This window comes from Panthera leo, chromosome D1 (genome assembly GCF_018350215.1).
Source record: "Panthera leo isolate Ple1 chromosome D1, P.leo_Ple1_pat1.1, whole genome shotgun sequence".
Lineage (NCBI taxonomy): Eukaryota > Metazoa > Chordata > Mammalia > Carnivora > Felidae > Panthera > Panthera leo.
The window spans coordinates 96,316,707-96,603,845 of record NC_056688.1 but is presented as its reverse complement, the minus strand read 5'-3'; the positions used below and the strand labels follow the sequence as shown (position 1 = coordinate 96,603,845).

The window sequence follows — 287,139 nt, the reverse complement described above, 5'->3', positions numbered from 1 at the left end:
GGGGGTGGCAACTGCATAGCTAGGCCGGAGGTCCTTGACCACACAAGTACCAACCCTCTGCAGGCAATGGGTCGTTTCAGGGGGGCTAGTCCCCCAGCATGATTCTAGAGTGCCTCTTCTTCCAAGCAGTGCTGGGGGAGACAACCTCATTTGCCTAATTAGGTTCTTCTGAAATTAAATCTATGGCATAAAGCAGTGGTCATCGTGGGAAAAGGTCCAAGATTTGTCAAGCAAAAACAAAAAAATACGCCACAGGAGGGTACACTGTGATGTCCACACGATGCACTATGCTAAAAATCATCTATGTGTTATATGTACATACATATATATTGATATATTATGGGGGGCACTCATTCACCCTTCTTTTGGTAACAGGATCCTGAGTTTTCTCTGGGAACACCCTCTTCCGCATACTCTAGCCAAGTACTTTATTTTTAATGTTTACTTTTGAGCAAGAGAGCACGAACGAGGGAGGCTCAGAGAGAGAGGGAGAGAGAATCCCAAACAGGCTCTGAGCTGACAGCAGAGAGCCCGATGGAGGGCTTGAACTCACAAACGGGAAGATCATGACCTGAGCCGAAGTCCCACCGCACAACCAACTGAGCCACCCAGGCACCCCCAGCCAGCTACTTTTAAAATCTTGGTATAGCATACATACAGTGAAGTGTTTTTTTTAAGTTCATTTATTTATTTTGAGACAGAGAGCACGTGAGAGGGGCGGCGGGGGGCAGAGAGAGAGGGACCAAGAGAGAATGCCGAGTAGACCCCGCACTATCAGAACAGAGCCCAACACAGGGCTCAAACCCACGAACTATGAGGTCATGACCTGAGCCTAACACTTAACCGACTGAGCCACCCAGATGCCTCTGAAAACAAATCAATATTAACCGTGGTTCTGGTTGGAAGAAGAACAATATTGAAACACTTTCACTATCCAAGTTGCATATTTCTGTAATGTTCTACTTCTTCAGATGGACCTATGATTTTTGTAATCAGAGAACAAATTAAAGATTGAGTTTTAGGGGCGCCTGGGTGGCTCAGTTGGTTAAGTGTCCAACTTCCACTCAGGTCATGATCTCATGGTTCATGAGTTTGAACCCTGCATCAGGCTCTGCGCTGACAGCTCAGAGCTTGGAGCTTGCTTCGGATTCTGTGTCTCCCTCGCCCTCTGCCCCTCCCCCACTTGCACTCTGTCTCTCTCTCTCTCAAAAATAAATAAAAACATTAAAAAAAGTTTAAGATTTATTTCCAAATAAATGAATGAAAATAATGAAACGAATAAAATGAAAATTAATGGTTCTTCTTCCCCAACAGAGATCTCGTGGCCAGAAGTATTTATTCCAGCATCAAAGCATATGAGAAATAATCTTTCTAACTTTTCTCATATTCCCACACATAAACAGACACCATGAAACTAATGGACGGAATGATTTCCCTTTTAAGTTTTACTCCCACAAATTTTTCTAGACCTTCGATGCCTATTGCGATATGTTTGCTAGAAGCCCCTCCAGACCATAATATAAATGAGCAAATAGCTAATGAATGTTAACTGAAAAATTCAAAGGAAAGTTCGTTTACTGTGTCAGGATTTTTACTTATACTCAGCATTGTGATTTTTACTACGTGCATCTGGGGAGTCATGTCTTCTGCAAATAAAATGATTCCTGCTTTGCATGGTGGGATTAAAGTTTGATGCTCCCTGGGGGTTTTCCGTGAGCTCCAGGCCACCCAGGTGCTCGGCCACCTGGTCACAGATGAAATGACGCCACGGTCTGCCCAAACCAAGGAGACTGGGCTGAGCGTCAGGGAATAGTCCCCATCTTGTTGTTCCTTCATTCTGTGATCTTGGGCAAGTGCTTCTACTTCTCTGGGCCTCAGTTTACCTATCTGTAAAATGGGAAGGAGGGGTTTAATCAGACTAGCACTTTCCAAATTTGATTTTGGCTGGAAACCTTCTTTCTTTCATTTTTTAAAAATTATTTATTTTTTAGTTGTGTAATTAATTTTTTTTTTTTTTTTTTTTTTTTTTTTTTTAGTAAGCTCTACGTGGGGCTTGAACTCACCACTCCGAGATCAAGAGCTGCATGCTCTACTGGCTGAGCCAGCCAGGCACCCCAGAAAGCTGATCATTTTTCCAACAAACTCAGAAGCCCAAGTTCAATATATAAACAGATAAAAGTGGAACTAGTCTGTGATGTGGGAATGGAGGTCCGACATGGGTCTAGTTGTCAGTCTTTCAACCGTCCTGTCCCCCCACCCCTCCCACTTGCACGCACACACACACACATACCTGTGCATACACTTGCACACAGGTGTGGTGCACATCCACACCTGCAAATACACGCGCACGTACACACACGCTCACACGTGTATGCACACCTCTACAGAACCCCCCAGGGCGCTGGGGCACATAGTCTATAAGCTATGGACTGGATCATCTCTTTCACCTCTGATATGCCACGGTTTCTGGGATTTTGTGTATTTTGATCTTAACAAATATCCTGATTCCTGTCTTTCCCCACCTGTTTTTGGTTTTGCTCAATCTCTCAGCAGCTATTTACTGAGTCGGTGAAAAGGACCATATGCTAGACATGATGCTGGGGAGACGGCAGCCCCCAAGACAAGCGTGGGCCTGCCCTCACGGAGCTTACGGTCCTCAAAGGGAAATAAATCCTAAGCCAGCAATGGCACCGATGGTGCGTAACCACGGCAACAGTACTATCAAGAGAAACTCTAGGGTGCTAGAGAGCACGTGACTCCTGAGCTGAGCTGGGCAGGTGGGGGTGGGGCACAGAAAAGGCAGTCAAGGAGAGACCCGAAGGATGAACGGGAGGCCAAGAGGAGAAGGAGAACATCAAGGAGAGGAAGCAGTGTGTGCAAAGGCCCTGAGTCTGAATCTTAACGCATCCAGGAGCAGTCAGAGGGCAGAGCTTTGACAGTCTGTTAGGAGGCTGGTCTTTATCCTAAAAGAAACGTGCAGCCCTGAAAGAAATACGAACCCGGGGCTCACACACACACACACACCATGGTTTGTGGAGCTCCTATAAACCGTGTATGTGCCACACACGCTCCTCCTGTGTGCAGCCACTGTTCTGGATCCTGGAGATAAAACAGTTAAAAAATTTTTAAAAACCGAAACTTCTGCCCTCACGAAGTTTATGTTTTAATAGCAGAGGGAGAGACATAATAAAAAAATATTAAAAGAGGTAAGAAGCTGGCAGATCCAGGCTTTTGTGGGGCCCAAATCTTGTAGAATTTAGAGAGAAGGGTGGACGACTTAAGAAAAAAGAATGAAGAATTATAAATACCAGAGCGCCTGGGTGGCTCAGTCAGTTAAGCATCCGACTTTGGCTCAGGTCATGATCTTGAGGTTCGTGGGTTCGAGCCCTTGCGTTGGGCTCTGTGCTGACAGCTCAGAGCCTGGAGCCTGCTTGGGATTCTGTGTCTCCATCTCTTTCTGCCCCTCCCTCGCTCATGCTCTGCCTCTCTTGGTCTCTCAAAAGTAAATAAGCATTAAAAAATATTTTAAGAATCATAAACACCGATTTGGGTGCGGGGCTTTAGAAACTGCTAGTGCGGGGCCCTAAAGTATAAGCATCATCAGCTTCATGGAAAATCCACCTCTGGTCAGATCGATATGGTGGAGAACAATCAAGGCCTGGGGGCAGAGGGAACTGGGAAAGTTGGGGGAATGGCCGTGGCGGGGGGGGGGGGGGGGGGGGGGGGGGGGGGGCGGGGGGCGTTGCTATTTGAAATGAGGTAGACAGACCAGGTCTCATTGAGAAGGTGATCTCTGGAAACCCAGAGGAGATGAGGGATCCTCATGGGTATTTGAGGGAAGAACATTCCAGGCAGAAGGAACAGTGCTTGCAAATGCGCTGAGCCAGAAACCTGCCCGGAGGAGGCCAGCATGGCCGGGGCAGAAAATCGAAGGGCGGAGGGGGAGACGGTCTGTGAGGTAACCCAGGCCAGTGGGATCAGATTGGTGTTGTTCAAGGTCATCCTGTGAGGATCCAAGGTGGGCAGGAGCAGAAACCCAGAGACCGGGCGCCAGGCTCATTTCATGAGAAATGCCAACGGGGAGCCGGGAACAGAGAGATACAGGCCCATTTCAAGAGCTGCCTGATGGCAGACTCAGGGACACATCTCACCGCTGCTAAGTGGGTGGCTGGCAGGGAGAAAGGAAGCTGGAGAAGAAACCCTAGGAGAGCTTGGAGAAGGGGGACAGAGATCTCCCTGCAACACTTACTCCCACCCAACTCGGTGAAAGGAAACCAAAATGTTTTTTGACAAGTTAAATTGTGTCCTTCCGTAGGCCAACGTGACTCTCTCGTCAAACGTTGTTTATCATCTTCGACGATGGCAGGGCCTTTGCAAATCAGCCACAAAAGGCCTTCTGTGCCTGTACCCCGGCGAACCCCGAGGCCTGTAAAGCCCCCATGGGGGTAGCAGCAGATCCTATTTGAAGCCCAAGTAACCCTGACGTGGGTGACCCCGGTGGAACACTGGGGCATTGACCGCGGCCTGGGTTTCTCCCCTGCCAGGGAAGGAGGAGGAAGGTGAGGGGTGGCTGGGAGGAGGGCGTGTGGCTGTCGTCCTGAGGCTCGTGGTTTTTGGTGGCAGAACAGAGTGGCGGACTGAGCGGGGGCCACGGTGAGTTAATCAGTGAAGAGGGTCGGGAAGGCAGCCTCGAACACAGCCCCGGGGTGGTTCCGCTGGGAACAGTTCACCTTTCATGACGGGTCGCACCTTCTAAACAGGCTGTGACGGTCCGGCTTGGTGAAGGAGCCAGCCATTTATGTCTTCCAAGGCTGGAGACGGGGTGCTGGCTTGGAGGCTGCGGTCCTCACCCCGCCCCCCCTTCCAGATGGGCAGGGCTCCCTAGAGGTTTGGGTTCACAGACCAAGTCAGAGGCTGAGGAGTCTCTGGACCCCAGCTTTCCTTCATTCCAATCTGTGCACTATGTTTGGGGCAGAAAAGCAGGTTTACCGTGGGGCCAGAGATCTGGCTTTGTGTCCCAGCTCTGCCACAACCAGCTGTGTGAACTTGGGCATGTTACTTGGCCTCTCTGAGCCTCCATTTCCTCATCTATAAACTGGGGACAGTGCCATAATGCCGCCTCCCAGGGCAACGGTGAGGAGTAAGTGCCCAGAACAGAAGGTCAGTAAGTTGAAGCCGGTAGTATCATTTAAAGACCAAATGTCAAGGCTATTAGGCTGACTCTCGCAGGGACAATGACCCTGAAGGTTTTAAACCATAGCAGGAAACCCAGGACATATGGGCACTCTACCAAGGGGCCCTCAACCTTCAGCACACTGATCCCAAACTGGAAAACCCAAACACTGTGGGACCCCTTTGTGACTAGTAAAGAAAGACCCTTCCAGCCGATGGAAGATGGAAACGGACTGAGTCAGTTCAGAGGCAGGAGGTGACAGGCCTTGGCGGGAATGGGGAAACCCCTTGGGAGGTGACCAAAGCCTAGGGTCCACTGCAGGAAGACCACTGTGCCCAGAGAGAAGGGGTCCTTCTAGAGCAAGTCAGGGCAGTTCGGGACTCCAGCTCAGACCTCCAGTCAGGGAAACAGACTTGCCGTTGAAACTGACGGTAACAACCAAGAGGCCAGTTCTCATGTGGCTTCGAGAAGGGCTCACTGAACGAGCATGAGGGCCAAGCACTCTGCTAACTTGGGAAGAGCTGGATTAATGAGGCATAGCCCTGTCTGTGTAGAGCTCACGAGGACTGATACGCTCTGACCTCCTCTGTGAGTTTCTACAAAACACTATCTTCTTCAATCTCAGAACCGCCTTAGGAAGAGGCACAAGGAAACTCGAGTTCAGAGAAGCGGGAGACCTGCCCCAAGTCACCCAGTGGGTATGTGTAGACACAGGCCTCTGAGCAGCCACCCGGCTGCTCACTCACACCACAGCATCTGGGGCCGTCTGGCTCTCTCTTCATGCTTTCCCCCAAATCACCTCTCATGTGTCCACGAAAATCACATCCAGGCCTGTGCTCTGTGATAAGTTTGAAGGGAAAGCAAATTCTCTGTCTCCACTTCTCCAGAACCCTCCCTTCAGCCCGGCCACCGGCCCTGTCGGCTTGGCCCAGGACCAGCCCCTCCCAGAGGACACACCGAGTGTCTCTCACTCAGACCCCACGGGGACCCTGCACGGGCCTAGTTCAGAGCCCCCCCCCGGCCACCGCCACCATCAAGCACGCAAATCAAGCCCAACTGTGACCCAAAACCACAGCGATTTTCTGAACCTTGAAATGAACACAAACCTTCCTGGTTTCCAGAAACTCAAACCCGGTCGAAGGTTCACACCTCCCAAAGGCAAAGCCAGCCGACAAACAGAAAGCATCCAGACAGATCCAAACCCAAACATGATCTCCCAGAACGGTGTCAGGCCAGACCCAACGCCCCCAAACTTCCGGTCATGGTTTCGAGCCTTTGAATGTGAGAAGGAGGGTGCTGAGGGGTCAGCACCCTTTGCCATCCCAGGCAGCAAAGGAGGGGGAGGGGGAGTTGTGGGTACCCGGAGCCTTCGTCCCAGGTGGCATCGAGGCCCCACCTATGAGGACTCTTGCCATACCTGGGCTAACGTTGATACCCCGGGGGAATAGCCCTCAGGGAGGCAGGTGAGGGCATAGACTTAAGAAATGGCGGTGGCTGGCCAGTCAGCACTGTGGGCCCACGAGAGGCTCCCGATGATGAACCTTCCCGGCCGTGTCCAGCTGGGCAGGACCAGGCACAGAGAGTGGCAGGAGACAGAAGCAGTTGAGCCCTGTGATCAAAGCCGCGGCAGACGGGTCTTCGAGCTGCAGAAGCTGGGAGGCGGGAGTTCCCAGGTGCAGAAATCACCCAGCCTTTCGACCAAATGCTCGCCTACATCTGGCCAGCAGCCTGAGTTCATGGCTGAAAGCTGGGCGCCCCTGTGGCCTGAGTAGGGGGCTTTCCCAGGGCTGTCCCCTTGCATGGGGAACCAGGCTGCTTCCCCGCTGGGCCTGAGTGGGGGGGCTGGAGCTGGGCGGGAGGGGAGGCACGGGGGCTCAGAGGCCACCAAAGAATGAGCTCCAATGCAGCGAGGGCCGGGGGAACCCACGTCCACAATGACCGGAGGATAAGGAGGGGCTTAAATCCACAGGGGTCCACGAATGGGATGGGACTAGCAGTCCTGACAACCACTCTGCCAACTTAGGTCACCTCGGTCCAGGCTCAGCCCTTTCCCCAAGATAAAGAGCCACTCTACCGGTGAGATAACCTTCCGGAAAGTTCCTGGCAGAAAGTAGGTGGTCTAAGGCAAGCCGCAGGGGGGTCCCAAGAGGCTGGGCTCAAACCTTCCCTTGGCTCCTGTATGGTTTGGGCAAGTTCCTTAGGCCCTCAGTTCCTCAGAGCCCCAGTCTGTAAAATGGGAATAATCATACGCACTTTGCAGCAGTGGAGGGAGGACTCAGTGAGGTCGCGTGTATGAGGTGCCAGCGCGCAGTGGGTGCTCTAACTTTTAGGTCACTCCTGGAGTGGCTGCTTGACCCTGCTGCCACAGGGCCTTTGCATCCTGAAATGCCTGCCCCTCCCTCGAAAGAGCACAGGTCATCTCCTGGGGCGCGGGCTCAGAGCTCCGACGCTTCCTGCCTCCGCGCCCGGCGTGGGTTTAAAGAGGGCATTCGCCCAGTCACCGGTTTGTGCTTGCGGAGCCCCTCCACGGAAAAACTTGGATGGGCTGGAAAATCCCAACTCCAGTTACATTTTCAAACCTTCTCACAATCCAAATGTCAACACCAATCGAAACAATATGTTTATTTGCCGACCTCCTGCCAGACCGGATTAATTTCTACAGGCTCAAAGCCCATTTTGGAACTGTAATGTCTCAATTTTACAGATGAGAGGAGGGAGGAAAATAAAGCCAAACCCGTCTTTGCCTTCTTGATTTGGGAAGTGTTGGGGGAAGGAGAGCATCGGGGCTGGGTTTGCGGTTGGCCCTGTCACCCGGAAGGTCCCGTCGCAGCATCTGGGGTCCGTGCCTTCTGCTGGCCTCTACCTTGCAGCTTCCTTCTCCCGCTGCTCTGTCAGGTCCCCGGATTCCCCTGCTCGTTGGGGGTCTGGCAGGGTGGCAGGTGGGTGGGGACATTCAGCCAGGGTCAGGAAGACGAAAGCCAAATAGAAGGATGAAATATCTCAGAGCCCCAGGGTTCACGTGGGCCCCAGATGAGCTAGGTCCTGGTGTGTGGCTTTGTAATAAGGAGAAGAATGTCTTGAGTCCAGACACTGGGCCCCACTGGCAGAAGACCCAGCCCTGCCTCAGACATCCTGGCATGTGCTAGGCATTATGTGGGTGCGTTGCACCATCTGGAATGCTCACAGCAGCTTGGCAAGGTGGGCATTGCCATCAGGCCCATTTTTCCGATGAGGAAACTGAGGCTTGCCCAAGATCTCCAGCACGCACGTGGCAGAGTCAGGGCGGGAGACTGGTCTGTGCAAAGATCTTGTCCTTTCCAGCCCCGTGGACAGCAGCAGTGGAAGAAGGGAAGGGAGGTCTCCTGGCGAAAGCTGTTTCTGGGTGGCTTTCAAGCTCTCCCTGCCTCGCAGCTAAACGGGCAACCCGCTCCCCCAGGACGAGAGCCGGGCGGGCAGGAAAGATCGGACTCTGAGAGTTGTTCTCTCTACTGGAATGTCCAGCACATTCCCCTCTACTTCCGATCCAACTCAACCTGGCTGAATAAAGTTTCATCTAACGTCTCCTCAGCAAAGCTCAGATGCTGAGACTTTTGTCCTAGAGAAACATGTGAAGCCCTGTCTGTGGAAGGGCTGTGAACACTCCTAAGCTAAGCTTTCCTTCCCAACTGCGAGCCCCATCGTGTCATGGCTCCCATCCACCCTTTCAGAAGCCTCCCCTGATTTCCCCATGCTTTTACCTCTGGAAGGCATGTCTTTTGTTCTACCTGATGTCCTAGGTAGAGGACCCTCACTGGGTCCAGTAAAGAACTTGGCACCCAGGGGGACCTCAGAAAAATCTGTATGAAAGGCGTGAGTTCAGAGTGAAGATATGCTACCACTGTAAGGAAGGCACCATCATTGCCCCCAAGTTAGAGATGAGGAAACTGGGGTTCAGGAAGACACCCCAGCCTGCCCCAGGTCCCATGGCAGGTAAGCAACAGTACCTGGTTCACGGCCTAGGTCTAGTTGACTCCAGAACTGTATTCAGAGTCAGAAACAGTCAGCTGTGCCCACTCAGGACCCTCCCCCAGGACACCTGCTTCACTGGCCACTAAGGGAATCGGAGGGGGCTTTGGGTAGGGTCAGACCAGAAAGCTGGAGAGCCGGGCTTGACTGACTCCCTACGTCTCACAGGCACCCTCAGAGGGTGCTAAAGACAGGTCCTAAGCCCAGGCCACGGGACCTGGGCTCTCAGAATGGGCACGTGAGCAGATTCCCTTCAAATGGGGCTTACCCTCATTCCCTGCTGGGGAGGTCAGCACCCCCCACCGCCGCCCCAGGTCCAGGCTGGTGAAGGGAAGAGGTTTTCTTCCCCACGACAGTGGAGGGCTATGGAGGGAGCAAAAGAGACAATAGCGAAAGCTGGTAAGTGTGTGTAGGACAGCCCTGGAAACTTTATCCTGGTTGAATCTCCCGTCCAGGGGGCCCACAGGGATTCCTGGAGCCGTCTGGCATAGCCAAATGCAGATCAGCAACAGAGTGGCAGGTCCCGGGGAGCCAACGGGAGGTGGTCTGTGCAAACCCCGTGATGGGAGTCCCGGGCCCCCAGCCAGGACATCAGCCCTCTTAGAACACATTCATACGAGAGGACCAGGGTCCGCGTACTCATTCACTCACTTAACTCATGCACGCTCCTCTTTCATTTGTTTTTAGAATTATACGCAGCATGAGCCAAAAGAGACCAAAAGAAAAAAATAAAACCCACCCGTGATCCTGCCTTTTACAGACAACCACTGTCACCACTTTGATACACATGATTCCAGATTATTATCTTTGCACGTTTGTTTGTTTGTTTGTTTGTTTCAAAAATGGGATCGTACTGTTCGAAGATGCCTTATAACCTATTCTTTTCACTTTGCAGTGTAACATGATCATGTGTGCCCACACACTTACCCAGGCACACAACGTTTGTGAGAGAATACGCAAGAAGCCATTTGCTTGGTTGCTTCCAGAGAGGGAGACCGCAGATGGAGAATGGAAGAAAAGGCTCCTCTGAATTTCACATATTTTTATTTAATAAGCACTTCCAAAGTATTTATTTTGTGGCAGGCACTGTTCTTCTAAGTACTGTGCAAATATTAATTAATCCACTTCACGTACTTTAAAAATACTTCTATAGGGGCACCTGGGTGTCTCAGTCGGCTGAGCGTCTGACTTTGGCTCAGGTCATGATCTCAAACAGTTCGCGGGTTCGAGCCCCGCGTCGGGCTCTGTGCCGACAGCTCGGAGCCTGGAGCCCGCCTCGGAATCTGTGTCTCCCTCTCTCTCTGCCCCTCCCCTGCACACGCTCTGTCTCTCTCAAAAATAAAATAAACATTAAAAAAAAATTTTTTTAAACTTCTATAGAGTTTCAGTTTCTTATCAGGTGTATGTGTTACTTTTATAATTCAAACCGAGTTTAGGGGCGCCTGGGTGGCTCAGTCGGTTAAGCGTCCAACTTCGGCTCAGGTCACGATCTCGCGGTCCGTGAGTTCGAGCCCCGTGTCGGGCTCTGTGCTGACAGCTCAGAGCCTGGAGCCTGCTTCCGATTCTGTGTCTCCCTCTCTCTCTGCCCCTCCCCCGTTCATGCTCTGTCTCTCTCTGTCTCAAAAATAAATAAACGTTAAAAAAAAATTTAGAAAAAACCGAGTTTAAATTCTTGCACTTAGTGAATTAATGAACAGGCTCTCCACATCAAAGAATATCCATCAGATAATATCCATTTCTGCGTCACCTCTACTTGCTGGCTGCATTTTTCTGGGCAGTCTCCTGGGCCAGTGCTATTTTAATGACCAGCCTGGAATGGAGAAGACTGGACTTATCAGCTTCCTTGAAAAGGAACAGAAGCAGAGAGAAATGATACCACCACCAGCGGGCAGGCACGGCTGCACATGTTTTGTGAACAGAAACCCTTCTCTGTCCTCGAACCAAACTAAGTATTAGACAAAAAGCCAGACAAGCCACGGTGACTTACTGAGCCTCAAACCAAAGTGACTGAAATGCTAATTTTTTTTTAAACTAGATGTCAGTAGAACCAGATCTATTTCCCTGAAAGCACAGGAGAGAACTGCTCAAAATGGGGCCAGACCTCTGCACTTTCATAAATAGTTCAATTACACTGTTCCTTACATCTTGGAGAAGATCTATGTCAGAACCTCAAGACCTTGCATTTGCATTTGTGACTCTTAATGACATTGTGGAACGTCATTTGCACAGGTCAGGCTTCAGGGTGAGACTTGGGAAGGGTTCTGAGTGACCTTAAACAGGTTATAAACCATTCTGAGCACCAGAGTCCTACTTCCTAGGGCTGTCATGGGATTGAACAGTCCTAAGAGGAGGGTCCCCAAGAAGTGGTGGCCACGGAGTGGACCCTGCCCCTTGGTGACATCCCAGATCATGCTGAGACTAAGCCATAGACCTGGCTAGAAGAGCTGAAGGCACCCCCAAAGCCCTGTCCCACAGGCCTCTTCTAAGCCCTTTGGAAGCCTGGGCCCGGAGCCCGGACGCCGCTGTCTCTTCTAGGCCCTAAAGGTCATGGGAATGGGAGAGAGAACAGCACCTGCCACCTCCAGCTGTCCTTCCCTCCGAGGTCACACCTGCCAGCCTCCAGCTGCCGATTCCCGATTGCCGGCTTGGCCTAGCTGACGTCAGTACTGGGGGCGCTTCCCCACTGGGAAAGAAGGCCCAGCGTGACAAAAGTGGAGCCTGGGGCTTGGCCTGGGGACCATGGGTTGCCCGCTGCCCCCATACACACACTCCCCCGTGCATGTTCAGAGGGACCAGCTCCTACCACTGGACCCTCCACTGTCAGCCGCCATCCAGCTCAGCTTGTGCTCATCGATCCCTGCTTCCACCCCAGCGATTTGCACCACCGCTCCCATCCTCTACCAGAAGAAGGAAGGAAGAGGGATTGACAGTCTGTGCTCTCATGCCTCTGAACTCCCCCACGGGGAAGCGGCCCCAACCTTCCAGGTAGGAACAGAGACTTCTGAGGTCGGACAGTTCCAGAAACACGCCCAGGAGGCCCCATGAGAGAGCCCAGTACCCTGGCGTGGAGCCCACTGATCAGTTCATGACTACTCTCAGCCTCTCCTGGAGCCTCCCCATCCAGGGGCTAAGGCAGACCACGAGCGGCATGTTCTGAAAAGGTGTTTGTTTTTAATAGGCTTCACTAATACCATGAGCACCAGCACAGCCCGGGAAGGCCTCACAACAGAGACCTTTCCGTGGAAGGCAAGAGTGTCCCTACGTCCCTGGGAGGGGCAACTGAGTCAAAGTCCAGACCCAGCTGTCTGCTTGGAAGAAAAAAAAAAAAAACAACAGTGCCATAAACTAAACCAGCACCGCAGCCCCCTGCACCCCACCTCGCCCGCTCCCGGAGACCAACCTGTCTGTGTGTTCCTGATCTGTGCTGGGGATTCCTGGCAATTAGACATCAAAATGTGAGCTGACCTCGAGTCAGATCAGGCTCCCCAGGCTAGCAGGGAGAGAGGGGTCAGGGCTGGGGTCCGCTCTCAGGCACCAAGTCCCCATCTCCTGGAAGTATTATGACAGCTCAGGAAGGGATTTTTACCTAAAACATGGTCCCCACCCTCAGGAAAGACTTTGATCACTGGGAACTCCCAGTAAAAACCCTTTATTCACCCAGGAGTCTCCTCGTCCCCATCAACGCATAGGTGACAGGGCTTCCAAGGAAAGTTCCAGAAAAGTCAGGATGCTCCCACAGAGCCCTAACTGGTGAATGAGTCCAGGGAAGCACAGTCCATGCTTCCTGAAGGCGTCCAGCGGTCCCGAGCCCCCACCCCCACCCATCTGAGCTCAGCCTGCAAATACTTCGAATTCCTCCAAATTAGAATGGCCAGTCCCCATTTTGACTAAAGTGCAATTTAAGACTAAATCCCCCCACCCCCAGTCTCAAGGCGGCACCCGCCCCCACCCCAGGCCCCTTGGAAGCCGAAACTGTGCTCTCTGACAGCTTTGTCTGGCCTCTCTCTTACCAGCTTCAGTTTGCTGGGGGTGATTATGGTGGCCCATAAGCAATAACCATGATTATCTGGAAAAACTAACGCTACCTGGACATAGCTTACCGACCTGTAATTTAGGGCTGTTGATTTCTGGGCTAGGCAAACACAAAGAATGTCGCTTTGGCCTCGCCATTAATCTTCACAGCAGATGTGAGTTTTGTTGCTGAACACGAATGAAGAAAAAACGCACTTTCATATCGAGCCGGGGTTTGGGTCTGCTCTAAAATGCATACACAATTCATAATGATGCATTTGATTAATGGTAAATGAGCATGGAATTCTGAGGGCCAACCCATGTGACGGCCACATTAGCACCAGATGAAACTGTCATGTGGGGTGATGTGACAAAAAACAAGAGGGGAGCCACTTCGATCGAGAGACCGCGTGGTGGACAGAGACGAAATTTTCTGCAATTTCTTTGCTTTTCTTTGTGGGGGGAGGGCGGGGGGGAGGCAGAGGAATCATCCACAAATGAACGAAGGAAAAAGGGAGAAAAAACGGATCCAATTTGCGCTCAGAAGTTGCCGTTTAAAATGAAAGAGTGGGATTCAAATGTCAAAGTTTGGATTTCTTTTTCTCTGCTATCAACAGGGGTGAGCTCAGAAAGCCAAAAGGGATCAGAGTGGGAAAGTGGTCTCTTGTGATTCTCTGGGATAAGCTCAGTTATTACTGACGGTCAGGAGGGCCGTTTAAAATAGGACAGAGCTCTTAAAGCCAGCCGGGTGTTCAAAACCGTGCTGAGAACCGGAGTCCCGGTGGCCGCCAGGAAGCGGGCGGCTGGCTGGCCTGTGGCCGGCAGGCCCAGCGCAGCGCCCGCGGTCGGCATTTCAAACGCCCGTGCTTCGCCGGGTGTGGAATGTCTCGAACTTCAGCCCCGGCAAGTCTTATTGAAAACATTATCTTTTCCATCAATAATACCTCGAAGTTCTTTATTAGCAAACTCCCCGGCAAAAGCTGACATATTTACAGCACGCAGTAAACTTTACGTATCTACGACAATATTACAGGAGAGAGACAGAAAGCCCCCACTCAGTGACCACAACAAATCATTCAGCCTTAAAATGATCAAGTAGGAGGCTAATTGTCCCAAAGAGAAGGACTCCTGAGGACTCCCAGCCCATCCAGCGGCCAGAGGAGCGTTAACAAAGATGAAAAAAGTATGTTTGAGGATTGGAAACATAAGAATACATATTTAAAAAAAAAAAAAAAGAAAGAAAGAAAGAAAAGAAAAGAAAATCCAACTGATATCACCGTCTAGGCTGAAGGAGAAACCTGATCTTGAATGGAATGGTTAACATTTGGGGCTGTTTGGAGAGAATTGCTCCAAGCTGTTTTTGCTCAAAATGTATAGATTTAAGGTAAGAAGTTCTGTGTAGGTCATAACCACTCTGGAAACAAGCCCCCCATTACCTTGCATCTGACAAAGGTAGGGACGAATTTTGTTTTCCCTTTCTTTAAGCTGGGGAGCTTCGCTGGTTTTAACTTGGAAGGGCGCTAGAAAAATATTTACTTGTCTTGTTCTTTTTATCACTCTGCTAACGTTTTCTCCTGTAAGGATCATGTTTTTTCTCTCGGCTCTCTTCACCCTTTTCCCTCTTGCATTCAGGCCAATGAAGTGTAGACCCAGGGCCCCGACTGTATCTCTCCCAGCCCATGTTCCCCTAGAGAAAGTACGCCAACTTTCTGGAAATTCAAGGGAAGTAAAATTTATATGTATATATATATATATATATATATATATATATATGAAATGAAATCTCAAGGTTCCCAATGGAGAGGAGTGGAGAAGTGGGGGGCCCCAGTCTCCAAAACTCCTAGCCACAAAGAAAATTATTTGTTTTGACGAAAATAGGAATAGATGCATATTTATTTGGGAGGAATCCCATCAATGGTCTTCTGGGAAGTATTTGATTTTTAGTTGTTATTTGGCAAATCCAAAGAGGGAATTGGGTATTCATTTGAAGCTTCTGTTTTCCATCCCATTTGTTAAATGAGTCTCCCTTCCCCTTGAACTTTACATTAAACCGTTTTCCTCAAGGAAGAAAGCAAAAGAAAAAAAGAAAACTTCCAAGTCTAAAAAAGCATAACTATTTCCTTGGAAGAAAATATCAAAGGTATCTCAGGGAGGAAATGAAAATAATTGTGTTCTAGAAGGGCAATTTTTAAAAGGTTTTCGGACTCTGCATTTGAGCAGAGAGACTTTGGAAACTTGTTTTAATAACTGGCTTCCCTGGGGCTGTTCGTTTGCAGGAATCTGCTCTTCTAGCAGCGTTTCTGAAACCCCTCTTCGAAATATATGCACAATTTTCTAACTTTCCAGATAGATTTAAGTTCTGAAATATAAATATTCACACACCTTCACCATTTACAAAAAAAAAAAAAAAAAAAAAGTAGACGACTGGGGTATATTTAAACCAGAAAATTTACCTTCAGGTGAAAACCTTTGATAAAGAAATCTGTATTAGGAGCTCTGGTTTTAAAGGCAGTGGTTGGTGCAGATTAGGTTAAAATGCAAATTGGCGACAATAAAATGTCATCGGATTCTTATACTTTCGCCGTACAGAACATCATCAAAGTCGCCCCATATGTTAACATGGTTTTTATATATCTTTTGTATGCAGCAGCAATTCAATTTTTATCAACAATGACAGTCCCAATCTCCAAATATTTGTGTCAGGGGCAGGAAAGGGATACGCACCCAGAAATATCCTCAAAATTATATACTGATGTCAACACCACTCTTTAGAGCTGTTATGTTTTTGTGGTTTTTCTTTTGCAAAAATCTCTCTTCCGCGGGCTTTTGGTCCATACCATATCTATATAGGAGATTTTTTTTTTTTTTTTTCCTTGCAGTAATGGGGCCCACAGCCTCTGGCTCTTTCAGCAACAATATCTTTTAATTTGTTCTTTCAACCTCGGGGAAGCCATGGCATTTCTTTTTCGCTTGGTCTGTGCTGGAAACGAATTCCATAATTTGTAGAGTCCTCGGTATCTCTTATCCCATAACAATACAAGATGTGGAAAATGTGCTTAAGATTGAAAATCGCATTTTGAAAATCTGAGCGTTTCTCTTTCTTGACTTTTGCTAAGCAGCTTATTGTACAAATCCAGGGTATTGCTTAAATATCTCTAGGGGTTAAAAAAAAAAAAAGGAGCATGATGTACTATTTATTATATTTCATTAGATAAACCTCAAAAAAGTAAACATTTTCTCCCCTCGATTCACCCACTGGCTGTTTCAGATTTTAATGCAACGATCTGTTTTTTCAGGATCTCGAATATTTATATTTCAGAACTTAAATATCTTTATTTAAGCCGTACAGTCTCAATCTCCAAAACCCCAGATTTTTTAATATTTTGGCGACTGAAATCTGGCGTGTTTGAAGGTTTGCCTCTCTGCAGAAGTCTCTTGTTATCCAAAGTAGAAAAACAAACTAGGGGCAAATTATAAACTGCCCAACGCTGGCTGCTTACACAGCAAAAACACCATAGCCGACCCCCTTTATGTTCTGCCCTAGGGACAATGACTTTCTTAATAATAAATAGGGAAAATGTAAAATGTTTTCTTTAAATTAAAAATCGAAACGAATTGTTTTAATGAATATCTCTGGTTATGAGGGAAAAGCATGCCTTCGTGTGTACGCTTTCCGAAGAAAAATTTCCTGTGTGGTTTTCCCTGTGAGATCAAAAGGAACTAATTAACTTTTCTATAAGGTAAACAAAACTTTAACTTGAAATATCCCCATGAAGTATGTGGGAAGTGAGCTTTTGTGTGAGTGAAAGCAAGAGGGAGGGAGGGAGGGAGGGAGGGAGGAGGGAGTTGGATTTAATTTTATATTTGAGATCGTCTCATGCTCAGAAGGTATTGGAAACTCAGTGCCGTCCAAGAGTTAGCCTTCTTTTTATTCCCCCATTACCAAAATGATATTTCAATCAAAGGCTGAAATGTTGCCAAGTTCAAATCCCCCGGACGATTAATAGGGCATTGTTCTGTTCATAGAAAATTGGTTCTTCTTAGAGCCCCTTTAAGAACTGGGTGTGTGAGGGAGCATGAGGAAAGGGTGTGGGAAAAGAAGAAATCTGGAAAACCGGCCACGGCCTGAGTGGGAGGGTGGCTTGAGGAGAGGATCTTCAAGAGCACAGACAACCACTCGAGTGCCCCATCCCCAAGCAGAAGTCACCCGGGGGCGAGGGGACCGGGCCCCCAGCCGGAGCCCCCTTTCCCCAGGACCCGGCTCATTTCCCCAGGTTTCGGGGACAGACAAGAGCAGGAAGCAGCTCTGAGGGGACCGGGAGGGTCTTGAGGGCTGTGCCCCCTCTGGGTGCTGACCCCTGGGCTGAGAGACGAGAGGAGCCCCTCCTGCCCCTCCCAAGAGGAGCAGCTGCAACCAGGGACAGGTCCCCTCCCGGGACAAAGAGTCCTTGGCCGGCTTTGGGTGAGCCGCCCAGGGCCAGGGCCCCCTGGCTGGGCCTCCTCTTTGCCCTTGCCAGGGTAGGGACAGGCGGCCAGCCCAAAGGACAGAGACAGCCTGCACACACACACACACACACACCTCGGTTCACCAGCCCCTGTTGCTTTGTTGGTGAGGCTAATTGCTGTCCTAATGGCTAACATGTCTTCAGAGCTTCCCAGGTGCTCTACTGGGAAGTTTACAGCAGATATAGGAGGTGGGTAATGTCCCCATTTAACAAGTGAGGAAACTGAGGAAGAGAGAGCTGAAGTCACTTGCCCAGGGGCAGCCAGCAACCTGCACACGAGGTCACTAAGCTACAAAGCTTAACCAGATTTGGTTGTGACAAAGGTCCCCCCACCCCACAACCCCAGCTTAGTGGCCAGAATCTAGGCAAAGAGCTTGGTTCTGTCATTACAGGAAGTGTCCTTGACCAGGCTGTTTGCCTAGACTCTTGGCCACTGAGCTGGAATTGGAAGAAGCGGGAGGCACACCAGAGTGAATTCCAGGGACCACTCCCCCCAGCCCCCCCCCCCCAACCCGGGCACATTTGCACCCCAACGAATGGCTCCTGACTCAGTCCCTAAGTATATGCTGATTGTGTCACTAGTGATGAGGGAGCCACTTTAAGTTCCTTTATTCATTTATCCAGCACCTAAATTTGCAAACAATGTCCTTTTGTGCCAGCTGGCAGGGACTGGAGTCCACCCTACAAACCATCCCTCTCATTCACGTCCAGGGAGCTCTCTTGAGAGGACAAGGAAAAGGTGGGCTTTCTGGGGAGGGGGCACATTGCCAGAAGTCTGATGCAGCCCTTGGAAGAGACCAGAACCAGCATTCTTCCCGATGGCATCCCAGAGGGGCAAAAAAAATCCCAAAAGTTTGAATGCCCCAAACGTATCCTTTTTTCCTCTGAAAAATACTAAATCCTCACAGAAGAAGGAAAAAAAAAAGAGGAGGTCAAGCGGGCAGTAACCACAGCCTGGAATCAGTAGCAAGACCAGCAGCGATTTTCCCTGAGGCCCAGGATGGGAGTTGAGTCAGACCACCATTGCCACATCCTGGCTGGGTGACCTTGAGTAAGTTGCTTTACCTCTCTGAACCTCATCTGTTAAATAGAATTCCAGCTACCTATAATGATATAAAGTGTGTTCTGTCCCTAGTGGTCAGTCTTCACCGGGCCTTAAAGAAAGAATTTCGTCTCCTTTCCCCAACCTCGCCTGGAAATAATCTCCATCCCGAACCGCCCCCCTGTATCTAAAATCAATGACTGTTTCAGCTCTAGGCCCTTTAGAAATGTTAGTTATTATAGGAAGGGTCCTTGACTGGAGCCCCTTTGTCGCAAGCAAATCCCACTCATTTTCAGTGAACCCCACTGCCGACTTCTGCCCTTTGCCCAACATTCACCCCCCCTCCCTCTCTCCCAAGATACTGCAGTGGCTTTACTGCCCTGGCTGGAGAGTCCTCTGTTCACCGGGGCGAAAACACCGTTCCTCCTGTGCCCTCTGTGCCCAGGCCCCTGAGCCGGTCACTTGTTCAGCAAACACCTGCTGAGCTCCTACCATGCTCCGGTTGGTGCGCTGGTTACTGGGAGTTCGGGTGGGATCAAGAAAGAGGGGGGGTCTGCCCACGCTGTGGTGGGCGGGGCCAGACGAGGCCAGTAGCGGCTGAGTGGGGTGGGAAGGATCCAGGCAGGTGGCGAGCTGCTGCCTTTCTTTTTACTTTTTATTCTTTTTGAGAGAGAGGGAGGGAGGGAGAGGGTGCAAGCAGGGGGAGGAGTAGACAGAGGGAGTCTGAGGATCCCAAGCGGGCTCTGTGCTGCCAGCGTAAAGCCCGTCGCTGAGCTCGAACTCACAAACCGTGAGATCATGACCTTGCCGAAGACAGACACCGGAAGCGACTGAGCCACCCAGGTGCCCCCCCCCCCCCCCCCGCAGCTGCATTTCTAGAGCAGGGGGTCTCTGAGCCCGGTGTGTGCCTGCAGACCCCACTGTGTGGCCCCGGACAAGCCCCTTTACCTCTCTAAGCCTTTGTGCTCCCAGCATTTCACTAAGGGCCTCCTCCCCTGGGACGGGCCTCCCCTGGGAGGGGCCCTGTGCTGGGCTCTGGGGGCAGAGCACCCACAGGACCCAACAGCCCCCTTTGGAGTCCATCAGGGAAGGCAGGGGGTGGATGAATCACTTCATTTATGAGAGGAAGGAGAGAGCACAGCCCTTCCTGCTTGCCTCCCCCTATTCCCCATCCCCAGTGAGCTCTGACTCAGCCTTACCTGGCCTGGCCCTGTCGTAGAGAAAGATGTCCTGGAAAAGGAGGCTTGTGGACACGTGAGAGGCCTCCGAAGGGGAGGCTGGTGCTGGGGAGTGCCTGTATCCAGGAGCAGACCCTCAGTGTGAGAGGCAGAAACAGGTGGCCGTTCACCCCCCGATGCTTCTCAAAGAGTGTTTCTTTCCATGTCCCCAACTAGACAGAGACAGTGACAGCCTGGGGATGACCGACCTGAAGGGGCCGGTGGCTCCAAGCTTGATTCCGCTCCCCTCAGAGGGGACCAGAGACCTTCCTCCCTCACCAGCCGTCTGCCCAGGGCCACCTCCCCTCTCACTAGAGTGCTGAGGTTCACCTCTAAGTTCAGCACGTCCCTCGGCCAGAGAGTTTGGAGTATACTGTTTTCCAGCGGCCAGGCTCCCACTTCCTGCATTGAGAATTTGCTTGGCTTCTGGTATAATCAGCTATGTGTGTGTATTATTTATGTGCAAACACATATTCCTCTGTATCTGCACACACACATAAACACGCACACACCCTGCATTGAGCGAACACTGAATAAATATTTGCTGTATAGAACTGTTGAGGACATATATATGTAACCATCTGTTATGAGTATATATACGCATCCAATATGTATGAAGAGATAGGCACATATGGTTTTATATACAAGGTTAGAGATCAGTTTATATGAGTGTATACACATGCATAACTTTATTTCCCGTTGGCATCGGGCACTTGGCTGGCATCTGGTATAGACTAGCTGTTCGTTCATTTGGGGCAAGCGTGTAATCTGTGTGTGCAGAGAGTGAAAAATACGACGGGGTGTTTTTTTTTTTTTTTTTCTTCTTTCTTCCAAATGTTGAATATACAACTTGTGATATTTTTAACAGAGCTTACAGAAATATCAAGTTTTAACCTAATTGTTAAGTTGGAATTTCCAAAATTAACCATGAAAACATAACATGGGGCTGTCAGGCCCTCCCGAAGCGACTGGGGAGCCGGGGTCTGAAGGATTACTGTATTTAAACACACTGGAGTCGAATTCCACCGCTGTTTACTGAACCGCTTCAGGCTTGTATACATTACTCCATTTAATCCTCGTAACACCCTATGAACTGGGCATTATCCTGGCTGGAAGGGCGCTCACCAAGGCTTGGAGAGGCTAGTGACCTACGCGAGGTCACCCCACTCGTGGGGGATGGAGCTGATTCATTAGTCCCCGAAGGTACCACAACCTGGGTGGCTGGAAACAACAGAAATTTCTTCTCCTGCGGCTCTCGAGGCCAGGAGTCCGGCACCAAGGTGTCAGGAGAGCCATTCTCTCTCCAAAGACTCTAAGGAAAGAAGCCTCCTTTGCTTGTCCCAGCTTCTGGAGGTTGCCAGTAACCCCTGCTATTCCTTGGCTTGTGCACACGTCACTCCAGTCTCTGCCTCCCACTTCACGGAGCCTTCTCCCCTGCCTGTCTGTGTGCAAACTTCCCTCCTCCTTATAAGGATGCCAGTTGGTGGGGTGAGAGCCCACCCTAATCCCGCCCGACCTCATCTTCACTAATCGCATCTGCAAAGACCCTCTTTCCAAATAAGTTTGCATTCGCAAGTTCTGAGCGGACATGAATTTGAAGGAGACACCGTTTAACCCGGCTTGCCTGGGATTCGAACCAAGTCTGTAGGACTGGCACCCGTGCCCTTTCTAGTATAACTGGGCCGAAGTCTTCCATTTGCCAGGGGGAGGGTAGCAGCGGCACCCTCTGGCCGACCCTCCCTTTTCCCTCTAAGTCGGGGCTCTACACGAGCAAAAGGAGCACAAGGAATTAGCCTTCCTGGAAAGTGCGGTCCAGTTGCACAGGGGGGGCATTTGCACGTGTCCAAGCTCCGCGGGGGAGGGGGGAGGCCGGGGAGGAGTGAGCGTATGGCCCTTGGTGGCAGCGGCCTCCGAGACTTCTGCCGCCCTGTGTGGCCTCAGTCTGCCATCCCTGTGGGTCCCATGAAAATGGCTTCCTCTCCACACACCCCTCCTGTCCCCTTCCAGCTGCTCCCCACCATCCCAGACACCCACTCCTGTCTCCTGAGCACCACATTCAGCGAGCTGCAGCGAGGGCCCCTTGGTTGCAGGGGTCAGGGGGTCAGACCAGGAGCAACAGCCAAGGACGGGCACCCGTGGACCTGGGCTCATCTAGGGAAAGCTTGTAGCTCTGGCCGCCGCGGCCACCGAGGACAGGCAGCAGGGAGAAAACCAGGCAGGCCTCATTTCCTGGGCAGCGCGGAGGATTCCCCTGCCTCTACCGTAGGGACCAGCAGGCTGACGGCCAGGGGCCACTGGAAGTGCCCACTCAGCCACTGCTCTGATGATCTGTGGTGTCATCACATTTGTGGCTAGCGTGGACACCAGCCATGGGGAGTGGGTGCTCTGGGGGCCGACTCCTGGACCTGGCACTTACCAGCTGGGTGACTTTCCACAAGTTAGTTGACCTCGCTTTGCCTCAGTTTCTTCTTCTGAGAAGAACGGGCCGAACAATAGTATCTACCCCATACGGGGGTGAAAATGAAGCTCCTTCCCGCATATGTGACACCCCTTATGGCAGCCACCATCATCATGATGGCCATTACTGTCACACAATGGCCGTTATTACCGTAAACCGGCTGGGGGCGTGACAGGCAAACGAGACAGATATTCTGGTTCACGGTCACCATGGTCTGCCCAAGCGGAATTGCTTTTGCAGAATCGGGTTTTTTATGTGATTCACTTACTCTCAACACCGCTGCTCCCCGCCCTGCCCCTATGAGCTGTGGGACTTGGGCGAGTCAGCTGACCTCTGCGGGCCTCGGTTTTCTCATCTGTATAGTGGCCTCCTCCCTTCGCAGACTGCGGTGTGGAAGGAAGGCGAATGCAGCCGCTGTTGCTGTCTGTCACCGTCGGCCGGGGAGCCTCCTCACTTCATGTCACTTGCCTGCGTGTCCATTTCCTCGTGTGTGAAACGGGGTAATAATTCATCCCCCACGGGCTGGTCGGAGGAATCAGAGACAGTGAGCACGTGAGTGCCTGGCACACAGGGAAAACAATGACTGATGGCAGGTATTATTATTTAGGATCGGTTCACCTTCCGAGGTAACGGTGGGGAAGCTCCGGGTCATGGCCTCCGGGGAGGGGAGTTCTGGCTATGAGCGTTAAGGGGTCATTGCCACACACACCCACCTTGCCCTCAGCCCCTTGTGCCCTCCAGTCTGCTCTGCCTATAGTAGGGGGTCAGGGGCAGAGCACCAAATGGGGAGTTTCGGGCCCGGACCAGGCATTGCCAACAAGCCTGGGGCTTGATCCCTGCAAGGCCCTGAGGGAAAGTTGGGGGAGGACGAGGAAGCAGGCCTGTAAGGGGTGAGCGCTCATAAATTCATTGGCGAGTAATTTATGGCAGCCAAGTGTAACACCTAATGCCCGCCAGTGTGAGAGGTTAATGGGGAAGGTTAAGGGGCACAGGCCGGCTGATTTATGGGCCTGGCCAATGGCTTTCATCCAGACCAAGGCTTCGGCTCCAGGGGCCCAGCCTGCAGGGGGAAGGGGGCAGGCTGGCTTGAAAGGGTAAGGTGGGGAGGGCGCTGGGGGAGAAGGAGGGTCCGAGGCGCCCTGTAATAAAAGAGGGGGGCAGGAACGGTACAGAAAGAAAGGCAGGAAGGAGTCAAGAGCAAGGTACCGTCACACACACCCCTGCAAGGCAGTGGTGATGGAAGCTGCCGGCTCAGAGGCTCCGGAGGCTTGTTTCGTACGTGACCTTCACGTGGCGGGATTCAGAGCAGTGTGCATCCATCAGCACGGCCGGAGAAACAAAGTTTAACAAGTGCATTCGGTGACATAAACTGGGGAGTGACTTATGTTTGCAGAGAATAAGGCAGTTGACAACTAACTTCATCGACGTAGTATTAGAGTCTGGGGCCAAGACGGGACCTGCTCGCTCTGTGGCTCACTGAGACTTAGGACTCTCGGTTCCCCGCCCCCCTCCCCCCCCCCGGAAGTGGCCGCCGTGACGCCCACTGCCAAGGGTGCTTCTGTGCGTTCAGCGGATAACCTGGCGCCTGACCTGGACAAGTGGGACGCAAGTGTTGGGTCTCAGGGGACACCAAGGGCAGTTTTTTACCGATAATGGCAGAAAGAGTGACGAGGAGCTGGCTTAGCCATCCGTCAGTCCCTGGCGCTGAAGGGCCATCACAGGGGAGCCGCACAAGGTCTCAGCCTGGACCCTTGAGCCGGCGCCCGGACTGACCTTCTAAAGGAGTCAGAGTGACATTGTCAAATTCAAGAAGATGAAATACGATGAAATTGAAGGCTGGGAGGGTTTTTGCGACCCCACCGCCGTGAGCAGCAGAGCCAGAATTCCCTGGGAGCCAAGGCAGGGTGGCAGCTGGTGGTTATAGTAAGAAACCCAGACCCCCCACATGCCCCCCTCCTCGGCGCTCACAGAGCACTTTCCACACACCAGCCAGTGCAGTCTTCCCAGCTCCCCTGCTTTTCACTGTGCAAAAGCTGGGCTCAGAGAGGCCAAGTGACTTGCCCAAGGTTGCACAGCCTGTCAGTATGCATGGAGGCATGATGAGAACCGCGTTTCTTGGCTCCAAGTTCAAGACTCTCTCCTTGTGCCCAGCGCTTTAGTTGCAGAGACCCCCACGGTTGCTGTTATTTGAGGAGGACCCCAGGACTACTCTCTTGGGCTGGGACCGGGAGGCGGGGGGTGGGGGGACTGAGTGTGCGGAGACAGGGGAAAGGCAAGGACAGCCTCACTGGGTGCACCTCACCAACCTCTAGAACCTCCCACTCTCCCCGTCCTGTCACCTGGTTCCTTCCTTCTCTGCTCTCTGTTCCTCTCTCAGCTAAGTCCCTCTAGAGGTCATTTTGTGTTTTCTGAGCTGGTCTCCCCCACGTCCTGCTCCATATCCCATAGCAAATGCCGATTCTCCAAAAGGGGAGGTGGGGGGCTTCTCCTGATTCAAACCTTCCAGATGCTCCCAGCTTCTGACTCCACTCCTGAGTACGGGATGTGTTTGGAGATTGGGGCTGAGCAGTGCACCCCCAGCACACACACGCGCACACATACACCTCCAGTTATGTCCTACATGCATGTGAACACACGCGTGTGCAAACATGTGCACACATGTAGAGAACACAGCCGCACAGACACCTTAGCTCTCGAAAGCCAAGCTCATGGCTCGTCTAGACACAGAACCTCAATCAGAGAAGCATCGGCCAGCATCCAAAACCAACTTGAAATTCCGTTAAAATGTTTACTGCAGACTCACAAGAACGGGGAAATTATATTCATAATACATAACACCAAAACCATCTGAACGTCTCTTGCTCCCCCCTCAGCTCCCAGGGCTCCTGGACCTGGCGGCTTCCCTCCTTGTCTCCCCTCTCTCCTGACTGCAGATCCTCAACCCCACTCTTTCAACCCTAGCCCGTCTGTACCGTTCCTACTTCCCACGTCCCTGCAGCCTTTCCCGTGTAAATGCAGCCATTTTTTCTGGCTTCTCTGTCCCTCTTCCTTGCTCCACAATTCCTCTGATCCACGGTGGGGATCAAGAGACTATGAATATTCAGGCATTAGTATTTTACACACACACACACACACACACACACAGAGTCTTGTGAGTCTCCTTGATGGAGAGCCCATCACCCTTTGCCAATTCCTGACCCTCCAGGCATCCACACCATGCACTCAGGGTCCTGGTGCCTTCCTTCTGCCCACCTGGCTTCTAGGCTGCAATACTGATTTGAGGCAGGAGGACCGAATGTGCCATCCCAAACCCTGGCATGATTTCTGCTTTGCCCTTTGCTGGCTGTGTGAGCCTGGAATCACTCAGATTCCCCGGGGGGGCCATGTCCCTAAAAGGCAAGATGTGCACAGCCTTTCTGGCCAGATCCAGACTTGAATGCCAGTTCCACCACTTCCTCACTGTGTGTCTTTTAGCAAGCGGCCAACCTCTCTGAGCTTTGATTTCTTCATTATAAAATGGTGCGTAATGGTAACAACCTGGATGGTTTCTGTGAAAACTGAAGAAAACAAGGTATCGTAGGATCGTGAATACAAATATTTGGGAAATGTTTCTTCGAACGCAAGGGAAACAAGTTTCCATTTTTGACAAGGCCTTCTGTTCCCAACAGAATGTTCACCTTAAGGGAAGCCGGGTGGGCAAGTTAAGGTGGTGTAGGGAGGGTAGAAGGACAGTACAGATTTCCGTCACATATTCCAGGGTTGCGATCTCAGCTCTGCCCTTCCTGACTGTATGTCCTTTGTCAAGGCTCCAGACCAATTCCCCTCCTCATTTGTCTTATCTGTAAAATGGAGACAATCATCATACCTTCCTCTGATTGCTCTGAGGATCATCCAGTCATTGAGACGAAAAATAAAATAATAAAATATTTACTGAGCACCTGCTCTGTGCCAAGCACTTCTCCAGGACCTGGGGTATGGACAAATATATAAGGTTCCTGCCGTCATAATGGGGGAGACAGACCGTAGACAGGTAAACAGAGAAATAAGCCAGATAATGACAGCCAGTGATGAGTGCTGTGAAGAATTAAAGAAGGTGAGGGACAGTGAGTCCCTGGGGAGAGTTAACCTGCACCAGATGCCCCAGCAGACACAAATCTATGGAACAAGCTGAGATTAGGGTCTGACTCATAATAGGTGCTCAAGAAATTGATTATTAGCACTATCGGTCAGATTCACCGGCCTGATCAGGAAGTGCTTCTGGGAGTTGACAGAAATTCACCCAAAAAAGCAGGTCTTGCTGCCCCATTTGGCAAGGGAGAGATGTCCGAGGAACGGCCCAACTGGGCAAAGGCCTGACTTGTTCCAGCTGCTATGCTGTTTCTGGAAGCTTCTGTGCCATCTCCTCCCCCAGCCGCCATCAGGCTTTCATTTCCTCAGGCGGAGGCTGAGCGCCAGGGCCTTGCTGCCAGCCTGGATGGCACATCAGAGGCCAGGACCATTTGCCGCTGGTTTCACAGGGTGTAAAGTGCTCAGCACCCATTAAAGCTAGAGGGCTTGCAGGCTGGGGGCCTAAAAGGCTCAGAAACACTTTGGAAAGAGCCAAAGGTTTCCAGCACTTTGGAAAAAGCCCTGATCCCTGGCTTTGCCCTGGAACTGTTTATCTCAGCTTTTAAATGCCGTGGGCCAGGCTAAGGGTTCGTCAAAAGGAAAAACGAAGCCAGGATGAGCGAGGTGTCCCCCTGAGAGCTCCCCAGGATGGGCGATGCAGCTCTCACTAGTCCATCCATCCCCGGCAGCTAATAGGCACCATCTGTGTGCGGGCCCTGGGAGAGCAGCCGGTCCAGTCCAGAGCAGCGGGCGTGCTGTCTGCTTGCCATCTACTTGGGGAAAGGGAGGAAAGAAAAAACATTTATCAAGTGCCCGTTATATATCACACCTTCTGTCGTCGCCTTCGGTCCTCACAGCAAGGCATCAAGGCCAGCATTACCATCCTCATTTTATCAGATAGGAAAACAGAGGCCCAGAGAGGTTAAGTAACTCACCTGAGGTTGACCGGTGAATAAGTGGCAGAGGCAGGATTCAAACCCTTGGTGAAAAACTGGTTTTTTTTCCTCCACAGAGAAGGAGAAGTAAGGCAGCTTGGAAGAAGCCGATTCTCCCTTCTGGGGAGGGGTGTGAGGTAGAGGTAGGGGAGGAGGAAGGACCCCTGCCCGACCAGCTGACCATGCTCAGAGATCCGGGAGCGGCAGGCATACAGCCGGGTCCCTTCCCATCCCAAACAATGAGGGTAGAGAGCTTACCTATGCCAATCGCTGCCCAGGAACTTTCTCAGATAATCTTCTCTCCCCCTCCCCAGGACCCAATTACTAAAATTATTGCCATTTTACAGATGAGAAAACTGAGGTCTCATGTCAGTGAGTGACACAGCCCCAACCACTCTGACTCCAGAGTCTGACCCACTCACTACCCACGTGCCTCTCCACCGCTGGAACACTCACTGTGTTAAGTGCCACCCTCTGTGCCCGCGGTCCTCTGCAGCTCACAAGCATGTTTTCCGTTCATTACCTCCACTGGCCATTTGAACGAGCTTCAGGGATGCGGCACCCCTCCCCCCAAACCCAGACTCTGACCGGTGGCCCCAAGGAAGACAGGCAGGTGGGGCTGGGAGGTTCCGAGAAGGAGAGGCTGGTGGCAGGAGAGTCCCGGGGAAGCCCCACAGCCAAGGCGCGAGGAGGCTAAGCCTTAATCGGACCCTTAGCCTTAACCTCCAGGAAGCGGCCGCCACGTCCTTGACAGTCTGGAGTGGCACCTCACCTTTCGTTTCTACCTGGAGGCGAAGGAAGGAACCAGGAGACCTAACTGACCTCTCTTCTGACCTGTGTCCTGAGTGTAAGATGTTTGGAATACAGCAACTCGGAATGAAAAGGGGGCCACGAACTGGCTTCCATATGAGGTCGAACTACGCAGATCCCCTTTTAAAGCGGAAACGCATTAACCGCTCCCAAAACAGCTGCTTTCACGGAGGTAGCTCAGATGTAGTGAAACGGAATTCTCCAACCAGCCTTACTTCACTTGCTCATCCGTTCATTCGGCATTTTTGCCTGAGTCCATTCCAGCCGGAGATTGTGTTACAGGTGATAAGTGGATTGAATGAATACTCTTCAGGGGAGAGGCCCATAACTCCAGGAGAGAAAGGGTGTGGGGGAAAATTCCAGAAGAAGAGGCTTCTGTGCTAGGGAGAGGAGAGAAGAGCATTTCAGACAGAACACATGGCATGGGCGAAGGAGACATTCCAGAAAACCCTCTGGGGACCCAGATGGGCAAGACCCAGCCAGGGCCTCCCCTGCCCCCCCCCAACCCCCCCACCCCACCCCACCCCCCCAGCTCTTCCTAGACCTGAGGCCACTGGTACCTCCAGAGAAGGTGTCATGATTTCCCTCCTTCCTTTCCAAGTGTCAGCTCCCCAATTTGTGGGGATTTCATTAAAAACACACAGTTAGTGGCTAGAAAAGAGGAGGCCTTCCTGCCTTCTCTCTCCCCACCCTGAGCCCCTAGTCTGGCTGGAATGTTGCCATCAAAATAAACATTAAATACGAAATGCTAGAGCTGAGTTATAGCTTTTGAGGGTGCCGGGAGAAAAATTTATAGCAACATTACAGTGTTTTGTTAGAAATCTCTTAATGCACCAAAATGGGAAGGTGTGTGTGTTTTTTATTAAAATGTTACACTCTATAAATCCGATCTGCAGGAAGGACACAGGTGGCGACCCGGGGACTCAGCTGAGGGAGCTGTCACTTCTATCTTTGAGGCCGTCCTGTTCCCTAGCTCTGGGAACAGCCTCTCCCCAGCCCTGATTCCTCTCCACACTGCTCCCCTTCCCTGGGAGGGGGGGGAAGAAAAACCTTGTTTCTTCCGTCAGAGTGTGAGGATCTTTGTGAGACTTCCCTCAGGGTCTGACTAAAAACTGCAATTTTCTTAAAGGGCCTCTCTGAGCAGGAGAGCCCCTACAGGGTCTTTATGAAGTTTGTCTGACAGGGCAAAATTTCCTGTTGGTCCATTTTCACAAATTTAGATTCTGGCTGATGCTGCATTTTTCAAGGGCTTCTTTGTAAAAAGGCAACCGATTTCTGTCTCTAGCCTTCTGTTCTGGAATGTCGTCCCTCAAAAGGGTAGATGATATCACGGGGACAGAATGATGGGTCTGTTTCTTCCTTTTAACCATATGTGGGTGCTCCCTTCCTTAAGGAAAACCGTGGACACAGGCGTGGTGTCTTTGCTCTTTACCTTTCTAACAGTGACATCAAAGGATTCCTTTGTCACATTAAATCAGAGACTCCTAGCCTGAATCGTTTATGCTGAACATCCCTGAAATTGGGTGTAAAATTGGATGTAGGCACCTGTGCTGGGCTAAATGACAGCCCCACAGAAGATCTCTCCAAGTCGTAACCCCTGGCACCTGGGAGTGTGACCATATTGGGGGGGGGGAGGGCATTTGAGACAATCCTGGATTCTCCAGGTGGACCCTAATCCAACGACAAATGTCCTTAGAAGACACAGAAGAGGAGAAGACACAGAGAAGAAGGTCATGTGAAGACAGAGGCAGAGATGGGAGTAAGGAAGCCACAGGGAGCCTGGAGTCACCAGGAGCTGGAAAAGGCAAGGAAGGAGCCTCTCGCGGAACACGGCCCTCATGACTCGCTGACTTCAGACTTCTGGTGTCCAGAGCTGTGAGAGAATACATTTCTCTTCTTATAAGGCACCGCGTATGTGGTCACTTATTACGGCAGCCCTGGAAAAACTAATGTAACATCTACCTGCATCTTTCTAGAAAGAGGGTCCTTTGCTTTCATCTGATTACCAAAGACACGGCTCCCCCAAGATGGTGAAAAGTCACTGATGTGAAATGTCTGTGTGAAACTATACATGCAGCATCCTCCTCCTGCAGAATGAGAATTGTACTTATACTTTGGATGAGCGGGACCATCAAACACCTTCTGCTGAGTGCCCTGTCTCCAGTGCCCTGTCCCATAATCCCTCCCCTACACACACACACACACACACACACACACACACACACACACATTGGTTCCCCAGGTTCTGAAAAAGCACCTAGTCCTGCCACCGTGGCCCCCTAGTCCTCTGAGATCAACCATGCAAATCATTTGAGAAACTGAGCTCCTTTTAAAGGCATTGAAAAGGGCAGTTGTAAACGCATGAAGTCCTGACATCTGGCTTGTCTGCCTACACACAACTCCATCCTGGGGACAGAGCTGAAAAAGGAAAATCGGTCCTCTTGAGGTGATGAAAATGTTTTGGAACAAGACAGAGGTGGTGGTTGTAAGACATTTCGAATGTACTAAATGCTGCTGAATGGTTCCCTTTATAATGGCTAATTTTATGTTATGTGAATTTCACCTTAAAAAAAAAAAAAGGAAAATAGGCATCAATTCTACTGTGGGTGCAATAATTAGCAAATTTTTATTTTATTTTATTTTATTTATTTTATTTATTTATTTATATTATTTATTTATTTTAATTAATTAATTTATTTATTTTATTTATTTTATTTCTTTATATTATTTATTTATTTATTTAAATTAATTTATTTATTTTAATTTATTTTAATTAATTAATTTATTTATTTTATTTATTTTATTTTATTATTTTTATTTTTATTTTATTTTATTTTATCCCCCAGAAACTGAAACCATGTCAGTTAGCTCAGAAAGGGAAAGGGTGAGCCCCGCGAATTATTTTAAAGGAGACAAATGTTGAAAGGATTTGACTGGCCACACTTAGGGACCAGAAGAGCCATTGAAGGGCGAGTCCTGTGGCCCCAGGAGCAGGGCAGAATGAAGAACTCCAGGAACCCAGCGACCAGGTAACCTGAATGTGATGGCACACTGAACTGTGTGTTCCTCCAAGCCCCGCAATCCTGCCACCGTCCGGATGCAAATGAGAACTGGGGTCAAGGAATCGCCTGCCCACGTGATCTCTTCCCTAGGAAACAGCAGTAACCACCGCCATTTCACAGATGAGGACACTGAGGCACAGAGAGAACTGACTTGCCCACGACTGCACATCCGCACCCAGATCGGGGATTAGCAACCAGTTCCGCCCGGCTCCAGAGCGCGCGCGCATTTTCAACTACCCCCTCGGACAAACTCGACTCCGACCTGGAAACGAATGCAATTTAGACAAAGTAGCTAGAAGCGGGAGCGCTCCCGAGGATGGCAGAGCAGCTGGGGAAACAGGCTGAGAGGAAGCTTGCGTCCGAGGCCCCACAGCGCGTCACTCACTGCGCAGCCGCTTCGAGGACCGAGGGGCCAAAGGCTGTCCCAGGGCCCACTCTGCGGGGGTTTATTTCCCGTGTATTTCGGGCGGGTGGCTCCTCACCCTGGCCTCGCTCTGCCTCGCTCAGTCTCCAGCCCTCGGGCGAGGACGGAGGGAGAGTGCGTTGCTCGGATGCACAGAGGAGTGCGGGACCTGAACAGGCACCCAAAAACTGAGGGAAAGTGCCGCCACCTCGGGGCCTCGCCTCTGTCCCCTGGTGGCGGCCCAAACCCGGCGGGAGACTCTAGATGTGTTGTGTCTTTTATCTCAACTGCCTTGTAGTTTTCCAAGTCGGCACACTCCAGGCCCGGGGCAACCGGGAGCCCCGCTGCCATAGGCTCCCCCTAGGGCTGGGTGTTCGGGAACCACCTAGCAGGAGCAATTTCGCCCTTACCTCGGCAGTCAAGGCCCCTTCTTCCCTTCCCCCCCCCCCACCCCCCACCCTTCAGCTCTGGGAGGAGAGGTCGACTGGAGGAGGTGTAATCCCAGTTTGCCCACAGATGTGCGCTCTGGGCCAGCTCTGGCCCCTGCCAGGGGAGTGTGGGGAGGCCAGCTGTGCTGTGCGCCCACAGGTCCCAGGGAGGGAAGAACAGCAGGCAGCATAGGAGAGAGAGAGAGGGTCCAGGTCAGACCACGGTCCTCAGATACAACCCTGCGGGATGGAGAGGGTAAGGAGGTTGGGAGGCAGCTGGTGAGAGCAGGAGGCAAAAGAAATAGAACCACCACCACCACTTACTAAGCACCTACTATGTGCCAGGCACTGTGCCAAGCTCTGTAGCTCTTTCTGCTTCTGCCTCCGGTTTCTAGGGTTGCTCAAATTTTTCTCTCCGGCATTCTCCCTCCCACCCTCCTTCCCCTCCTCCGCCTCCTCCCTGCCAATCACAAGCCTCCAGATTATGGGATCAGAATGTGCGCTCTGGCTGCCGCCTATGACAGGTGCTAGGGCCAGGATCCCTCCCTCCGGAGGCAGGCCTGAGACTGTCAGGGTGGGGGGTGGGGTGCAGGCCAGGGATGTAAATGCCAGACCCCCTCCCCCACCCCAGCGGTGAGGCCCCAGCCTGCTATGGCTGCCGAGCCAAAAATACCAGGCCTGGGAGGGAGCCCAAAGCTCCCAGTATGAGAGTCAACTTGACCTCTGCGGGCAATGTGACTCCTGGCAAGGGTGGTCACCTCTCTGGGCTTCCATTTCCCAGGCTATAGACAGGGATTCACACCCCACCTCACAGCACAGTGAGCTCACAGAGAGAATCGAGGGAGGTGAAGTGCCAGGTGGGGTGGAGCTGGGACGTGGAGGGCAGCGCTCCCCTCCTCCCCTCAAGACTCCCCCCACACTCCCCCCCCCAACACACACAGCACACACTCTTCACCAACCACTGGCACCCACTGCAGGAAGGGCAGGACCCTGGGAGCTACGAATTCCTTCAGCCTTTTCACTTCTGGCGCTTTGACAGGAACCTGACTGATCCACGGAGGAGCTATGGTCAGAGAGGAGGATGAATATGACCCATTTCCCCAAAGGTGGAAGGACAGAAACCCCAAATGGTCATTTCCGGTGCTCTAAGGCTGGGCTATGATGTTTAAAATCACAGGGTCTCCAAAATGGAAAGGAGGTGATCACTGTTGTTACCGGAAAATGCTTAAGCCTGTGTGAGTATGATCTCACTTCATCCTTACAGCTATTCTATGAAGCCGGTACTGTTATCCCCATTTTGCAGAAGAGCAAACTGAAGCTTATGAAAGCTGTCACTTAGCCCACACTACACGGCCCCAAAGTGGCAGAGCTGGGATTCAAACTTGCATCTAAAGCTGGTCTCCGGACCACTAACGGAATTGCTGTCAGGGCACCTTGCCGCCTCCTCCCTCCCCACCCACCCCGCCTTTTCCAGCCCCCTCCCCATTGCCACGGACAGGCAGACACGATGTGAGGGAGGCCTCCGATCCCCCTAGCCGTCAACACTTCTCCACCGTTGCTCATGCCTCTCTCTTCTGATCAGAGTAATGGGCACAAAGTTCCTAGTGCTTCCCTGGGTTGGCTGAGCAAGGGCAGATCCTCTCCTCCCAGCAAGCACCTCAAGAAACTGAGACCTCATTTCTGCCCTTGAGATGCCTGGGGACCCCTGTGTATATGAGGCGGTGTGCTTGGGCCTCCGTCTTCCCATGGCCAGTCTTTCCCAGCCACTTTTTGAAACCTTAAGGACTGCCTTTCAGGAGAGAAAGGATGGGGAGAAAAAATGCACAGGGAGCTTCAGTCTAAACACCTGGCTGGGGGGGTTGGCGTTTGACATTATCTGTAGATTTAAATTATCCGTGTCCTCCTGGGCTGTAACCAATATTCAGGGGGTGCCCTGGATCAGAATTCGGCTGAAGACTTCCGGTTCTAACAAGGTCCTCTCCGGCTCAGGGGCGAAGGCAGTCGCCCCCGGCAGAGTGCAGACCCCCTCTCGTGAGCTTTTTCCCACGGGGCTCCCCAGATGCCACCTGCGCTGGCCCTCAGAGCTCTCTTCCCGCCTGGTGCTCGAGAGGGGAGGGCAGGGAACCCGGCTGCGTGGCGGGGCCTGCGCCTTCAGACGGACCCGCAGCCCCGCGCGGGGAAGTGGAGACACCCGGGGCCCCGAACGCGCGCGGGGGACAGACCCTGGAAGCGCGTCTGGATGGGCAAAGGTGTGCGGCCCCGCGGGCGCAGGCGGCGGGGTTGGTCCTTTGTAAAAACCTCCATCCCTCCCGCTTTGTACTTCTTCGACGCCCCAGACCGAATTGAATCGTGTGTGACAAGAACTCTAGAACGACTGGCTTCTCCGTCCGCGCCACTCGCGTATTAATGCAGAAAGCTATGCCCCTGGACGCAGGCTTCCTTTCGACCCCCTGGCTCCCGGGCCTTATTAAAAATAGTGCAGGAGGTGACAGGGAGGTGGTTGCCCTCGAAGGCCCCTCCCCGCGCCGAATTCCGAATTCCCGAGCGTGCGCAGCCTGGGACCGATGGGGGTCCGGGACATCGGGAAAGGCTAAGCACTGAAACGGGGTAACAAGTCCTGCCAAGCAGGAAGGGCAGGCGGGGACCTGGTCTCGCGTCCTCTGGCTGGATCCTCCCGCGGGTTCAACGCTCCTAAGAGACCTCCACGCCTTTCGCAGGGCAGCTGGGCGCACTTTGGCCCCCGCCTGCCGAGTCCTGCGCCCCCCTTCGCCGCGGCCTCGGCCTCGGAGCTTCTGGAGAACCTCGGAGGGACAGTGCCACCCTCCTTGCCTCCGCCCGATAGGGGGCGCGGCTGGCCCGAGGGCAGCGCCGCCTCGGGAGCGGAACGCGCAGGTGCCTCGGTGTCCGCATTCGGGGAGACTGGGGCGGGGTCTGGGAGGCTGGATGTCGGTGGGTCGGCGCGTGTGGCTGGGGCTGGCGATCGCGCTGAGACCCGGCCCGGCTCACTTCTGTCACGCCCGGCACCTTCGGCACCGGGGAAGTGAGAGCCGCTCGGCGCACCCTGCAGGCCAAGGGCTCGGGAACCAGTGGACCCGCCCGTCCCCAGAGATCTCTGAGAACCAGACTGGGTTACAGAGATCTCTGACAATGCAAAGCGATCTGAAGCACGGGTTCTGAGGTAAGATCCCTGAGTTAGAATCCCAAGTCCTCTGCCTTGCTGATGACGGGAACCAATTGCTTCACTTCTCTGTGCTTCGGTGTTGTAATGACTGTAAAATAAGAATAATAGTACCACCATGGGGCTATTGGGAGGACTGCAAAGATCTCAGTGTGCAAGAACTTACTTGTAACAGTTGTGCACCACATTGTTGCTAATATTGGTATTTCCAGAGCGTGAGGTTTGTGCACAGGGGTCTGCAGGGCAGGAAGGGCTCCTGTGCAAGATTTATAAGAGTCCTGTCCTCCCCAGTTTATAGCTTGACTCTTCCTGCCCATTCTGCAGGTGTCCAAAACGTTCTTTCGTCGGCCCCAAACTTCCAGTGTTTGTTGCCTCCTGCCACTTACGGAGGAGGGGCAACTTCCAGCCAAGTAGAGTAAACACTCACTGAGGTGGGTATGGTCCTCATTTTACTCACACTGGAAGTTGAGGCTTGGGGCAGTCAGAAGTCACATAGAAGATAAGCCAGTCTGCCAGCCAGGGCTGAAGTGCCCAGGCCCTGAGCTCCACTGTCTGTCCAGTGGGGTGAGAGTGCAAGGGTGAGGGCGGGAGGGGGCGGTGTGGGGGAGAGCTCTGACCAAAGGAATGGCTCCAAATCCACCCTTCCCTCGGAAAGAAAGGTGTGTCTGCTGTGCCTTCTTCCCCCCTCCAGTCCGGGACCTTCTAACCAACTCATTCCTACATGCCTGATCTCAAGAGTTCCAACCTTGAACCAGCGGGACTGGGCAGCTACCCTCCAGTCCCGAAGCACACTCTCCTGCTATTCATTCCTTCATCCATCCATCCATTGGTTTATTCACTCCTTCAGCCATTCATTCAAAAGATACGACTGAGCGGTGCTGTGTGTGAGGCACAGTACTCCCAACTGTCGGAGACAGTAGCCATGAACTCACGTTCCAGTAGGAAGACAAACAATAAACCAAGTAGATCAACAAATGTGGGGATAATATCAGCCCGGGATAGATACTATGGAAGAAGTAAACAGGCAAATGTGACAGAGCAGTAGCTGGGGTGGTGAAGGAAGGTCTCCCAGAGGAGCGGGCACTGGACACTCAGCCTTGACAAAGAAAGGCTTTTCTTCAGCATTTCCCTTCCCCCAGTTGTGTGCAGAGTCCTCAAAAGAGGGGAACTGCTTCCAGGAGGGCTGAGCGGGAGTTGCAAAAGGGAGGGAAAGGGGACGGCGGCGGGGGATGTGCCTGCCAGGGGTGGGGGTGCAGGACTTAAAGCAGAGGGCCCTGCTGACCCCCATCATTCCTGGTATGCGGTGAGGTAACGGGAAGTACAGAGATATGGCCAAGCCAGGGTGTCAAGGGCAGCTGGGGCAACTTCAAGACAAACAGCAAGCGAGGGGGAGTGTTGGCTGCAGGAGAAAAAACTCACCGGGAGAGCAGAGGCTGGGCCAAAACCTGGCTTCAGATGGCTGGCAAGCCTCTAGTGGGGGAACTGAGTGGCTTGGCTTTTAGCAAAGGAAGGATGGATGGATGGATGGATGGACGCTGGGCAGATGGGCGGGCTGGTGGACGCACAAATGATTGAATGCACACAGACAGAAACAACCAGCTACTCTTATTAGTGTTCTCTCCTGAAAGGTGTGTTTGTAGGGACTTGAGAGAGCGGGTCGGTGATGGTTTTCATGAGGGAAGCCATATTGTCACCAGATCCCAGGCAAACCCACACACAGGCACTCGCTTCCTCGCTCCCAGCCAAGTGCTCACTCTTTCTGAGTCCATCCATAAGATACAATGTAGAAAGGTAGAAGGCAGTGGTGCTGGTTCCAAGAAGGAGCTCCGTGCCTAGGAGGGGCTCCAGCTGAGGGCACCAAATGCTGTGTCCCGAGTGCTCAGGGTTTGGAATTCCCCAGGTAGCCGAGGAAAGGGCTGAATAATGAGGCAGTAATTCAACAGGTAACAAAAGCGCAGGTAGGTAGGTGGTGAGAGGCAGCGCCCACAGAAAGCTTCCTGGGACTCGGGTTTTCTGGCACTGAGAGCATGCCGTGGGGCAGAGGTTACCGGAGAACATCGCGGTTACACCTGTGCCTGCCTTGCACCCATGCATTTCGATGCTCGTGCTCTTCTCTTCTTCATGCCTGGGCCTGGAATCTTGGGGGAGAAGTGGAAGAGGTTGCTGCCACCATGTAGGTGTCCAGGCAGCTCCTGGGTACATGGACGAGGGCAGCCTGCTCCTTGGGCACTCCTTGGCAAAGATTCGCCAGGACGCTGCTGGACCGCATGCCGTTTTCGATGGTCCATTCAACACGCATTTTATGAGGACCTACGATGTGTCAAGACCGGTAGCAAACAAAACAGGACGGGCCCCTGTGCTGAGTGAGCTCACTATTTTCGTGCAGCCTCAGAGGGGCCGGCTCTTAATTCTGTCGCTTAATTCCTGAGGAGGGGGAGGGAGAGCAACTGATTGCTTTTGGCTAAAGGAAACCAAAGACCTTGAACTAGTAGGAGCTAGTATGGCAAAACGGGCAGTGGATGGAACCCTGGGTCCACAGCTCGGGCTTTAGTATTTTATTTCACAAATATCTGTGCAGCACCAGGCGTGCTTGAGGCTGTCCTCTAGGAGCCTCTGACCAGTGAGGTCAAGATTCACACTGACCCAGGGCGCCTGTGTGGTTCAGTCTGTGGAGCGTCCGACTTCGGCTCAGGTCATGATCTCACGGCTTTGGGTTCGTGGGTTCGAGCCCCACATCGGACTCATGCTGACAGCTCAGAGCCTGGAGCCTGCTTTGGATTCTGTGTCTCCCTCTTTCTCTGTCCCTCCCCCACTCACATTCCGTGTGTGTGTGTGTGTGTGTGTGTGTGTGTCTCAAAAATAAATAAACATGTTTAAAAATTTTTTTAAAAAGATTCACACTGACCCGATCAAACTAGACAACAAGGTCCAAGAAAGAGACTCAGCACGTGGGAGAACCAAATCCCATTGGGTGGCGTGGGAAGGCTTTCTGGAGGAAGGGACTCTAGCTGGACCCCAGATCATTAACGAGACAAAAGCACAGGCTCCAGATTGGGGAGTTCTAGGCAGAGGAAACCCCTAAACTGCTGTGCGCAGGCAGAACTTGGCAGTTTCTAAGAACTGGAAGAAATTGGACAGGAACATATGGGACAATGGGAAGCTCATCCACTTTTTACTATCTGAGGCTGGAAAATCAGACGGTTTCTCTGAATTTCAGTCTACTCATCTGCAAAATGGGTAGGACAAGGTGAGCATTGCCACACACTGTTTGGGGGTGGGGGTGGGGATTGGGGCATGACCTGTGGATGGGTTCTGGCACAATAGGTGCTTAATAAATATAAGATGACTTATATCTGCATGGCTTACGTCTGCGGGCCAGAGCCGCTCAGGTCCCCATGGGCGGGGGGGAGGGGTTCGGACCCGCGCACCCCTGGCCTAGGTTTTCGGAATATCTTTATTAACGAGCACTTCAAGGTAAGCCGCGATGGAAACCAGATGTGGGATTGAGCAGTCGGCGGCCCGGAGGCAGAGCAAGGAGCAGAGATACCAAGGGAGTGGGGTGGGGGTGAGGATTAGCCCGGATGAGGTTGGGAGTAGAGGCACAACCCCCCCCCCCCACGTCTTTTTTCTTTGGGATATGGTAGGTTCAGAAAATGGATTTCCGACCCACGTGCCTGGGTTCAAGATGCTCAGGCCCTCTCTCGTTTTACTTTGCCCCTTTACTGCTCACCCCATCCCCAGCCTCCCTTGAGGTAAGTCCTCAATCCGAGGATTTTCCCTGCAGTTTGTCATAAGCTGCTCTGAGCCGTCTCCTTCAAACTGACTCATTCCCCAGTGGGAGACCCGTCTCCTCTGCGCTTGGCGTTTTCGCTGCCCCCGATGCCATCCCTGGACCGTGGAGGGACTAGCCACAGCGTGGTGTCCAAGGCGGGCCTCAGCCAAGTGACCACACCTGTCTGAGCCTCGGTTTGTTCATCGAAAATTGGGGGCCCCAACTTCCCACCACTCACAGTTGTTGTGAGATACAGTCGATGACTAACCCTGGGGAAAGGGCTGGACGCACATTAAAAGTTCTTTTCCCTTGCTGTGACTGGTCCCAGTGTGCCCCGCGTCGCCTAGGGAAACCACAACCCATCAAATCCAAGCCATCGGTCTCAGGTCGGAGACAGTGAGTGTAGAGAGAGAAGAAGCTACCTCACCCTTACCCCAAACCCCGAGCAGGTGACAGTGTAAAGACCAGGTGCAGCCAGCAGGTCTCCCAACCCCTTGCTCTCAACCTCAGACCAAGACCGGAAAGTCCCCTGGGTTTTTGCAACCCCTGGGTGCAGTGCTGGGGAGAGAAGGGCTCTGTCCCAGGAGGGGAGGGAGGGGACCGAGCTGTAAGGCTTCCCCAACTTGGCCCATCGAGGGTCTCTCCGGTGCTTGAGTGAACACAGGCCCCTCTGCACCCAGACCCAGCGCCCTTCCAGGGGAGGGAAATAGTTAATAAGACAGGAAAGTGCCCCCCCCGCCCCCCCCCCCCCCCCCCCCCCCGCACGGACTAGTGCTTGGTGTGCGTGTTAATTTCACGGAGGGACTACAAATGGGGAAGAGGGGTTGGAAACAGAGGAAAAGGCACCAGCGGGAAGGCCCAGAGCTGCACCCACAAATTTGGAGGCAAGTGTCCAAAGGACTCACCCATATCGGGAGGCTAGAGACCCTTCAGACTCCACGCGAAAACCTGTTGGGTGTTTTTGTTTCTTTTCTTTTCTTTCTTTCTTTTAATTTGTCACTAAAGTTTTGCCTGCCCCCCTCCCCTAGGCCAAATCGTGGACCCACCAATTCTCTGCCTAGCCTCAGGAGTCCTGGGGGTCCCATCACCTCTCCGGGCCTAGAATCCCTAGAATCCGAAAGGCCCTCGGGTGCCTCCAGGTTTCATCCCTAGCGAACCAGTTAGTAGCATCTCCTTAAGAGAGAGGAAGGGAGGAGCAGGGAGTGGAAGGAGAGTAGGGGTGGAGGGAGAAGGAGAGAAGGAAGGAGAGAGTCTTGGGGGGTGGAATTCACTCTCCCCCCCCCCTTCAAAACCTTAAGAGAGTTTGGGAGATCTGGTCAACTTTCCCAAACATCTGAATCTTTTTACAGCCCTCGGTTCTTTCCCTGGGCCAGCTGTGGGGAGGGAGAAGGAAGAGAGAGGAGGAGGAGGGGGGAGAGAGAGAGGGAGAGAGAGGGAGACAGAGAGAGAGAGAGAGAGAGAGAGAGAGAGAGAGAGAAGCGCAGGGGAGGAGGGAGAGCGAGCAGGCCGGCGCGGAGCGCAAGGCCACCGCCTCCTCGCCTCTCCAAACTCCCGGCCAAGGCGCGCGGTGGCGTCCTCGCGCTCTCGCTCGCGCCCCCGCCCGTCGCCCGCGCAGGCCAGGCATGAATGCTGAGACTTGTGTGTCTTACTGCGAGTCGCCGGCTGCTGCCATGGACGCCTACTACAGCCCGGTGTCGCAGAGCCGGGAGGGCTCCTCGCCTTTTAGGGCATACCCCGGCGGCGAGAAGTTCGGCACAACTTTCCTATCGGCCGCCGCCAAAGGACAGGGATTCGGAGACGCCAAGAGCCGGGCCCGCTACGGCGCGGGGCAGCAGGACCTGGCGGCACCCCTGGAGAGCGGCGCCGGGGCGCGGGGCTCCTTTAACAAGTTCCAGCCCCAGCCTCAGCCGCCGGCCCCGCAGCAGCCGCAGCCGCAGCCGCAGCCGCAGCCGCAGCCGCAGCCGCCCGCGCAGCAACCGCATCTCTACTTACAGCGCGGCGCCTGCAAGACGCCCCCGGACGGCAGCCTCAAAATCCAGGAAGGCAGCGGCGGCCACAACGCGGCCTTGCAGGTCCCCTGCTACGGTGAGTGCACGTGCGGGGCGCTCAGGGCTGGGGACCCCGGGACCGAGGCTTCGGAGCCCTTGAAGCCCACTTGGCTTTCGCGAGGCCGGACTCGGCGGGCTGGGGAGGCGCGGGGCCGAGCAGCGGGGCGGCTCTGGGTCGGCAAATAGGAACCGACTGCTCCGAGGGGACCATGGGATCCGTCCTGCCACCTTCGTATCCTCCAGCCGAGGGCTCGGAGCGTTTGGGCTGTTAAAGACGACCTGGAGTTTGTTTCTCCCCGTCTTCGCCGAACCACTCTCTTTGCGCTGCTCTCGGGGCCGCCTCTGAAGCGGACGCTTCGCCGGGGCTCCGGGCGCGCCGAGGCCAACAGTCCCGGCGCAGCGCTCGCGCGCGGGGCTCCGGGGCTGCGGAGGCCTCGCTCCCCGCAGGCCTGGAGGGAGGCTCCTCGGGCGGCGCTGCAGGTGGGAGCGTCGCAGGTGCCGAGCCCTCTGGGAGCCCGGGGCGCAGTCGGCGAAGCTCGCCCGGGATGCCCTGGCACAGGGGGCCACACGGGTGCTGGGCTCCCGACGCCCGGAGTCATCGAAGACCCCAGTTCGCCACCCCACAAACCCACACGCCCCGCAAGCGCGGCTCGCCGCGGAGAGACAGGCCGGCTCACGCTCCAAGCGTTTCTCCTGTGGCCAACCTGGGGGGGCGACTGGCCTGGGAACAACGGTTTAGGACCGACCCTCAAGAAGTCAGGGAACTGCAGAGCCCGAGGCGGGGAGGTGCTGGGGGAAGAGGGAAGGTTCTGGGTCCTGATTTGGGCCCCCAGGGAACCCGAGGCCTAAATGACCTCCAAGCCCCCTTGAGCTCACAGGCAGGACGTCGCAGGCCTGGGCCCCCAGAGGGTGGAAGATCGGGCTGCCTGAGACCAGAGCAGCTCAGGAGCCTATAGGCCTTCTCTCCCACTGAATCCGGATTGATGAGCCCCAAGCCAGCAGAGAAAACAACCCAGAAGGGAGGGACAATTTTTCCCTGGGCTAGGAACCCTGGGTACACACTCTCCCTGAGACCTTGGCCTTCAGGCAGGGCCCTGGAGCTCAGCTGGTCCTGACAGAGCAATGACTTTGGTTGCACGGGCCCAGGCTGGATGGAGGGACCAAGGTTGGATGGAGAAACATAGGACATGGTGGAGGCCTCGGTGACTAGAACAGCCTCAGGAAAACAGCCCATGGCACACACTTTCCTACGTTCAAACTAGCTTTCCCAGAGGCTCTGAACCAGTTCCTTAGGTGGCTATTGACACAAACATTTTTACACAATCATACACTTGAGTCTGCGCGCACACACAGCCTCTTCCTCGTGAGCCAACATGGTCACACACAAATACACTCACTCGTGTGGCCTCACACATAGTCACACACTCCCAAACCCAAAGGACAGGACTGAGAGCAGATTTAGAAAGTTCCGGTGGCCTTTCCCCACTTCCTCCACCTTTCCTCTCCACCTTCCTGTTGGAATGAGATCAGGCACTCAGATCACAGACACTCACAGCTCCACACAGGTGCTCCTTCCACACTCAGGCAGGCAGGGGCTGTCAGCCCTTGTCAGCAGGCACCCGCCTGCCAGCGCCTCGGCTCAGGCTCCCTCCTCCTGGCCTTGCCCAGGCCCCTCCTGGTCTCTGTCGCAGAGGACTATTAGGCGAGAGCAAATCACGGCCTGGGGGACCCGTGGAGGTTCACTGTGCAAAGCCAGGGGCCTGATGTGTTTTCTCTCCCACTGCACTGGATTTGCATGTTTTCAAAAATTCACCAGTGAGGCTTCTGAGGAGGAAGAAGCGTTACATAAGAAGAGGTCCCAAGCTGCCTCCAGCCTCTTCTTTGGAAGATGCCTTCAGGTCCAGGGGGGGAGGGGGGGGAGGGCTGGTCCCCTCTGGACACCCTCTTAGAGCCCTGCTGGGCCCCCACACACCAGCCTGGCCCTTCCTCTACTTGCCTTAGCCAGTAGAGCAAGTAATTCCTCTGAAGCCCTTTTCCTCATCTGCATCACAGGGAGAGAATGTTGATAACTTACATCACTGGGCGGTAAGTGCCCCCCAACCCCGCAAGGGAGCAAGGGAGAGAGCAAGAGTGTAGTGTACCCTCCTCCAGGTTTCCATCCTCAGCCTCTGTGCTGTTGGGAACCTGTGAACACCCAAGTCTTTGCCCCTGCTCTGGGCAAAGCCATAGGCTGCAGGTTGGCACGAAAGGCAGCCCAGCATCAGCTACAGGACCCCCATGCCCCTGCTGCCTGAGATGGAGGGCAGAGCCACAAACAACACACAGCTCTGTGTATTCTTCCCTGGCCAGGAGGTTTCTGGCCCCTATAAAAAGGAGATTAGGCACATTAAGTCCGAGATGGGAAACCTAGACACCCAGAGGTGAGGCTCTGCCCTTTACAGAGGCTGCTAGGAGGAGGGCCTCTGGAGATGGCTCTGTGGGAAACTGAGGCACACCTTGGGGACAGTTCTCTCCCACGCTTGGAGGGTGTGGACTCAAAAGGGGGTAAATGAGGTTCAAAGAAAAAAGCCTGGGGATATTCCCAGGAGCTCGGGAAAGGCGGAAGTGGTCAAGGCCTCCCGCACTAGGCTCTACCGCGGTTGCTGTCGGGCTGACCGCGGGTAGCTTGGACTTGGAAACCTCCCTCCCCGCTTTGTTGGTCCGCGGCTGGAAGCCGGATTCTCGATCTGCATAACTGCAACTAGCCGGAGGCGATGCTCGGGAGGCCTCCTCCGGGACCTCAGCCCCGGGAACCACTCCTCGCGTCCGAGCGCCCCTGGGCGAGTGAGGTGCGGGCCTTGGGGGCTGCGCTAGGGCCATGCGGAGAGAGCGCGCGGCGGCCGCGGGGAAGCCGCCTCCAGTCTCCGCCCGCCCGGTCTTCTCGGAGTTGCAGAAAGTGGAGGTGAGAATCCTCTCAAGCTGCAGGCCTGAGATGAACAAGATGACTCCGCAGTCCCCCCGGGTGCAGGGCACAATTTCGATTTTACGAACGCGCTTGCTGCAATTACGACCTCTCCGGGTGCGCACTTCGGCCTTCGAAGTCCATGCTGGTCCCTGGCCCGTCCTTCGGCCCGTGGGCCCCAGCAGACACGCCAAGTTGGAGACCCTACGTTTCCCAGCGGCACAAAGAACTTCCTCGTCGCGAGAGTGAGGTCCCCGGCGCCTCGCCCCCAAACCCCGGGCCGCCTCCCCAAGCCGCGGCCGGCGCGCCAGGCCTCGGCCACGCGCCCCGGGACGCTTCGGGGGAGCAGCCCTGCTCCCTCCTTCTCTTTCGCTTTCGATTCGGTGCACGAAGGTTTTCGTTGCTAGCCGCTACCTTGCCATCCATTCGGCCCTGGCCCCGGCCCCCCGAGAGAGGCGCACGGAGCTCAGAGGTCGGGAGACGCGGGCCAGGCCCGAGATCCCTGGGGCGCGGCCGAACCGCTGCTCCGGATTGTCGAATTAGACGCAGCGTTTGACTACTAAGGGTATTTCTTTCCCCGCGCCGACACAGTCCACACAGCACCAAATGTGTAAACTCCGCCCGGATCGTATTCGAAGTTAGTCAAAGGACCGGCGTGCGGTTTTGTATAAGAGAAGCCCAAAATCAGACAGCGAGAAATGGAAGAAGCAGTTAAGAGCCCTGGGTGATTGTAGGGTGATCGAGAAAAAACAGCAGCCTGGGAGCTGTGTCGTTGCCGACCCCCGCGCCCTCGTCAATTTTGGAGGAGGAGGTTGAGAAGGAAAATGCTTTTAATGTTTTACATTGTTAATTTCTATAGCCACCAGCGTGCCTCGACAGTCGGCCTAAACACACATGAATTTAAAGAGAAAAACAGAAGACCTAGATTAAAGGGTCAGTAGTTTAAATCAATTGATGTGCAGTTTTCTTTGTGATAATTTATGTGCAGTGCAGAGGGAAGTTCGAAGAATTGTTCTGTCTGTCTACGCTGGTGTAACTACCATCTGAATCAAGATACAGACATGCATATGGACACGAAAATTTGGGGGGGAAACTTTTGTGTGTGAGTTGTTTTAAGAAAATTTCAGAAGAGACTTCGGAGAGCTGGGCAGCTCCCCTCCCCATCCCCCCCGTTCACGACGGTTGTGTTTCTTGAGTAGGGTGACCTTGTACACCCGGGCATTTGCACCACCCGGACTGGAAAACTTACCGGCTGCACCAGAAACCTTAATGCAGCAGCGGGGCTATCCCAGGGTCGCCTAAGCCCCGGCCCCCGGCGGGCTCCGAAACAGAGCCGAGGTAGGGAAACAAGTTACAATACCATTGATAAAATTTCGCCCAAGTCTCTAAGGACTTTCGTTTTGGAGAGCAGCTGGGCACACTTTTCCTGGGACCTACCTTTAGCTCGGCCTCGGCCGCTTTTTTCCTGCGGCTCCGTGCGTGGCTTCGTTTTGATGGCAAATGGAAATATGAAATGGAAATTGGAAATAGGGAGACCTTTGCAGTTATGGGGGTGAGGGCGCCGCTCCTCTGGGTTCGGGCTTCTCCGCTGGCCCTTGGACCAGGGTGCTTGAAGCAGCATGCGGGAAACCTGGCCAAGCGCCCGAGGGAGGGTCCGGGGGCTTGGGTGGCAGAATGGGGAAGCCGTGCTTGGTGGTGAGTGTTTTGCTGCACAGAAACGGGAGAAGGGAAGACGGGCTGTGACCGAGTGCTTGGCTAGAGAGAGCTCCCTGTACCCGAAGCCCGCTGCCACGACCCTTCCCTCCCCCACCCCCTTCTAGACCCAGGCACTGTTTTGGGTGGGGCAGTGAGAGCTCGGTTCTGCGTCTGGGACGCGCCTGCCAGGCGCCATCTGGCCACGTGCTCCTGAAGCTACGGGGTTCCCCAGGCTTCGCTAAAGTGACAAAGCGGGTCACCAGATTAGGAGGACAGCTATGTGCTTACTGCTCCGTGAATTCATAGTTTAAGACACCGGGTTCCCCTTGCTCGGGGGCTCCGGGCACCACGCGCCTTCCGCCAGGCTGGATTAGACAGAAGGGACCCTCTTCCAAACAGTTCCCTTTTGCGGAAGAAAGAGGCACCTCTCTCCAGCCAGCAATCCCTCCCAGACCCCGGCTTGTGCTTCTCCAGGATCAGAGCTATTTGTGGCCACTAGGCACCTCCCCTCCCGAGGTGCAGCCCCCCCTCCTTCTTCTGTGGTCTACAAATGTGCAAATGGGCCACACCCCCACCTCCTTGCAAAAGATTCTCCTTAGGGTACAGGGGTCAAGGTAACCTGGGTCAGCAGGTCCTCCGTTACCTGAGAGCCGGTTTCCCTATAAAGGCTGACTCAAGGGTTTCATAGGAGCTTCCAGTGTGTCCAGAGAGGTGTTCTGGGGGCCCCAGACACCAGACCTGCCCACCCACCTCCCATGCCCAGCACATTATGTCACCTTAGCAGAGACTCTCTTCTCTACCCCCATCCCACCCGGAAGCCACCACCAGCACCAAGGAGGAGAGGGAGGGGTGGAGGCTCAACTCAAGAGTTGAGGCTTGATTGAGGGGAGGTCTGGAGGAGCAAAAGGCTGGGGATCTGGGTGGCAATTCAGGGTAGCGGATAGTTTCAGGTTTTGGCTCCAGAGGCAGATAAGAGGGTCACCGCGGAGCTCCATTGCACCCAGAGTGCCTTTTTGGAGAGGAGGGTTTCTGGGAAATACTAGGGTGTGTGTGTGTGTGTGTGTGTGTGTGTGTGTGTGTGTGTGTGTCTGAGACAGAGAGTGTGCGCGAGAGAGGCACCACCACCTGCCAAGTACCTGTCTTTCCCTGCCACTGCCGGGTGCCTCTGCTTGAGAACGCAGGCTCAGCTCAAAGATGCTGGGTGCGGGCGTAGCTGCATGTTCCAGAAAGAGGGAGAGTCGGTGAGCAGTTCATTGTACTCTTAAAGCAGATTGCCTTACAGCGGATTCTCCTTCCAAACTCGGGGCTGCAGAGCATGGGCGTCAGCCCCAGGGCCCTTTCAGATGGACTGCTGGCGACCGGGGTCAGGGCAAAACAGCTGGTTCTCTGCACCCCCCAAGGGCCCTGGTGAAGATTGAGGGTTTGTGGAGGTTTGGGTGGGGACACTAAGGCCCAGAAGGGTACACATGCTGGGCAGGGTGATGGGGTATACCGGGGCGGGTCTCCACTGCTGTGTGTTCTACAACCCGCAGGACTTTGGGAAAACCCTTACCCATCCCCTCCTGGGTCTGAATTTTTGAAATGCAGGAATTTGGAAAATTTCCAAAAGCCCTCTAGAGGTTTCTGTGATGGTCCCAGTCTGGACCCGCCTTCGCCCCGTTTCCCTGCCCTCCCCTCCCTTACTTATGTTTTTGTGCAGGAGAAATTGGATACAGTGGACAGAAAAGACTTCACTGGAAGCACAAACGGGTCTTGAGGGTTCCCTGAAGTGAGCTAAGAGGTAGGGGACAAAGTGAGCAGCAGTTCCCAGGATAAGTGGGCTGGTGGTCCTGGAGGGCCCGGTCAGATGCAGGTTCTAGACTCCAGGTTGTGTTTAAATACGGAGAAGAACTAACTGCAGAGGGTCTTTGTATCCACAAGTGGCCAGGCTGAAACTGAGGCTCAGGGGTTCCTAGCCCCTCCAGTCTGCTCATGTCCTCTGTCTCCACTTACCTTCCTTCTCTCCACATTTACTGAGCACCAACTAGGTGCCAGCCTTTCTCCTAGGAGAGAACAGAGCGCTTGCCTGCTGTCTTACAGCTTAGATCCTTCCAGATGTAGATCTGTGGGCATGATAAATGTTTACCGGCTGGGAGGATGAACAGAGAACTGAGGTCTCATTACGAGTGTTTCTCAACCGAGGATAAGCCACCTGTGAGCATATCCCAGTATATTTGCCTGTGTGAGTGGAGGCCTGGGGGGTTTATGAGCACGTGCACAGTGTGAACTCGGGCTGGCGTGTTCCCCTGTATCGATTGGGTCTGAGTCCTGCTGTCCAAATGCGTTTCAGGAAGTGGCCTTGTGGACTAATTTGTGTGCACTCCTGTGTGAGGGACGTGCATAGACTTCCTCCCACACTTGCACCTGTTGTACGTAGGGGAGCTGCATGCATGGTAGGGGGAGCCCGTGTGCCAGTCAGGGACACCCCTTAGGGCCTCTTGTGTCAGGCATAGCCTCTGTCGCCAGGGTCACTTGCTGGGAGACAGTTTCTAAGCGCCTGTGCCTCAGCCACTGTTCTCAGCTTCCCAGGAAGGCTGACTCACTGGGTGGCAGGAGAGTCCCCATGTGGCCAGGAGACACAGAGCCCTAGAGTCTTCCTGGGGCCCTGGCAGGGTCCACCATGAAGAGACCTCCTCCAGCCCTTGAGTATACTCTGTGTTCCGGGTGGCTCACCGTGGAGGAGAAACCATCATGGGTGACATCTTTATGCACGTTCCCATCCCATTTAGCAGATGAGCAAACAGAGACCCGGGGAGAAAGGAAGCCCTGTAACCAGGTTGGTGGGAAGGCAGAATACACCGCTGGGTTTTCTCCCTTCCCCTGCGGCTGTGCTACTAGGGGCCGGGGAGGCAGGGGCTGTGCTGCTAGGGGCCGGGGAAGCAGGGGTTGAGGGAATGCTTCACCCACTCTCTTCCTCTGCTGTGACTCCTCCAGAAGTCACACACACTCTCTGTGTGCAGCAAATAGGGCAGATGCTACAGCCCCACTCTCCTGAGAAATGAGGTGGCCTCCACCCTGAGAGCCTGGGGAGTCAAGGCAACAGGAGAGCACTGGTGGAGGTCCCTTTGGGACTGCAGGGACTCATCTCATACCGCCCGTGTCCTGGCTGAAACTCCTGATCTCTGCAAGCTTCGCAAAGCCAAGCTTTCTTCCCGAAGCGGGGGAAACCGTGTGGATTAGAGGGTTAGCTGAGGCCACCTGGCCAACTTCCTCCTCTCTCGGATAGTCACCTGCCTGGCCCGGGGCATTGGTCATGTCCAGGAGCTTTGGTACTCCCCTGCCGGGCACAGTGGGTCGTGGTGCTGGGGTGGGTATCCCACTCGGTGTTGGAAGAGACACCCAATGTCTGCTGGCCCAAATGTCCTCTTTCACAGACGAGGGGACGGAGATGCTGATTCCAATTACTGGTTGCTCACCAAACTTTGCCTGTCACTGTGCCGGGCCTTGGCGGGATTCTGAGAAGTGCTGGACACAGCCCCACCTTCAGGTCTGGAGTGGGAGAAAGATCTATAACTTGGCAATTCTCATTCACCGGGGCTGGGGCTGGGGTGGGGGTGCCCCGACTCAGGCTATGGTGTGTGCATGGCAGGAAGGGCTGTCCACGGGGTTTGCAGCTCATTAGAAGTCCCCAACCCCACTCCCAGGTGGGCCTAACCTCGCCTGGTAAGGGGAGGGCTCAGAGAAGCACGGCGAAGAAGGAAGTTGCCACAGACTCCCTGAATCTTCTCTGGAAGCTGAAAAGCCCGAGGCTCCTTCTTCCCTCCCTTCTTCTCTCCCTCCAGCTCTTCTCCAGAGAACCGAGAGACCTGGGTTCTAGCCTTGGCTTTGCCATGGAAATGTGCCTTTGGAACAGTACCCTTATCTCCAGGGTGCTACTCAACCTTCTCACTTGTAAATTGGGGCTCTTTGGGCCTATTCTGCCTGTGAGGGAGGAGAGTGTGGGGGCTGTGAGGGTGCAGAGCGATAGAGTGGCTGCAGGTACATCCCGTATGGCCAAGTTCTCTGCCTAGGACGAAGAGCCCCGCCCCCTCATGTTACCCAAGAGCCCCACCCCCTCGTGTTATCCACCCTTGAGGGCACTAGGGTGTTGCCGATGGTGGTGGGGAGGTGGAGGGGGGGCCTCTGATCAGGTTTCAAAGCGGGGATGGAGACTTTGGGGTTCCTCCAGATGTGCAACCCCCCCTCCCCCACCCCAGTATCCAGGGATCTCCCTGGCCAACCATCCGTCTGCATGGCTTTGCATCTGCCCCAGCTCAGTGCTGGGACGACTCCACGCCCCCACTGCCAAGAAGGAGCAGAGAAGACAAGCATGCACACAGGTCCCCTGCACAGGTCCCCCATTCTGGGCCTTGGTCTCCTGTCTGTAACCCCCCTGCATGGCACCAGGTGATTTCTGCAGCCCTGGGGTTCTGTGCTATTCCAGACCCAGGATCGAGGTGCTGGGAGAGAGGTGGATGGATTCTCCGGGATCCTCAGGAGGCCTCCGGGCCCCGCCACGCTGCCAGATCCATTGTACTGAGAGAGGCCCCTCTGGCAGCAGAAAGCTAGTCCAACCCACCGAAGGGGAAGGTCCGGCATGCCTGGCCTCGCTCTCTGCCTTAGTTTTCCCATCTGCAGGACAGGGACAGTAATGAGGTGAGTCTGATGGAGGGTGAGGCAACAGGGGGTTTGAGTTGGCAGGGCAGAGCCTCTGTGCTGCTGACACCAGGGGACAGCCCGCTTTTCCTGAGCACTCCTGCCCATGCAGCGGGCAATGTGCCGAATGTGACTTGAGGCCACACTAATGCTGTGAGATTGGAAGACTGGGCTTTACAAACATGGCTTCCAAAGAGCTCTTCCCTTCTCCACATCTGGGGATCCAGTGGGTGGGGAGGTCCAGGGTGGCCTTGGTGTCTGGGAGGTCAGAGTTCTAGACCTGACTCTGTGACCTTGGGCATGGCTCCTTCACCTATTCGAGCATCCTGCTGAGCTGCGGGGAGAAGGGGGGGGTGCCGCGTGCATGACACAGGTGCCTCAAAATGGTATGAGGGATTTCTCCTTGAGTTTCCAGAGGCCCGGGGAACATGCCCCAGAACGTCCGGTCAGGACAGGGTGGAGCTGAGGACCATGTGTGGGACCAGCGATGGGGAAATACTTTCATCATTTGTCCACATTGTTGCACGCTGTTTTCCCGAGAGCCTGAATCAGGGCTTGGTGTATGTCGTAGGTGCTCCATAAATGTTGACAGACAAGTGAATGAATGAATGAGTGAATGAATGAATGAATGAATCATTGAATGAAACAGGATGTGAACATGCTAGGATCTCTAAAAATCTTTCTATTCTCTTTTCTTTCCTCCTTCCTTTGAATCCAGGCCTGGGATGAGAACCCCACGTCTAGTTCTCTTGCACCCTGGTGGAAAATAGTTTATTCCCCACAGAGATCCCTGTGGAGTATGGGGTGTGGGAGCAGAGAGGTCTTGGGTAGCCCTATTTTGTAGGAGCCTCGTGCCCTCTCGGACTCCATAGTTGGAAGAACGCCCTTTTGCCCCCACTGCTCCCCTCCGGCTCTCATCTCAGGGCCACAAGCCGGGGTCCAGCTGCTACATCCGGGCTGGCTCTAGCGAAATGGGTAACCTCCCTCCCTACCCTGCTCTTCTCCCCAGGTCTCCCCATTTCCTGCAGTGAGTGCTAGGTGCTTCCTGTCTGCAGCCCCACCCCTGCCCGCTCCACTCTGGACCCCTTGTTCCTTCCTGCTGCCTGCCTGGCAGGGCCACCTGAGAGCTACTAATGTTCCTGCCTGGGTACCGCATCTACTCTGCCTTAGCCTCTTGGGGTTCTGACACCACACACACACACACACACACACACACACACACACACACACGGGATGCAGCCCTCTGTTCTGGCAAGGATGCCATCCTGAGATCCCAGCCCAGACAGGATGAAGCATTTAGACCTGAGCCTGGGATGTAGTTAGCACTGGGGCAGCAGCATGTGCCGGGCCCTGTGGGGGACGATGTGGACAGAGAGGCAGAGGGGACTCTGACGGAAAGGCTCCCTCCTCCCTCTTGAGAGAGGGAATACTGCGTAACCACCGCTGTGAGGAGTGCCCTGCCAGAGGCTTCTCGGCCCCACAGATCCTGCAGGTTTGTGCCCTGTGGCAGGGAGGTGTAGGGCATTTGGCAGTGAGCGAGTTGATCCGCAACCTCAGGGAGCTGGATGTGCGGAAGTGAGAGTCCCCAGGGAAAGTGCAAATGGACTGGGGCTTTGTGGGTATGGACTTTCGAGGTTGGACTTTGGAGGCTGAAGAGGAGCTCACGCTGAAGGAGCCAGAAACGGCCCCCTTGACTCAGGAAACAGCGTTGCCCAAAGGTTTGGGTCAGGAAGATACCGGCAGTGTTCGGAAAAGAGCAAGCGTGCGGCGTGCAGGGGGCACACTGGATACAGGCGAGATGGGGCCTGAGGAAGGGCAGAGGCAAAGCCAAAAACGATGTGCAAGCTCCGCTGAAGGGTCTGGACCCTGAGCAACGCGGTGAGAGGCCATGATCCCAAGCTGAGTGTTCTTAGTGCCTACTCAGGTGGCCTTTTTAAAAATTCAAACTCTCTGGGGCGCCTGGGTGGCTCAGTCGGTTGAGCGTCCGACTTCGGCTCAGGTCGTGATCTCACAGTCCATGAGTTCGAGCCCCACGTCGGGCTCTGTGCTGACAGCTCAGAGCCTGGAGCCTGTTTCGGATTCTGTGTCTCCCCCTCTCTCTGAACCTCCCCCATTCATGCTCTCTCTCTGTGTCTCAAAAATCAATAAAGGTTAAAAAAAATTTTTTTTAATAAAAATTCAAACTCTCTGTTTTAAATAGGGGTGATTTTTTATTGTGGTAAAATAGAACATAAAATTTACCGTTTCAACTAAGTGAGCCATTCAGTGACAATTAGTACCTTCTTCATGGCGTGTCACCATCACCACCATTTATTTCCAGAACTCTTCATCCCAAACTGCTCCATTAAACACTAAATGACTCCCCTTCTCCACCGCATTGCTGGAAACCTCCATTTTACTTTCTGTCTCTGTACATTTTCTTACTCTGGGTACCTCGTGGAAGTGAGGCCATACAGTATCTGTTCTTCTGTGTCTGGCCAGTTGAACACCTTCTTTGGAGAATCGTGTATTCACGTCTGTTGCCCATCTTTTGGATTGGGTCACTTGTTTGTATGTTGTTGATTTGCAGGAGCTCTTTATATATTCTGGCTAATAATCCCTCATCCGATAGATGATTTGTAGATATTTTTTTCTCATTCTGTGGGTTGTCTCTCGCTCTCTGGATAGTGTCCTTTTGACGCACAGAAGATTTTAATTTGGATGAAACCCAGTTTATCAATTTTTTTCTTTTGTTGCCTGTGCTTCCGATGTCACATCCAAAGAAGTCATTGCTAACTCACGTGTCATGAAGAATTTCCCCCTGTGTTTTCTTCTAAGAGCTTTATCGCTTTTGCTCTTAAGTTGAGGTGCATTTGGAGGAAGGATCCAGCTCTATTCCCTCGCACTTAGATATCCAGTTTTCCCAGTGCCATTTGTTGAAAAGACCGCCCTTTCTCTGTTGAATGGTCTTGTCGCCTTTGTTGAAAATCAATTGGCCATATATTTAAGAGTTAATTTCTTGATTCTCTATTCTGTTTTATTGGTTTGTCTGTCTGTCCCCGGTGTGGCTTTCTGAGGTGAAGTTCAGAATCCCAGAATACAGGGAACTTCAAAAGTCATCCTTCCATCCCTTTTCCTCCAAGCTGATGACTAACCAGCCAAAGAGATCCAGCTCAGGGACACATTTGTTTTCCAGGAACCAGAGCTGGTAAGAAGGGGCAGGGGGGCAGAGCCATTGGCAAGGGTGCCAGAACTGTGCCCTTGGTCTCTGGCTAGGCCCCTGGCTATTTAGGAGCTCCAAGTATGTGATCTGACCCTCCTGTGGGGACACGGCCTTTGAGAAAATTCCCATGTGTGCTTAGGGTCCACACACCATTGGGGCCACTCCTGAGAGGCCCAAATCTGGGACCTCTTCATTCAGGAAGATGATCCCAGAGCCCCCTCCCCGTGGACCAGGTGGGAGCTCCAGGAGGGAAGCCCCCATCCACCCTAAACCAGCTTCACGCTGTTGGCCCTGTGTCTTGAATATTTTCTGCTTGATTCCCATGAGAGGGACTTGCCGCCCCCTGTCTTCCTACCCCAGCCACCCTAAGTACTGTCTGGTGAACACCATACCCCGGGGTTGAGGCTCCAGGGCTAGAAGTGATTCTGCGCCCCCTACAGGTGACCAGAGAGGAGGGAGATGCAAAGCAATGGCGGTCACTGCTGGTGGAGGGGCTCCCTGGTGAGCCCAGTGCCTCTGACCTTGAAGTCCCCCAGCCCCAGTGATTAAACAGAGACCTGCTTGAGCCTGGTCTCCTCACCGGGTGCCTGAAGACGAGGGACAGGCACACTCTCTAGTATTCTGGGATCTTGTGCAAACTGTGTTCAGCCCACAACTGGGTTCACAGGCAGCCTGAAGCTTAAATGCCTTTGGTTTGGGGAGGCTGGTATATCAAGACCTGGAAACAGATGTCACCCTGTACAGCTGAGCAACCTGGGACAAATTGATCGGCCTCTTTGCCCCAATGTTCCTTCTCTGTAAAGTGAGGATAAGAATACTATCAACCTTTTGGGAATTCTGAGAGAATTAAATAAGAGAGGGCAGGTGCCTAAGCGGCCCTGCTTGAATGAAGCCAAAGGGCCTTGTTCTTCTCCATTCCTCTGCTCTTAAAGCTAATATTTGTCGCTTGGTGACCTCATGCCTGTGTATCTGTGAGACACCATCAAGCATGTGGGAGAGCTCAGTACATTGTGGAGTGGGGTGCACCTGGGGGGGTTCAGGATACAGCACACCGTCTTCCCCTCACCCCTGCGATGATGACCACTCTCCCTGACTGTCCGGGCCTCATTTCCCTCCTCACAACCAGGCCAGCCCAGCCCGGGGTCCCCCGTGTGTTGGGTGCAGCTCCATGGGTGAGGAGGGAGGAGCCAACCAACCCCACCCCCCTGCAAACTCATGATAACTGACCACACGTGGACCGGCCTCCTCGTTTGCTTAGCATCAGCATCTGGACCAGGGTTGAGGAGAAAAGTTTCCTGGGGCGCCTGGGTGGTTTAGTCGGTTAAGCATCTGACTCTTGGTTTTGGCTCAGGTCATGATCTCAGGGTTCGTGGGTTCAAGCCCCACATCGGGCTCCACACTGATAGCACAGAGATTCTCCGCTTGGGATTCTCTCTCTCTCTCCTCCTCCCCTCTGCTCCCTCCCCGCCATTCCTGCTTGCACTCGTGCATGTTGCCTCTCTCTCTCTCTCTCTCTCTCTCTCTCAAAAATAAATAAGTAAACTTTAGGGGGGAAAGTGTCCTGAGCCAAGGCAGGTGAATGGTCAGTGAGGGCCGGGCTTCCTTCCTGAAGGCGTTTTCCTGACCCTTGCTTTACCTAATGAGCCTTACAGGACTCAGCCTCTTGGAGAAGATCCGAAGTCAGCTTTCTGCTACACAAAGTACATTCTCACTGTTTTATGGGATGCCTCCTCCTGAGAAGTAGTAGCAGGTGGAAAAGAGATGAGCTTCTCACACATCCTCTGCAGGTGAAGGTTTTCTAGGTAGAAGGCACACACTATACATTTTAAAGCAGAGACTGATTTGAATTTTTTTTTTTTACTCCGGATGAGCAAACGTCAACAAAAACACCATTTTCACCCAACACGTAAATACTGGAATGTTGAGGATTATTTATACTTACATACCCATGGGGTGGGCAAAACACTTGGAACCCATCTGCTCTAAATCTCAGCCATTTAGATGGAAACTCTAACGAAGAGCTTAGATACAAGTATGGTCTAGAAATTTTGGAAATGTAGCCATTTGATAGTTATAAAGGTGGAATTTTTTTAAGGCTAAAATTGAATAGTCTTCTCCATCTTTATCAATCTCGAAAAATTGTAACTGGTAGCCTTCCAATTAATCCAGCCATTAGGGGTGCCTGGGTGGCTCAGTCGGTTAAGCATCTGATTTTGGCTCCGGTCATGATCTTGCTGTGAGTTCGAGCCCTGCGTCAGGCTGTGTGCTGACAGCCTGGAGCCTGCTTCAGATTCTGCGTTTCTCTCTCTCTCCCTCTCTCTCTTTTTAATACTGATGCCTGTGTCCCACCGGGTCACAGTGGGCTGGGTCAGAGGGCAGCCTGGACGATGGAATTAAAAAGCCAGGTTGATTGCAATGTGGGGCCACACTTGAGGCTTGCTCCCACAGCCTCTTGTTGAACGACTAGAGAATGATCGGTACTAACAGAACTCCTCTCTCTCTCTCTCTTAAAAATAAATAAACCTTAAACAATTTTTTTTTTTTTTAAATCCAGCTACTAGTTTTCTCTTCTCATCCCAGGGGAGAAAAATCTTGCTTTTTCAGCTTAGAAAAGATTCGTTAGGTTTGAATAAACACATTTGGAGAAAGAAAACGCTTGATTTGGGTGAAAGAAAGCAAATTTTCTCCAGGCCCACGTGGTCCTTCTGCAGGCTCAGAATTCAGTTATTTAACAAGATTAATTCAGTGCATCAGGTAGTCAGTTGGGCTGCAGCTTGGGTAACGGAGCTTGGCAGGACACCCCCCCTGCCTGTGGTAAGGGGATTGTCCAATGGCCAGGGCTACTGATCTACTCTCGCAAGGCTTTGTGATGAGCGATTTAATCACTAGGGGCCCTTAAGGGAACTCCGAGGAGGGTGTGGCAGGGAATCCACAGGCAGGAGCTGAGTGAGACCGGCCTGGGAAGGTGACCTGGGGTTCACGAGGCGGAAAGGGCCCCACCTGGCCCTGAATCAGCGGGGTTAGTTTCTCTATGACAGCAGCAGCGGCGCATTTCTGGAATGGCCTCTCTCGCCACTGCCCACCCCAGATGCCTTTCAGATGGTACGATGGGTGGAAGGCACTGGATGTTCCCACTGCGAAATTCTTGAGCAGTTAAACATTGGGGTGCCTGCATAAGCAAGTCGTCCAGATGTCACCAAGAGCGTTGGTGGCAGCGAGGATTCTGGAAGGAGTTCACGGCGGACCTGAACTTTGTCAGCTGCTTTGTGATTACACTGCCACCAGTGCGGTGGTTGCAGTTACGGTTCTCCTTTCCGGGTTATGCCTCCCAGGTGAAATGCACCTTAGGCTACAATGTATTTAATGGAAGCGTCTTTTCTTTAAAACGCACTAAAGTTTTAAGCAACCATATAACAAACTAAGTGTAACGTCTCATTCTTACAGTGCTTTCAAGTGTTACGTATGTGGGAAACGGGCGATTGGATTGGAAGGGGGCGTTTGCAGGTTGAGTGACTTTGCTTTGCTCTTGCAGCTGCCTTGGCCTAGCTTGACCCCAAATAATAACCGAATTAGTTTATCCAGGGGGACTCCCGCTGATGGAGGCACAAAGAACACTCAGCTTGGGATCGTGGGATATATGCATCCTTGCATGCTGCGTCCTTCAGAACTCACAGACATTCTGGGATGTGGACGTTCTCAGCCCCACTTTACAGATGAGGAAACCACAGCACACAGAAGCTAAGTCATACCCTTCAGTGACAGAGCCCCTGGTGGCTTGGGAACCTCCTCAGTAATCTTCCTTAGACTCTCCATTTCTTTGATAGGGAAAACTGACATTTCCTCATCTTAGGTAAAGTGCTAGCTAAGCACAGCTTCAACACACCCCGCCAATCAGACTGTTGCCTCAGAGCCCCTCCTACAGAGAGATCTGGATTTGCTCCCTAAAAATACCACCCTCCACTTCGCCTGGCCTAGATGGCCCTGCTCTGTCCAGCAATCTGCACCATAACCACTGCCTCCCTCATGAAGGTGGGCCTTTTGAAGAAAGGGGCCTTTGTTGGGCTTTGTATTTCCACCACCTGAAACTTTGCCTGCACATAGCTGGTGCTCCAGAAATGTTGCTGAATGAATGAATGAATGAACGAACGAATCAAACAAGTGGCGGAATTGGAAATCAAGTCTGTCCTACTCCAACGATTTCTCATTCATTTCATTTCACCTAGTGAAGGATTTAAGCTTCTCTGTCTTGTCTGCCTTGGGTCTGAAAGTGCCTTTATAGTGCCTCCGTGGGGGAGACTGCGGATTCGGGCTTTCTCCCTGTTACAGAGGAGGAGTAGAGGCTCAGAGGACTCTGTGGGAGGTGTTTAGGGACAAGCCCAAGGCCGCATGCTTTGGTGGAGGCAGAATGGGGCAATGGGCAGAAAAACCACTTGAAATCAGGAGACAGAGGTCTCCCACTGACAGGCCGTGTGATTGCTCGGGACCTCCGTATCCTTCCTGTAGGGGAGAGGGTGGCCTAGTGTGGTCTCTGAGTTCTGAGGCTTCTTGCCAGGGTGAGGGGTGGGTTTGGGAGGCTCCTTCTGCTTCTCTGGCAGCAGACCCGGCCCCGGCCGGCACCCCTTCCCCTGTAAGGTGTCAGAATCTCCTCCAGCCATGGGAGGCAGAGCTTGGAGATGAGACCTGGGCTGGGCCTGGAAGGTAGGAGCTGGGGAGCTTCCAGTCTCCTTGAGGAGCAGCTAACAGGGGGGTGTGAGTTCTTTTTTTTTTTTTTTTTTTTTTAAATGTTTTAATTTATTTTGAGACAGAGAGAGGCAGAGCATGAACAGGGGAGGGTCAGAGAGAGAGGGAGACACAGAATCCGAAACAGGCTCCAGGCTCTGAGCTGTCAGCACAGAGCCTGACGCAGGGCTCGAACTCACAGACCGTGAGATCATGACCTGAGCCAAAGTCGGATGCTTAACTGACTGAGCCACCCAGGCGCCCCAGGGGGGGTGTGAGTTCTGATAGAAGTCAAGACCCCCACCCACCCTAGTAAATATCAGGAGGTGATGTCCAAATGTTCCATCATAAGTGGGGCTTTTAAGGTGATCCTAAAACTCGGTTTAGATTAGTCCTCTGAGGTGGGAATTACTCCTATGGCTCAGTTGTGTCTTTTGGTGACAAGAGGAAGCCTGCCTTCACTCCCTCCAAAAGCCCGTGTGTGTAAGAAAGACGACCCATCACTGCCTTCAGAGGCACCAGGCAGGACACTGGGCTGGGAGCTGGGCCATCTGGGTTCCAATCCCAGCTCTACCCGCCCCCCCCCCCACCCAGCTGTGTGATCTTGAGCAAGTTGTTAAACATCTCAGGACCTCAGTTTCTTTATCTGTAAAATGGGGGTGACAACACCAAGCTCCCGGGAATTGGGAGAATCAAATGAGATAGTGGATGGGTCAGCACTGCTCAAAGGGAGTCTGTGCCTGTTTTCCCTACTGTCACCAGCCCTGGTGGGAGGCCCCTGTCTAAGGCTCCTCCTTGGTAATTAGGACTCCATGGTTGGGAGAGTTGGAGGCGTCCTGTTTTACCATAAAGTCTTGCCAAGACTTCTTTGGTTTTCAGTAACTCTGTTCAAGCCCATGCCATCACTGAAGACTCTCCTGACTTTTTCAAGCAGAACTGACCACTCCTCATTGTGGACCCCGCTGTGCCCGGGACACAGTGCTCTTGCCCTTCAGGCCCTGGGACAGTTGACTGCTATTACTTGCCTGTCCCCTCCATGAGGCTGTGACCAAAGGGAAGTGCTTGACGAACGGACGCCCGAGTGAACCAAGGAGCGAGGGTGTGAGCGGATGCAAACCCAGACACAGCATCAGGAGAGGACGCGGAAAAGAATTTGGGGGTGTAGGCTGGGAGGTGGAAGGGACCTAGCCCTGGAGACAGTGGGCTGAAGCCAGGACAAGGGCCCCAAGGGACACTGGCTTGTGCACTTTCTTTCCTTCTTCCAATTCGTTTCATTGCGATAAAGCACACATCACATGACATTTACCACCTTCACTTTTTTTAATTGAAGTACAGTGAACATCTATTTTTCAGTGCATAGTCCAGTGGTATTAAATACAGTAAAAGGTTGTACAACCATCACCACATCCATCTCTAGAGTTCTTCTCATCTCGGAAAACCGAAATCCTATACCCGTTAACCGTTAACTTCCCATCCCCCTGCCAGCCCCTGGCAACCACCAACGACTTTCTGTCTCTGTGAACTTGACCGCTCTAGGTACCTCATCTGAGTGGGGCCTTTTTGTGACTGTCTTTGTCAGCGTGTCCTCAAGCCGTGCCCATATTGTAGCATAGGTCAGAATTTCCTTCCTTTTTAAGGCTGAGTAATACTCCGTTGTACGGATAGATCACGGTTCGCTCATCCATTCATCTGCCGTGGACAATGACTTGCTCCCATGTCTGGGCTATTGTCAGTGGCTTTCTTATAATTCCTTTTTTTTTTTTTTTTGATATAGGAAACTTCACTCACTCTAATTGTAAGAAAGCTGACATTATAATTGCCTCAAAAAATAAAGTACCTCTTAGAAATGCTGCTGGAAGCATCATGTGTTCCGATTGGGTAATCAGTCACTTCTGATGAGGGTTTTCAAAAGGCTGGGAAAGGAAGGTTCGTTCCCAGAGCTGGCATCCGCCTTGTGATTTTTTTTTTATTATTTGAGAGAGAGAGAGAGAGAGCGCACACACAAGCAGAAGAGAGAGAGAGAATCTTAAGCAGGAGCCACACTCAGCCCGGAGCCCCATGCAGGGCTAGATCCCCTGACCCTGGGGAACTAGGCTCGAACTCACGAACTGTGGGATCATGACCTGAGCCAAAATCAAGAGTTGGAGACTCAACCGACTGAGCCACCCAGGCGCCCCCGCCTTGTGATTTTGATATCGGCGCGCAGGTGCATTTGTGAAGGCTGTGGATGGCAGTGGCTGTTAACTACACTCCAGTACAGGCCCCTGTTCAAATTACTACTAACACCGGCTTCAGAGCAGGGATTCCTGCATAAAGCGGCTTCTTCCCATTCATACCCACATGCTTCTTTTTTTGAAATCCTAATCTTTTTTTTTTTATTTATTTAAAAAAATTTTAATTGAGGAGTGCCTGGGTGGCTCAGCCGGTTAAATGCCTGACTTCAGCTCAGGTCATGATCTCGCAGTTCGTGAGTTCGAGCCCCATGTTGGGCTCTGTGCTGACAGCTCGGAGCCTGGAGCCTGCTTCGGATCCTGGGTCTCCCTCTCTCTCTGCCCCTCCCCCGCTTGCACTCTGTCTCTGTCTCTCTCTCTCAAAAATAAATAAACATTACAAAAATTAAAAAGATTTTTTTAGTTGAGGTCTAATTAACATATAACATATTAGTTTCAGGTGCACAATGTAATGATTTGATGTTTGGATATGTTGCAAAATGACCACTGCAATAAATCTAGGTAACATCCGTCACCTTCCATAGTTACAAAAAGTCTTTTTCTTGGGGTGAGAACTTCTGAGATCTACTCTCGGGTGACTTGCAAATATACAGTACAGCACTATTCACATACTTCTTTTTAAAACCTTTTTATTTGGACACAGTTTCAGACTTAGAGCCAAGTTACGAGCGGAGTACGAAGAATGCCCAGATTCCATTACCCGAGTCCCCGGTTCACCTTTTGCCGTATTTACGCTCGTCTCAAGGTCTCTTGAAGGCTCTCGTCTGTACATGCACGTACTGGCTTATATGCAGGTGCACGTGTACGTGTTGTTTCCTTCTGTGCTGCGGATGTTCGATGGAGTTCTGTCAGGGCCGGCACTGAAGGCGGGACACCCAGGGGCCCGCTGCAGAGACGTCTGAGAGGGGCCACTTCCTGAGACTCCCAGCCTTGTTCCTTGCTCTTGACCCTGTCTCCCGGCTGCCCCATCCCAGCCCCTCACGGGGCCTCTGCCTTAGGACGGTGCACGGAAAATGCCCCAGGCTGAGGTTCAAACCTTAGGCCTCCCACCTCTCGTACGTTCTCAGACAAGTCATTGGCTCCCCCCGCCCTGGTTTCTGGGGGTATTTCACACAGTTATTGCACAGCCGTGGAGGCGTGACGGACGTCCTGGTCCTGGGCAAAGCACAAAGCCCACAGTTGCTGGATTTCAGTGAGCGTGCTGCTAGTTTCTTTTCCTTCCTTGGCTCTGGGAAACGCCCTCCGTCCTCTGGCCCCGAAAAGGACCACCTCCACCCCATGTGGGAAGGACAGAGAGAGCTTCTGTCTAAGGGGGGGGTGCGATGGTGGAGGGGCTGCAGCCCCTGCCTCTGCTGATGCCCCCTCCCCCCACGAAGAACCCACAGAGGGGTTGGCAACATAGAAAGCCAACCGGGAGAAAATACCGGAGGTCGTGGGGGGCGTTGGTCCGGCTCATTTGCAAGCAGCTGGAGGACCAGGGATTCCCCAGGGACTCCCCACAATTTTGGGGAATAAAAATATCTCAGGTCGGGCCTGCCACTCAGTTGCTGGTGACATTCAGTGAGTCCTTTCTCTCTGAGCCTCAGTTTGCCCATCTGTAGAGTGAGGATGTTCAGGAGAGCCACCCTGTGGGAGTTTTGAGGGGGTTGAAATCAGTCAATGTGGAAACTCCTAGAACTGGGGGAGGAATGAGCTCTGTGGGGAAGGGCAGAGACCCACCTCCCTCATCTCGGTGTCCCTTGCAGTTCTAGGACAGTGGCAGACACATAGTAGGACTGAATAACTGCTTGTTTGCAAACCCTCCCAGGTTGGACCTCAGCCTTCAAACAAACTTCTAGAAACCTCATCAGGGCCTGGGGCCCTGGGGACCACCATCCGCCCTGAGGAACTTAATTGTGACTGCAGTGCCTCCTGGTGGCAAGATGGGCAACTGCAGCCTTGATCCTGGTCAGCTGGGAGTGGGGCTCTAGAACCTTTGGGCAGGCAGGGGCCAGGGAACCCGCCCTGTGGTTGACCATCGTGTCCGGGGCTCTGTTGAGTCCTCAGTTGTGGTTTCCCATGGTAACCCCTTCCCCAGTCCTTGGCGGGGATCCGGGCTGTACTTGTTGAACCGAGGAAACAGAAGCCAGAAGGTTTGTGCAGGGTCATAGCAGCAACAGGGCCACCTTTGGTCCTTCACGCCCTGCCCTGCGGCCACGTGGGCTTTTGGGCCCCCTCTCCCACTCCCATGCCACAGCCACCTCATCCATACAGCAGTGTTTGCTACAGGTGCCCTTGGCCACCCTCAGGAGGACAGACAGAGCTACCCAAGGCAGAAGGAGCCCATGCCCGGCTCAGACCCCAGCAGGGCATCAGGGAGGCCCCGCTCTGAACTACTCACACTCAACTGGGGGGGGGGCACTCCCACACACAAGCACGTGAAAGCAGAGAATTCAGTGTTCAAGGGGTAAGCCCAGCCCGGGGTTGGGGGGGAAGAAGGGGTCCCCCTTGCACCGAACCTTGGAAGTCCAGTAGACGCAATTCACAAAAGAAGGAATCTAACTAATACAAGATTTAACTTCACTAGTAATAGAAAAGGTCAGTTCAAGACAGATCTCACTTTCATTTATCACACCGGCAAAGATTTTTTTTTTTTTTAGTTTATTTTTTTGAGAGAGAGAGAGAGCGAGCGTGCATGCCCGCACAAGCAGGGGAGGGGCAGAGAGAAGGAGAGACAGAATCCCAAGCAGGCTCCGTGCTCAGAGCCTGATGCCAGACTCGAACTCACTGAGCTACCCAGGCGCCCCCAAAACTGGCAAAGATTTTTAAAACACTATGACTGGCACTGGCCCTGAAGCAATAGGCATTCTAGCTGCTGAGGAACGTGGCATGTCTTTGGAAAGATGTTTGGCCATGTTTATCAGAGACCTTCAAATATAAATGTGATCTAATTCAGTTTTTCTAGTTCTTAGAGCTTCTAACATAATCACCATAATGTAGGGATTGAACAGCAAGGATGTTCATCACAGGCCTGTTGTAGTTTCAAACCATCAGAAGCCCGGGTGCCCAGCAGTAGGAGATTGACTAAATAGAATTTGTCCTGTGATGGGATAATATGTAGTCATTAAAAATGATGGTAGGGCGCCTGAGTGGCTCAGTTAACCATCCGACTTCAGCTCAGATCATGATCCCACAGTTTGTGAGTTCGAGCCCCACGGCAGGCTCTGTGCTGACAGCTTAGAACTTGGAGCCTGCTTTGGATTCTGTGTCTCCCTCTCTCTCTGCCCCTCTCCCACTCGCACTCTGTCTCTCTCAAAAAAAAAAAATTGTTTTTTTAAATTTTTTAAAATGATGTGGTAGGCGGGGCCTGGGCGGCTCAGTCAGTTAAGCATCTGACTCTTGATCTCGGCTCAGTTCATGATCTCACAGTTTCATGAGTTTGAGCCCCACATCGGGCTCTGTGCTGAGCACGCAGAGCCTGCTTGGGACTCTCCCTCTCTCTCTCTGCCCCTCCCCTGCTCGTGCTCCCTCTGTCTCTCTCAAAATAAATCAATGAACTTCAAAAAAATGATGTGGTAAAAGAATATGGGATAGCATGGAAAGATGTACAGAATATGGTGTTAGGTTAAAAAAAGTTTATGAAATATTGTGTCCGTGTGTGTGTGTGTGTGTGTGTGTGGTTTTCTTCTCTTGGCTTATCTTCACTTAGCTTATTGATTCTTAACATTTTTCCATCTGGGACACAGATTATTCTGTGTGATGAGAAAAAAGGCCACAGAAGTTATGGAGAAAGATATGCAGGTGCTAGCAGGAGGGCTGATGTAGGGGGGCCAGGACGTACCAGGGAGCAGGAAGGGAGCAGACAGAAATGCGGAGACCCGAAGCCGCTCGCATGTGTGTGTGTGTGTGTGTGTGTGTGTGTGTGTGTGTGCGTGCGCGCGCGCACACGCTGTGGGGGTGAAAGCTGGTCTATGGGGCTGGAGGTGAGGTGGAGGGGGCGGGAAGATGTAAGTTTGTGAAGCAGGCAGGGGTCAGTTCCGCCTGGGAATCCTGAAGGCCACGGTAAGCCTGATTTGTAGGGCTGGCAGATTTAGCAAAAAAAGAAAAAGAAAAAAAAAGCTAACCATAAAACCAGGACGCTCAGTTAAATTTGAATTTCGAATAAACAATGAATCAATTTTACTACAAGTATTTCCCATGCAATATTTCGGACATACTTATACTAAAAATTGTTTGTTGTTTCTGTGAAATTCAATTTAACTGAGCACCCTGTATTATTTTCCTTGGCAGTCCCAGCGTGAGCTCTGGGGACCGGTGAAAGCCTTTCGAGAGGGTCAACGTACAATCAGACGTGTGTGTTTTACACAGCCTGTCTGGTTGTATTTGAGGGTTGTGGGCCTGAAGGCAGAGAAACCCATTAAGAGGTGAACTTAAGCCTGTGGCCTGAAAGCTTCCAGTATGTCAGAGTCATAGGGGCCCCCGTTTGTGAGGACAGGAGCCAATCCCCCACCACAAAGGGGGCTGTCCTCTGAAGCATCCCTACCCTTCCTCCACCCCCACCCCACCCCTACACCCAATGCTCTTATCTCCCCAAATCTCACAGTAGAGTCCAGCACCCTAGCAAAGCAGGCATCATTCGAGATCTAATCGCCGCTTTCAAATAGCATCTTAAAATGATAAGAGCAATTCTTGTCTATGGTAGAACAAACAGAAAATCAATTCAGGGGCACCTGGGTGGCTCAGTCGGTTAAGCCTCCAACTCTTGATTTCGGCTCAGGTCATGTCCTCAGTTTGTGGGACTGAGCCCCGAGTTGGGCTCTGCGCTGACAGCGTGGAGGCTGCTTGGGACTCTGTCTCCCTCTCTCTCTGCCCCTCCCCCGCTCTCACGCACGTGCTTGCACGCGTGCTCTCTCAAAATAAATAAATAAGCTTAAAAAATTTTATTCAAACCAAAAATAAATAAATAAATAAATAATGAACAAAGTCAACCCATATACCTGCATTCCCAGCTCTGGAAACTTCCAGAATTTTCTAAAGACAGGTACTCCACCCCTCCTCCACTTTTTTCAAAGATGAGATTTACTTACCACAACTCAAACATCTTTCTGGATACTAAAACGCTATTCTTTTATAATATCTGTTTCATTCATTTGCTCATCAAATGTTTATTGAATACCTACTATATTCAAGCCACAGTAGTAGGCATTAGACAAGGGTAAACAAAGGAAACCTATTCAGATATACTCCCTGTTTTACCGGAAGGCAGAGAGAGACAATAAGCGAAGAGAAAAATCCCAAATAGATACATAACAATGTGTGCTAAACGCCAAAAAGGAAACAGTTTGCCGAATAAAGACTATCAGGGAGGATCTTCTATTTATGGAAATATCATCCTTTATTTAACCAATCAATCTCCTATTACTGTCCAGTAATTGGTCATTTTGGTTTTTCTGTGTAATGATGCCATGATGAACTTTCTCCCTAGCTGATTCCTTGTGCCCATCCATAATCGTTTCTTTAGGATAAATTCCTGGGGAGTGAGATTTCTGGGGAAGACATACAAACTTTTTATTAGTTTTTCTTTAGTATATGTAAACACAGTTTTGTATTTTCCCTATAGTTTACATATCTTTCATTTAAGAAATAATATGCTGCAAAATTCAAATTTGGGGCTGTATAGCTTTATGAATTTTAACACATTCCTGTGCATGACCCACGTATTCACCACGACGACTGGGGTGCCGGATAAGTCCACACACCAGCCCTTTATGGTCAAGCCCTCCCCCTCCCCAGCCCCTAGCAACCGGTGATCTGTTCTCCATCCTGATCCCGTTGTCTTTCCCAGAGTGTCATATGATAAATAAGTGGAGTCATACATATGTAAATTTTGAGTCTGGCTTCTTTTACGGACCCTTACACTGCTTTTGAGAGTCTCGCCTGCAATTGTCTGCGTAATAGTTCATTCCCTTCATCTCTGAGTAGCATCCTGTTGCGTGACTGTTCCAGTTTGCTTATCCAGTCACCTGTTGAAGGACATGTGGGTTGTTTCCAGTTTGGGGTGATTAGGACCCAAGCTGCTATAAACATTTGCCTGCAGGTTTGGTGTTTTTCCCCAGAAAATAAGTCCTCATGTCTTGCGGGTCAGTGCCTCGCAGTGGAGTTGCTGGGTCACGTGGGGAGTGTGTGTTTGATTACGTAGCTGCTGCCCTGTTTTCCCGCCGGCGGGTCACGTGGGACACTTGCCGTTGCTCCCCGTCCTCATCATCACCCGGTGTCGCCAGGTTTTCCACTCGTATTGCAATAGGTGTGTAGCGATATCCCATTGTGCCTGCATTTTCATTTCCGTGGTGGGTAACACGTCAAGGGCGTTTTCTCCTGCTTTTTTGCTGCCTGTCTGTCTTCTTGGGTGAAGCGTGTACTTAGGTGTTTTGTCCACTTTTTTTTTTTTCTTTTTGCATCTCTGTCAACTAAACCTCGCGCTTTATTCAGATTTCACAAGTTTTTTTCCTAACGTCCTTTTACGGTTCCAGGACCCTATCCGGGACACCACATTTAGTCCTCAGGTCTCCTTAGCCTCCCGGGGTCTGTGTTAGTTTCTTGAACTTTCTTTGTTTCAAGAAGCATTTGGAGGGCTTGTGTTGGTGGACAGGGGTGCCCACGTCCCCTGCGGGTGGCTGGCCCAGGCACCTGAACTTCCATCCCCCCCCCCCCCGTCCTCTGCAGATGGGCAGCTCATGGACACGTCTGCCTGTCCCTGGTGAGCACAGGTATCGGCTCACTGCGCGTTCCCTGAAGCGTCACCCCAGTTACTGCGGCCCCTTCGGCGTTATTTATTGAGCCTGGAACTAGACAAGGGACATCCAGGCTGAGCTCAAGACAGAGCCCAGTGGCAGATGAGGTGGACCGGGGATGTGATCAATGGCTAACCTTTAACCTTCGCCCCTACCCCCACACGACTGTTTGGACAGCGGTAGGTTTAGTCAGTGCCCTTTAAATAGCATGAAAGGGCCTCACGCTGGCCTGTTTTGTTTAAGGAGATTACATCGGCGCTGTGCACTCTGCCACAGGGTGTGCGAGGCCAGCTCACCCGAGAACAGAGAGAGCGGCGTGTCCCCCACGAAGCAGATGTTTGGAGGAAAAATAGATGTAATCAAAACCATGGAGGATAAAATTACTCAGGCCCCTTAGACATACGCTCCATATGCACGGGCCTGTGCACAGCTACACAAACCCCTTCCGTGTCCATACCCACCCACGTGTATCTGCCGAGTGCCGGTCACTCACCCAAATCCCCGTGCACCACAGCACGCATCCTACTTGGGGGCCTGCACGCAACCCCACAAGCCTGCCCATCCATAGACCTGTCCGCAGGCAATGACACATATGTTCCCCACACCCATTCCCAGCGGCAGGCTCGTGCCACGGGCCCGAGGGGGCACGTCCCTGCACGCAGAAAGAATGCACGCAGAGAGGCCTCCGCACCCTCCCGCAAGTGGCTTCAGAAGTACATTCTCTTGTGATCCTAGCCATGAAAAAAAAGAAAGCACAGTCACCTTTGGAAATCTCCCAAGGACTTTCATATCAAAAAAAGGTTAGACTAGGCTAGAGTGACGCCACTGGGTTGAACGGGGACAATGAGCAGAGGGTGAGGGAGTGAAGAGAGAATTTCTATTTCTTGCATTTCTTGGAGTTCGGGCAGAGGTTGGAGGGCCTTCTGTGGCTCCTGATTAAGACCCCCTTTGGGGGCGCCCAGGTGGCTCGGTTGGTTAAGCCATTGACTTCAGCTCAGGTCATGATCTCACGGTTTGTGGGTTCAAGCCCTGCATCGGGCTCTGGTGGGGCGGAGCTTGCTTGGGGTTCTCTCTCGCTCTCTCGCTCTCTCCCTCTCTCTCTCTGCCCCTTTCCCACTTGTGCACACTTTCTCCCTCTCTCTTTCTCAAGATAAATAAATAAACTTAAAAAAAGAGTATATCCTTGAACCATATGCTTCCACTTCATGAGAAGTGGTTGCTGGAAATATTTACCTGGGATTGTTTGAAGGGATGCCATGCCATCATGGCCGCCATCGCCATTGCATGCATACCCCCGGTGGGGCAGGCACTGACTGCTGTTGATGTTTTATGTGTGCACATTACTTGATTCCGTTGGGTGGTCGGGGGCTTATATCCAGATCAAGACATTCCACTGGGAAGCTGCAGCTTGGGATTGTATTGTCTTGGGCCCCAGAGACTGGGACCAAACCGTCTTGAGGACCCCTCCGCACTATGGGAGGGGCGTCTACATGGCGCCTGTCCCGAGTCCGTGTGGAAGGAAGGGCAGGGGAGAAGCCAGACCTGCAGGAGGGTGGCTTAGACCAAGGGGCGGGGGGTCCTGCTGCTTCTCAGCCCCATGCAGTGCCAGTGCTGCGGCCTGAAGAAGGCTGGCCCAGAAGCAGGGCAAGCCGAGAGTCTCCCAGTGGCCTTTCCCCAGTGTGGTAACATGGTGGGTATGAAGCCGACTCCCAGAAGATCTTGGACTGGGTTTCCTGGACGTTTAAATCCTAGAGCCCCTTCCATGAATCCCAACTCTTTGCTTCTCCTTCTGCTTCCCTGGCACCCCCTGTTTCCCTCTTGCCCCCACACGGAGACACCCTTCAATGTCTGCGTTGGTCTTCTCCCCTCCCCCCTTCCTCGACTCGTCTCCCCCCATTGTTGCAGCTGTCAGCTGTTCACGGAGACATTAGTGATTGCAAGCCTCTTTTCCACGATCCTATCCACCTTTCTCCTCCTTGTCTAGCAGGAGGAATTGATCCATTTATTTGTTCAACAAATGCTTTCTGCCTGGACCTATAGGGCGCGTAGCTGCACACAGTAGGCACGTGGAGGCAGCTGGACAGAGTGAGAGCTCAGTAGTATTTGGTTATTGGAATTTGTTCTTTATCCTTCAGCAGCTTCTTACTGTGCGTCTGCCATCTGCCCCACCCTGGGTTAAGCCCAAGGTCAATGACATGAGGTTCCAACCCTGGGGGAGGATTGTATACCAGTCAGAAACACAAGCAGTAACTGGAGAGGCTGAGCAGAGGACAGAGGGGTCTGTATGGTTGTTGCAGTCTGGGAGGACTTCCTGGAGGAGCTGGTGCTCAACTGGATCTTGGAGGTCAGCTGGAAGGAAGGGCATTCCAGGCAGGTGGCTGGAGGTACGATGGAGAGGAACAAGGAGGTAACCTTTGTCAAGACTCATTCAGCATGAGCAGCGGGGTCCTCTTGTCGAGGGCACTGCAGGGCAAGCTTGTCTTGGGCCACCCAGCTGACTCGCCACCTAGCTCCTCAGGATCATCTAGTTGGAGAGCAATCTGCTGGCTTTGCCCCAGGGTCCAGCACCATCACCCAGCCCCTCCCTGGGGCCCAGCTGTCTCAAACAGTCTTGTTAAACTTGGGGCCACCTGAGGAATAGTGGTGGAAACCACAGTTGTTTAGCCAGGAGGGCAGAAGACTCTGAGAGGTGTGGCCGCTGTCTCTGGGAAGGGCCCTGGGTAGTTAGAGCCAGGACCAATAAACCCTATGTCTAAGAGACAGACATTGGCCGGACTTCGGGATGAACGGCCCAGCTGTCCTGATGGCAGTGAGCTCCCTGCCACCACAGCCCGTCTGGGATCTGTGGACTGAGTGCCTGAAAGAGCCTTGGCTTGTCATTCTGACCAGCTGGATGGGCCACCAGACCTTGGCGAATTATTCTTTGTTATCTGAATTAGAGACCCAGCCTCCAACGTAAAGCAAAATGATCAACGGTGAAGACTGAGGTTAGACAGCTTGCTTCCCTCTTCTCTGAGAAGCCAGAACATCCGTTTGCCAGAATCCCGTCCATCTCTGGGCCTTTCCAGTTGGCCACAGTTTGCCTGGACACAGACAGGTTCCTCTTCCTTCTCCCCTCTTCTCAGATCCTAAGAGAGGGTCCCGATGGTGACTGAGGCAGGGCGGATACTCCACCGGGCTGAGGCAGTGACACACCCCTGCCTCCTCCCCCCACTCCAGACGGGGCACGGCTGCTCCCTTTTGCAGATGAGACTCTGAGACTCTGAGAGATGTCATCTGCGGGCCGGGGCAGATGGTGGTAGAGCTGGAAATGAGAGCTGATCTCCCAACTCTTGGCCCGGTGGTCTTTGTGCACACCGTGCTGTCTCATTTCACCCCGACTCGCTCGGGCTCAGTGGGTGGCTGGAGGTACCAGAAACTAGATCCTTACTTCTCGCCATAGAAGACTGGCTGTTCTCTGCTGCCTCCCCACTGGCTAAGCCTAGAACTAGGTCGACACGAAGGGCCTTCTCTCAGAGGCCATGTCTTTCCCCCCTCATCCTCAGAGGCTGGTCCTTCTGCCCCCCAGGATGAGCCAGCAGGACTCCTTGATGATGAGAGCTCCCTGATCCCTCTGGCCCTCCCCCTCTCTCCCTGGGAAGAGGCCCTGAGCCCACAGGGTAGGAGGGTAGGAGTAGAGGACTGACCCATGAGCTAGGGGCTCACTAATTAACACACATTCCCTGCCCTCTCTCTCCCTCCCTTTCTCTCTCCCTGCACTAGCCTCCTCCCCCAGTTAAAACTAGGAGTTTGGGCTGGTCCCTACAGCCCTCGGTTTCTGTGACATGTGCAGCCCGGCCCCTCTTGCTGTGCGGGGTGGTCCCAGTCCCAGGCTGGATGCCAGAGGACACTCTTAGGGTCCGTGAGGTCATGGGATGGAGCCTGGAGATCAGTGCTGGGGCGGGAGGGGCAGGGTCTGCCCCCCCCCCCCCCCCCCCGCCCCCAGTCTGGCCTCCAGGAAATTGCATAACAGAGATGTTTATTTTTGGTGAGGCTGGGTGGGATTTCTTCTCTAAAAAAAAAAAAAAAAAAAAAACCCAAAACATAAAACTTGTTTGTCTGCCAGGAAGATAAATATCTTTGCTGAAAGCTCTTGGCCTGGCTGCCAGTTGCAGTTTGCATAACATTGTCACCGAAGCCGTGGCAGTCTGCGTGTGCCCAGGCTCACATGGGTGTCATGCGTGATGCCCGTGGGCCGTCCCCCCACCGTGGCCTCGGCGCTGTCAGTGGCCTCAGGAATGGCCTCCCGACACTGCTTCAGGTCCATTGTGGGCACTCACCTCCACCCCCTTCATCGGAGCTGTGGAGAGAGAGGTGGGGACGGCAGGCAAATGTCCCTCTCACCTTCCCAGTGTTGAGAGCCCTCAGGGCACACAGAAAGCTAGGGAGGAGAGCCGCCCTGACGCCTCAGCCCCCAGGATATGGATGGAGTCAGGAGACCTGAGCTAGAGGCAGTGTCCTGACACGTCACGCCCACGGCTTGGACCTGTTCCCGAAAGAGGTGCCCACACCCACCAAGCGTGCTTGTGCCAGTCAGCTGGTACGTGGGAGGCCCTCTCACGTGCTCCCCCTTATTAATCTGTACTTGGCGTCTGGTGCCTCATCTTACCCGCAAGAGTCCCAGGCAGGGGAGTGTGGCTCAGAGGAGGGCTCACACGGGTCTCCTGATGCCGGGCCAGCGCCTGCACACGCTCCTGCACTCAGACGCGCGGGGCGGGGGGCCTGCCCGCCGCGAGGGCTTCTCGGGGCTGAGTCCTCTGCCGCCCCGAAGACCATAGCGGAACCGGGAATAACAACCCCGGCAGAAACCTCCAGAAGCTGGGACTGTGCCGAGGGCTCTGCATGTCGGCCTCCTTAACCCCACACTACCCCGTGAGGAGGATCCTACAGATATCTTCATTCCTGTTTCGTAGAGGGGGAAACCGAGGCACAAAGACGTTAAGTGAACTGTCGAAAGCACACAGCTGGAGAGAGGTACATGTGGGATTCACTCCTTCCACTGGCTCCGGAGCCCCTGCTCTAAACTTGACTCTGAGTATGTCCGCCCAGGGTGCTAACTGGGCCATCTGGACGTGGACAAGTTACTCCCCGCCCCACTGTCCCCTCTGGCCTCCGCCTCCTTATCCTTGACTTACATAGGTCGACTGGTCCTTTTCAGCTCTGGGCGTCTAGGAATCCACCAGCAGAGCCCCATTCCGTCAGATGGCGATGGCTGTGGGCCCAGGCGGAGAGCTTCGTCTAAATCTACTGGGGCGCACACGGCAGCATCCTGGGGATGCGGGTGTCCTCCCAGTGTCCCCAGTACATGCAGCACTTGCCTGGAGCAGGCAGGACCCTGTGAGGACAATAGGTGAAACCTGCAGAGGGCAAGAGTATGACCCCCCCCCCCCCACCAGGCTGGATTCTTGGTGGGAGGGAAGGGGTCTCCACAGCTCCTGCTGAGCCCAAACAGGACCAGGCCAGGAGAGGAGGGCCATTCCTGTCTGCCTCGACACTGCCCTCCTCTCGGCCCCTGCCCCGTTGGGCCAGACACGGCTGCTGCATGCAATTTCCCTGCCCTGGGAGTCTGAGGCACTGGGTCAGCATTCTCGATGCCCAAAGCAGAGTTGTGGCAAAGGGGATCCTTCTAGAAGGGAGAGCCCAGGGCCAGTGGGGGACGGGGATTAAAGATCTGAGAGATCAGATTGGCTGACCAGAGTCATGTTACATCGGTGCTGAAAGGGGTCCGTTCTGAGCTGACGGCACAGAGGCTCCCTCAGAGAGGGAAAAGGACTTGCCCGAGGTCACACAGCACTTTGATGGCGAGCCAGGATTAGAACCCAGGCCTCCTGACCTCACATCCCATGTGACTCTGAGACGGGGCAGGTGGCAGGGGATGGCTCTTCCCGTCCCTCCCTCTCCTCTCGCTCGGCTCAGCCATTGGTTTCTGACTTTGTTCCCCTCCCCACCCCCCAGCCAAAGAGAGCTCGCTGGGTGAGCCAGAGTTACCGCCTGACTCTGACACCGTGGGGATGGACAGCAGCTACCTCAGTGTGAAGGAGGCCGGGGTGAAGGGGACCCAGGACCGGGCCAGTGCCGACCTCCCCAGCCCGCTGGATAAGGCCGACTCAGAGAGCAACAAGGGTAAGAAGCGGCGGAACCGAACCACCTTCACCAGCTACCAGCTGGAGGAGCTGGAAAAGGTCTTCCAGAAGACCCACTACCCTGACGTGTACGCACGGGAGCAGCTGGCCATGAGGACAGACCTCACCGAGGCCCGCGTGCAGGTCAGTGAGGGCGCCCGGGGAGAGGGTGGGAGAGCGGGGCCTGCCCTTGGGCCGGTGGCCCAAGCTGGGGCCACCTGACTGTCCCTCAACCACACCAGGGTTTTCTTTATCTCAGTCCAAGGAGAACCCGCCCCTCACGCCCCTGCTTCGACCGGAGCAAGGCTGCTTTTGTCCACCTGAATACTGGGCCTCTTGCCCTGGCGGGAGCAGGGGCAGAAGGGGAGTCCCCAGTGGAGGCCAGGAAGCCTGTTAGCTGTGTTTCTGGGCCCTGTGTGGTGTGAGCATCCAGGCCTTTTCACAAAGGAGGTGACCCGTGTCTGCTCTCGAAGGCCTGTCTCTTAGGACCTGAAGACAGCTACGGCATTCCAATGGGCAGACGCAGACAACAGCCTGGCTCTTCCTTCTGCCGGGGATGGCTGCCTCCTCATCCATCTTTCAGCTCCCAACTCAGTAACCTTCTCTGTGAAGTCTTCCTGACGGCCGTGGCTAAAGCGGTAGCCCTCTACCACCATCCAGCCGCCAAAACACCCAACCCCGCCCAGCCCCGCCCAGCAGAACCCAAACAGCACAGCCAGCCCAGCCCAGCCCGGCAGAACCCGACACGACTCAACACTACCCAACAGGACGCAACCTAACACAACATAACCCAAACCAACACTCGATGCAACACAACCCAACGCATCCCAAACCCACACGACACAAGCCGGGTCACCTTCTACCACATCACCCTGTTTTGTGAGAATTTACGAGCGGCTTAAACTGTCTTATCTGTTTGTCTCCTCCCACTACACTGTGGGCTCCTGGGGGCAGGTACTGTCTGGCTGTTCATCCCTGCACCCCTACCAATTAGAGAAGGCTGAACTCACAGCAACAAGGGCAAACAAGACATATTTGTGGACCGGTGGACCTCCTTTGTCCAGAGAGGTGTGTCCTCCCTCCTTGCATGAAGTTACAGCAAGAAAAGAACCGGAGAGGAAGCAAAAACCTCTGAGGCCCCAAAACATGGCTGACAAAATCCCTGCACTGAAGCTCAGGCTTCAGCTTCACACAAATAAATGTCATGCTCGGTCAGCTTTTCCACCCCAGAGCCTGTTAGAAATGGCAAATAACGTATTGTCAGACAGTTTTTGTCCCTCCCGTGGGCTGGGGAAGTCCACGGCCTGACAGCGAAGAGCAGTCTGGCTTTTTTTTTTTAAGGCGGGACGGCTCAGCTGGGCTGGGCTCAGCTCAGAAGTGGGTTCAGTGCCAGGACAAAGAGCCTTCCCTCATCAGCAGGCCCCAAGGGCGCCCCCTGCTGCATCAGTTCACCAAAGAACCTTCCCCAGAGTGTTTCCAAGGCATCAGTTAAAGGTTCATCGGTCTCAATCATGTTCTGTTTAATCAGGCAGAGGCATCCTTAACACAGTCCAGAAACGTTTTCATTGGAAATGGATATTATGAAAAAGGACCGGCAGTCACCATAAATATGTAGCCATCCAGAAACTGCACGTACCCAAAGTGACTGAAAAGTCAGGTTTTGAGCCACAAGTTCCCCGGGTCCGGCTGCCCCTTTTAGTCCTGCCCAGTGCCTGGTGAATGGCTGGGGAAGGAAGACGGGGCAGTGGAGGCTTTACTGTGATTCTAGAAACCTTCACACCCCAACTATCTTATTTGAATCAAGATAAGCCACTATGTGACCTCATATGCCTCAGAGTCTGGACGGGAACCCCAGAATCTGGCCTCAGTTCTGCCAGTGGATTGCAAGGAACTGAAGGAGCCAGTGGAGAAGGGAGAGGCCAGTTGTGGGACATTCCTGTAGGCACCGTGTCAGTGAGGGTTAGACCAGTTCGTCTTCCGTGTAGTATGTGTTCCTGACAAATGGCTGGGAGTGCCCAGGCGTAGAATCCACTCAGTATCGGAGGAAGGATGGCTCCTATAGTACGAAACATGGACATGACACTGGGGCACATAAGACATTTTTCACGTACCATGATACAGCTAAAACAGAGCGTCCCCTCTGTACACGTGTGTGCGAGTGCACACACACACACACACACAATTTATGCCTACTTCTAAAAAGGAGTTGAGGCAGCTTACAATTCATGATTTATCATTTTCATCTTAGAACAAGAACAACGTCCATGAAATAGGAAGATAATTATGTCAAACACCTAGGCTAAGAATCCTAGTTGCCACCGAGCACAAATTTCAACCCTGAGCTTCCCGGCAGCCAAGGCAGAAAGGGAAACCCTGATGTGTTGCATATCTTACCATCTAAGAGGATGATCATAGGGATATAGAATGTTAGTGCCGGGAAGGATCATCTGGTCCTCTCATTTGATAATAAGAGGAGGACCACTGGTGGTCAGATGACTCAGGAACAGTGACTCAGTGGCAGAATCCAGGACTCCTGCGCTCCGGCCTACTGTTTCTTTTAGTTTAGCTTGCCGTGCCAGGACATGGGCCATATTGTTCTGAGACTTTTCTTTGTATAAAGGCAGCAGGGTGGGTGGGATCGTTATGTGCGTCAGACCTCTGGATCGAGCCTGGCAGTGCCCTGAGGTTTGGGGGGAGTGGTGAGGGAGCCCCCTGCCTGCCTCTGCTGAGTTTGTTCTGGGGCCCATCCTCAGCTGGTGGGAAGCCAGGTGCCTGGCGTGGAGTGGCGGTGGGGACAGGGAGGAGGTGGGGGGCTCCGAGATGGACCTTTGCCGGGAAGAAGCTCAGGGTTTGGCCTTGCTCCAGGGGGCTGCAGGGGCCTCTCTCTGCTGTCTGGGATTCCGATCTCCGCAGCTGGTGTCTGAAGACAATAAGACAGAGGCCTCCCCGCCCTGGGCCACCCCGCCCTGGCCCCAGATGGGCTGCGGTTAGTGAGGCCCCCGCCAAGACGGTTGGTTCCTTGGGGAGAGGCCTGTGCTGAGCAGGCTCAGGCCGGGGTGGGCCGGGAGCGGGGTGGTCCTGGGGTGCGACACGCAGACTGGAAGGCTGGACCTCGTGGTCCCCTCTCCCCCTTAGGGTTGTCCCGTGGAGACAGGCTGGGGCCACCGAGCCCTGAGGCACAGAGCGTCTGTGGGGAGTTCTCAGAGCGCCAGGCTCCAGGGCTCAGAGATGGAAGGACAGACGAACCTAATCTCCAGGCCCTCCAACGTGAGCTCCGAAGGGGCGTGAGGACGCCCTGCCACCACCCAGCTGATGCGCAGAGGAGCCGGCAGACCCGAGAGGCTGACTCAAGCCGGGCCTGGGCAGAAGAGCTCCAGCCTTGCTCAGGAGCAGGGCCCAGGGCTGCGGGCCGGGGAGGAGGGGTGGGGCAGTGCCGCTGCCCCACAGCCTGGCCTCCCCTCTCAGTCTTTAACCCTCCGGTAAATCCCTGGGCCTGGCCCTCTCCACTGACTCCGTGGTGCTCCCCGCTCTCCCCCACTGCTCAGCTGTCCTCCCAGAAAACCCCGGCACCCCCACCGTGCTCTCCACGCCCAGCTCCAGCCTCCACATTCCATCGCCCCCGACTCTGCTCCTCCTCCCACTTCTTGGACCCAGCCACCCCTTTCCCAGTGCATCACCCCCCCCCCCCCCCCCCGCCACAGCCCATCCAGAGCCTGCATGACACCTTCACCTGCCGCTCCCACCCCGGGGCTCCAGGGAAACCCCCCTCACCTGCCCCGCAGCGTCGGCCACAGTTTCCCTCCCCTTCTCCCCCGCCCCCCCCAAGAAAGAACGGAGCCATATATCTTGATGCCTGCAGTGGGCTTCTCCCCTCCCCCTGGCTTCCCCCACAGAAAACCCTGGGAGGCTGAGGAAGGAGCGGAAAGACTGAGCTAAGCCTGCAGGAAATTAAACATGAAATGAAAACAACTTCTCTGATTCATTCTCTCATCCTGCCCCCCAGTCCCCCATTCCAGGCCGCTGATAAAGGGGGATCCCGTTTCAGCGGCACAGAGTGGAGACCCGATCCGCCCTTGGCTCTCGGCGGGCGGCCTGGGCCCGGACCCCAGGAGCCCCTGGAGGAAAAGGGGCCCAGGAGGCTGTGGGGCAGGGGCTGAGTGCTTCTCTTATACCAGAGTCAAGACAGGGAAGAAGGACTCTGAAAGCAATGCCGGCCAGTGTGTGTGTGTGTGTGTGTGTGTGTGAGAGAGAGAGAGAGACACTTGTGCACACACACATATCCTTGGGACTAGGGAGGGACACTGAGGTGCAGCCCCGCACTCCCTCCCTGCCCCCACCGTCCTCACACTAACGTGAGACACACACACACACACACACACACCAACTTTTTTGTCCTCTTTCCTTTAGCAAAAGACAGCAAGAAAGGTCAGGAGCTCTCAATAAACAAGTGTGAAGTATCTTAAAAACTAGGACATTTCTCATCCGTCTCACCTGTTGCTCTGTGAGGCACAACCCCTGTGAGGACGTCAGTTCAGATATTGGCCCCATTTTCCAGATACAGAAACCGCGGCCGGTGGCAACGCCCAAATGGGCACCGTGTTGCCCAGCCACACCAGGAGCCAGAGCAGGCTGAGCAGACCCCGTGCTACCCTGGGAGCCCTCGGGCCCAGCTCCTCCCTCTTCGAGGATGCCGGCTGCCAGTGACCTGCTGTTGGTGTGTGCCCACCTGCACCTGCATCGACCGGCAGGTGCACTTCTAGCTGACAGGAACCTCTCCCTGGGGATCTCCGAGGTCTGCCTTTGACGACTCGGCCCGAAGCCTCCTCACACCCTCTTCCCGCCGGTCTCTGCCCCAGATCCCAAGTCACAGGCAGCAGTAGCAGGCCTCAAGTCCGGCTCTCGTCCGTGAACCTTGGGAAGGGTCTCAGCCTGCCAGGGACTTTCCTGCAAAGGAAAGGGACCCGACAGCCCCCACCCGCCCATCAAAGACCACAGCTCACACGCCTGGCTCAGAGACCACGCTCCCCACCAGGTCCCCGCTCAAGCCGACGTCCCACCCGCCCCTGCCCAGTGACGGGTGGGCCCTCACTCCTCCCCAGAGTCGGGCCACCCTCTGCACGAGACCTTGCAGTGGCCACTTTTACTGACCACACCACGGGCAAACCCCTCTACTAGGCAACGAGGTCCTCCACAATGTGACCTCGGCGTCCACGATTCTTTCTCTCCCACCGCCCCCCAGCTGGGCAGCATGGTCTCCTGGGGTTGAGGATGCCCTGCTGTTTCTACACTCAGGCCCAGCCCCAGCCCTCCCCTCCACGAAGCCTCCCCTGACTGCCTCTGCTAACCCAGCAGAACCCCTGTTCTCCATAGAAGCTTTAGCACAGACGTCCTGAGTGGGGAGGTTTTCCAGCAAGAAGGCTTCAGAGGGTATTCAGACAGGTAGGAATTCTGATGCTGGGCCAATAGGCCCCAAGGGACCATGGACGTTTTGGAAAATCATGGCAAGCCTGTGTGCGTGAGCGGCTAGGGGACGAGTTTCTAGAGGAGCGGTCACAGCTTTTGTCGGGTTGCCCACAGGAGTCTGTGGCCTGCAGCAGGTTCGGCCACACGGCGCTGGGGTTGGTTAGATGACCTGGTAAGGTGGCCGGTGATATGCTGCGTGTGTGTGACACTTGCCTGCTCTGGATTCTGAAGCTTGGAAAAATGAAGTCTGGCCCAAGATCACACTGTGGTTAGTTGGGGGTACGCTGCCTTCCTGACTCTCAGCACTGATCATTCTAGATTATAAGCCTTGAGGCCAAAGACTGAGGCAGACACCTTCCCCGCAGCCCCGTGGCCCTGACCATGCACTGTGATGGGTGGGGGCTCGAGGGACCAGCTTGCACTGCGTGACCCCTTGTGGCAATTGCTCTGTCTTGTAGGTCTGGTTCCAGAACCGAAGGGCCAAGTGGAGGAAGAGAGAGCGTTTTGGACAGATGCAGCAGGTCCGAACCCACTTCTCCACCGCCTACGAGCTGCCCCTCCTCACCCGAGCTGAGAATTACGCCCAGGTAAGCCCCGGCCCCGAGCCGCCGGCTCCAGCCCCCCAGGCTCCTGGGGCTCTGGGAATGGGCACCTCAGAGGAGGGCTTGGGTCCCCTGAGATGGGACACATGAGGCCCGGTCCAGGTGTGTTCATACCTGAATGTGGGAGGCCCAAGGCCTTTTCTGCCCAACGTTAAGTGCTGGCCCAGGCTTGGCTGGACGTGAGGGAGGGGCAGGTTGGGACAGAGAGGACGGCTTTCCCCTCTGCCACTTTTGCCGTTTTTGCTGTGGATGTCAGATCCGGGGCAGGCTGCCGACCAGGGCCTCCGGACCATCAGGAGCCGCTCGGAGTGTTTCCTAGGGAAGCAAGCCCCGGAAACCTGGCGGGCGTGACGCAAGGCTGTAGCGCGCATGGGAGTCTGAGTCCCGAGATGGGCTGTTCTCCGGCCCCAGACCTTTCTTACTTCAGACAAGCCACGAGCTCTCTGGGCCTTGGTTCCTTCACCCAAAAACCGACACGATAAAAGGACCCTCCCCAACTCTTTCGTGAGGTTGTTGAAAGGCAGAGATTAGACAGCGCAGAAGTACTTGGGGGAATGAACAGCCCGATAAAGGTCACGCTACAGCCCTCAGCTCTCCCAGGCGACTGTGTCCCATCCTCCCCTCCGTCCCGTCCCGTCAGCCAGCCCCCATTCTAGTGACACTGGAGTCTTCAGTGGGAGGCAAAGGGACGAGAAGAGTGTGAGTAGTGGCCGGCACCCGGAGCTGAGATGTCCCTCTGGCTGAGGCCACTCCTCACACCCCTCAGTCTGTCTGGTGGAGGTGACCGTTCCCTCCCCTCGGGCCTCTTGATGCTGGTGGCAGCATGGCCTCTGCCTTCAGCTCCGGGCCTGGCCCCACCCGGCAGTAAGCCAGGCCTTCCTGTCTCCTTTAAGACTCTCCGTCAGGGCCCTGCTGTCCCACAGCCCCTGGGCACCCCTCCTGGACCAGCTCTGCCCCTCGGCCTCCCAGGATTCAAGTGAGGGGGCAGGGGGCAGGGCTGGGTGAGGCTGAGGAATGTGGGGTCTCTCTCTCTCTCTCTCCTTCTCACACACACACCTCGTCCTCAGCTCCTGCTGCCTACTTTGATCTTTCCCCTCCCTCTGTCCCGGGAGGCTGGGCCTCCAGCCTGGCTCCTGGGCCAGTATCTCTGCTGCCCGAGCTCTCTCCTGGAGGGGGGATGGGGGGCGGACAGCCCAGGGCGGCCTCATCCCTCCCACCTGCAGCACCGCATATCACACATCAGCCTTTTGACCGAGGGCAGGGGCGAGGCCCCTGATTCCTCGTCACCCCAACCAGGAGGAAGGCGGTCAGGCCCATCTGCCAACAGTTCTTGTTGCCATGGCAATGCCCCGTGGAGATTCGGGGGCAGCGATCTTTCCTCACTTGGCTTTGGAATCCCTGCCCCGTGTGGACTGCAAACACTGGGTGGGGAGGGGAGACGGCCAGCAGAAGCTGCCTGAGGGCCACCAGGAATCCCCTGCACGTGGCTGGGAGGTCACCATCTCCTCTGGTCCTGCTCACCCTGCCCCTCCACACCACAGGCCTGACTCCAGTCTACCCCCACCTGCTGCCTGAGCACCCCCGCTTCTCTCTCTCTCTCTCACGCACACACACACACACACACACACACACACACCCTGGCACGTGGGCAACCAGCCTGGCTCCGTCCATCCCCTCATGCGCACTCCCAGCCTTCTGAGGTGGCCCCGTCCATCCTAAATTCTGAAGCCTCAAGGACACAGCCCTTGGACCCTTAACCACTGGTCATGGGGGAGATTTGCCCCCCCTACCTGGCCCTGCCTCCTGCACACCACGGCCCGCATGCCCAGAGCCCATGTTCCCAACACCAGAGCTCTCTGGGTTTGGGTCAGCCCCCGTTTCTCAGGTACCTGGGATGCCCCAGGCCTGACGAGGAACCACAGGCAAGTAAGACGCTGTTACTGACCTTAAGGGGCTCATGGAGGGAGAGACAAAGTCTGCAACTGCATCTAAAATTTGCACGTCAGCTGGCTGAGGCGGGGGCTGCCCTCAGCTGGTTAGCTGTGCCGGGAAGGTCCCTGTTACTGGACCTTTGATGAAGTTTGAAGTTCAGTCCCTAAAACAGAATTTCTCTCTACTGGGAACAAAAGAGCCAAAGCATAAAACCCAAACCCTCCTAGGTCTGGATGGCCGTAAAGGTTTTGAGAGACTCCCAGGTGAACACTCAAGAATGATCTCCTCGTAAGGATGGGCCCCTAGGCGGGGACAGGTCATCTGGGGGTAGGAGCAAGCCCCTTGCATACCCGCCACCCCCACCCCTGCCCCAGCCAAGCCTGTGACACCTCTCCCTTCCCTCTCCCCAGATTCAGAACCCATCCTGGATCGGCAACAATGGGGCCGCCTCACCGGTGCCAGCCTGCGTGGTCCCCTGCGACCCGGTGCCTGCCTGCATGTCCCCTCACACCCACCCCCCTGGCTCGGGGGCCAGTGGCGTCACCGACTTCCTGAGTGTCTCTGGGGCCGGCGGTCATGTGGGCCAGACACACATGGGTGGCCTGTTTGGAGCAGCAGGGCTCAGCCCGGGCCTCAATGGCTATGAGCTCAACGGGGAGCCGGACCGCAAGACCTCGAGCATCGCGGCCCTCCGCATGAAGGCCAAGGAGCACAGCGCGGCCATCTCCTGGGCCACATGACAGGGCCCCTCGCAGCCCATCCCCACGCCCTCCCCCACCTCGGGGCACTGGCCACGCCCATGCTTTCCAGGCCCCCAGCCTCCCATTCGACTTTCCTCTTAGGAACCTGGCCTGGGCCAGGGGCCTGGCCCTCAGCACTTTCAGCCGCCCCAAGTGTGAGGCCCCACGGACCGCTGGGAGGGAGGGGGCAGCAGGCCCCGCCCTCTCTGGCACTGAGGCCGAGACCCCTGCTCCTGGCCAGAGGCAGCGGAGGAAGCCAGGTGGCCGAGTTTTGCAGCTTTGCATCCATTATAAGCTGAAGACCCTTTCTCCCCACCCCTGCTCTTCTGCCCTGCCCGGTTTGAGGGTTGAGTCAAGGATAGATTCCCATCCAGACCGAGCAGCGGCCACGTGCAGTCATGTCCGTCCTTCCCTCTGCTGTGTGGTCCCCTGGTCACCAGGCCAGTGAACGTGTCTGAAGAACAGGCCGCCCTACAGAGTTGGCTTCCTGCCCTCCCATCTCCTCTCCTCCCAAAGCCCACAGCATCCGACCTCCTGGGCCCAAGGCACCACCTCGCCTTCACCCACCCTGGCTGTCCCCTGTGCCGGACCCACCTGGGGGGATGGACAGAACAGGAAAGGAGCTGGAGCTGAAGAATCCTGCTGTCATCCAGCGATGCTGGCATCTAGGACAGTCCCTGAGGGGGCCTCGTCCGGCTCCCTTGCTCCCGGAGACCCCGGATCTGGGTGAACACCGCAGGGGAGCAGACACAGACCACCCAAGATACCCACAGTGCTAGAAGAAGAAAAGCTTCTAGAGAGAGGAAGAGCTGCGGGCAGGGGTCCGGGAGGGGACAGGGGCTCGGGCACACACTTGCGCTCTCCTCGACGGTCCAACACCCTGCAGCCAGCAGGGTGCCTGTTACAGTGGGCAGGTCTGGGCAGCTCTGTTCTCCAGCTAGCCAGGCCCCTCCAGGAGGACCTGGGGATGCTTGTCCCCTCCCCCACCCATTCTGGTCTCTCGCCAGGGCTGCTGAGCAGTGCCCCGGCGTGGAAGGACTTATACCTCGGAACACACAAGCTAGGGACTGGAGCCGTGTTGGCCGGGGGTCAAGAGCAGCGTGTGGAGTTTGCTAATGGATGTGTGCGCTCGGCCTCTCGGCCCTTACGCTGCCTCAGGCTGCCTGTCCCTCACCAGCCATCCCTGGAGCAGCACCAGACCTGCCCAGAGCCTTCCGCAGGGGCGGGGGGGGGGGGGGGGGGTCCCAGTTCTTCCAGACAAAGGGAAGACAGAGCTCTCTCTTGTGCTTCTTCCCTAGGGCGTCAGAAATCTCAGCCCCTCTCTCCAGCCTCTAGAGGGGCTCATGGGCCCAGCCTCTCTGGGTCACTTGCTCTGCCCCAGATGTGGGAGACAGGATGCCCCCCGGAAGTGGGTTTCCCTGCCTGCGGAAGGGGCCTCCTTCTGTGGGGGATCTCTATCCACGTCTGCCTGACTGGAGACTTGCAGCTCGAGTTTCGGCACCAGGTCCCAGCCATCACCTAAGCCCGTGGTGCACAGCACCTGTCCTCTGAGGCCCCTCCAGCAGGGCGGCCCCTGGGGAGAAGGCCCCCACCTTCTCCATCAGGGAGGAGGGCCAGGTCCGGCAGGCTCGGGGACCTGCCCACAGGACAGCCTCTTGGCTTCGGTGGAGGGTGACAGCCTCTGGAGGTTTAGAAGGAATCACAGTCCCCACCTCTGCCTTGTGTTCCCATCTGCCCCGGAAACAGGACTGGGGAAGGATCTGGCTTCAGCTCCCTTCGTTAAGAGTCAGACCTCTTTGCAAACCGTGGCTCTAACATTTGCTCTTCTACAAGTGAAGGTACAGGTGATGTTCTCATTGGCTCAGCTTTAAAGGTTTCTTATATCTGAGGATCTGGGAATGCCTCTTCCAGTTCTGAGGTTCACTGAAATAACTCAGGCTCCCCAAATCTAGGAAGGGAACAAGGGAAGCATGAAAGGCTGGGAATAGTTCTCTGTCTTCCTTAATGGCTCTGGTGGCTGGGAAGGACATGGGAGGACCCCTTGCCGTAGGTATGTTCTCACCCAGGAGGGAATCAACAGAGAGAGGAGGAAAACCAGGAGAGCGCCAGAGGAGGAGGGGAGGGAGAGAGGGGGCTCTAGGTGGATCCTTCTGGAAGGGACCCCTGGTGCTCAGTTCCTCTATCTGACTGCTTTCTGGCTGGGTGACACCTCAGTCGGACTAATTTCAACCAAAAAGCTTGAGAAGAAAAAGCCTCTGGTAGAGGAAGAGGCTCTGTGGCTCTGGTTGTCCTTCCCACCAACACGGCCAAGTATTTATGTGTCAAACGTCCGTGTGAAATGTGCCTGTTCATCTCCCCACAGGGAGGTCGCCCCACCTGCCCCAGGCCTATCTTCACCCTGTCCCAGCTCCCTAGGGCTGGCCCAACACCCTGAGAGTCATAGAACCCTTGAGGCCCTCTACTTAGTACAGTCCCTTCACAATGGAGAACGAGAAGGTCCCAGCCCCGGGGTTCGGGGCAGGGGCGGTGAAGTGACTGCCCTAAGCAGCGGCCTTAGCCCACATGTTGGTGGGGGGGGAGGGTGTGCCTCACACGGCATCTCCGCTCTCTGCTGGAGGTCCTCCCTCTCTCCTGAGCCTACCCTCTGGTTCCTTCCCAGTGGGTGGCTGGGCCCAGGCCTCCGAGGGCGGGAGGCGTCCCCGCAGCAGCTCCTGCGAGGGCTCAGCAAGCTTGGGTGACGCGCCGGGGCTGGCTGGCTTCCTCGGGAGCAAGGTCTCAGGAAGGCGGGCAGAGAGGAGAGCCAGCCTGCTCTGAGGGTCACCGCTAAGCGAATAAGCTGTAAGGGGTGAGGATTCCCTTTGGTTACTTGCCTAAGATTTCAGCAGATGTGGCAAATGCGGACCACTGGGCAGCCTCTTCAACACCGAGAGCCTCCGATCCCTGCTGGGGACACGGCCAGGTGGCCAGGGCTTGACACGAAGGTGCCGCCACCACCCTCAGATGCCCTCACACTCCCGGGGCCCGGGAGGAGAGGGCACTGGCTTGTCCCCAGGTCTCCAACAGCACTTGGAGGACACGGGCTTTGTAACTTGTCTTGAATCCTTTCGACTGTACTTGATTCTCAGCTCTCACTACTGAGCCTCCAGCTCTGGGAAGCATGGTGGCCAGGTGAGTTCAAAGACACTGCTAGGGGACGGGGGCAGCGGTCGTGAGGTGGGTCCCAGCAACACACCGCAGTGGCCACACGGGGCCCAGCTCCAGAGCCCCCGCCTGCCCTCTCCTTGGCTGGGTAGACGAGAGGAGTTTTTCCACGAAAGCTACCAGGGTATCTTGCTTACGCAGCCGTTGTCTCTCTGGGCCAGGTCGTGGGGAGATCATCTCGCGGGACACCCCGGGGCTTCTGGTCGGCTTGATGGCCCTGTCAGGTGCAAAGGCAAGTAAGACAAGCTGGGGGAGGACGGTTGGCAAAGCGGCCCCCCAGGATAATAATCCATGGCCATAAAAGAGAAAGAGGAGAAGACAAGAACCCTACTGCCAGAGTTCCCAAACTCCACTTCACCTTCACCAAGGATGCTGCAGGGACAAGAGGCATTCTGGTGAACCAGACGTTACCTAAGCTTGCCCTCCCCCCGCCCCCTCCACGTACATACATAGAGCTAGGCCTTTATACTACTGATTTTGAAGGACAGTTTTCAATGCCTAATAGTCTGTTTGGATGTGCAGTGGTTGAAAAGCGCTGAGTGCTAGAAGGAGCATGAAGCTCAGCCAACACTGACTGTTCTCATTGTAAGATATTTTTAACCCTGTATAAACGCAACTTTTCCCTTTAGCTTAATGGCCTGGGGTGGAATATTAAAAATATATATTAAAAATACATTAAAAACTCAGAAAAAAAATGTATTAAAAAAAATGAGGTCAGTTCCATAAAGTTTTACTGCCTAATACCACCATGTAACGACATTATAGCAAACTATTAAAAGAATCATTCTTGCCTTTTAAAGTAAGTTATTGCACTTACATCTTCTTTGGGAGGGGAGGAATATGTGATGAGAAGGGGACTTAGGGCCCAGGCACGGGGCTAAGTGGAGGGCGGAAGCAAATGGACGCTCCGGGGCACCCTACGCCGGGCACGGCCCAAACTGTCTGTTTGCTTGGTGTTTGCAATAAACTCCTTCTCCTTCCTCCTCTCAACTGGAACCTGTCTGTTTTGTTCCTGACTTGTGACAGATGAAATGTGATCAGAGGGGCCTCTGAAATCTCACATTAATTGAAGTCGGCAAAAAATACTAACAGTGCCCTTTTGAACTGCTGACACAGTACAGAATGGATTACCAGGGCTAGATTAACAACAGGTGGCCGGCCAGGGCTCCTGCCACAGAGAGGGGGTGCGTGGCCTGCGAGGGTCTGGGACGGCCCCCTTTCATCCCAGAGGACCTGCCCGCACGGCAGGCAAAAGAAATCGGCGGGTTGGGGGACCAGAGTCTGCCTCTCAGGCAGCAGAAAGGGTCCCGGTGCATCTTGGGTACGCCCAGCATTGCCCATGCACGGAGGTCTTCAGAGAGGCACAGCCAGCCCATTGGTCACGGAGTGCCAGTCTGCGTTTGCAGGGGCTGTCCTGAAAGCAGAGAGAGCCGGGACATGGAGGGCCGGGGCAGGGCCTCGGGGCACAGAGCATGAGACAGGCCTCCAGGAGAGGCAGGCCCCAGGCCTGGCTCTGCTCCTCGGTGGCTGAGGGAACTTGCAGGAGGCGTGACCAGATGGTCTTTAAAGCAAAGCTCTAAGAGCAACTTAGGAGGCAGGGAGGGCCCAGGTTCTGCTACAGAATAGGCACATCCCTGCTTTCTGACGTGAAGGTGATTTGAGGACGGGCTGCTGTGTGGAGAGGGGACTCTGCTCTCACATCATTGTGGCTCATAAGCCTGTGCCTAGGGCGACTGGGTGACTCGGTTGGTCGAGCATCCGACTCTTGATTTCAGCTCAGGTCATGATCCCAGGGTGGTGGGATCGAGTCCCACGTTGGGCTCTGCATGGAGCCTACTTAAGATTCTCTCTCCCTCTGCCCCTCTCCCCGGCTCGCATGCGCTCTCCTCTCTAACAAATAAAATAAAGAATAAGTCTGTCCCGGACTAGTTTACCAACTTGGGGGAGGATGATACGGATAGTACCCATAGTATCCATGCACGGGCCTTTGTGAGCTGGTGTGGCAATAGTGATCTAAAGGGCAATGCTTATCCCCCAAAGAAACACCTCTCCCTCTGGTTGCCAGCCGTGAGTCTCACAGCAGTGTCCTTTTCAGCCTCTCTTTCCAACTATTTAAATGTTACTTTCTTGGAGCCACATCTCCGATTCGGTACCTGTGGTAAGTTCTTATTCAGTATAGACCCAGCCGGGTTTTAGGTTGGCCTGGGCTGGGAACTTGATTTTTTTTTAAAAAGACACCTGTCAGCTCTTGGGACTCAGGGTCATGGTAGCACTTGGAAAGTCCATCCCAAATCACTGCCAAGTCCCAGGGCAGGAACCGAAGCAGAGAGAGGGAAAGGCCTCGTGCCCGCGATGCTGCCTGCCTCGTGCCCCTGCTCTGGTCTGTGGGAGCTGAGCAGCCCCAGCGTCCCGGAGTGCAGGTGAGTGGGACTGCCCGAGTGTGGGGCTGCTTCACGGGGTCGTTCAGGCCTTCCTGGTGACCCCAGTCACCCGTCCCTGGGACCTGTGCCTCTGAGTAGCACTCTGGGAGACAAGGCCAGCAAGGCTTCCTCCGATATCCGCTGTAGCTCAGCCCTTCCCTATCTGGCCGCCAGGACGGCTCACTGCTCCCCACACCATCTGGGGCCTTTCACTTGGCCGCATTAATGGACGTGCAATCCACTTAGGACGCCTGTCTGCCCCCTGCCAGCTGCCTGCACCAGGAGAACTCCTGTCGGCTTCGTTCTCTAAGGCTTCCTCCAAATGGCAAGACCCTCTGTGAAGCTCTTCCTTAAGTCCAGGCCCCCACCCCTACCTCCACCCGCAGTCAGCTGTTGGCCCCTGTGTGCACCCACAGAGCTGTTTGTAATACAATTTCAGCACATAATCCGCGTACGTTATTTATCTGCCTGACTGCCCCACAGGCCTAAAAGGCTCCAAGGAGAGACAGGCCAGTTCTGTTCACCGGATGTTTCAGGAAATACTCGGGTAGCTGAGGGAACAGATGGGAAGATGGGAAGGAGGCAATGCTCTACTTGGTTCACGATGGGACCGGGAAGGTCAGAGAAGGGATTCAGGTAGAGAGAGCCGGAAGTGGGTTCAGGCCACGAGGGATCAGCCAGGAGTGAGCTCAGAGCCGCCACCTGGCCGCGGGCCTTGCCCACCCTGTTCCTCCAGGGCTCGTGTGCACTGAGCCAAAGCCAGGACGCGAAGCCTGGCTGCTCTGTCTGGTGCTCCTGGGGTTGAGCCAGCACGAGGCCGGCACCCCAAGACAGCCCGAGAGGTCTCATACCCCAGAGTGCTCATCTCAGACCTTTTCTGCGGAGTCTTGGGCTCAAACCTGGAGTCATCCCCAAGAGTCCCAATGCCCCTAAGCCCTCTGCACCTCCACCTGACTCGGGGCGGGCTCCACGGTCAACCCAGCAGAGGCTGCTCTCACCTCCGGTTCCTCACCAATCCCACTGCCCCAGGTCTTGCTACAGAAAACAGTGGTGCCCAGGCACCGAGCTGGCGTTTATCAGCAGAAACCCCGGTAGCTGCTGGGGGGCGGGGTGGCGCCTTGGTGGTGGTCTTCTCCCCGCACAGGCCCAGACTTGCACGCTCAGCTGCTGAGGAACAATAGGCCCTCCACAAACAGCCCGTTCCCCCAAATAGGGCCATCGCACACTGTGCGCGCAGAAGGGAGGAGATGCGTGCCAGCTCCAGAGACAGTGGGGTGTGAGAGTTGACATTTTCCCAGGAATTCTGTGATTCCAAACAGACTTTTTTTTTTTTTTTTTTTTTTTTTTTTTTTTTTTTTTTTTTTTAGCTGCACACAGACCAACAGGCTTGAGGAAGGCAAACTTCCGAAAGAAACTCCAGTTTATGGCCATGTGTGCACCATGTGTTAAGTAAGGTGTTGCCTTAAGTAGTTTGGAGCAAACCCACTGTGGGCCCTGGGTGACATCTCCCCGGAGCCCCGGTCGGAGCGCACTTCAGAGGCACAGGGGCGATGCTGTTCATGGCACACCCTCTGGGGGCTCTCCTTTGGTGGCGTCACAGGCCCCCCCACCCCCGCTGTCCCTTCTCTGTCCTCTACCCACAGTGGATCTCTGTGATGCCCAGGCTCTGTGAGAAAGACAGGACATTAAGGCCAAGCTGTACCGCAGAGACAGATGAAAAGAAATGAATGTGTGTGTGTGTGTGTGTGTGTGTGTGTGTGGTCGGGCGGGCGGGCGGGGGAGGGCAAGGGAAGAGAAGAGTCTGACGAAGGGTGAAGTCTCCTCTCAGAGGTAGCTTTGGACAGACAGTTCTGTTCAGACAAGAGCGTGGAAAAGGACGGGCCGGGAAGCCACGTGGTGAAGTGGAGGACAGGAGACCTGGGTTTAACAACTGATTTTACGACCTATCAGCTTCGTTATCTCAAGCAATCTCTGACTTTCAGTTTCTTCATCCGTAAAATGGGCACAACCAGCTTATCTCACAAGGCAGTTATGAAGTCCGAGAGAATAAAAGCATTTGAAGCTAGTGAAGAGCTGCACAGGCAGGAGAGATCTCGCACGCTGGGGTCTGGGGAGGGCCATTGGGCTGGCCAAATGGCCAAGGGACAGACGCCAAAGCCTGGGGTACTGCTTCACAAAGTGGGCCACCAGCCTGGGAAGCACTGAGCACCCCTGATCTTATGCTTACGGGATTGAGGAGGGGGTGGTGAGCAGTGTAGGAGTCAGAGCAAGACGCCATCCACTGAGGGGCTTAAATAATGGTTATTGTCTCACAGCTCCGGAGGCTGGACGTCCACGATCAAGGTTCTGGCCGACTCAGTTTCTAGTGAGGCTTAGCGTCTGGCTTGTAGACGGTCACTTTCTCACTGTCCTCACACTGCCTTGGTCTCTGTGCTCGTGCCGAAAAAGAGTTCTGGGGTCTCTTCCTTTTCTAAAAGGACACCAGTCCTATCGCATTAAGACCCCACCCTTAGGACCTCACTTAACCTTTATTACCTCTTTCTAGGCCAAAGCAGTCGCATTGAGGGGTCAGGGCTTCAGTGCGGTTTTGCAGGGGACACAATTCAGTGTGTAACAAGCAGCTGGTGTGTGATATACGAGTGAGGGGAAGGCACAGAAATAGACCAGCACTGCTCTTCCCCATCCTCCTTTCCCAGAGGGCCTCAGCAGGTGCCAGCATTTCCCACACGTGCCCAGCAACCACTTGGTGCCTTGTCGCTTTCCACCTAGGCCACCGCTGAGTGGTCACGTGCCATTCCTAGTCCCCGCCCACTCCACCCATCACCAACACCAATGCCAGATTGACTGCCAAAGACCAGCTCTGATCACATCCTTAACTAGAACAAACAGCTGAAAAGTCTCTGAAGTATCTACTCACTGACATTTCAGCCCTTTTAATTAGGCCTAAACTCCTATCCAGTCTCATCTTTTCTTTTCTTTTTGAGACAGGTCGGGGGAGGGGTCGAGAGAGACTCCCAAGCATGCTCTGTGCTGTCAGCACAGAGCCCAACGCGGGGCTCGATCTCATGAATCGTGATCTCATGACCTGAGCCGAAATCAAGTTGTATGCTTAATCGACTGAGTCATCCAGGCGCCCCTAGCCTCAAATTTTCTAACGCCCCAAACTGGATGCACTGTTCCTGCAAACCCAAGTCATCCATTACACTTTCCCATATTTTTAAAATCACTTTATTTCATCATAAGTGTACTCTAATCCCCATCCCCTGTCTCCCCCACCCTTCCGCCCACCTCCCCTCCAGTAACCATCAGTGTGTTCTCTATGGTTAAGAGTCTGTTTCTTGGTTTGCCTCTTTATTTTCCCCTTTGCTCATTTGTTTGGTCTCTTCAATTCCACATATGACTGAAATCCTATGATATTTGTCTTTCTCTTATTTCACTCAGCATTATACTCTCTAGCTCCATCCATGTCTTTGCAAATAGCAAGATTTCACTATCTTTATGGCTGAATAATATTCCATTATTTATGTAGACCACATCTTCTTTACCCATTCATCAGTCGATGGACACTTGGGCAGCTTCCATAGTTGCTCTTGCAGATAATGCTGCAATCAACATGGAGGTGCATGTATCCCTTTGAATTACTGCCTGTATGTTTGGGGTAAATACCCAGTAGTGCAATTCCTTGATCATAAGGCAGTCTTATTTTTAATTTTTTGAGGAAACCCTCAGATTGTTTTCCACAGTGGAAATCCACCAGTTTGCATTCCCACCAACAGTGCAGGAGTGTTTCTCTCTCTCCACATCCTCGCCAACACTTGTTTCTTGCGGTTTTGATTTTAGCCATCCTGGCAGGTGTGAGGTGATACCTCATTATGGTTTTGATTTGCATGTCCCTGACGATGACTGATGTTGAGCATCTTTTCACGTGGTCTACTGGCCATCTGGATGTCTTCTTTGGAGAACTGTATGTTCATGTCTTCTGTCCATTTTCAAATTGTATTATTTTGCTTTTTTTGGTATTGAGTTCTGTAAGTTCTTCATATATTTTGGATACTAACCCTTGATCAGTTATTTGCAAATATCTCCCATTCCATAGCTTGCCTTTTAGTTTTGTTGTTTCCTTTGCTGTGCAGAAGCTTTTTATTTTGATGTAGTCCCAATTGTTTATTTTTGCTTTTATTTCCCTTGCCTCGGGTGACATATCTAGAAAACTGTTGCTCCGGGAGATGTCACAGAAATTACTGCCTGTGCTTTCTTCAAGGATTTTTATGGTTTCAGGTCTCGCATTTAGGTCTTCAATCCATTTTGAGTTTATTTTTTGTAGATGGTGAAAGTGGTCCAGTTTCATTCTTTAGCATGTGGCTATCCAGTTTTCTCAACATCATTTGTTAAAGAGACAGTCTTTTTCCCACTGGATATTCTTTTCTGCTTTGTCAAATATTAATTGACCATATAATTGTGGATTTATTTCTGGGTTTTCCATTTTGTTTCATTGATCTATGTGACTATTTTTGTGCCAGGACCATACTATTTCAAGTACTACATCTTTGTAATATAACTTGAAATCTGGAATTGTGATGCCTCTGTTTTTTTCACGATTGCTTTGGCTACAAAAGGTCTTTTGTAGTTCCATTCCAATTTTAGGATCATTTGTTTTAGTTCTGTGAATAGTGATGTTGGTATTTTGATAGGGATTGCATTAAATCTGTTGATTTCTTTGGGTAGTATGGACATGTTAACAACACTAATTCTTCCAATCTATGAGAACAGAGTATCTTTCCATTTTTTGTACTTTCTTCAATTTCTTTCATTAATGTCTTGTAGTTTTCAGTATGGGGGTCTTTTACCTTCTTGGAAAAATGTATTCTTAGGCATTATTTTATGGTTTTGGGTGCAAGTGTAAATGAGATTGTTTTACTTTCTGTGGCTTCATTATTACTGTATAGGAGTGCAACCAATTTCTGTACATTGATTTTGTATCCCGCAGCTTTACTGAATTCATTGATCAGTTCTAGTAGTTTTGGGGAGGAATCTTTAGGGTTTTCTATATATACTATCATGTCATCTGCAAATAGTGAAATTTTTACTTCTTCCTTACCAGTTTGGAGGCCTTTTATTTCTTTGTTGTCTGACTGCTGTAGCTAGGACTTCTAGTACTATGTTGAAAAAAAGTGGTGAGAGTGGACATCCTTGTCTTGTTCCTGACCTTCAGGGAAAAGCTCTTAGTTTTTTATCGAGTATGATGTTTTGGCTGTGGGTTTTTCATACAAGGTCTTTCTTATGCTGAGATATGTTCCCTCTAGACCTATTTTGCAGAGGGGTTTTTGTCATGAGTGGTTGTTGTACTGTGTCAAATGCTTTTTCTGCACCTATTGAAATGATCATATGGTTTTTATCCATTCTTCTATTGATGTGGCATATCACATTGATTGTTTTGTGAATATTGAACCACCCTTGCATCCTGGGAATAAATCCTACTTGATGGTGGTGTATGATTTTTTTAAAGATATTGTTGCACTTGGTTCACTAGTATTTTGTTGAGGATTTTTGCATCACATTTTCCCATCTTCTTGTTTCCTTTCACTGCCCTCAGGTCAAAGTGCCTGCCCCAACTTCTCAACACATGCCTATCCACCTAATGCCCATCTCTACCTATTAATTCTCTAAAGACCACCTCAAGTGCCACCTCTTTTCCCAAGTCAAACATGATCACACTCTCCTTCCATGACAGGGAATGTGTGCAATTCACCCTTAATCATGCACTGTCTTATATAGTAGATAGGACTGTAAAGTGACTTATCTCCTGTATTCATTAATTCCATTAAAAGCTCCTTGAAGGTGGAAATGGTATCTTCCTCACCTATTTACCTGTAGCATCTGGCAAAGCATCAGAGTAAGCATTTACTGTTAGCTGGATGGCTGGCAAGTCTGCATTCCACATCAAGAACATACCAGAAAACACTAAATTGAAGCAATGGAACTGGAGGCAGCCTAGATCCTGAATCCTTAAGCAAACACCCAAGTTAAGAAGGGAAAGGAATACCAGTCCATAACAAAATTGAGGAGCTGTGAAAGATGACCGTGTTTAACCACCACTTAAAAAACAATCTTTATTGCGGTATAATTTACATCATCAATTTTAAGTATAATTAGAGGAGTTTGAGAAAATATGTATATATACACACAGCTAACCATCACCATATTCCCCAGATCCCAAAAAGTTCCCTGTGCCTCATCCCAGTCAATCCCCAGCCTCAGGCATTGATCTACCCTATCACTCCAGATGAGTTTTACCTGTTGTAAAAACTTCATAAAAGTGGAATGTATTTATATATATATGAGAATATATATTGTGTGTATGTACAGTGTGTACTCATTTGTGTCTGGCTTCTGTTCACCTGTTTTGGAAAATCATCCATGTTGTGTATCTCCATAGTTTGTTATTTTTACTGCTTAATTGTATTCCATTGTATGGATATACCACAATTCATCTATCTAATCATCTGTTGAACATTTCAGTTGTTTTTAGTTTTTGGCTACTGTGAATAAAGCTGCTATGAACATTTGTGTGGAAATATGTTTTCTATATGTATTTTTTAAAACATTATGTAAATTATACTTATTTATTCCTCTTCTATTTTTTGAGAAAAGTTTTTGTATAAGGTTGGTATTATTTCCTCCTTAATTATTTGATAGAACTTGCCAGTAAAAACTATGGGGTTTTCTCTGTGGGAAGTTTTAAATTATGGATTTGGTTGCTTTAACAGATACAGGACTATTCAGATTTTCTATTTCTTCGTGGGGCAATTTTATCTCTTTGTGCCTTTCAAGGATTGTTTCCATTTCACCTATGTTGCAGAATATATTGGTATGAAGTTGCTCATATGAATCCCCTTTTAATATTTTTAGAATCTGTCCTCATTTTGGCTCCTGATACTGGTAATTTATATCTGCATTTTTTTCCTTGAACAGTATAGGGCAGTTATTGATTTTCTTCAAAGAGCCAGTTTTTGTTTCACTGATTTTTCTCCATTGTTTGTCCATTTTCCATTTATTTCCACCCCTTTCTTCTTCTACTTTGGACTTTATTCTTCTTTTTCAAGTTTCTTAAGGTAGCTTCTTAAGCTTAATTGATTTTAGTTCCTTTCTAACATAAGCACTTCAAGCTATAGATCTCCATCCCACACATTTAGATCTATTGTTTCATTTTCATTTAGCTCCAAATATTCTCTAATTTCCTTTGTGTCTTTGTGAAGTCATATATCAATTAGAAATATGTTAATTTTCACCTAATGGGGACTTCCACAGATATCTTTTATTAATTTAATTCCACTGTGAACAGAGAACATAGTTTTTATGTTTTCATTTCCTCAAAAATTACTGAGACTTATTTTATGCTGCAACCCATTTGTGGTGTATGTTGCATGTATGCTTGAGAAGAATGTGTATTCAGTTATTAGTGAATGAAGTGTTTTATAACTATGAATTAAGCCAAGACAGTTGATAGTATTATTCAAGTCATCTATATCTTTCTTACTTTTCTATCGACTTGTTCTGTCAATTACTAACAGAGGAATGTTGAAATATCCAAATATAATTGTACATTTTCTTGTTCACGTTCAGCTGTTAGTTTTTGCTTTATATATTTTGAGACATTGATATTCAGTGCCTAATTTAGTATTACCTGTTCTGTCTTCTTGATTGATTCCTTTATCATTATGAACTATTGCTCTTCCGCCCTAGCAATATTCCTGTTTTTCTTTTTAAAGTTTATTTGAGAGAGAGAGTGTACATGTGAGCGGGGGAGGGGCAGAGAGAGAGAATCCCAAGCAGGCTCCATGCTGTCAGTACAGAGCCCAATGCAGGACTTGAACTCACGAACTGTGAGATCATGACCCAAGCCAAAACCAAGAGTCGGACACTTAACTGACTGAACCACCTAGGCACCCTTCAATATTCTTGAAGTTTGTCCTTCGTTGATATAATCATTCCCACTTTTCTTATGACACATGTTTATCTAGTATATCTCTTTCTACTCTAACTGTATTTTATAGTGTTTTCCTTGTAGATAGCATTTAATTGTTCTTGCTGTTTAACTCAGAATAATCTCTACCCTTTAATTAGAATGGTTAGGCCATTTACATTTAATGTAATTATTGATATATTTGGGTTTAAATCTTCTTCTTCTTTTTTTTTTTTTTTTTTTTTTTTTTTTTTTTTGGTCCCATCTCTTGTTTACTTTCTTCTTTTTCTGCCATCTTTTTGATTAAATATTTTTCTGGTGTTCCATCTCCAATATTGACCTATTAGCTATACCTCTTTTAAAAATGTTTTTGGTGGTTGCTCTAGGGTTTACAATGCACATCTTTAATTTATCACAGTCTAGCTTTCAGATATCTTTCAAGCTTTCTTCCTAACTCACCAGCAACTCTTCTGTCTCCTTTTCTGGGTTTTCCTTTTTTTCTCTATCTATAAAGGTTAGAGTGGGCCCAATAATCAGGTCCCAGTCCTTTTCTCTTCTCTACCTATGCTGACTCTCTGGGCAATCTTATCCAGTCTCATGGTTTTAAACCCCATCTATATATTCAGTCTTAACTTTTCCCCTGAGCTCTAGATACCTAACTGCTTAAATGACACTACTACTTAGGTTTCCAAAAGGTAACTCAAAGAGCATGTCTGAAGTAAGGGCTTTGATTTTCACTCTCAACACTTCCCTCCCCTCACCCCTGCATAGTCAGCATATTTCAGTTAATGGTATCATTCCATTACTCAGGACAAAAACCTAGGAGTTGGCTGGGAATCCTCTATTGTTTTCCTCTCCTATATTCATCAGTAAGTCCAATAAGACTCTATTCCCAGCATAACTTCTTACTACCCCTGCTACTACCATCCAAGGCTAATGAAGCCACCATCTCTCACTTGGGCTCCCTAAAATAGCCTTCTAATTGATTTCCTTTCCTTCATTCTTGCTGCATGTAGCCTGAGCTCCACACATTAGTTGAAATTATCTTAAAAAAAAAAATACCATTCAGGTATTACCACTTTGCTTAAAACCTTCCAGTGTTTTCCTGTCACACACAATAAAAATCTAGAATCCTTTTGGCCTACATGGTCCTAACACAATTTGGCTCTGACCCACTTTTCTGGCATCATCTCTCCCATGCTCTCCACATTAAATACACAGGCGATCTTGCTGTTCTTAAAACAAGCTGAGCTTTGTCCTGCCTGAGGGCCTTCGTGCTAGCTCTTCCCATTGCCTGGTACCTTCATGGTTCACTCCTTCTCAACATGTATATCTGTGCTTAAATGTCACTTCTGACCAACCCATCTAAAATACTTCCTCACACCCAAGCCACTAATCTCCCCTTACTCTGCTTTATTTTCTTCACAGCATTTACTGCCATTTGAAATTATATTCATTCACTTGTTTTGGTGGTCTTCCTTCTTAGAATGTAAACCTTTAGATAAAAGTGGGGGCATTTTGTTGTTCTGTTCAATGCAGCAGCATCACATGAAGAATAGTATCTGGTATAAAGCTCAACAAATATTTGTTGATTGAATGAATCCACCACATCTGGTTTATTTTCTCAAGGAAAATTATCTTTAGGAGTCAGTAGACTAAAAACACCAGAATGAAAATTTACTTTCTCCTGGTCCCTTCTCTGAAAGTGAATTAAATCTGGTTGTTAGGTGCAATTGTCTTCATTAACATATTTCAGGGTCAGGTTGTATCTACAAAAAGATTTCTCTACTGACTTACCAGGCCAATCCATCCAGAGTGAATGATGCTCTTCAGTCCAAGTTCTGACAGACAAAGTTTTGTCCTGCCCATAGTCTCGCTGTGTACTTCTGATGTGTTGCTGAAGCCTGAAGAAGGTAGAAATCACTCCTTAGGAGGCCCTAACTCAGAACATTTCCTAGTTCAGATGTTTCCTTTCTATTCCAACACTGTCCTAGGTCACCCTTTCCAGTAAGATGGGGTAGCCATGGGACTAAAAGGAGCATCAATCTGATTTTAATGGATACTCATCCTTATTACTTCTGAAGAAAGGCTAAGATACAACTGGCAACTGGAAGATGCCATGAGAAGAGACAAAAAAAATCCCTGCATCTCCCAAGAACTGAAGAAGATGGACTTAATGGAATCCTCATTTGGCCAAGTTGTCAATACATTGACCCAAACTGGTGACAAGAACAAGGCTGTTTGGAGAGAAATTATTGGGACTACATCCAGAAAACAAGGAACAGAGACTGGGCACAGGGTAGGCAGAAGGGAGGGGATGAAGGTAAGCCTCTCAGGATCTCCTAAAGAAAGACTATTGGAAATCCTATAGGAGCTGTGCCACCAATGCACAATTTTCGTTAATTACCTCAATTGTGGCTGTTATTCCCTTAATGAGAAACACAACTTCACTTCTAAGCAGACAGTGGGGCTGGCAGAAAGCTGAAACCTGAAAATCAGCAGATACAGGGCTACATACGGCCCTTACTATTGAAATTAAGCCACATCCAGAACACAGGGGATAGGACTCCAAATAGCTTCAGACAGCAGCCAGCCACACAGGGCCCTCACCAGGCACCGGATGGACGCTCTCTGGACCCGTCAAGAGGCCCAGATCCCAAGTGCTCATTTCAATAACATAAGAAAATAAACATGGGGCTTATTTATAGCTCAGGAAAGGGACTGGGGCAAAAGAACCACTCATTTGGTAATCCACCCTGACGGGGCCAGATAGGATCCAGACCCCCAAGCTCTCTGGTAACAGGGTGAACAGAAATAGGGGCCGGAAGAGGGCCGGCTGCCAGCATCACCAGGTACAATCTTGTAAAGGCCCTGAGAGAAGGGGAAAAGATCTAATACATCATCCCATCTCACCATCCTGGGTCTAAGTGATCTTGCTGCCTCCAGCTCCTAGTTGAGGAAACTGAGGCATGAGAGTGGACTCTCAAGACCAAGGAAGGCTAGGGTTCAACTCAAGGGGAAGGTGCTAAGAGAAGAGGGAAAAAACAAAACAAAACAAAACAAAACAAAACCCTTGCATCCTCCAGACACCGGAGAAGATGGTGTTAACGGAGTCTTCATTTACAGTTGGGACTAAAACGTAGGTATACAGAGTCCTTGGCCACTGATGGGCTCATGCCATCTTACACAGCTCAAGAGCTCCCAGTAGAGTTGGAGCACCTTGAGCTCAGGACAGTCTTATTCAACTCTATTTCCTGGACCCAGCACAGAGTCCAGCAAAAAGTATATTTTGATGAATGATGAATGATTAGAAAAACTCAACGACCCAATAAATGTCCTCTTACCTCACCTGGATCAGTAACTAGTTGGTTGTGCTTCAGCTGTGATTACCAGAAAACCAGGCATTCCTTGAGTTTATTCTTGGGCATAGTTGCTAATGATGTAAGTTGGTGGCTATAAATAAAAGACCAAATAGACATATTCTGAACGGAAGGCTCTTATGGAGGCTTCCATAGGAAAGCACTCTAGATGGAGTGGCTGGTGGTTTGGGTCTAAGACATATGGACTCCAGTCCCTGCTCTGCTGGAACCTCTCAGCCCATGTGCCGCTCCTGAGAGGTTGCAGACAAGAGGGAGCTTTGCTGAGAAGCCTCCGGCAGACACAGCTGGCCTGGTACCTCTCGAGCGCCACACAGGCATCCTTCCCTTTCTTTGTCTTCTGCCTGACAGCTCTGTACCCTTCAGGGGACTGGGAGGAAATGCCACCAAGGGCCCAACCACTTGGGATCAGAAGAAAAGAAAAAGCTCTACCCTGAAAAGGTTGTACGATTGTGGAAATGAAATGCCAGACACAGATGCTGGTGACTCAACTGTTGTTTCTGGAAAATGAAAGAGGCCTGGAAGGCTGAGAGAAGGGGCCAAACTCTCCCAGTCATGTTCCCTGTGATGCCAGCAACAGTGAGTCTGGAATTAAAAAGCCATGGCACAAAGTTGCCTCCTCCCTGAGAACCTGGAAGTCACAAAGCCTGAAGCTGAAACCTGACAGTCCATTTGACACTGACAAAGGCGGATGAGAGGGTGTGGGTTAAGCTTAGAATGCTCCCACCCTAAAGAGAGGGGAAACCTTAAAATTGAGAGTACAGTGCTGTCTCACTTTCCTCCGCCAGGAGAAGGTCAATGAAGACTGTTCGCAGATTGCCAGACCATGCTTGGTTGGCACAATGGGGCCACAAGCTATTCCTGATTTTAACTCAGAAACAGAAAACGGTGTCACTGAATATTCTGAAGGGAAGGCTCTTAGGGAGGCGTGGAACAGAGCAGGGCTGAGGTGAGCAGACCGGCCCCCCAGTTTCACCTGCTGCAGGCCCCGCGGTGGGAAGCTCAAGCTGCTTCCAGAGTCTTCCCGGATGGCAGCTGCCTGCCAATATGGTGAGCACTCCTGCCAGAACGGCTCCTAGGAAGTGGCTGAAGAGGCCGGGGGCCACTGAGCACTCTGTCCCCGCCTCGCTGTGCCACGGCTCCCTGAGGAGCAGCTGCTGCGGCTTCTGCTGCTGCAACAGAAGGCAACCTGGGCCCCAAGAGATGGAGAAGGGAGCCTGCCCCAAGAGAAGCCACCGTCCCCAAAGCGAAGGAGACCCACCAGGCTCAGGATGGGTGGCCGGTGAGAGACCTGCAAGTGCCCAAACCTCTCCCTCCCAGCCGGGCTCCCACGGGACCCTCTCTGACTGCCCCTCTCAGTGCCCAGCCACGAAGTCTCGCCAGAACCGAGCCACTTCCCAAGCGGCCGGCCTCTGCCTTCAGCTACTTAAGAATTCTACCGTCAAAGGGTCTTGAATTTTACCCCAGCAATCATATCTTTTGAGCCTGTGGCTAGAAACCTGCATCTTTTCAAACACTCCTGCCAGAGACGACCATTCCAGGCAGCCGCTGGGGTCACAGGGTTATTAGCAACTCCTTCAACAGAGGACAGCAAAAAAGCGGCTTGCCCCTTCTGGCTCCCAGTCCCGGTCGCACACACCAGCGTGATGCTCACGGCCTCCCAAAGGCAGCAGAGAAACTGGCCCTAAAAGCCACAAGCTGGAAGCACAGTTGGAAGTACATCAGACTTTGGCAGAGCACCGGGATAGTCGGTTTTGAACTTCATGACACCGAGTAAGGAGAAGACACAGTAGAGCATCATTTGCAGGAAAGAACCAGAGATTCTGAGAACAGAAGTTGTTGCTTTCCTCTTCAATTTTCCTAGAGAAGGAGGTTTTTGCCTAAACACGTGTGAGGGCTGGTAAAACACACGAGATAAGAATATTAAGAACTATCTAATGCTAACCAGCAAAAAAGTGTTTCCAATCTTGGCATTCCAAACTGGCTCATCCCAGTTGGGTCCCTGGGGGAAAAGACGAGCGACTCAGTGCACACATTTGGGCCAGGGCCAGGGCCAGCTCAGGTTCATCTTCTGTACAGGCCAGCAGGATGCAATTTCTTAAAAAAGATTTCTTAATCTAAAACCAGCTGTTGTCTGCTGTAGGCCAGAACATGACATTTTAATTAGCATTATTGTTCCGCTTCTGAAACACGGCTCTATGGCATCCCAACGGCAGATGATCCCAACCCAGGCTTATGGGTGAGGGTTGCTGGTGAGCAGCAAATAAATACACAGAGAAAGGGGTGGAGTCCCCAGGCCCCTCGGAATCCATGAATCATGATCCCCTGCTACATTCTCGCCCCGAATTTCTCCCTGTGACCTGCACCACCTGTCTGTTCGTAGGATAGAACCTCCGAGGTTTGTTTCAAGTACCTAGGATATAATACTCATTCTGCAATAGATACTGTTTTATGCTATGTTGCCAGATCTAACCCACAATATTTCTGGGGGTAGTAAGGTGCCTTAAATGGAATTTTAATGCCCTGAGAAGTCCAGTGACTCCTAACAAGGTGATAAAGTTACACTAACAGAGCCCCCTGGGGCTCCCAATCATCTCAGATGGAAGTGGTCCTCTTCCAAAATCAAAGGGCTGACAAAGTTTTTAAAAAGAAAAGAAAGAAAATATTTACCCTCAGAGAGGGAGACCTGGATTACAAGCCAGCCACTAAGACAGAGGATTCAGAGATGGGAAAAAGAGCAGAAAATCTGAGGTGACGATGCTGAGGGAAAAATACCGGGGGTGATATATATGCACGTATACAACGCTCACCCGGTTCTTAGCTTCTGGCAGGGATTTAAATGTGAGGCCCAACCCTTCCACCCACCTTGAATCTTGGAAAAATGGCTAAGGAACCCCAGAAAGGTTAGCAGTACTCATCATCTGTGACAACAGATTTCCGTTCTCTTGGTTTCTATCCTACCATCCCCAGGATAGTGAATATGAGACTAAGCGCCTTCCCATATCCCCTACTGACAAATATAGAATTATTCAAATCAGAAGTATTTATTAGGCACCGGTGTTTGAATGCAACACGAGGAATAATCACAGGTTCCGTGTGTGCACCTGCAACGTGAACAGACGGCGGGGAGCGGGGAGGCATCTTGTCCCTTCTTGTCCATTCCACCAGCACCAGTCCCGGGCTCTTGCTCCTCAGCGTGAGAGAGTAAAACTCATGATTCCCGCTTTCAATTTTGTTACTTCCTGAAGTTTTCTCTGACCTCTCGAAGTCTATAGGAACACATTGGAAGTGATTGTTGTTAAAACTACACGTTTAAAATTGATAGCACAGTAACTCTTCACCTTCGTGTCACTCAAGAGAACAATGGGTGGCATATTAGTGACTTCAACTGGCACACAACTCAGTTTCAGTAATTATAACCATATTCCAAGCAAATTGTTCTGTATTTTGTGTTCTGGGGACATATGTTATGGCTAAAGCCCAAACTGTGGCTAATCTTAATATTAGAGCCAGATAAATCTGTTTCGAATCCATAACATCTAACATTTGCCAGAGTAGATTTGTTCATCAACAGGGCTTAAAGAGGTATAATTCACACATGTGCAGTATTACTAAATGCTGAAATTTAACGATTTAAATATACCGGCAACTATGGCAAAGCAGTTGTTATAGCAGTATTTAACATTAGCCAGAACCTCCCTGGCTAACGTTAAGTTTACACCGAAAGAAGGAGGGAAATTTTGGAATCCCCTTGGGGTGGGGATCACAACTGCCTCGACTTTTACAACACGGTACCAGCTACAGCAACTCAGTGTATGGTTATTATAGGCCCTCTGTTTTTCCCTAAGAATACCTATGAAAAACTGACTGGATCTGATCAAGAAGCAAACAGAGTCCTTTGGAGGTTTGGGGAGACATCTTCTCTTAGAATGTTTACAGCTTGGAGATCTTCTTCTGCTTGAGGCACACGGCACCAGATATTCCTCTTGGCTGTGTGTCCTCCTGGACGTGGTAGGAGGTTTGGAAATAGACTGGAGTTAAGGCCAGAAGATGGAGGTAAAATACACACACACAAAAAACAAAGTTCCTTGGGTTACCAATAATCAGCATTTAAGACATACTATAAAAAGGAATAAAAAATTATTTTAATCATATTAAAAAGCCAAACCAAAGAGGAATGGTTCATGGAATTTACAGGATCCCAATTCAGCACTGGGTGCTCCACCTACACCTGGGTCCAGTGCCTCAGGTCCTAGGGCATGCGTCAAATCCCTCTAAGCTGCTGGGATTTTGTGCCAAATTCTTGGTTTGGCTTTTCCTCCTAAAAACTCACTGATCTGAAAGAGCTAAAGGTGAGATACGGGCACGATTTACATGATTCCCCAGATCGAACATGGTTGACAGGTCTGTCTGCTCTACAGTCTGAGGGTCAGTGAAGTTTCCTTTCAGACTGTTCCCTGCAAACAAAGGGAGCCTGGGCTGCATCTAAACCCAGAGCATGCCACAAAGGCTCCCATTCGGCATTTCCAGCAAGAACCCATCGGGGCTCATAAGAAACACTAGAATAGCGCACGCACCGCTCAAGGTGCTTAGACGCTCTCTTCAGGTTCCAGTTCTCGAGGAAGCAGGTTACGTGTCACAGTCCAGTGTGTCAACTGAAGATCCCCCACACCCTGATATCAGGGTGCCGGGAGGCTGTGCTCCCCTACTTTGTCCACGCGTCACATTCAGACCTCCGTCACTGATGGGTTTCACAAGCTGCCGATGTTGGGGAAGCTCTTCAGTTTCTCGGGAAAGTCATCTTTGTACAGGACAGGGTCAGCTCGGTGCTCCACCACCTTGAGCGGCATCGTCCCGAAGACTGAAGCAAACTTGTTGATGCACTCGGACCTGAAGGGTTTTGGGTGGGCGCGGGGGAGGCAGGTGAAGAGGGAAAGGGGTAAGGAGAAGAGAGAAAATGTTCAAGGGGCCGACAGATGAGAGCAACATACATACACTACTCGATATCAACAAAAGAAATCCAAGTATTGCAAGCCTGCTCCCAGGTTCTTAGAAAAGGTTGGGAGGGTGTGGACACAAGAAGTGATCTGGGGGTGCTGTGACTATTAGTTCAGGGGGAGAGAGTGAACAGAGGATGCTGGCAGGAGGTCACCGGCCTGTGCAGAGGTCAGTCTCTTTCCCCCTCCCCCTCAAATTCCAGTCATTCTTCCCCGTCACTACAAGCAGGCCTCAAACCAAGGTGGATCGGCTGTGAACAATTCTTAACCCCGTCTCTGCCAGCTAAAGAGAGGGCAAAGGGTGGAGAGGGAAGGGGCGCCTGGATCCGAGCTTCAGCTCACCGGAGTTTAAAAAGCAGAAGAGAGGACCTTACACCAGCAGCAACAGAAGGCAGAAGGTAACGGGCAGTGAGGCTCACTTCCAAACAGTAAGCCCTTCACTCGCTCAACCAGCGTTTCTCGAGGGCGATGCCGGAACTGCTGGCCACCCTCCACGAGCTCCTCCCCGAGAGCGGGCCAGCCGCTCCCGTGTCAGAACCAGCAGCAACACGGGCTTAGGGCCAGGGCGGCCCAGCAGCGCTGCAGGAGGGGAGACGCCGGTGTCCTTGACTCCATACCGCCCCCTGAAGCCCATGAGCCATCTCCTCAGAGGTGAGCGGGTCAGGCACGCTGGCGGGAAACGGCTCTGGTCAATCAGGCCAACTGAGTGTGACAGCCGGGTAATGAGGACGCTCCCGCATCCGGACCAGAGGGAAAAACAAGCCCATAAACACCGCTTTTGAAGTCAGGGGGACCTCAAGGATGCATTTCAGAAAGGTCAGCGCTCTCTCCCCTCAAGTCGGGCCCACGGCACCCGACAGCTAGGGTAAGAACACACCAATCGGAGGCAGAACCATTTCCCCAAGAGGGGTGGAAGTCCAAGACCCCGACCAGAAGCCTCTCCTGTCCCGAGACACTGCGAGCTTTGTTTCAAATTATTTCAATCAGTAAGTTTTTATTTGAGTCTTCTGAGCTTGGGGAAGAAACCAATTAATAAAGAAGCCAGTTATCCTCAATTCCTTTCTCTTACTACGTTTCTAAGAGAACGTGTTACCACTTCATTCGGAGCTCTTGGAGCTAATAACATGCCTGTGTCCACCACCACGAATCAACAACTAACACTTATTATGGATTCCAGGCTGCCTTACAAGCGCCCTACATGTATTAGGAACCCACTCCAACCTCCCGACAACCCTAGGGGGTGGGTCCTATGATTATTCCAATTTTCTACTGGGAAGACTGAGAGAGAGAGGGGCTGAGTAGTATGTCCAAAGGCCAAATAACAGTAAGAGGCAGCACCAAACCCAGGCAGTCTGGCTCCTGAGGCTAAAAAATCTTAATTATGAGATGATACAATTTATTTACGAACACAATTCTAGAGTCCAAGTGGAGCGGTTGGAAATTAACGACTTTTGCGCTCCTATGATGTGCCAGATAATTTACAAACACGATTTCATTGATTCCTTAAAGTATCCCCCTTGACATGCCCAACGGCTGGTTTATAGCAGCTTCCTGTTACGGGCCGACAAGTTAAAGCTGAGGCCTGAGCCCCAGAGCTGGAAAGTCCCGGAGCTGGGTGTCCAGCCCAGGCCTGCACTGGCAAGAGAGCCTCTGTACTTTCCCTCAGCCTACCAAAATGCAGAGGCAATGACTTTCCCTCCTGCCACCACTCCTGGGAGACTCGGGAGGTGGAGGCTGAGGTTCCAAACTGAGAGGGGACCCGGGAAAAGACCGAGGCGTGTCCTCAAAGTGCTGCCGAGGAAGCACAACAGCCGCCCTCTCCTCGAGGTACAGGGTCAGGGCAGTGCAGACAAAGTTAGTCTCTCCGAGGTCTTACTTTTGGCAGCTGTTCTGCCTACAAACATGTACAGATTCTTCCAGTTTCCAGTCATTATGCCCGTAGACTCTGGCCAGCAAAGCCCAGCAGGGCCCAACACACAACACAGGTACCGGTGGGTACGTATTAAAGAAGAACCATGGTTCTTGGCAGAGGATAGCGGCTCCCTGGCCCGCTGGAGGAGACTGAGCACAATGTCTCCTCTGTAAACAGATCTGCCAACAGGGCTGGGCCACAGGCAGGAGGCCACTGGGGCTCGGGCCAGCTGACTTGTCGACAGCTGCCCCTGGCTGACCCGGGCCTAGTGAGTGCTTCTTTCTCTCCATGCAGCCTGCGCCGGGGAAGCCGCTGGCTACTCTGAGTGGTGAAGGTCCTTAACTCTCCGGCCAGGTACTGACAGTGCTGTCTACCTTCTTTTCACACAGGGCATCTGGGTTGGGGAACAGGTTGGGGTAGACGGTGAGTCTGGTGGTGGCTGGTAGGTGACTTGCGTTGTTCTGTCAGACGTCCAGCCACCTTGTCAGTAAATGCTCCCCTGGGTTGCTTTTATAATCCAGTACAGACAGGCTGAGAACCACCATTGTCTACCTCTGAAGTGCTGGAAGTGTCTGTGGGAGAAAGGACTAACGGTTTTCTGTTTTCCTTGTAAACACATGCAATTACCTGAAGTAACCGGGAGCCTTTAGGACGAATGCTAGGGAAACTGGGAAGGAAATAATGTTGCCAGGCATCGTGCTACAGGCTTTCATATGTTATTACTTCATTCATCCCCAGCATATAACACGGTATTTGGTACAAAGAGGCTCAATAGATATTTGTTGAACCCATGAATGGACACTGTAATGTGATAGATACTAATACACCCATTTTAGGAGATAAGGAGATGGGAGTTTAGCATAAAGTCAATCAATTGTCTTAAGTCAGATAGCTACTAAGTGACAAATCCATAATTTGAACAAAGACTGGCCTGAATCAGAATACAGTGTTCTTTTTCTTAAGATCAGCACCGTCTGCCATATTCCCTTACCTTGTTGAAGCTATTGGTCAAAATGAACAGTTACATAGCCTTCTGGTTTTCTGGCTCTTAAAGAACTAACAGACCATCCTGGAAATGGATGCTGGCAGTAAAAGCTACTTTCCTACACAACTGTGATTTCTGCTCCAAGACCCCAAATATAAGAATAAATAAGCTTATTAAACCACAAAACCCAACACAAGGTCATAACTTGCAAAGTGGTTAACTTGCTTCACTGTTTTGTGCAAAATGTGAATTTTGCAAAGGGAACTATTAAGAAAAAACAACAAATGAGCCATTCTACAACGGTAACTCCACTTCTGGATCTACCCACGATGGCTTAAATCATGCCTTCCTCCCTCCCGACCTAAGTGCCTTATATAACAATTTAGTGATTCAATCTTTAATCCAAATAGTTTTGCTCCCAGTTTCTGATTTCCAGATTGATTTCCTCTGTTCCCTATCAAATTTCTCAAAAGGGTATTCTACATACACTAACTCTACTTCCTCACCACAGACTCACACTCCATAACCCTTAAGCCCCACTGCTCCATGGCATTATTTTTTTTCAAAGTCACCAATGACCATTTAATTCCAAGATCTTTTCCCAGTCTGCATGTTTCCTGCTCCTCCCTTGCTTCTGTGCACTATAGACCCTGGGTCTCTCCTGGCTTCTCCGGTGGCTGCTTCTCTGTTTTCGTTACTCTTTCTGTCTCCTAAATGTCAGAATTTCTCAAGATTCTGCCCTTGGCTTTTCTTCAGTCAGTGGCCATCTCTGGGAAGATGTCTTTCAGATATCTACCTTTGTTTTCATCTTCTTCCTGAAGGTTCCACATTTCCAACTGCTTGCTCCATATCTACACCTGCACATACAGAGGGAAAGACCCCCAAATCTTCACCAACCTGACTGTTCTCCAACTTTGCCCATGGTTAAAATCTCCTCCCGTCCTTGTTAATTACACTGTTAAAGGTGCAACCATCTGTGTTCCCTCCTCCCTTAGCTGGCCGTCTCCCCCTGACTGTATTATTCACACTGTTGATGGTACTACCACTCTTCCTGACTCGACATCTAAGCTCCCTCTGTCAATTCCTTCTCCATAACCTCAAGTTCTAGCATATCTTCCTTTGGGTGAAAAAGCATCTCTGAATATTTAATCCATCCCTTCCTTTCCACACTCAACTTAGCTCAAGCTTCCCATTTCCATATGTACTTTCGTCAATTTCTTCGCCTTCATTCTACTCTGCACCACTTCCAAATTAATCTCAAAACAATACTTTGATCAAGCTCCGTTGTTCAAAAACTTTCGACGGCATGTCAGAGCCTGAAGAAGTTCGTTCAAGCTCCTTCACTGGGCAGTCCTTCAAGGTCTAGCACCAACAGGACAGAATTCTACACTCTAGCCACACCGGACCCCTAACTGCCTGCCAGATACACCTTCACCCTGATGACTGGAACCTTCAGCCACCTGGTTTCCCCTGCCTGGGATCTTCTCTTCTTGTCCAGTGATCCTAGTGATCTTTGAAGGCTTATTTCAAGTGCCATCTTTTACAAAATTATTCCTAGTAATCAACCTAGTGAGAAGCCACGTCTCTTTCCTCTGACCAATTATAACATTCTGAGCCTCCCTTATGGTACTTATCACATATAGCTTTGGATTGTTACACACACACTGTGTGTGTGTGTGTGTGTGTGTGTGTGTGGCTGTTAATTATAAATTCTGACAGAATCTGATTTAAGCCTAACAACATCTGGGTAGCCACCTATTCTACTTTCAAAAGTCTGTTCCCAACAGGAAGCCCCCACATCTCCCTTAGTTACTGTAGTCAGTGTTTAATAATAATTATATCTAACTTAAATCTCTCTCACCGTACTTTAAGTCTCTTTACATTGGTCATCTCAGCGGTGCTGGAGAAGAGTTGCTTAGCCTTAGCATGAACTTCAAGGCCATTATCAGGCCAACGTTGGTCCCTAAAATTCCTGTCTTACACCATATAACCCCATCATTTTAACTCAGCCTACTCAACAACCAATCGCTTAATGCTATGAATTCTCCCAACACAAAGAATGGAGGTGCGTTTAATAATAATTTCATGTACTCCAATATAACTATAATTGGGGTCTCTTCCAAATGAGCTATGACAGTCATTGTGACTGCCCTTGACTGTGTAGTAACTATGATACCCGTGACAGATATTTCCAAAATCAGAAGAATATGTTATTTCACACTGACAATTAATAAAAGTCATGTCATTTGGGTAAAATATTTATATATGAAAGAGATAAAAGGATTATTTACAGGGTAGGAAAGAAGTAGGAATACGAAGGAGTAAAGCATTATAGAATCCAGGCCAAGTGAAACAACTTTCTGCACAAAAAGATCTTCCAGGCTTTAAGGATTTTAACATGGGGGATCGATTTCAGAAAGACTGCAAGCAGACCCACATGGGACCCGTGGACACCTGCGCTAGATATCTCATTCTCTAAGGGCCACTACAACCTTCCCTGAGTGCACTTTGGTCCCCTGACAGCACTGCTATGGGATGTCCGGGCTTGTTGTCTTATGTAAGGAGCTGCCTTTTGGAAGAATTAGGTTTGATTCAGGAGATGCCAAGCTTGGGGACCTTCGGGATACAAGTGAGAATGGTGAGGTCTAGGGAAAGATTATAACGATCCGAAGGGAAGATGTAGGTTTCCCACTCCTTTTACATCTGTTTCCCTACGAGGCTTAGTATTATGTCTCACACAAAAGTATGCTTGTTGAGTAACTGACTGAATTGAAATAAAAGGAGGATTTCAGAGCTGACCTGCTCCTCTCACTCTGTTAATGTAAAGAGCTGTGCTTTCCATTCTGTTCTTGGTAGGTGTTTGGTCAGAAAAGGTAATTTGTCTCTAGGTTTGGTTTCATTCCTTCTAATCAAACTTTTATTGTCACGTGGAGATACCCTGCAAAACAATGCCGTATTCTCTTGGAATTAACTAGCCTCCACCCAAATGACTGTGGATGGCTGACTGTTAGTCCACATGGAGAATCTGACTTCAGGAGCTTAAGGCCAGCTATATTTTTAAGACCCTTCCAGCCATTACAAATTGAGTGAGTAGCATTCCAAATTAATTCTTTGGGTGACCTGGGCTTGAACTAACCCAATTCCCACAGTGCAAAAGGAGGTGACTATGGCTACCAGCTGCTGTCCTTATATCTCCAACAAGTCCCATAAACAGGCCCAAGGCAGGAAATGGGGATCAGAGGCTAGGGCAGACTTTTGGTTAGAGGCTCGCTCACCTCTCCACCATGTGCGTCTGGTCTAGCGAAAGCCCGTCAATGGCTGTGCACTCAGGACACTTGAATTTCTTTCGCGGTGTTACCTGCCAGAGAAGTACAAAAATACACCTGGCCGTCAGTGCCAAGGACGATAAAATCACGCTTGTGACAACACTCTGCATGCTTCTGTTCTGTAAGCTGAGCTTCCTGCTCTCTCCACACGCACACACACGCGCGTGCGCGCACACACACACCCCTCGCCATTCCTCCATTCAGTTCTGTCTGGCTTGGCCAACGGCACAACTCACAAGGGCCCAATAAAAAAGGCTTGGAGGGCTTTTGCCTTCTGTAACTGGAAAGAAGTGGTGATGACAAGCTCCTTAATTCCTGTTTAATGACTGTTTTCTCACTGCCAAGGTCCTTGTATAAACACCATTTGTTCTTGCAGCCATAAGGGCGATGAAATACAGCTTCCCATAACTTTCACCGTAACCTCGGTTCCAACAGGCACTCTTTTTCCTTCTTCCAGCTAATGGCAAATGCTTTGAGCAGCACCATGCTCCTGAAGGTGCCAGCTTCTTTTGCAATTCCCTTCAATCAGGAAAAAAATCCCATGGTCTCTCGCCCTCTGAATTCTTTTCCCTGACTCTCCCTCCCGCTCTCCCGAACCTTAAACTCCTAATGATTTTCTTAGCAAACCCAGGGAGACTGTTATCCAAACCCAGTGAAGCTAAATAAAGAGCAGAGAGAGGTTGGGCAGGGGGAGAATGCTAGATAACTAAGGTCAGGCTAAGAAGCACACAGATGCCAGAACGACTGTCCAGAGTGAGCAGGCACAGCTAAAATCTCTTGAAGCACATCAAAAAGCAACTCTGGAGATAAGAGGGGTTCCCTTAAAACTAATTTTGTGATTTACATATTGGACTTTTTCTTGCAGTGAGCTGTTGACTAAGTTAGAGGGCAGGGGGAGGACTGGGTCAAGTTTGCAGATTACAGATAGGGACTCTTCCTCTTTTTTAGTCACTTTGGCTTAATCTGACTTCTCCCCTCAATTAACAGCATGAACAAATCAGTGGGGGCCATACCACGCTTCCAATGTACTGCCAGTACGGCAAGACTCCATTATAGGAATCTGTCCTTGAAGCACAGCCCATTTTTATATGGAATCCGAATTCAGAAGGAAAGAAGGTCAGGATGATTCCACTCATAAAAATAAGGAAACTCTCTCTTCGTATCTGGGGATCTGGGTTTGAGCAAAATCTACATTTCAGAAACAGACATCCATTACAGATACAGAGATCCCCATGTGATCCTTGTGTACTCTCAGCTTTTATTTATTTTTTTACTCTTAGCTTTTAATATGTTATGGGAAAGATACTTTTAAAAACGGGTAACCGATATTTTAAAATGTTTAGAAAAACTACAGTTATCATTGCACAAAGTGTACTATCTTCTCTATGTCTATAAAAAATAAAAATCAGCTACTTTAAGAAAGATGTAAGTTGCATGCTTTAACTAACAGATCTAGATTCCCTATCAGCTTTGAGAATAACGTTTTTTAAAAACATGAGTTGTAGATTGACCATTACAGCCTTTATCTCTCATACTGGAGATTAAAAACTGTAACTAAAGAAACTGTATTTTAAAAAAAGAAAATATGTTTAAATTATCAAAGCCTAGCTTCAGCGTTACAATGTGACTGCATCTTAAAGCTAAAAGAGAGCTTAAAGTCATCCAATCCAACACTTCATTTATAGTTATGAGAACTTCTCAGGCTCAGAGGAACAAAGACTTGCCCAAGATCACAAAGTTAGCAGCAGAGCTGGACCAGCAAGCCTCCTACCTTGATGACAGCTTTTCCCGTGACGTTAGCTACCAGGAAGTTCATGGCAATGTCTTCACAGTTCATATGAGCATCCACCCAGTTCTTGATATCCCCAGGCATTTTGTAGGTATACAGGTAATTAAAATACTGTCAGGTAAGACAAAAAGAAGAAAGATGCAAATGGCAGTGGGCCATGGTTGATGGGGCCACTTAATGGTTGATGGTTAAGACAAAGAGTCACTTAATCATATTGTGGAGACAAGCTTTCTCTCATAGGATTAATCACAAGGCTGGTCAGGTGATCAAGTATCTTTAATACTGTCATTCTTTTAAAATTCACCTATTGTTGGGGCACCTAGATGACTCAGCGGGTGAAGCATCCGATTCTTGATTTCGGCTCAGGTCATGATCCCAGGGTCCTGGGATGAAGCATCATGTCAGGCTCCAAGCTGAGGGTGGAGCCTGCTGACGATTCTCTCTCTTCTGGGTCGCCTGGGTGGCTCAGTCGGTTAAGTGCCCGACTTCAGCTCAGGTCATGATCTCACAGTTGTGAATTCAAGCCCGGCAATGGACTCTGTGCTGACAGTGTGGAGCCTACTTGGGATTCCTTCTCTCCCTCTCTCTCTCTGCCCCTCCCTTCCTTGTGTTCTCCCTCTCAAAAATAAACTTAAAAAAAAAAAAGATTCTCTCCCTCTCTCCCCCACTTGTGTGAGCTCTCTCTGTCTCAAAACCCCAAATAAATAAATAACATAAAAAATAAAAATCACCTATTATAAGCAGCGTAGGTAGAGCATGAAGCCCTTGAATGCAGATGCTTCAGACTCATGTTCCATGTATTTAATAAGTAAAATATCATTCAGAGACACACTGTATATGGATCGCTACCAAATTCTTTTCCTTGAGTCACAATGCTCAATCCTCTTTGCTACATTCTCCCCGCAGATTGAAAACAGACAGACATAAATTAATGGTGGACTGACACTGCAAAGGTATGTGTTTTTTTTTTAAGTTTATTTTTATTTATTTTTGAGAAAGATACAGAGAGTAAGTGGGGGGGGGGGAGAAGGAAATGGGAGGGAGGGAAGGAAAGGGAGGGAGAGAGACAGAAAGAGAGAGAGACAGAGAGAGAGAGAGAGAGAGAGAGACAGAATTCCAAGCAGACTCCACACTGTCAGCACATAGCCTGATGCAGGGCTCAAACTCACAAACTATGAGATCATGACCTGAGCTGACATCAAGAGTCTGACGCTTAACCGACTGAGCCACCTGGCACCCCAGTATGTGTTTTTTAAAGTAAAATACATATGAGGCAATTCTGCTACTTCCATCACTTACATGTATGAAATAGTGTGGACATTCATGGAGAAAAAAGTGCACACACCGTACTACCATAAACTCCAAGAATTATAAACATTTATTTATTTATTGGCAAGAACAAAAACCCATTTCTAAATTCAGAGCCCTGAAAAATACACAGCAGTGCCGAGATACCAACAAGCAATCACTACAATACAGCTCGTTAACTTAACTACACTGGGGTGGACAGACACACAGATGTTCTCCTGGCATCAGTACCTTGTGCTACTGCTGACAACAGACAAGTTGTTAGAGTTCAATTAAACTATACACTCCCAGGGGCACTCAATCATCAAACCGAATATTCTAAAGTCCAATACGCACTCTTCAACCTCTCCCTAGTAAAAAAAGTCAAACACATGAGGTGACAATTCTCAGAAGAGAGGAAACACAAAAGACACAAGAGGAATTTCAACCACAATAATCAAATCAGAGTGAAAACAGTAAGATCCGTCTTCACTTATCAAAACAGCTTCAGTTTGATTTTTCTCTTTTTACATATTTCATGCAAGGAGGGGTAACAGTAAGATAGTTTTATATTTTGCTGGGTGTGCAAATTGGCGCAAACAATGCTCAAAACAACAAATATATACATCAAAACCTCCCCAAAATGTTCATTCCCTTTGATGTAATTCTACTTCTAGAAATCTATCACAAGCACAATTATGAAAATGGATACTGATCACTATTTAAGCATTAGATATTAAGCTTATCTAAAATAGCAAAACAAACCAAAACAAAAAAACCAAAAGCAAAAAACACAAAGGGTGCCTGGATAGCTCAATCAGCTGAGCGCTCAACTCTTGATTTCGGCTCAGGTCGTGATGCTGGGGGTCGTGGGACCGACACTGAGCTTGGATCCTGCTTAAGATTCTCTCTCTGCCTCTGCTCCTCTCTCCCACTCATATACTCTCTCTCTCTCAACAAAAAAAGTAAAATAAATAAATAAATAAAATAGCAAATAAAAAATTAGACACAATCTAAACATCTAGTGATAGAAAAATAGTTACACATGATTTATGGAATATTAATACAATAGCATATTAGCAGTTATGTTACGAAGAAATGTTAATGTTAAAAAAACTCATAATACATGCAAAAAGCAGACTAATGAGAATATTTACAACAGTCTGCGTACGTGAATAAGTAAATAAATAAAAGGCAAACCGCAAAAAACATCCATACGGTAACAATGATTGTCTCTGAGTGATGGGACTACAGGTGACTTTTCTTCTATGATAACATTTGTTCTGAATTTTCCATATTTGCTAATAGCAGTATATGCGTTATCTGTATAATAAGAAATATAACTAAAAAAATCACACAACATGGCCTTTCTTCCTTAACTAGTGTAGTTGACATACAACACGACACGGCCTTCGTAAGCCCTCTGACTAGAACACTTTTCCTAAACTCAGCAAAAATTCAACTGGGCCGAACAGAACAAACAGCATGCGCTCAGTTGGGTCACCTCAGACCCACCTGCCCCCGCCTGCTGCCCCCCTCTTACCTTGTGATAAAACGCTGCCCCCGTGAGCACCATGGATACCTCATTGGTCCACTCCGACTCATACTTCCACTTATTCATCTCATGGTCCCAGAGATGCAGACGACCTGGGTAACCCACCAACCGGTCAGGAAATTCCCGCCACACCTAAGGCAAGAAATACATCAACAATCAATTCCCAGTTCAGACGACGACCGAGCACAGTGCTAAGTTATACACGTGGTATGCAGACTCGCCAGGCTGAACTCTTCACCAGCTCAGATCAGAATGCACCCCTGAAGATGTTCAATTAAACAGGTGCTAGTTATTCCGTCAATACTCAAAGACAGATGCGGATTCTAACTTCCTCCAAATCTTCCTGCGGTTGCTTGAAAATAGCTTACTGAGGGGCGCCTGGGTGGCTCAGTCGGTTGAGCGTCCGACTTCAGCTCAGGTCATGATCTCACAGTCTGTGAGTTCGAGCCCCGCCATCAGGCTCTGTGCTGACAGCTCAGAGCCTGGAGCCTGCTTCACATTCTGGGTCTCCCTCTCTCTCTGCCCCTCCCCTGCTCATGTTCTGTCTCTCTCTGTCTCAAAAATAAGTAAAAAAAAGTTAAAAAAAAAAAAAAAAGAGAAAATAGCTTACTGAATTGGGCTAAGGTAGGTAATCCCTTAACAAATGATTATGGAAATAGGTTCCATTTTTAATGAATGCACACATGAAGAATAAATGAAACCGTGCAACTCAACTGTCCTAGTTTATATTAAATTTGGCAATTGTGAAACCTTAGAAAGTCTCTGTTTCTTAAAAAACAAAACAAAACAAAACAAAACAATTTCTCTGGAGCACACAGCCATTCCTATGGCCTTTTAGAAGCCTCATGTGTAGAGAATGTGCCTGATTCTATAACGTAACACACTGAAAACAACAACTTGAATTCCACATTTGGAAAGGTTCTTAGATACGGTTTTGTGAAACAAAATTTGGTATACTGGGGGTGGGGTACCTCCAATGATCTTTCCCCTGTATTTCTGTGTAAGTTAGTTTAACCTTTAAAAAAGAGGAAGTGTGTATCGTTAAGGAGTATTGACAATTTACCAGCTGTTCATGCTGCCACGTCTCAGCACCATGATTCCTCATCCTTTACCAGGCCTCTAAGCCTCCTGAGGGTCCAGTCCTGTGCCCTATTCTTTAAACTCTCTAATTTCAACTAGTTTTCATCCCTTTAAATACCTTCTATAATCTACTGACCTCTAAATTTGTTTGGCCCAGAATGTTCCAGAGATAACCAACTACTTCCTTAATATCTTCCACTGGATAAACAGGCATCTCAAACTTAACATGGCCAACACGTAACTCTTGATTCCATATCCCCAGATGAGCCGTTCTCTCAATCTTCTCATCTCAATAAATCGGCTACCTGACTGCCCCAGCCCAAAAGCTACGAGACAGCCTTTATTCCTTCCTTTCCTGCTTCCCCACACCCCATCCATCAGCAAGTCCTGCTGGCTCTACTTCTGACCACCTCTTGCCAATTCTCCCACCCCTCTCTCTAGCCCAAACCACCATCCTCTCTCACCTAGACTGTTGTTAACAGGGCTCTAACTCATCTCCTTGCTTCCACTCTCACCCTTCCAGACCATTATTTATAGAGTATCTCTAAGAGGACTATTCCTAAAAGAATATTAGAGTACAGATGGTCCCTAACTTAGGATAGTTCAACTTACGGTTTTTTGACATTTACAATGGTGCAAAAGCAATACGCATTCAGTAGAAACCGTATTTCGAATTTTTTGCATTTGGATCTTGTCCTGGGCTAGCAATCTGCAGCTTCCAGTCACCATGCAACCACGGGGTCCACAATCTATATATCTAGAGCCATCCTGTACCCAGGCAACTATTCTGTTTTTCGCTTTCAGTACAGCATTCAATAAATTACACAAGGTGCTCAACTTTATAGGCTCTGTGTTAGATGATTGTGCCCAACTGTAGGCTAATGTAAGTGTTCTGAGCACCTTTTAGGGTAGAATAGGCTAAGCTGGGATGTTTGGTAAATCAGGTTTACTAAATGCATTTTCAACTTACAATGGGCTTATCAGGTAACCCTATGGCAAGTTGAGAAAAATCTGTACTCTATACAGGGTAACTCAGCCAACAGGCTGTATCCCATTGTGTGTGTGTGTGTGTGTGTGTGTGTGTGTGTGTGTGTGTATACATATATATGTGTATGTATATATATATGTGTGTGTATATATACACATATATATATATACACATGTATATATATATACATACACATATATACATATATATACACATATATACATCTTAATATATATATACACACACACACATATATATATATATATACATATATATATACACATATATACATCTTAATATTATCTTCATCATATATGTCCCCGCATATATATGTCATATGGTCACATGCTGCAGCAAGCAGAGGCTTCCTCAATGCCTAGGTGTCACTGAGTCCAGGGAGGATGTGTCATTGCTTACCCAGAGGCACAGCCAGTGGGCCAGCGCCCCCCGCCCCTTCTGTAGTTTGCTAGGGCTAGTGGAACAGACTCACCACACCAGGCGGCTTAAAGCAACAGAAATCTAGAAGTCTGAAGTCAAGGTGCTGGCAGAGCCATGCTCCCTTCTGACACCTATAGGGGAAGGATGCTTCCTTGCTGTTCAGCTGCATTTGGCTGTCCATCTTGGGTCTTTCTAGGCTTGTAGGTGCATCACTCCTAACCTCTGTCTTCGTATGGCCCTCCTCCCTCTGTGTGTGTGTCTCTGGGCCCAAAATTTTCCTTTTTATAGGGATACCAGTCCAACTGGATTAGAGCCCACCCCAATGACCTCATTTTAACTTTATTACCGGAGAAGATCCTATTTCCAAATAAGGTTGCTAAGGGTTAAGATTTCAACATATCTTTCTTAGAGGGACACACTTCAACCCAACACCCCCAAAATCTTTAAGAAATGCTATAGCTCTGAAACAAAACAAAGAATGGGTTCCCATGACCAGAATAACAGCCAAATTCCTTAGCATATTCTGAAGGGTGCACCCACTCTCCAACCTCTTCTACCATGTTCTTCCACATTTCAGTGGCCTTTCTGTTCTTTAATCCTAACCTCTGTGTCTTTTTCTTCTGACGGGGATATTGTCCCAGCTCTTCAAAAAGCTGGTTCTTGCTCATCAGTGAGGTCTCTGCTTAAATGTCGCCTACTTTTAAGAGGCCCTTTCACACCTTCCTAGCCAAGGTGAACACCTCTCCCACCCGGCCATTCTCCATCACATCCCCTCACTCCATCTTTTTCTTCACCAAACTTTCATTTTCTGAAATTGCTTTGGTTATTTATTGTTTCCTTATTGTTTATCTCCATGAGGACAGAAGTTTAGTCTTCTTCCCTGTGGTTTCTCAAGCACAAAGAACAGCACCCGCGCATGGCAGCGTTCCACGCGCACTTTCTGAACGTACGGACACGGAGGCTCTCGCAGGCTTTTGAAAAAGCTGAGAATACAAGAAGGCACTACAGATCACAGCCAGTGTCCTCCTTTATTCAGAAAGTCTGCAACGGTACCGCTCGACAGCTACCACGAGTAATACTGGGATGTCCCTTGCGTGTGAGGATCACAGTAATAATTCACCATCACCAAAGCACATGTTTTAAACGGCTTCTCCAGAAGCGGATAAGGGATATTCGCTGAGTCATTACACTGTCTCACCCAGTCCTCCTGTGATCATCCATGTGCTTTTATGGGCTCTCTGACCTGGGTCTTGAGCGTGGCCCGGGGTTTCCTTTGTGTGAAACCTCTCAAACCCACAACCTTGGCCTCATTAACACCATGTTGTAACCAACAGAGTTAATCAGCCACAGCCATCGTCATAATAGCTGCAGACAAACGAAGTCGTGTCAAACATTTCCTCGGATGTGTAAGGCTGCTGCTGTGTTCCTACTCTGGGGCTTGTGTTTCAGCAGATTAAAATAATATGATACTCTTACAGTTTTATAGAGCGCAGAGCAACAACATAGTATGTGAACCATAACTGCTGTTTGGTCTGTGGGCCCGAGCACCCTCCATGAAACGCACCGCCAGTTTCCTTTTGCCAACACCGGACACCTGCCTGTTCAAGTCACGCCGCTGCCGCAGTCACCTCAGTGGAATTAAAGAGCTTCTGAAAGGGCTCCAGGCACAAGTAAGTAAACTAAACACCAGGGGTGGGGAAGGGGCGGGGGGGCACAGACGGGTGGAGGCATCCATTCAGCTGGCACCCCTGCCGGATGAAAGCTGCATCTTCCCCGCATCCACTTTGAGTCAACAAAGCTTTGCGATCCCTGCGCTTTCCCACGGGTCCTTCTCTGCAAGCCCCCACTGGCAGCAACCATAATAACACTGGCTCAGTTTTAGGGTCCAACGCCGTCAGGATTTCAGTCTTCTTCCTGTTGGCTGAAGCCACTTATCAGACTTCCCTCCACAGGGACTTAATTCGGTGACACTGGGTCACAGAATGCTGAACTATGCTGTTCTAAAAGCATCAGAGGTGTCCTGAACTTCAGATTCCTTTGGAGCCGTTGGTGAGCGCTGTTCCACAGGCGGGGCCTCTCTGCCCTTGACTTACTCCAGGCAGCTGGATACAATCAAGATATCATCCTTGTCACTTCATCTATAACTCTGCAGCTGACTACGGGATCAAAACGGAGTGGGGCCGAGCAGGATGGGCCCTCTCTGATCGAGCCCCAGTGTAGTACGAAGTCGATTATGTAGACAGTAAAGCATCTTCCCAGCCAGCAGAGCGAGAACTCTAATTCCACCCCCTCCCCTCATGGCTACCCACCTCCCACTCTAATTCAACTTTTTTCTTTTTACCTCAGGGAAATGCTCCGGGGTCAGCCTTTTGTCATTGCTAACAGATGCCTTTATCTATTGCAGTGCGGGCATCTGAAACTTCACACGATATCCCTGGGGTTCTAGTAACAGTGCTTCCACAGCTATGCTCAGGTCACTGAGCCATTACTCGACGGTGTTGCCTGCACTGCTGAAGTCCTCTGTATAGACTGTCCTCATCTATTTTTTTAATGTTTATTTTTGAGAGAGAGTGAGAGAGTTAAGAGAGAGGTGGGGGGAGAGAGAGGGAGACACAGAATCCTTACATTTAGGGGCCAATTCCACATCACTGTTTAAACAATGTAATACCATGCTGTTCGCTTCCACTCAAAAGTTTACAAACTTGGTCCTGACCACCTCTTACCTGGATTATGGAAATGTGTTCTTCTCTGAACTCCCAGCTATGCTCACTGAGCTGTTTTCAGAGTTATCTATCTCCCCTCTCTCTCTCTTCCTCTCTCCCTTCCTCCCTCCCTCCAACTTCCTGAGGTCTTCTGTGGCTTCCCAATGCTAGCTGATCAAACTAGGACCGTGTATCTTTGTTTCAAAGGCACACGAGGCAGCCTAGATCACCTGCTACAGAAAGTGCCCCAAGAGGATCTGGCTAAAGCAGATCCAGGCCTCGCCCTGCCACTGAGGAGCTGTGCAAGCAAACTCTTCAGGTTGTCCTGCGTTCGTTTTGCCATCTGCAAAAGAGGGGCTGGATTAAATGGCCTCTAACGTCCTTTCAGGGCTAAAATCTTCTATCTTCTTCCTCACTGACATACTCCCAAAGAAACTAACCCAGCTGTGATCAGTTGTGAGTTGTAACTCTCTAAAGTACACGGCCCGCATTATTTAACTTTGGTTTAAAGTACCGTTCACATATGGGTACCCAACAAATGTTCCTGAAAAGAGGCTAGCTAATGCACTATATTCCAAGCTAACTTGGAGAGTGCATTTTAAACCCAGGGTGTGTGCTAACCACAGATTCAGGAAACAGACTGGGGGGAGCAAGGGGAAGGTGTAACAACAGGTGGTACCCATCTGGGCTATGCAATTATGAAATCACGGGTCAGCTTTAGGAGAAAAGCAACTCTCTGAAGGGGCTGCTATAGTCATCACAGTTCAAAGACACATTTCCACAGGGATATTGCTACTGGGTGAGAGGGATACCACATGTATCAGGAGTCAGGAGCCCAGATAGATGAAGAAGCAGTGAGGGAAATGCGGGAAATATGGATCCAAGGCACATCAAACCGGGCTGCGGTTTCACTTCTGTCCTTGTACACGGCCCCTGGGTTGTGTCCATCCCTAACCAACAGAGTGGAACAGAACCCCAGGAACCAGCCCAAACCCCGTGGTCACACGCCTGGGTCAGCGGAGGCAGAGCTGCTGGGATCCTGACTTTCGAACATCTTTGGATTAGTGGCCCTTCTTCCCTCGGGCTTGTCCTGCATGCTGCCCAGATGGGAGAGGGCTAGCTGGCTGCATGCCAATTCCTGGCCAGTTTCCACAGAAGGGCCAGTTATCGGATTCACTCTCAGCCCTCCAGGAACAAAGCTCACCTTTTATATTTGGAATTTCCTGAAAAGAAGTAGACTGGGGCTTGAGGTGATTGGCTTCATTTTCAGCTCATGCTTTTTTTAAATTTTTTTAAATGTTTATTTATGTTTGAAAGAAAAAGAGCGTGAGCAGGGGAGGGGCAGAGAGAGAGGGAGACACAGAATCCGAAGCAGACTCCAGGCTCCGAGCTGTGCGCACAGAGCCCGACACAGGGCTCAAAGTCGCAAACTGTGAGATCATGACCTGAGCCGAAGTCGGACGCTTAACCGACTGACCACCAGGCGCCCCTCAGCTCATGCGTTTTAGTCACACCGGTGGTTGGTAGTTTTCGTCAAGAGGTCTTTTTGCAAAAAAGCCAAAGAGCCTCCATCCACACCCGGGATGCAGTTAAATGCCAACGCTAGACATCTAGAGCGAGGGAGCCCTGAGCTGTCACCTGGAGTTCCCTGATGCTGGTTGGTTTTGACAAATACGTGTACACGCTGTGTTAGGTATTAAGATTTACCTGTTGGATCACTTCAGTGTGCCCGAGAGACCTTTCCAATCCAAGGCCAGGGTTTGCTTAAAATAAGCCAAGCAGCAAAGCCAGGATCATGGGGAGCCCTCTGGGATTTGGGCAGCCATTCTACTTGCCCCAGTCTGGCTGAAGGTCAGTGCCGTGGTGCTGGGAGACATGCTCTCCCGTTCCTCTCGAGTTCTCTCTTCGGACTCGGGGCAGTGATGAAGGCAAAGAGACAGGCTGGGGTTGGCCAGAGTTGAGACAGTGTACCATTAAATCCCGCAATGGTAACCACAATGAAGAAGACCCTGCTGGAGAAGCTGGCTTTGAAACATTCTCCTCATCCTGATCTGTACCGTGTCACCCGATGGCACAACCAGGGGTCTTCTGTGGATGGTAAGGAGAAGACTCACGCTTTGGCAGTCTGAGCTGCTGGCCCCTGCCCAGGCCACTTCAGAGATCCGCAGCTGGAGACCACGCGGCAGGCAGAGCTCATTCTGTGCGGCTCCCTCGCCGTACAGATGAGAAAACAGCTGGAGAAGAAGAGGCCCTCCCAACGTTACATTGTCAGTTCGAGCCGAAGCTGGAGCCTAACTCCCAGCCTGGGCATCTGTGCACGAAGTCGCAGGATTTCCCACTCTCCCGAGGCTGAAAAGCGCCTCATCTCCCCACACTCAGCGCCCCGCTTGGGAAACAAAGAAGTCAGGCGGTGCTGTCTGGAATGGCATTCAGGACCGGTGCTCTACACGAGTGCTAGTGCAGACACGGGAAGAGTCACGCACGCGTACTGACCGAGCTGAGGGTAGAACGGGCAGGGAGAGGAGGTGGGGAAACCCACAAAACCCTGTGCTCCCCCCGGCGTTCGTCTGCTAAAAGCTGAAGGCTCTTCATGAATGTGGTTCCCATTTAGCAAAGAAAGCCACATGCTCACACCATTAAAAGAAGGAAGTCCTGTCAGCTGTGCAGCAAACTAGTGAGACCCCACCGATGACATCCGTGGGTCTGCTGGATCCCGGTAATCGGGGAGGCTCGGGACAGAGAAGGAAATACAAGCAAAAAGCAGCTGAATGAAAGATTAAACTCCACTACTATCTTTCACGAGGCAATGAATCTCCTGAGAGAGAATAACAAAGAGAAGGAAAGACGTGAGTTTGAGGGGACGGGAGGGGTACGGGATGGGTCAGGACTGGGTCGTGGGTTTTCCAATCTCACACTCCTCAGGACACACTAAACGTGAAATCATTTTTATTTCCATAACCTCAGCTCGGGGTGGGGGGAGACGGGGGATACTACTTCTAAGTCTGGTCCCATGGGATTGTTTAATAAAGTTAAAAGAAGAAAAGTGATAAGTCAAATGGCTACTCTCTTTAAATCCTTTAAATCGAGTGGAAAACGGAAACTTTAGTTTTTATGAATAACTATTATTGAGGCTTCAGAATTTCCAGTTGATTTTGGTGAGGCTCAATTTAAAAGAGGGGGGACCGAAGATACGAGCTCTGTCTAGTAAGGGGGAACTCTCCTTACTTCAGGTCACTGCCCTGGTGACTTCCATCGCCTAGCAATCGGGGACACTACTACAAAACTGGCCAATACTTTGTTCTCGTCTCACCGTGCAAAGGGAAGAAGTGGCACTGACCATAAACTCTGTAATCCTGGCTCAGGCATCAGTGTGGTTCCAAACTGATTATGCATGAATTAATTCAGCATGATGCCCTCCTTATATGTCTGCTTAAACCCCATAATGTCCTGGTGGGGAATCAAGCAGCTGAGGGACTCTTTCAAATTATTTATTTATTTATATCCCATGCATTTCCAAAAAAATGCATTTCCTTACGATAAAAGGCAAAAACTAAAATAAAGTCCAAACTGTCAGGGCGCCTGGGTGGCTCCAGTTAAGCATCCGACTTTGGCTCAGGTCATGATCGCATGGTGTGTGGGTTCGAGCCCTACACCGGGCTCTTTGCTGACAACGCAGAGCCTGGAGCCTACTTCAAATTCTGTGTCTCCCTCTCTCTCTGTCCCTCCCCCGCTTGTGCTCTTTGTCTCTCAATAATAAATAAAACATTTAAAAAAAATTTCTTTTTAAAGTCCAAACTGTCAAAACAAAGGATGTCCTCAACAGCATTTTTTTAAAAATTCAGACTCATTCCATCTACTGTTAAGAATATTAATTCTAATATCAAGTTCTAGAAAGGCAATCAAGCAGCAAGCTAAAATCATAAAGTTTGGGGATAGAGAGAGATGAGTATTCCTATTTGTCAATTAATTTATACATTCAATTCACAGATACTTACTGAGTCCCTACTATTTTTTTAATCAAATATTTTGAGATAATTACAAATTCGAAAGCAGTTGTAAGAAATAATGAACGAAGAGCCTGTGTACCGTTTACCCGGTTTCCCCCAATGGCAACACCTCAAAACTATAGTGTGATATCACATGACACTGACACTGACACAGTTAAGATACAGAGCTTTCTCCGCCTGATCTTTTATAGACACCCTCCCCCTCAATCACTGGCAACCACTAGTGGGTTCTCCATTTCTATAATTTTATAATTTCAAGAAGGTTATATAAATGGAATCACGTAGTATACAACCTTTTGGGATTGGCTTTTTTCACTCAGCATAATTTTTAGGGACTGTCTTACAATCCAAAGAATGTATACAAAAATAAAGCATGTATCTTATTATTAAGGGCCTAATTGTTTAGAAAAGCTAGTGACATATGCACAAAAAGCTAGACATGAAAGAGAGCAAGGACACAGGAAAAAGCACAAAAGTGAGTTAAGAGGATGGTAAGATTACTTCTGGGTTGGGGGTGGGAGACCAGGGAATAAGGAAAAGACTTCATGGATTTCATTTTAAGAGAACTACAAAGTGAGGGTTGAGATTCCCACTGCCCCCAACCAGGTAAGTAATTAGTACAAAATTACTCTTCGCTATGTGTTTATTAGCAGGCCAGCAAGTAGACAACCTCTACGTGGATTCTCTCACTGAATACAGAAGAGGGGATCATCTAACTTTGAACAACAAGTAATTTTACTCTCAGAAACTGTATGTTACAGAAAATTCAATGTCCGAACACATTAAGTTCACTCATTCCGTCAATAAATATTTACTGAGCATCCACCATGTGTTAAGCACTAGGCACGGAGTAGTAAACAGGGCAGACACAATCCTGCCTGAATGGGCTACTCTGAATTAGGGGAGTTTTTCAATCTAGCCCCAGAGATCTAGGCCGTGGGTATAATTAGGGGCCTAGCAGTAAGAAGCGAGCAGAGGGTCAACAGGACCTCTGCCCCAACCCTCACATCTTCAGTCCAACTCAAAGGCTGGTTGGGAAACTAGAAACTAAGGTTGCCAATGCCTGATCTAAACCCGTCAACAGAGAGTAGCAAACATACAGCAATCACGATTAACGAGAGCCCTAGGCACCAACTTGCGAGCACCAAGAAATAAATCTGATCTAAGAGGGGAGCCGTAAACATTACACTGACTAGTTCACCTTGCTTTCTAAAGACTCACTGTTCCTAGTCACGACCATTCTGAAGTCAGGGGACTACTCTGATCCTTTAAGCTTGCTTTCTTTTTATTCTTCCAAAATGTGAAATCGCTAGGTTTAATGCAGCAGCAATCAACAACCACGGTGTCCAATTCATGATTTTGCAAGCAGGTTTATAACCGGCAGTGAAGGATGCAGGTTCACACTGGGGAACAACATAGAATTTTCTTTGGAAAGCCACAGACGCTGCCCCCGCCCAGCCCCCCAGATGCTGGGGACGCTCATGGCCTGGATGCTGCTATGGCTTTCGTTTCCCCTGGCCCTATGCCAAGGCCTGTCCACACACCTCCCTTAAGCAACTCTATCAAAATCAAGGCAGATAAGCAGCCCATGCAAGACGAATTCCCCATATCCCCAAATCATAAGCCAAATTCTGAAGCTCTGAATTCCTGGAGCAGCCAAAGCCTGTAATCAATCCCAACGAGACAACAGGCAGCTTTTGGAACAATAACCCTCAAACATATGGATCCTTTCAGGTTGGAATATCATTGCAGATATCTCCTTTTGAATGGGGGGGGGGGGAGGGAAAGTATGCATTCTTTAAACCATCAAGTGTACCAACACCTCTTTAAAATAACTATCCCACATTATAAGCATTAGCTCTTTGAGGCACGGAGCCACAGAGCCAGGTGGGCCCGCTGGTGCCGCAGACGGGAGAGACGCGGAGGCTCGGTGGGGAGCACACAGGCCCGGGGGTGGAGAGGGCAGACGAGCACCAGCACTGCCCCGCAAGAAATAAGCGCTTATGGAAAACATATTGAAACCGACTCACCTGCCTTATCTGGGGGGGAAGTCAGTGAGGAGGAGACACCTCGGTGGGAAGATGTGCCAGCAGGAAGCACACTCCCCCTCTTTGGGACAGGGAAGATAGGATGTTTCATTAACGGCTAGGTAAATAAATTCTGAGCTTGTCATTTTAATTTGCTCAGTGGGGAAGAAAAAAGTGTCACTCCATTGTAATTCCCAACTGGGCACTCTTTTAAAATGCTCAGATCTTACTCCAACGTTCAGCATAGATATTCGATTTCCTTCCCTTAATATTTGTTTGACTTATTCTCCAGTGGGGACTGGGCGCTTTAGAAGAGCTCTGAGAGGTCAAACTTCACCGCAGCTCCTCTCAGCACCTCCGTGGGCTCCTGGCCGCGGCTTCGGGTCCTCTTTCAGCAGCCCCGGCTGTAGCAGCGGCCCACATGCACGGCTTCCCCGGCTCCCGGGAGCCCCGGGTGTGAATCAGTGCAAGCTGGAGATAGGACAGACCTAACACATTCCTCGGGACTCTCCTCCAGGCTGCAAACGGAGCCCGCAGCAATAAGGGACACCCCAGGGACAGATCTCTCTATGAAAGAGCCACAGTCTTCCACATGTCTCCTCTGAGGGAGGCTCTGACTACACCTTCTGGGCAGGGACAGTCACCGAAATGAGCCATCTGGCCTAGTCCTCTTCGGAAGACAACAGTCTCTATAATGCCCACTCTTTGGGTACATAAGAAAGTGAACAAAGTAAGGAAAGACGGACAGATGTGTTTTTCAACATTCACCACTGTACCGATATTACGGCCGGGCTCAGGAAATGTACTATCACTCACTCAGACATAATGCACAAGGTCCAAAGAGCTTACAGCCATCTACTTCTCCAGGTAATTGATGAGGAGGGCACACCACGAGTCCTAAGAAACGTATAATTCTAAAAAGCTCCACTTTGGCTCTAGCTACACTGTAAAGCTTTAGTGTCAGACCCAGCACAAATGCTAATCCAGAACAGCTTTTGCAAGGTTTGACTTTGTGCGTGCCAGAAATGGGCCCAGCTCACAGTGAATCCTAGTGCCGGCGGCCATGAGGAGAGTCCATCCTTCAGAGAAGAGAAGGAAATACTGGAACCTCTCAGTCACCCACTAGGTCAGACGCTGTGAAAGCTCAAGGATCCGAGTCAGCCAAGAGGTCAAAGAATGGAAATCTACGGCACTGGTTCTTTCCGAAGTCTGAGACGGTTCCAGCAATTAGATTATCCGCCCACTGAGAGGATATCCCTTGCATTTTGGGTCCTCCTTTAGGGACGTTCCCTTTTTTATCTGTCTTGGCTGTGTAAGAACTGAGTTTCTTGGTGCCCTAGATGAACCCTAAGGGTAAGCTTGCCCTAGAGCCCACGGCAGGATGAGTTCCATGTGCCATCAAGGAAAACTCTTCTGAAGTCAGCCTCCTGTATTCCCAACAAACCAGAGCACGTCGTAAGATTTAGGGCTCTGGCTTACATCTAGGGAGGAAAGCAGTTAACCTATCAGAAGGATCATAACCACAAGTCTGTGAGAAACAATCTTTAGACCCAGCCCAACACTTGTTTTACATTTATTTGTTCCCCCGGCTCAGTATCTGTGGCACTTTCACTGGCAGAAAGCTTGGAGAGAAATGAAGAGGACAGAGATAGTCTCTCTCTCTCTCTTTAAATTATCTGCTAGAGGTTACCGTGAAGGCTACTCTATGATAGGCTGTCTTCACCTCTCAGCTCCTCTAGCAAGGAGAGAAAAAGTGGGATAGTTTACTTAGGATCACAGATTACACCATCTGTCTGCTCTCCCTGGATGAATATAGAAGTATCTCCAAATTCTACAAATTCTGTTTCAAATGTAACTGTTATACAGGGCCTCAACTCTGGAATTCTTCAATTAGCCAAGCTCCCTCATCACAAATTAAATGTGAGCTATGGGGAAGCCTGTCTTCTTCTCTTTGGTTCTTTAATCCACTTGAACATTAAGTCTATAGACTTCCCACCTCTATCCACCTGGCCTTCGCTGTCTTTAGTGTCTGTTGTTTCGCATTCATCCTGTGATCTGACTGCTTTGGACCAGACACTCGTACAAACCTACAGTCCTTCTTTTTACCACTTCTTAAGCTTTTCAGCTGGCCCTACGTTGTGTAACTAAGCTAGCTTCCGTTGTTAACCGAGGCACAACTTCCTCCCTCCTCAGGTCAATCTGCTTCTCGCCGACCACACACACGAGCGAGAGAGCTCGCTCTCCCCTTGGTGCCTTTCCTCTCGGTTCTTCCTATACCAGGAGAGCCACTCAGAGATGGTTGTATGTCGTCCAGAAAAAAAGTGGAGCATTCTAAGCTATCTTGCTGTCTTGCCACGATTCTTTGAGAGTATGTACTTGCCATTACCCCAGGGAGTTATGAACAAAATAATACAACTAAATTCTCCAAATTCATTAGCACCCAAGAGGTTCAACCAGCCTCTGCCACCTACGGATACCCAGCCAGTGAAAGGAAGGCATCAGCATTTTTGTGCGCCTGCAACACACGGCCACTCTAAGCCAATTCCCATCCGCACATGAAGTACTGACTTTATAACCAGTATTATTAGCCAAGAGCGTTTCACATCTCTCAGGTGAAAAATGTTCGGCGCTTAAGTGCTACTAATAATTTTTATGGTTGGAAATGAGGATCAAAGTATGAAAGGAAAAATAAATTCACGGGTTCATACATTCGGCCAAGTCCGCCTGGCTCATTTTCTGCCACATGTTTGAAACTCTCTTAAAGGCGGGGGAGGGGAGGAGGAACAAGTTGCATTTTATTTCCCAGCTCTTTAGGTCTGGAATAAAAGCAGCCAGACTTAGGGGGGAAAAAAATCACACTCAAGTAACACTATATGCTGCTACTGCTCCCCCAGGGCTTCCTTGCAAATGAGTATCAAGGACTCAATAGATACTTTCCTGGTAAAATACATAAACAGATAAATAAATTATCCCAGGCTGAAAAGAATTCCCACATCTGGTAGCTCACTAGAGCTTGTCAAACAAGTCAGAAACACGCAGGGCCAGAGAAGAGCATTCTTCAGCTCCTGATTTCAGGGCTGGAGAGGGAATGTAACATTTCCCAAACCCTCTGCTCTCCAACAGGGATATGACCCATATAAACAGGCAAGTGACCCCTGTGTTTTCTTCCAATTAAATAAATAATGATCCGCAGTATTAGGTCTCGAATCCAAACGTCTGTGGGCTCAAATCACTGCCACTGGAAGGAAAGAGGGCTCTCGAACACGGTCTGGCCTTCCGTGCCCAGGGCCTGCTGTGTTGCACCTGCAGGGGGATAGTCCACGCCCATGGCACATCTTAAAGAAGTCACCGCCCTCTCTGCACCTCTGTTTGCTCAGCAACAAAGCATCAGGTGACAGGATGATCCCTAAGGTCCCTTCACGTTCTGGCACTGTGTTTCTCTAAAACAGCCTTCCAGCCGGGGTGCTGTGAACGGTCACCGGGTGCACAGTGATCCCCACCCTCTCGGCCAGTCTACGTGCCTCGGGAGACAGGGCTAACATGACCTAGCTGTGCTCTAGTGAGCGACCTTCTGGAAAGGGTTCTAGATCCACTCTCTCTTACTCTTAACACTAGCCCCACCTTTCCCTCTCTCGCTTTGGGATGCATGCAGCCTGTGAGCTGCCCTTTGGTCTCTGCCCTAGTTCCTCAGGCACGCCCTGGAGCCCGCCACTCCAAAACGGTCTCTGCACATCGATGGTTCCAACCCTCTGACAGATGCGCTACCTTATAATGCCCTCACGTCTGTGAAAACCGTGCTGGGACTCTGTGCCTGAGTAGGTGCTAGGCCTCAGAAGGGGCGTGAGCAGAACCGTGCCCACAGCAGGCCTGGGCTCCCCCTTCCGGTAACTGCCGTATTCTCCCCTCGGACTCCCGACACGTTGCTGTTGGCCACCGCCCCCCCTGGATCCTCCCTCGTGCAAACTTTCCACATTTCACAGGGAAGGGAAGGGGTTTGTCACTTTATATAAAGGCACAGAAGTTTGACGCTTTTCCATATACAACCACACCGTACTGCTTTGCCTGTACTTTTTATCCCTCAGATTCGTTACACCCAAAGGGATTGCAGGAAGTCATCTGGTCTATTCTTCTGTCTCCTGGCAGCACTAGTAAAACCACTCTAGAGGCTGGAAAGACTGCTGGCTTCCTCTTTCTGAAAAATTCCCAAATGGGGAGATGCTTCTGTCTCTCCAGATTTCTCAAAAAATTCTTTGGAGCCACAGTAAGAAAGGTCTGTTGCTGGTTTCTCTTTGGTTCTCACATATTAAATACTGTATTTAAACTTTTTTTTTTTTTTTCAATTTAAACGAGGGTAGTGAATTTACTACAGAAATGAGAAAGGCTTTGGGAGAAAAATAACAGAAGAATTGGAGATGCCTATTATAGAGAAGAACAAGCACAGGGATGATTATATTAAAATTAAAAAGTTTCACCGTGGAGAATAAACTGATGGTTACTGGGGGGAGGTGGGTGGAAGGATGGGCTGAACGGGTGACGGCAATTAAGGAGTGCTGGGTGTTTTATAGAAGTGTGAAATGACTATATTGTATACCTGAAAATAATATTACACTGTGTGCTAACTGGAATTTAAATAAAAACAAAAAAATAAATTAAAAGCACCGAGATAACTGATCTTACCTAATTGGTCCCATAAGATCATTACATCTACAACTACAGAATACAAACTCATTTAAAATTTTAATGTTTTTTTAGAATTTATTTTTGAGAGAGAAAGAGAGACAGAATGAGAGCAGGAGAGGGGCAGAGAGAGAGGGAGACACAGAATCTGAGGCAGGCTCCAGGCTCTCAGCTGTCAGCACAGAGCCTGATGCAGGGCTCGAACCCACAAACCGTGAGATCAGACCTGAGCCGAAGGCGGATGCTCAACCAACTGAGCCACCCAGGTGCCCCTACAGAATGTAAACTTATTTTAGGTGCACACAGAACATTTACCAAAATAGACCTTTCATTGGACCATCCGGTCGCAGTAAATTTCAAAAATAATGAAACCATATGTAGTATATGACCATAGTAGAATCAAATGCGAAATCAAGAAAAAGGTAACTTTAAAAACTGGCAAAAGTAAGCAATATACTTTTATATAACTATGGGTCAAAGAAGATTCTACAATAGAAATAAAATATTTTAAACTTAAGGATAATAGAAATATGAAATCAAGACTTGGGAATAAACCTAAAGTAGTAATTACCAAGAAATTTACAGCTTTAAATGCATACATTATGAAAATAAATACTGAGATCTAAGCTATCAAAAGACTAGAAAAATAACAGCAACTTAAATTCATGAAAGTAAACAAAGAAACTAACCAACAAAAGTTAAAGATAAAACAAATACACAATAAAGAAAAATCAACAAAATCAAAAGCTGACCCTTTGCAAAGATTATGACCCTGCTCTACCTGTAACAACACTGATCAAGAAAAAGAAAACAAAAACCACCAACACCAGGAGTGAAAAAGAAAACATCATTCCAGATCTCTAGACTTTAAACAACAAGATAAAACCCATGACGGCTTTATAGCAATACATTTTACAATACAAATGAAATGAAGAGATTTCCTGAAAAACATAATTTATCAAAAATGAACACAACAAGAAATAGGAAGTCTGAACAGTGCTGGAGTCATTAAAGAAACTGGGTGTGTAATTCATATGCTAGAGAGCTGGCTGAGAACAGAGGGAACATCGAATGGGTGGTGTAAGGAGAAAGTTATAAATATCAACTATGCTCTCACGACCAAGCTATTATAGGTACAGAGACCACTGTAGCTATGCAGATTTTCTCCTTTCCTTGTGTGTGTGTGTGTGTGTGTGTGTGTGTGTGTGTGTGTACACCAATTTCTTTGTCTCCTTCTCCAATTACTATTTGACATAATAATTTCTGCTACAATTTATTCAGTTTGTACAATGTACGTAAATTTATACAACTCTTTGGATGTCTGTGGCTTCTTCAGCTCTTGAACCTGTGAGTTTAATGTCCTTTGCCAAATTTTGGAAGTTTTCAGTCATTATTTCTTCGAATATTTCCTCTGCCCCACATTCTTTCTTTTCTCTTCTCCTTCTGGGACTCTGATGACCCAAATGTATCTTTTGTGATTGTCCCATAAGTCCCTGAGGCTCTGTTCATTTCTTTTTTTCAGTCTATGTTCCCTCTGTTGTTCAGATTGGGTAATTCCTACTGATTTATCCTCAAGTTCACTAATTTTTTCCTGTTATCTTCATTCATCTACTGGGCCCATCGGTGAATTTTAAATTTTGGTTTCTGTAATTATCAGTTTTGAAATTCCCATATGGTTGTTCTTTATATCTGTTTCTTTGCTGCAACTTTCTATTTTTCCATTTGTTTCAAGAGTGCTCATAAGTGCTTATTAAATCATCTTTTATGATAGTGGTTTTCAAATCCTTGTCAAATAATTCCAATATTTGTATCATCTTGGTGTTGGCATCTGTTGACTGTCTTTTCTCATAAAAGTTGCAATTTTCCCAATTCTGGTATGATGAGTAATTTTGAATTGTACCCTGAACATTTTGAATATTACTATGAGACTCTGTTCCTTTTAAGTTTCCATATTTTATCAGGGAGTTTAGGTTCAGAATGTATGCCCTGACCCACCTTTGTGGGCTGTGGATCGAGTAACAATTCAGTCTTCAAAGACTTGATAGTGCTCTTCTGGTCTGCCCAACTTGGGTGTTACCCAGGCGCTAATTCTTGAAACCTGGTTGGTATTCTACACCACTGTTCACTTTTCAAAGCTTTTGCTGTGTTGATTCTAATTAGTTCTGTGCATGGGCTGCTTTGAAGGGAGAGGTGGGAGTGCCCCCAGGACTTTACACACAGATTTAGAGAATCCCTTTTTCAGCTTCCTCCTTTCCTTAATCTTCCCTCCACTCTCTGGCTGGGAAGGGATGAGGTGCAACTTCTTTGCTCTCTGAACTACCAGCAAAAGTCAGCCAGTGGCCCTTTGGAAGGTCTAAGGCCCAGCACTGGGGGAGGGGGAAGGCTCTCTTCCCAGCATGTAGGTTCTATGACCCCAACCACTTCCTTCCTTTCCTTTGTTCCTCATGTCCTACAGCTATCATCTCTTTATACCTCCAGGGTTCCCTTTTGCTCTCTCAAGCTCTCTAATACCCTGTATCAGAAGTTTTCATATATTAAATCCATTCTATTGAAACAACTAATATGGATTTGTTTTCCTGACTGATATGGATTCTTGCTTGTGAATATTAGAATAACAAAGAAAACGTTCAGGTGTTTTTATCTTCCCCACAGGGAGATTTCAACAAATTGCTTTGAATGGTACACAGCCAAAAAATAAGAACAGCTATATATATAATGATCATTATAATTCTATATACTGTAACTGGTTCTAAGCCCAGTTATATAATGAAATCTTTACAGGTGACATGGTATGGTGAAAATACCACTAAAATGAGTTTAAGCCTTATTAGTGCCAATTACTAACTGGGTGACACCGGGTAAGTCACTTAAGGGCTTCATATATAGCTTACAGATGGGCCTTACCCATAACGTGAGGAAGCTAGATTATCTCTAATTTTCTTTATTCTTCACTTTCTAATTTTCTTTCCAACACCTTATATTCTTAAGAAATCACCAGTAAAACCATCTGGGCCTAGAGTTTTCTTTGCAGGAAGATTTTGATAACAACTTCAGTTTTTTAATAGAGAATTATATATATACATATATTCTATTTAATTTTACACATGCTGTAATTTCCAAAGAATTCTTACTTTCAGAAAAACTTTAATAATATTCTCTTAGTGTTCTTTTAATGTCTGTAGAATCTATAACGTCAATCCTTCTTTAATTCCTTTGCATTCCTGACAATGATAATTTGTGTTCTCTTTTTTTTGAGTGTTCTGGCTAGGGGCTTACCAATTTTGTTCATTCTTTCAAAAGGTCAATTTCTGTATCTGTAAATTTTCTCTGTTGGTTTGTTTTCTACTTCATCATTAGCACTTCTTTTACTCTTTCCTTCCACTTGCTTTGGGTTTAATTTACTCTTCCTTTTCAAAGTTGTTAAAGGTGGAACAAACTTTAGGTGTTGCTTTTAGACGTTTCTTCCTTCCGAATACAAGCATTTAATGTTATAAATTTCCCCTAAGAACCACTTTAGTTGCATCCCACAATTTTTTTTCAGCTTTGAAATGGAATTTACTTACAATAAAATCACCAAATTTAAGTTTGTTTTGACAAGCGTATATAGTCATAAAACCACCGTCACAAAGTTTAGAACATTTCCATTGACTGAAAAGTTCCTTTCTGTCCTTTTCTCGTCAGTCTCATCCACTACCCCCGGCAACATAGTTTTTTCTACTCTAGAACTTCATATACATGGGCAACACGTATAGGAAGTACTCTTTGGTATCTGGCTTCGTTCACTTAGCATAATGATTCTGACATTTTTACAGGTTGCTCCATATATCAGTAGTCCATTTCTTTTTCTTGCTGAGTAGCATTCCATTGCATAGATATTCCACAATTTGCTCTTCCATTTGCCAGCTGATATCTACAGTTTGGGATCTTATGAATAAGGCTGTAAACATTGAGTACATGTCTTCGTGTAAAGACATATGTTTTTATTTCTTTTGGAGGCTGCATCATATGAAAAGTATACGTTTAACTTCATGAGAATCTGCAAAACTGTTTTCCAAATTAGTTGTACCAGTTCGCATATTTACCAGTAACATGTGAGAGTTCTAGCTGCTCCATGGCCTCATCAACACATGGCACTGTCAGTCTTTTACATTTTTTTTAGTCATTCTAGTGAGTATGTAGTGGTAACTCACTGTGCTTGTATTTTAGAATTGTCCTAATGACTATGATGTGGAGGACTTTTTCGTATGCTAGTTTATACCTACATATCTTATCTTCCTTTGTGAAGTAACTGCTCCAATCTTTTGCCCCTTTTCTTTTTTAGTGACTTCTTTGTCTTCTTCTCCCTGAGTTGTGAGGGCTCTTTATATATTTTAGATACAAGTTCTTTACCACATGTATGTTCTGAAAATATTTTTCCCAATATAGGACTTTCCTTTTTACTTTCTTAGAAGTGTCTTTTCAAGTGTTGTAATTTTGAGGAAGTCCAACCTATCCATTTTGGTTTCTTTTATAAGTCGTGCTACTTGTCCCCTATTTAACAATAATTGCTTAGCTTCAATGTGCTATGATTTTCTCCTCTGCTTTAAGAAGTTCTGTAATTTTAGTTCTTACATTGAGGACTAGTTAAATTTTTACATACACTGTGAGGTGAGGGTCATGATTTATTTTTCTTTGACATAAGGATATCACATTGTTCTAACACCACTTAGTGAAAAGACTCTCCCATCTCTATTGAATGGACTTGGGTCCTTTGTCAAAAATTAACGACATACATGTGTGCTCTACTTCTGGACTCTTTCTTGTGTCTCGTTGATGTGTATGTCTAAGTTGACAACAAGACCACAGTGTCTTGATTACTGTAGCTTTATCATAATTCTTACAATGAGGTAGTCCTGAAACTTTGTTCTACTTCCCAAAATTGCTTTGGCTTTTTCAGGTCTACTCTGCTTCCATTTGAATTTTAGATGGGGCGCCTGGGTGGCTCAGTCGGTTAAACGTCCGACTTCGGCTCAGGTCACGATCTCGCGGTCCGTGAGTTCGAGCCCCGCGTCGGGCTCTGGGCTGATGGCTCAGAGCCTGGAGCCTGCTTCCGATTCTGTGTCTCCCTCTCTCTCTGCCCCTCCCCCGTTCATGCTCTGTCTCTCTCTGTCTCAAAAATAAATAAAACGTTAAAAAAAAATTAAAAAAAAAAAAAGAATTTTAGAACAAATCTGTGAATTTCAATTAAAAAAAAGAAAAAAGAAAAAGCCGTCTGGGATTCTGACTGGGATTGCTTTGAATCTATAGAACAATTTGGGGAGAAATTACACTTTTTTTTTTTTTTTTTTTAATTTTTTTTTTCAACGTTTTTTATTTATTTTTGGGACAGAGAGAGACAGAGCATGAACGGGGGAGGGGCAGAGAGAGAGGGAGACACAGAATCGGAAACAGGCTCCAGGCTCCGAGCCATCAGCCCAGAGCCTGACGCGGGGCTCGAACTCACGGACCACGAGATCGTGACCTGGCTGAAGTCGGACGCTTAACCGACTGCGCCACCCAGGCGCCCCGAGAAATTACACTTTTGAATGTATACATAGGATACAGCTTTCCATTTATGCAGTTGTACTTCAATTTCTCTCAGCAACATTTTGTAGTTTTTACTGAACATATCTGGCACACATTACCTTCAATTTTTCAAGCATTTTTTACGCATTTGCGTGAATATAATTTTTTATAGCTTTTTGGAAATAAGATTTGACATACGATAAACTAAATCTATTTGAAGTGTATAACTTGACATGCATAATTTGGTACGTGTACATCTATATACACAGTAAAATCATCATCCCAGTTAAGATAATGAACATATCCATAACCCCTAAAAGCTTTTTTGCCTCTTTGTTATTCTCCCTCTTGCCCTTCACAGCTTGACCCTCCCCACTCCTAAGTGTGGCAACCACTGATCTTTCAATCACTGAAAATTAGTTTGTATTTTCTAAAATTTTACGTAAAGGTAATCATAATACATGTTCTTTTTCATCTTGCTTCATTCACTCATCATAATTATTATTAAATACATCCATGGTATGTCTCCATAGCTCATTCATATCTATTACTGAGTAGTATTCTATTGTATGGATATACACGATTATTCATTCAGACTGGACAGACATTCTGTGTTTTTCCTCTAGTTTCCAGCTTTTACAAATAAAAACTGCTATGAATATTGGTGTACAAGTATTTGTGTATATGTGTGCTCCTATTTCTCTAGGGTAAATCTCTATACGAAGAATGGTGGGTCACACGGTAGGTATATGCTTAGCATCTGAAATTCCAAATGGTTTTTCAAAATGGCTGGATCCAGACTGTGGATCACGGTGGATGGGCACGCACGCCGGAGTAACTTATTCCATAGCTTTCATGTGCATGCTGGTGATAAAGGTTTGTTTATTCATCGACTATTACTGAGTAACCACTGAATGGAATAAACCGGGTCAGGCATAGAGATAAAGCAATGAACAAGACAGCCATGATTCCTGCCCTTGTGGGGCTTACATTCTAGAAGAAAAGCAGACATTAAACATATACTTCACAATTAATTATTTGCTTACAAAGAGGTAGAGTGCTCTGAACCTAACCTCCCTGGAAGCTTCTCTGAGATAGCAACAATTGAGCTGAGTGCTGACAGATGAGTAGCAATTAATAAGATAGATATAATCCAAATGCACTGTGCTCAGCACAAGAAAGTAGCTCTGGGTTCCAACGTAACTCCCCTTGGACATAAATTTTTGTTAACAGATTTATTAATTCACTTTATCAGTCAGGCTTGCTCCCAATTCCTGCATGAAATAATCCCAGGCTTTGGCCAAAAACAAACAAACAAACAAACAAACAAACAAACAAACAACAGGATCAGGAGCCCCATCACCTTCTGTCTTTTGACTCAACACAAAAGTGGGTACCCTCTCTAGAACAGTAATGTCCCAAGAAGAATGGAAACAACAACCTTTCCCATGAACCACAGCGGAGTCATGAGTGGGATAATGGGAATAACCATAGTAGCTGCCATTATAGCAGCCAACATGGTGTCTTGTAAAGTGCAGAGTATACTGCCTACCACATAGAAGGAGCAGTCACTGAGCATTCTCTTTCCATGTGCTAGGCACTACGGAATTTTCTATGTACACAATAACCTAATGAAGTGGATATTGTTACTGCCATTTTATGCAAGAATAAAATAACATCCAGAGAGATTAAAAAACTTGTCCATGGTCATTAACTAGTCAGTGAAAGGGCAGGAATTCAGGTCCAGAGCTATCCTAACTTTGTCCATTATATTAACTACTATGCAAGAAATAACTTTTACAAAGTTACCCTAAAGCACCAATGGTAGGGATGCCTGAGAAACCTGTTTGTTTTCCTTAGCATCAGGATAACTCTGTGAGAGACAACTGATATGCTCATGGCTCTTCGTACTACTTTTGCAAACCAGTAGTCTCTGACAGGGTAAAACCTTAGAGGACAGCATAGTGTAGACAAACTTGGACTTAAATTCCAACTCTTCCACTCATTAGCTGTGTGACTGCAGATAAGTTATCTAACCTTCTTAGTCTTAGTAAAGAATGAGAAAAGCAGTAACTGTCTTGCAGGTTTGAGAAAAGATCGTAAGTAATAGAAGAACACCCAGAACATTCACTGGAATACAGAGGGTAGTTATGAAAGTTCGCCTTCCACGGCATCTGGAGAAGATTCAGATTAATGTAGAGGAGGCGTTTTCCTGCCTGCCACTCTTCCAATAGGCAGGTACTTCTTTCAAGGTGATGTGGAATCAAACACAGGTCATCAGAGGAAAGAGCGGAAGAGGCTTGAAACAAACTCAAGGTTGAAAGAAATCCCAGGGTTCAATATACATAACATCTTAAGATTTCAACTCAAGGTCAAAAGGAATACATTTAGTCCACCTTTCTTTCTTTTTTTTAGAGAGAGAGCATGAGCGGAGACAGGGAAAGGGAGAGAGACTCTTAAGCAGGCTCCACTCCACGACAGTGAGATCATGACCTGAGCCAAAATCAAGAGCAGGACGCTCAACCGAATGAGTCAGCCAGGTGCCTCAAGCCTACCTTTCTTTCACTAGACTTCATTTAGCCCAACTGAAAATACTGAGGAGGGAGCACTCTATCCATCTTGGCTAATCATTCCAAATGTTCCCTTTTATCCACCTCCCTTTCACCACAAAAAAAAACCCATGAATATAGTCTGAAGCCACTATATGCAACGAAGAGAGAAAACACTGGCCCAAAAAAAAGGTCTTTTTGCCATGAGTTGGCTAGAGAAACAAGTAGGTAATTTGCTTTTTTTAAAAATGGGAATGATAGTGTGCTACAAATCATCTAATATCCTAGATGTGATAATGTAAAAGACATCTCTGTGAATGAGAATAAGCCCAAAAAGATGACATACATGTTTGATTAGCCACTCTCACGCCTTTCACCGGCCAGTAACTATACTGACTGTATCACACACCAGCCTCATTCACAATTTCTGTTACACTCAAACTTAAAAAAACAAACAAACAAAAAACTTGAGCTTCTAATTTTTGGTGGTGGTGGCAGGGGGATTCCTATTTCTTCCCCTGAAAATCCACTTCTAGCTTAAGGGTTAGAAAATAAACTTCTATAATAAATATACAATATAGAATATATATTCATTTAATAAAACCTGAGTGCCAAATATGGCCTCATATAATAACATTTCGTGATTTCTTAGAACCTTAACTTCAGCAAACCCCGAGTCAACTACAGAAGACGGCTGCCTCTCTCATGGGCAGGACGAGCGTAGGGGACAGACTGGACCACTTTCCCTGTGTCGGCCGTGGCTAACTGACGTATACTCTCCGTTTTGCTTAGGTCCGATGCCGCCGTCACATCCCCGCACCGCAGGCCTCCTCCTGCCGCCGTCATGCCATGCATCTCACGCACATCCTCCCTGACAGAGCTCATCAATTCCTATTGCTTTTCACCAGGCCTCGGCTCTGGCACTTTCCCCTGGGGAGACCTTTACTGGTCTCCATACTTAACCCTTGAACCCAGCCTAATCCATCAGCCGCACTGAATGAACGGTGATAGAGCATGTTTCTCCCTAAAGACAGGCAGCCAACCTCTCCACTTAAACCTCAGAAAGAAAGCCATCAACAGGGTCTGCTTTCTGTTTGTCAGCGTCTCCAGCGTCTCTGCTCATTGGCGTTTTTATTGTTGCCGCGCCCAGCTGCTTGAGTCAGGGGAAGTGCCATTCGAGGAGACATCAATTAAGTGCTCGTTAAATGCTATAGACGCTCTTTTGAAAATATCCCCTGGGACTCTCCCTGGGAGTTCCCAAAAGTAGTGGAGGCCACAGCTGTCACTCTAGGATAGGGTTTCCCCAAAGTCTGGGAGAACAGCTTCATAACCCACGCTCTTATGCACTATCGACCAGGGAGTAGAAACTATGGCTTTAGACGATGAAATCTAATCCTCTTCATTAGGGAAAGACAAGCAACGCTAGGCAAGAAACAGTCAATATGTAAACAGACTGTCTGAAACCTCCTTACCTCATAACCAAACTGCAGCTCATCAGAGGTCAGCATGATGATATCATCGTCGATAGCCAGGACAGCCTCTGTCTCGATTTCGTCGTAAGGGAAGAATCGGTTACTCAATTTGTTTTCAGCAGTCCTCACAACTTTTAATGGAACCCGGATTTTGGGCCAGAGAGAGTCTGGGGGGGCAAGAAACGAGGTATGCATTACTCTTCTAACCTCTGTGAGGAGATAAAGCAGTGAATGCACCATGCCACAGATGTGATGGAACTTAACTTCCACGGCTCCCACTCAACCCACACGTACAACTGTGCACGGGGGAGCTCTTACAGATGCCTGGTTATAAAATTCGGTAAGTACTTCTGTCCTCTCTAGGTCCTCACAACACTACTCAACCTCAAGGCTGTCTTAGCCAGAGTGCACAGATGGCTTCCGCTCACAACTGAGACACAGAGAAGCAGAGAGACCCAAGATCACAACAAGAGGAGGGGTCAAGTCCACACTGTCTCATTCTCAGGCCCAGGGTTTGCTACCAGAATTCCACCGGCTCCCCTGAATACCTCCAGCCAGGCACACCCCAGCTCAAAGCATGCCTCCACTCTGCCAGCAAAGACAAAGCACGCGCTCGAGGTGTCTGCCCCGATGTGCCGGCCTCCACAATGCAATCGCAAACAGAGATCAATGCCACTAAAATCCAGCCCTCAAAATGGGTCTCACTGAACGACGTGGGTTTCTTAACTTAGCACTTTATCCCCTCAACCACCCCTTCGCTCTGATTCACTAGGTTTGGTTTCTCATCATGACCAATTTACAAAATAAATATCAAATTTCTAGGTCCAATTATGCGGGATTTTCTAGTATACTGAAGAAACACCAACCCGTGACCTGCCTTACATTTTTTGCCATTCTACTCTGAAATGATTGAAGCAATTCAACCACAGGTTCCTTATTTTAAAATGGTGCATTTAGCATAGCACCCCTGTCCATAGACCTCAGGGTTCTTTATAGAGGGTAGTGTGTTCTTCACACAGCATTTGTCAAATGACAAGAGGAAAGCTAGGTGTCATACTGGTTCCCAAAACTCCATTGTGTAATTGTGGAAAGATGCAGTCTGCGTGGGTCTTGAAGTTGCAAATGCCTGTGGCCGCTCCCAGGTCCCCATACTAACGAGAAGTGTGGTGAGGGAGAGTCAGAAGGGAAAAGGCTGTCTTTACTGCCTTCGGATGAAATATCTCACTAAGGTACATTTTATAGTGTATCCATGTAACACATTGTTGGGACACTTCCAGAGTCCTGGAAGAAGCCGGCACAATGGAGGCCCTGTAATTAAGGAAGGCATTCAGCCTTAAATAAGCACAGAGCCTGAAAAAGCAGTCAACTCCAAGAAGTATGTTTGGGAAAAGACTGAACTGAACACCAAAGAAATGATCCTATGGGTCACTGCCTTTTAATCAATAACAGTAGTTAATTATAGTTTCCTTCTTGGCACAGAAGCACATAATAAATAACTTTGGAATAAATGGACGGACACAGGACTTGAGAGACTGAAGACCTGGGTCCTGTATTACCTATGGGGTCTCAGGCAACTCCTTCTCGTTCTGCTCTAAGAATAAGCAGGGGTGGGGGGAGGGCACCTTTACTAAGCAACTAGTATATGCCACACACTTTGTAGATGCAACGTCATTCAATCCTCCTGACAACCCCGTGGGGCAGAAATTATTTACAAAGTAGTAGCAGTAGTTACAAGGCTCACAGAGATTAAGTAATTTGGCAGGAGTTACAGAGCTAATAAATGAGAAGGCCTGTGACTGAATCTAAGTCTGTTTAGCATCAAAAACCAAACAGAACATGTACGATCTATTGCAGCTTGAACACCTCATGCTTGTCTAGATCTGGGACAAAACAATGAAGTTCAATGTTTTCTCCAGCAGTCATCCTTATTCTCATTTGCTCCCCACTCCCTCTTCCAGGTAAATAAAACCCCTGGCATAAATCTACTGTCTAAATCCTTATAAAACATGAATCATAACGTCTAAAATATAAGAGGTTATAGCCCCACCTACTAGACCACTGAGTCTCAAACTTTCTGGTGTCAGGATTCCTATAGGCTCTTAAAAATCGTTGAGAACCCTGGGGTGGGTGTGGGGGAGAGGGGGATATGGGTGATGGGCATTGAGGAGGGCACATTGTTGGGATGAGCAGTGGGTGTTGTATGTAAGCGATGAATCATGGGAATCTGCTCCTGAAGCCCAGAGCACAGTGTATACAATGTACGTTAGCTAACTTGACAATAATTTATATTATAAATAAATATATATATCGTTGAGAACCCCAAAGAAGCTTTCCTTATATGGGATACACACACACACACACACACACACACACACACACACACACACACACTATTTATTTGTATGAGAAATGAAAACTGAGGAAATTTTAAAACACAAGAATACACAAGCACACATTCCACTAGCCACTAGATTGATGTTATCCCATGTTACGTAGCCTCTGAAAAACTCCTCTGTCACCTTGTGAAAGAATAAAGAGTGGGAAATGGAGGTGACTTAGTATTATTATGAACATAATTTCAACCTCCCAGACCCCCTGCAAGATTCTCATGGATGTCCAGGTCCCTGGACCACACTTTGAGAGCTTTTGTGTTCAGATTTGGGTGTCACAATATGGAGAAAGTTACAACAACCTGGAAAACAGTCTGGGAGGAGTGACAGGGGCAGTGCAGGCACATGAATCCAGGATTTCTATGGAATGTTTAAAGAAACCAACTGTGCCAGCTGTCAGCGTACTGCCCCTCAGCTCCAATGCCACCCTTCATTGCCCTGTTTCTCATACTGGAACTAGATCCCGTATACACTTCCCTTTTGCCAACTAGCTCAATTCTAGGCTTTGTCTGTGGAGGGTGCTGGAGGGACCCTTGGGAGGGAAGGGGGCTTTTCTTCTAGGTTTCAGTGTGCCTCTTTAACTTCTTGCTCCTTCGGTCCTTGGCCAGAAGACAGACAGGCAGCCGCACTTCTCCCCACCAGGTGTAAGTGGCACCTCTAAGGGGCCCCTTCACAACAGGTTCTGCAGAGACCCCCAAGAGCAATGCAGCTGAGGGTCCCTCGCCATGGGTGGTTCCACGGGAGCTCACTGAAGCCCTCAACAGTTTCCTAGTAAGTTCAAGAACACGCTCTGGATAGCTTCCTATTGAATTCCGTGGGTACTGAAGGGGAGCGGTAGATTTCCCGGTCACCAGACTGAGCCTGCAACCCCCGCACACTTCACTATGCAGTGGGCTACGTACGGTCACACACTCTCCAACAAGGTCTGAATCTCACATCTAGCTGGGGAAGGGGCTCCTGTTATCTTTACAGTTTTTACTTCTTAGTCACCAATCACCCGTTACTGGTTAATGATTCTTTATATTAAACTTTTCCTGTTCAGGTTACTGGTGGTTTCGGTCTTCTACGTTGGCCTTGACTAATACATTAGGCTATCAGGAGGGTTATCAGATGAAAGGGGAATTGTTCTCCATGGCCTCTAAAGTTAGAACCATGACCAGTAGCTGGGTGAAAGTTGCAGGGAAACGGATTTAGATTCAAAATAGGTAGGAATCTTCTGATGGCAGAAACTGTTTTAGATACAGTGAAATGCCTTCAGCAGTTCAATGCACCCTTTTACTTGAAATGTACTAATTTAGGTCAGATTTCTACTCGACATCATATGAGAAACCAAACAAGATGTCTCTAAGGTCCGGGATCACATAAGACAGTAATATATCATAGAAAGAACAGTCTCTGGGGGTGCCTGGGTGACTCAGTCAGTTAAGCATCTAACTCTTGATTTTGGCTCCGGTCATGATGCCAGCCAGGGTCATGGGAACAAACCCTGCATTCACTTGGAGCCTGCCTGGGATTCTCTCTCTCTCTCTGTGGCTCCCCAACTCACACTCACTTTCTCTCTAAATAAGAAAGAAAGAAAGAAAGAAAGAAAGAAAGAAAGAAAGAAAGAAAGAAAGAGAGAGAGAGAAAGAAAGAAAGAAAGAAAGAAAGATGAAAGAAAGAGAAAAAACGAACAGTCTTTGGGAAGAGCTTCAAATCCCAGGTGTACTCCTTACTAGTCATGTGATCCTAAACAAATCAATCGTGTTTAACCCGTGTCTTCAACTACGAAGACAGAATAATAACACTATCTTCCCATCACTGACTGTGAGAATGAACATGAAAGCAATTAGCAGCACAGCGCCTGGCACATGGCAGATATCCAGTAAATGTTAGCTGTGCCTTCCTTTGAACATATGTGTCTATTTACAGAACCAAAGGACTTCTTTTGAACCTTAGGGGTGCCAAAGTGGTATATGTTAGATCTGATACATTACTCTGAAAATCCAGTGGCATCACCCAGCTTGTACCTTCCATATCCACTTTTATGTATGTATGTATGTATGTATTTACTGAGAGAGAGACAGAGACAGAGACAGCGTGAGCCAGGTAGGGGCAGAGAGAGGGAGAATTCCAAGCAGGCTCCACACGGTCAGCACAGAGCCCCATGTGAGGCTCGAACTCACAAACGGTGAGATCATGACCTGAGCTGAAATCAAGAGTTGGGCACTTAACCGACTGAGCCACCCAGGTGCCCCCATACCCACTTTTAAATAAATAGGATCCCTGCCATTATTAATCCTCTAGAGCTGAGACAATGGAACACAGAAATGAAGCAAAAGAACACAAAGTAACAAACAGCTCCTCTTTCTGCAGCGTGTACAGACAACAGGCTAGCTGCTTGGGTTGAGTATGAACTTTCCTCTGCCCCGCATGGGATTTGGACTTCCACTTGGTGAATGTGCACAGCATGTTCGAAGCACAGACGGCTTTCCACATGTATCACCTACATAGCCAAAGAATTACTTGAGACAATATCCATAGGGAACTAACTTGCCCCTGCCCTTGTAAAGTCTTTGATGGGGAAGTTTTAGGGAACGATGCAGGGCCAAGGAGGATGATATGGGCCAAGGAGGTGAAGATGGACACGGGACTACCCTTCCCTGTTCCGAGTCACAACTCGGGAGCCAAAAGTCAGCCAGGGCGAGAGCAGTCTCCACCTCAACAGTCAGCTGTCTATGCACCATCATTAGCACAGACAGGCCTCCCAACAGAACTCCCAGTTTCTCGCTTTCACACTTTCAAGTAAAATAGGCCTCCAAGAAGAGGAACTACCATTCGCCCGGGCTTCAGCGTTCCTTCTGTGGAGGGCAGCACCAAAAATAAACATTATAAATTACCCCCTGCCCTTCAAGTAGATAATTCGGACGTGGGATTTTGATTGTTTAAAAAATTAGGACAGAAGCTCAAGGTAGGAGAGAAAAATATGGGTGAGAAAGAAGAACTTTTTCTCCCCTTTCCATTAGTATTTTCAAAAGAACAGACTTACTCTTCTGTCTCTCTTTTGAGTCCCTGGCAAGGACCTAGTTCGTCTACATAATCCCAAATCAGAGAACAGACAAAGCGTGATGATCTGCCTACTACTAAATGGTAATCCAAATAGATACAGTGGGGCTTTGTGCAAAGGGCATGAGCTTCGCATCCACAGAGACACGTGTTTATTTCTGGCTCTGCCATTTGCAGTTTTGTGATTCGGGCAAATTACACGTCTCATCGGGAGTTTCATTTTTGTAAAATGGGAATAAGAACAGCTTCCTGGCAGGTTTGTCCTAAGGACTAGAGATAATATGTGTAAAGCACCTGGCACAGTGCCTATTCCTGGGATTTAAAAGGTACATAATACGTGGTTATAAAAACATCGTATCGTTTTCATCTTTATAACTGGGTTCTTGTAAAGTCTCACAAACTTCACTTCTCCCCTGACAATCTGAAGAGGTGTAGACACACGGCTGTGCGGAGGCCCCTTAGGATGCAGAAGGACACAGTAGCATAGCCAGAGACCTTCAGGCTCCAATTCCATTGCTGAGCCCAAATGGGGTCTCTTTTTCTGTACTCCTTCTAAATTCTAAATGAATTCAAAACAATGTACCTTATGTCTCATCCTGTGAATCTGCAGCTGGCAAAATAAAAATGTCACCTTCCATTCACACAAAGTAGTCTGAAAAACAAGGGTTTTCCAAGCACATTGCAGAATTTATGAAAAACAAACAGCTGAGCCAGGTGACCTGATAACTTCACAGTTAGGAGCTTTAGTCTAGCTCTAAGGAGAAAAAGAACTCCTTGTGTTGAGGGTTTTTTTAAAATGCGTACTGATTAATGGTTTTCTCCATGTTGGATGCCAAGAAAGATGTGAGCAAAGAGAATTTTCCCTCCATCTTGGCAAAGGTACTATAAAATGCTCAGGTTGACTGAAGATGACCCCAAGCCCATCCTGGCCAACACTGTCACAAACACAACCACAGATCCATAAAATAAATGGTCAGATTATCTCCATACAAACCTTGAGCTCACTTCTGGAGTGCTCAAGCTGCTGGTGTCCAGCTGGTCCCCATGACGTTAATTCCCCATAGTCCCAGAGTTCAGCACAAATGCAAGGTGGCTGGCTGTGACTTCTACTTCTCTGTTGCCTCCTCTGGGTTGACCATCCCGACACACTCAGCCCAGCCCGCCTGCTAACAACTATCAAAGTCACAATCTGAAGCCAGGGAGCTCCTGAGGTCAATTCAAATTTAACACTGAAATCAGCTAAAACAGAAGGCTGAGTTAAACCTGTCTGAGATGTACAATGTAAGAGCTTCCTTCACACGGAGGCCAGGGGCCAAGCCAAACAACCTCTATATCCATCAAGTTTGGAAACTGAAGAGCTGGGGAGGAGGAAGGCAGTGGCTTGCCTTTTTTTTCTGACAGAGCTCGAAACCGATGTGACGAAAACTCGCTGGAAATTTCTATTGCCTAGTCTAAGTATTTACTTAAACTTCAAACCCAGCAATTTAGGCTTAAATGTAACCAAAAAGCAAAAAGTATTTGGTTGTGTTGGAGAGGGAAAAAAAAAAAAAGTGGTGGGGGGAGCCGGGGGGGGGGTGGATTTCTGCCTACATTAACCCTCCCAGCAGCAGACATGTTCACCGCAATATTTATTTTAGTAAATGTAGAGAAAGTGAAAAACATCATTTTCGCCTCTAATATTTCAAAGCCTTGGACTTGCTTTATAAAAGATATATATGTTACTAATGCCATACATGCAGACTCAGATGGCTTTGCTGGCATGAGGACCAGAGCTGACAGCCTCATTTACCAACTGAACAAACACCCCGCAGAAGATTAAACGTGGTTCACGCTCTCCCCAAACAACCACATCGCCAGAGCCCGAGTGGAGACCTAAAAACCACTGCGAGGGAAAAAAAAGCTGGTTCAGTCTCTAAACGTGTCAAATTTGGGGCCTCGTCGGTTGAGGGCTCGCTCTCTTCCCTGGAGCCAAAACATTACAAAAATAAACTAAGCTCCCGGTCGTAAAATTAACCACATTTTAGCAAGGTCTCCCCAAAATTAAGACTGAACACCCAGCTCCAAAACCTCTAGGTTTGTGTTACTGCTTTCCGTCAAACCAGGGCGAGGCGAGGGCTTCGACTAGGAGGGCAGAGAACGATTCCTCCCTTCTCACGGTCTGCGAGTGACTCGCACTGGCAAGAAATCATTCCCCTGGAGCGCGAAGTGCCTAACCAAGGTGTCGAAGGAAGGAGAAGCCTCCTTTGCATTTAGCTCCAGGATCTGCACCTGTGCCTACCCGGGCGGGTGGGGGCTCCCTCTGAAAGCCGGCGGCCTGCGTGCGCGGGGGCAGGCGCAGGAGGGTGAACGTGGCAGGATGCAGTGAGCTGCCGCAGATCCGAGCAGGGACCCACAGCCTTCCTTCTCAAAACAGGACTCGTCCCTTTCGAGTGCCAGACCAAGGAGCAGCACAACAGTGCCGGCCGGCTCACCCACCCCCCTCCAGGTGAGGCACCGGGCTGGGGCCTCTCCACGCCCCTCCCTGCTCAGCTCCCGTTTCCCTCTGCCTTTCCCTTCCTCCTGCCCAGTTCTTCCTCCTCCCCTCTCCTCCCTTTTCCTTCTACCCCTTTCCTGAGAGTCAAATAAATGAAACAAACAAAAATCCAGGAAACTGGTTGTTGGGAGGAAAACGGACTTGGCATAAAAAGATGTACTTAATAAGAAAAAGCACTGTTCTTTGGAGGGTAAAATGGGAGCGTCATTTAAAGTAGACATTTTGTTTACTTAAACCACGGCTCCCTAAATCTAGAGAGAAAGTGTAGGATTCTCTCAGAGAACAAAAATCCCACTAAGGAACACTTCTTAAATGTCTCAGGAGGTACTAGAGAATTTTCTTGGGGGTAATTTCTGATTGGCCTCACAGACAGAAAATGTTCTTCTTCCAGCCTAAACTATAGATCTACCGGGGGTAGTTTCCAGGGCTGACTATCCTGACTTCAGTATTCCCAATTAAAAGAGAATAGCCATAAAAAGTGCAGATACTACTGTCAGGCAATAAACTAGACCTTATCAGTGATAGTGGTGCACATTACAAACTTCAAACTCATTCCTTGCTCTAATCCATCAGAAACTTCCTGGCTTTAATAGGCTATAAAGGGCAGGAGCTTTGAAGTGCCTGGGATTAGGATCAGTAATAGACAGACTGAATGAGAAACTAAATGCAGGTGGAACGTACTCTATGCCTCCTGAATGAAAAAGAAATCCAATTAATCAAACAGTCCTCAACCCTAGCTGCCAGCGCCAGCCAGCAGCTCACACGGTGGCCAAGGCAAGGGACAAAGCGATTAGCGATGAACCGCCTGGGGACCGTAGTGCGCACTCACGTTAAGGAACTGATTCGAAGCCTGGAGACGGCATGCTCTGCTGACTTGCCCTGTTGGAAGTGAGGCCATCTTTTTTTTTTTTTTTTTTTAAGGAAAGCACAGTATCAGAGCCGAGATAAGGAAGGAGAAAACTAATGCCTTTTAAACTGAGCTTTCATGTAAACAAATCAGCTGAGATGGCCGAGGGAAGCTGAGGTCTGTTTTCCCAAGGCTGCTGGCCTTTGATCCCACTGATTCCTAAGCTCTCAGACCCTCGTGGCTGCAGCTCACACGTGAGCTGTGCGCTCAACCCTGGGCGCACAGTGAGCTGGGCCACCCCAGAACAAGAATGAGATGGCTGACTAAACTGGGGTCACGCTGCCTCAGAAATGGCATTACTGTTGACAAAGCAGGAAACTTCATGCAAGCCTAAGGATGCAAATAATGTGGCCGTCCCAAACTGACCCGGCTGGGAGGCGCGCCGACACCCAAAGCAGGCCGTTCCTGAACACAGCACCTTCCCACCCTTTTTACCTTCCGGGGGATTTTTATTCTGATTATTCCAGACAACGAGCAGCTTGGACAGACTGGGCACCTTGGACACTTCAGTGATGACCCGGAAGAGGCTCTCCACTCGGTCGTAGGTGAGGACGATGGCGGTAAAACCTTGGGACTGTGGTGGAATCAGTGGGAGGAAGAGTGGGTTGCTCACACTGCCCCGCTTCTGCAAGAGAACAGATGAATAGGAGTCAGCGAAGGGTCTAGTAACCATGGGGCTGATCTCTCTGCCACTGCTGTCAGCAGGCTAGAACGTGGGAGATTTGGTGGCTGTCACCATGACCAGCCCAAGAGCTTTTGTACGGACTCTCTTTAATTAACTTTAGCTCTGATGCCACTAAAACAGGAGCAGAGAATGTCTGTAGCCCAGAAGAGATTTCTAGTTAAACCCAGCAGATGAAATACATGCATTATCTCCATTCTCTCCTCAAGTCCACTAAAGTGACCGTAGATCGGAAATAGAAATGGACGACGACAGTGAAATGAGAGAGGCCACAACAGCTGATGAGCAGCAGGGACGGGTTTCTGAAAGACTGGAAGGGTGAAGTGGTAACGGGGCAGGAGAATGAGAGTGGAAGCGAAGTGCCTACACAGAGGGGGGCCCACGAAGGCAAACCAGTCCAAACTGCTCAGCCCCCAAAGGCTCAGAATGGAGTTCAGCAGGAACCTTGTGGGGTAAGAGGAGGGGCAGGGCTGAAAACAGGAAGACTGGTTAAAAATATGTGTAAGGAGCAAAAAAAGACCCAGATCCACAAAACTTCCCTTCACCCAGCCACTCAGCCAGAAAACTCCTCTTCTTGCCCACCCCTGCAGGGGGAGGGAGGTATATTCTCTGGGGAACTGAAGCTCTGGGTATGGAAATGTGGACACCTTTGGAAGGAAAATGCAGGTGCCAGTCTGTGTTCTGAGTGATGAGCCCCAGAGCCTTCTTGCTCTCCAGCTCCCCAAACGCTGGCGGCCATGGAGCCCACTTGCCCCTCTACCACCTCACAGCCCTCCGGGAAGTAGGCTTGCCCTCACACACAGAGCTTCCTTCCGGTCAGGTTTTCAGTGATTCCCTGGTAATTATGAACAGATCCTAGAATCACAGCCGTTTCAACAATATCTTCCGCATAATGACAGAAACCAAATGAACGAATAGAAAAGCAGGAACTCAGGGGAAACAGAGACAATAGAAAAGCAGAAGGATATTAGAACAACATCAATAAATTATATCCTCAGGAAGAGAATTTTTCATCCATGAAATAAGAATAAATTGCTATTTTTATTTAAAAAGATCTATCAAAGAACAGGAAAGAATACTTGAACATTAAAAATATAGCTTAATTTTTTTTAAAAGCAGGATTGAAAGAAAAAGGCAACATATTCCAATCTAGTGAACAAAAAGGGCAGAGATAAAAAACAGGACAAAAAAGATGAGAAAATCCAGGAGGTCCAACATCCATCTAACAGGTTCCTGAAAAAGAAAACACAGAATACAGAAGAAACAAAATTACCAAAGAAATAAGTTCTCAGAACAGTAGAAGAGACATGAGTTTTCAAGTTGAAAGGGCCCAAGAAGTAATTATCACATTGAATTTGAAAAAAAAAACAAAAACAAAAACAAAAAGCAAAACAAAATAAAATATATCAAAGCACATCACTTCTGACACTGGGAATAAAGAGTGTGAATACATAAAATGCATAAATCCTGGCAAGGAGGTCTAGGTGTGAGTTCACTGTACAATTCTTTCAATTTCTCTGTAGGTTTGAAATTTTCTCAAAATAAGGTTTAAAAAGTACTGACGGAAATTCAAATTCTTTGCTACCATTAAAACATTAAGTAACTTTTGATACAGTAATATAAGCAAAAATATTTTTGTACTGATAATAAGATTGTTAAAACAACTTTATATTTTTAAACAGCTTTTGTGAGATATAATTCATATAATATACAATCCACTCATTTAAAGCATAAAACGGTTTTTGGTACATTAATTTTTTTAAACCATGGTCAAATATAACATGAAATCAGCATTTTAACCATTTTTAAGGGTACAGTTCAGTGGCATTAATTACATTCACATTCATATTATGTGAAAAGTCCAGGACCGGACTTCATCTCTGTCAGAAGGTGGCTGAACACGAAATGTCCTATCTGTTATTCTGGCCGCTTACACTTCCCTAGCGTCTCTCCTACTCTGGCATTCCCAAGGTTCCCCTTCAACCTCATCCTTATCACTGATGGACACCCATCACCACGTAGAGGACAACAGCTGTTTGCCAGATGTAACAGTGTGGGACAGGAAATGTACACAAACACATGGAATACACATGGGATGGGAACTCACAGAGACTGAATGGGATTCCAGGAGTCCTAATGTAATCAGGATATTAAAGCCAGAACGTCCACAACAGGCCATAATTAGATTTCACAGCCACGAGACACAATAGGAAAGGCTATCTGCTCAATGCGGACTTTCTGTGTCTATGACCTCATGCTCTGACATTAAGCTGCAGTCTTAGGAAGGTGCCTGGACTTTAGCACCGGTACCCTAGCATCTCATCACATTTGTAGGAACCCCTTTTACTTTTCGACCCCAAATCTTATTCTTTTATCCTCCTGACTTTTATGGAAACTGGTCAGTAAGTAGCTTATGCTTAAGTCACAACTAATCCTGAAGGTGCATGGCCTCTCTGCCATCGCCATCCCAACCCACTCATTTACTCCTGCCAACACAATACTCTCTTACGCTTGAAAAGCACCACTTTAAGTGGAAAAGGCAGAAAAACAGATTTTTTGAAGAAGGGTGTAAACTAATGTAATGTGTGATGAAAGATTTACCGAGTATTTACTAAGCGTTAGGCACTGGGCTTTACACGTATTATCTCACTTGAGTTTCACTCACAACAACCCCCTGGTAGACACAGTTATTCTTATTTTGCAGATGATGAAACTATAAGATTAAAAATAGTGAATGATGTCTAATCATTTGCTTTACCAGAAAGAAAGAAAGAAAGAAAGAAAGAAAGAAAGAAAGAAAGAAAGAAAGAAAGAAAGAAAGAAGGAAGGAAGGAAGGGGAGGGGAGGGAATGATGCTAGGTGCTCAAGGTTACACAATGTGTAAGCTGTCTAGCTCCAGAACACTGGGTGGTGGAGGTTCACAGCCCTTCCCCATGCCCTCCTCCTCCGAGTCCAAGGCAGGCATCACCATTTTATAGACTCTAGAAAATGGAACTGTGGGGAACACCAGAGTTTACTACTTCTAACTCTTCTCTGAGACAAAAATGCTGGAAGTTCTTTACCCTTGATAATCACATATGGGCAAGAGCCCACCCCAAACTCTACGATTTCCAAAGGTACGTGGAATAAATATGTAACACTGACACAGAGGAAACACATAAATTAAAAAAGGTAAATACACCTCTAACACAGAAGGAAAAACTATTAAAACCCCAACAAAATGAGGTCTGTTCTTGGGAGAAGTGGGGAATGCTAGCACACTCGAATGCCTGTATGACATTAAAAGGAGAGGAAAGTTCCCTGAGAGATGCAAAGCTTGGTTTCGGAAAACGAATCCCTTGGAATTTAAACTGAGGCACCCCCTGAAGGGCATCACAGCTCTGATTTCAAGGCACTGCCAGGAGAAGGAACCACAGTCTCTGGCAAGACGACAGATCGGGTCTCATCCCCTTGGCCAGCTCCATTTGGGAAGTGGAGGGCGGTGGAAGGGGAGGAGGAGAGGCGGGGAAGGGGGTGGGTAGGACCCGACGGTAACTTGTCTTGGTGTACTACTTTTCCACACTACTCACTTGCACACCAGGTAAGGCTTGAGAAGGTGGAAGCAGAAGAGGCAACCTAGGGGCGCCTGGGTGGCTCAGTCAGTTAAGCGTCCGACTTCAGCTCAGGTCATGATCTCACAGTCCGTGAGTTCGAGCCCCGCGTCGGGCTCTGTGCTGACCGCTCAGAGCCTGGAGCCTGCTTCAGATTCTGTGACTCCTTCTCTCTCTGCCCCTCCGCCTCTCATGCTCTGTCTCTCTCTCAAGAATAAATAAACATTAAAAAAAAAAAAAAAAAAAAAAGAAAAGAAGAGGCAACCTAAAGGGGAGACAGCACACCAAGGAGCAGAATAGGGACTGAAATCTTACCAACACTTCCCCATGAAATACAGATCTCGAGATGAGCACAGACCTAACCCAGAAGCGGCCGAGCATGTATTTACTGGGATACGGGCTCAGTGCTTTACTGTAGGATATACCGCCAGGGTTATATGAGGCAGGTGACTTCAAAACCTGAGTCGACATGTTTGGGGTCAGTTTGGGAACTGTGTGTCCTTAATAGGAATCTAGATTCTTTCACTTAGCAGCAGTGTGACCGGGGCAAAGTACTTAACCTCTCTTGCACCTCAGTTTCCATAATTGTGATAATAATACTACTTCTCCAGCTATGAGAAATAATAAGAGTAATAATTTCTAACAATGTTAATTATTTACATTTCTTAATTGGCATTTCTTAACAACCAAGAGGCTGTTAATAAAAGTAAATATTTAATATATGTAAAGTACCTCACACATGCAAGCATTCGATAAATGGTAACCAATGGTTGACCCTGTGGGAGTAATAATTTCTCTGGGCTTTACTTTACACACGTCTTGAAAGTGGGATGGCAATTGTCAAGTCTTTTCCAGCAAGAAGTCTAGATGAAATCCTTCTTCCTCTCTACCTTGACCTTATCATGCTCTAGGGTCCTAGTTTATCCAGATTCTCTACCTCTACTCCTTCTCCAAATATACTGTTTTTATTTTCACAGTTTCCTCTTTTCCTTCCTACTCTTTATATTTTACCTTGAAAGCTCCATGAAAGCAAGAACCATAGCTGTTTTAACACCTAGCACCTAGCATAGTGCCTAGCGCTACCCGATGAAAACCTGTTTAAAAATGAGTAAGTCGGGGTACCTGGGCCGCTCAGTCAGTTAAGCAGCCAACTCTTGATTTCAGCTCAGGTCATGATCTTATGGTTCGTTAGATCAAGCCCTGCCTCAGGCTCTACACAGAAGGTGCAGAGCCTGCTTGGGATTCCTTCTCTCCCTCTCTCTCTGCCCCTCGCCTGCTCATGTACATTCTCTCTTTCTGTCTCTCTCTCTCTCTCTGTCTCTCTCAAAAATAAACACTAAACATTTTTTTGTTACTGATTCTTTTTTTTTTTTAATGTTTATTTTTGAGAGAGAGAGAGAGATAGCATGGATCGGGGAGGGGCACACAGAGAGAGGGACAGAGGATCCGAAGTGGGCACTGTGCGGACAGCACAGAGCTGGATATGGGGCTCAAACTCACAAACTGACCTGAGCCAAAGTCAAATGCTTAACCATCTGAGCCACCCAGGTGCCCTTCCAAAAAAGTCCATTAATACAAAAATAAATAAATAAAAATGAGTAAGATTAAATTAAATTCCATTAAATCCACAGGGCCCAGGTGATGTTCTTTCTGTCCTCTTCATGTATGGATGTGAAGAGTTGATATACACTCAAATGCGTGACGTCATGAGTTCTAAAGTAAGTTCCAACCTAGCTCATTCATTTGAAAGCACTTACCAAGAATCTTATTGTACCAAATATTCCAAAGAAGTGTAGGATAAGGATATTTAGCAGAGAGTCTGAATCTAGGTCCTGCCATTTACTAGTTTTGTGATGCGTGAAGCTACTCCTGTATGAATTTCCTCCTCTGTAAAATGGGGACCATGATGGTACCATCTCCTAGGGCGATGATGACTAAGAGAGATGATGCACAGAAGCTCTGAGCAGAGGGCTCAGCATAGAGCTCCATGAACTGTAGTTTAACACAAACACAAAAACGTGCGGTTCTCCCTACCCGTATTCTTCCAACCTGCCCAAATACTGGTGTTAGCAATTCAGCGATTGTTCCTACCGATAGTATTTCTGATGCTCATTCATTCAGTCAACATTTCCTGAGCACATCCCATATTCCTAGAAGAACGTTACAGATGCCAAGACAAACCAAGGCCTTCCCCTTGACATGCTCATAATCTGGTGGGGAAGACGGCCAGGTAAAATAACAAGTACCAACGCAAGGTGTTCAAGTCCGGGGCAGCAGGGAACGTGAAGGCCGATACAGTGGCCTCTGCCTCCCTGGAAGAGACGAGGAGGGGACTGCTGCATCGTCGTCAAGGGTAAGCAGGCGCGTGCTGGCGAACTGAGTAGCAAACAAGACAGGGAGACAAGGGAGGAGAGCGGAAACGAGAGGGACCGGCCGGGCAGGCCAACGCCATGGCACCAGAAGCCTGGAATGATGGAAGGGTCTTTTAAGTCACATGATTAGCTTCCTGTTGATGTCTTTCAAAGCTTTCTTTTCCTGAGTATTGTTTTCCTGAGAAGTAAACATGGCTCCCTTTATGTTCTTTTTCAAAAGGTCAGAAATAGGAAATGCTGCTCTACAACTAGGCTTCTGTGCCAATCGCTTTTTTCCTCCTCAAACGTAATCCCATTTGCCTTTGGAGCACAAGGACAGCGTGGAGAAAGGCGGCTTTAATTGGGGTGTATGCCTTCACATAGACCCTCCGCTCCACTGGGGTAAGGTCAACAAACTAACCCCCAGAGAAAAAAACTGGTGGAGAAGGACATTTCAAGAATGGCAGTCAGTCTCCTCTGAAATACCCTTAAGAACTGACCCCCTGCTGGCTGACCAGAGAGAGTGTCTACAGTCTGGGACCTCTTGACCCCACTTTCTGCAGGAAATCAAGCAAATTTAAACCTCCATAATTTACTCAAGACTCTGACTTCTGCCAGGGAAAAGGCAAACAACGCTGGCAATTAACTCTGTTGCCTGATTAAATCTCCATCATGGCAGGACAGGGCATGGAACCAGGCACCCAGCAATAGTGACCTGAAGAAAAGGCAAAGCCCACCTACCGCAGCGGCACCGCCAGAATCTGGGCTATCGACACCGCCTTCAAATCTCCCCCATGAAACCGTTTAGTCAGAGATGGGAGGAGAAGCCAAGAGGAGAGGTATGTATCACTGTGGCAGAGTACTGGCATGTGGCCAGAATACCTTGGCCATCTCCCGCCCCTCCTCCCAAACTTCACTTTCACTCCCACAACAGCCATTCATTCTAGAAGCTTCAATAAGAAATCCAGATTGTTAAACTGCAATCACATAAAAGTAATCCATAATAGCTACAAAAACTGCCAGGTCACAAGACCAGCTGAGGAAAAGTTCTTTCATATTGCTTATTCTGGAAAGCCCTGGTGAGTGAGCAGTGAGCAGACCAACCTGCAAGAGAGAGTCGTGGGCTCGGGTTTCAGGATGCCTGAAAGAGACGCATAGGGTCACCCTTCAGTGCAAAGGGGTTTTCCCCTTCAAGAAAGAAATTCAAACTCAAATTAGGTGTGCCTTTGGCAATCTCATACAAGGAAAGTTGTCTGGACCTCTCCCGCAATCTCATTTTGCCTTTTTTTTTTCTTTTTTTTTTTTAGTTGAAAGGTCACGGTAGCCCGACATGAGCCTAGCCAAAACCATCCTAGCCATGGTTACCTACCATACAGAAAGCAGAGGAAGGCAGGGAGCAAGTACATGGCCTTTGGTAACCATTCTGAAATGTTCTTGCTGCCACTACCGGAGGATTATAAAATCAAGAGCGAGGAAAACCACATGCCGTTACTAACTAAAGGACTCTTTCAACCTAAACCAACCAAATTCCAGACAGAAGAAATCAACCTTGAAGCAGGATGATTCAAAATTTAATTCCTATTACTCACCATATCAGAGATTTTTTTAAAATGTCACCACGTATAAATTCATGTGACAAGAAGAGAACTAAGCACATTGGAGTGAACCCAGATTTGATTTAACTGAAGGTATCTGGCTGAGCAGAAGAGTGAGAATTCAAAGAAAGGAAGGGAGGAGAGGACAGGCTTGTTATACAGAAGCTTTTGAGCCCTTGGTAATGAGGAGCCTTACCTATCCCTACCTTGACAGAAAGGGCAGTTTCCCTGCTTGTTTTGAAGTTATCAGCCCCTACCTCAATGTGGTTTCAATTATGAATTACCAGACTAAAAGGGGGGAAAAGCTTTGATTTATTCTTTTTTGCTCCAATTATGCATGATGTGTTTCCACTGAAGATTTTGAAAAGTATTTCATCATGCCTCTCATCCTGAAGTGGTCAAAGGGCAAAACCAAAAGGAGTTAACCCTTCCATTTCATCTCGAGGTTCACAGAGACCTCCTACTAAAGGATACAGAGCAAGGCCTCGGAAGCGAACAGAGCCAGGAAAGGGTTAAGCATTAGCATCACATTACTAACGTGCATAAGGGTGGTGTCCCCTGTCCCAAATGGTGAGATGATATTTATGTTAATGGTTACTGGGAGATTTGAAAGGGGCAATCAGTAATGTGGCCCATGTTACCTTAACCATTAAACCTCTGCAGCCCCAACAACTGGGCACACACTCCACTGGGCATGCGCTGCCTCAGGAAACCAGAGAAGTACAGGGACCTAGCGCGGTCTTCAGGCCGGCTCTCTCAGATCAAGGGAGAAAAGATTCGGCGACAGGTCTGAAGTCTACTTGCTGCGTCCTACCTTTAATTCATTCCACCCACAAAAAAACAACTGATTGTTCACAAACACAAGGTAACACGGATGGCTACAATCTCACTGACTTCACGGTAAACAGACATACGAAAGATGAAGAAAATCAAAGGTCAGAAATCCCCTTAGTGCGGCAGACTTAACTAAGGGAGACAGTAAATTATCAACTTAGCATCCCTAGAACTTCCTTAGGGCAATTTGCTCCTGAATACGTTTTTCTATGGTGGAGCTGGAATGAGTCTAACCGCATTTGAGTGTACCAGAATAACAGGCTTGGGCGACTCTCTGAGAGACTAACCCAGGGTCACAGGAGCGTGGGGCAAGTAATTTCTACTGTCAGTCTCTTTTTCTTCAGACGAGTTTAAGGTCTTCTCTTTTTCTTCGGTGTACTGTGGTTTCATCCTGCTTCGTGATTTATATATAGGTCTTCCTGAATCTGAAGTCTGGAATTCAACAATGACGGAAAGTTCTCAGCCATTATCCTTTCAGAGGGCCTCTTTCCACCCTTCCTCTCTTCTCCTTCTAGAACTCTTGATTAGACATCCTCCACTCTCCACATCACTTCACTTTTCGGTCTCTTTGGGTTATATCTCAACAATTTCTTTTTTTTTTTAATTTTTTTAATGTTTGTTTATTTTTGAGAGAAAGAGCATGAGTGGGGGAGGGGCAGAGAGAGAGAGAGAGAGACAGAGACAGAGACAGAGAGACAGAATCCAAAGCAGGCTCCAGGCTCCGAGCTGTCAGCATAGAGCCTGATGAGGGGCTCAAATTCATAAACCACGAGATCACCACCTGAAGTCGGACGCTGAACCAACTCAGCCACTCAGGCGCCCCTCAACAATTTCTTTGAATCTAATAATCTAATCCCATAATCAGAGTCCTTGAAGGTGAATTTCCGCTGGTTCTCAGTCATGATATTGCCTTATTTCTTTATGGTCTTGTGGGTTGTAACTGTGATTTTCCTGAGATACTTTATTTGTAAGAATTGAGACCCAGATTGAAGATGAATTACTCAAGAGTGGGTTTGTCTACTTCTGCTGGTCCCTACCAATTCAGGGCCACTTCCAACGAAATTCTCTGAAAGTGTATTTGGATGACACCTATTGTATGAATTCGGACCACGAACCATGTGAAGGTGGCTTAAAACTGTAGTTCTCAACAGCAGGATCATTACAGACCTACTTCTTTTCCCCTTTAACTGAAAATATAGTCTTTTGATTTCCTGGATTCTCCAGGAAGTTCTTTCTAGATTCCCCAACTTACATAGGCCGCAGGCTGTCCATCCTGCTTCCCTGCCCCATTCTTCATAGCAGAAGCCCCAGGTCATCAAATTACAAACATGTCCACGCAAAGCTGCTCTGGTTCCCAATCACCTGCCACGATACCCAGCCTCATTTTGTTTAGTGAGTCAACAAATATCTTACTTTCATGCCAGCTTAGCAATAGGCTAAAACTGCTTTATGATATTTCATTCAGTATTTTACTTGTTCAGTTGGGAGGGTCATAGAGCATATCTAATCCATCATAACGCCAGTGACGGAAGTCTGTCTCTATTTACGCTGTCAATCTAATTATTTGCTATTGTGTTTCCTATTTAATTTGGGGGCCAAGTTTGTGTGCAAGATAAAAACAGTTATGAAAATACAGTAGTATATTATAATAGATGGAATGATGGACTGAGAATCTTCTTTAGTCTCCATTTCCTCTTTTATAACACAGAATGATGGAGAGGTAGATCTTAAGTAAGTCTCACTTTCTTCGTCTGTAAGAACAGAGCTAACAGAATGTTAACTCTTGGAGTTGTAAGGATTAAACAACAGAAAAAACATAATAGAGCCTATATGGGTACAAAAAACAAAAAGAAAAAACAAAAAAACCACTGTCCTGTGAATTTCAGTTTTTCCCCACCAGTGTCCTTCACAATTTTAAAATTTGTTCCATGTGATAAAGCATTATACTAGCAGCCTTATGTTAACAACACTTTACTTTTTATAGTCCCACACCACTTACAAAATGCTTCCACATATACTATTTAAGATTTCATAATAATCCTGTGAAATAAGTAATATCCCCATTTTACAGATAAGGATAACAAATTTCAAAGCATAAGTTCGAGTTAATAAATGGTCTTGAACTCCAAGGTTTGATTCCTTGGAGTCCTTTTCAGTGGTCTTGATTTGTCGTCGGTAATCAGTCACCATGCTACACTATTCTGAAGCTGTTGGTACCCCTAAACCCAGTCCTACAGAGGAGCGCACACAGCCGGGAAGACAGATTTGGTAGGTAACCTCTGGTCACTCAGCTCATCCCTAGGAAAGAAGGGATTAAAATGCGCACTTCAGGAATTTCTGAGCTATGGTTAGCTTACTGAAGACTCACAGGTTAGACCCATCTGAATGCCTCTCTGCAAATTCCAGCTATTATCTGAGTTTTAGCTACTTTTTTCTTGATATAGCACTGAAATTCACATTTGGCTAAATGCCCACCCTCTTCTATAGAGCCAAACTACTGTCAAGAAGGCCAGGAAAGGTTGCCACTGATTGCTTTTCAGGTAGTGGAGGAAAAAGCTGACATTTCATCCTCCTTTTGCTTGGAAAGGAAGCCAATCATTTATAAGAATCCTCATCTGGCTGCAGCTTCCATCGGTGGGATGGATAGAAGCCAGTTAAATGGCTCAACATAAGCCATATTAAAAGAATTTAGAATGAGGAAAGAGTGGGTTCCATATGCTGATGCTTTTAATAATTCATGAGTTGTATCAGTCTGCAAGTAATAAATTTCGCTAAATATATCTATGGTAAGATAGTTTAAGACACTGTCTAATCAATTAAATGGGGCAAAAATAACACATCATTGATTCTGTTGGTTCATACTTTGATATATTAAAAATAACAGTTCACCTACTTGACATAGTTCACAAGATCTGGATTATTTTTAGAACATAATTACCATCCGCAGATCTGTTACTTAAGAAGTGTACTGAAAACACTTAGAAGATATGTTTTAATGAAAACACTAGCGATTTATTTGATGCAAATAAACAAAGCTGATCTACAATCCGAAGTGTTTCAAGAATGTTAATGGCAGCCGAAACAGCTACTTCTCACGAGAGGTAAAACAAATTCATGATTTCGTCTGACTATCCCGCACTTGAAATATTCTGACAGTTGGAAAGAGAAGTTCATTCTCTGGCCCAGGCATAAAAATGTTTGCTGAGCCCACTGGCTGTAAGAGGCCAGCTATGGTACGGAGGAAGACTTCACTGGTGGAGTAAACAGAAACTCCTGAAAAAGATGGAGTTACACCTTGTGGCATCTAAGCACAAAACACCAACACAGTTACGAGCAAGAAAACCAAAGCCTTGTGTGGTTCTGAGCTGACAGGAGTATAATGCCACCAGTAAAGTTGATACAATGTGGAAAGAGCAACCTCTAAAATGCAGTCATTTCTTAATTCTTCATTTCTCTGGAATTCCAATAAGGCATATGTTTTGTCTACTCTGTTTTATCTCCGCTTCCTCCTGGAAAAAGAAAAGGCATGAACCTACAAAGGCAGAAAGAACAGGCAAGGCGACAACAGTGGACAAGAATTCAACACGTTTTGGGAGGCGAAACGCATGAAGTCTCTTGCTAAACGATACACGGAAATGTAGGATAAAATATAACAAAACTCCTTTTAAATGCCCAGCTGTGGTCACAGGAAGCGGAAGTCCCAGGCACCAAAAATGAAGAAAAAGCCGCACTTGGGGGCTGAGAGCACAGGGGGTGGTTGGCACTCCGGCACCCTGTGGAGGGCAGAGGTAGTCGCTGGGCTCAGTGACTTCGGGTGTAATGTCCATGCTGGCAGAGGGACGATGTCTTTGGGCACAGGAAGTGAGGGAACTAGAAGTGGGACAGACACACAAAGGCAGAATCCCTCAAGGCCTGCACAATCAACAAAAAGGTGGCCCAGAAGGTCATTCCCTAGTAGATAGAGGCAATAAAAAACACTTCTTTTGGGGGGCATCTGGGTGGCTCAGTCTGACTTCAGCTCAGGTCATGATCTCAGGGTTTGTGGGCTCAAGCCCCGCACAGGGGTCTGTACTGACAACTTGGAGCCTGGAGCCTTCCGATTCTGTGTCTCCCTCTCTCTGACCTATCCCCACTCGTTCTCTCTCTCTCTCTCAAAAATAAATAAACATTAAAAAAAATTGCGGGGGGGGGAGGGGGGCGTGTGCCTGGGTGGCTCAGTCAGTTAAGTGTCTGGCTTGGGCTCAGGTCATGATCTTGCGGTCTGTGGGTTCGAGCCCTGCATCAGACTCTGTGCTGACAGCTCAGAGCCTGGAGCCTGTTTGGGATTCTGTGTCTCCCTCTCTCTCTGCCCCTCCCCTGCTCATGCTCTGTCTCTCAAAAATAAACATTAAAACAAAAATTTTTTTAATTAAAAAAAAAAACCTGAGTTTAGGTTAGGGTGCTTTAACAGAGGCCAGCCCTCATACAGGTTTGGGGTTTAAACGAAATCTGTATCTGTCGTATGGAAACCTCCTACTGAGAAATTAATGTAAAAAACTGATTTATCTCCAGGATACCTCTGGAATAGCCAGCAGAAGCCAAAACAGACAAACAAGAACAAACCGACCCTCTAGAGTGACACCCCCTTAGCCTAGGTGGCAAAGACTACCACAGAAAACCTTACTGAAGATGAACTCAGAGGGTGCCTGGGTGGCTCAGTTGGTTAAGCATCTGGCTCTTGATTTTAGCTCAGGTCATATCCTCACAGTTGTGAGATTGAGCCTCGCATCGGGTTCTGCTGTGCCGACAGCATAGAGTCTACTTGGGATTCCCTCTCCCTCTCTCTCCCTGTCTCTCTCTCTCTCTGTCCCTCCCTGGCTTTCATTCTGTCTGTCTCTCTCTCTCTCTCTCTCTCTCTCTCTCTGCCCCTCCCTGGCTTTCATTCTCTCTCTCTCTCTCTCTCTCTCTCTGTCCCTCCCTCCTGGCTTTCATTCTGTCTCTCTCTCTCTCTCTCTCTCTCTCTGCCCCTCCCTGGCTTGCATTCTGTCTCCCTCTCTCCTTCTCTCTCTGTCCCTCCCTGGCTTGCATATTCTCTCTCTCTCTCTCTCTCTCTCTCTCTCTCTCTCTCTCAAAATAAACATTAAAAAATAAATGAACACACATTCCAAAATCATAAAACATATAAGGAAACAATGCAACAAGAGCAAAAGGCAGTAGACCAATGATAGGAGCAGACCCTGTAAGAAATTTAAAAATTGGATAACTGGAAAATATAAAGTATCTCAAATAATTAGAGATATAAAAGAATGAATTATAAACATATCTTGTAAAAAAGACACTGAAAAAAAGACCAGGCAGACTTGAAAAATAATTAGAGTTTCTAAAAATAACCACTGAAATTTAAATCTCATATGGATGGGTGAAAAATGAGTCACAGCTGAAGGGAATAGCAAAATCAATGTGAAAAAATTATCCAGAGTGCAGTACAAAGAGATAAGAATGTGGAAATGTGAGGGGAAAAAAAACCCTGAGAGACATAACAACAGGATGAAGGAGGTCTGACATACATTTAACAGGAAAAGGAAAGATTAATGAAAATGACAGATATGTAATATTCAGAGAGAAAACAATGGAGAATTTTCCAAAACTGATTAAAGACATGAACTCTCAGGTCAAAGGAAAACAAAAAACAAAAACAAAAACAAACACTCTCAAAAGCTGATAGAGAATGGGAATTAGAGTCACCATTTAGCAACCATTGTAACAAATGATGCAGGCAAGAAGTCACCAGTGGGAGCTACAACCAGCCTGCAACGCTTGAGAAGCAGCAGGATATTTACATGGTCTCAAAGCATTTCCCCACAAGACACAGTAAGAACAAAACAGTAATGTGACATTAGAGAAATCCAGCCAAAACCTGTGATTGAAGTTAGCGTCACTTGTCACGGGACAAACTGACATAATGTGTCCACCATCATGATGTACTGAGAACACATTACTTTTGTAGTATTCCTATAAAAAAATGCATAATTTGAATTTCAACAATTTTAAATTGAATGTGTAAGTTGATACAAAAATTATCAGACAAAGCCAAATCAAGAGACATCTTACAAAATAACTGACATGTTCTCTTAAATCACATCAATGTCATGCAAGGCAAAGACTGAGAAATTGTTCTAGAGTAAGGAGATGAAAGAGACTTGACAACTAATATATGCATGTAATGCATGGTCTGGAATTTCTTTTGCTATAAAATGGACATTTAGGAAAAATGGCAAAATCTAAATAAGGTCTATAGATTAAGTAAAAATATTATATCAATGTCTATTTCAGATGACTTCGATAACTGCACTGTGATTCTATACGAGAAGTATTCAGGAGTAAAGGTGGGTTGCATCTGCAACTTTCAAATGGCTCAGGAAAAATATATATAAATATATAAATGTATATACACAGGAAAAAAAAGAATATAGTAAAATATTAACATTTGACAAATATGGTGTAGCATGTACAGAGACTCTGTACTATTTCTGGAACTTTAAGTTTGAAATTATGTCAAAATAAAAAATTAAGTAAAAAATATAGAGAATCTTAGGGCTGTTTAAGCAAGCAAACAAAAAGCAGATAGAGCAACACAAACTACCAGCAAAGCAAAAAAAAAAAAGGGTAAACTTTCCAATGTCCAGGAAGAAGGGACTCTGAAAACAGACATAAGGAACATTGGTTCCAAGATCACTTAAACTAAGAGGCAAAGGCAGGCCAATGCTCTCCCAGTCCTCCCTTCCCGAACCCTACGCCCAACCCCTACCCCCCACCCCACCACCTTTGCAGGAGAAGGGAAGTTTATTCTCTGGAGAAAATGAATTTGAGAGAGTCCACAGAGACCCCAGGCATGGAAGGCAGGGCAAGGCACCACACGGAAAACTATGAATTAAGTGATTATCTATAAAATGAAGAATGAGAAACTCTCCTTCCCCCCCATCCCCCATTCAGCTCCCCAAACACTTACAGCCCAAACATTATATATCCTTTCCCACCCCCAAAGGCAGAAGGATTATTCTCTGGATCAATGAACGAATTCAACAGAAATAACACATGAATACTGACATTTGGCCACCAATTGCGTCCTCAACCTCTTAACCTAAGTAAAGCCCACCAGTTGATAAGCCTTATACATGTACACAAAGCTTCCGATCAGCTTTTGGAATCTCACCCTTAAAAGAAGACTGCTGAAAACATCAGGTATTTGAAGAAAGTTTCCAATATGAAAGATAAAAAACATTTGCAAATATCTTTTCCCATTCCACTGATTGCCTTTTAGTTTTGTTGGTTGTTTCCTTTGCTGTGCAGAAGCTTTTTATCTTCATGAGGTACCAACAGTTCATTTTTTCTTTTAATTCCCTTGCCTTTGCAGATGTGTCAAGTAAGAAATTGCTGCGGCTGAAGCCAGAGAGGTTTTTTCCTGCTTTCTCCTCTAGGGTTTTGATGGTTTCCTGTCTCACATTCAGGTCCTTTATCCCTTGTGAGTTTATTTTTGTGAATGGTGTAAAAAAGTGGTCTAGTTTCATTCTTCTGCATGTTGCTGTCCAGTTCTCCCAGCATCATTTGTTAAAAAGACTGTCTTTTTTCCATTGGATATTCTTTCCTGCTTTGTCAAAGATTAGTTGGCCATACTTTTGTGCGTACAGTTCTGGAGTCTCTATCTATTCCATTGGTCTATGTGTCTGTTTTTGTGCCAATACCATGCTGTCTTGATGATTACAGCTTCGTAGTAGAGGCTAAAGTCTGGGATTGTGACGCCTCCCACTTTGGTTTTCTTCTTCAATATTACTTTGGCTATTTGGGGTCTTTTGTGGTTCCATACAAACTTTAGGATTGCTTGTTCTAGCTTCGAGAAGAATGCTGGTGCAATTTTGATTGGGATTGCATTGAATGTGTAGACTGCTTTGGGTAGTATTGACATTTTAACAATATTTATTCTTCCAATCCATGAGCACGGAATGCTTTTCCATTTCTTTATATCTTCTTCAATTTCCTTCATAAGCTTTCTATAGTTTTCAGCATACAGATCTTGTACATCTTTGGTTAGGTTTATTCCTAGGTATTTTATGATTCCTGGTGCAATTGTGAATGGGATCAGTTTCTTTATTTGTCTTTCTGTTGTTTCATTATTAGTGTATAAGAATGCAACTGATTTCTGTACACTGATTTTGTATCCTGCAACTTTGCTGAATTCATGTATCAGTTCTAGCAGACTTTTGGTGAAGTCTATCGGGTTTTCCATGTATAATATCACGTCATCTGCAAAAAGTGAAAGCTTGACTTCATCTTTGCTAATTTTGATGCCTTTGATTTCCTTTTGTTGTCTGATTGCTGATGCTAGAACTTCCAACACTATGTTAAACAATAGCGGTAAGAGTGGACATCCCTGTCGTGTTCCTGATCTTAGGGGGAAAGTTCTCAGTTTTTCCCCATTGAGGATGATATTAGCTGTGGGCTTTTCATAAATGGCTTTTATGATGTTTAAGTATGTCCCTTCTATCCCGACTTTCTTGAGGGTTTTTATTGAGAAAGGTTGCTGAATTTTGTCAAATGCTTTTTCTGCATCGATTGACAGGATCATATGGTTCTTTTCTTTTATTAATGTGATGTATCACATTGATTAATTTGTGAATGTTTAACCAGCCTTGCAGCCCAGGAATGAATCCCACTTGATCATGGTGAATAATTCTTTTTATATGCTGTTGAATTTGATTTGCTAGTATTTTATTGAGAATTTTTGCATCCATATTCATCAGGGATATTGGTCTGTAGTTCTCTTTTTTGCTGGGTCTCTGTCTGGTTTAGGATCCAACGGAATGGAAAAAGATATTTGCAAGTGACCTATCGGACAAAGGGCTAGTATCCAAAATCTATAAAGAACTCACCAAACTCCACACCCAAAAAACAAATAATCCAGTAAAGAAATGGGCAGAAAAGATGAATAGACACTTCTCTAAAGAAGACATCCAGATGGCCAATAGGCACATGAAAAGATGCTCAACGTCACTCCTCATCAGGGAAATACAAATCAAAACCACACTGAGATACCACCTCACGCCAGTCAGAGCGGCTAAAATGAACAAATCAAGAGACTATAGATGCTGGAGAGGATGTGGAGAAATGGGAACCCTCTTGCACTGTTGGTGGGAATGCAAACTGGTGCAGCTGCTCTGGAAAACAGTGTGGAGGTTCCTCAAAAAGTTAAAAATAGATCTAGCCTATGACCCAGCAATACCACTGCTAGGAATTTACCCAAGGGATACAGGAGTGCTGATGCATAGGGGCACTTGCACCCCAATGTTTACAGCAGCACTTTTAACAATACCCAAATTATAAAGAGCCTAAATGTCCACCAACTGATGAATGGATAAAGAAATTGTGGCTTATATACACAATGGAATACTATATATGTTTTCACTCTTATGTGGATCCTGAGAAACTTAACAGAAGACCATGGTGGGGGGGGAGGGGGTGGGAGGGAAAAAAAAAAGTTAGAGAGGGAGGGAGCCAAACCATAAGAGACTCTTAAAACCTGAGAACAATCTGAGGGTTGATGCGGGGTGGGAGGGATGGGAGGGATGGGAGGGTGGGTGATGGGTATCGAGTAGGGCACCTGTTGGGATGAGCACTGGGTGTTGTATGGAAACCAATTTGACAATAAATTTCATATTAAAAAAAAAACCAAAGAACTGAAAGAGGAATTCAAAGGACACAAACAATACAAGGAGCTAAGAAAAAAACAAAATCACAGTATCTTCAGAGAAGAAAGTACTGTATCCTTGCAACAATAGGAAGCTACAGAAAAAGATTAATTAGAAATCAAGAAAAACTTAGAAATTAAAATCGAACAAAATTTTAAAAATCAAAAGAAAGGTTAGAAGATAAAATTGAGAAAATATCTAAGAAACTAAAACAAAAAGATCATTGAAATAAAAAGAGATGATAAACAGAACAGAAATGATAAGGAAAACAAGGCTCAATCTAACACATTCATCATTTAGGTAACAGAAGTTCCATAAAGAGAAAAAAGAGGAAAACATGGGAAGAAAAGAATTGGACATATAAAACACAAAACAAAAATTTCTCAGAATTGGACATGAATTTCCAATTAAAAGAGCCCAAATCAGTGTCCACTGAACAAAAAAACCACTCATACCAAGGCATATCATAAAATTGGAGAACACAGAATTTCCCAGGATAAAAATGTCACATAAAAGGATCAGGAATTAGAATGACATCTCACTTTCTGAAATTAAAATGGGAAACTTCGAGGATAATGGAACCATCCTTTCAAAATTCAGAAGAAAACCCACCTCAACCAGAAGTCCACACCAGTCCAATTATTAATCAAATGTGAAATAGAATAAATACACTTTCAGACATGCAAATTTATCTCCCAATGGTCTCTCCTCTTCCAGAAACTGTTGGAAAAAATAAACAAAAAAAAAAAAAAAAAAAAAAAAGAGGAAGATGTTAGACCTTGGAAATAAAGAATCCAACAAAGGAGAGAAAAAACAAATTCCCAGAATCATAGTGAACTTAAAATTTAGAATGACTGCTGCACAGGAAACTCCAGGAGCAATCAATCCAGACTGAAGCTTAAGATGAATCACTATAGGAGAAAAGGGAGGGGGTGGGAGGAAGGCAGAGAGAGAAAAAAAAAAGAAAATAAGAAAGAAGGAGACAAACGGAAAGAAAAAAAAAGTAAGAAAAATTTTTTTATGCTTGACCATTTTCCTCTTTTGTTGGAGAACTGAGTAAAATATCAATTAGTGATAGGAACATTTAAAACTAAGAGGAGGGGCACCCGGGTGGCTCAGTTGGTTAAGTGTCCGGCTTCAGCTCAGGTCATGATCTCGTGGTTTTTGAGTTCAAGCCCCACATCGGGCTCTGTGCTGACAGCCCTGAGCCTGGAGCCTGCTTGGGATTCTGTGTCTCCCTCTCTCTCTGCCCCTCCCCCACTTGTGCTCTGTCTCTCTTTGTCTCTCAAAAATGAATAAATGTAATAAAAAATAAAAAATAAATAAAAAATAAAAATAATAAAACTAGGAGGAGAAAAAAAAGAGGTAACCAGTTATTAACTCCCTGGAAAATACAAAGTTGTACACGAACAAAAGCATAATCATGGTTTACTCTTGGTTCAGTTAAAAACAGTATTTATGGGGCACCTGGGTGGCTCAGTGGGTTAAGCGCCCGACTTCGGCTCAGGTCATGATCTCACAGTCCATGAGTTCGAGCCCCACGACGGGCTCTGTGCTGACAGCTCAGAGCCTGGAGCCTGTTTTAGATTCTGTGTCTCCCTTTCTCTCTGACCCTCCCCTGTTCATGCTCTGTCTCTCTCTGTCTTAAAAATAAATAAACGTTAAAAAAAAATTTAAAAACAGTATTTATATAGTCCTAATAATGCATACAATAAATACTGCTTTAATGAAAAATGGTGATAAAGCCCTAGTGGTAAGATGGGAAAAGTGAAATGTGTAAAGAAAGAGGAGAGAACAAGAGATGAAGTCCTGACCCAAAGGTAGTAAAAATATAATGTCTATGATTGAGAAATTAAAAAAAACAGCACTGTAAGCATTTTGGGGGAGATGGGAAGATTAAATCCCAGAGGAAAGCTGAGAGTTGAGAGCAGTTGCCCCTTGGGACAAACTGAGTTGCCTCAATTTTAGTTATATGCTTTATTTTACTATTTTAATTTTTAAACCATACATGTTGGTGGCAGTGCAAACTGGTGCAGCCACTCTGGAAAACAGTATGGAGGCTCCTCAAAAAGTTAAAAATAGAACTACCCTATGTCCCAGCAATTGCACCACTAGGCATCTATCCAAAGGATACAAAAACGCTGATTCGGAGGGGCACATGCACCCCAATATTTACAGCAGTGCCATCAAAAATAGCCAAATCATGGAAAGAGCCCAAATGTCCATCAACTGATGAATGGATAACGATATGGTATGTGTGTATAATGGAATATGTATAATGGAATATTCCTCAGTAATCAAAAAGAATGAAATCTTGCCATTTACAACAACGTGGATGGCACTAGAGTGTATTATGCTAAGCGAAATAAGTAAAAAAAGAAGACAAATATCATATGATTTCACTCATATGTCGAATTTAAGAAACAGATGAACACAGGGGAAGGGAAGGAAAAATAAGATAAAAACGGAGGCAAACCATAAGAGGCTCTTAAATACAGAGAACAAACTGAGGGTCACTGGAGGGCAGGTGGGTGGGGGGGATGGGCTAAATGCCTGATGGGCAATGGTGTTATATGTAAGTGATGAATCAGTAAATTCTACTCCTGAAACCAATAATACACTATATGTTAACTAACTTGAATTTAAAGTAAGAAAAAAAAAAGTAAAATAAAGAAATATAGTTGAGATAAAAAAAAGAAAACCAAACATCAACAATCAACCTCTCATTCAAGCAATGGGGAAATTTTTCTACTCTGCAGCTGTAACAACCCACTTATTAAGAAATTACACTCAAATATTCATTAATTGGGAGGCATGTAACTACCAAAGGATAGCAGAAATGAAAACAAAACAAAACAAATCATTATCCTGATGTTATAATACCCAGCAACTCTAGTTTCCTGGTAACTTCTGCTGCTGAATCATTTAAGCAGACATCAAGAGAGAACTAAAGTGGCCCCCCAAAAAGGGGAAAGGGAATCTGTGCTAATAACTGATCGCTAGGACATGTGCCAAGGATGACTGTGCCAAAACATTCGGTATGTTCTTAATCTGCTGTCAGATCAAGCTTCCACGGACTCTGAAAAACCATTCTAGTCACCGCCCTCCTACCAGCTGTGTGATGTAAAGAAGCAGTCAGGTTTGGATTCATGAAAGCAAGAGCCAGCAAAATGGACTCTACGAAGGCAATGGAGGTAGGACTGCATCCAGGGAAACGGTGTGAGTCGATTCACCCACCACCACCACTGCAGCTGCCATACAGGTGCGTGCTCCACAGGTATACAAGCCTCCATTAGGAAGGACCTAGGGTGTTCATGCAAAAGACCTAACTGACGCAATCATCTTAGCCCCACCCCCAGGCTCACCTCTTCAGATTGCTTGCACGTCCTCTCCGTCTGGATCCGGCTTGTGACCTCATCTTTCCCATCTTTACCTGACCATCAGCCAAGTTCTTGGCTTGGCGCCCCAGATTCAGCTCTTGGGACCTTATGCATCTGTCCACCACAGACCTAACTCGGCTTTCTTTATTCCCTGGCTACTGATGATCTGAGACTTTCTAGCTTGTTTCCATGGAAGTCACTACAGGTACGAAACAGCTCAGTGGCAAAGTCTACACATGGGAAGGTTTGAATTCCTAGTAGTGTACTGGACCCCTTGTGCAACTGTGATCCTACAAATGTCATACCTCTAAAAACAAGACTTCAAACAACTTACGTGTACTTAAAAATTCAAGCTTAAATTTCTAAATTCCACACATACTTTAGTCCATATCTAGGCAGTGGGAGGAAGGAGGGGGAGAATAAGCCAAGGAGGCCTCCTGGGGGCAGGGTAGGCTTTCAAATTCCAGAGAAACATTCCACAACCTGGAAGTTCAAGGGCACTGAGCAGAGTTAAACAGACTGTTAACATCATATCTCTTCAAGTCAGAGCTCTGTTTCATGCGTGTGAGCTGGCACTTCTTCAGCCTCCAGAGTGATTTACTGCTCGGTAGCGTTTATAGTGAGTGATATTTTCAACTGCTCGTACAACCACAACATTGGTGAGTGGGGGCTGCAGCCTGGACATCTCAGTGCGGCCAGCCCGGACTACTTCATGTGGCTGAGACAGATGCAGTCTGAACTGTCTCTGGATGCTTCGGATCCAGGCCCAAGGAGTCCAGAGGAGGCACTGGATAGGACAGGGAGAGCCCTCCTCTCCAGTGGGTGAGTCAGGACACACACAGTGCGTCAACTCCACATTAAAGTGGGGTCCCTGGACTAGCAATATGAACACCATCTGGAAACTTGCTACAGATGCAAGTTCCAGGACCCCGCCCAGACCTACTCAATCTGTCACTCGGGCTAGAGTGGCAGCAGTCTGTGTTTCAGAAGAAGATTTCTAGGAGAAAGACTGCACTCACCTCCTTGAGGCCTTACGGGGCCACGGCAGGCTCTGCCATCTTTTAGCCACAACTCTGATTCCTGCTCCTCAAGGGTGAAAAGTACCAACCAAGGACTCTGATGCACAACCCCCCTCTGCCAGTCCCTTGCTGAGGCTCGGACACGAGGCTCGTAGAAGTCTGGCCAAGCACATGATCCTCATCTGAAGTCTTGCTCGCAGCTAAGTTGCCCCTCTGGCTAGATTTCACAGGAAAAAGCTCTTGTTTTTCAACCTCGCTCTTATGCTGGATACAATAATCCATTTTAAGTCATTTCCGTATTTTTCTCATCAATTTTTGTCAAAGGCCATGGGACTGTAGCTAGCTCTCCTTTCTGCTCTAGGGCCAGTAGAACCAGTGCGGAAGAGGGGATAACCTGCGGTCTCTCTCTTAGTGTTTCCTAGGATGGCAAATTTGAAAAACACGAAGTGTCGGTCTAAAGGGACTGGGTAAGTAAGGTTATGACTTACTGATAAAGGTGAGGTACAGTCTTTCAAGTCACGTCGTAGAAACATGACCTAGGAAAATACTGCACTCTCGAACATGACTTGAGGGCCATAATATTTTGAATTTTTAAAAAACTGTCACCGAGAGGATATGGTTTTGGTCACACATGTCAGAAACCCCAAATTCTACAAAATTCTACAAAACCCCAAATTCCCACAGTTGTTGGCCGACTGCGTCCCCAGAGCACATGGAATGCTCACTTGCTGGTCTCTGTCTGCCAGACATGCTCACATTTGGCAAAGAACCAGAGTTAAGGCAGGAGAGGGTGTCTGAGGAGCACCACCCCCCCCACCCCGCCCCTCCACTCCACAGGCGAGGCCCAGATGTACGGATGAGGCCTGCCACAGGCAAGACCAGAAATGACACTAATGTTACAAGTGATACAGGGGTGGAGTATTTGGGGAGATGATAAAGTTTTGCTGATATCTGCAAAAAAGGGGAGAAAGATTGAAAAAGCATATGGAAAGACCAAAAAGGCAGGGAAATACAGTCAGCCTTGCCATGAGGAGCTAAGAAACTTATTGGTGAAATGAAACTTGTTGTGCTCTCGTAAGGAAGCTTAACTTGGTGAGAAATTCCTTCCAAAGAGGAGAATGAAAACAAAGTGCCAATCTCTCCAAACCAGATACATCTGCTGCTTTAAAGTTATGCTCAAGAATTATTTTGTCAAACTTGTTCAAGTTTCGAGAGTGTGGCACAACGTGGATAATGTAACGTACCTCCTACCTAAAGATAAAAATGGCAAATGTGTCATCTGGTGACAGAAACACTTGGTTTCTACAAGGCCACCCCTCGCTATCTTTATCTCACACACACACACACACACACACACACACACACACACAGGTTGCTGTTGTTGTTGTTGTTGTCGTTTACATTAAACTAAGGCAGTAACATCTGGCAAAACAGGACTCTGCTCTCACTCTTTCCTCTCTGGCCTGAGCAAGTTCAGTGCATGGCTGGCTGGAGGCCCTGACAGCGTAGCTTTGAAAACACCAGACCATCCCTTGATTTACTGACCAAGATGCACACCTCCTCCCACCTCGTGGTGTCTGATATTGTAAATTTGATGGAATCTACACAGGAGACTCCCCTGCAGGTTGGGCTCACAGAAATCACATCTAGAGTAGGTTAAATATTTCCAAAGGGGAGGGGAAAAGTTAGCTATAAATAAATCAGTACTACTCAGACCTCCTGTCAGTTGCCTTTGCTGAAAACGCAGAAATGTACAACCCGCTGCTTTAAATCAGGGCTCTCATCACCTGAGCTCCTAGAAATGTGGTGAGCACTAAATTCCCCTAAAAAGAACTGTTTAAGAAGTAAAAAAAAAAAAAAAATTGATCATATTTTCCAGTTGCATATCCAGATTTCAGCTTTTTATACTTACATTCTTTCCCAAATTGACAGTCCAGCAGTATGACCATTTTGTCCTATATTAAAACACAAGTATTTCAAAACTACAAATTTTCATGTACTACTTTCCCCTGGCCCAATAGTCTTATGAAAAACAGAGAATCAAAATTCCAACCATTTATTCTCATTGGACTTTTCTTAGAGTTTTAGATTAAAAGTACAGAAATAAAGTCCCACTCTTTCCACACCTTCTGGTTGGGTCATGACACCCCACCTGTATGATTCTCCTGTAGAGGAACAGGGTGGTATTCTTCGTCTCAAGCTGATGCCATAGAGTTGGAATAGTAGAAATGTTTCAGCCCAGAGGAGGCCCAATGGCACCTACGAAACTCCATAAGCAATTCAAGATCATCAGAAGACCTGGGTTCTCACTTGTTTATGCAACTTGCCAATTATATGACCCCAGCCAAGTCATTACGCATTGTGACATTCATTATGTCCACTTAATAGAAGGGAAAGAATATATCACTTTTCCCATCTTCTCAACAGGGTTTAGGTCAAATGAAACAATGGATGTCACATCAGCATGTGACTAAGCCCTAGATGGCTCATGTCCTGGGATCCCAATGTCCCTCCTTTCCTCCCTCCCTCCTTTATACATCAAGGGCCTCCTGTCTGAATTAACTTGTCCTAGGTATTACAAGAAATACCAAGATAACTCAGAAATTCCGTTAAGAAGCTTAAAACTCTACGGGAAATTATGCTTCTATGCATGTTAAGAGTCAGGAAAGAAATACAGAAATATGCTCTAAGAGTTACAAGAAGGAACGATTACTTTCTATTTAAGGGGTCTAGGAAAACCTCATGGAGGGAGAGGTATATGAGCAGGTCACTGAAATTTGGATAAAATATGGACACTTGGAGGTAATGGTGGAGAAAGGCATCTCAAAGGCACAAAGAAGGAAAAGCACGGATCATACACAAGAAGGACAAGGTTGTGTTGGCAGAAACCCAGAACTCCCTAAAGGGGAACAGAAGGGAATGAAACCGGAAAGGCAGGCTGGAGCCAGACTGGAAGGCCCTGCAGTCAGACTGAGTTTGGACTCGAGTAGCACGCTTGCCCGCAACCTCCATGTGCCCACACTCCCTATCTGGATAAAATACCCCGTATGCCTCACTCTCCCTAACTGCTCTCACTCACCAGCCAATTAGCATAGCCAGTTCTTCCTGTGGTCCCTCAAATTGCCCCCTACTAATTCTCACCTGGATTCCTTAAATAGGCCCCTGCCTCTGCTCTCGACCCGTCCCACTGCGAGGGATCCGTTCTCCACACTGATGTCTGATTGACCCAAAATACAATCTCCCCACTTTACTTCCCGGCTTAAATAACCCACAGATAACAGGCCAACACCTCCATGACATTTGACGTGTTCTGTGACTGGGGCCCTCTCCAGGCTTCGTCTTTGGCCTCTCCCTCGTGAGCCTCCACCAGTCCTGCCACACTGACCTCCTTGCGGTTCCTTAAACCCACACGTTCTCCAGCGCCTCTGAACCTCTGGATCTGCTGTTCCTTCTGCATGGGACCAATATCCCCCCTTTCTCGGACTAGATAACACCTCCTTTCTCTTTTAACACTCAGATCATCAATTAGCATTGTGCTGAATGTACTAGCCAGCGTGTTTAGATAAAAAAAAAATAATAATAACCATAAAAGGTTTAAGTATTGGGAAAAAGAGGGAAAGTCAGCATTTGCACATATGATTGCAGATTTCAAAAACAAGAGAATCAACTAAATAAAAGTGAAAAAATTGTAGAACTCAGTAAAAGAATACTTAACAAAATTTATATAAAAAAACAATAATGTGTCTTTATACAATGGTAACTAGTTAGAAACTATAATATCAGAAAGTATTCCTTTATAGAGAATAAGAAAGGTAAAATTAGAAAAAATTAATCAGGAATTGTGAAGAACTGATATAAAGAAAACTTTAAAATTCTGGGGCGCCTGGGTGGCTCAGTTGGTTAAGCATCCGACTTTGGCTCAGGTCACAATCTCATGGTTCACGAGTTCGAGCCCTGCATCAGGCTCTGCACTGACAGCTCAGAGCCTGGAGCCTGCTTTGGATTCTGTGTCTCCCTCTCTCTCTGCCCCTCCCCACTCATACTCTGTCTCTGTCTCTCTCTCTCTCTCTCTCAAAAATAAATAAAACACTTAAAAAAATTTTTTTAAAGAAAACTTTAAAATTCAACTAGAAAGATAAATCTTGCTTCCAGATAACAAGACCCATTGCGGTGTAAACTCCCCAAAGGCATGGATCTTCTCTGCTTTGTTCACTGATACACTTCAAGTACCAAGAACACTGTTTAGAAGGAAGAAGGTAGTGGGCACTCAGTAAATACCTACTGAATGAATAAATGCCTAAAACAATCTAAAAATTCCATGTGACCAACAAAATACAAATAGGATTTATATTTATATTCTGGGAGAAACTAACAGAGATATCAACCTTCCACTTGAAAAATACACACATGTAAGATCATTTTTTACCTAGCAGATGAGCACAGATTCAAGCATTCAGGGTTACAGAAGGCAGGGAGAGCCCAAATAACCAAAATGTTGTCGGTAGAAGTATTAATTGGTACAGTCTTTTGAAAGGACAATCGTGAGCAAGTTTTGACTGTGGCAATCCATAATGTCTCTAGATCGCTTTTGCTGATTATTTTCCTCACACAGTGATGGCAGTGCTGATTGAAATCATCCATGCAAAGCACTTACCACTGTCCCTGGCAGAGACTAAGCATTCAAAATATAAGCTATTATTATTACGCTGCCTATAGAATCTTTTCAAGAGTTCTACGTACTACAACTGCAAAAGTCATCGGGAAGCGTTTGATTTCCAACAAGAGCCAGGCCTCCCCATTTACCTCTGCAATAAATAAGCACACCGTCTTCCTAACCACATTGAAAACAAACTAGAAGCTGCTGCTTCTGTATTTCTGACTTTTGTTATCATTTCAGAATTAAGCTGACTTTGTCAGACCCCAAGCACAGCCTCATCTTAGATAGCTAGAATTTAAATAATCTTTACAAACTCAGGACGTCTTTCTTTGTCCCATCTTGACATCTGGACCATGGCTGACATGGTTAGCAGCGGAATTCACTCACCACAGTGGGGGGGTCATTCCATTCTTCATAGGAGAGGGCAGCATATGGATATATGCGGTCATTGATGATCTGCAGAGTGGCCAGGGCAATGGCTTTAATTGACTGGAAGTACGCTTCCCAGAACCACCGCGCCTGTAAAGAAAACAACACTGAATTAAGTAAGCAAGCGAGACAGAGTGAAGAACTAGATGCTCCATCACAGCCACCTCTGGGTCTGGGTAATTCCTTTATTCCCAAAGGGAAAGAGCCTACAGCAAACGTTCCCTGCTGTTCAAGCCAGCTGCAGCAGAATAGTGCTGGAATAGTTTATCAAATTCAGTCAAAACAGTGTAAGCAAGTGAAGTGCACATTGGATTCAATCTGAATATAAGAGAAACTATGTCCAATGATGGCAACACATTATAGCAGAACAAGTTATAGTCCTTTTTTAGATAAAGTGTACAAACCTTAAAGTTTACAATTCAATGATTTTTTAGGTATGTACATACTCTTATAACTGCTACCCATATAAAGGTATAGAACATTCCAGCAAACCCCAGAAGATTCCCTCATGCTTCCCAGGCACTTTCTCAATCATCCGAGAGTAATCATTATTCTGATTTCTATTGTGCCTGCTACTGAACTTCATACAAATGGAATCAAAACAGTACTTATTCTCTTGTGCCTGGTTTCTTTTGTCAACAGTTAGAACATTTAAGTCAGATTTTGCTGCCAAGGTTATGCTGGCCTCATAAAATGTTGAAAGTGTTCCTTCTTTTTCTATTCCCCGAGAAATTTAATGCAAGGTTGGCATTATTTCTTTCTTGAAAGGTTTAGAAGAATTCACCTAAAAGCCATCTGGGCTAGGTGTTTTTTGGTGTGTGAAGGTTTTAAATCATGATTAGTCCTCTTTCATCCACACAGGATTATGCGTATTTTAATGAGTGTCGGCTTCAAAAGTAGTATTTTTCAAGAAATGTGTTCATCTAAGTTGTGAAATTTATTGGAGTAAATCCATTCAATGCGTTGTAGAATTTGCAGTAATATACCACTTTTCATTCCTCATGTTGATAATCTGTGTCTTCTCTTTGCATTTCCTCTTACCAGAGGTTTATCAACTTTGTTAATATCTTCAAAAAACCAATGTTTGGTTTTGCTGATTTTCTTTATCATACTTTTTTTTTCTTATCTTTCTATCTGGTCTGCTATTATTTTTATTCCCTTTCTTCTATTTTGGGGGACTTTAATTCATCTTGCATTTAGCTTCTTTTTTAAATTTTTTAAAATATTTTTTCTTTAATTTTTTTATTTTTTTAAATGTTTATTTATTTTTGAGAGAGAGAGAGAGACAGAATGCAAGTGGGTTGGGGCAGAGAGAGAGGGAGGCACAGAATCTGAAGTAGGCTCCAGGCTCCAAGCTGTCAGCACAGAGCCTGACGTGGGGCTTGAACTCACGAGCTGTGAGATCATGACCTGAGCTGAAGTCGGATGCTCAACCCACTGAGCCACCCAGGCGCTCCTAAAATATTTATTTTTGAGAGAGAGAGAAAGAGAGCACGGACACGAGCAGGGGAGGGGCACAGAGAGAGAGGGAGACACAGAATCTGAAGCTGGCTTCAGGCTCCGAGCTGTCAGAGAAGAGCCCGATGCGGGGCTTGAACTCATGGACTGAGAGATCATGACCAGAGACGAAGTCAGATGCTTAACCGGCTGAGCCACCCAGGTGCCCTGCATTTAGCTTGAGATTGAAGTTTAGATTGCTGATTTTAATCTTTCTTCATTTCTAATATATACATTTAAAGCTATAAATGTATCTCAATGCATTATTTTAAATGCTTCCTACAAAATTGTATGTCATTTTCATTATAGTTTAGGTAAAAAAAAATGAACTTTTTAGAAGTATTCCGTTTACTCTCCAAACATTTTGGGATTTTCTATTTATCTTTCTGTTACTGATTTCTACTTTGATTGCACTATAGTCTGAGAGCATGTGTTATTTCAAAACTTTGCCCTCTGTCTTCAGCTTACAATAGTTCGCCTATGATGTACCTAGGTGTGGCTCATGGTATTAACCCCACTGAGGTTAGAGCTTCTTCACCCTGTGGTTTGATGTCTTTCACTAGTTTTAGAAAAACCTTAGCCAATATTTCTTTAAATATTGGTTCTATCACACTCTCTTCTAGGACTCCAGATACACAGACAGAAATGTCTTCACCATGCCCCATAGGTTTCTTATTCTCTTTTCTGTGCTGCAATCTGGGTATTTTCTGCTACTTTTTCTCCTGGTCTAATAATCCTCTGTCCTGTGTGTGTGTGTGTGTGTGTGTGTGTGTGTGTGTGTCTATACTGCTATCATACCTATATATTCACTTCTCCATTTAGTTCATGTTTTTCAGTTACAGAACTTCCATTCGACTTTTTAAAAAGTAGATTTCATATCTTTGTTGCAATTCTCTTCTTTTATTGAGCATAGTTCCTAATTGGTAACCCCAACATCTGAATCACCTGTGGGTCTCTTTCTACTATCTGTATTTACTCTTCGTTTTGGTCATCTGGTTTCCATTTCCAATGTACCTCTTAATTTTTTATTGGACACCAAACATTCTGTATTAAAAACTGTAGCGGTTCTGGATGTACCAAATTATCTTCCTCCTAAGAGTGTAACATTTCTTCTGGAGGGCACAGCGAAGGCAGTCAGCCCACTTTAATCCTATCAGTGGGTGACTTTACCTTTTGTTAGGGCTAATTTTTCTTGGCTTTCCCTTTCTCTTGTAGTGGGGCCCTTTGGGGCCTTCAGGTTAAGCCTGGAGTGTCCACCAGGTCCCCTGTATCTTGGCAGCCTGGGATACCAAGCTCCATCTCACCAGTACTATACATGGCGGCTGGGATGTTTGCACAGCTTGTCAGGCTCCCAGATGCTTCTTTCTGCAGGGATTCTTACAGTCTTGCTCTGCTCCCCTCAGGAGTTGGCAAACACTTCAAGGGAAGGCCACATGCCCAATTTTTGCTTACTTCCTGCGGTTCCCGTCTTCCAGGGATTTTGTCCTTCATGTCCCCGACACTTTGGGGTACCCCTAATTCCAACCTCTCGGCCCTAGGGGGCTGCTGCTTTCTGCTCAGACTCCAGATGTACAGACTGTGAATTAGAAAGTGCCCTCAGGGAAAAAGCTCAAGGGAACATGCCGCCCAGTGTGAGTCCCTTCCTTCAGGAGCCACGTTCCTCAAGAACTGACTGTGCTGATGGCTCTCCAATGCCTCTCAACTGTTGCTCTATCTATTTTAATAAGCTTTTATACTTCTTTTTCTTTTTCTAGGAGGAGGGTTACTCTAATACTAGCTACTCTGTCACAGCCCAATGTGGCTTTTTGAAAGAAGACAGTTTTCTCGTCCAAGCAGAGTTCAGATTCAGTCCCCAAGAAAGCAAGACGCTGGTCTACGTGACCCGTCCAGCTTCATTCAGACTTGTGATTCCACTCGGAATCAGGGGCCATGAGGAGTTCTGCAAGAGAGGGGACATTTGAAAATGGGACAAGAGAAATTCAAAATACCACTAAAACAGGTAGAAGAAAAAGATACTTTCTAGTCTACACCTGCTGACTTTTGTTCTGTTCCCAGTAAGTGCTCCAATAATTAAGGAAAGTATATGATGACTACTCTCTCCACTAAGTATAAGAATGAAGCAGAGCCTCACAAAGAGAATTTCTGTTACTCAAAGAAAAGATGACACAGGTTTAGCTACCAAGGGCACCTGGCTTATGCTGTCCTGTAGGCTGCCATCTGGGTACAGCCTCGTGGCTGGCTGGCTGCCTGCCACTGCTTCTTAGATATACCCTACTCACTCCAATTTCATCCCTGCTTACTCATGTTACTGCTGTCCTGCCCATCATCCAGTCAAAATATTTACATTTTATGAGACCTGAAAGAATCCATCTTCCCTGGGAAACCTTCACTGATCACCCCAAACACCAACAATCTCTCCTTACCCTGAAATCCCACAGCACTTATAGCCGTTACCTTACAGGTTGTTTCTGCTATATTCTATTCTAGAATGGTTTTCCTGTTATTTCAGATGATAGCTTTTCTCTCCCCAGCTAGACTATGAGTTCCTTGTAGGTGTGAGGATGTCTGACCTGCTGCAAAGCACTTTGGTAGGCACGATCTCATTTGCTGTTTATAACCAGCATGTCACTTATCTGTGGCAGTTTCCTCTTCCATGTGAGGAAACCAAGACCCAAAGATGTTAAGTGGTAGAGTCACAACTCAAGCCCAGGACTTTTCCCACCCTGTTCTAGAGTATAAGGAGTACCAGCCACACTAAGTTTTAGGAGACGATCCTTTCTCAAGAAACTGAAAGGTGTGAAAATTCACTAAGAAGCAATGAGCCCACACAAAAACACACACATCTTAAACATTCACCTCCTTTTCTACCCCAACAAGTCCATTATGTATTCTTTCATTTTAAATCGCACTCAAATTAAACCACACTCAAACGTAAGCATTCCAAAGCTTTATGTTCCCATTCAGTCACAGTGGAGACGGTAGCCTTTGGGATTTATAGGAAACAATGATCGGTAACAAATCCATCTAGCATACCAGCCAAAGGCACAACCATAGGACAAAGCTTCTAATTTAAGATGTCTCAAATCATCTCGTCCTGTCCACCAAATTGTAGTTCACTCGGAAAGGAAGCAAGCTTTGCACATAATCATAGCTCAAGTGTCTCAGCCTGAGGATAAGTGAACTTCTCAGGCTTAATTATTTCTGCAGGACCTCGGTAACACCTTGTAGTATTTAGAAGGCATTATAATTTATGGCCCCTCCAGGACTCAGTATCAGCCACTTGTCAGCAGAGGGGAAGGAGTTTTCAGCTATGCTGGCAATGCTCCCATTCAGTAAGCAAATGCTTATTATGTTTTGGTTTCCTTTTTTCCCCCAAAACAGGGGCCACATTTATCACTACCCGAAAAGTTAAATGAGGGTCTCTTCAGCATCTATGCAAATTTCTCAGTCACTTAAGCCATGGGAGCTGCACAGCTGGAAGAGTTAAGTCACAGAGGCATTGGTCATACCAACGTAATCTCGGACAAAGCATCTAACCTTTCTTCATTATACATATGCCTCCGTAATTTTATAAAACATGCAGATTTCAAAGCATAAGAACTACAAAGTTCTTACGACGCTTCCAATCCTGAGAATCACAAAGTTCCTACAGATCTGGAATTGGGCCCACTTAAAACTATCATAAGTATCAAATTAAAATTGCTACCTCGGTTTATACATCAGCTAAATGTCATTAATTGCTTTGATTTTCAGTAACATAAAGCCACCAGGATGAGCAATAACCAGTGTTTAAAGGAAGCCAGTGCAGCACTGTTGAAAAGCCATGGCTATGAGCACAATTCAAGTTACTTAACCTCCGGTTTTTCTGCATCCGTAAGACAGAAAGCATACCACCTAGGTCAGGAAGCCGTAAAGATTCGATGATGTTTACAAAGCTCCTCACTGGGTACTAGTGCAAAACAGACAATTGGAAACTGTTGGCTCTGTCCTCAACACTCCCACCCGTCCTGTTCCCTCAGGGTCTTTGTCACTTACATTAGAATACATTCCACACCGTTTTGGAGTGAGAACGCGGGGAGGGGAAGAGGAGTGACAGAACGGGACCCCAGTGTCATACTCCACTCATCTCAATTCTTGAAGGCAGTGAAGAAATCCAACATATCAGAAAGTCAGAAATAATCAAAACACATCACATGGGAGTGACAGAACTTTATACTGAAAAGTACAGCCATTAACACGTCCCTTCTAGCTTAACCTCCAAGCTTCCAAGGAAGAAGATGGTCCTTCTCCAGAAACTGGGAGAGAGGGAACACATCCGGCTTTGCTCACCACGAAGTCCCCACCTTCGGCACGGTGCCTGTCAAAGAGGAGGCAGGCACACACTTGCCGGAAGACTGAACCCACCCGGCACCAACCCTCAGAGGCCCAAGGCAGCATGGGGACTACAGGTACCTCATGGAAATTTCCAAACCTTGTAAGTGCCAAGCCATCGTTTAATAAGAATGATCACATCTTGTATACAGAATTTTAAAAGGTGAGACATGGGGGAATGTGGATTTGAGGAAAAGAAGGCAAATCCATTCCTAGCTGGGACATCAAGGCAGAAACAGGACTAACAGTGTCCCACACATTATGCTTAGTGTAGACTATATGGACTAGGTATAGACCGTGAAGGAGATAAACAGTTTTCAAACTATGCCATGTAGGGGCGCCTGGGTAGCTCAGTCAGTTAAATGACCGACTTCAGCTCAGGTCATGATCTCACAGTTTGTGAGTTCGTGCCTCGCATCAGGCTCTGCGCTGACAGCTCAGTGCCTGGAGCCTGCTTCGGATTCTGTGTCTCCCTCTCTCTACCTCTCCCCCTCGCCTGCTCATGCTCTCTCTCAAAAATAAATAAACATTAAAAAAAAAATTTTTTTTTAAAAACTATGCCATGTAAGTTTGCTACCTACGAGTGGTCGGGATAGCTAACTGTGCAAAGTTTATGTAGAAGAACCCCTCAATTACCCCAAAGTGGTCCAAGAGCATCTTCACCCCAAAAGTACAACAATGGCTCTCAGTGCCTTCTCAGTAACCAGCCAGCTCTGAACGGTCCTTTTCATCAGAACCTCCAGAATGTGACCCGTGTTGATGGCTTCGTTCTAGTATGCTGGAGTTTTCTAATGAAAACCACACGCACACAAAACAAACAACAAATCAGCCGGTTATGCTTCTGTCCCAAATTCCAAGTGGTAATGCTGTCCAAACACCCAACAACAGCAGGTACCTATGGATCAGAACTTGTCCGGATACTGCTCTATTCCCCTGCCCCCAATCCACTGGGTGCTCACAACATAAAGTATTTGCCTCCGTTTAAGAGGTAGAAAGCCACAAGAACACAGACTCCACCATAACGATGAGAAAACACAACCAATAACCCACCAACATCATAACCTGTTTTAGGCCCGTCAGAGGGCTGTGGTCATAAGGCAATCAGGGAATTCGGATTTCAAAGGGTGACAAGCTCCTCTAGGAACGATGGGACAAATTATTCCAGTTTTGGAAGATCACAGAAGGTAGAGATGCTGCAGTAAAAGCCACCAAAGAAAACAGCTAAAGTATTAACGAATTCTTAAAAAGTGTCGGCTAGCAGGACTGCTGGGAAGCTCTAGGCACAAGGGGAGTCAGCAATCCCTTGCAAGCTCTTTCCTGCTGGATGTTCCCGAGAAGGACTGCGGCCGGGAAGGAAATCAAAGAGAGGCCGCCCCAGTGGCACCCAGGCACACATTCTGCCCATTTCCTGGACTTCTTTTCATCCAAAGCAAAGCCTTAAAGGGCTGGGGGACGAGCAGGAAGCCCTCCCATACTCAAGATACAATCACAGACGTACTGGCTGTGGGGCAGGTGTGGAAAGGCAGCCAGCCACTGGGGCTGGGTAGGAACCCTTTCAGCTCCCTCCAGACCACCACTGAGGGAGAGGGCAAAGCAGAAGCCTCGGCCCCCACGGGAGGGGTAGGAAACTCTCTCTAACCCGAGACCTCTCCCAGGTACGGAAGAAAATAGGGCTTCCAAAGGGAGGAGGAGCAGAACCTGAGAAGCCCCACCTCTAACACCCTGGCAAACGTGTCTGCTCAAGACTACCACTGGACCGGGAGGAGGGAGAATCCCACTGTCCCCACCGTTAGCCCAGCACCACATACAAGCAACGGGAGTCCGTCACTGAGGGCACAGGCAGGCAGGGCCTGCTCAAAGCAGAGGGTGAGGCTAACTCTGAGGAAAACCTCAGTACACTGGCCCACACCGAGAACAAGGCAGCGGCTGGCCACCGGCAACATCTGAAGTCCAGGTGTGTGAAGGCGAGCCAGGCAGCAGAAAACCCAAACGCGGCCTGTTACACACTAGGCCCGTCAGCCTCGTGCCCGTTTCTGAATATGACATGTACTTTAGGGTGTTTTTACTACACAGTATCCATCATCCAATCAAAATTTACCAGAAAACAATCCACTGTCGTGATATAAAGCTGCCAACAGAACCAGACCAAAGATGACCAAGCTGCTGTGGAATTATTACACAGGAACTTTAAGATAACTACAATTAATATGTTACAAAATCTGGGGAAGAAGGGAGACAACTTGCGTCAACAGACGGAAATATTCAACAGAGAGATGGAAACTATACAAAAATGACCAAATGAAAGGCCAGAAGTAAAAATGTAGTATAAACGAAGAATTCCTTCAACCAGCTTATCAGCCCACTGGAAACAGGAGGGGGAAAGAACAGCGAACTTGAAAATGGAGAATTATCCAAACTGAAATGCACAGAAGAAAAGGTGTGGAAGAAAACAGAGATCCAAGAACTGCAGGATGCTATCGAATGTTCTGTCATGCCAGTTATTGGAGCCCTAGGAGATGGGGTGGAAAACAAGGAAACAGATGTACTCATTTAAATGATTTTCCAAAATGGATGAAAAATAACACATAGGCTCAAGAAGCTCAGAGAACCCAAACATTAAATAAAGCATTCACCTTCTCCCTCAAAAAGCTGAAGGAACAGCCATACCGTTAAAGGTGCGAAAGCACGTCTGCCTCTGAGCACGCAGGACATTCAAGAGATCTGAGCCACGGGAGATTCTCTCAGCGCGCTAACGTCGACGGAACCGTTCCTTTCCGGTGAAGGGCTGCAAGGTATTTTCACGCCCCACACATTAATTTCTCAAAGCTGTGTCTGAAGATGAATCTCAGAACTGCCAAAGGGATTCCAAGCCTTTCCAAACACACGGACCAAAGGCTCACTATCTCCTTTTCGTTTGTTTGCTGCGACAAAATGGACCCCACGTGCGTTCCTGCCTTTCCCAAGCCTCCTGGGCAGCACGCTCAGGGTTACACGGGTTCTTTCCCTCACTGCCTTACAGGAGAGGTGACAGCGCCGGAGCAGGGGGCCTGATGCCCTTCCTGGACAACCGTGTCACATCCTGGAGGCAGCAGAGACAGGCTCAGGTCATCTCTACTTGACAGCTAAAAACTCAGCGGTGATGTCAAATGATAACCCAAGCATCCTGATTTCTAGTTGACAATTACTGTCGGCAGGAGTACTTTTGTTATTCCTTTTGCTTACTCTCTATGTTTATAAACATAAGAGTTACGTGAAAAGAATATCAACCGGGGCGCCTGGGTGGCTCACTCGGTTAAGCATCCGACTTCGGCTCAGGTCATGATCTCACGGTTTGTGAGTTCAAGCCCCGCGTTGGGCTCTGTGCTGACAGCTCAGAGCCTGGAGCCTGAAGCCTGCTTCAGATTCTGTGTCTCCCTCTCTCTCTGCCCCTCCCCTGCTCATGGTCTGTCTCTGTCTCTCAATAATAAATAAATGTTAAAAAAAAAAAAATATATATGTATATATATATATATATATATATATATATATATATATATATATATATATATATATCAGCCAAACCCCTCAGAGGCACTTCTCCTGGACTGAAGGTTTTTCTAGAGCAGAGAAAGTTCACAAACAGGTAATACACCATCACTCAACGATTAAACAAACAATAATAAATAGAATTTACTTTCTTTAAAATAAAAAGAAATTTCTGGGGTGCCTAGTGGCTCAGTTAGTTAAGTGTCCAACTTTGGCTCAGGTCATGATCTCATGGTTCATGGGTTTGAGCCCCGCATCATGCCGACAGCTCAGAGCCTGCAGCCTGCTTTGGATTCTGTCTCCCTCTCTCTCTGCCCCTCCCCCACTCACACTCTGTCTCTCTCTCTCAAAAATAAACATTAAAAAAAATTTTAAGGGGCGCCTGGGTGGCTCAGTCGGTTGGGCAGCCGACTTCAGCTCAGGTCATGATCTTGCGGTCCGTGAGTTCGAGCCCCGCATCGGGCTCTGTGCTGACAGCTCAGAGCCTGGAGCCTGTTTCGGATTCTGTGTCTCCCTCTCTCTCTGACCTCCCCCGTTCATGCTCTGTCTCTCTCTGTCTCAAAAATAAATAAACGTAAAAAAAAAATTTTTTTTTAATAAAAAAATAAAATAAAATTTCTGAAGAAAAGGATTAATATACCTAGGATTTATCAGCACTCCATTTTTTCCTTCACTTAAAATACTTACTCTGTTAATTTCATTGCATTTAGGATACTTTGCAACATAAAATAGGAGAGTGTTTTTTTCACTCCCTTGTTCATGAGCTGCTGTATTTGCCCTCTCCAGATGCATCCTCCACCTGAAAGTCCAATACCTCTGGGACACTCTTCCACCATCCAGTGAAGTTTCCTAGTCCCCTCATCTCAATTACCTGAACACAGCACCACAGGAACCCACGTCTGTCATGCTCACAAAAGCACAGACATCTGTTTACGTAACAGCATCAGAAGTCATTCTGCGGTTTTTTGGTAGGTGTAAACCCTTTTTTGTTTCTTTACCATGCAAAGTGGTAACTGCTTTCTTTTTAACTTTATTCTGAAATAATTTGAGACCTCAAGAAACAATGGTAGTACAGAGGGTTCCCAAACATCCCTGACTCAGGTTCCCCTTTCGTTACCATGTTACTTCACCATGGCACAATGATCAAAACTAAGAAGTTAACATGTAGTTAATTCCATTCACTAGACTTTTTCTTTATGGATTTCCCCAGTTTTCCCTTAAGGTCCTTTTCTGTTCCAGGATCTAGTCCAGGAGGCCTCACTGCATTTAGTTGTCATGTCTCCTTAGTTTCCTCCAATCTGAGAAAGTTTCTCAGTCTTTCCTGGTCTTTCACGACCTTGACAGTTTTGAATAGTACTCGTCAAGCATTTTGTAGAATGTCCCTCAATTTGGGTCAGTCTGATGTTTTCTAATCATGAGACTGAGGTTATGGATTTTGGAGGATGCTCCAGAGGTGATATGCCCTCCTTCTCACATCATATCAAGGGACATACGCTATCAACATGACTTATCATGGGGAAATGAACCCTGATCACCTGGTTAAGGTGGGGTCTGCTGGCTTCTCCACTGTAATGTTACTGTCCCCATTCCATATTCTATTTGTCAGAAGCAAGTCACTATGTTTGTCTGTATTACCAGGGAGGGTAATTAAGCTCTACCTCTCTTTCCTTCTCCCTCTGCCCCTCCTCCACTCCCGTACACATACGCATGTTCTCTCTCTCTCTCTCTCTCTCAAAAAAAAAAAAAAAAAAGAAAAAAAGAAAAAATCCTTAAACCCATGGGGATTTGTGGCTTGTGGAAATATTAAAACATTTTCTTTCCCCACTAATAATTTTACTAAATAAAAAACATGACATTTGCCTTAAATGTTAAGTAGAAGCCCGATCATATATCTCATCCATTTAAAAGAGAAAACACATAGCTACTTTTTATTAAAAAGCTCAGGCATGAAATCTACTGAGCCCTCATACATTTCTAAATTTCAATTGATTCTAGTCTCATATTTAATTTCACCCTGCTTGTAAACACAGAATTACTGTTCAAAAATAAAGCAACCACCCAATTTGATTATCTGGAAAAGAATGAAACAAAGTTCAGAAAACAAGTAGTAATTAATAAGAAAAGAGAAAAAAGAAAGGAATTTGAAAAGAAATCCAAGAGCTTTCCATAGATTGGCTATTCATAAAACTTAGAGAATCAGCTAAAAACCTATCAGAACTAGTAAGGAAGATCACTAAAGTAACCAGCTACAAAATAATTTTTTTCATAAACAAATAAAACAAAACTCCCAACTGTTAAATCTCAGCAATACTCAGTGAGACTGTACACACACAAGTTAGTGGCAGGGCCCTTCCCATTACCCCAATGTTCACAGTCCAGATTAGTCCTTGTGATCGACAACAGTTGCCTTCCCAACATCCTTTACCTCCTCATCTTTACTAACAAAATAGTCCAGACTTTTCTGCGGCAATGCAAACAAGGTGTGCTTTCCTAAATAAAAAAGATAAAGTCTTGCTACAAGCCTTTTGGTCTTTTCCCTTGGCCCTCTCTCTCCTGCTTGCCTAGAATGCAAACATGGCGGGCTGGGATTGAAGCAGATGTACTGTAACTGAAAAGAAAAGGCCAGCCTGCTTACGTGGTGACAGAGCAGAAATACAGAAAGAAACCTGCTTCCCTCGCGGCATCACTGAATCACTACAATTGTCCTGGATGAGCTCCTTCCGCATTTCTTCTAGTGTGAGACCTGTATCGCTTCTCGGCCTTTTGGCTAAGATCAAGTGTAGTGTGAGACCTGTAAACCCTAATTTCCTTAGGCAATTGTTAGTAGAGTTTTCTTTTATATTCTCCTAGATATCCTCCTGATACTGTCCTCTTCTGTGAAGACCATAACATGAACTTCATGACCTTAAATAAAGCAATCATTATTTATAGATGATAGGACTTTATATCTAGAAGAATCAAGAGCATGAGCTAGAAATCTGCACAGTAAGGATAAAATCCAGGAAGGTGAACAATTATGAAATATATATAATAAAATCAATAGTTTGATTCTACTTCTAGCTAGGTTACAGAAGATCACAAAAGACTACCATCTATACCACAAGAAAACATTGGACAAAGTAAAAATCTGTCTATTTTTTAGAGCCAAATCATTTGTGTTCTATAATCTTGTTAAATTCACCTATTAGTTCAATAGTTTGTAGATTACTTTGGCTTTTCTGATTATACCACCATGTCATTTCCAAATGAAGACATGTTAACATTTTCTTTTCCAATTTTTATGTCTTTATTTTCCTTCTCCACTGCCTAGGACCTTCAGTACAATACTGAATACAAGTGGTAAGAGTGAGCATCCTTCACATGATCCCAACCTTAGGGGAAAGCATTCAATATTTAATCACTAAGTAGTATGTTAGATGTAGGTTTTTCATAAATATCCCTCATCAAATTGCAGAAGTTCCTTTCTATTTTTCATTTAGCTGAGAGTTTTTCTCAAGAATTGTTGAATTTTATCGAATGTTTTTTTTCTACATTTAGAAGATGATGAGATGGGTTTTCTCCCTCAGTTTGTTAACGTGGTAATTTACACTGATTAATTTTTTTCAGTATCAAACCAACTTTACATTCTTCATCTCACTTAGTCATGACACAGTATCCTTTTTTTATATGCTGCCAGATTCAATGTTATGATTTTGTTTAGGATTTATGCATCTGTGTTAATGTGGGATAGCTGCCTGCCACCAAGAATTATAAGATGCACCATTATGTTATATAACCCTAAGAAAAAGTTCTCAAGGTATGACACAACACTAAAACATTATCAATTGTAACACAAAGCTGACACCAGAGACTTTATTTGATTTTAACATTTATTTAGAGAGAGAGAGTGGGTGTGTGTGCATGCACATGAGGGGGAGAGAGGGGGAGAGGGAGGGAGGGAGGGAGGGAGAGAGAGAGAGAGAGGGAGAATCCCAAGTAGACTCCACACTGACAGCACAGAGCCTTATGTGGGGCTCAATCCCACAAACCGTGAGATCATGATCTGAGCCGAAATCAAGAGTGGGATGCTTAGCCAACTGAGTCACCCAGGCGTCCTGTGACATCAGAGATTTTAAAATGTGAAAAAATATAGGTCTGAGAAAAATCAGTTAAATATGGTTTGTACTTTTTCACTTCATCCTCCCAACAATCCTATAATTAACATATCTCTACAGACAGGAAAACAAGGCTCAGAAAGATTAATAGTAACTTGTCTGTCATCACAAAGCTTTTAACCTGACAGATCCAGAATTCAAAACCACTTTGTCTAATTCTGAAGTCGGTGTTCTTTTCATCATAGTTCTGATGAAACCACAGGCTGCCTTAAAGGATAAATCCAGAACTGTACCCAGGCTTTGAATCAGGTTGGGTTTCACCTGTTAAGACTTTTCTCCAATACAGGTTTCTCTGAATGTCATTAACTAAACAGAACATGATTCTCAATCACCAAGGCAGTATCCACTAATAATACCACATGTTCAAATTAAGTGAAAGAGGCCTTGTATTAAATGATTCCAAAGCGCATGAAAGCAGTAAGTCTCCCAGGGAAACTAGGGATTGTGCTGCACAAGTAGTGACTTGAGTATCAGCTGGAGGACGGCCCACGACTTACAACGCTTGTCTGCAGCACCAACTTTAATACGCGTAGTAGAAAGAGTACGAGAGTCGAACGGATAGGATTCTCATTTGGGCTTCTGCCATTAAATAGTAAATAAATGTTGACAAGCCATTTAACTTTCCAGATCTCAATTTTCATACCTTACAATTGAGAGAGGACTCTTCTACACTCAAAATTCAGAGGGATGGAAAATCTAAAAAACAATCACAAATGCTAGAGATCAAAAGCACTGTTAGAAATGAAGAAGGCCTATGGCAGGCTCATCAGTATGGGATGGACAGGGCTGAGGAAAGGATCTCTGGGCTTGAAGGCAGGACAGAAAACCAGAACAGAATATCCAAAGCCTGTGGACAACCGTGAAAGGTGGAACATATACGCAATACAAATACCAGGAGAAAAACAAAAGGAAAAGCCATATTTAAAGCAATAATGACCAGTTTCCCCCAAACTAATGTCAGACACCAAACCACAGATCCAGGAAGCTCAGAGGGCTCCAAGCAGGAGAGCGACCAAACGCACTGCACCTGTTTCCCGTCCGTATCACACTAAAACTTCAGAAAATCAAATATTTTTTTAAAATCCTGGAGGAAGAGGGGAAAAAAGCACTTCACCTATAGAGAAGCACAGGTGACAATTATGTGCAACGTCTCCTCAGAAATATTGAAAGTGAAAAAAAAGCCCACCGAGCTAGAATTCTGTACTCTGGAAAACTCTCCTCCAAAAGTGAAGTTTTGAACAATAGAGAAATTCTCAGACAAACAAAAACTGAGAGGATTTGTTGCCAGTAGTCCTGCCTGGCAAGAAATGTTCAAAGAAGTTCTTCAGAGAGAAAGAAAATGACATGGGTCAGAAACTCAGATCTACATGAAGAAAGGAAGCGAATCAGAGAAGAAATAAGTAAAGGTAAAATTAAAAAAACCTCTATGTCTCTCTCTTTTTTTTTTTTTTTTTTCCGGAGACAGAGAGAGAGAGCACATGCGTGCATGCAGGCACATGAGTGGGGGAAGGGGAGGGAGAGAGAGAATCTTGCAACAGTGAGATCATGACCTGAGCCAAAATCAAGAGTCAGATGCTTAACTGACTGAGCCACCCAGGCGCCCCAAAACTTTTATGTTTCTTATTCTTAATTCATCTAACAAGTTGTTCAAAGTAATAATGGCAACAAATGTATTCCATTACCTATGCTTATGTATCAATTAAATGACAGCAGTGATACAAGGGATAAGAGGAAATAAAATTCTGTTGCTAATGTTAGGTATAGACAGTTTCCTAGACTTAAGGTGGTTTGACTTACATGTTTTTGACTCTACAATGATATGAAAGCAATACACATTCAGTAGAAGCCATACTTTGCATTGTGAATTTGGATCTTCTCCCAGGTTAGCGATCTGTGATACGGTGATGCTGGGCAGAGGCAAGGAGCTCCCGGTCAGCCGCGTGACCGTGAGGGTCAAAGACCGCTACACTTAACAACCATTCTGTTTTTTATTTTCACTACAGGATTCAACAAATTACAAGATACCCAACACTTGAATATAAAATATGCTTTGCGTTACATGATTTTGCCCCACTGGAGGCCAATGTAAATTCTCTGAGCACATTTAAGATAGGCTAAGCTGAGCTATGATGTTCAATAGTTTATTTGTATTAAGTGCATTTTCAACTTGTAATACTTTCAACTCACTATGGGTTTACAGGACATATCCCCATCGTAAGTCAAGGAGGATCTGTACTTCCACAACCTATGAAGCAGTAAAGTGTCAATATGAAAGTAAACTTGGGGGGCGCCTGGGTGGTTCAGTCAGTTGAGCGTCCAACTTGGGCTCAGGTCATGATCTCACTTCTCATGAGTTTGAGTCCCACGTCAGGCTCTGTGCTGACAGTTCGGAGCCTAGAGCTTGCTTCAGATTCTGTCTCCATCTCTCTGCCCCTCCCCTGCTCACACTTTCTCTCTCTCCCTCCCTCCCTCCATCTCTCTCTCTCTCTCTCCCCCCCCCCCAAATATAAAACATAAAAAAAAATTTTTTTAAAGAAAAAAAAAGAAAGTGAACTTGGATTTGATGGATATGTATAGCGCAAACCTGAGGGCAACCACTAAAAATGTTTTAAAAAACAAATACAATTGACATGCTAAGAAAGTAGAGAAAATGCAATCATGTAAATACTCAGTTATAACCACAAAAGACATAAAAAGTGTGGGAGTCAGAAAAAGGAACGAGGGACAAAGGAAAAACTAGAAAATAGTAATAAATATGGCCAATATGAATCCAACTATATTAATAATCACTTTAAATGTTAATGGTCTAAATATACCAATTAAAAGATCGTGAGAGCGGATCGAGACCAAAACCCAACTACACGTGCCTATAAGAAACCCACTTTATCTCTCTCAAAATAAATAAGTAAACTTTAAAAATAAATACAAGAAACCCACTTTAAATATAAAGACACATAAATTAAAGGTAGAAGGATGGAGAAAAATACACCGTGCTACCACTAATCCAAAGCAGTGGGAATAGCTATATCAATTTCAGAGAGAGTAGAATCTGGAGCCAGGAAGTAATCAGGTATCACATAATGATCAAGGGGTCAATACCCCAAGAGGACAACAGTCATGAATGTGTATGCACCCTACACAAGACCATCAAAATATGTGGAGCAGAAACTGACACAAGCCTAAAGAGAAAAAGATGCTCCACTATGAAAGCTGGAGACTTTAACACCCTCGGTCAGAAATGGACAGATCCGAAAGCCAGAAAATCAGTAAGGACACAGTGGAACTTAACAGCACCATGTAAGTGACATCTGTAGACAACTTTCTCCAACAGCAGACTGCATAGTCTTCTCAAGCTCACCTGGAACATTCACCAGGACAGACCACATTCTGGGCCATAAAACATACCTTAGCAAATTTAAAAAAAAAAAAAGAAAAAAAAGATCTTATAACGTCAGCTCTTATACCACAATGGAATTAAATTAAAAATAGTTACATGGTGGATACGTGTCATTGTACGTTTGTCAAAACCCAGAGAATATACAGCACCAAGAGTGAACCATAAACTATTGACTCTGGATGACAATGAAGTATCAGTGTAGGTTCAGCCATAACAAATGGATCACTGTGGTGCAGAAGGCCAATACGGGCGAGTCCGAGCATCTGTGGAGACAGGTGGTAACGGGAACGCTGTCTACGTTCCACTCGATTTTCCTATAAACCTAAAACTGCTCTGAAAAATAAAATTAGGGTCGGCTGGGTGGCTCAGTCACTTGAGTGTCTGACTCTTGATCTTGGCTCAGGTGATGATCCCAGGGTCATGGGACTGAGCCCCACATCCGGCTCCGTGCAGAGCATGGAGCCTACTTAAGAGTCTCTCTCTCCCTTTCCCTTCATCCCTTCCTTGCTCGCACTCTCCCTCACTCTAAAATAATAAATAAATACATACATACATACATAAAATTTACTAACTTAAAAATCCTTCCATGTTCACCTCCTCCTTGAAACTATACAAGGCCCTTCTTTTCTAATTCATCTGACAATTTTTACACAAAAGTCAGCATTATCCTCTGTCCCACTGTTATTTTACAGAGGGAAAAAAAATTATCTTCCCAGTTAGACTAAAAACTCTTTGATGGTGGGCCCACAATACAAACCCGAATTTCCTAGCCCCCACCTACGGGCAAGCATTCAAGAAATCAGCCCATAAATCCTACAGACTTGGGGCAGTGGGTTTCTGTGAATTCTCAGAGCTTCTGTAGGCTGGTATCCTGCAGATGGGTCCAAGTGGCTTGGAAAATTGGAATGGATTAAGGAGACAGAATGCCATCCACCACGTCACAACTCCTTTTTCCCAAGAGCAGCAACAAAGCAGGATTAGGCTTGGCATAACCAGTAGGGTTAACCAGGGGAACAGCTAAGAACCACTAAGAACCATTTTAAATACAGCCACTGCCCAGTGCAAGATTTCAGGTATCACACCCTAGTGAACAAATTTTTGCTCTTCTAGGATCTCACACAGAGCCCACTAATTCTTGCTAGGAATTAATCTCAATTTTATTTTCACCTTATCCCTCATTCTCAGCCTTCTAAAAAGAACATTAGGATTTAGAATCCACAGATTTGTTGTTATTTTGTCTTGTTTAAAACAGTCTCCATCCAGGGGCGCCTGGGTGGCTTAGTTGGTTGAGCATCTGACTTCGGCTCAGGTCATGATCTTGTGCGGTTCATGAGTTCAAGCCCTGTGTCAGGCTCTGCTGACATCTCAAGCCTGGAGCCTGCATCGGATTCTGTATCTCCCTCTCTCTCTGCCCTCCCTTGCTCGCACATGCTCGCGCTCTCTCTCTCTCTCTCTCTCTCTGTGTCTTTCTCTGTCTCTCAAAAATGAATAAACATTAAAAAAAATTTTAAATAGTCTCTATCCAGCACATAAATAGTGGAAAGGAAGAAAAAAATCACCTTAATATTAAGAAACACAGTTACAAAATTCTGCCATACTCAATGAACGCTTTTTTCTCTTTCTCGCCCCTCTTAGGGCTTTGAAAACTTGCTCACGAGCTTTCCCCTTGGTGGCCTGCACAGGACTTACTCCTCCAAATCCAATTTTCTCCATGCCTAGCATTTTTGTTAACCATCTCTTAATTTAATCCCATTTTCCTGGCACTGAGATTTGTTGAAGAAGCTTTACACAGTCCCCTAAGCCATGTCTCCCTAGCACGCTCCCAAGAATTTCTGAAGGACGGCAGCAGCAGCCACATCCCTGCGTGAATACTCAAATACACAGCTTCCCCTTCGTATAGCTTATTTATAAAAGTTCTAGATCTGGGGCGCCTGGGTGGCCCAGTCAGTTAAGCATCCCACATGAGTTTGAGACCTGTGCTGGGCTCCACACTGACAGTATGGAGGCTGCTTAGGATTCTCTGTCTCCCTCTCTCTCTGCCCCTCCCCTTCCCCACTCAGGCTGTCTGTCTCTCTCAAAATAAATAAGCTTAAAAAAAAAAAAGTTCTAGATCTTATTCTCACATCCAAAACTATGAGTCACTCACTCAAAGGGTAGGAAAACAAGCAAGCACACGGACCAATACTCAGATCCTACTCTGCCACACAGCTGGCTGGAAAACTCCCAAAGGCCCGTACATAAGTGCATCTCGTCTATTTCGAAGCAAAGATTTCCTTCTGTTCATCTCCAGTCTCAGTCGTTATATTTACGGGCAGTGATTAAAGAATTAATACAGTTAGTTCTCCGTATAGTTACCAAAGAAAATGGCCACGGCACAGATTCCCCAGTAATCAGAAAAATGTAAGGAACAGGTCTGACAGCTGAAGTCCAGGGCAATACTTTCTGAAGGGAAGACAGGGTGCTTGCCTAAGTTCACAGAGGTTTTCATTAGACAGAGTGTTTTTTCCAAGGGCTAATACACATTTACAAGCTCTTTATAAGCTCACATGGCATCATGTTGCATGGTTGGTTCCTATAAAGAGCTTAAACCTGCGTTATCATCAAAGAAAGGATAGAGAGAAAAAACTAGAAAACATGGGATGAAGAGAAGAAAATGAAAACCGGAGATGCCAAATTCCTTTCTTTCTCTAAGTCACGCCATAGGGTTTAGAACGGGAGAAGAAAATCTGCAACTGGGTGGAAACAGAAAACGGAGACAAGAGGAAAAAAACTACAAACCGTTAGCAATATAAGAATGTCTCAAAAGACGTACATGCTCTCAGTGTGAACGGCAAATGCCCCAGGACAAAGGGTAAGTGAACTGAACGCTGTGTCCAATATTCCCAACCCCAGAGGATGATCATCAGCTCACCGTCTAACGCGTGCTGCCCACAGAGCAACGTAGGCACCGCGCAGGCGAGGTTCGCACCTATTTTGTTAACTGCTGCGTCCCAGCCCTCCGGTCTACACCTCAGATAAAGCAGGAACTTGGTAAATATTGTTGCTTAAGCCAGGCACTATTTTAAGTGCTTCCCCTGTATTAACTTAATCCTCACAACCCAAGGTCAGCATCCTTATTTTACAGATGAGAAAAAGGAGCCACTGAAAGGTTCACGGGGGTTTACTGGTCCCTCTTTTCTCTACACCCCGTGATTTAACTCCAGTAAAACTGGAGCATGAGCTGCACTGTGGTTTCCTGTAGCTCATGAAAGGAATCAGTGCATGACCTCGAGATTCCCACCCCTCCATGACGCTCAGCTTTTCCAGAAGCCTCCCTTTCCCAGCCACATGCCTACATGCTTTTAGCCAATTTAAGAGAGGCATTTCAATATATGTGTGTGTATATATATATTCCTGGATAACCAGGAAGTTTCCTCAGCAATGTTTAGAGAGTTGTTGTCTAGACAACCTAATACCCACCTTCCCCCTGGATCTCTTTCACTGGTTACTGTAACACAGTTAAAGAGTTCGTCCTTACTAGAAATTATAAAAACAAACGTGACAAAATGGAGACATCTGAAGGCAAGTGACTTACCCTAAGTCACACACTAGGCATCGGTGGAAAGGACAGGATGAAAATAGCACATACGACGACCATCCCAGCACCTCTCCTGCCTAGTACTGGTACTCAGCTGTGCCTTTCTCCAGGCCTGATGCTCAGCTCACAATTCCCCTGAGAGTTTCTTTCTTACGAGGAAAGGGGGTCCCACATCACCTGCAAAGTAGCCTCACTGCTCTGATGAAAAAAACTAGTCCGTTAAAGAGAAATGTCATCTCTCAGATCACAAGATAGAAGAGGTCAAGTGCACCAATCATGTCAACAAGTTTGCTACAGAAAACCAATGCAGAGAGAACAAGAAAAAAAAGCAAAAGAGTCGATAAAATACAGACATCTCCTCCCTCCCAGGACTGGCCCATTAGAAATAAATGCACACGGTGGGGCTGGCTTTAAGAGTGTGGTAGTAGCAAACTGGTTTACTTAGAGAAAACTTCTGGAGAGATTATTTACATGCTTTACGGAAGATAAACTTAGAAGCCCTGTGTGTCCTTAGTTTTCTGAAAAACGTGCGCTCTGGCTATTAGCCAAGGAGAATCCAATGCTCTGAAAAACACACAAATGATGTAGTTAAAGACTATGAACTTATCTTGGCCAAGCACATAAGGTTTCTGTCATTGAAAACCATAGTGAAACCAAAGTCAGTCCGTTGGGTGTCTGACTTTGACTCAGGTCATGATCTTGCAGTCCGTGAGTTCCAGCCCCGCGTCGGGCTCTGTGCTGGCAGCCTGGAGCCTAGAGCCTGCTTCGGATTCTGTGTCTCCCTCTCTCTCTGCCCCTCCCTTGCTTGCACGTGCTCTCTCTCTCTCTCTCAAAAAAAAAAAAAGAATAAACGTTAAAAAAAAAGTAAAAAAAAACAATTGCTCAACAAATGCCTTCTTTCTTACAATTCACCACTAAACTAACAATCTACCTGATTCTGACGCCCAGGATGTAACATGGATGAGATGGGGTGGGGGTGGGGTTGATCCAGATGACGGATTTAAGTGAGGCAATCAGCAGTAGGCATGTATGGTTAGGAGGATAAATGAATAAGATCTCTTTAGGGGATGGGAATCCATTATTTTCATACACCTGTTTCCTCTTCCACACTCCATTCCTCCTGCCCCCACATCAACCATCTTGAATGACACAGGTTTTACGAAAAATGAAATCACTTTTAGCACAAACAAGAGGTTTTCTGCATTATTAAATCTTTTTAAAATTCTCAAGTACTTTTAAAGTCGTAAAGTTCTCAACCTAGCACACAATCCCATACTTGTAACCTTTCCATTCTATAGTTAAAACATGAATTGTGATATTCAAAATTTCAATGAGAAAAACCATCTCACCTCTATGAGTCTTTCCACTGATCCGGCAAAACAAGATGAAAACTGCGCTTTTATAGGGCTTAACAGACTCTTTTGAGAATATCCTTGTCACCCTGCTGTGCTTAAAGAGCACAACGGGAGTCCCCCCTCACTGACTGGTGTCCAGGGCAGAGGCAGTTTGCGAATTCTGAGTGGAGCCACACGGTCCACTCGTCAGTGTCCTGATGTGCAGTGTCACGATGTGGATGTGCAGGTGGCACTGAAAGCAGGTTACTCTTCGCCCTCTCGCACCCCCTTCCCACCCTCTTACCTAGTCAGGAGCCGAGAATGGGATTAGGAAGAAAACGCCTCAGACGTGGATTCCACAAAACCCAACTCAATGGAGCCAATTAAATGGTAACTACTGGCTTTGGCTCTTGCACCTTATATAGACACTGAGGGACACAAATGTATCCCGTCAAAATTCATAGAGGGACAACATATAAAGAAGCAGCAAGAGGACAGCCATCTGCAAGCCAGGAAGAGGGCTCAGGAGAGAACAACCTTGATGATACCTTGACCTTGGCTTCCAGCCTCTAGGACTGTGAGAAAATAAATTACTGTTGTTTAAGCCGCACAGCATGTCGTGGTTTGTTACGGCAGCCGTACCAAACTGACACAGACGTCACATATCACCCCTGAAGACTGCTGGCTGGGTGGGGCGCCTGGGTGGCTCAGTCAGTTGAGCATCCAACTTTGGCTCAGGTCATGATCTCTCAGTCCTTGAGTTTGGGCCCCACATTGGGGCTATGCTAACAGCTATGCTAACAGCTTAGAGCCTGGAGCCTGTCTCTCTCTCTCTCTCTCTCTCTCTCTCTGTCCCTCCTCATGTTCTGTCTCTCTCTCAAAAATAAATAAACATTAAAAAAAAAATAAGTAAATACACAATAAGAAAAAACAAAAGGCTGCTGGCTGCCCAAGAACAAGAGCAGCTCTGGATCATGGACAGTACCTCACCCAGCGCGGGCTTTTTATAAATATTTTAGGTTATTGTAACAGTTCAAAAGGTGCTCTAAACGAAGAATATTAGAGCTTTATAAATAAACTTCATACCTTTCAATCACATTGCCACAAATTCCTTCTAATCCCAAATCTGCCACTTACCCCGTGTAAGCTCACACCGTCCACTAGCCTCTAAGAGTTGCTTTCCTCATTTATAAAAATAAGAACAGCAGCTACCTCATCAGGTTTTCCTAAGGAAGTTCCTAACACAGTGCCAAACACAGGAGTTAACGTAAATGTTCATTCTCCCCTTCCCCCTGCCAGCTGGGAAATGTAAGCTCGTGACCACAGAACTAGACAGTGGGGAAATGAGGCCCGGCTCTTCCAACGCCTAAGTCTCTGCTAAAAACTCAACCTTTGCTCTCACGTGGAAAAAGACTTTGCCAGACCGTCTTTTCTGCTAAAGATGATCAGTAATATTCTATTTGAATTCTCGAAAAGCAGAGGACCTCAAGAGAGATCATTTGCTCCTTCTCCTAGGCTAAAGACATCTTGAGTAGAAGAGACGTTTTCTACTCAGTATTCTCAGAGTGAGAAGTTTGATTTCTTGCCAAAGAAGCTATGCTGAAATCATCTCATAGCCATGGGTCCCTGGGTCTGCCTCTCAGTAATAGAGCTTTTACTCCTGCTCCTCTGACTGGAGGCCAAGCAGATGTGGGAGGGTGATCTGCACTCTCTCTACGTCTCCCTGAAAGACCTAGTTTCCCCAGAAGGTGGAATGGACTCAAGACGGCAGTGAAGAGTGCGGCTGAGCCACATCTCACGAGGAGGGCTCGTCAGATCATGAGAGCCCTGTGACATTTGTACCATGCCAGCTTCAGCATAATTGTGATCCCAGACACCAAAGATGGCTATGATTTGCACGTTTTAGAGCTATTTAATAGAAAACTTCTTTCAAAATGGATGCTACCTGGGGCAAGTCGGAAGAAAAAGGAGTAAAAGAGCTTGAAGGAAGAGGAAGACTGTGCATACGGCTAGAGAATGCTCAAATGTTATGATCTCCTGTCCTATGGGAAACAAGATGGGATCCAGGAAGAAAAAAGGGGTAGTCTGAGTTGTGTTTCTTGACATATGACAGACAGCTCCTGAAACAGAAAGCCATAGGTTTCAACTCTCAGGGGTATCACCTTCAAATATATCAATGCTCTAAGGGTGGATCAGTTTTCCCAACTGCTGACACCCTGCTGTGAGGAGAGATCCCAAGCAAAACACAAGCCTCTAACTGGGAGCCTTTGAGGTGGCAGGAGCCATGAGGAGTTCAAAGGCAAGGCCGGCCAGTGGCTTGTACCTCCAAGAGTCACAGAGGTGAAAGGTTACTAAAGCAGGAGCCACTGACCAATAAAACTGTGCGTGGTCAAACCTTCTCAGCAAAGAGACTAGAGATTAGAGATTCATTTTGGCTGTGCCCAGTTTTCTGAGCTATCCACGCCTCTGAATCCCACTACTCCCTAGGTCAGATCAAGGAGCTTCTTTAGTGATTAGCAGCTCACCAACTCTCCCCCCCCCCCCCCCCCCCCGCCCCTCACCCCCGCAGCTGCTTCCATGAAATACCTGAAAAGTGGACTGGAAAACCTGAATCAAGATCTGTCATCAAAAAAATAAATAACAGCTCAACATGGGCCAACTACTTGTACAGCAATCTGCCTGGGGTGAGACTGCCCGTGTTTGCTACGCTAAAACCAGGAGAACAGGAGTGTAAGTTAGTATGATTAGAGAAGACCAGTGTAAAAGAAGCCCCACTCCACCCAGGCATACTGGAAGGGACCGCTCCGCTCCCCCCTCTAATTAAAACACAACAAGCACAATAGGCGAAGCGACCCAGAGGGCAGATGTGAAGGCTTACTTCATCCCTGAGGCTGTTACCACGTGACACCATGGCAGCGTGCTATTCTCCCCTCTGCTCTGTTTCCCACACGGTGACAGTCCAACTAGAGAAAACTCAGGAGACATTCTTTGGCGGTTGCTTCTTTTTTCGCTGGGGACACTAACTCAGCAGACAGGTCACAGGTGAGCCCTCTCCACTGTCCCTACGTATTCCCAGAAAGAGAGAAACTGAGAATAGTGTGGATCCAATGCTGTGTTTCACTTTCCCACCTGACCAGAGGCACGAGTCCTCTGTAAGCTGCCTGCTGCTTCTGACTAGAGATGACTAAGACAAGTTCCCCTGTTGACTCTGAGCGGAAACCCCAAAGTCCAGCCTCCGAGCTGGGACTCTGAACAGAGGCGAAGCTTGAAGTAGCTACACCTGCTATGTCAGTGGCTCTCAATTTTCCCCCCGATCCTTCTCACCTGAAGGATGATGTATACCCGTGAGTAACAGTGGGGAGGTTTATCGTAGCAGGGACTCTCAACAGAAATTCATGTCCTCAGTCCCCATTCCCCAACCCGACACCAGAACGCAGTTAAGAACTGAGTGGGAGTGGGAGTGGGGCGCCTGGGTGGCTCAGTCGGTTGAGCGTCCGACTTTGACTCGGGTCATGATCTCACGGTCCGGGAGTTCAAGCCCCGCGTCGGGCCCTATGCTGACAGCTCAGAGCCTGGACCTGTTTCAGATTCTGTCTCTCTCTCTCTCTCTCTGCCCCTCCCCTACTCGTGCTCTGTCTCTCCCAGTCTCAAAAATAAATAAACGTTAAAAAAAAAAATTGTTTTTAATTAAAAAAAAAAAAAAGAACTGAGTGGGAGTGAGAGAAGTATGTGAAGTTTGAAAATCCTCGCGGGGAATCCTGATCCCTCCCTCGCCTCACAGTTAAAAATCACTGCGGCAGCTGATGAGACCATTAAAACCTTTCTACTCTGTAGTTTCCCATCTGCGGGTTACTCCAGAAAGATTCTCAAAGGTCGTGCCTGCTGTCACGCCATATCCAGAGTTACCTACAACTCGCTAGGCAGAGACTTGGGGGAATACGGATTTGCGGTTATTCTGGGCTCCAGGGAATCCACTCGGGTCCTCTGTTCCTGCCCACACTGCACCACAATCCTTGGCTGTGTCACTCAGACCCTTCACTGCATCGCCAACTTCTGGGTCTTTTCATTCTGGCCAAATGCCAACGTTCAGCCTCGCTGCTGAACTCAACCCTCGGTCTCTAGTTAAAACAAAAACTCAAAGCTCTTTGACACATACAGAAGATCATCAAGACCTGCTCGAGTTAACCTGAAAGTTAAAAATACCTCAATACACATATGCACTGCACGTGGCTGAAGAGAAACCTTCTAAGGAAAAGTACTGGAATCTGAAAGATAACAAGCGAACTGCTGTCCTACTAAGGCCCTTATCAAAACGGGAAGTACACGTTTCAACATAACAAATTAGCCTTAAGTTTACAGGACAGAGATAACCATATTGCCAGAAGTGGTTTACTTGGAGCTGCTTCTGTACCAATCCTGGTCTGATTTGGTATTACGTGTCTTTAAGTAAAGAGAGATGAAATAAATATAGACGATTGTTGTCTCACATTCCCAAGAAGAGTAGCGTGGAATTGTAACATCGTGCTATTATAGAGCCAAAAATTATGTCATGCCAAAAATAAGTATGCAACACCAAATCCTCTCAACCTCTGCAATGCTGAGAGAGACAGAATATATACATATATATGCATATATATGTATATGTATATATATATACATGCATATATATGTATAACCTATATTGACATTTATAAATATTGACAGAGATCTTACGGATCACTTGAACCCTTACTGAAGACCTGAATACAGTGAATTCTTCACCAAACATAGCAACCCTTGATAACTTACAAGTCATTGTTTTGTAAACAAACCTAGATATTTTTGTAAGTAAGCATAAAACAAATCTACAAAAGCTGCACTGGGTTTCCTGTAATGAGCAATCATTTCTCAGAAATGCCTCACAAAGAGTCCCACTCTGTGGGCAACCAGCCCCAAAGAGTCAGACAATTCTTACATAGGCTACAAATTAATATTTAACACTTTTATTAGGCCATTTCCTGAAGCAATGTCCCATACTGGGGACTCATTACAAGGGATTAACCCACGTTAACTCTAGATACAGCTCTTCAACCAATGCCCGAAGAGGAAACGGACCATTCCATCTATCCTGACCCCTGGAAAAAGCCGTGCAATGATTGTTCATCATCACGTATTTATGGAAAATGTCCAATATACTTAAGTTATTTTTATATGGCTTATCTTTGGTAACTTCAATATTTTCAGTAAGTCTGTTATAATTATACTATAAGCAATAATATCCAGTTCATTAAACTTCTTAACTAACTACCGGGTATCAATTTAGTCCCCAGCAAATGTATAAAAAAGTAGTTCTATCGTTTTAGAGTTTGGGATATTTTGTTTTACTGCTCGTTTGGCCTTTATAACTAATTACTCTCCTCACAGGAGTTACATGAGCAATAAAAGAAACCAGTATTTTTTTATTGTTCGCTCAATGAAAATCATTAATCCTAGATCAACAGCCATATAATCTGACTAACTTGCTACAAGAATTTCTTGCTTTTGCCTCAACCTCAAGTTGAATGGCTAAATACACTTGCAAAACTGCTCATGTCGAAAACTATTTGAAAAGGAAAAATAATGTGTATGTGCCAAAAGGGTGCAGAGCAATTAAATATATATATATATATATATATATATATATATATATCCATTGGATTTTGCTTCTTTCTACTAACCTCTTCCTAAATGCCTCAGTTAGAAGAGCAGGCAGATATAAAGTCCATCCTGAGGGCACATTCCACCCACCCCAGCTGCTCTGAAAATCAAGGCTGGAAAACTGAAAGGAGAAGGAGGGCAGGGATGCACTTTTTGAAATGCCTGGAAAAACATTCTGGTCGGGAGATGCCAGAGATTTTGAAGCTCCCCTCAAGCTGCTGGCCTTGTTCCAGGTAATGGTTTTTCCTTCCCCTCAGCTGTCTGCTGCGGGAGTTTTCCAGAAAAGAAAGAAAGGAAAAGTGGTAGGGAAGAGGGAGGAGCCACATCCAGTCCATTTCTCTGTAACGGAGAGGGTAAAAAGGGCCAAGCATTGCAGGCTGACATTTATAGAGGGCCTGGCGTTTCCATGAAGCACTCTGGGAGGATTACTGAGGGTTAGCAATCTGGTCTAAAAGGGGCAGCAAAGCAGACTGATGAAAGTACCTTTAAATTTGATAACTGATGCCGTGGGCACAGAGACAGCAAGCTGGCGCTGGCGAAGACATGCGAGCAGAGGCCTAGCCAGTGAGACGGCCTTTAGAAAACAAGTACATCGTAAACCTGGCTCCCCCTAGCCCTTCAGGGCTGCCCAACTGACTTGCTGAAGCCTGAAAGCACAAACTGCCAGCGGAACGGCATTTTCTAATCAAGGGATAAAAATAAAAGCCCTTGGAAAATCCTCTCTTGCCTAGCCCTCACCGCCCCAGCCTCCCTCAACTAAGAAAGTGATTCATCCGGCCAACGGCAGGGTTCTGGACCTGCAAAGGTTAATGATCTCACTAGTCTTTTACCTCCGAATAATGGTTGCACCACCCAATCCCTCCTGCCTGGCATTTTTCTTCAGTTTTAATATCAGAAGTTTCACACGCCTGCCTGAGCTCCTGGACTCGGCAGAAAGACCCATATAGCTGTCAGCAAACTGATAAGAACTTTAAAATGACTCCGCGGGGCCTCTTTATAAAGAAGAGCCAAAGAAGCCCATAAAGAAAGAGGGCAGGGGCCACGGAAACCAGCCGCTCACACTGTTTTAACGTGGCATTAAAATGAGCTGCAGATTTATGGCAGTGTTTTAGCCCCTGGCCCAAATCATCTGGGGGATGAAGCTCTCGTCCCCACTCTCCAGCGGGATTTTAAATCTGGGATGGAGCTGGCCAGAAAGGAATGGGGGAAGGGAGGCATGGGTAGCAGGAGGAGGAGAGGAAAAAGGAAGAAGCAGAGAGTACCAGGAAACTCATACAACAGAACTCAGCCTCTTTTCAGTGAGATGTGGACAACAGCTATTTCAAAAAGAGATCTGACCGGTCCTCTTACGTTCTCATAAAAATGCCCTTTATTTTTAGTCCTTACTCAGCAACTCAAGTCCTTCAACTGTTCACCCCCCACATGTCCATACTGACTTTTCTCTTTAAGTTCATTTCTTTTTTGATTTTTCAGTCCAAAAAATGAATAAAATCATCATTTGGCAGAAAACACATCTTAAGAGGGGAAAAAAGACTCACTGTAAAATTTTCTCTCACTAGAAAGGGGAAAAAAGTAATAGTTCTTTATCCAAATGTGCCAATGATTTTTTTTTTTAAGGCCAGCTAGAGAACCACTGATTTTAATCAGTCATTCTGATCCCAACAGAAAAACAGAGAGGTGAACCACCTTCCATGCCAAGATGTAGAAAGTATACCAGACCCACAGGAATAAATTCCGTTTCAAGTTTCCAAGCCCAGAAGCAAATGCATAATACATCCATGGTGGTAACTCACTGTGGTTCCTTAAGACCAAACTCCATACCAGAAGGCTCCTTCCGATATTCAAACACAAACCCAGGCAGGGTAACCCCAGATGACTGTCAGAGTGGAGCAGGCAGACCAGAACCCAGATGCTTTAATGACTTCATGTGATCAACACAACTGCTCTACAGTGTTATTAGCCCTAGGTCTGAGATAAGAAAAGGGAAGCTTTGAAAGTTAAGTAACTGGACCACAGTCACAAATTAGGATTTGTGGCACAGTTTAGGATTTGAATTCAGGTCTCTCCAACTCAAAAACCCCTGTGCTTTCCACTACCAACATTTTTCAAACTTTTTGGACTCGGACCCACACTAAGAAACAAATACATCTTATACTGCAACTTACTACTCATCTACATTTATAATTGAAATAGAGGTTTCTGGAACTACTTATCTTTACTGCGGAATATGCTGATATTTTCCTTTCTATTCTATTTCATTTAAAAAAAAATAAAATAAAATGCCAGTCATCACCCAATGAATTGACTGCATGATCTCCTAACAAATCAAGAGCCTCAGTCTGGAAAATACTGCAGTACCCAATGCCCAGCACCGCCCCCCCACCCCAAATCATCAGACCAGGAGTCAGGAGATCTGGGCTCCAGTCAGGCTCAACCCCGGCCCTGACAATTCATTCTCAAGACCACCTGAACTCAAGAGCCTGTCATTTATAAAATACAAGGAACAGGAACAGGGCACCTGAGTGGCTCAGTCGGTTGAGCATCCGACTTCAGCTCAGGTCACGATCTCACGGTTCGTGAGTTCGAGCCCCGCGTCGGGCTCTGGGCTGACGGCTCAGAGCCTGGAGCCTGCTTCGGATTCTGTGTCTCCCTCTCTCTCTGCCCCTCCCCCACTCATGCTCTGTCTCTCTCTGTCTCAAAAATAAATAAGCATTAAGAAAAAAAAAATTTAAGTACAAGGAACAGGTTGAGCCGTTTTGAAGGTCCCTTCCAGCTCTTTGATTCTGTTTCTCAGTCTCCTTAGTGAACACTGCTTTCCCCCTCCATCACTGATCTTTTCATTACTCTCCGCCTTGTCACTGACCTTCCCTGCCTTCTAATTCTCTGCAAAGTTCTTTGCCACTAGTATTCAAGGTCCCTGCTCGTTCTGCTCCATCTGCTGAGTCTTTCTCATAGAAGCCATCTCCAGACGGAGGTCAGTACCCTTCCAGAGCATCCGGTCTTCCTATCTGAGACTACCTGGTTGTGAGGATTCCCTTCACCTCTGATCCGTTCCTGACTCTCCGTAGCACAACTGGGTGACAGCACTTCTGGCCTTTCAATGGGTATATTACCGACAGTACTCTCCCCAGCAACCTCAGGGCCTTTCTTAAAGGCAGGATCTGTGCCGTGCCCTCTACTTAAAAAAAAAAAAAAAAAAAAAAAAAATCCCCCTCAATTTGCCTATGCAGTATGTTGAGAGCAGGTGCTTAACACATATTTATTTGATTGGCTTGCATTATGAGATTAAAGACTAACTCTCCTACCTTCTGAGAACTTGTAGGTGGGCTGCTCTAGGAAAAGCCACCGAACGAATTAAAAGTGGCGCCATAATAAGATAAGCAGGCATTTGCAGACGAGGTTCTGCACGTTCCTCGCTACCGTTTGCCCACGGACAAGGTTTGCCAGGGCTGCCAAGGAAAGCAGCTTTATGGTCTCTCCATCTGGACTGTGAGGATTTAAATCTCAGAAGCCACACAAAATAACTGCAAATCAGCGCAAACCTTAAAGACAGGAAAATTTATTTACAGGCCCTCGTGCACTATAAATTTGAGACAGTTCTATTAAAATGCTTTTCTTGGCTTCCCATCAGATACTTGGCAGAAGTCTTTTTCCAACAAGGTTCCTAATACTAAAGTGGGGGGGAAAGAAGTGAAACACATAAAAATGCTCTTCCTTAAGAGTTCCAATTAAACGAGTCCTTATTTTATCCTGCTTTAAACAACATACATTAACCCATCTCCTTCACAGTGTGGATTTATGCATTCAGGAAAACTCAGACACAGAGAGTCCAGTGCTATTGAAAAGAAATTGTGAAATTCAAAATATCCCACAAAGCGATCATGCTCGGTCCTCAAGGCTCTCCCATGGGCCAAAGAGCCCAGCTTTGGGTCAGAACCATGGTCGTCTGTTTCACAGGAAGAACTCCAGGGTCAGGTCAATGTGTTTTGTTTAAGGGCAAGCAATCCAGCAGCTTTTTTTAGGGCAAGTACGAAAGCAGAGATTGGGAAACACAGCTTGGAGTGACTTGTTGGGGCCTGGGAGTGGGGGAAGAAAGGAGGCAGGGAATATCTGGCATTTTTTAAAAAGCTGTGAGAGTTCAGTTCATGTACATAAAAAATTTTCAATTTCACAGGTGGAGGGATAAAAATGACAGACATTACAATATTGATTCTGGAAATCAGAAGTGAAATATTTTCCATATTCTTCATAATATATTTCCAGGGAGGCATCCAGTCCTAAATGTCTCAAGCGACGACTTTTTTGAGAAGATGATCCAGTAAGCAGTCATCTTGAATTATTGGCAAGTTCGTCTGATTTTTTGCCTCAATCCAGGCCACACAGCTCTGCGATTTAAATAAAGTTGTGGGCAGCAAAAGAGTATGCTCCCTGTCTGTCCCTCACATGGTGTGCGGTCTTGGGAGGATTACTTTACATCTCTTTATTCTCAGTTTCCTCACGTTAAAACATTCAGATTACTTGTCTGACTGCCTATCTCACTACTCTGTTTAAACAGTTTGCTTTGTAAACGGTGGGGGAGTGAGGGGAAGTGGACTCGGACAGCTGTATAACTGTCAATGGACAGGACGGTCAAGCCACCCGCGCAGGGAACCTTCAGAGAACTGCACTGCCGAGGTTTCTAGACATTGGAGAGTTTACACCTTTAAGGAAATCACAAAACACTGTTTAAAAATAAAAACATTTTCATTTTCTTCATTTTTATTAAGTTTTTAATTTTTTTTAATGTTCATTTATTTTTTAGAGACAGACAGAGGGTGAATGACGGAGAGGCAGAGAGAGAGGGAGACACAGAATCCAAAGCAGGCTCCAGGCTCTGAGCTGTCAGCCAGAGCCCGACACGGGGCTCGAACCCACAAACCACGAGATCATGACCTGAGCCAAAGTCAGACACTTAACTAACTACGCCACCCAAGCACCCCTAAATTTTTAATTTCAGTTCCAGTATAGTAAACATACAGTGTTATATTAGTTTCAGGTGTGCAATACAGTGATTCAACAATTCTACATTACTCAGTGCTCATCACGGTAAGTGCGCTCTTTGATCCCCATCACCTATTTCACCCCATCCCCCACCCACCTCCCCTCTGGTAACCATCAGTTTGTTCTCTGTATTTAAGAGTATTTAAGAGTCTGTAAAAACAAACATTCTAGACAGAAATCTTTATAAAGTATATTACATTAAGAGCCACTATTTAAAAATATATATATATATATATATATTTATATATATGCTAAACAAAATTTAAATCTTCACTTAAAGATTCAAGGGCATCACCAAGAATAGCAATTTCTGTATCTCCTCAATTTTAAGATACTGCATCAAGAACAACTTTAGAGGAAAAAGCAAAAGTGATACTCAAACTGATGGTAGGTCTCATTTGGACGTCAGAAATCCAAAATATGAAAAGCAAACAAACACGTACTTCTATGAGTCAAGGAAGTCCGCCAGCTTGCCCCGACGCACCCAGGACACGGCAAAGCCTGCGGAGCTGTCTGTCGTCTATCCGTCTATCCAACGTACTGAGAGTCCTGCTGTTAAAACAGCTTTCCTGTCTTTGCTCTTCACACCAGACGGCAGATGCCCCATCTCACAGACCCTCCCTTGTAGCCTTCCGCCCTTCAAATTTGTGACTGCTAAGCTACTATGGCTATGGAAACCGGGTAAGTCACTGTGCTGAAATTACATGCAAGTAGGATAAAATACAAGCTTCGGTCTAGAGGCTGTCGTGTGGACAAAGTATGTGACCTCTGGTGTGCACACACATTTGGACTCTGTGTTCTTTTCTGCTTTTTCCTTAGTCATAGCCACACTGGCCACCTAACTATAGTCCTGGTCAGTGAGGGTGCCACAGGCCTGGGGTTTTATCTTCTTAAATGGAAGTGTTTTGTCTTTTTCCCAATCATCGAGTTATATCTTCAAGTACTCTTTAGCAGCACGAATATTCGCTATGCTTGGTAGGAAAATATGAAGGCAAAGTGAGACGGGTCTGTGTAACAGACTGAAAAGAAACTGGTATTTTAACTCACCCAAGCTTAAAGGCCAGGGAGAAAAGAAGATGCTGACTGTTTCTGCCACCTCAAAGGCTCCCAGTCAATCGAGTACAAAGAAGAGTTCAAAGGCAAAGCAGGCTCCTGACTTCCACCTCCTAGTGTGGCTGAGGTTAGAGGTCAGTGCTGGTGGAGCCACTGACCAATAAAAGAATGTTTGGAAACTCCACTCAACAGATAAACCAGGGATCCATTTACGCCTTCCTCCCTATCCACACAAACATTTCCAACTATACGGTCCCGTGTCTACCCAGCCTTCCAAGATCCTAGATTGCTTTCTTTTCCACTGTCATTCAAGGGACACTGCGGATATGAACGTTCCTTCTGACTACAGAAAAATATTCAGTTGCATACTTCTTCCTGCCTTCCAGTGTAGGGAAGGTGCTTGATAGGCCTCTCCATCTTTAGGGCCTACCTCAAATGCCACCTCCCCAATAAATCTGTCCCTGACTCCAGCCCATAACTTCTCCCTTCCATTTCAGACCCCTAATGTACTTTGGAAAATGTGCACTGTCTTCTCAACTTTCTTTGTGCTTATGTCCCTATAGCCCCAAGAGAACAAGCCTTTGTGAGTGGGGATCACAGATTTAGTATTATCTCCCACCATCTCCCGTTGAAAAAATAATAATTAGTGTTTCACTAAATTAACTAGTTAATTTAGCTCACAGGATGACAAAAGGCCAACTGATATGTTGGCTTGATCCTGTTATAACTCTTACCCTCTACTAACTGAAGGAGCTGGTTTTTAACTACTCTCTCTCTCACACACACATACACACACACACACACACACACACACACACACAAACCTGTAAGCCCCTAGCTTGTACAATGCCACATATGCCAGCCCTCTTGTCATTTTTCAGGAGTACATAATGGAGGCAGAGGTGGTCCTTGTCTTCACAAACCTTAGCTTAACCCTTACTTCCTTTTGCTCTAGCATTGTACTTAACTTTATGGTTGCTTTGATATCATATCTACGGTCAGAAGGCAGATTCACTTTTCCTTGTCGGGCAAAATGTCTCTCCCTTGGTGTGTCCCAATGCCCACGTCACGATGAGGGCTTTCGCCGCTGTGCCCACCAGTTACGCTGTAGCCTCCCTCATCCCGAGCTCTAAGCTACAAAACGTCACTGCGATATTTTTATCACCAAGATCCCATCCCCACAACGTTGGGGTCAGTTCAGAAACTTTAGCTCTGCTCCATCTACAGACAGCAAAAACCCTACACTCGGCACTATTTTTCCTCATCTGAAAGAACTAATCTCTAGAGACTGACTATGAGGACAAGGCCAGTGAGAAGCACCTTAGGATTTCTTGGAAACATTTCAATGGTCCCAAGGAAAAGGAGTCACTTAGAAGTGGATGGAGACCTCTGCTGGCTGCAACTGTCCATGCAGCTCCTCGAGCTTGTTTTCAACTGCTGAGCAAGAAATCAGACTTGCTCAGCCTCAGCTCATTCTGACCTATCAACCAGAGGCTCTAAGGAATCAATGGCTGAGGCAACAGGTTTTCCGCTAAAAGTTTATGCAACTTATCTTACAGAAAGATCTGAATCTGAACCCCCTAAAGAGAACTCACTAGGTATAAAAACTTTCCAGAACCAAGTATGTGCTATTTTTTCGCTACTTCTGCCAAGGTCAGGTTAAATCGATGGACAGTAAACAGAGGGCAAAATGACAAACATATTCTGCAAAGCGTCCTACAGAGCAAAGGAACTCTCTCTAATCTGGGATGAGATCATCACCACCAAAAGAACAGTGGTTCCCAATCAAAGCAATGTTGCCCCACATGGGACATTTAGCAATGTCCAGAGACATTTTTGGTTGTCACGACTTGGGAAAAGGGTGTGCTATTGGCCTCTAGTAGTTGAACCTGGTCCTCCTTTCTATCTATCTGGGAATTACTTAACCAGATAATCTCACTTCTAGTTGACATCAGTCCATCTAGAAAGCTGGGACTGGGAGAAGAAAAGAGGTCACTTTTAGAACACAGGATACTTAGGGAAAGGGGAGCAGGACTACACAGGGGAACGGCAGCAGAGTGCTTTAGAAAGTCTGAAAGCAGCAGAGAAGAAGGGCATCACAAAGCAGAAGGAAGACCTGGAAAGGGAGGCAGGAAAGTGCCAAGACTGCCTTTCTGTCCAATTACACAAGGTGGGGCACTCACCACCCCAGGAGGTGACTGGTCCTCAGGCCTAGAGGTGAACAGCAGAAAAGAGACAGCCACGTGGTCATTAATGCCGTCAAGGACAGTGACATTCTTGCTAAGGACGAGAGGTTCACAGAGTTTTTAAACAGATGAATGGGACATGAGAGAGGATCCAGCCACCCCATCATCTCGTAAAGGAGGAAATGAAAGCCCAGGGAGCTCTGGTGACTTACCACTGTCATACAATTCATAGGGACAGAGCCAGGGCTCATACCCAAGTCTTCTGACTCCAAGTATATCTCTCTGAACCCAAATAACCTCAAAGTACCCTATTTTAAATGACCTCTATTCATTCCATCTCCATGGTTCTAGGAGTCTGAGCCTGGACTCAGAAATAACCTGCTGCGCTGGTCTCAGACGCGCGGTTCCCCAGCCAGGCTCTGCGGAACAACAGTGTTCTAGAAGCTGGCCGTAGGAGCTCTGCTCCGAAAACCAAATGATTCTCTTTCCCAACATGACGGTGCAGGGTGCTTACCTGGCCTTCTCCGACTGGAATCTTAAGATGGTATCTGATTTGGCAGATACTCAGCTGCGTTAATGAATCAAGATGCCACAAAAGAAACACAAGGAGCTCAGACAAGAGGACTCTTCTGTGAAAAGGAATATTTTCTTCTACACAAGTTATAGCAACCAGAGATTTAGATGAAGAATCTAGAGATCCCTAGATGGATTTTCTAACTGACTAAACTCAGATGAGGTCAGTAGTTAAATAACAACCGAGAGGCCCAGAAACTTAAAATGGACATGAGTGGGCTGTGAAACTACTACGGGGAGGCTAAAATCAAGTTGTGATTTGTTTTCAAAGCAGAATGCCAGCGTGTTTTACAGATGAGGTTACTGAGGTCCACAGACGGCAAATCCCTGGCCAAGGGCAGAGCCGTGCGCATGCAGTGCAGGCAGTCCAAGGTCAGCGCCTACAGACTAATTACTGCATGATGCCGCCATCCCTTGGTCTAATGAAGAGGGGAGACTCGACACATCCACTAATTTTCACTGCCTCCTAAAACCCAAAAACGACAATTAAGACAAATTTTTAAAAGCAAAGGCATAATCGCTCCAAGATAAAGAAAATGAGAGACGAGATGACAGCAATAAAATGCGGAAGCTGAGGGGCAGAACGAAACAGGGTAGCTGACTCTGCAAACCCAAGGGAGCTGCTGAGAAAAATCAGCTGAGAAAAACCTGAGGTCAGCCACTGCGGAACCCCAGGTGGGGGCAAAGATGAGCCGAAAGCAGAAGGACAGACTGAACCTGTACTTACGAAGTGGTCAGAAGCCCAGACCCCGCCCCACCCCCCACTGGCAGGTGACCACCCTGCCGTCACCCAGACAGAGGCCTGACACCCATTCCCTGGACAAGGTCACGTGCAGGCTCTCTGCCCAGGGTGGGGGTGTCAAACCAAAAGCAGAGGGTACATGGAACAGGTGCAGACTTAACGCTGAATACCTCCAAACCTCTCTCCCACGCATCTCCTACAAAGATAGTTTTGACAAAAATAAAAACCTTAAAAATCCATTAAAAAGAAAAGAAACAGAAACAACAAGCACAGTAACAACTTGGGATAGTCTTTTTTCTTTTTTTTTTTTTTTTTAACTCGCTTGACATTTCAGCCCAACTAAATTCCTTTCTGGAAAGAGAAAAGAAAGGGAAGCAGGGCCACCTGAGGCCCCCAGTGGCGTGCTTCAGACTGTCGAGAGCAGCCCAGGGGAAGGACTATCAGAAGGTGGAAGAGAAACTGGAAAGTGAGGCAGGGGCACGGTACCCGCTCCAGGAGGCAGGGAGGGCCTCTCAGTGAGGAAGCCTCTGGGACCAGGAAGCTGGAACTGTAGGCCAGCTGACACGACAACATTCTCCTGGTCAACAGCTGCTCAGAAGCGTCACCTTGAAGCATCCCTGCTTCCAGGGCTGCCTTAGTCACTGTAAGTGGCACCTGCTGTGAACACAACCACCCAAAGGTTCAGCTTTGCGGGCTGAACACACTGCTATGCAAGACCCTGAAAACATGGCAGGCTTACCTCGGGAGAGTTTTCAAATCTCTGACAGTTACTATTTCAACCCTCATTTGGTGGAACTCACCGGAGTCTGCTCTCCTCGCTTCAGTGTGGTCAGCCGACACGGTGGAGGCCACAAGCCCCGCTCACGCGTCAGCTGGGACGTGTACCCCAACCGTGCAGGCCGCCCTTTCGTGCCACCCACGTCACGTCCCCAGCAGGGCTGCCTGGCCTCTTACCTGCCGCTGCATTTCTTCAATCTGTCTTTGGGGGATGCTCTGCAAAATACTGTACGCTTCTGACATCTTTTCTTCTGGCACAACCACAGATGCTCTGGAGACAACGGCAAAACAGTTTACATACACACAGGCCTTCACACAAAGCACTTGCACGTGCATGTCCTGCTGAGCCCCTCCGAGCAGACACGAACACCCGCACCCTCCTTCACCCGCATTCCCTCCGGTGCATGCCTGCTTCCTCCTCCCCCTCTTCCTCCTCCTCCTCCTCCTCCTCCCCCCTTCCTCAGCACAGTTCCCGCTTGCTGCCTGCTGCGTTTCCTCACCTCCCTCCGCCCCGCCCCCACCCATGTGCTCCAGCCACACTGGCGCCCTTTTGGTCATTTCAACAAACCATGCTCTACCCGCCACGGGGTCTGTGGCTGTGAACTCCCTCCTGCCTGGTATGCTCTCCCTTCTCATACTTGCCCACTCTGAACCAACGAGGACTTTTGGCCTTCAGCTACCTACTCAAATCCATTCGCTTAGTCCGCATGTATTTATGGAGTCCCCGTTACGTGCCAGGTCCTGGGATCACGACGGTGACCACGTAAGACAGAGAAGGCCAGGGCTGAGCACCACAAGAACACCTGTGGGAGAGCATTCCAGGCAAAAGGGCTAACGAGCCAGCGGCCCTGAGGAAGCAGCACGCTGGGAATGCTCTGGCACCAGAAAGGAGGCGAGGGTGGCTAGAGTACAGTAAAGAACATGGAGGAGACGAGGAGACCAGGAGACAAATGTGGGGGGGGGAGGAGGGGGAAGCTCAGCAAAGCCACGGGGCCTTGCAGGCCATTGTAAGGACTCGGCTTCTACTGAGAGAGAAAGCCATTAGAAGGAAGGGTTTAGGAGAGCTGGCACGATCTGATTAAGTTCCAATGGGGTCATTCTGCCTAAGGTGTCAGAAGAAATGGCAGAGAGCAGAACAGCTGGAGACCATCGCAAAATGCACAAGAGCCGGCAAAAGTGGCTCGGACAGAGCCGGCAGGACTCGCTGGCAGGCTAGACGCCTGGGTGAGAGAGGGACGGCTCGGCGATGACCCGCCCGTCGTGGCATTTAGCAGGGTTTGCTGTTATATCTGTACAGATGAACTTTAAAACCCGAAACCCCCTCCCCAACAAAACTAGTCCGTTAGGATGGAAACCACACCTGCTTTCCAACACACACCCTGAGCACGTGGTACCGTCTGGCACACGGAGCTGGCACTTAGTAAGTATCTGCTAAGTCAGTCCATGATTTCCACTATACAGATGGGAAAACTGAGGCTCAAAAAAGAATGATTTGACAAGATCACAAAGTTAGCCAGCGATGGTTATCTGAACCCAGGCCTTCTGGCTCCAAATTCAGAGCCCTGCCTCCACTTAACCGTAATTACAACTACCCAAGCCAGATTCTCACGAGAGTATCTTTCCAGACTCAGCTCGGGGTCACTGCCTCCACGGAGCCCTCACCAACTCCAGCCACTGCCAGTGATGGCGTGTGCAGCCACCTCACCCTTCTCCCAGCGTCCCACCCAGCCTGGGCTGTGTCCCCTCACGGTAGCTGGCCGTTGCCGGTCTACTTGTCTATCTCCCACCACTAGGCTAGGAGCGTCCAGGAGGCAAGGTCTGACCTTGCTCATCTTTGCATCCCCATACCTAACACGGCCCCTGGCAGACAAAGGGCCCTGAACGAATGTTTCCACGGATGCGTGGTCGACTGGCTGTGGCTCTCAGCACTTCTCTAAGATAAACAGAATTACACAGAGCCCTCTTTCAGGCTGAATGAGGCTCCCCCTCTGTTCTGGGCCTCCACTGCCCCCTGTGCAGGCCTCTGCCACAGCACATATCACATGCTATGAGAATTCTCGGTTTGTCCTCCCCACTAGATGCCAGCCTTCTCAGAAGCAGAGACCGCATTGCTTGCAGTAGATGTTCTAATAAGTACAAGACGAATGAATGTACACATGAATGAATGCTACTTAACATTGTTCAAATACCTATCTATGGTAGTCAGACGCGAACAGAAATATCCAAACAGTCGGGAGAGGAGAAAGCAATATCTGAGGCAGTCCAGCCAGAGAGGTAAACACAAAGGCAGCTGATTTTCAATAATCTTCAACTTCCAAAGTCCTAGGGAACAACCTACAACCTAGCGGAACCTACGTTTGTCCATCTGTTCACTGGGACTGTTTCTAAGCTTTTACCCACGTGCAGACACTCCATCTCCAGCTGGTAACATTATGCAAATTCGCTGGTCTCTAAGAGCGGTGGTTCACAACTATGGCTACAAATCACACCCGCGGAGCTTCAAGTACAGCGTTCCTGAGGATGAGGCCCAGGTATCTTTTAAAGTCCTTCAGGTGAGTATGCACTGCAGTTATAATGGAGAGCCACTGCTCTTGACCAAGGGTTGCTAAACATCTTAGATAAGAAGCTAGGTAAGTAATATCTTATGCTTTGTGGGCCAGAGAATCTCTGCGGCAACTACTCAGCGTTGCCACCATAGCACAAAAACAACCAGCACATAATATGCAAATGAATGGGTGTGGATGTGTTTCAATAAAACTTTATTTACAAAACCTGGCAGCTTCCCATATCTGACCCAAAGGCCTCAGTTTGCGAACCCCTGCTCTAGGCCAACAGGCGGACTCTTCTGATGGAAAATACAGCACGATAATCTAAAGGAGTAGTTTTCAAACCTAGGTATGCATTACAGTTACCTAAGGGGCTCTCCGAATCCAATACATACAGAGCCACTGGTATAAAGTTTACCAGAAGGAAACACTCACCTCTTCCAGTCAAGAACTTCAGAGAAAGGCAAAACGTAAGAGTCTGCAATGACAACTGGGACACAGCCGGCGCGTAAAACGTCACTCAGTACCGCCTGGCCCAGCCGAGCACCTCGAAGGACCACACAGAAAGTGGCCTCCTGCAGGAACACAAGCAGAGGTAGGGGATTACACGCCAGTTTCACCGATCCGCTTGCTCTGATCGCGGCAGACCACGTTCTCCCAAGGGCTGAGGCCAAGCAACACTGAGACATCCTGGCGGAAAATGCCAAAAGGTAACAGTTCACCCCAGTGGAACCTGAAAAGCTGCACCGGCTGCAATGCTTCCGTGCTATGTCACTGCCTCCACTGGCAGCATCTGAAAAGGCTGAAACCAAAGCCCACGTCTTCCTCTGGGCACTCAAGAGTGTGACCTCCCACAGCCCGGTCCCCTGCAGCCCTAGTGTGTGATGCAAACACACTGCGGCATGGTGGCTGAGTGTGGCTTACGGTGCCTACCTCAGCCTACCTCGTCACGGGATTACGTTGTCTGGCATTCCGGGCTCCCTCGAGGACCCCCTAGAGGGAAGCCGCAAACTCTCCTTTCATCTTTCTACCCCTCGTGGCATCTAGCGATGTGCTTTGCACACAGAAGATGTTCATTTTGTGAATGCAATGCCTTTGAAAACATACTACGACAAATAGGTTCCCGTAGAACAATAAATCAAACAGAAAGCAAAGTCAAAAAATGTCTTCTCCCTTCACTCCCTCAAGCCTAGTCAAAGTGGAGAACCTTTTGGAAAATGAAAGACATGCAGGAGAACAAGCAGTTGCAGCAGGTAAACCAAAGTAAGAAATGATCCTATCTCCAACACTTAGTTTCTCCCAGTGCTTGCCCCTTCGGGAGGGGGAAAAAAAAAGATAAAAAGCAAAAAAAAAAAAAAAAAACCCCACTGTTTAACCTTTACAGCTAGAGTAAAGGAAAGTCCAGAAAAAAAATACAAAGAAACTCAATATGCCAAACTCCTCTGGGAATAAATGAGAAAGCAGCGAGGGCTGAAGAAGAGAATGCATCATGGCGCCCGGAGTGCAGGTGGACAGCTCGGCCTGCCCCGAAGAGTCGGCATCCAGATGTGGACACGCATGCTGATAACCATTTTTCCTGTCTAGACAAAGGTTACTAGAAATACTCCCACTCGCATCACCACTGCTATCAGTCAGACATTCCACAGGACATGCAGCACTCTTTGAGAGAAAGTATTTTAACAATCTCAGCATGGGCCAGTTCTCTGTGGAGATTTAAAAAAAAAGAAAAAAAAAAGTCACACCAGCTCCTTGCTATTTCTCCTTGAGCTATTTTAAATATTTCAGTGAAAAAAACTCACTTTCTCCTTTCCTAGCCCCCCTCCCCCACTCCCGGCCCTTGGAATGTCAAGCATCCTGCTTATGCTTAAAACATCCCCAAAGGACCACTCTGCCCATGGCTAAGGAAGTACTGCCAGGCCCGTGACCGAGCAAAGGACACACTAATAGCAGGACATGCCAAGGGTGGCAAAACACCAACGGACAAGACGGTAACAAAAAATGAGAAGCTCCCACTCCCAGCAAAAGCCGACGGCGGCCTTGTGGGCCAGCATGGCAGGGGATACAAGCAGCCTCCTGAAAGAAGGAAATTTCCCTGGACGGGCTTGTGAAGACAAGGGTACAAGTAAAATACATGTGCCCGCTTTGTCCGAGTGGCTTCTCTGCAAACCCATCAGCTTTGCGAGTCCGAAGTATGATGAACACCGGAAAGGAGGAGGGACACGCACAGGCCAAGCGGCTGCGCACGGACAACACGGCAGGCACGGACGCGCCCGCAGGCCTGCGTGTCCGGTAAGGAGCAGCACTACGTTTTCCTCTTCTCCCCTTGGGTAGTTCTCCCGGCCGCGTGTGGAAACCAGCCTCTTGCGCTGGGCTGCATGTGACTCTGTGGAAGCGAGCTCTACCAAGCCTCAAGAGAGGGTGACGGACACTCACCTGCAGCACCTGGGGGTAATCGAAGACCTGGTGCTTGTGGCAGCGCCTACGGACGGAGAGGACGCCCTCTGAGAGGTTGGTGCACTTATCCAGGACTAACACCGCCTCCCCGTGTCTGGCTTGGAGGGCCTCCAGGTCTTCTCTGTACTCGGGGTGGACAGCCGGCTGAGAGGACAGGAGGAAGTACCGCCGGGGCCTACGAGAGAGGAAAGAGGGTGACTGCGACGCTGGCGCTGGCATGCCGGTCAAAGTGCGACAAACTCTGGCGTTAAACCTACGGCAGGAAGGGTGTCCTCACCAGGCTTCACACCCCTCGATTTTCTGGGAGATTATACTCTGTAGCATTGCTGAATATTTACAGTATCATACCCTGTCAGAATGTAAGGTACGGCTCATTCATGTGCTGAAATCTTATGCAATCATTAAAGGTTTTATTTGGGATAAGTTCTTCACGTTTTGAGGAAAGGCTTATAATATGCCAAGCTTGGAGAGCATACCATAAATATGTGTATGTGTGTGTGTGGGAAAAGAGAGAAACTGACTGGATGGCTATTTGGAAGAAGCATCAACATATTATCATTAGCTATATCTGAGGTCTCTGATCTGAGAAAGAACCGACAGCTGCCTGCATCCTTCAAACGGGAAGGAAGACAAACAATGGGCAGTAGTGGCTATAAAACCGGAAGAGCTGGGGCGCCTGGGTGGCTCAGTCAGTTGAGCGTCCGACCTCAGCTCAGGTCATGATCTCACTGGTTTGTGGGTTCTAGCCCCGCATCGGGCTCTGTGCTGACAGCTCAGAGCCTGCAGCCTGCTTCGGATTCTGTGTCTCCTTCTCTCTCTGCCCCTCCCCCACTTGTGCTCTGTCTCTGTCTCTCAAAAATAAATAAATGTAAAAAAAAAAAAAAAAAAAACAAAAAAAAACGGAAGAGGTGAAGGACTGCTTCTGGGTGCTAAATGGCTTCCTCATGCTACAGAGATGCTGCAGGGAAGAGAGCCCCATCCTCAGCCACCTGGACACAGGAAGACAGAATTGGTAGTTGAGAGCAAGTGGAAAAAACTATCTTCACCAAAGTATGGAACCAGTCTTAACATCTGGATAGCAAGGACATCTAAAAGAAAATGGAGTGCAGAAAGGATTTCCATGGGTCTAGTACCATTGAGATCTCCACAAGAGACAAAAACATGAATACAAAGTTCATAAGCCAGAAGTTACGGGGGAGATTTGAGGAAGACCAGATGGTAATTCTCTCCTGGAAGGCAAGACTCCTACAGAGCGGAGAGGTTCCAGAGCATAAACACTACATAGGTTGAGGGACCACTAGTGATCACCATCAAAGACATAAATAATATAAAGCAGGTTCCAGGAAGAAGTAAAGCACCCATTAAACCTAGAAGCAGCAGTCACATGAATCTACCCCCAATGGTCTACACCAGGGGAAGTCCCAGGGGTTGGTAGATCTCACAGACAATGCCACCAGGCAAGCTGATATGAGTATGCACATAAGAAAGGACCAAAACCTATACTCTATGACCCCATTCTCTCTCTCTCTCTGTCTCTCTCTCTTCTTGTTTTGAGAGAATGGAAGGGTTATTGTTTTTTTGTTTTTTTAGTCTCTCAAACTTACTTGGAGGTTCTAGCTAGAGAACACCTAACCCACTAAGAACAACCCATCCTGAAACTGGAAATCATGTTTTACCCAGCGCTGAACTTCAGGTCCCAAACACATAGAGCAATGAGTGGAGAAGGGGAACCCTCACCTCACCAGCCAGATCAGCTAAAGAAACTCCAGAGAACAGAGCAACGCATACCACAGGCAGATTGCTTTCAAATCCTCAGAACCATCTCTTTAAGCAGCTAAACTGAAAGCAAAGGGTACTTCCCATGCCACAGTTAGGAAAGAAAGGGATGCACGCATTCCTAAAACCTCACTGCCTAATAGCAATTAGCCACACGAGGCCATTTAAAAAAATTGTTAATGTTTATTTATGAGAGAGAGAGAGAGAGAGAGACAGATCGTGGGCAGGGGAGGGGCAGAGAGAGAGGGAGACAGAATCTGAAGCAGGCTCCAGGCTCTGAGCTGTCAACACAGAGCCCGATATGGTGTTGGAACTCACGAACCGTGAGATCATGTCCGAAGTCAGACGCTTAACCGACTGAGCCACCCAGACGTCCTGAGGCCATTTAAGTAAAACATAAAATTCAGTTCCTCAGTCACACTAGCCACATTTCAAATTGTCAATGGCCATACGTGGCTAGTGGGTACCTAACAGCTCAAATACAGATGGTCTCCCCACCGCAGAAAGGTCTATTTGATAGAGTGGCCCTCAATGGTTGTTCAGACCCAGAAACCAGGGGAAAAGTAAGTGGAGATAAGAAAGATGTGGAAGAGCAATCCATGGGGAAGTGAGTTTGGATCAGCTGCACAGATCGGTTCCTGTCATCCCGGGCAACTTCCCCCTAAGTTATAATCTATTGAACAATGTGCTGAATATCTATAGTTAAAAGTATTCCTTCTAGACACTGAAATGGACTCTTGGATTCTATGTTCAGCCCTGAGCCTCAATAATTTTTCTTTTGTAAAAGCATTAATTTTCAGGGGCGCCTGACTGGCTCAGTCGGTTAAGCATCCGACACTTGATTTCGGCTCAGGTCATGATCTCATGGTTGTGAGTTTGAGTCCCGCATCAGGCTCTGCACCGACAGTGCATAGCTTGTTTGGGATTCATTCTCTCTCTCTCTCTCTCTCTGTCCCTCCCCTGCTCGCACCTCCCTCTCTTTCTCAAAATACATAAACTTTTTTTAAAAAGTATTAACTTTCAGAGGGATGACGTTGTGATGAAAAGATCCCATATAAGAGCACCTGCAGATCATTGTGAAGTGAATACCATCTACTTTGAAATTATTTCTGTAATCAAACTTGTCTATTTAAACAAGAGAAAGATTTATAGGCAAAAATCACAAGACAAGCAGGGTTTAAAAACATCTTAACACTTAAAGCTATTTGCAAATGAAATGGACTGGGGTTTTTCTTCTTTCAAATCAGAAAAATTTTCATTAACAAGTTATAGTGAAATCAGCCATGCATCAAGTTAGAGCTAAGTGGCCTTTAAAGGTCTTTCCAGTTCCTAAGACACTGGTTCTATGATGGATCTCATCGGGCACGGATACTTGCCGGATGTTTCTAGGGACTTTCTATTTAAGTAGAGCTGCTGGCATAAAACTGGCAGGCTCTATGCCATCTAGAGTAAGAAGAGACACACTGGCATCCAGGAGGGTGTCCATGCAGAAGGGCGCAGAGTGTTGGGAGTTCTAGAGAGAAAAGGGTGCTTCTATTTCTGCATGGCCTGTGTGGGGACAGAGATGGCCCACACGGAGGGTTGGAGTCTTTCCCCACAAAGGTTTTCACCCCAGTGAAGGCTTCTACTCAGGGAAGAGCTGGGAGGTGGCTCAATGCAGGGTATGAGAGTCCTGCAAGGGTACCCGATTCTGCACTGGGGGGCAGGGGTGAAGGTAGCCATGACAACCCAGTGGGATGCTGGAGAACAAGCGAGGTTAGCATGTTTGTGGGGAGGATGATAGCAACAGTCCCATCATCCCAGTGTGGGGTGCTGGAACCCAAGAAGGCTGAGGAGGGTATCTGCCGGGGCAGGTGGGAAGGAGACAGCAGCAAGAGCCAACATGAGGGAGTCAGTGTCTGAGTAGGGCCGAAGAGGGCACCGTGCAGTGATGGAGGCAGTGGCGGCACAGAACTTTGGTTACATGGAGGAGGGTTGATCAAATAAGTGAAGATATTGAGGATAACGGGAGCCAGATTTCTCACTGTCTGAGAACGGAGTTACAAACACGCAAAAAGAGAAAACCGGAAGGCTCGTGCGGTGCCTGGTGGAACTGGAGATACTGATAGGAACGCATGTAGATCACATAGCGACCACCCACCCAGGTGGATACAGGAAAAAATACAGACGTTAGTGTGTGGTGCTCCAAGAAGCTCCTGAGGAGAGGACTCTGGTTGAGGTTTCACTGTTGAGAAACAAAGTTCTATTTTAGACGTTTGGTTGCCAGGATCACTGGATCCCTACTCTACCATTACTGCATTTTCAACATAAATGTGCAGATGTGCACGGAGTCTAAAAATGCTCCCTCTGCTTGCCGGCTCTCCCTGACCTGACAGATGGTTGATGGGGTGTGTGCCCATTTTAGTTCTAAGCAAACAAAATGTTAAGGTGGACTTGTTTTTCTTTTAAGGACTAGAATTACTAGCTATGACTTTCATGTTTCCTCCCAGCAGCGCTGAAATCTAAGTTTAAGTAAAATCACGCTGAGAACTTGAAGTCTCCCTCAATAGTAACAGTTGTAAACTCCCAATTTAGTTCCTTTTAGAAAGAAAATGACAAGAATTCCAGCTGAGACCGGCACAGCTGTGAGAAGAAGCTATCAATAGCAACAATCCTCAGCTTCCCATTGAAAAAATATTGAGAGAGATTTAAAATAAAAATAAAAACAAAGCTCTCACTACTCTATGTAGCCCTCAAGAGATGTGGGAATCCCCTTGAAAAGCAACTCTCACCAAGAGCAACAAATCCGAAGCACGGCCATGAGGTCACCTCCCTGCCTCCTCCCTCCCAGGTCCCTGGACAGGCTGATGAGTCTGGAGCCTGCTTTTGCCCTTTGTTGTTTTTTCCTTCTTCTCCTCCCTCTCCTCCTCCTTCTTTTCTTCCTTTCAGAGACAAGGGAACTGCAAGCTGGAGGGAACACAAGTGTGGGTCAGGCTGAGCTCTAGAAATCCACCAACTGGCCAGCAGAGGGAGGGTCGTGCCCCAGGCAGCCTTCAGCTTTTTCCCTGCTCCTTGAAGATCTACTTTCTTCCATCTAGCTACTGAGTGCAGAATTTCACACTCTGACATCTAGGGATCTAGTTAAAGATCTTAATTTCAATCTTGATATACGTAAAAACTAGGGAGGTGTCGTTACTGAGAAAATAGCCACCAGCAGCAGTTTAAATCTCTGAAAAGTAATCGCCTGAAAATAATTTTTACTCTTTAGAGGTGGTTTGTTCTCCTTTGTTTTTACTAAATCTTTTCTTTTCGGTAGGCTTTTGCCCCTAGGTCAAATCTGAAGGGAAGGAAGAGTCCTAAGAGAGCTGGGTTACACACTAGAGAGATTAGAGAATAAAGACAGTAGAGTTCAAGCAGTCTTAAGAAAACGCGGCCCAGAGTCAGCCGTGCCGACAGGACAGACCCGGGCCCCAGCCGCTCGTCTTGGCCTCAGCCAGGCTTTCTCTGCAGCAGACTGCTGCCATGTGGGCCCCGGAGTCTTTGTTGCGCAGTGTGTGCGCTACAGAGGTTTACTGGCACCCCCGGCCTCCACCCACTGGCCGCCAGGAGCACCCCGCGCAGAACAGAGTCAACCCAGCAGGCCTGACTGCTCTTCAAGGCTGGCTCTTGGCTGGTATATGGGAACGCCGATTTTGGGAGAGTTCCCACCCTCCCCCGAACCGAGAGGAGTGGCTTACCGGGCCCGAACTGTACAAACAATATGGCTTATGCCGAACACCTGCTTTCCTTCTGGAAATCTGAAACGGGGGCACGTGTCAAGCAGAGACTGCATGTGATTAACTCCCAATGAAAACTGCGGGCACGGAGAGTCTCTAACGAGTCCCCGGTAAGTGACATTTCATGCCTGCTGTCACCACTTGCCCATCCTGTGTGACGGTGTGACACCAATGGGAGAGGACCTTTGATACCTGCACCTGGTTTCCTTGGGCTTCACCCCATGTGCCTTTTCCCTTTGCTGACTATGCTCTGTCTCCTTCTGCTACAGTTATAGCCACGAGTAGGACTACGTACCGAGTCCTGAGCTCTCCTGGCAAATCATCGAAATCGGAGGTGGTCTAGGGGACCCCTGACACACACACTCCTCAGTCACAACAGTCAAAAGGCTCCACAGACTGCCAAATATCCCTGGGGAGATAAAATCAACCCCTCCGATGTTGAGAACCGCTCATCCGGCCATGCTTGGTCCAGATAGGCCTTCAATAAAGGTTTGATTAGAACTGAAGTGAACGGAATTAAACTGTTTCCAAAACAACTTCAGGCGGAAAAAAAAGGCAAAGGGTTAAAAATTAACTTTCAAAAATCACACAGCTGATTTAAATTTAAATGTTCGCAGAAGCAACAGAGAAGATAAATCTTTTTTCTAAGTTCAGTGGACTTTTCTCCACTATCATAGTTTCATATTATAATATCTATCATAATATATTTATATTATGGTAATATCTATTATATCTACTGCTACATAAAGATGCCAAATTAAGATCCGAGATACATGACAGAAATCTGTACCACCCCAACAGGGACCAGCTAGGCTGGTACCTTCTCATCAGAGAAAAATCCAGTCTCAAAACATAGCACCAACTGCATACTTCTCTCCAGTCTACAAATCCTCTGTAAGATTTTGTATTTTCATCTTGATGATGATCCAAAAAAATTAGTAGAGGCATATTTTTGCTCATGTTTAGTGATAAATACTGCTAAGAGTTTTTCAATGTCCGGGGCACCTGGGTGGCGCAGCTGGTTAAGCATCCAACTTTGGCTCAGATCACGATCTCACAGTTCATGAGTCCGAACCTCACGTTGGGCTCTGTGCTGACAGAGCAGAGCCTGGAGTATGCTTCAGATTCTGTGTCTCCCTCTCTGCCCCTCCGCTGCTCACACTCGGTCTCTCTCTCAAAAATAAATATTAAAAAAAATTTAAAAAAACACAAAACTTGTATACACATATTGATAGCAGCATTATTAAGAATAGCTAAAAAGTGGAAAAAACCCAAATGTCCATCAACTTATAAAAGGATAAACAAAACGTGGTATATCCATATGACAAAACAGCATTCAGCCAAAAAAGGAATAAAGCACTGATTCCGTGCTACAAAATGGATAAACCCTGAAAGTGTTATGCTGGGTGAAAAGAGACACAAAAGGCCACACGTTATATGACTATATTTTTAGGAAATGTCCGGAATGGGCAAATCCACAGAGAAGGAAGGTAGCTGAGCAGTTGCTGTTGGGGGTAGAGGGTGTGAAATTTGAGGGCAGGGACAGAAAAGTGGCTGCTAACAGGTATGGGGCTTATTTTGGGGGTGATGAAATGTTCTGTAATGAGACAGCAGTGATGACAGTTGTACAAGTTTGCAAATACACTAAAAACCACTGAACTGTATCAAATTAGCAGTTGTATACCTTAAATTTACCTACCGTTATATGTCCACTATATCTCATTTAAAAATAAACCCACTGAAGTATATTCTTTAAAAGAGTGAACTTTATGGTAACTGAATTACATCTCAATAAAAAAATAACAAAGTAACAAAACAAAAAGTCAACTCTGGAAGTCACTAACAGAAAAATCCGGAAAGTTGATCTAGGCAAGAAGTTCATGAACTATTTAGTCTTTCTTGGCACTTGCCTAAAGATAGAAAAACGTTTCAATCTTGTCTAAATAACAAAATTTGCTATGTCTAAAGAAAGTTCCAGAATTTGATCACCAGGCCACACAGTAGGACACACATACACAGGAGAATCCATAAAGGCTTCTAAGGGGAAGTCTGAGATGCTTTGCAAACTATTTCCTTGACACTCATTTCTGTGACCAAATGGTACGTGTGGGTTTTTAAATCTCCCCCTGTATGAGATTTCTAGTGTGGCAATACACAAATCCATCACTTTCATACCTGAGCACTTGCTTCTGCCCATATTTGTTTAAAGCTTACTGAGATTCTCGCCGTGAATTAGCACAATTTTAAATATACTACCTCAAAAAAGGCTACACAAGATGCCCTATACGTCTATGCTGTCAGCTCTTTCCATTTACCCACTCACATGTCAACACTATGAGCCAATCATGTGCCAGGCACAGTGAACATGGCTGTTAAAAAACAGATCTGGCACCAGAATCCAAAATCCCCAGCGGAGAGGCTGCGAGCAAGCCGTTACGACGTGGCCTCGTGAGTGGCACACGACCGCTCTCGGGGCATAAGGCAGAAGAGCCATTCCAAGGCTAGCAAAGTGGTGAGAGGTACTCGAGTGAAAACCCAAAGGACAGGCAGGTGATCAGTCTGATGAAAATAAGGAAAAAGACCTCCAGACAGTGGAGAATATCTGCAACCCAGAAAAACCGAGACAGCAAAGCTCATCCTGAGAAAAGAACTAAAAGGGGGAAAAAAAAATCTAGAGACGGAGAGAGTGGTCACATGCCAGAGGGTCTGGGCTTTATCCAAAGGGAAATGGGAAGTCAACAATCAGGCTGTAGGGGCAGCAAGACTAGAGGCAGGGAAACCCAACAGGGGTCCGTTTCCACAATCCACAGGAGAGATGACAGTAACCTGGTGTGCGGGGGAGCAGAGCAGATGGGGAAATAGGGCAGAGCTAAGACATATTTAGGAGGGAGAATCAATAGGACTTACTCTTCCGGTACAGGAAGTAAGGGAAGGAAGGAGTCAAGGACATCACAGCGATTCCAGATTGGAAAGCTGGGTACACAGCACGGTACATTCACTGAGTCAGAGAAAAGTGGAGGACAAACAGGACTGGGGGCGGGGGGCGGGGGGCAGATGACAGACTCCAAGATACTGGCTTGTAACCGAGGCTTCAGCTGCTGTGATACCCAGCACGCTGAACCTGGTCAGCATCTCACAGCACGCCCGGCTGAGCTGAATGCACCTTACCCCGGTCCTTTCTCTGGAAGCTCCACCTCAGCTGACAGGGGACTGTAGACGGGAATGCTGACATCGTAGCCTTGCCGGTAAGTCCACGTAGAAAAGCCACCACCAGCCAATAGAGCCCTGAAAGGAAAGGATTTCGTCAAACAATGAGAAAGGAAGGCCTTCATTCTGATAAGCTCTGTGAGAAGGGATAGAAGAATTGAGTCTTAATATTATCATATCAACAAAAACTTGTTTACTGGCCCACTTTTCTATAAAGACACAGCGCTACGTGTTTTACACTCACATCTCCTGGACGTCAGCTGCATTCTACCCCTGAGTCATCGGCCTTCTTCTGGGGTCCTAGGTAGTCTTTCCTTATTTTCCATTTTATAAAACACATCACAGCCCAGAGGACACCCTCTGAACAGCCCCTCCGCCACCCTACTCAGATCCCATTCGCCTCTCCCCAAAGTCATTCACAACATTCACGACAGCAGGAATGAACAATAGGTCTGCATGGGAAGACTGTCCGGGGCAGTCACTTACCCAGCCTCTGGCCCAAATCTCAGGAGACAGTGGGCACAGAAAGCGGCAGTGACAGCCAAGCATCTGGTCCCGTGCAACTGCTGCCCCAGGCAGGTCCTCCAGTGTCGTCCGAGAGCTGCGTGTGGATCACGTAGCCTCCACCAGCTCTCGCCATCCATTCCAGCTACTCAGTCCCCATTCAGGAAGCAAGAAACCAGGACGACCTTTACTGCTTCTCTTGCAGTTTGCATGTACTAGCTCTTATTCCCTTAATTAGAAAGCTGTGAACACACTGCTTTAATTGGATCCAGCAAGTAGTACAGTGGCACTTCATCAGAGAGAGGAAGCAGGTGTATAGCACACCAGCTTTGACTGTTACTCTGTCCCTGGGGCCCCAAACCCATCAACATCACCTACTGGGGCAGAGTTTTGCCAGTTCCACGCACCGCACAGTCTGAGCCAAAATGTCTGAGCTGAGAAACCACACTTTTTGCAATATTGATTGCTACCAATCCTTTCCCTGCCCTGATGACAACCTACATTCCCTTCTAACATGACCAGTTTAAGTTCAAAGATTTTCCAACCACCCCTGGAAATCCCAGTCTGTTTGTTTAAGCTTTATGAAACCAAGAATTGGTTAGTGAGGTAATGTGCAGGCTAAAAACCTCTCCAGCTGCCAGTCTACTCTGTAAAACTTAATGACTATCCTTAGTACCAACATACGGTCTTATTTTTCCTGATTAGCATTCAGTAATGAATCCATCCAACATGAGTTTGGGCCGGTTCCACAACAGCACGCGGCCTGTATGGGGCCCCATGACCTATGCACGGAGAAACACACATAGATCCAATATGGAGGCACCAGGCAGTCCAGGTAAGCCAGGGTGGTAGGTGGTTAGGTAATTACACCCACAGCCCCGGAGGAGAGGGGAATGTGTATGTGGCAAGAGAGGAAGCAGGTGTGCATCACACCAACTTTTCCTATAATTCTGTCCCTGGGGCCCCAACTGTTACTGTGTTCCAGGAGAGTAGGGTGGGGGTTATGCACTGGTAGGAGGAAAGCATGCCATCTGAAGCATGGCTTACGTCACCCATCATACACTCAAGATCTCCACTTGTGACCTCGGCAAGAGCCAGGATTGCAATTAGTCAAACAGACCTCACACCAGCCCTGCTGCTGCTAAGACTGCAAGTCCCTATATCGTCTTCTGCCAAGCACTCCATAATATTATAATGGAGACAATACAGTAAGCTTCCCCTGCTTTACAGAACATGTGTTTTACATTGAGGGAAAAGCACAGCTCTGAAAAGCACATTCTCTTTTCCCATTATGTATCCCTAAAATCAGAGATCAGTTCCAAAGCTGCAAGAGAGTGAAAACTTGCAGCTACACAAGTATTAATCTGATGATCAGACTCATGCCAGGCCAAGTGTTATGTCACTGAAAGTGTCCTCTAGCATTTTTAGCATGTGGCAGGCTTTTCTGAAGCTATAGGACAGCTCCTCTGTCACCAAGCCACCTGCTCGACTCATGCACTCCACCGTCCCCACTCTGATCTGTCCTCAGATGTTCCCCCAGCTTGCCTCCTATCTGAGTGTCGGCAGGGCCTAAACACAGTTCGTCTGCAAGGTCAACCTTTGCATGTAATCAGGCCTGCAAATTCCTCAAATATAAAGCTTCAAATTTCGTAAAGAAAAAAAACAAAAACAAAAACTGACCAATTCTATTAGTCATCCTTACTTGTTTACTGAATCAAACAAACTGTAAAAACATATTTGAGACAAGTAGATCTGAACAATGGCTAGATATCTGGTGATATTAGGTTCCTATTAACTTTTTAGGTGCAGAAATAGTACTATAGTTATATATATTCTTAAATCCCTTATGCAGAGATTCAAATGGAAATATTTATAGATAAAATGATACAATGTCTGGCATTTGCTTCTTGATAATCAGGTGGGGCAGGGGTAGGAGTACAGATGAATGGAGACCAGCCTCGAGACGACGATTACTAAAGCTGGACAGGGGCACACGGGTTCACTGTGCTAGTCTCTTATTTTTTATTTTTATTTTAGAGAGAGAGAGAAAGCACAAGCTGGAGGGAGGGACAGAGAGAGAGAGAGAGAGAGAGAGAGAGAGAGAGAGAGGGAGAGAATCTTAAGCAGGCTCTACACTCAGTGTGGAGCCATACACAGGGCCCAATCCAATGACCTGGGATCCTGAGCGGAAATCAAGAGTCGGATGCTCAAGTGACTGAGCCACTCAGGTGCCTCATCATCTCTTCTTTTATATAGGTTTGAAACTTTCCATAACAAGTTAAATAAAACCCACACAAAGTGGAAATCTGTGAGAGATACGTGCAAAGAAATGATAATAAAAATCCAGGGTAGTAATAATATTACAGAACATATATGAGAAAACAAAGATTAGTAGAGTAAGGCATTGAAGAGGTATAATTTGCTCCCACTTAAAATGGGTGTATACAGAGGTGACTGGGTGGTTCAGTCGGTTAAACCACTGACTCTTGATTTTGGTTCCGGTCATGATCTCGTGGCTCGTGAGTCTGAGCCCTCTGTCGGGCTCTGCGCTGACAGCATGGAGCCTGCTTGGGGTTCTCTCTCCCCCTCTCTCTCTGCCCCTCCTCCATTCATGCACGTGCACGTACTCGCTCTCTCTAAATAAACATACATACATCCATAAAGTGGGCATATATACCGGGGCACCTGGGTGGCTCAGCCAGTTGCGCGTCCAACTCTTGATTTCCGCTCAGGTCACGATCTCACCGTTCAGTTGGTGGGTCTGAGCCCCACATCAGGCTCCATGCTGATAGTGTGCAGCCTGCTTGTAATTTTCTCTCTCTCTCTCCCTCTAGCTCTCTCTCTCTCAAAAAATAAAGAAAACTTTAAAAAATGGGTGTCTCACACACACACACGTTTATGTATAAACCCATAGGAAAAAGGCTAGAAAAAATACATAGTACTTAATTATCTTTTGGTAAGGGAGTGAAAATAGAGGAGTGTTTGAAAGCATACTTTTATATTTCACTCTTTATACACTTGCATATTGTTACAATCTTGTACAAAGAAAGTGTACATTATCAGGTATATCATGTGTAGGATCTTTAAAAATTGAAAGAGAAATAAAGACAGATTTAAGCAGCACGAAAGATTATATGCTGAGAAGACATTTCCTTCTGTCCTGTTCCTTGCATTTCCCTGGGTCAAATCATTCTCAAATAATCACACCTATGACCTTGGACTTCAGGAGACCCTAAGAAACAGTCTAATCTAGGCTGCCTGCTTTCTAATTTCCAAATAACCTGATACGCAGCTCCTGCTAAAACCAGTGTATATTCATGGCTCTTGCTTCCTCTGAATCCAGGAGCAAGGACAAATGATAAGAAAAACTAACAAAAAATCTGCTCTTCCTTCCTTCCAGAAGACCACCCAGGTCTCAAAACGCAATTTCCCGTGTGCAGAGATAAAGGAAGACTAAACAGTGATTCATTACTTGCTATAGGATTGCCATAATCGCTTACAAAAATACATGCGCAGGGAAAAAGATTTAACCTTCCTGATCCTTAACACCTAAGCACTAGCAGGAACTCAAACTTCTTCCTGACCACCTGACACTTTCCTGCAGAGACATGAAACCCCATTTCACATATGCACTTGATAAAAATAAAATCCTTCTCCCATGCAAATACCTATACCAAAATGTCAGCAAAAAGTGAAACGTCTCATATAGAAATAAGGCCTTCTCTCTCTATCAAAAATAAACAATTAAAAAAAAAGGCAGGGGGGCGCCTGGATGGCTCAGTCGGTTAAGCATCCAACTTTGGCTCAGGTCATGATCTCGCAGTTCGTGGGTTCAAGTCCTGCATCAGGTTCTGTGCTGACAGCTCAGAGCCTGGAGCCTGCTTCAGATTCTGTGTCTCCCTTTCTCTCTGCCTCTGCTCGTTCTCTCTCTCTCTCTCTCTAAAATAAATAAACATTAAAAATTTAAAAGAAAGAAAGAAAGAAGGCCTTCTCAAAATAAACCCAAAACAGCAGGTAGAGACACTGCATTCCTAACAGCTTTTTCTCCCCTTCTCTGTTCCCTAAAGTATTTCTCTTTCCCCGAGCAACCAAATCCATAAAACAGTAGCCCACTCAGGTCTGGCTGGGGCTGAGGGCCAAACCAGGGCTCACCTTGTGTTCGGCTGGTTTCTACCGAATGTGTGTGGCCTGACTGCCCTCTATCGACCAAAATGGTTCCTACACCAAAGGTGAAGAGTGGTCCTGGAGTGTAGGTCTCTTGTAGCATTAACAGTATTTCCAGATAAAAACACAACACTGACCCTATACAATCACATAAAGCGAAAAGAGCTTGGGTTTAATTTTCCAGGGAAAAGTAGTGTTTAGTGCAGATTTTCACAAATGACAACAATGTCAGCCTCCGGGAAGCTGAGAGCATGGCTGGCCTCGGGTCATTCTCTAACCTTTGCCAGTAACAATCACTTTAAGAATTAAATATCAACCATAATAAAATTACTTTTAAGTGAGTTTTACATAAGTTTACAACAATCCTGTACCTTGAGCACTGCCCGGGAGCCCTACCCTGGGCCTAACATTTCTGCTCTCCTCAAAGCCTTGAATCAAGTACCAGGAGAGGAAGGCCAAGCGGACCTCATTCCCAAGCCTTCCAGGAAGCCTCCAGGCCAAGGGGTTCAGCCGCTGTATGAAAGGGCTGACAAGTACAGTACGTGAACTAAGAATCATAATCATGCAATCTCAGCCACCCCGTAACATAAGTGCTGTCGGGAAGGCTTCATCAGGAAGAAAGGAAGGCAAGAAATGGGTGGGAGCGAGGAGGGGAGGGAGGAAGGAAGAGTCCCACTGACTTAGGCAATGGAGAGTAAATGACAACCAGACTGCCCCCACCCTGTCCTCCGACGTGACGGGCTGTGGGTGTCACTTTCACACCTCCGCACCCCCTTCCCACAGTGAGCTGTGGCTCCACTTTTGGCAAACGCTCCCAAATTCAGACAGAGCACACACAAGCCAATCATGAACCCGGTCTTGGGGGTGGGGGTGCGGCACTAAGGACAGCATAAGTCAGACCGAGAAAAAAAGACAGTTTTTTAAAATGCGATGCTACACGGGCGCCTGGGTGGTGCAGTCAGTTAAGCCTCCGACTCTTGATCTCAACTCAGGTCATGAGCTCACAGTTCGTGGGTTCGGGCCCCACATCAGGCTCTGTGCTGATGGCGTGGAGCCTGCGTGGGACTCTGTTTCTCCTTCTCTCTGCCCCTCCCCCATTTGTGTGCACATTCTCTCTCAAAATAAATAAATACACAAAAAATTTTTATAAATAAATAAATACACTAACTAAAATGCAATGCTATAATGGAAGTTCTGGTCGGTTCAACACAACAGATTTAAGTAGGTCAGGTCTCACTACTTCCAGGTCCTGAGGAGGTAAATGCCAAGGGCATTTTTTTTAATTTAACAAACAATTCTGATGACACAGTCTGTCCCACTAGGCTTAGAAAATGACTTCATAGGAAGGAAAGGGTCTTGTATTTCCTTGATCCTCAGAAACCCCTCACAGGGACAACTCCAAATACAGTTACCTGTCTCTGGGGACATCCAGCGCTGTGTTATAATCGGGGGGACCTCCAGGCAACATGTTGAACAGCAGGTGGTTTGTACCTCGATCCCACCTATTAAAAAAAAAAATTATACATGTAGGGGAATTCACATGTCAACTCCCAAGAAACAAATACAAGGGTCAGTTACTGAATGACAAGCAGCAAATATCCCCAACCCAAAATAGGCCCACTTCTCGGGTGTGCAAAGTGAATTCCTAGAAATCCCAAGAGGACATCCAGGCCACCCTGGTTCCTCAAAAGAAAAACATGGGTGGATGTTTACTTGAAGTCTGTCCACTACAGAAGTGCCCATGATTAGGACAACCTGAAAACTATCTGAATGTGCACCATCTGGTTAAAGAAACAAAAAAATATATAAAATATATAAGGCTGGCTTAAATACAGAATGGAACGTGTAAAATGGAATGCTATACAACTCTTAAAATTATATAGTAAAAGAATATGAAATTATTTGGAAACAGATTCATAACATATCAGAGGAGAAAGACAGCGTAAGAATATATAATGTGTAATCCCTTGACAAAATGTATATGTACACTGAGGTATGCATATATTTCATACAAAAATGAATATTACACGCATATGTATTTATTTTTTATACAAAAGTGACTGGAAGGGGTGCCTGGGTGGCTCAGTCGGTTGAGCATCTGACTTCAGCTCAGGTCATGATCTCGTGGTTCGTGAGTCCGAGCCCCCCTTCAGGCTCGCTGCTGTCAGCCTGTCAGCAAAGAGCCCGCTTCAGATCCCCTGTCCCCCAATCTCTCTGCCCCTGCTTGACTCGCACTCTCTCTCTCAAAAAACAAATAAAACATTTTAAAAAAAGTGACCGGAAACTAACATCACAGCAGCACCATGGAACAAACCTTACGTTCTTCTTTTTGCTTCCTTGTATTTTCAGACTTTTTACAGTGAACATGTATTGTGTAAGTAACAAAGAGGGAACATTTAAGCATAAAAGGAAAGGTGTGAGAAGATAAGCCATCCTTAGATTCTAAACTCTGAGATGCTGAGAGCCCACAGCAATAGCACTGATGGCCAAATGCTTTTCACTGGAACAGAGGCCAGGTGCTTATGGCGTTGGCCTCGTCCCCCAAGTCAGTCACTCACACGCATGCCCTCCCTCGAGCAAAGAGACAGCAGCTGGAGCCAGATCAAGAGAAGAACCACTCCCTCTCCCTGGCCTTCCCTTTAGTTCCCCAAGGACTGCGCTCCCGTCTGCGAAAGTACTAGCTACCTAGAGAGCTGGGCCAAGGCTTGTGCTGTCTCCTTAATGCGGAGCGTGTTCTGGTTAAGTACGTCGATGGACGGGACGAACAGGCAGGCACGGCTGATGTCATCGGTGTAGTAGTCACTGTCAGAGATGGCCGTGAGCAGTTCGTTATACTCCCGGGAGATGGTGTTGCTGACTGGGACACCAAAGTCATCCACGTACTTCTTCAGAGAGTAGATGTACACCTTGATTTTGTTCTTTGGGTTGAAGCCACAGCGGTAGACGTCAAAGCACGTGTGCATCCTGCAGCTGAGATCGCCCCGCTCGGGGATGGGGCTGTCGGCGGGCAGCCTGACCACCGGCACGTCCCGGACGCTGCGCTTCTCCACGCTCCAGTCGCTGGAGGACTCGATGGAATGCGGCCAGAACTGGAACATGCCAGTGGCAATGAGGCCCAGGAGGACAATGGAGAAGAGGGTGATGTAGTAGATTCGGTGCTTGCTCTTCATTCTTGGGATGAGGGCAGGACCCCGGATATTGTACTTGACCGACGCACACATAATGACACAGGCAGCCTCTTCCTCACGCTCCTAGTTCCAGGGGGAGAAACGAGACAAATGAAGTCCTTAGGGTGGCAAATGACTTAGTATACCTATTTCTTTCCCTTAAGTGATTTGATGAAATGACGAAAAGGGATTTTTGACCCTTCTTATAAACATAGACAAATATATATTTGTGCATTAAATGCTACATGACATATTTAATACTACACATACTAAACATAAATATTGATAAATATAAAAAGAGAACTAGAGCCTATAATTATACATACAAGGAAAGCATTAAGTGGTAACTGTGTGGGGCCTAGGAAGAAGGGCTCTGACCAAGGAAGAAAAATCAAAAGCAGAATAGCTAGATAGTTGTTTTGCTTTGTTTTCTCTAACACTTGCCCAATAGAAACTGATGCTTCATCTAGACAAGCTGACTCTTGGTTATTCTAAAATCTGCTTTCATTCACTTACCCAAGCAGCCCCGGGTGAGCAGGCACCCACCACGCACTGTGCAGGAAACGAGGAGGAAAGCAAAGGCCCCACCTCATGGGAACGGATCTAACAAAATGCCGAATGTAAAAATATCACTAGGAAAGTATCAATGAAGTGCCAAGGGTTGTTAGAGAAGAAAAGATTAATATTTAAGTAAAACACACATTGGTGCTGGTGCTTCATAATGAAGGTGACAGATGACACGCTCAGATAGAAGGAAGGAATGAAGAAGAGCACAGGGAGACTGGGAGGAGGGAAAGAAGGCCCAATGTGGTGGATCGATTTCCAAAGATTGGTGCCAGCAATCTACATCTTTGAGGGTGCGTGCTACTTTCCCCATCAAAAGGCAGAATGTGAATCTGGGCTAGCCTCGTGACCTGCTCTGACCAAGAGAATGTGGCAGAAGTGACATTCGAGGGCTTCTGAGCTCAGGCCTTAAGAGACTCGGCAGCGGCTGCTTTTGTCCTCTGGGACTCCGGCTGCCACACCGCAAGGAAGCTGGGCTCCCGGCTGAAGGCAACTGCAGGGAGACCCCAGTGGAAACTCTTGGAAGAGGTAAGAACCAACCCCAGGATCTGGAGCAAATCCATGGTTGTTACTGTCATTTAAGCCACAACACTTGGGGTTGGTTTGTCATACAGCAATACGTAAATGAAACAGCCAATAACCATCGCTGACTGATAGAAAATTCTTAGTCCTCAATTGAAAAGACAAACTTTCCTTGTAGATCACAACTTAGGATCCTTACCAGACAAACCTGCCCCATCCGATGCCTAGATACTGTAGGGAGGGCAGAGCCACGTGGGTGGCGCCACGCCTCACAGACCCACGAGGTTACTGCAGTAAGCTACTGTGGCATGCCAAGTGTCAAAGTCCCAGCCTATGAAATGGCCTCATTCCACTCACTGGTCTTGCAGAAAAGCTATTAATAAAAAGGGAAAATAACTGAGGAGTCCACAGACCATCGCAAAGGTTAACAGCCATTTTTACTTTGGCTAAATGGAGCTCTCCCCAACTGCTGTCCAGACCACAAAACTGTCCCTTGCCCAGCTAGCTGAATACCGCCAAGCTTTGAAGGCTGTAACCCTTATCAGCTTTTTGGGCAAAATATAAATAGTCATGAACGATTTCAACTCCCATCTCTTGAGACCATGAGTTAGAACCTAGAAAATTTGCTGGTCACAGACTGATGCACGAAAGCGCACACATTTTAAGCTCAAAAATTAGCATCGTTGGGGAATATACATCAGTCATCCAATATATACCCATTGGGTCCAGGAACATGGGAGTGATTTCACTTTTTCTGCCATTCTAACAACCAGTTTGCCCCTACTCCCTACCACTGCCAGCCCCGCCCCCCCCCGTCCCTTCGTAGCTTTCTTGCCACACTCTTGGGTCTCTGCGCGACTTAGAAGACAGGAAGTTTCAGGACAAATGTGTGCCAGGAGCCAGCTGCACACTCCACGTCCCTCACTGCCGCAAGTTAGAACGTCCCACAGGCTCTCCAGGTGTATTTACAGCCTGAATCAGCGGTTCTCGAACACCCAACGGGTGAGAATCACAGAGACGGCTTGTTACAAAACAGTCCTTGGCCCCAATGCGGGAGCTTTGTATAAGCAGGTCTAAAATAGGGTCATAGAATCTATCAGTTTAGCAGGCTCCTCAGTGTTTATTTTGTGCAAACAGGTTTGAAATCTTTACTGAAATTAAACAAACCAATTTAACACAGTGGCTTTCAAGCTTTTTTTTTTCTTAACTAAAACCTGCCATAAGAAATGCATTTTACATTTCACATTTTATATTGACCCAGTACAGACACAGGGGTGTGTGTGTGTGTGTGTGTGTGTGTGTGTGTGTGTGTGTTTGTATTTGAAATAAAAGCTTGACAAAACATTTAATCTTAGTATACAGCACTAGCCATAGAATATGTAATGAATACTAAATTTTTTCCATTGTTATTCTACTGCTTTTGTTAAAATTCTGGCCTTACCTACTAGATCAGTTCAATCAGCCAATAATTTAGACACCCATAGTTTAGAAAAAAACTGATTTCATATGTAACAAAAGTGGGATTAATGGAACAAAAATAGAATCCACACATGAGCTTACAAATGTTCACAAGTTATAGACTATGAGAAAGGCACTATCACAACAAAATAAACCTAAGTAGAAGGAAATAATAAAAACACAGTAATTAACTAATTAAACAAAACAGAAATGATCAACAAAGCTAAGGTTTGCTTTTTTAAAAAAATGAATAAAATTGACATTTGATATACTTCTGGTAGAATTAATCAAGATAAAGAGAAAAAAAGCACAAATAAATATCTAGAATGAAAAGGAGAACATAACTCTAAATGCTGCCTGTATTTAAAAGATAAGATGATATCAATAAACTTATGCCAAGGTATTTGAAAACTTAGATGAACTAGAAAAATTCTTTAAAAATAAAATTTCTTGGGGCACCTGAATGGCTCAGTCGGTTGGGCGTCCGACTTCGGCTCAGGTCATGATCTCATGGTTTGTGAGTTCAAGCCCCACATCGGGCTGTGTGCTGACAGCTCAGAGCCTGGAGCCTGCTTCAGATTCTGTGTCTCCCTCTCTCTCTGGCACTTAGCCACTTGCACTCTGTCTCTTGCGTTGTCTCAAAAATAAACAAACATTTTTAAAAAATTTTTAATATAATTTCCCCGGGGGCATCTGGGTGGCTCAAGTCGGTTGAGTGTCTGACTTCGGCTCTAGCCATGATCTCGCAGTTCATGAGTTTCAGCACAGAGACTGCTTCTGATCCTCTGTCCCCTTCTCTCTCTGCATCTCCCCCCGTTTGTGCTCTTTCAAAAATAAATAAAACCTTAAAAAAAATCACACACACACATTATGTGTGTGTGTGTGTGTGTGTGTGTGTATATAAATTTAATTTATATATAAAATTTAATTTCCCAGGGCACCTGGGTGGCTCAGTTGGTTGGGGCATCTGACTCTTGATTTTGGCTCAGGTCATGATCTCATGGTTTGTGGGTTTGAGCACCACACTGGGCTCTGCACTGACAGTGTGGAACCTGCTTGGGATTCTCTCTCCCCCTCTCTCTCTGTCCCTCCCCTGCTCATTCTCTCTCTCTCTCTCAAAATAAACATTTAAAAATATATATACACACACACACACACACACACACATATATATATATATATATATAATTTTTCAAGGAGAAACAGCAAACCTAAATATTTGTATAACATTAAAGAAATCAAATCAAAGGTTTAAAAATCTTCCTAGAAAGCAAATCCTAGGCCCAGAAGATTTCCCAAGTTTTACTACACATTCAAGAAATAATTCCAATTTTACACAAATAAGTTCCAAGTTCAGAAAAAAGGTGAAACATTCCCCAGCTTATATTAGGAGACTAGTATAACCTTAATACCAAAATCTCACACAGGTGGATTTCAAAGTATGTCTGAGGGCTCCCCACAATCCTTTCAAAGGCTCTGAAGTGTTTTTATAATAATACTGGTAAGATTTTTCACTTTCATTTTTGAGGCCATGTGATCCATGGTATTGCAAAGACTGCAGAAATAGATATGAGAATCCAGCTGTCTTCTGATAAGTTTTTCCTAATATAATGAAAGATACCAACTCACAGATTCAAGATCTCAAGTCCAAGCAGAATATATACAAAGAAAACCCTACCTACATATGTCAAAGTAAAACTACTGAAAAGAAAGCCAAAGAAAAATGTTAAAAGCGGCCAGAGGGGACAAAAATCTATCCAAGGTAGATTAAAAAGCTACACATTACAGGCAAAACTATAAAATATTTAGAACAGAGATCTCTATGGCTTCTGAGCAGAGAATGATTTCTAAAACAAAATACAAAAAAGTGCAAACCATAAAAAGATAAAATGATAAATTCTGTGTCACAATTAGGAATTTTTGTTCATCGGGTTGCCTGGGTGGCTCAGTTGGTTAAGCGACCAAGTCTTGGTTGCGGTTCGTGGGTACGAGCCCCATGTCAGGATCTGCACTAAAAGTGTGGAGCCTGCTTGGGATTCTCTCTCTCTCTTTCCCTCTCTCTCTCTGCCCTTCCCCCGCTCACTCTCTCTGTGTCCTCTCTCTCAATAAATAGTTTTTTGTAAAAAAAGGACACCATAAGTTAAAAGACAATCAATAAACTAGTAGATACCTGCAATACATATAACCAATAAAGACTAGCAATGAGAATAAAGAATGCCTACAAAACAATAAAAACAAAACAAACAAAAAATAGAAAACCGGACAAAAGACAAACAGGAATTTCACAGAAGAGGAAACAAAACCAGCACATCAACTTTTGAGAAACATGTTTAGTCTCATTAATCGGGGGAAGTACAACCACAATGAGACACCATCTACCCACGAGCGCAAGAAGTATAAGAATCAAACACACCACCCAGTGCTGGCAGGGACCTGGCACATCCTGGCAGGAATGTGAACAGGCTCCAGAGTCCCAGGTGGTCAGCATAAGGGCTGGAGAGAAGAGGAGCTAATGCTCCTACGTTAGAGTCCTAGGCATCACATTTTGCTTCTACTCGTCAGTTTGGTCCCTCTGCCCCCCGCCCCCCCAAAAAAAGAACCAGAGACAAGGATGGAGGTGCAGGTCGTTTACTTACTTGGAAGGTGACCTCAGAAAGCCAGAGCAGCTATCAAGAAGAGAGAGACAGGGAACCAGGGAAAGCCAGTAAGAGGTGCGTGATTTAAGCCGGTCACTGCGGTGGGCAACAGGGACTCTAGGAGGGCTGGGAAGCCTTTAAGAATCACGTGGACTACACCTTCTGTCCCTCAGAAGGATGAGAGCCCAAGGCATTTATCTCCCAACTGCACACTACTGCTTGAGGGTGGCCTGGCATTATTACCAGCTCATACTCTGTACTCAACAACCGCCAAAATGTCTGGATACTAAACTTTCTTTGGTGTACGTCAGTCTGATACAGAGCTGCAGTTTCTTGAGGAAGGACTGGGTGAACCTCTGTCTGTATTTGCAGGGATGCTGCAAAGTCCTCTTCAGAGAGATCCAGCCTCCCTCTCAATACATAGGATATGGGTCTGAGCTCATGTCGGAAAACAGGATTTTTCCATTACAACAGCTGACACCAGGCGTCTATTTGCCCACTCTTGGGTTGTTGTTTTTTTCGGGGTTTTTTTTCTGGGAAAACAAGTCAAGCGATGCCCTAGTTGGCCGCCCATCTATACTGCCCTCAAGAATACCATACTCTAGGGGCGCCTGGGTGGCTCAGTCAGTTGAGCATCTGACTTCGGCTCAGGTCACAATCTCGTGGTTCACGAGTGGGCTCTGTGCTGACAGCTCAGAGCCTGGAGCCTACTTCACCTTCTGTGTCTCCCTGTCTGTCTGTCCCTCCCCACCTCGTACCCTGTCTCTCTCTCTCTCTCTCAAAAATAAATGAAAAGTTAAAAAAAATTAAAAAAAAAAAAAAAAGAAGAAGACCATACTCTTTTAGCATCACAGAAGACACATAGGTTACGATTTGGGCCTTATATCCCACTAGGAGTATTGGTCTACCATGTCACGGATGGTTAGTGCCACCACCTCTGCTACTTCAGAATCCTATCATGCTCACAGATCCTCAGGAACCCAATTCCATGTCACACGTGCTGGAGTCAATTCTGGCCCGCAGGGGACAACCGACACCAAGCTTCTCAAAGATGCTGGCCTCCTCTGGGTGTCCACGTTACCAGACAGAAGGGAGTGAGCCCTCCTGGGAACACCAGCCTCAAGCAATAAATCAGTTGCAAATCTCCACTTCCCTATGCCCCTCATAACTTCCTCAACACCTGCCAAGACAGCTCTGGCGTCTCCACCTCCTTTACCATAGGCCAGGCCCTACCGGCACCACCGACATTTTGAGCCAGGTCATCCTTTCCTGCGGGGGAGGCAGAAACAACCCCCAGTTGTGACAACCCGCCACATATCCGGATCGCCAAACATCCCCCGGGGAGGCCAAGTCACCCCTAGCTGAGAACCGGTGGTACCGAGCACTGTCACGTTCAAGTTTCAAGGAATCTGTCCAGCAGATTGGCTCCAGTTGCTCTTGCAAGATCATTAAATCCTGAATCCTGAGGGAACACTCCCAAAGCAGCACAGCCTGTCCCAAGCGGCTTCACAGGCCACCGCTAGCCCGCTCTTCACCTAGCGACCTCCAGACTCACTCCCACGCGTGCGCCCCCAGCTCCTGCTCCTGCCTGTGAGCCAGGTCCCGTAGCTCATTCAGTACAAAAGCTATTTCTCCAGTAGCAGGGACTGTCCTTGCCCACTTGGGCAATGCTGAGATCTGGTGAAGGGGGAGGCAGATCTTGAGGAGGATATATACCATCCTGCAAGGCAATGGCCTTAAGCGAGGTCTTTGCAGAGTGTCCGAAAAGCAGTGGATCCTTCCGCTGGCCCAGGGGATCCAAGGAAACCTGGGGCTTCAAAGTTCTCAGCGCTTCTACCAAACATCTCCACCCTGGTCTCACTTGGTCTCGCTTTAGCAGCGGCCGCCTGCCAAGGCTGTGCATTCGGCCTCCCCTGCAGTTCTGCCGTGATGATGATGAAGCTCTGGGGCTGATTTTCAACAGCCTGCCCTCCAGCTGCAGGAGATGCCGCCACAGAGCCTTCTGTTGCTCACGGTGTATCCTGAGTTGGTATCTGGCTGACGTGAGCCAGACCTTACCTCAAGGCTCCCGGGAAGAAGGCAAGAGACAGCCAACTCCGCTGGCCTTATCATTACCGTTGTCCACATACTGCTCAAGTGTTAGAGCCACTGTAGTAGCCACCGCTTCCCCTTCTACCTGAATCGCATCCCTCCCACCGCCGGCAAGTCATGTAACTGTGATGCCAGAGAGTACCAATGGTTCCCAACACCAGCAGAGGGGTCCTCGTTGCCATCTGAGGGTGAAGGATTCCAGTTTCACAATACTATTCTCATCAGGGCTGGCTTTCTAGAGCCACTTCTCGTACCATCTGTCTTCAGTTTATGTTCTGCCAAACTAAGAAAAAAAAAAACCTGAAAGCAGGTAGCTGGCAGAAGGGGAGTCCACAGAGCCAGAGTGAGGGACAAAGGAGAGGAGTCGGGGAAGGACAGAAAGCCATCGGGGTTACCGCACTGAGCTGGGAAATGGGCTTCTGTCCCCTGCAGAAGGATCCATCTGCGGGACTATATGGAACACACCTCCGAACTGTCTCTTTAAAGGATCAGAAGCTATGGCATTTATCCACTGAAGACCATCCCCCAGGGGCTGAGGGCTATTCCAAGATATAAACTCACATTTCCAAGGTATGCCCTGCACAGGCTAAGCGAGCTCCCACAAGTTTTTGCCAAACAGCTAAGAGATACGGTGAGTGCTTGAGGTAGAATAAAAACTATTTTAAAATGAGGGGGAAAGTCTTAAATGAAAAAGGAAAGGAAAGGATGAGAGATAGAGCGAAAAAGTCCCTTACTCAGTGGTGTTTCAGAAACAGAGAACCTTCTTGGTGAGCATCCATGCACCTTTTACTGACCTCATCACAGTATCTGCCACGTTGTATAAAATATTTGCAAGTCTGGGGCACCTGGGTGGCTCAGTCGGTTAAGCATCCAACATCGGCTCAGGTCACGATCTCACGGTCCGTGAGTTCGAGCCCCGCATCGGGCTCTGTGCTGACAGCTCAGAGCCTGGAGCCTGCTTCGGATTCTGTGCCCCCCTCTCTCTCTGCCCCTCCCCTTGCTCATGCTCTCTCTCTCAAAAATAAATAAACATTTAAAAAAAATAAAAATAAATAAATATTTGCCAGTCTCTTCTACTGGTTGTCATGTTCTTGTAGTCAGTTTGCACACACTGAAGCTCAGAAAGATGTATTCCCCAAAACCATCATCCAAGAGAACAAGTAATCATCTTTCCATCCAAAGAGGACACTCACTACCACCACCATGTCCAAAGCTCCTGATGCTGAGCTTCTCTGAAGACAACAGACTGAAAGGAGGCTTCTGCTAAGTAATGTTCCATGTAATACCAGAACCCAGATGAAACAAGAATTTCATAACTAAGCCCTACAAACTTCATCTTCCTTAAAACATATCAAACCTGTCCCTGCAAAACACCGGAATCATCTGGCTAGCTGTCAAGCACTGAGTCACTGGAAAAATCTGTTAACTCCACTCTAATGTCAGGATGAGCTGCATTTTCTGTTCCTGGAATTATTTATTCCTAAAATTTGCCTGAAAAACCCTTTCCTTGGTGCTTCGGGCTATATCCAATCCACTTAGTCCAATGCTTTCAGTCACAATCTCTGGTCTTAACCTTTTTAGAAAAGCCCTCACAACTGAACTCCCAGGGCCACTGCTACACTGGAACTCAACCCAACAGTGCCTGAAAACAAAGGAACCAAATATTAGCAAAGGTAGGAAAATCTGCAATTCACTCCCTTACCTGATAGGGTCCTTTATAATTAAAGCTATATTATGGCTAGCCATCCCTAAAAATGGTGAAATTTTCAAGGGGGAATAAAAAGTGCTTCTTTGTGGGAATTATAATACAGTGCATATACTAACTAATGACTAAACTTTATTGAGGACTTACTACACGCTACAATCTGTTTTAAGCATTTTGTATTAATTTAATCTAACAGTGCCACCTGACAAGCTTTATTATTATCCTCATTTTACAGACAGGGAAAGTGCAACGGGAAGCGTAAGTAACTTGCACAATGTCACAAAACTAGAAAATGCCAAGGCTAGGATTTGGAGGATGGTAGTCTGGCTCTCGAGCCTGAGCTCTCAAACCCCATGCCTCCCCTAATTACCTTTAACACCCTAGATTAGATCTACCTTTTTCACTCAATTAGCAAAGCCAGCATAACTTGACGGACCCAAACCTATCCATACCCAGCATATGCAGCCAAAAGGCTTAAGTCAGCGGAAGTGAGAAATGCTGGAAACTGACTCATATACTACCGCGAATAGCCTGTGAGCCCTGAAATTTACAAACCAAGTCCAATGTAAGTCCTTAGAGCACTCAACTGACTTCCAAGAATTAAAATTGGCATGTTTCTATTTCAAGGAATCTTCAGACAAGGAGCAAGTCAAGGACGCTTCCAGATTAGCAACTCCCAGTAAGTTACACCAAGCGATCATGTGAATCTCGAAACTGTACACATAGATCTGGTTCCCACCGCCAGTAGTAAACCTCCAAACGCCTCTGAGCTTCGAGCCGATGCCCAAACTCAGGGCATCTTTGGCCACCTTCCCCACCAGTCTTTCCGCGCACCGGAACCTGCCGGGATGCCACAGGCCACGGGAAAGCCCAGCGCTCCAGAAGGCGCCGCGTAGGGAAGCAGATCTCCGCATCTCGCGGGACGGAGGTGGCAGCGGGATGGCAGAGGTCACCGCGCAGGATGGGCCCTCTCTTTCCGGGGTCCGGAAAGAGAGGAAAGGGGCCGGCGGGGCAGGCGTGGGCAAGGGAGACAGGTGGGCACCCAAGCGCGGGGCGGCGACGAGAAGGCGGTGCGGAAATCAAAGCGCTCCCACAGCTGGAGAAGTAGCGAGCGGCCCCGGCGGGGGTGGGGTCGCCTCTCACCGCCCTCAGGCCTCCGCGCGGCCCGCGGTTCCCGGCGGCCCGGCCCGACTCTGCCGCTGCCACCGAGGCCCTTCCGAGCCGCGCTTACCTCGGCCACGGTTGCCTCCCGCTCGGCCCCGCGCTCGGTCACCGGCGCATGCCGCGGGGCGCGGGCCACGGCCGCCCAGGAGGAATCGCGCCGAGTCGCCGGCCGCCACCGCCGGCGCCGGGTCTGCGCAAGCGAGCGGGGAGCGAGGCGCCAGCGACCGGGCTTGGTGACGCCTGACACCGAGCTCACTGCGCATGCGGGAGCGGCCGGGCCCGCGCCCCCTGCTGGACAGGAGGAGTCAGGGCACCGCTTAGGATGTCTCCCTGGCAGGCACGCGCAGCTCAGGCTCCATCCTGAAACTCTCACGCAAAGACCCGCAGGCTCATAATCAAAGTAACTGCAGACCCAAGTAGCTACGCATCGTGCTTCACTTACAAAACTGACACAGACGTAAACGTTTTATTACAGTCAGCACGGGCGAGCGTGCAGATTCCCGGAGGACAATTTGGCAGTATCCATCAAACGTGAAATGCCCGCAACCTTGCCCCTCCAATCCCTCTGTGTGGATTTTAACCCACAGGTATTCTCAACAACGTTCACCAGAATTACTCATTACAGCATTGTTCCTAAGAATACCTGAAAACCGGAAACCGGCAAAATAAACTATGAAAAAAGTTATGATTAGAATAGAATCATGTGAGAATGCGTATAGATGTCGGTATAGATGTTAATATGAAAGCGTGCTCTAGAACGGTGAGCAAGTATGATCCCTTTTCTGTAAAATATATTTACATGCAAAAACAGGAGAGAGAAACTATACATGTAGATGTTTATATTCAAGCGTATGTATAATATTTTTTTTTTGGAAGGAATCCAAGAAGCGATGAAGACTTTTGGGGGGGAGTAATTATGAAGGTAGAAATGGGGGAAAGAGATTGTTTTGTTTTCTGTATTATTTACATGATCTGGCCTTATACAGGCACAGTAAAACCCGTCATAAGGCATAAGTGGAGTCTAAAAAATTAAATCAAAATGCAGAGTGACGTTATTGAGAGGTTAATGAGATGACCCCATTGAGCTTGTGTAGTTTACAGGTAACTGGCGACAGAAGCCAAATCCATTTTAGGCCCAGCTATCCCTTAGCGCCACCTGGTGGACGTTGTCCCTTACAGCTTCAATATTCATGGGAATGTTTCCGAGTCCAGAGACTGGGGCTTCCCGCAGCAACAGTGATTCCGTGGATATTGTGAGTTAATGTCTGTTTGTCACAGATCCAGGGAGACTGGGATGAGAATGTTCTGGAGATGGGAAACCCACATTTTCTTCTCCACATCCGAGAGAGTACTGCTCTGCTATCCAAGTCCACATCTTCCCCAAACCATAGGAAACTTAGCACAGGTACATACACCCCATTTGATAAGTGGAAAGATGGAAAATATTTTTTCTTCTTTGTCTTCCTCTGAATTAAATATATCTACAGTATATATGCTTTTCATTAATCATTATTCGTCCATTAAATGAGGACTTTCTGTGTTAAAGGCCTGTGTTAGGCTCAGCCTCTGAGGAACCTATCTTATTTACTTTTTATAACCCTACACATGTACAGTGCCTGGAACACAGTAAGTGCTCAGTGAATACGAATAAAGGGTGCCCAAGAACTAGGTGGGCCTCAATAGAATAAGACAAGTATACGAGCAAGATTAGCCAAAACTGAGGGTGAAAAGTGGTGTGGGAGAATATACACCAAGTGTTACAGGGCTCAAAAGAGAAAGCAACCCATCCAGTTGCAAAGATCTGGGAAGCCTTCACCCAAGATGTAATATCTTTGCTGTGAATAGGGCGTTCCAGACAGAGAAAAAGTCATGAGCAAAAACCCAGATGAGAAGGAGGAGGTGTAAAAACGGGAGAAGCCATCAGAAAGACCAAGTGTTTTTTTAATCCAGTGTAACTGGAACGATGTGGCTGCATTTCTAGGGGTAGAAACCATGCCAGTGATTGGAGGTAGGAAAGCACAGAAGTTATGATATTAGAAGCCATGCTAAAGCAGCTGGGGATGAGAGAAAAGAGTGGGGAATAAAACTATAAGCCAGACCTGACGCCTCTGAGAAGGTAGAAAAGTCTTAGTGGTCAGCAGTTAAAAGAGGAGAGGCTATAGAAAGATGTTGCATTACTCACTTTGAAGGTACAGAAAGAAAGAAAAACAGAGACCGCACCGACCCCCACCTACCCAGAGAGTCAGGAAAAGCAAAGGTGGGAGTTAGAAAAGGCGTGGCTTTCAAGGAAAGTGGCATCATCAGGGGAAAGCAAGGTTACCAGCAGGAAGAATTGCCTGTGTGCAGTTGAGTCCCAGATTTACCACTTCCTTTAAATGACAGCAGTTTGCAAGAATGAAGAAAGGTGTCATCTCCAAGGAAAAAGACTCTGTGAAAGAATCGTTCTGTGGTATTTTATGTTGGCTCAGCTTAAACAACACTGGCAGGCAGCCTGGAGAACTAGAAAACACCTATTAAAACCACATCAGATATAACGAACACTCTGTCAGGTGGGTGGCTGGGCTCACGAAAATAGTAAAGAAAATATACAGGAGCCAGAAATGAAGCACAGTGAGAAAATGAGTGTGAAAGCTACAAAGTTGGGTGTATAAGGTGGGGAGCTGATACCAAGAAGGCCATGTAAAGCTAGGACAGTGAGATGGCAGCCTGGAAAATTGACTCGGCATCAGTAACAACAAACCAAAAAACTGTCTTGTCCGGAGAGCGGAAAAAGAAGAGTCTCTGCCGAGAACGTTTAACATCAGGCTTCACAACGATGTGGGGTTTGAATTTATATTACCAGCATGGTCCAGAAAGCTCCAAGCCTAGAGAATAACATGACGTATCATCAACTCAGATTGGTAGCACCTGAAGAAGGAAATATAAATCCATGCTCAGCCCCCCTCCGACCCTCCGCCCAGAGGGTCATGCCTCCAGACAGGTTGCCCAGGATGCTGACAGATAAAACCCAAACAAATGTTAAGTTCACAATCCAGAATGAGCACATGAACAATAAGCCCATCAGAGGAAAGGTGCCTGGGGCACCTGGGTGGCTCAGTTGCTTAAGTGTCTGACTCTTGATTTTGGTATCCAGGGAGAGAGCAGCTGAGAATTTTCCATTATTGGGTGGGGATGACTATCTGTAACGGATGGACAGTGAGACTAACAGCAGACTTCTCAACAAAAACAAACAGAAGTCATAAGATAATGGAAAAAAAGGGCCAAGAGAAGCTAGCAGCCCATGTAAATTGTATACCTAGTAAAACCATCTTTGAAGAATACGAGACACAAATACAAAGAGACAGACACAAATAGAAAGAATTTACCATCAGTGGACCCTTCCTAACAGAATTTCTGAAAGATGTATTTCAGGAAAAGGAATGTTAGAACCAGAAGAAAGTACTGAGATGAAGGACGGACGGCAAACAATGAAACTGATAAACTCATGGGTAAATCAAAACAAATGCTGACTAAAGCAACAATAACAAACAGTAGCTGTATAAAACTATAAAAATAAAAATGACTGATTTGGAGATTAAAAACTAGATGTTTACCCCCGTGTTCACTGCAGCATTATTTACAGTAGCCAAGGTATGGAAACAACCTACTTGTCCATCAATAGATGAGTGCATAAAGAAAAGGGGATATATACACGTACAATGGAATATTATTCAGCCATAATAATGAATGAAATCTTGCCACATGTGATACCATGGATGGACCTCAAGGGTATCGTGCTAAATAAGTCAGACCAGAGAAAGACAAATACTGGGTGATCTCTCTTATTTGCAGAGTCTAAAAACAAAAACAAGGGGCGCCTAGGTAGCTCAGGCCATTAAGCATCTGACTCTTGATTTTGGCTCAGGTCATGATCTCACAGTTACCGAGTTCAAGCACTGCGTTGGGCTCTGTGCTGATAGTGTGGAGCCTGCTTGGGATTCTCTCTCTCTCCCTCTCTCTCTGACCCTCCCTCGCTCATGCTTATTCTCTCTCTCTCTCAAAATAAATAAATAACCATTTTAAAAACTTTAAAGTAGAAGTTCTATTTTGCCTGGTCTTTGCCTAAACTGGGGTTGTCATGAGTCTCCAAAGCACAGTTTCTGGAGGAAGAAGGAACAAACAGACCACCTAGGCATTAACTAAAATACTAGTCAACAGTGTCACAGGAGATGAAAATAAAGGAGTAAGAGTTAAATGTAAAAGGGCGTTTCCATGCTTAGGAGAAGGGTAAAGAAAATACTAAAAGTATGAATGTTGGGGCGCTTGGCTGGCTCAGTGGGTTAAGCATCTGACTCTTGATTTTGGCTCCGGTCACGATCCCAAGGTTCTTATGTTCCAGCCCCGCATCAGGCTCTGCACTGACAATGTGGACCCTGCTTGGGATTCTCTCTCTCTCCCCCCCTCTCTCTGCCCCTCCCCTGTGTGCATGCACTCTCTAAAATAAACTTTTAAAATAAATAAATGATGGAAGTATGAATGTGAATAATTTCAGAGTATCTGGCAAAGTGCTCGCTTGGATAACAAACCCCTACACATTTGAAGCCTGACAAATATCTTTCTTATTTACTTATTTTAATTTTTTTAACATGTATTTATTTTTGAGAGACAGAGACAAAGCATGAGCGGTGGAGGCAGAAAGATAGAAGGAGAGAGAATCTGAAGCAGGCTCCAGGCTCTGAGCTATCAACACAGAGCCTGATGTGGGGCTCGAACCCATAAACCGTGAGATCATAACCTGAGCCGAAGTCAGATGCTCAACCGACTAAGCCACCCAGGCACCCCTTATTTATTTTTAATGTTTGTTTTTGAAAGAGAGAGAGCAAGCAGGGAAGGGGCAGAGAGAGAAGGGGCCAGAGGATCTGAAGCAGGCTCCACACTGTCAGTGCAGAGCCCGACATGGGGCACGAATCCACAAACCAGGAGATCACGACCTGAGCTGGAGTCGAACACTCAACCGACTGAGCCACCCAGGCGCCCCACAAATATCTTTTTAAATAAATGAGCGAATAAATGACTGAAACAAAGCAAAAAGGAGGCACCAGAAAACATACTCTCCTCTCTGTCTCTGGAAGCACTTGGTGAGGGGGTGACGTGTGGAGCTTCTGGGGCCATATTGAGACCGTGAGGAAGGAAGCCCGAATGGGAAACATCAATGTGTTAGGAGAGCAGGGTGGGCAGATGAACAGAACCTGGGCTCCGAGCACCACATTCCCCTGGAATACGGGTGACTGAGGGAAGGCCAGTTGGCCTCCTGGAAGAGGAGAGACATGAATGCCGAGGAAGAAAGGGTATCTATCCTTCAAACACCCTGTAGGATCTGCTACAAGGAGCACGGCGCTTGGAGCTGTCTGGAAGCCATCTTGCCACCACCTAAATGGAGCATGTCTGAAATGAGGCTACATAGAGGATACGGGAGCGAGCACGAAATCTGATGGCATCATTTGAACTCCTGGCTAGAGTCATGCCTGAAATATCTGCCCTTCCCCTTCCTAGTAAGTTCAATAAACCCTCTACCCTTCTGTTTAAATATGAGCTGTGTTCACCATTTTTATAAACAAGTCTTAAGTAAGAGAATAACTTAGAAATTCTCATCGATTGAGAAAGGGAAATATATTATTTCCCTATGAAAAACCTTTCGCCCTGTAACTGCCAACAGTAGAGGGTTCTCCCAAAGACTCACAGAAATCCAATCACTTGGTGCCCAAACCTGGGCCTGCATCTCAGGGTTGTGGGGGAAAATGGCTTGAGCTCAGAACATACATGGTGGATGTTGTTCACCTATCATGTGCCCTCTGTCTTGCCCTTCCCTGAGAGACAGGCTTGATGCAGGTAACTATTCTGGGAAGTAATCTTAAGGGAATAGTGAAATCGGAATGAGTCCAGGAGAAAAGAGAAAGCCCATCCAGGGGTGTGTTACAGAGCAGGCTACTGTCGTGGGCACCCAGGGCTCACTCCCAGCAGGACTCTTGAAGAAGCCACGCAGAACGTCAGAACTGTCTACTGCAGGGAGGGATATTTATCCACTGGTTCCTGCCCCAGCCCCCATTGCTCAAGGATCATCCCAGAAGTGTGAACTCCCTCAGACCTCCCAGCGTACATGTGCCCCAAATGGCTGTGCCAGAAAGTGACATTTGGAGCAGCTGAGGTGCCCTTGGGCTAAGCGCACACACGGCTGGCTGGCTGCAGTAAAGAGCAAAGCAGAAAGGTGACTAGGGAGGACATGAGATGGGGGTAGAATATGCCGGACCCACACTTCACAAAGACATACACGTGGAGCACAGCCCATCAGCACAGCACAGGCCAGCTGGGATTGTAGGCCCCTCTTCTGCCTACTGAAACATTCAGGCCAATTCCCGGTTCAGTCCGCCTCTGCTGGGAAGCCAGCTTAGATTCCCTCTGAAGGAGGAGTCATTCTTCTGAGAATTCTAAACTGGAATGTATCACCTGGAACCTTCCCTGGGGGACCCTAAGCAATGGCAAGCATCACAACGGAGGCTTTTGAAGGGGATGCAAAGGGCTCTCCATGTGGCCATTCTCATTCTGATCCTCTGTAAACCTGAAGGCTTTCCAGTGACTCAGCAAATCCTAGTACCAATGTTTCCTTGAAGTGGGAATAGGCAGGAGCAATACTTAGCCAAAGACACTGAAGAATAATTAAAGGGGGCAACAATGACAACACAAAGCCTGATTCTCAGGCCTGGAGAGAGTCAGAGCATCTTGCTGGAACCTGGTGTGACAGAGTAAAAACAGCACAGGACTTTCAACCAAACCAATCCGACTTTTTGAATCCCGGCTCTGATACTTTTTAGTTACGTGACGTTGGGAACATCATTCCATATCTTTGAGACTCCATTTCCTCATCTCTAAAATGAGGGATAATAACATCAGCTTCCCAGGGTTGTTAAAGTAAGAAATAACGCATAGAAACTGCCAGCACAGTATCTGGCACATGGAACATATTCAAGAAAAGACAGGGAGAAGAAATGAATAAATGAAAGGCAGAAAGATAGAGGACAGCAAATCCTAAACTGAGCACCACGGTTTACAGAAATGAAACACTGATCGCACTGACATTCTCTTAAAACAGAAACAAGGAAAGAGACAGCTTTTCTTATCAGGAGCGTAGACACCAGAGAAGGGTCCTCAGCGCAAAGCTTTAAGATCAGTTCAGAAAGCTCATCTGGGCCCTGGACTAAAGCACCCCTGGAGATGGGGTGAGTGGTCCTTTGCATGCATAGGGTGGAAAGCCTTGGTTCAAGGTCTAGCCCGTATCCCCTGCCAGTCATGGCTAGATCACTCAGGTTTGAGATCATCAGTGAGGGCAGGTCCCTGCCAGGAAGGAGGAGGGAGAGAAGTTCTTCCTGATCACTGGCACAGGGTCCTCTTCACCACCGCCCAAGCGGAGGCCCGTCCCAGGTCCCAGGTGTACTGTGGGCCCACACATCCTAACGTGGGGAGAACAATCTGAACATACAGAATTAATTCCTTTCACCTAGCAGTTCGGGGATTATCACTCTTGTTTATTTCGGGGGCATATTCTCTCTCATATGTGTTGCTCCTCTAACTTGTTTCCCTGGCAACAAAGAAGAAGGAAGAAAGAAGGTACGCGTTGTTTTGTTCTCACATCCTGGGAGGGGTGGGTCCTAAGGGTTGTGGTTAGCAGCAGTCGCGACTCCTCCATTCAGCAAACTACAGCCGAGGCTTCTAGTTTCTCCCAGTCTTGTTTAATAGAGGGGGTGGGGCTGAGTCAAAGCACCGCTGGAGGAGTCTCACCCCCACTGAGAGAGGCAAGCAATGGTTCTTCTTCAGGGCCAAGGCCAAGTCAGGTACCCTCCTGGCAAACGGCTCGCCCCCGCCAGTCTTCACAGCCCCAAATGAGTCAGATTGGTGGCGGCTGCCAGGTCCTGCGGTCACCAGGCAACGACCAGCTCACCTGCGCTGGTTCCCTGACTCCTGGCTCTGACAGGAAGCGGGGTCATCTGGCACCTGGGATTTGCCCTCCAGCACCTGCCGGACCCTCTGCATCCCTGGGAAGAAGGGACAGCTGCATTGGCACCGATAGCTGGGCGGCAGGATGCACGAGCTAAGGCTGCTGGAGCCACAGCGGGGACGGGAGGAGGGAAGGCAGACCGAAGGGTGTGTGAGGAGGTGAGATCGCTTACCCAGGCAAAGCCGGTGGGCCTTGTCCGAGAAGACCAAGCGGAACCAGCCAGGCTCTTTACACTGGAAGGCTTTGCCACAGGACAGCAGTACCTTGTTGTCCAAAAAGCGGCGCCAAAGCAGCATTTCCTCCTTAAAGGTGGCCTCGGGCAGGTACTGGGGGGGGGGGGGGGGGCTCAGGATGCAAATGGGACAGCCCTGCCCCTCAGCTGCTGGAGGGAGGCCTAAACTCCCTCCCAGCCTGCAGCACCAGCCCCGCCACCTGCATTACCTTCCTCAGGTCAACCCAGATGAAGAAGCCTGCCCCACTGCTGAGGAAGGGGATCCCCAGGGCCCGGAGCTCTCCTGCGACATAGGTGTGGGCAGCCTTGAGCCGGGCATGGTTCTCAGGTAGGTACACCTGGTTGATCCAGTCTGGGTACAAAGAGAGGCCAAAACACAAAACTCTCATCAATCCTTCACTCTGTCCCAGGAGTATAAACACTGACAACAAAAAGGCCAGGACCCTTCCTCCAGCTGGATGATGGGGGCGATGGAAATATTCAGTATCAGTACAAAGCACCTGAAATCCAGATACCTGGCCTGACAGCTCCCTGTGCCGCAGACACAAAGTCCCTCAGGATGTGGATCCTACCGGAGGGGTGGCCCACTCACAGAGCAATGCTTCCGGCTCACAGAGGCTGAGGTTCAGGTCCCAGCCTGTCCGCTGACAACTTGTGGAGCCTTGAGCAACTTCACCCCCCCATCCTCACCTTTTTTTATTAACTTTCCGTGGTGTCCAGTTTGATGAGTTTTAACACATGTGCAGATTTGTGTAAACCCCCCCACCCCCCCACAAGCAGGACACCAACAGTTCCCTCGCCCCACAGAACACCCTCATGCCGTTTGTAGACGGCCTTCCCGCCTCCCCCATGGCCCCAACACCTTCCCGCCTCCCCCATGGCCCCACAACCACTGGCCTGTTCTCCGTCACTCTACTTTTGCCTTTTCCAGAACGGCACATAAGTAGAATTACACATCACGTCATCTTTTGAGACTGGCCTCTTTCCCTCAGCACAATGCCTTTGAGCTCAGCCTGTGTTGCCTTGGATTTTTATGCCAGAGTCGTATTCCATTGTGCGGATGGGCCACAGTCTGTTCCCCTGTTCATGCCCACAAGGACGTTGCGGGGGGCGGGTTCCAGCGTGGGGTGATTGTGGACAAAGCAGCTATAAATATTCACGTAGTGGGTTTTGGGTGACCGTAAGGGTAAAGAGCTAGGGGAGGGATCGCTGGGCCGTTTGGTAAGCGTGTGTTTAACTTCCTAAGCAACGGCCAATTGCTTTGCAAAGTGGCCGCGCCTTCCTGCATTCCCAGGGTGGCCCGTGAGAGTTCCAGCTGCTGCACACCCTCGCGACACTTGATGGTGTTGCTATTTTTTTTTTAATTATAGCTGCTACAGCAGGTGTATGGTATCTGGTCCTCCTGTCCTCATCTACAAAATACCAGGGAAAATACAGGAATATCTGCTCCTGGATTCAGGGGAGGGACAAATGAGCTGGTGCACTGAGAACCTCTAGCAGGGCTCAATAAACGGTGGCAATTACAGACCACCTTTGCTGTCTACACTGAGATGCTCACAGAGAGAGACTTGCCTTAGAACCATTTTCCCTCCGTAGCTTCTACTTTTTCTAAGTGCTCACAGCTAATAGCAATGGGTTCACACTGACCAAGCGCCTCTTTACGCCAGGTGCTATCGCTAATTCACAAGTCACGCTAACTGAGGTTTGGGGAGGCGAAGGAAGGTGCCACACAGCCAGGGAGTGCCCGAGTCAGGTCACTGGGACTTCCAAACGCCACCCTGAATTCTTTTCATGAGAGAAGCACCCATGATGCCTGGCCAGTCCCCGACGGACTACAACCTTCCCCCCAGTTCTCAAGTGACCGGGCCCAGGCAGTCACCACGGTCCCGGAGCAGCTGTGCCATCTGGTACTGGACCAAGCCACTGAGGCCGTGATAGCGGCAAAGGGAAGCCACCGCAGTGGCCACGTCCCGGTTCTCTGTGTACAGCGTGCCGAAGCGGAGCCCAGACATCCCGAAGTCCTGCAGGAGAAAGGCACCCGGTGGCCATCCCGCCACACAGGAAGCTGGTTCCACCCACCTCTCTGCCCTCTCACCTCCCCGACACCCCCGAGGCCATACAGGAACCTACCTTGCTGGTCGCCCACATTACATGGGTCCTCTGGGGGTCAGGCAACCTGCAGAGAGCACAGTGTGGGAACATGGGAACACAGATCCACCACAAAGGCTCATACACGTTCGGCTGAACAAATGAGATGGGTGGACGAATTTGGTTCCGGTTCTTCTGTGAAGCTCCGGTTTCATCTCTTGAATCAGCAATTCCTACACATCCTTTAGAGCAAGAGTCGGCAGACATAGCCTGCAGGCTAAACCCAGCCCACTGCCTGTTTCCGTAAATAAAGGTTTACTGGAACACAGCCATGCTTCTTCATGTGCATACCTTCGATGATTGCATTCATGCTGCATGGCAGTTGAGGGAGAGACCGTATGGCCTATAAAGCCTTAAATATTTGCCATCTGATCCAAAAAACATTTGCCAATCCCTGATCTGGAGCATAGCTCGAGTTCTACTTCCTCAAACACACTTCTCTGACCACCTCCCCGTAGACGGGGCCAATGGAGGACCCTAAGTAGATCCCCTCACAGCTCCCCAGACTTCTCCTTCTTAGCACTTCGCACGGCCACAATCAAAGCACTGTGTATTTAGCTGCTAACGTTTTCCTGGCTAGAGATAGAAGTTCCACCCAAGAGGGGCCTATTCCTTTCCTGCTCACTGTTGTATCCCAGCGCCTGGCACAATGACTGGCACAGAGTAGATGGCAAGTCACTGTTTCTCTGTGTCTCACTTTCCTAACCCATAAACAAACAGAAGCGACAACTGTCTACCTGGCCTGAGGACTAGCCGAGAGAACCAATGGAAAGGACTTCACAGGGTCAACAGGTCTGAACAAGTATCAGGAACTGTTAGAATCTCTGAATGTCGGATTTGCAGACTTTACAGATGATCTGGTCTAAGAGTCTCCAAAGCTGTTTTAGCCACAAATGTTTGGCTTATACCAAATCCAATGAAAGAGCCCAAACAGCTGGAAGTGCTTGGCACGTGCCTGGGGCTGCAGAAGGATTTGCTGAGTGACCAACTGAGTGAGTGAATGCGTGAGTGAGTGAATGCGGGAGTGAGGGAGTAAGTGAATGAGTGAGTGAATGAGTGAGGAAGTGAACGAGTGAGTCAGTGAATGAGTGAGGGAGTGAGGGAACAAACAACTGAGGGAGGGAGTGAGTGAGGGAGTGAGGGAGGGAGTGAGTGGAGTGAGGGAGGGAGTAAGTGAATGAGGGAGTGAGTGAATGAGGGAGGGAGTGAGTGAATGAGGGAGGGAGTGAGTGAATGAGGGAGGGAGTGAGTGAATGAGGGAGGGAGTGAACGACTGAGTAAATGAATGAATGAAAGGGTAAATGAATGGGTAAGTGAGTGAGTGAATGGATAAAGCTAGAGCTACTCTGGAAAACAGCAAAGAAGGCCAGTTCCCACCCTCGCAGCACCACCCCCCCCCCCCCCCCCCCCCCCCCCCCCGTCCCCAGGAATCCTATGGCCCGGCCCCTCCTTGGGGCTCTACAGAAACCCCACAGAACAATATGAAAACCCATGATGCAGCCTGGCTTCCCATGTTCTCCTTAGGAGATCTGAGGACGGTGGGATTAGCTGGATGTGAGAGGAAATGAACTTAGGCCACATCCTGAGGGCCGAGCCACAAAGGGCCAGGGCACCGTGGGGGACTGGGGGGCTGGCAGAGTCAGATTTGGTGGGGCAGCCTCACCCTTCCAGGCTTAGGACGCTGTGGTACCCCGCCGACTTCTCAAACACGGACAGCATGTAGACCTCATCCACCATCACGTGCAGCTTGTGCCTGGAGGAGAGAGCTTGGTTTGCAGGCCAAATAGGTTCCCCCGGGGTGGGGGAAGCAATGAATCAGAAATCCAAGGGGACCACAGTCTGGCCCAGGGTTACCAAACTTTCTTCCAGAGACACCCTTCTTATGCCTGTTTCTTCAAACAGGAAGCCGCACACACAAAGCAGACGGCAGTGGGGCTTTCGGAGCACTGTCTGGGAGAGGCGGAGAGGCCGTGGGCACCTCCACAAAGGACACGAATAAGTGCAAAACAGTTACGTACGGACAGACCCAGATTCAAGTCTGGCTCCACTCCTTGCTCAGCAAACGGGGGATAATGACAGTGTGATAATAGGGTGACTGGGAGGATTACAGGAGACACAGCACATGAAGCGCTTAGCAGGGTACCTGGCCCCTAGAGCCTATATGCTGAATGACAGCTGTTGTTATAACAAGAAAGAGAGAAAGAGAAGCGGCATCCCACAAATCCCTGCTTTCCCACCCCACTGTGGGGGGAAGGACCAAAGCGGGTGGGAGCCCACAGTGGAGGGAACAGGGTAGAAGGGCCTGTACCAAAGCCTGCGTCAGTTTCCTGATCCGCCGGCACGTTTTATGGGGGGACTGCAAGGTGCCTCACCTCTTGGCAAATTCCAAGTAGTCCCGCAGCTCTCCTGGGGAGTAGATGTCACCCAGAGGGTTCTGGGGGTTGATGAGGATGAGGCCTTTGACCTTCACACCCTGAAACCATCAGTGGGGCAGGAAACCCTCAGCTCTTCCTGAAGGCCAGAGCCACATGGTCCCACTAGATGGGGCTGGTTGCTGGGCAGACTCCCAGGGAAATGTGATGGGAATGTGTTCACCACCCAATGTGGAGTGAACAAGGGCAGAGAATTACATGTCTGTAGCATGCGGTCAACCAGGAAAGGAAACAAAGGCAGAGAACAAAGCCCAGAGGCAAATATGCCCAAAGGGTAAAGGTTGCCTTTGTTGGTAGAATAGTGTGGGTGGGGGTTTTCACTTTTAGAATTCCTACATGCACAGCGTTAATGACCTCGGACTAGAAAGGAACCACAGGAGTAGTACTTGTCTCTGCCTTTCTTCAGGAGGTCCCCTCAAGGCAAGAGGAGAATCATGTCCTCAAATCATCAGGGAGACTGCTCAACTACAGACAGCTAGGTTCCACACCTGACCACAAAATCAAAATAGGGTGGTAGAGGCGGGGGTGTTAATCAAGTTCCCTGGTTGACTCTTTGTACACAGAGGTCTCAGGGTCTTTCTCCAGTGAGAAGACCCTCTTTGGGCAGGCTCCTACTTGACCCCCCGACACCCCATCCCCATCAGGGAGTGCCAACCCACTCCCAGGATGAGATCAGCCACAGGAAGTCTGTTGTCCTGCTTAGACCCACCCACTCCCAGCCTTGGGTTTGATATGACCTCCAGACCTCAAAGTTAGCTCTTTGCAGGGCCATCTCCAGCTTCTCCACTGTGAGCTGGAAGGGGCGTGTGTCCAGCCCAGTGACCTAGACAAAGATGGAGAAAAGCCACCAGCCAAATTCAGGGATCCCCTAAACCTGAACTTCTGGGGCCTCTCCAACCCTTGTCATCTCTAGCCTCCCCAGTGCAGTTTCTGAAAAAAAAACACAGATAGGCTCACTCTCCTCATTGCCACCAACCCCCACCCCATCACATCAGGGACACTTCATCACTCTTAGTTGGGAAGAGGCCCAAGAGACACTCTGATTGGGGTCCAAGAACTTTCATGTTGAGGTCTTCTCTGCCCCATCCTCACCCCACCATTTTGATGTAGTCTCCCTGGGGCTGCCCTTGGCTTCTACACTGACCCCAGAGCTCTCAAAACCAGGACTTGGAGAACCCCTGGGGAACCCAGGTATGGAGAGTCATGGGCAACAGAAGGCTCCACTTCCTTGCAGCCATAACCCCAAAGCCCTCAGCACGGACTTCTTCCCATGTCCACCCTCAAATTCACAGAGAGAAAAGTCTTCATCTATAGGAAGGCGTGGGTCCTGCCTGGGGTCCCAGGAGCTCTTACCTCACTGTCCAGATAGACACAGACCAGTCGGACGCCGCCATAGAGATAGACGTGCTGTGTGATGGCTCCATAGTAAGGGGCAGGGATCAGGAACGCCTCTGAGGGCAGGAGTGGGCCAGGGTCTGTCACTCTCTGGCCCGAATGCCCCAATCCCCCCAACCAAAGGCTCCACACCTCTCCCAGACTTCCACGTCCTCAGGGGAACACTGTGTCTCTCAACTCTCAAGCTCTAATACTGGATCCACTGAGATCAGTCCCTTTGCTGATAATCAATAGCCAACATTTACTCAACACTTACTACGTGCTGGGAACTGTGTTAAACATGCACTTGCGTGTTAGCTCATTTGGTCCTCGCTATCGCTCTGTAATGTCAGTAACTTTACTGATGAGCAAACTGAACCTCAGAGGATCCCTCTAAAGCACTCAACGTGCTGGGTCACTCCAAGAAGACAGGGATCCACTGAGTTGAAGCTGCAGGGTGATCTGGGCTGGACAAATGGACACACTTGAGAGCAGACAGAACGGCCCAGAGATAGAGTGGGTTCGGGAGGAGTGGATATTCCCCCTCTGGGCACATTGGAACCAAAGGCTGAGACGGCATGCTGGGGAGGGGGTATCATCCAGAAGACCCCAGCTGTGGATGGGGGCGGGGGGTGGTTGGTGATAACCGCCAAGGTCTATCGTAATGCAGAGCAAAGGCATTCCTCCAGTTCTGGGGAGGACACATGGTCAGGCCGCCTTCCCCTCCCCCCGCCTGCCCCACTCGCACTCTGGGAGGGACAGCCTTCGTCCTACATGTTCCCTACCCCAGCCGCGGGGAGTGGACGGGAGGTAAACAAGGCACCCAAGCGAGCCCATCCACTGGCCGGCCAGAAGCCCATCACGTGCTCTCTCTCATGACTTTGCTCTAGGAAGCACAGACGCTCATCAGGTGAGAATGAGCACCTGGACAGAAAGGTCACGTGCAGTGGGAGCTGGGGCAGCTACACTGGGCCATGCGGGAGCTGAGAAAGGTCCGGAGAGAGGCTCGCATATAAAAAGGGGAGGAAGAGGAACTATATACCCCAATGAGAGATGGACAGTGTGACACCAATCCTGTTCTTGACTGTTCTAGAATGGGTAGGAAATTGCCTATTATATCCTTGCAATGAATCTTCTTTTTGTGGTTCGAGTCCTGGTTACGAGCTGTGTGTGTGTATGAATTTGACAGGTTACTTAACCCCCTGTGCCTTCATGTCCTCATCTGTGAAATGGGGCTGACACAGAACCTGCCTCCGAGGGAGGTACTGAGGATTAAATGACGGACTAGGTGTAAAGCCTTAGGCCAGTGCCTGCAACACGGTATTCGGTCAGTAATTGTTACCAGTATAATCACTACTAGTTAAGCTACGGTGAGTAGGTCTGGTCTCTCTGTTCTGGCGACAATAACCCCTGACCATGACCCGTTCTCAATCTGACTTTGGCTCCTGTTTCAGACACTGCTGGTGGCCTACTCAACAGCCACTCCAACTTTCTTGCGAAGAGAGCATCAGATTTCCCAGATATGGCCAGCAATAAGTCCGAGGAAGGTGGGAGGGAAGGAAAGATGGCCTTTCCCCAGCCCCTGAGGATAAACCATGTTTGGTTTAAGCCAACCGTGGTTCTTAATCCCGTTTTTCAGGGACTGCTTCAGGAATGGGTTTGAGAGTCAGTTCTGGCCAGTAAGACATAAGGGGAGCCCTGCTGGGACACTTTTGGGAAAGTCCTGCACCCTCCCAATAAGAAAGACACAGGCAAGGTACCACCTCATCCCTTCCTTCCTGCCTTAGGACACACTATCATGTAAGGAGGCCATAGCATCACACGACAGGAGAAACCAAGGTCATGGCAGAGAGAAGCCCAGAACCCTGGCATCAGTTGACCTCCCCTGAAACTGCCAACATCGGGTATCTTGTCAAAGTGCTAATTTGCCCCCTGCGGTCTAGCAGTCTACTATGGCCCAAAGCATTCCCGCGCAGCCTGCAAAGACAGGCGGCTGTGGACACGGCAGGCGGAGGGCAGCCCCCAGTGTTGAGCAGCCCACAGTTTACTTACCCCCCACCTCACACAGCACTGTGGCCAGAGCAGAGAAGAGAGAGGCACAGCCGTTCAGAACCACCACCTGAGGGTGACACATCCACACAAGAAAGATGAATAACCTGTGCAAGTGGAAGCAAGGACCTATGGCTGTATCCAGGCTGGCACAGAGGGACGGCCAGGCCCCACCTCGGGGCCCTCTGGGGCTCTGTCACAGCACGGTCACCAGAGGCAGCCACAGGCCCCTCCTGACTAACAGCCGGGCGCATTTGTGTGGCTTATTCTTTGGTCGATGCTCTAGATCAACAGAGCAAGGAAGAGGGAGCTGGTCGCTTAGAGGGTCTTGCCCAAAGGTGTCGAGGCAACAAGGAACCACAGAACCAAGTGGAGCAGAAATTACATCCCAGTTATATCCTAAATATCTAGGGTGAGGAGGAAAGGGGGAGGGGGTATTCCTAATTCCACCTGGAAACAAGTCAAAACTGAGTGAAAGGCAGATCCCAGCCCTACCTTACCCCTGGCCAGTCAAAACTTGGGGGAGGTAGGCAGAAGAGCAGAAGGCAGAGGAGGGGGCTACTCACATTCTCTGGTTTCAGGGGTGCAGGGCTCTTGCAGTAGAAAGAGAGGAATCTGGCCACTTCCTCCCGGAGGCTAAAGTTTGGACAGAGAGATGGACACTTGTCAGAGGGTCCCCAACCCACAGTCCATCCCAAAGGTCCCCTGGTGAATCTTCAGATAGCTGCCATTATCCTTCTCCACTTTCTCACGAGGGCAGTGAGGCCGGTACTGTCTCCACATCTCGGGGCCCCCCACCCCACCACCACCCACAGGCGTAAAAACCTGCCTTCTCTGTAGTTCTAGGACCCCCGACCCACCTGATCAACTGGACTGGGTAGGATCCAGGGGTAGGGGAGGGGAGGAATATCAAAAGTAACACTCTATCTGCATGTAAATCTAGCAGATAATAATGTTATAACAATAACTGTCATCATAGTTACTGTTGCTAACAGTTATTGAGCATTTACATGACGCAGGAGTTACTTGGGGGAATTTTACTCATTTAATCTTCATGACAACTCTATGATGTTATTATTATTATTATTATTATTATTATACCCATTTTACAGACAAAGAAACGGAGGCTTGAAGGAAATCAGTCACTTGCTGGTAAGTGGCAGACTCCACACTCATGCCAGTGGCCTGTCTCCAGGACCCACAATCCTAATTACTAGAAGAACGTGCACTTTGGAATCCAGTCCTGCTTGGCCGCTAAGTCCTTAGAACAGCAGGTGGCCCCTAGCAAGTGCTCAACGAGGACAAACTCCAATTAGTATTAGGTACCACCTCCCATCTTTCCAGGAGGGAAATGCCCTAGCCAGCCCCGCCCCTTCGCCCCCAGCGCTAGTTCTGGTTCCTCTAAGACTACCGAGAAAGCAGGGACAAAGACTCCATGCCTGAAGGCCGAGAAAGCAGGGACAAAGACTCCATGCCTGAAGGCCCTCCCCGCGCCTCAGACCCAGGGAAGCCAAGCTGGGAGCTCCTGAGCTGGGCTGGGACTGGCAGAGGTACGAGTTCCCTGCAGACGCTCCAGGAGACCCCGCGATCGCCAGGTCCCCAGGACCGGCCCTCAGCCTGAGGCAGGCCCCCTCCACCTGCCCCACTCACCTTTGGGCGGGCTAGTTGTTGTGGGGGGGCTACCCTGGGCATTGTACGAGGCTTGGCAGCATCTCTTGTCTCTACCCGATAAATGCCAGTGACAGTCCCCGCCCCTCCCCCCCCCCCCCCAGTTATGACCACTAAAAATGTCTCCAGATGTCCTTTGTCCCCTGGGGAGCAAAACCAGCCCAGACTGAGAACCACTGGCTCGTGGCAACTACTCACAACAGATGTCCCCTCCAGTCAGGGTACTGCAGCAGAGACGGCTCCACCCACAGCATGTCGCTCTGACTCAGCTGGGGACAGAGGGAAGAGCGGGACTGAGGGCCACGCATCCTCATGGTGACCGCCAGCACTGGACCCGCATCCACCCAGCACCAGGGCCGTTAAAGCCTGGGCTCGGTCGGCTCATCAGAGAGACTGTGACATGGCACAGGCACAGCATTCTCCTGCCCGTTCTGCAGATGAGGAAACTGAGGCTCAAAAAAGTGAGGTGACTCAGCCAAGGTCACAGAGCTAGCAAGTGGCAGAGCTGAGACAAAACCCAGAACGTCTGCCTTCTAATCCAGTGCTCTTTATGCAACACTGCCATCTAAAAAACCCAGAGGGGTGGATTTGTGGAGGCCGTGATAGGAGATCGCGCTACTCAGCTTCTCCCTGGGGTGACAGAAAGGGTCCCAGAATCGGGTGCCATCACTTCGGTGTTGGCTCCAACTTCTGGACGGACTCGGCCTGCAGGCTCTGCTCAACATTACACTCCGGAAAGTGTGGCTGTGTCTAGACCATCCCCACCATGACCAGGTGCTGGGTTAGGAACTCCCAGGGCATCACGTACACAATGTCAAGGAAAGGTAGGGGTCTTGGGGGGAGGACCCGAAGAAGAAGGGTAATCAGCCCCTTGCATATAACTCCAGCCTCTTCCCTCTCCCTGATCCCATAGAGCTGGCTGTCCAGTATGGAGTCCGCCAGCCACAGCTGCCTACAGAGCACGCGGAATGTGGCTGGCCTCAGTGGAGACACGCTGGATTTTGAAGGCTTGATATGAAAACGGTATGCAATGGGGCGCCTGGGTGGCTCAGTTGGTTAAGCGTCCGACTTCGGCTCAGGTCATGATCTCGCGGTCCGTGAGTTCGAGCCCCACGTCGGGCTCTGTGCTGACCGCTCAGAGCCTGGAGCCTGTTTTGGATTCTGTGTCTCCCTCTCTCTCTGACGCTCCCCCCATTCATGCTCTGTCTCTATCTCAAAAATAAATAAACGTTAAAAAAAAAAATTAAAAAAAAAACAGTATGCAAAATATTCTCATTTTTTTCTATTGATTACATGTTGAAATGGTCCTGTTTTTGAATATAATGGGCTAAATATGTTATTAAGATGAATCTACCAGTTGCTTTTTACTTATATAATAGAAAAGTTTCAATTATATATGTGGCTCACATTTTATTTGTTTTGGACAGTGCAGCGGGGACCTGGAGTCAGAGAGAACACGCCTTTTGAACCCATTCCCTACTTTCCTCTTCCCTTAGGTGTTGGATTTGTCACCTCTGGAAAGAAGTTCTTTTGGGTTAGACGTCACTCTCTCTACAATCCCCAACTCTGACTCCATGGCCTTGGGAGACACATTTCCCAGGTATTTCCAGCGGTTTGCTAGAGAGGGCTCATACCAGCTCAAGAAATCTGCTTAATTAAGTTTCCAGGAATTTTACAAGCTGTGTTAAAAAAAAAAAGTCATTTAAAAAAATTAAAATTATATAAATGTATAAATAAGTAAAGTGCATTAAAAACCAAGGTAATAACTCAAACATCACCGTTTCTGGTTATGTTACTACATTTTTACGTGTGCCCTCAAGGTTACTTCCATCTATGTGTCTAGACAGTGGGGACACTACCTCATGGGTGCCTCTAACACCGCTTTTCCCAAGTTGTCTGCAGGGATGTCACATCCGTACCCTGAAACCAGCCACGGTGGGAGTATTTACACTGTGGGAATTGGCAAAAGCAACAAATCAGAGTCCTCCTTACCCCAGAGCCAGGTGTTAAATACTGACCTCACCTTGCTGAGTGCTCCCCACTCAGAGTAGGGACCCAGCCAGCAGGAGGCACCAAGTATGGGGAGGAGGTCTTCAAGAAGCAGGGTCAGAACAGGGAAGTGACTTGCCCAAGATCACAGAGAAAGTTGCCCCCGAGGCAGATGTGGAACCCGGGTCTCCTGACCTCAGGTGAGCAGCAGGCTCTTGTCAGGGAGGCATTCGGGGGAAGTTCAAGAGAGGACAGTTCCCTGGGAACTGGTGATACCACCCAGAGGAGCACCGGGACTTACCCGCCTGGACAGCAGGTCAAAGCAGAGTTTGTTCTCGCTGGTGCCCATGTTAATGATGCCCTGGAGACAGAGATACGGAGGCAGGGTCAACAGAGCCGAGGGGTCCCAAAAGAAGGCCCGAGGAGCCCACGGAGGCAGCAAAGCAAAGCCAAACACCGTTCCTTGCCCTTGTTCAAGCCCTACCTTCACTCAGCTCCCTGGTCCCGTCTTCCCATTTCTAAAGCTCCATTCAAATGCCATCTCCTCCAGGAAGCCCCCCGCCCAGAACCCCATCTAGAAAGGATCTTCTGTTGGGGGAAGGATCCACTTCCAGACTCGTTCACACGGTTGTTGGCAGGCCTCAGTCCCTCGCCACACGGGATTCCCCACAGCACTGCCTCGTGAAAGGGCAGCTGGCTTCCCCCAGGGCAGGCGGTCCGAGGGAGAGGACGAGACACCGTGAGTACCCAAGAGGGAAGCCACAGACTTTATGACCGATTCTTGCAGGATGTGACACCCCCATATTCTGTTCATTAGAAGCCTTGAGTGTGCGCTGGACCTAGTGCCCTGCACCTGATTAGATGCTTAACAAAGATTATTACGGGATTATTTGTGACAGCCCTCTGCCCTCTGAAGGTATTATCAGAAACAGCTTATAATTGGGACAGAGAATAGTAATAATGGCAGCTACCACGTACTGGATGCTCTATTCAGTAGTGCTGTGCTAGTAACATACCTCATATTTAATTGTGACTCTGCTATAGAACAGACATCATCATCTCAACTTAGAGGGGAACTGACGTTCGAAGAAATTAAATAAATTAGTTCAAGAATACACAACCCCTAAGCGAGACGGCTGCAGCCTGACCTCTAGTCGTGTCCCAGCTCTCAAGTTGCATGGTCGATGGGCTGTGGTCAGAATCCACAGGGGAGCTCTCCATGATTCTTGAATTCCTCCCTCACAAATCAGGGTCCCCTCAATCATTAACGGGCCGTTTTCTGATCCAGACAACGAACCGGGGACTCTCTGAGCTACAGCAGAAGCCTTCTTGGAGGTCAGAGGACTGTAACTCCAACCTGACCAGAGCAAGCTGGGCGCCTGCCTAGTGGTCAAGGTAGGGTATCCCACCTTGGGTTCCAGTGGGAACAGGGATTTCACTCACACTGGGGTTCTTATCCTCATCATACTCGTCCATGTGGTAGGTCCGGTAGCCCTCCTCAGCTGAGTCCCAGAACCATTTAATGATGCTTCCTCTAGAGGACAGGTGGGAGCTGTCAGAGGACGCTGTGGCGGTAGGATCACCCCCTCCACAGAACTCTGGCAGCTTCCAGTCTGGTTTTCTAGAGCATTCTCTTTCCAGACCATCCCCATGGTTACTGTCCAGGTCCTGTGTGGAGGCTGGGCCTGGACAGGTGGTAGGTGCCTTGGATTCCTTCTGAGGCAGAGTGAACATCTGCAAAAAAGACAAAAGCATTTGAAAGCACTGAGCGTGCCTGTTCGAGGGCTTTTCGTAGCAGGGGAAATGAACTGGGAGTCGAGATCCTTCCCATTCTCCATCTGCCCCTTCCTTTACATTTATGCATTCCCTGCTTCCTGTGTCCCTTACTGGTTGTAACCATGTGGGCAAAGCCTTCAACAAGTAAATTCTGCTAAGGATCTATTCAGTGTCAGGGGTTGTACTTGACAACAGCTTATGGGAGCTCATTCTGCAGCCTAAGGGTCACCAACGTTCTTTTTCTATCCTTGCTGACCTCGATTTCCAAAAATCAGGTTAAAATTTTCTGACTTAAAGCAGAAGGAGCCTGGGGGCACCTGAGTGGCTCAGTCTGTTAAGTGTCCGACTCCTTGATTTGGCTCCGGTCATGATCTCAGGGTTGGTGGGTTCCGTGCTGACAGTGTGGAGCCTGCTTGGGATTCTCTGTCTCCCTCTCTCTCTGCCCCCTCCCCCTCCCCCAAGTAAATAATAAACTTAAACAACAACAACAAAAAGGCAGAAAGAGTGGGGAGTCCCAGGGGTCTTGTGGTGGTTGAAGTCAGCTGGGGTAAAGGACAGATTATTTGGTGGTCTGGAGCGGATGATGGGTGGGGACTAAAGGAAGGACGCCTGGGGGTCTCGCACGTGTAGGCAGGCACCCGGGCAGAGCTCCAGGGGCCGGTCTTCACACCAGAGGGAGGGAAGCGCAGGTGCCAGGGAGGGCAGTCACCTCCTGCCAGCGGGTGTGAGCTCCTCCACTTTGTAAGGCAGTTTCCTCACCTGCCGAGCAGGGCAGGAGCGAGGCTAGAAGTAGATAAAGCGCTTAGAACAAAGCCTGGCTCATGGCCGCAGTTCAGTGAAGTGTTATTACAGCTCCTCGCGCGCAGTCCCCCGGTCCTGAAGCAAGCCCGCACGCCAAGTGACGGGTGACGGCCAGCGGCCCTGAACCCCAGGGTTAAACACGGTTAACCCCGCGGTGAAACACTGCTCCACGCAGCCCCTCCCCTCCCCTCCCCAAGTGGCCGGGATCTCCCGGGCGCTCACCTCGCTCCCCCAGACAGCGCAGGCCAGCGGACGGGCGGCGCCGGCGGACGCCGAGCGGGAGCGCAGGGCCGCGGCTCCGGCCGTCGCGCCACCGGGCCTCCGCGTTGCGCCAGGGGCGGACCCCGCGGTGGGACGGCCGAGGTCTGGGCGGGCGGCGGAGCCTCGCGAGACGAGACGGGGGAGCTTCCGGGACGAGGACGCTTGAGCCGCCCCGGGGCTGCGAGACGGAGGCGTGGACGCCTGCGGACGATCCCCGAGCCCGCGTGGAGGGCTGCCCTGCAAGGCGGGACCGCGGGGCCGCGCTGGGGAGGCGGGCGCTGGCGCGGCGGAGCCGTGAGCCCCGGGGCCTCTTCCTCCGCCCAGACCCGCCCTCCGGCGCCGGGCTTCCGTGTAGCGGGCGCACCGGGACCCCCTCCCCGCCCCTCCCGGTGCCGACCCCCGCCGGGGCGCGGCCGCAGCAGAGACGCCCCTCCCTCTGCCTCCCGGCCTCAGTTTCCCGATTTTGAAGCAGTTAGAGTCACGGAGGTTACTTGGCAAATGTCTGCCTGTTTACACCCATGGAACAGCCTTTCCAGGTTAAGGTGAGGCCATCCTCAAAACATCCTTCCCTGTGAGAGTTTTGTTTATTTTACGGGCGTTTCATGGAATATTTGTTGAACTCCGCCGTGGACCCTAGACGTTCCGGTGCTTGGGCAGTGAGTGAAGCTACCTAGGCCTCAGCCTGCGCAGAGCCTTGAGTAGGAAAAATCTTTCTCATGAAATCGGCAGGCTAACTCAACACAAGTATGGCTGGAAAGACTGAGCTGTCTTCTGCCCACTCCACTTCTGGTCTTCTCTTTGGCCTTGCCACTACCCTTGTGACCTTAAGCGGTTCTCCTGACTTTGTTGGTCCTCTGTGTTATGTTCTGTAAAACAAGCCAGTTCTCCCCATTTAAGTCATATTCTATTTAATTCTGATAAGTACTCTTACTGAATGCCTGTTTTGTGCCAGATCTCTGCAAAGTACTGGAGTACAGTGATGAGCAAAACTAACAGTGGGCCTGCGTGGTTGATTGGGAAGGCAGACATACAAATATGACGACTATTAAGAACGAGGTTACCCAGTGCCATGGAAGCATGCAGCAGGGAGATTCACTGCCAACCCCAGCACATGCACTGGCCCCACATAGGAAGCCCTACACACGCATAAAATTGCTATGAACACTTAGGAAGTGATGGCTGAGTTCTGAAGGATAAGTCCTAGCTAGATAGTGAGAGGGTGCAATGGTGGAAGCAGATGGAAGTGTTTGATAGGGCCTTGAAGGTCAGGGTCGAGGTGGAACATTAATAAACGGGAAGAAATCTAACATGGCTGGAGCTTGCAGGGTTTGGGTGAAAGGTTGGAGATAGAGGCAGGGCTCGGGTCATGAGTCCTTGTAAACCAACCATGATAAGAACTGTGAACTTCTCACTGAGAGCATTGCTCTATACCAAACAATTTGTTTTAAATCAAAAGCTATCACCAAGAAGCCAAAAAAAGGTAATAAAAAATAATCCTAAATAATGCTTGATTAATCTGAAAGAAGACAGGCAGGAAGGAAAAAATGAACAAAGAGCATATGGCACAATAGAAAACAGCAAGATAGCTGACTGAAATCCAACCATATCAATAATCACATTAAAATGTTATCACTAAGGACCAATTAAAAGATCATCAGACTGGACAAAGCAGCAAGGTTCAAGCATACGGTAATTGCAAGAGACACGTTAAATAAAAAGACAAAAGGTTAAAAGTAAAATCGGGAAAAGATGGCAATTATCCAAAAACCAAAAAACAAATGTTGGCAAGGAGAAATTGGAACGCTTGCGCACTTTGGGTGGGAGTGTAAAATGGTATAGCCACTGTGGACAATACGGAGATTCCTCAAAAAATTAAAAATAGAAGTAAATTTGGCCCAGTAATTCCACTTCTGGGTATGTTTTCAAAAGAATTGAAAGCAGATTCTTGAAGAGATATTTGTACGCCCGTGTTTGCAGCAGCATTATTCACAATAGCCAAAATGTGGAAATTTTCCTTTCAGAAAAATAAGGAACACTTCCAAAAACATTTAAGAGGTCAGTATTACTCTGATACCAAAACCAACAATGCAATACTAAAAAGAAAATTATAGCACAATATTCCTCACGAAAATAGATGCAAAATTCTTAATACTGAACCAAATCCAACAATATATAAATTGAGGATGCATTATGACTGTGTGGGCCTTATTGCAGGAATAGGACCTTGGCTTAATATTTAAAACAAATTTTTTTAAATTTTTTTCTTTAATGTTTTTATTTATTTTTGAGACAGAGACAGAGTATGAGCAGGGGAGGAGCAGAGAGAGAGGGAGACACAGAATCCAAAGCAGGCTCCAGGCTCTGAGCTGTCAGCACAGAGCCTGACGCAGGGCTCGAACCCACGGACCGTGAGATCATGACCTGAGCCGAAGTCGGACGCTTAACCGACTGAGCCACCCAGGCAGCCCCCCAAAATTTTTTTTAATGTTTATTTATTTTTGAGAAAGAGAGAGAGACAGAGCATGGGCAGGGGAGGGGCAGAGAGAGAGAGGGAGACACAGAATCCAAAGCAGGCTCCAGGCTCTTAGCCGTCAGCACAGAGCCTGACATGGGGCTCGAACTCACAAACCACAAGATCATGACCTGAGCCAAAGTCGGACACTTAACCGACTGAGCCACCCAGGCACCCCATCATTTAAAAAATTTAATGTAGTTTGCCACATTAATAATTAAAAGAATTGTATCTTCTCGAGAGGTATAAAACATGACAAAAATTGAACCCTCATTCATGGAAAAACTCTCAGCAAACTAAGAATCAAAGGAACTCTTATCTGGGAAAGGGCAGTATAAAAATACTTACAGTGATTTTGTACTTAAGACTAAGAGTGGGGCGCCTGGGCGGCTCAGTCAGTTGGGCGTCCGACTTCGGCTCAGGTCATGATCTCCCAGTTCGTGAGTTTGAGCCCTGTGTTGGGCTCTGTGCTGACAGCTCAGAGCCTGGAGCCAGCTTCATATTCTGTCTGTCTGTCTGTCTGTCTCTCTCTCGCTCTCAAAAATGGATGAACGTTAAAAAAAGAAAGTAAAAAGAGAGAGAGAGAGAGAGTGACGTAGGTCCTCCTAAGATTGAGAACAAGAATGTCCTCCTTCACTACCTTTAGTTAACATTGCACTGGAGGTTCCAGGCAATGCAATTAGAACAGAAAAATTAGAAATATTGGAAAAGAAGAAGGAAAATCATCTTTATTCACAGTCAACATGATTGTATACACTGAAAATTCAAAAAAATCCCTCACCCGACACTGCTAGGGCTAATAAATGAATTTAGCAATGTCACAAGAGGATTCTTTCTGGGTATCTCATGTTTCTGCCTGTCTTATAAAAAGGAGCACTGACTGTCTTTGTTCTAGGCTATCTTCAAGGAGATACACACATACACACACACACACACACACACACACACACACACACACACACACGTGTAGAGTGAACAGCCCTGAATGATAGCAATAGTATTTGCCTCTGGAGCAAAGGGTGGGTTTATTACTCAATATAATAGGGATAATGTCTCCCTTGGGGCCAAAATTCAGGCAGGCTTACTGCTAACCATAAAAGAATCATATTCCTTAAGCTTGGGTTTCCTCTTCTGCAATATACCACACTGCACGTGCAAGCATCAGTTGATACTCTTCAATTTGCCCTATAGGAATCAGGACTTGGGAGCCAAAACCAGCTACTCTGATTCCTGCTACTTCTTTGAGCAATAAGCTGTCCTTTATCTCTGACCCTGGATTCTCATGCCTTCTGCCAGCATCCATAACACCTGTTCATTTATAAGTAGGGTAAAACTTCAGAGCCTTCAAAGCTCCTGATACAAGATACAAACATCTGTTGTTTTGTACTAGCAACGATTAGAAAATGAAGTTAACAATACATTTAACAGAACATGAAAAGCATAGGATAGTGTTAAACTTAAAACGTGTGTAAAACAAAATGCATACACTGAAAGCCACAAAGACCTTGCTGAGAGAAATTAAAGACCTAAATAAATGGAAGGAGACTCCATGCTCATAGATAGGGAGATATTAAATTCTCTCCCTTTAACCATTCAAATCTTGAGTGGAAATGAAGACAGAAATAGTCTACCCCTTCCACGGAAGTCACCACCCCTTTTGCCCTAGCACAGTGTGCTGATGAGACTCGCTATTAGGTCCCTTACAGAGATCCCGAGAGCACTTGTGGTTCTGATCTTCATCTTCTCTCTGGTCCTGTGAGCTCCCTCATTCATACAGTGAACTCCCCCTTGTCAGTTACCTTATTACTCAATTTCTCTTAAAAAAAAAAAGTTTCCGGGGTTAAAAAAAATAAACTGAAGAATCAGGATTTGTTGGCATGCTACTTTTTGATGATTAGAAAAAGAAGAAGAAGAAGAAGAAGAAGAAGAAGAAGAAGAAGAAGAAGAAGAAGAAGGAGAAGAAAGATTGTCATTGAAGAACAAGAACCACCAACTCTGGACCTCAGAGAGGGAGGATGATCACAAACCCAAATGACTGACCAAAGCTATCAATTGGTGCTAAAAGCTCTTCTGTCCTCTACAAAATGTGGTAGCCCTTGCTGTGCCGGTTTCACAGCATCAATCCCCCAACTAGAGTGCAGATATCCAAGAGCTTTACAGAGAAACTCCCAGATGATGTGATTCCAACAGCTGAAAACACTCGATATGAAACTGGGAGATCCCAGGCTCATCGCCAGAGATTCATTTTAAAAGCCTCTTGAACAGGGCGCAAATGGAAAAAACTCCTATTTGGAAGAAGGGACGTCTGGTATTATACCCCCACCCTGCACTTACCCACTCAGGTGTAAGGGGGGCCTGATCTCATGGGATGCAGTGTCTCATAGGATCCTGACAGCTAGAACGTGCTCTGTCAATTAGAGATCGCTTTTTCTCCTCCTTTCTGACCTTCCCCATGCAGTATTCTTCACATATAACCTGCCTTAGAATTTAAAAAGGACCAAAAAAAAAAAAAAAAAAAAAAAGCCCCCAAAGATGATACAAAAGAATGTAAAGAAATAAAATAGGCCTAGAGTTTAAGAGAAGATTAAATTTATTAGATACTAAATACAAAAGTAAAACCATCAAAATAGGGACCCCGAAAGCTCCCACCCCAAACTCTATAAAAGCATTACACATAGGCACACAATGGCTAGCAAAGACTAAAAAGGTGCAACGCTTCCAAAACGACAGATGCTCAGCTTGAGAAAATTGATGATTGGGTCAGATGAGCCCATTCCTGGAAGAGCCCCTTGTTGGCTCCGTCACAGCATCAGGCCAAAACCCTCAGCCTTCTGGACCAGACGCTGATGGTCAGGGATGCCCTGAGCATGTGACTGGCGGCAGCCCACTTACTCTCTCTGTGCATTCTCCAGTTGCTTCATGATCAGATCCTGCTTCCGCTCCGAGAGCACCTGATAGAACCGGTGCATGGCTAGAGGGTCCAAATGGGGACAGAGAAATGAAGATTTAGTGGGTTTGCGGGTGGGTTCCAGACATCCCTAGATCATGGCAGACCACCACAGAGCCCCTCGTTCAGGGATGCTGAAGTTCAATCCTCCCTTCTTTGGGACAGATTTCCCAGTCTACCTGCCGCCTCCCCAGGGTCTCTTGCTAAGCTTCGTTATCACGGCATCTGCCTGCCAGACACCTTCATATCTCCGATCCTGTAACCTGGCTTATAGCTTTGTCCTCATCAGGGTTTCTATCTGCCTCTAGTGTCCTTTGGCTCAGTCCATGCTCTAAAAATGTTTCTGTAACATAAACGTTCTCTCGTTAACAGTCCTATTCCCAGCAGGTAGAAGAGTGTCTGGTATGTGGAGAGATGCAATAAAAAAGTTGGTGAAATAAAGGTCATGTTCTCTATAACCTTCAGAGGAGAATCTGAAACACCACAGTATAATGTACACGGACCTCCATGGTCCTCCGTCTGTCTCACCTACCAAACCACGGCTGCACAAGGGCAGTGCACCGCTTCTGATTAGCTGATAGTCCCAATGCCCTGCTCAATGCATGCACAGAACAGATACCCAAAGGGCGCAGTGTCCTTCAAGTGCCTATCTGTTCCTGTTTGCAAAGGAGCTTGGGAAATAGGAGATAGGAAAGTGGGGTGCACCTGGGTGTCTCAGATGGTTAAGCATCCAACTCTTGGTTTGGCTCAGGTCATGATCTCAAGGTTTCATGAGTTCGAGCCCCAAGTCAGGCTCTGCTGTGCTGACAGTGCAGAGCCTGCTTGGGATTCTCGCTCTTTCCCTCTCTGCCTCTCCCCCACTCGCGCTGTCTCTCTCAAAATAGACTTAAAAAAAAAAAAAAAACGGAAAATGGAACAGATGGTATAGGAGGGCTAGCGCTATCGGCTGCTAAAGGCCAAAAAACAGGAAGATTCAGGAATCGGGCGACAGAGGAGTTGGTGAGGCATCTTTGAAGGATGCCAGGATTTGGAGGTCAGGACCATTCACCTTGTTTTAGCAGGAGGGGCTTATCCGCAAAGGTGATACGGAACCAGCCGGGCTCCTTGCACATGTAGGTCCTGCCACGGGACAATATCAGCTTGTTGTCCAGGAAGCGGCGATGCAGGAGCAGCTCTTCCTCAAAGGTGCACGGATCCAGGTACTAGGGCAGGCAGAAGGACAGAGCTGAGCCCAGGACCCATCCGGTAGGTCTGCCCAACGGCACTGGGCCTCATCCCAGAGCTCACCATTTTCAAGTTCATCCAGATGTAGAGGCCAGAGCCACGGTTGAGAAAAGGGATCCCTAATGCCTCCAACTTCTTGGTCATGTATCCGTGAGCTATCTGCAGCCGGGAGCGGTAGGTGGGCAGGTATACTTTGTCAATCCACTCTGGATGGGTGGGGAAAGACCGCTGTCACAGGGCTTGTGGCAGAGATCTGCCAGAGGGATCCTTACCCAAGGCTCCCTACCTGGGCTTTGTGCCAGCTGTTCCTATTCAAGACTGACTCTGTATTATATCTGATGACCTTTATCCCCAACACACCCACCACTTACCTAGAGCCGGGGTAGAGATATCAGGCTTCTCAATAGTCTGGTAGGGATGTTCTATTTGGATTTACACCCCTGATACAAAGAGTCAGGGTACCCCCTAAGTGAGGTTGATGCTCCTATTGTCAACTGGGCAAGTAGCAGATAATCAGAGCCCTCCTTACCTCCTGCCTCAGAGCCTCACGCAGCAGACTTTGAGAAACCTAGATATGCTTGGGGAGCTTTTAAAAGTCCTGATGCCCAGGTTATAGCTCTAGATCATCTAAATCAGAATCTTGGGGGAGAACACCCATATATCAGCATTTAAGCTCCCCAGACAGTTCCCATGTGTCGAAGGCTGAGAACTAGTGTTTGAGGGGCTAGGAACCTGGTTTCTGTCAAATATCAAAAGGGCCTGGCACCATCCACCAGAGATATCTGCTTGGATTTCTCCTATCTACCCCTTTCCCCCTGCCAAAGCTGAAAGACAGTGTCTCTAAACCAGATTATTGAATTACATTCATTTGTAACATTATATACCAGCTTTTAATTTAAATCCTCCAGCCTGGCATCTGCTCTGTTATAGGGAATTAAAGAGAGAGGGCCTTATCTAAGTTTGGGCCATGGCATTAGACAGAGGGGGTGGGGGGGTGTTTCCTCTGAAGCCAGTATTCACTTGTGATCCACGGAGGAAGTTAAATCCAGGTGCCATAGATCTAGCCACACCAACTTGCCCAAATGGCAGCCCTCCTTTGGCCACCTTAGATGATGAAGTCAAGTCATATTCAAGGAGTCATGGCATTTCTTTGTAAGCTTTGCCTAAAGCAAGCAGGGCACTGGGGAGGGAAAACTGACCTCCACGTAAAGGCGAATTTTGGGCTTTCAAGCCTTAGAGTACAATTTGACTATCCCTGTCCAGGCAGAGCATGAGCTCCCAGACAGTTAGACACAAGGCCCATCTACATTTCAGACCAGCAGCTCCGTCTTCCATCTCTGCCCTACTACACTATCAGAGCCACATCCTGCCCTTCTTCAAAAACTTCCTGTCCTGCCACCACTGAGCCCAAGACAGCAAACAGAGTCTCAGTGTTTTAGACGTACATCAGAGGCCCAAGCAGACCCAGGAATCCCCATGGCCATGGAGTCTAGCCAAGATCCCAGCCCGGGATGGGACTCAGTACCTCTGTCCTGGAGCAGCCGGCACAACTTATGCTGGGCAATGCCAGAAATGCCATGGAGGTAGCCAAAAGAGCTCACAGCAGAGGCCACCTCCCTGTTGTGGGTGTAGAGAACACCAAAGCGGAAGCCAGAGATGCCGAAATCCTAGAGGAAAAGAAGTAGGAGAAGGAATACCTGGTCTGCCCACCTCCTGGCTCCCTTTCCTTTCCTACCCAAAGACAGGAAGCTGGGGCTCACCTTACTGGTGCCCCAGATCACATGGGTCCTGTTGGGGTCAGGCAAACTGGAGAGGAGACAGTACAATCATGGTTATGAAGAAGTATGCGAAGAATGAAGACTTGGGGTCAATGCGGGTAAGAAGGGGAAAATGGACTTGAGGTCCTTCCTAGACAAAAAGGCCTACAGGGCCCAAAGTTCAAGAAACAGTTGCCCCAGTTAAGCCAGGAAGTCAACAACAGGTATCGCTGGCAAACTAGATGGGACAGCCCCCAAGCGCCCACTGAACGAAGTCCAGGACCCTCAGCCTGGCTGGTGGCCTTCCTGTAGCTGGTCCAAAGCCACCTTTTTAGCAGTTAGCTCTTCACACATATGGGCCACCCATTGTTTCTAAAATGTGCTCACCTATTTCTTATCGTCTCATTTTTGGTGAAGCTGTTCCTTCTGCTGGGCATGCCCTTGCCTTGCTTTGGCTGCTGGGATCCTATCTTAGGGCCATATACTATCCTTAAGAAAGTTTTGCCTTAGGGGCGCCTGGGTGGCTCAGACAGTTAAGCATCCAACTCTTGATTTCAGCTCAAGTCATGGTCTCATGGTTCATGAGATCAAGCCCTGCATTTGGCTCTGTGCTATCAGCACCAAGCCTGCTTGGGATTCTCTCTCTCTCCCTCTCTCTCTGCCCCTCCCCTGCTCGTGCTCACTCAATCTCTCTCAAAATAAAAATTTCTAAAAAAGTTTCCCCCTATTTCTATTCTCTCCCTGTGTACTGCTTATCAAGAAGTTCCTCCCTGACCTTCTGTAGGGCTTTATGTTGACAGTAACCTTTCTACCATGCTGTCAAGTTATCTCATGTACAAAATGGCATTTTAAAAAAGACCTCTGGGGGGCACCTGAGGGGCTCAGTCGATTAAGCATCCAACTCTGGATTTCAGGTCTGGTTATGATCTCACAGTTCATGAGTTCAAGCTCCACATCAGGCTCTGTGCTGACAGCGTGGAACCTGCTTGGGATTCTTGCTCTCCCTCTCTCTTCCCCTCCCCCACTCACATCCTCTCTCTCAAAATAAATAAACTTAAAGACACTTGAGAGGAAAGATGACGCTTTGCTCATTTTCACACTCCCAGTGGCACTTAGCCCATTTCCTAGCACATAGCCGGTAAAGTTTATGGCACATGAACTCACCCTGCAAAAGCAGGAACCTCCTGGCTCTCATTCCCAACGGCTGAGGCCAACTCACCTTTCCATGCTCAAAACACTGTGGAATGTGATGAATTCATCAAACACGGACAGCATGTAAATCTCATCTATAATTACATGAAGGTGGTACCTGCAGGTTGGGTAAAAGAAGGAGAATGTCTAGGCGCTCTCCAATCTCAACTCATTTTCTTTTATGGTCTTCTCTGGACACAGATCAGCTACTCCTACTGCTCCAGCAGCCCATCCAACCCTTCCAAGCGGCATGGCAAGGTAGAAGGGGGGTGGCCACCAGAAGGGGTCTTTAGACCTGGCTCGGGGGTAGGAAGGAAGAGGACCCAAAGACACTCAGGAGAACATCTAACCCTTCAACTGTAAAGCAGAGACCAACGAGGGGGGCTGGGTGTCCCAAAGAGTTTTATATCTGGTGTAGTCAGGGAGCTCCCACCCAGGGTCCGAATTGAGTAGCGGCATTCAGTGGGCTCAGTGCTAATGCACATCATCTTGTTTATTTTCCCAACAACCCTCTGAAGCAGTGGTGGTATCTCCATCTCACAGATGAAGAAACAGTTTCTGAGACATAGTTCATTTCCTCAATCAGCAGATGCTAGAGCTGGGATTTGAACCTAGTTCTGTCAAATTCCAGCCCACGGACTTCCAGTGTTCATCCTCTTGTCCTCCTGCTCTGCCATGAATTGGTCTGGATTAGAGTTATGAAATTTGAATAAGTGTTTCTTCTAGAAAATGGGAGATTAGGTACCCTAAACAATAGGGCTATTTCAGAACTCCAGAGATGGTGGATGTCAACATGTTTGTAGGAATGGGACATGAGGGTTCTCTGGGGACACATCTTCACCCCACAAGGTCTGAAAGTCTGTCTTTCTCAGCACCTCAGGCCAAGTAGTTTGGGAAATGGATGCTGGGAGAGAGTGGTTACACAACAAGAATTGGAAAAGCAACAAAACCAGATCATAATTGTTATGTAGGTGTCTGTACCTGGGCAGGAAAAAAAAAGAAAAAAGGCAAAATGGCCCAAAAATGTAGGGTTGAAGTATGTGGGCGCCTTTTCCTTCAATTTCAGTGTGAGTTCTACATAGCTTTGAAAAGTATACTGTGCAGTAAAAATATTGGAATAAGTTTGTCTGGTTCTGACTTCTTGACCGTGAGTGATCAGAACATTGTTAAGGGACTTTGTGTAGTCTTGAGGGGTGGAACTCTTACCTCTTGGCAAACTCCAGGTATTCTTGTAGTGAGTCTCGAGAGTAGACGTCTCCCAAAGGATTCTGAGGGTTGATTAGAATGAGGCCTCTGACCTTTTTCCCCTAAAAAAAAATATAAAAAACCATAACTGAGTGAACACAAGTCCTACACATCTACCTGAAGTTCAGCTAAAGGTCACATCAGGACACCCCATTATGGACACCCAACCAAGGCCTCATTGGGATCTCAGCTCCTTTAGGTGGGATCTTGAACATGCAGGCCCAGAAGGAGCTCTGGGGGCTGCCATAGACAAGGCTCAGGGCTCCCAGGGGGACACGGCCCCTGGGACACTGCTTCTTCCGAAGGAGCCCACACCACCGTGGTGAGAAGGTTGTACCGGGTCTCAGTCCTCAACCCTTCTCAGGGACAGCAGTGCCCACCCTGAAGACAGAGGTCCCTCCTTACTGTAAGCCTAGCCTCAAGTAGAGCTTGCTCCAGCTTGTCCACAGTGAGCTGGAAAGGATGGGGATTTGCATCTGTGACCTGGAAGACAAACGCTGTCTGAGAACTGCCTACCAGAAAGCTTCTAAGCCTTAGTTCCTCATCCCACAGACACTGAACAATGCTTCATGCCCAGGGCTACAGCCCCACATGCCTTCTTTGCTCTAATTTCTCCATCTCCCCCCACTGTCACTTATATGGGAGGAAAGAGAGTTCCCCTACACCTTCCAAATGCCCTAGAGACCTTCCATTGCCTAGGTGGGCTAAGCAGGGGGAAGGGTCCCCATTCTGACCTCACTGTCCAGGTGGACAAGAATCAGCTCAACTTTCGAATACAGGCAGGCACTAAAGGCGAAGCCACCATAAAAGGGGGCAGGAATCAGAAAGGCCTCTGGAAGCACAGGGAGACAAAGTCGTCAGTCCATGGTCTCCCCATCAGAACACGCCAGGCCCCCTAGACCAGCAGCAACACTATAGACAGAGAAGGTTAGTTTGGCAATCCATCCTGCTTGGGGCTTAATGCTTTTGGGCTCAGGCTCTACAAAAGTTGCATTCTTATAAATGTTATTTGGGGAACGCTAGAGAAGTTTCTTCTTTGGGGGTCTGCTAGAGAAGGAGAAGGGGAAGAATATTGCTATGAATGGCTCAGAATCCAGGTTACAAACCAAAATAGGCTTGCTAACAGGTGAAATGCTAGTCATCCACTGAGTCTTACCAGCTCCAGTAGGAACACAAGAGGCTGAGGTCTGTGCCCAGAGAGGGCGCTCATCTCTCTGCATGGCTCAGGTTACCTAGACTTGGTGAACCCATGGGTTCTTTTCTTCCCATTCCTTTGGCCTCATTGATGAGCAAACCAAGGACTCACGCCTTTGAATGAAACTGCCATCTTGGTAACTTCCTTCTATGCAGCCAGAGCTCATCAAGATCTGAGACTCTTGTTTGGGTGTTGTTAGGAGGGAGACCAAGAACAGATCCCTCAGCCTTGTTTGATCTAGAACTAATTAGTTTTTTGTTTGTTTGTTTGTTTGTTTGGGTGGGGGGGAGGGGTTGTTTGTGTGTGTGTGTGTGTGTGTGTGTGTGTGTGTGTGTGTATTTTGTTTGTTTGTTTGTTTGTTTGTTTGGTGGACGAGGATAGGAAATCTATCTTGTGAGCCAGTTACCAGGGCTCTCTGTATTGGAGTTGAGTCCAGAAGCCCAGCTAAGAATATACTGAATTGGCTCCCACTGTCACATTTCTAAAGCATAACTCACTGAGGACCATCACACATTTTCCTTCCATATTAAATGGGGACCCAAATCTCTCGCTACTACAGAAATAGTAGGAAGATGTTCTGATCAATGTAGAAGTCCCAGTACTTTAGGGGAAAGGCCTTGGGTCAAGATATTCTTCTTCCCTAAGGTCCAGTGCCCATTGTGCTGCTATTTCCCAGAGGGAAAGCAAAGCCCATTAACTTACCCCCTGGATCACAAAGAACCATGGCCAGTGTGGAGAACACAGAGGAGCAGCCATTTAGAACAACTACCTGAGGATGCACAGAAGACAGAAATCAAAACCCATCCCCCATATAAGAAGGTCTAGCCCTTTTCTCTCCCTCCCCCTAGGACAGGTATCAGGAACCTCTTTATCTGGTTATCCACTGGCCTTATCCATTGGCCTTTCCTCTGCCCTGGCCCTGAGGGTCTCTGCTCGTTCTAGAAAATACAAAAGAGTCCCCCAAGAATAAAGCCCTCTACCAAGGGGTCAGTGAGGGTGGGAAACTGACTCACATTTTCTGGATCAAGCTGGTCAGGTACCTTGCAGTAGTAGGTCAGGAACCGGGCCACCTCTTCTCGCAGGCTGTGGACAAACCCAGAGAGACTTTGTGGTGCCCAGGCCCAGGGGCCCTTCCTCATTCGGGATCTAGACTACAGTCTTTTCCAAAGAGCAAGGTATCCAACCTCATGTTACAGGTTACTGACTGAGGCGATCAACTCCCCAGGCGACACAGACAAGAAGTATGAGAGTTGAGACAAGAAATCAAGCCTTTTGAATTATAGGGCAGTGTTATTTCTATGACACCAGGCTCCTGATGAGGTTTCGCTCTAGATATTTTATAGAAGTTGTTACCCAAAGAAATAGGGAGGTAGCCAACCAAGAATCTGGTGCTTTGGGTCCTTCCCTGGATGAGAGCAGGTGTCTAGGGGCCAAGAGACTTTAGATCTGGAAGTTACTTACAATGGTTGCCCTCTCCAATCAGGATATTGCAGCAAGGCATCCTCAATGTAGTTCATATCACTCTGACTCAACTGTGGACAAACAGAGCATGAGGACAGCCAGCCCAAGGAAGCCCAACACCTCATCCCACGGCTCAGACACATCTGGGTGTTTGCCCTACAACACAGGGCCTGACAGAAGACAAACAGGGAAACATGCCCCTTAATGAATGGAGGCCCAATCTTGTCATAGATTATACAAATAGAGAATCACTGGGGAGTGTCTGATGACCCTACAGGGCCAGAGGCTCCCTTGGCAGCCTACCCACCATATACCCATCCACAGCACACCTCCAAACACAGTCAGTAAGCCAGAAGGTTAGATGTGCTATTCTAGAAGCTCTTTTCTCCCTTCTTTCCCCAAACTCCTAAGTCCAACTCCTGTATCTACCGCTTGCTAAGAAACATTCTAGTGGGACTAGGCCCAACGGCAGGTCCCAGCATAGCACAGGGCTTGGCTTACCCGTTCAGTCATCAGATCGAGGCAGAGCTTATTCTCACTGAGTCCAAGGTTAATGAAGCCCTGGAGATGGAAGGAATCTGAGATCAGTCCATTTGCCCTGCCCTATATGGGCCTCCTTAAACATTCTAGTAAATACTCATCCTAGGTTATTTCAAATGGAAATCTCACTGCCCCATGAGGCAGTTCAATCCATGTTTAACAACTTCAAGTGCTAGAAAACTTTCACAGACCCAAAAATCTTACAGCTTGCAAGTTTTCCCGTTCAGAGCCACATAGTACTTATATACCAGATACCAGTCGTTGAGTTCTTATCATGAGGCAGACCCTAGCACATGATTTAAAGAGAGTGAATCTCAGAAAGATTGAATAACCTACTAGCCACGTGACCACAGCGATGGGCAGAACCCACCTGCCTGACCCAGTACCTGCCTCATATCCATCTCTGCTTCCATGAGAGGGCCCTCAACTTATTGGAGGAGATATGGTCCCTCAGAGTCCAGTGGAGATACTGGGCTCAATTGGTCCCCAGAGAAGCAGATGGCCACTGACCACACATCACTTAACTAGAAACAGAAAAGGTTTGACTAGCACTGTCCTCCATCCTTTGGCTGGAGAGCTATAGTGAACCTCCCTTGCTGGAAGTCTCTCGTTGGCTCCCTAACACTTAGGATACCATCCCAGCACCTCACAATGGCCTGCCCCCATCCACACCTCGTCACAGCACTCATTTCCCCCAACCTAGCCTTTCCCTTATCACTCCCAGCCCTTCCCACCACGAAGCTTTCACACATGTAGTTCCTCCTACCTAGAGGTCCCCCCTCCCACCACCTCCACCATATGGCTGGCTGATTCAGACTTTAAGACACCTTAGACCACCCGAAGAAGGCAACCCCTCGTACACTCGGAATTATTATTCATGTTCCTTTCCCCAATGGCTGACTACATTCATCACTAGACTGAGTTCCATGAGGGCATGTCTGCTTACCACTTTGACCACAGTGACTCCTAGTGGGGAAGAGCATGGACTCAGGGAAAGAAGGCTGCAAGGGGGGGGGGGGGGGGGGTGGGAGTCTGGGGGAACTGGAAGGCAGGGGACTCAGACACAGCTCTTAATTTTATTAGGCATGTCACCTTGTTTCTGTGCCCATTCCCTTATCTATAAGACGACAATAGCGTCTACTTTACGGAGCTAAGAAGAGTAAGAGAGCCCAGTACTTGGCACAGGACTCAGTCAACCCTAGTGATTGGGGCCCTTGAGTAGGTGTCTCCCCCTGCCCTCATCCTCACCATGGTGTTCTTGTCCTCGTGGTATTTGTCTCTCTGGTAGATCTTGTAGTCCTGGAAGCTGGAGTGGTATAAGGCAGAGATGTCAATCCCACGGCTGGACAGGTGCTGACTGACAAATGTAGCTTCAGGATCACTCAGTTGGTGAACTGGCCAGTCAGGCTGCCTGGAGGACTGGGCCCACTGCCCGCCTCTGACATCACGCCTAACGTCCAGGGAAGGGCAAGACGGTTGGAGCCCTAGGCCACCCATGGCCCCAGACTGTAGGAGGTTGACCAACTGGTACATTAAGTGGCCCAGGAGGGCTTCCTGCTCGCTGGCGGCCTGACTGTGCCTCTGCTCCTCCAGCACCAGGTCCTGCTGCAGGTGCCTGGTCGTGAGGTGCATGAGGTTCTTCTCTATGGTCTGCTTCAAGTGCAGCATCATCTCCATCAGGTGGGTGTGGATTCTCTGGTTTCTGAGGCCCTGACCCCTCATCTGGGCAGAGGGCATACGGAACATGCCTAATCGATGACTCATGCTCTGGGTCTTTGTCTTGGCCTCAGCAGGCTGGCTGGAACCTGCAGAGAAAGCGAGAGACCACGCAGTGCATTAAAGGAAACCCTCCCCGGGGCGCCTGGGTGGCTCGGTCGGTTAAGCGTCCGACTTCGGCTCAGGTCATGATCTCACGGTCCGTGAGTTCGAGCCCCACATCGGGCTCTGTGCTGACAGCTCAGAGCCTGGAGCCTGTTTCAGATTCTGTGTTTCCCTCTCTCTCTGCCCCTCCCCTGTTCATGCTCTGTCTCTCTCTGTCTCAAAAATAAATAAACGTTAAAAAAGAATTTTTTTTAATAAATAAATAAATAAATAAATAAATAAATAAATAAATAAATAAAAATAATAATAAAGGAAACCCTCCTTGACCCTGAGGAGATCCAGGCCGGATCTCAGGCTCCTCACTGCCTCCTCCTACTTCCATGCCTTGGGTATAGGTACATGTTGGCTCAGGGAGAATTACCAACTCATTCAAGGGCAATGCCTAAGAGGCCCCAAACCCAGACCCTGGAACACTATAGCTAAATGGCATTAAAATGTGTTCTGAAGAAGAGCATTAGGGCCCACTTTGAGAAAAAGGGGAAAGTGAACAGGTATGCTTCTGGGGTCTCCTCCTTCTCCCTCCATCAGAGCAATTCCTGCTTTACAATGTTCTAAGAAAAGGGGATTCTGTAGAAATAAAGAGACAGAGAGAGAAAAAGAAAGAAAGAGAGGGAAAGACGGGGGGGGGGGGGAAGGGGGGGGGAGAGAGAGAGAGAGATAAAGAATAAAAAGCCTGAGTAAATTATTCTGCTAGCATAGAGGTGAGTACTGCCCAAGGGCCAAATCCAGCTACCTCTTTTTGTAAATAAAGTTTTACTGGAATACAGTCACATTTGTTTATTGATATATCATCTATGGCTGCTTTCACACTATAATGGCAGGCCTGAATAGCTGTGACACAGACCATAGGATATGACTCACAAGGCATAAAACGTTCATTATCTGGCCCCGTTTGGAAAAAGTTTGCCATCCCTTGTTCTAGAACATCAGCCCCTCTTTTTGTCTATTTTTCCTCAGTCCTTCTATCCTTCTTTGTGTCATTTCCTTACAAATACCTTCAACCTGCTCACTGTGACAGCTGCCTCAGACTTCCATCACTAGTAACCAGGGGCTAGATACACGGTTCTTGAACTTCAAACTTCACCAGAATCACTTGGA

The 287,139-nt window shown here is 47.9% G+C and overlaps 4 protein-coding genes and 1 non-coding gene across 10 annotated transcripts; 2 read left to right on the top strand and 3 right to left on the bottom strand.

The window, feature by feature from the left end:
* Positions 1-40,728: 40,728 nt before the first annotated feature.
* ALX4 (ALX homeobox 4) lies at positions 40,729-82,284 on the top strand. The gene is made up of 4 exons (XM_042905885.1): positions 40,729-41,191; positions 73,381-73,691; positions 79,469-79,597; positions 81,955-82,284. Exons 1-4 carry the CDS (start codon positions 40,729-40,731, stop codon positions 82,282-82,284), a joined length of 1,233 nt encoding a protein of 410 aa, XP_042761819.1.
* Positions 82,285-102,270: 19,986 nt separating this feature from the next.
* Positions 102,271-247,582, bottom strand: EXT2 (exostosin glycosyltransferase 2). 5 transcript variants are annotated; one of them, XR_006194093.1, is made up of 15 exons: positions 238,475-238,621; positions 236,708-237,273; positions 235,435-235,524; positions 229,316-229,432; positions 220,596-220,791; positions 218,598-218,737; positions 215,794-215,887; positions 177,673-177,804; positions 149,891-150,080; positions 140,581-140,747; positions 115,085-115,228; positions 112,237-112,365; positions 110,415-110,497; positions 103,823-104,135; positions 102,271-103,247 (listed from the first exon to the last, which is right to left on the bottom strand). XR_006194093.1 is itself a non-coding variant. In XM_042907045.1 (14 exons), the coding sequence occupies exons 2-14, from the start codon at positions 237,241-237,243 to the stop codon at positions 103,997-103,999; spliced, it is 2,157 nt and encodes a 718-aa protein (XP_042762979.1). In that variant the 5' UTR covers positions 237,244-237,273; positions 247,397-247,582; the 3' UTR covers positions 102,271-103,996. The 5 variants fall into 5 exon arrangements, 3 of the variants coding, with proteins under 3 accessions (XP_042762979.1, XP_042762978.1, XP_042762977.1); XR_006194094.1 differs by having other exon boundaries at positions 102,271-102,514; XM_042907045.1 differs by lacking the exon at positions 238,475-238,621 and adding an exon at positions 247,397-247,582 and having other exon boundaries at positions 102,271-104,135.
* LOC122201578 lies at positions 189,855-190,050 on the top strand. The gene has a single exon (XR_006194263.1). It is a non-coding gene; the product is annotated as a U2 spliceosomal RNA (small nuclear RNA).
* Positions 247,583-254,867: 7,285 nt separating the features above from the next.
* ACCS (1-aminocyclopropane-1-carboxylate synthase homolog (inactive)) lies at positions 254,868-270,386 on the bottom strand. Of its 2 annotated transcripts, none has more exons than XM_042906186.1 (15): positions 270,050-270,386; positions 268,694-268,984; positions 267,552-267,611; positions 265,460-265,530; positions 264,160-264,229; positions 263,597-263,663; positions 261,524-261,621; positions 260,916-260,993; positions 260,111-260,211; positions 259,402-259,491; positions 257,721-257,766; positions 257,470-257,611; positions 255,800-255,942; positions 255,531-255,684; positions 254,868-255,395 (listed from the first exon to the last, which is right to left on the bottom strand). In XM_042906186.1, exons 2-15 carry the CDS (start codon positions 268,982-268,984, stop codon positions 255,298-255,300), a joined length of 1,509 nt encoding a protein of 502 aa, XP_042762120.1. In that variant the 5' UTR covers positions 270,050-270,386; the 3' UTR covers positions 254,868-255,297. The 2 variants fall into 2 exon arrangements, with proteins under 2 accessions (XP_042762120.1, XP_042762121.1); XM_042906187.1 differs by lacking the exon at positions 270,050-270,386 and adding an exon at positions 269,786-269,895.
* Positions 270,387-275,285: 4,899 nt separating this feature from the next.
* On the bottom strand, positions 275,286-285,930 carry ACCSL (1-aminocyclopropane-1-carboxylate synthase homolog (inactive) like). Its single transcript, XM_042906145.1, has 14 exons — positions 285,409-285,930; positions 284,122-284,181; positions 283,621-283,691; positions 283,173-283,242; positions 282,862-282,928; positions 281,699-281,796; positions 281,370-281,447; positions 280,926-281,026; positions 279,748-279,837; positions 278,532-278,577; positions 278,297-278,438; positions 276,835-276,977; positions 276,596-276,749; positions 275,286-275,571 (listed from the first exon to the last, which is right to left on the bottom strand). The coding sequence occupies exons 1-14, from the start codon at positions 285,922-285,924 to the stop codon at positions 275,489-275,491; spliced, it is 1,719 nt and encodes a 572-aa protein (XP_042762079.1). The 5' UTR covers positions 285,925-285,930; the 3' UTR covers positions 275,286-275,488.
* Positions 285,931-287,139: the final 1,209 nt, after the last annotated feature.

Excerpts from the sequence above, each read along its gene's own strand:
- ACCSL (XM_042906145.1), bottom strand. The coding sequence starts at position 285,924 with ATGAGTCATCGATTAGGCATGTTCCGTATGCCCTCTGCCCAGATGAGG. Across the intron at positions 279,838-280,925 it reads TACCTGGAGTTTGCCAAGAG|GTACCACCTTCATGTAATTA; the intron begins GTAAGAGTTCCA and ends CCCAACCTGCAG. Across the intron at positions 276,978-278,296 it reads CCGGCTGCTCCAGGACAGAG|AGTGGATTGACAAAGTATAC; the intron begins GTACTGAGTCCC and ends CCACCCATCCAG.
- ACCS (XM_042906186.1), bottom strand. The coding sequence starts at position 268,984 with ATGTTCACTCTGCCTCAGAAGGAATCCAAGGCACCTACCACCTGTCCA. Across the intron at positions 265,531-267,551 it reads TTGACCTGCTGTCCAGGCGG|CTGAGTCAGAGCGACATGCT; the intron begins GTAAGTCCCGGT and ends CTCTGTCCCCAG. Across the intron at positions 260,994-261,523 it reads GTGTCTATCTGGACAGTGAG|GTCACTGGGCTGGACACACG; the intron begins GTAAGAGCTCCT and ends ATCTTTGTCTAG.
- ALX4 (XM_042905885.1), top strand. The coding sequence starts at position 40,729 with ATGAATGCTGAGACTTGTGTGTCTTACTGCGAGTCGCCGGCTGCTGCC. Across the intron at positions 41,192-73,380 it reads CTTGCAGGTCCCCTGCTACG|CCAAAGAGAGCTCGCTGGGT; the intron begins GTGAGTGCACGT and ends CCCACCCCCCAG. Across the intron at positions 73,692-79,468 it reads TCACCGAGGCCCGCGTGCAG|GTCTGGTTCCAGAACCGAAG; the intron begins GTCAGTGAGGGC and ends TCTGTCTTGTAG.
- EXT2 (XM_042907043.1), bottom strand. Across the intron at positions 218,738-220,595 it reads ATTACCCCCAGGTGCTGCAG|GAGGCCACTTTCTGTGTGGT; the intron begins GTGAGTGTCCGT and ends GTGTTCCTGCAG. Across the intron at positions 140,748-149,890 it reads GAATAAAAATCCCCCGGAAG|ACTCTCTCTGGCCCAAAATC; the intron begins GTAAAAAGGGTG and ends TTGCCCCCCCAG.